General features: G+C 38.5%; 4 protein-coding genes across 4 annotated transcripts; 3 read left to right on the top strand and 1 right to left on the bottom strand.

Moving 5' to 3' along the window:
- Window positions 1-76,769: 76,769 nt before the first annotated feature.
- On the top strand, window positions 76,770-79,802 carry TSPYL1 (TSPY like 1). Its single transcript, XM_055134852.1, has one exon. The coding sequence runs from the start codon at window positions 76,871-76,873 to the stop codon at window positions 78,101-78,103; it is 1,233 nt and encodes a 410-aa protein (XP_054990827.1). The 5' UTR covers window positions 76,770-76,870; the 3' UTR covers window positions 78,104-79,802.
- Window positions 79,803-91,410: 11,608 nt separating this feature from the next.
- On the top strand, window positions 91,411-95,475 carry TSPYL4 (TSPY like 4). The gene has a single exon (XM_055135551.1). The coding sequence runs from the start codon at window positions 91,510-91,512 to the stop codon at window positions 92,770-92,772; it is 1,263 nt and encodes a 420-aa protein (XP_054991526.1). The 5' UTR covers window positions 91,411-91,509; the 3' UTR covers window positions 92,773-95,475.
- A 2,744-nt stretch (window positions 95,476-98,219) lies between these two features.
- On the bottom strand, window positions 98,220-239,386 carry NT5DC1 (5'-nucleotidase domain containing 1). The gene is made up of 12 exons (XM_055137055.1): window positions 239,228-239,386; window positions 234,235-234,326; window positions 232,492-232,563; window positions 230,163-230,269; window positions 220,738-220,817; window positions 217,703-217,787; window positions 126,918-127,092; window positions 123,367-123,464; window positions 111,272-111,390; window positions 109,294-109,446; window positions 103,106-103,274; window positions 98,220-102,062 (listed from the first exon to the last, which is right to left on the bottom strand). The coding sequence occupies exons 1-12, from the start codon at window positions 239,318-239,320 to the stop codon at window positions 101,947-101,949; spliced, it is 1,359 nt and encodes a 452-aa protein (XP_054993030.1). The 5' UTR covers window positions 239,321-239,386; the 3' UTR covers window positions 98,220-101,946.
- Window positions 208,247-215,029, top strand: COL10A1 (collagen type X alpha 1 chain). The gene is made up of 2 exons (XM_012935754.2): window positions 208,247-208,412; window positions 213,111-215,029. The coding sequence occupies exons 1-2, from the start codon at window positions 208,259-208,261 to the stop codon at window positions 215,027-215,029; spliced, it is 2,073 nt and encodes a 690-aa protein (XP_012791208.2). The 5' UTR covers window positions 208,247-208,258.
- Window positions 239,387-252,956: the final 13,570 nt, after the last annotated feature.

Below are 252,956 nucleotides of genomic sequence, written 5' to 3'. Positions count from 1 at the left end.
CTTTTGAAAATTTTGAATTCCATTTGCTTTGTTCCAGTACTTTTATTTTCGACATTTTCTGTGGTGATTAGAATTGAAAATTCTAATTTGTGGACATTTTGTGGAACTGTGCTCACACACACACACACACACACACACGCAAAACACACACACGTATATCAGGCAAGAGAAGCCAAGCTTTAGAGAGCTTAACTTTCTCACTTTCTAACAAGTTCTTCACCTACCTCAGTTTTCAATTTATACTTGGAAAGTTCATTAAGTCTTTCAGTTTATTTATTAGTTCTTTATGATAGTACAGGAGGTAGGGCACTTTCCTTGCATGTGGCTGACCCAGGTTCGATCCTGATACACGCACCACTTAAATACCACCAGGAGTGATCCCTCAGTGCAGAGCAAGGAGTAAACCCTGATCACTGCAGGTGTGATCCAAAACACCTCTTTTAAAAAATTTTCATGATAGAGAAGGCAAGAAAATGAGGGGCTCAAACCTATCTTTCATCTATTTACCTCAAGCAGGGGCATACTATCTATGTTCTTCTCTCAACAACAACAAAACTCTGTATTTTTGTAGGCTGTTTATTCTTGGCTCTAGCCCTAGAAGACCCCAATCTTGCAGAACTGTTACATGGTTTTAGTTCTCTTCTTTGACTTATTAAATTAAACTCAAATTTGCTATTCATGTTTTTACTAACCAGAAAACAAGTCCAAGACTGTATAACTGCTTTAATCCTTGAAATGCTTTTTCTTTTTCTCCCCCGGGGCCAAAGTTCTTAGGTGTTGGGCAAGGAGATTTGTAAAAGGCTAAGATTCAACAGGTGAGTCACTGAAGAGGTATGATCACTTGGGTTTGCACAAGCCTTCATTCCCTGTACTTTTACTTTCTCCATGATAATTTCCTTTAGGTCCACTCCCCTATCTGAGCAGTCAGCTCTCATCAAAACATCCACCAAAGGCTTCTGCAAACTTCTTAGAGCTCCATGACTTTTCCACTGTTGGGGGCAAGATAGGGAGATAAAGAAGGACGGGAATAGTAGCTTACAGGACCTTTCAACAAGAATACTGGCGCCTGAGGCAGAATGCTGCCTGGCAGGGGTTCTGTCACTGCTCAGTCTCTGCTTTGTCTCCTGTAAGAAACTCCCCCAGAGAAAGGCCATTGCAAAGAGGATTGTTCCCAATAAACTAAGGCCCTCGAATGAATATGTAAAAGTCTCATCTGGATAAATTAAGATAGTTAGGCATCTGACCAAAAAATTATTCTCCTGATTATTACTGGTTCTAAGCAATAAATGTTGTACATGGAGGACAATCAAGGCTCTCAGTCTATGAGGCTGTTAAACGCTCTCTAACCACATGCTTTTCCTCTTCCTGTCTCTCTGTGTCTGTCTCCCTCTGTCTGTCTCTCTCTGTGTCTGTGTCTGTGTCTGTTTGTCTGTTTGTCTATTTGATTGTCTCTGTCTCTACCTCTACCTTTTGTTTTGGGGCTACACCAAATGATGCTCAGGAATTAGTTCTGGCTTATGCACTTAGGAATTACTGCTCAGGAGTATTATATTATGCTGGGAATCAAACCTGGGTCGGCCACCGACAAGGCAAACTGTACTGTCACTCCAGGTGCCTTATTTCTGTCTCTTTTCTGAATTCTTGCTTCAAGCCTGTTAACCAGAGGCCAGTCCCTGGCATTCCACTATTAATTTTCTTTAGCTAGACTGTTTTGCTGCTGATAATTCAACTCGAAATGATTCAAACTTCCTAAATTTAGTTTCGTGATTAAAATAGAGATGTTGACCTACAGTGTTAACAATAATTGAGTTATGCCCCCTATCGCTCCAGTCCATTATATTGTCATAGGCCCTTATATTAGCATTGCTGAGTTCATTTAACTCATGAGGAAACAGAAAGTTAAAGTAAATTTCCCATGATGTAAATAGTTCAGTTCCCATATAATTAAGTCTACTAATAGCAAATCCAGGTTTTTTCCCATAAAACCACTCAGTCCATCCTAACTTTTCATATGTAAATTCTGCCTCCAGTGAATGTTATTCTCCATTTATTCTCTATTGACTATACAATAATTTCTACATCACCTCCTACTTTATTTTAAACTACCTAAAATTTGTAATTTATATTTCTCATCAACAAAATTAGAACCTTGCTCTTTTGTTACAGAATGATTCAAAATAAGTTTGAGCATTTAATTTCTCAAACTGGGATCTGAGAACTGTAAATAATTCTTTTCAGAAAAGAAATATTTATTGAAGGTTGATTTAATTTGGGAATTCCTTACCATAGAGGCTTGGATAGTACTTAATCCTTCTCTTTTAAACACACTCAAACTTCATCCTAAAAAGTGCAGTTAAAGAATTATGTTAGGGGGCTGACGTGATAGTACAGCAGGTAGTGCATTGCCTGGTACATAGCTGACCAGGGTTTAATTCCTAGCACCACATATGGCCTCCCACACCCTTCCAGGAGTGATCCCTGAACATAGAGCCAGGAGTAGTCCTTGAGCATTGCTGAGTGTTGTTTCCCAACCCCACAACCCTCCCCCAAAGAACTGTGCCCAGAAATTGCTGAAAAGAGAATCATGGCCCAGGAATCTAATGTAGGTTGGTTTCACTTATGCAGACAAAGTTAGAACCACTGATCATTAATGGTAATTCCAAAGTTTTATTACACATTATCACAGTCTAAGGAAATTTTAGAACCTCTGATACCCAGGTTGTAATATGTACCAATCAAAATAATCAAAATACATAATGACCGATATATATAAAGTCCCATGGTTCCAAAGTATGAGACTATCTTTTTTTTTGGGGGGGGTCACATGTGACAATGCACAGGGGTTACTCCTGGCTCATACACTCAGGAATTACTCCTGGTGGTGCTCAGGGGACCATATGGTATGCTGGAAATCAAACACAGGTTGGCCGCGTGCAAGGCAAACTCCCTAGCCCCTGTGCTATCGTGCCAGCCCCTGGGTATCACTATCTTACCAATGTTTTACTTCACACTTCTTTTTCTTTCACCAATGAGATTGTCTTTGTCAAGCAAAGGGAATCTTGACTGTTTTCTATTTATGGTGTTATTCATTTATTTTAAGGTAGACAACATTTGAACTGAATATTACTTTGTTAAAAAAATAAAACAACCCCCTTTTATTTGCTTTCCCATTTCCTTCCTCTTGTTGTCATTACTGTGACCAGGGATCACATATATTTAGTTTTGGAGCTCACACTTTTTTTGGCGCCAGGAACTACAAACAGCAGTGCATTTGGCATGTGGGGTAAATCTAAGCACCAAATTAGCAGCCTCGTGCCTGCAAAGGCCAGCTCTCTACCACTGAGTCACATCCTAATGTCCCTGTGTATCCTATACATCAGAAATTATTAACATAACTCTGAACCCGGCTCTGAGCCCCGCCCCCGGTCCTGAGCCCCACCCCAGCTTCAAGTCACGCCCCCAGCTTCAAGCCGCGCCCCAGGCTCAGAGCCAAGATCCCAGCTCTGAGCCCCGCCCCAGCTCTAAACCCTGCCCCCAGTCCAAGCCCACCCAGCTTCAAGTCCCGCCCCCAGCTTCAAGCCCCACCCCCAGCTCTGAGGCACGCTCCTGCCCTGCTGGGGTCGGGGCTCCCTGGGAAGGCTCTTTCTGTGCATCGCCAGCCTGGAAAGGTTGAGCGCAGGTGCTCGTTTGCCAGAGTGACCGCTGCTTCCCGAGCCCTCTGTCATCCCATAGAGTGTCCCTTCAGAGTAGCCACCCCGCCTGGCTCTGCTGCTCTGTCAGATGGAGTTTGGGTTTAATGTGGGCCATTAAAGGGGCGTGTGATAGCAAAACCAGGCTCCAGGAAGAGTTGTCCGCTGGACCACCTCTTTGGCCCCAAACCCTTTATTATCCTTAACTTTTGGTAACTTTTGGTGTGACTACCCCAGTGGTGCTGTGGACGGAGCTCGGCCTCCTGAATGCAGAACCCGCACTGGGATGCTTTTATTCATGTGTGTGGTGCTGGGCTGGACTGGAGCAATAGAACATGCCCTAAGGCGTTTGCCTTGCACGCCGCCAACCCAGTTCAATTCCTCCATCACTCTCAGTCAGCTCCTGAAAGGTACTGAGAGTATCCCGCCCACACAGCAAAGCCTGGCAAACTCCCCATGGGGTATTCAATATGCCAAAAACAGTAACAAGTCTCACAGTGGGGACGTTACTGGTGCCCACTCGAACAAATGGATGAACAACAGGAAGACAGTGCTACAATGCAAATTATTGATGTTAATTCCAAGTATATAATTTAATGACAAAATTTCCTACATATTTTTTCTATCATAATAAAAAGAATACAAACTATTTCTTCTGTTTTAATTTTTATGAGGTTTTAAAATGCAGCATTTGGGAATGACCATTTTATACTTCAGGATCAAATGGGAAACACTGACATTTTTGTTTAATGCTAAAATAACAAAATTTAAAGCCTCAACTACAGACAGACAGCAATCCTTTGAAGCAATTATCTATGCCAGAAAAGAAGAACACTTGCAATAACTAAATGCCAATCCTTACATTTTTACAAAGAAGTAAAGATTATTATGCATGGTGATTGTTACCAGATCCTGCTTTAATTACTTCTAGAAGAGGGAAAAGAAATCTAAGTCCTCTTAGTTCTGAGTCAAATTTTCTTTTCTCTAGGCAGAACCGTAGGCCATGTATTACAAAACTCAATTACCAAGCAGTGGGGGTTGGGCAGAGGGGGTGCAGTGATAGACTGAGGGTGACACAGGACAAGAGTGGCAAGTCTTGTACATTTTGGTGGTTGGACATTTGATGGGGCGCAGTAAATTTGTACATTGTACCATAAAGTTTGACACTATTGTAATCATGTTACCTAAACTATAATTTAAATTTTTGAAGCTCCCCCAATTTTCACACTGCAAAGGAAGTGCAGCTAACTTCCCCTTTTGTGGTTTTCATGCTTCACATCTCATATTTTCTATTTACTTTGGCAAGATTTTTTATTAATGTTAAGATGCAGCCTTCCCATTCTTTATATTAACAGTGTCAATATAAGTAGAAAAATAAGCTTGATTTTTTAAAAAAAATCATATGCCTTCTCAAAATGTATATGGAATGGTGCCTTACATTTGATGTCATAAGACTGACATAATGTATGCCACTTATGGTATAGGTTTCCACTGATATTTAGTCAGAATAAGATCATCAATGCATAATTGCCATGATGCCTTACTTGCTTCAGCCTTTGTGAAGCTGAATGAGATTATTAATAAAATTTCATCTACCTTAAGTTGAGTTCTCTCCTTGCTCATCCTTCTTAATGCTGCCATATTGGGGGCTTCTTTCAGTGTCAGTGGAATGAAGCCCATTGTTGTTACTGTTTTGGGCATATCGAATTCACCAAGGGTAGCTTGCCAGGCTCTGGCGTGCAGGTGAGATACTCTCGGTAGCTTGCCGGGCTCTCCGAGAATGATGGAGGCTTTCAGGACGGCCTCTAATCACCCTTTCAGGTGTTCCCATGGTTCGCATCATATTTGAACCCCATCAAATATGGTGCGGTAATTATGGAAAATGGGTATTAAGTGTCTTATGATGTGTCGCATGGCTGCAAAGTGGCCGCGTGGTCCGGAAAGCGGCCTGGAGTGTGGCCGTGGCAGGGTAGTGGAGATAGTAGAGATCAGCTGATGAGGTATTTATCTGGCGCTGGTAGGGAGGGTCGTCTGGGTGTTATCCCTGGGTTGCCAGAGATTGGGGGAAGCAGGCAGTGGATCTCTGATTCCAGGTCCCGTTGAGCCTGGAGTCCAAGGTCACAAAGTTCTGCTTTACCTGGTTCTGTGGGGCTTCACTCATGCATGAGGCTCAGCCCGAAAGCGGCCTGGAGCGTGGCAGTGACTGAGTAGTGGGAACGACTTGGTGCCAGAACTGCACAGGAGGAAGAGAGCAGCAAGGAACACCTTCGAGAGTGTTGAAGAAGCTGTTAAGAGGATGAAGAACCTCCAGCTCTGGGCACATCTTTTTGACTCCACCATTCTTCCTGCACTAACATACACCTCAGAGACCTGGGCCCTATGCAAACAGGATGAGAATGCTATTTGGGTATCCCAAAGAGGAATCGAAAGAGCTATGCTAGGATATTCACATCTACTCAAGTGAGAGACGGAATCTGGGGTTCCGACCTCCGTCAACGGTCAAGAATCAGGGACGCTGTCTCGTTTGCCAAGACATCAAAAATCAGATGGGACGGACATGTAATGCAACTCAGAGATGACCACTGGACTAAAGCTATTTTCGACTGGATTCCACGGGACGTCAAAAGACAGCATGACCACCCACCTACTAGATGGTCAGACTTCTTCGTCAAAACCCTGAACGAACGGTTTGAGCAGATACCATTGGGCTACATTAGCACGTGACAGGGATGAATGGAGACGTTACTGGCGCCCGCTTAAGCCAATCAAGATCAACGGGATGACAAGGGATACAAGTGATAAGTTATTTATCTTTATTATACTTTAAGTATAATAGATATTTAAGGCATTTAAACATTTTTAATTTTATCTTTTTATTTGTTTATTTTTGCTTTTTGGCTCACACCTGTCAATGCTTAGGGATTACTACTGGCTCTCACTCAGTAATTACTCCTGGCGGTGCTTAGGGCACCATATGGGATTCTGGGAATCGAATCTGGGTTGGCTGCATGCAAAGCAAACTCCCTTCCCGCTATGTTATCCCTCCAGCCTTCATCTTTTTATTAACTAAATCAATTTTCTCAATTTCCTGCTATTGAACCAAATACTATGTTTGCAATGTATAGTATAATATAAAGGCATATAAAATTTATGAGTTTCTTTTTACAGAATGGTGAAATGAATATTACAATCTGAAAAGCAAGCACATATATATGAATATATAGCTACATACATATATGTGGGCTGGGACGATAGCACAGTGAGTAGGGCATTTGCCTTGCACGCAGCCAGCCCTGGTTCAATTCCTCCACCCGTCTCAGAGAGTCTGGCAAGCTACCAAGAGTATCTCATTCCCATGGCAGAGCCTGACAAGCTACCCGTGGCGTATCCAATATGCCAAAAACAGTAACAACTCTCACAATGGAGACATTACTGGTGCCCACTTGAGCAAATCGATGAACAACTGGACGATAGTGCTACATACATATATGTAGATATGTATGACCAGTCATCAAATATGTTACAACAAATAACACTGATATAAAGTAGACATAAAAATAAAATATAGCATCCTTAGGATGAAGAAGGATGAATACTGGAGAAGTCATTTATACTGGATCCACAGGATGTAAACACCGACAATATAACCTCAGAATGTACTATTTCTTTTTTACCCTATAAATTTAGATAATTTAGCAATAGCATACACAATACCTCAGGCAAATCAATGTCTGGATCTCAATGTCCTTAGCTATAAACTAAAGAAATTGACCTACATCAGTGTTTCTTAATTCTGATTGCACATTAGACACACTCAGAAAATGTTGAAATAATGATAGTCAATGCTACCCTTAGATAAATTTAGAATTTCTGGGAGACATGTGGTATTCAAATTTAGAATTTCTGACTGGTGGTAATCAAAACAGTCCATAGACCACCCCTGTCAGCATTTTTTGGTATTTCTCAATTCAACTTACTATAACAAAACACTGGGGGTACTTAACATAAAATTATTTACTTGGAATTATAAAGGGATTAAGTCCCAGATCTAGATTTCTTGTGAAAAGCCTCTTCCTGTCATCTTTCTGTGTCTTCGCTTCTTTTTATATAGCTACTAGCCCTATCAGTTTGTGGCCCTGCCCTTAAAACCTCATGAAACATTAACTCCTACAAATTTGATCTTCAAATAATAGACACATTGGGGGTTTAGGGATTAAACATGAAGAACGGTTACATAATATAAGCTGTAACTCTTGGGATCTTGATATATTTCAAATACACAGAGTTATAGTAAGTCAATAGGAATCAGAGATTATAATTAAACAAACTCTATGGGTGATTCTATGCACAGTCAAGTTTGGAGATCACTTGTTTAGGCTAAGTGATCTAAATGATCACTGGTCTAGACTAAGATTAGATTAGTTAATTTGGATACTAGATTGCACATTTGACTCAGAAGCCTTAGGGCCAAATGACAAAATTTTCAACTTAACTGTTGCAGGTTTCTAACTACAGTTTTAAATGTTTTCCATTCATCAAACCAGCGAACCACAGTAGAAGGTCTCCAAGGATTTTTCAGTCCTAAATAGTATTATTTTAATATAATGATATATTCAATAGATGTGATCAAGATACAGTTCTTTCTATTTAGTAGATTTAGATATAATGTTAATTTATTACTCTTCTTATTACTACATAGGCTATGTTACACTGGATTTTATTTGGGGGAAATTACTGGTAAGTATGATATAAATATATATGTATGTTTTTTTATTATTTATTAAACTAAATAACCCATTTGGTTAATCAATGTCTTTTCACTGTATAACATTAAGCAAGGACTTGAATAGTAGCCATATGCTTATAAAGTAATTTATAATAACCTTATCATTTAGAGCCTAATTTTTTTAATTCTAAAAATCAAATATTCAGCCTAATAGAGAAACTATGAATATTTCTTAGTATTTTTTTTTCTGGGTTGTCTGGTCACCCCTGGCAGTAATCAGGACACCATTCCTGGCTCTGTGCTCAGGATTTACTTCTGGTGTTGCATAGTGAACCTATCGTATGTGATGCATGGGATTTGAACCTTGGGCCAGTAGGATGTAAGGCAAGCATCATAACCCCTGTACTATATCTCTCTGCTCCAATATTAAGACTTTTATTTTTCACTATGACTTTAAATTATCTTTTTATACCATTGCATAAATGATCCTAGGGTAAAATCTGTAAATGCTGTATCTCTCAAGGTTTACAGACATAGTTTCAGAAAAATTACATTTATAGTATTTCAGGTGGGATAGTACAGGGATTTCGTGCTCGTCTTGCATGCAGCCTACCCTGACTAAAATCATAGCACCACCAACATTTCCAGGAGTCACATCTAAACGTAAAGCCAGGAAGAGCTATATAAATTTTAGAAGCTGGAGGTGTGAATCACGACAGAATAGATGCTTAGCATATACAAGGCCCTGAGTTTGATCTGTAGCACCACATGGTTTCTGGAACAGTGGTGTTGCTTCCAAACACTCAATATCCAACCAAACACCATGAAACTGGTTGAGCTATGATCACCTGCCAGGAGTGATTCTTAAGTGCAGAACCAGGAACAACCCCTGAGAGGTGGGTCCAAAACACTCCATCTTCCCCCAAAAAATTGCTGTATCTGTGAGGAAACTTCTGTACATTCATTGGCCTTGGGAAAGGAACTCAGAGTGAATCCATTCAGAAAATAAGTTTTGTTGGCACAAAATACTTCAAGCTGATATTTTTAACTTTGAAACAAAGATCCAACATATTACATGAATTTATGATTTATTAGGAATACTATCCCTTTGTGTGTTTCCAGAAACTACCATTAAAATTTTCACAAACTGAAGGGCTGGAGCAATAGCACAGTGGATATGGGATTTGCCTTGCATGTGGTCAACCCACATTCGATTCCCAGCATCCCATATGGTCCCCTGAGCACCACCAGGGGTGATTCCTGAGTGCATGAGCCAGGAGTGAGCCCTGTGCATCGGCAGGTGTGACCCAAAAAAAAGAAAAAAAAAGAATATGTAGCCTAGAAATATAACTTAAAAGATTCATTATCAAAATGAAGTCATGAAATTCGCTTATAAACGGGTAAACATTGAGAGTATCATGCTGAGTGAAATGAGTCATAAGGAGTGGGAAAGATGAAATGATTGCTCTTATTTGTGGGATATATAAAACATATTATGGGGCCAGAGTGACAGTACAATGGGTAGGGTGCTTGCTTTGCATGTGGCCGGCCAGGGTTCAATCCCAGGCATTCCTTTTGTCCCCCGACACTGCCAGGAGTGATTCCTGACACTGTGTCAGGAGTGCAGAGCCAGGAATAACCCCTGAGCAAAGCCAGGAGTGACCCAAAAAAGAAAAAAAATCATAGTTAGGACAGAGAAGAAACCACTATCACAATGATACTTGGAATGATTATTCTGGACACTTTGGACAAGAATTGAGCACTGGAAATCAGTAAAGAGACACATATGATAACCTTTCAGCACTTTTGTTGCAAACCGTAATTCCCAAAATGAGAGAGAGAGAGAGACAGAGAGAGAGAGAGAGAGAGAGAGAGAGAGGAGAAGTTCCTGTTGTAGAGGCAGACTAGGGGGGATGGAATGGAAAAAAGAAAACTGGGAACATTGGTGGTAGGAAGTGTACAATGGTGAGGGAACAGGTGTTGGTACAATGCATGACTGAAACCCAATCACGAACAACTTTGTAACTATGTATCTCATGATGATTTGATTTTTAAAATTAGAATAAATTTTTAAAAGATCTAAAAAAAATTTTTAAATTTAAGATTCATAGTCAATAGATATTACTTTGTGAAAAGAAGTACTATAATAACCACAGAAAAACTGAGATTAACAAATGCTGAATGTGGAGAGGAAGTATTATAGAATTAGCACTTGCAATAATATTGCAAAATTTCCTAACTGTTTCTACTTAATCACCTGCCATATATATATATATATATATATATATATATATATATATATTCTGTTGCTATGCAATTTCTTTTTTTTTGCTTTTTGGGTCACACCTGGCGATGCACAGGGGTTACTCCTGGCTCTGCACTCAGGAATTACCCCTGGCGGTGCTCAGGGGACCATATGGGATGCTGGGATTTGAACCCGGGTCGGCCGCGTGCAAGGCAAACGCCCTACCCGCTGTGCTATCTCTCCAGCCCCTGCTATGCAATTTCTATGCAGAGAAACTTTTACAATTTCTATACAGAGTATGAAATAACAGCACAATTTTTTTTAAATTTATTTATTTTTTAATTAGTGAATCACCATGAGGGAACAGTTACAGATTTATACATTTTTGTGCTCATGTTTCCCTCGTACAAAGTTTGAGAACCCATCCCTTCACCAGTGCCCATTCTCCAACACAAATAAACCCAGCATCCCTCCCACCCCCCTAGTCCCATCTCCCCCGACCCCACCCTGTCACTGTGGCAAGGTATTCCCTTTTGTTCTCTCTCTCTAATTAGGTATTGTGGTTTGCAATAAAGGTGTTGAGTGGCCATTGTGTTCAGTCTCTAGTCTACATTCAGCATATGTCACCCTTCCCGTGCGTGGCCTCCAACCACATTTTACTTGGTGTTCCTTTCTCTATCTGAGCTGCCCTCTCCCCAGAATGTGAGGCCAGCTCCAAGCCATGGAGTCAACCTCCTGGTACTTATTTCTACTATTCTTGGGTGTTAGTCTCCTACTCTGTTATTCTATATTCCACAGATGAAAACAGCACAAATTTTTGTATATCTCTTATTTGCCAGATATCATTCTCTGAGATTTAAACATAGCCAATAAGCTCCTGAATTTCATAATTAAAAAACCTGTTTTTTCTGTGTATAAGAAAAAATATAAGAAACAAAAATATACTTCTGTGTATAGAAAATAAATACAGCTAAGACAAAACTGTAAGTAGGAAGAAAGATACATTCAATGACTTGGAACTACTAAAATGTAAAATAATTTTGATAATAATAATTATTGCTAATTTGCTTTCATTTCTAAGAAGTGGGTAAACTTTTAGTGTAGAAGTTACTAAAATTCTCATTAACCATGACCTAAAGACTCATAAATAAGTATCAAAATAGAGCAATAAGCTACAGAGATCCTTCCAGACCCAAGCCAGGCTGAGTCTCATCTGGATCAGCTTAGATCAGGGCATGTGAACCCACAACCCACACAAACAAAGCTCCAGCAGCCAAAAATCTCCATCGCCCAATCACTGCCATGCTCTCGGCCAGACTCCACAGGTTCCGGACAAGCCTTATCCAGAAATGAATTTGTTGAAAAACTCAGGTATATGGGTTATTGTGACTGAAATCTCCAGGCTCTCATGGAGTAGGGGTTGAGCTACCTCCCCCCATCTCCCTGTTCTTCTGGGAGCCTGGCAGTTATGCCTATAAACTGCTTCTGGCATCATCTAAGCTCATTAACCAGCCATAATCTAGAGACTCATTAATAAATCTCAAAAGAGAGCAACAAACTGAAGAGATGCTTCTGGAACCATCCAGTTAAAAATTTAACTGCAGCTGTATCACCCCATTCAAAATTTTAGAATTTCTGGAGAGCATGGCTGCAAATCTCAAACTCTATACCAATGATTTACTGAAAGTAGCACACCACATTGGATGTGATATAAAGTTAGAAGGCAACCAATCTCAATCAAGAAAACATTAACACATAAGTGTTAACCTGTAAAAACATGTTAGTAACCTCTTATGCAAGGGATTAATAGCTCCACAGTGAGATACAACAATCTTTACACACTTTCTTCTTAGGAAATCTTTTTGATAATTTTTAGCAAATGATTCATAACAAACAATACAAAATAAATTATTTAGGGCCTGCTATTGAGGCAGACTGGGTGGTAATTAGGAAAATTGGAAACAATGGTGGTGGGAAAGTGTAATTGTGGTAAGATTGGTATTGAAATATTGAATGCAATAAATTATTGTGAACAATTTTATAAAAATAAAATAAAAATTTATGTAATTTAAATAAAATAAAATAATTTATTAAATTAAAAGCTAAAATACCATGTTATACTTTTTAATTGTTGTTGTGCGCCATTACCCTGCAAAATTTGGTAATCCAGATTACTCTTTGATCTGTGTCAGGGATCACTTCTGGTGGTGCTACGGGGACCATGTAGGGTGCTAGGGATTAAACTTTGGTCAGTCAGAGGTAAAACAAGTGTCCCTCCCACCATATTAGCTGCACAAGTACCTCACCCAACATATTATCTTCAGTTTCCACATTTTTATTTATATATTTATTATTTGCAAGCAATGTTACCAAAAATATATGTGTTTTTAGTTCTTATTTGAGGCTAAGAAGATGGCTCAACTGGCTGGGGCACACACTTTGCATAAGGGAAACTCAAGTTCAGTCTGGACACCACATCGTTCCCAACATCACTGGGAGTTATTCTTGAACAGTGAGCTTGGGGTTCTCCCCAAAAACTCTGAATTTGACTTCAAAACCAGCAATAATAAAGTCTTATTCACCAGCCTTACTGGGAACTGACTGCAGGGTATGTCCATGTCTTCTTATTCCTGATGGGTAGAATTCCAGTGAAGGATGAATCATAAAACTATATCACTGTATCGCTGTTATCCCATTGCTCATCGATTTGCTCGAGCAGGCACCACTAACATCTCCATGTGAGACTCATTACTGTTTTTTGGCATATTGGATATGCCACAGGTAGCTTGTCAGGCTCTGCTGTGTGGGCGAGATACTCTTGATAGCTGGCCAGCCTCTCCGAGAGAGGCCGAGGAATCGAATCCATGTTGGCCGCATGCAAGGTGAAAGCCCTACCCCCTGTGCTAACAGAAATTATTTTTGACTTGTATTTTTGTAGGTAATTTTTATTGCTTAGACATTAAGCTCACAAATGACTGCTTAATTATTCTGTAACCAACACTTATTAAAGTAGCAGGTCTTAGGTTTTTGCCAGATCTTACACTTTAGTCAACTTGAGTGGGTGACTAAAGTGTCAGAATTGTATACAGAAACAATGTTCCTTATATTCCACAAATTCTTTTAGAAATTGTGTTGTTAAATATGTATGATTATAAGGGTTTGGGGTTAAACTTTTCATTACCAGTTTGGTATTCCTGCAGCTTATAGAAATATAGACAAGTTGCACTTGTTACTGACCTCCAAATATGTTTGAGGTATGGTACTTAACAGACAGGTACCCAAATTCTGTGAGCAGTTCCATTTTTTAATACCACTAAAATCCAGTGTCCACCCAAGGTGAAACCTTTGAGGGCTTGACATACTACCTCCTTCTTGTCTTGAATAGTCTCACTGAGGTTGAACATGAGCCATGTCCAACCCATCTATATACTGTCCTTTAATAGATTATCTAGATATCTTGAAGACTTAGTGTTACCACATACATATACACACCAAAAACAGGAGGCGAAAGTTGTATGAGGAAGTTGTGAAAGAAGAATATTGTATGCAAACGTAGAGATCATTCTTTGGTCTACCAAGAAATCTTAAGAATGGTTATTTCGATAATTCTTTAGTTCTTTTTTGTTGGGGGGAGGGGGTTGGGACCCATCCAGCAGTGCTCAGGACTTACTTCTGCCTCTGTACTCAGGAATCTTTCCTGGCAGGCTCATAGGACCATATGGGGTGCTGGGAATCAAGCACAAGTCAGTTACATGCAAGGCAAGTGCTTATCCTCTATACCTTTTCTCCAGCCCCTATGACAGTTCTCTTGATGTCTATTTTCTTCAAATATTTCTTTTTATTTTTCTTTTTTAGATGGGGGGGATACACTGGGTAGTGCTTATCCTTGACTCTGCACTCCTGGCAGGGTCTGGGGACCATATGGAATGCCAGGGTGGGCCATTTGCAAGGCAAACACCCTACCCATTGTACTATTGCTATAATCCCTCAAACGTTTTTTTTTTTTGCAATGCAAGTATGCTCTTTAATGGTATCATAATAAAAGATAAAATCATCTAAAAGAGCAAATAGAATTATTTCTTTTTTATTTAAATTTATTTATTTTTAATTAGTGAGTCACAGTGAGGGTACAGTTACAGATTCACATATTTTCGTGCTTGTTTTTCCCTCATGCAATGTTTGAGAGCCCATCCCTCCACCAGTGTCCATTCTCCACCACCAATGAACCCAGTATCCCTCCCACCCCCCAATCCCATCCCCCTACCCACCTTCTGTGGTGGGGCATTCCAATTTGATATCTCTCTTTCCTTTCCCTCAAATGTGTTTTAAACTAAATAATATTATGGATAATGTGTGAATCCATATAATGCTTTGGGCAAGATTGTCATTTTGACAGTGTGTGATCACATGAATGGGAGATTTGTTTTCATTTTCTTGTGTCCTCTTTTACACAATATTAAAGGGATATATTTAATAAAGTGATCAAACAATCACAAATATATGTGTCCAATGTCAGAGCATCTAAATACATTAAGCCAAATACTAAAAGATCTGAAGGGAAAAATAGCAAAATAATAGAAGAGTACTTTATTATCCCACTTTTGATAATGCATAGATCACCCAGATAAAATAAGTAAGAAATGTTGGACTTGAACCATATATTAGACGAAATGTACCTAGATTGAGCTGTCTAATTGCATCAGAATACATAATCTTCTCAGGTGCAAATAATATTCTTCAGGGGTCAGAAAGATAGTATAGAGGGTGGGATGCTTGCTTGCATGTAGCTGACATGGGTTTGACTCCCCAGAACCATATATGGTCCTCAGAGTGCACTACCAGACACAATCTTTCTGACTGCAGACACAATCTCTCTGAATTCAGAGTCAGGAGTACATCCTGAGCACAATCAGATCTACCCCCTACCACTACACACACAGACACACACAGACACACATACACACAAACCAAAATTATATTCTTTTGGAGATCATGTTACAGAGCTTTAAACAAGTCTTAGAAAAGTTAAGATTGTTATCTCAACATGTGATTTGACTAAACATCTTGGAACAACAACAACAATGAAAACACAGCATAACAAACTTGCTGGATTCTGTAAAAACATGGAACCATCTGCCAGTTGGCTATAGTATGAAGCTAGAAATCAATGACAGAAGTGAAACAGGAGAATTCACAAATATGTAGAAATTAAACAACTCTAGGGAAACTAAAGGGTAAAGAAGAAATCTGAAAGAAAAATTTTAAACATCTTGGAACAACAATGAAAACATAGCATAACAAACTTGTTGAATTCCATAAAAACAGTACTAATATAGATTAAGAATAAATATTTACCCAAGGGACCCAGCCCCCGTGACCAAAAACCTCCAGAACTCAACTACCACCATGCTCACAGCCGCTCTCCACATGCTTGGGCCAGGCCTCACCTTGGAATACCCAGATATGCAGGACTTTGTGACTGAGTTCTGGGTTCAACAGGACCAGGAAGGAGATACTCTGCCTGTATCCCCCTGTCTCTAGTGACCCAGCAGCCACGCCCATAAGCCACCCCTGGTTGGCGCCAGGTAATCTTGTCATTGGTCACCATCCATATAGCGTGTCCTTCTCTCCTGGAAGAGAGCATAACATGACGCTTGCCATAACCATGCCACCAGATCCTCCCCGCCCCAAGGGACCCAGCCCCAGAGGCCAAAAACCTCCAGAACTCAACTACCGCCATGCTCACGGCTGCTCTAAACATGCTTACCCATGAGTGAACCTCCTCCTGGATGGCTTGGCCGAGAACACTTCATAGGACACACCCTACCCATATTCCAAGAGTACCCCACCACATTTGATGGGATTCAAAGTAGGAGGCAAACAACCTTAGAGGGAAATATTATAATATTATATTATTTCATTTCTGCTTTGGAGCAGGAATTGGAGTACAGGATAGAAACACCCAAAATATGGTGGTGGGAAGGTGTAATGGTAGTGGGATGGGATTGGTGTTTGAATATTAAATGTAATCAAATATTGTAAACTACCTTATAAAATAAAAAAAATTAAAAGAAAAAAGAATAAATATTTAAATAAGCACGCTAACATTTAGCTTAAAGTAACTGTCACTGTCAATGTCATTCCGTTGCTCATCGATTTGCTCAAGCAGGCACGAGTAACGTCTCCATTTTGAGACTTGTTGTTACTGTTTTTGACATATCGAATATGCCATGGGGAGCTTGCCAGGCTCTGCTGTGCAGGCAAGATAGTCTTGGTAGCTTGTCAGGCTCTCTGAGAGGAGCAGAGGAATCAAACCCAGGTCTAGGGTCAGCAGCATGCAAGGCAAACATATGCAAAGCGGCATGCATACCACTTTGCTATCACTCCAGCCCTTAAAGTAATTAGAATAAAAATAACAAATCATACTCAAAGTTAGTAGAAGAAAGGCAATAAAGAACGGGGAGGAAATAAATAAAAGTGATCATAAAATAATAGAAAATATCAATAAAATAATGAATTTAAAGATGAAATTGAACAAGTGAACTAAATAATAATTGGATGAAGAAACTGATCAAAGAATCTAGATTTAAAAAGAAAGAGGGAAGTCTCAAAGGAGTAAAATCAGAAATGAAACAGGACATGTTAAAACTGATTCCACAGAAATACAAAGTATCTTGAGAGACTACCATAAATAATCATATACCAACAAATTGAATTAGTCTAGAATCAATAAATATCTAGAAATATAACTTATCCAAATGGAAATCATGAAGAAATAGAAAACAGGGATAGGCAAATAATAATTAGTAATATGTTTAACTAAAAAACCAAAACTGTCCCAGTAGAAAAAATTTCAAATCAGAGAGCTTTATTGGCAAATGTTACCAACATTTATTCTTTATTTATTATTTATTGGGGAGGCATGCCTGGCAGTGCTCAAAGCTAGCATATGGGATACTGGGGATTGAACCTAGGTTGTCTGTGTGCAAGGGAAGTTTCCCACCCGCTGTACTATCTCTTCAGCCCCACAATTTTTAAAGAAATGACATCAGAAAATATATCATTCTTCCTTGATTTGGAAACAAAATAATATCTTGAGCTTCCTGACATCCTGACAGAATTCTAACTAAAGGTTTTATTGGATTGCATTATATTTAAATTTCATAAACTTCTTAGTTCTCTAAAATCTGTACCCTGGGGCTGGAATGATAGCAAAGCAGGTTGGGCGTTTGCCTTGCACAAGGCTGACCCAGGTTCAATTTCCAGCATCCCATATGGTCCCCTGAGCACTGCCACGAGTTAATTCCTGAGTGCATGAGCCAGGAGTAAACCCTGTGCATCGCCTGGTGTGACCCCTCTCCAAACAAAAAAAAATCTCTATTCACTGGACCTTACAATAATTCATCTCTTGGCCTAGAGCTAGTATAGGCACTGATCTGCAACTCAGTCCCTATTATTAAATCAACTGAGCATCAGCAGATATGACCCTGGGAGGCGGGAACGAGGTGGTATAAATATCATCAAGGTGGCTCTGGTACTTCCTAGTACTGCAAGGTCTAATAAGCACCATATTAGCATTGAACCATATGCCCAGTTGGAAAAGAATTCCTCAGGATGACCCCTAGCCCAATGAGCATCACTTTGGAGGTCCTTCATCAAAAATAAAATAAAGAAATATAAAATAAAAATATAAAATTATATAAGTTTATATAAATATATTACATGTAAATAGATAATATATAAATAATATAATATAAATAAAATAATTAACAACATTTGCAATAATAAAAGGGAACAACTTCATTTCATATAATGAAAAGAACTTGACTTGTAATCATTTTTTAAAATATTTTTATGGAGACACTGATTAACAAAGTCACTCAGAACTATATTTGAGATTATGAGGATAAAACATAAAATATATAGTATTAGATGCAATGCCAGTCACACCAAACACTCAAAGAAAACATTATTATTGAAGCAAAATCTATCTGAAGATCTCACTGATGAATAGTTATAAGATTTTCTGGAACTTGAGAAGTTCCCTCTTAAATAACTTGTTTATTCCTAGTAACTATGCATGACATAGTAGCTTTATTTGGAATACTACAAAGGAAAATATCCCTAAAATTTCCACCCAATATTACCTAACACACACACACACACACACACACACACACACACACACACACACGCAAGATTCTACCCCACCACCACTCTTAATAGTCTTTTTATTTCTCCAGGGAAAAAATATTAGAACATAAAGTTCTATTTTCTAACCACAGAGGTCATCATCAGTTCATCTGGAAAATATCCATCAGTGTTTATACACACAGACCCAGACGCATATACACTTCATGTGCACACATATATAAAGGTATTTTCTCACAAGCATATTTGAACTATAAGTTAGTAAAGTTCTCACTTTTAGTGCTTTGCTAACATAAGTGAATGTCCTAGTGGATAAGCATAAGCACTTAGGATGACCACAAGACTCATGACTTTGTCCTATTCTTAACCATCCCTGATGGATATGTCTGGCAAAAACATTCCATATTCCCATAAACCGTTCTGGAAAAAAAAGAAAAAGGCAAAGACGGTGGGGGTGTTGGAGGGATGCGGGGAGGGAAAGGAAATAAAAATGGGATAATGGAGGAGGAAAAAAAGAAAGGTTCTCCAGTGGCACTTAGGTGTACATCAGGTTGATGAACCTGTCCAATTTGGGGGAGTCAAGTTTTTGCCCACCCAAGGCTTGCCTAGACTTGCCTTAAGGCTCATGTTGCAAAATAAGTAGTAATTTATCTGCCAGGCTTATTATTGGAATGAGTGGCGTCCCAGACCTGACTAATGTTTTCTGCTTGGCCTTCCTACTTCTTTAGCACAAACATCTGAGGCTGTGGTGGTTTTAAGTGTGTTTCTCATAGCATCCCAAAGTTTCTGCTTTTTATTTCTCACTTCCCTGTTTTTTACCCAGCTTAAAAGTTACTAACTTTTACCCCACCCAGCATTAACTCTGTGGGATTTAAGTTTTTTGGTCATTCAGGACTACTATTCCAAGTACAGTTGCTTTTATACAGAGACTGAAAATTGGGATCAATGACCAAAGACATTTTGACTCCATACTGAAAGATTTTTCTAGTGATGCTAAGTAGAAGGAAACTCTTTGTTTGGAGGACCCCTGTGATCAAGGGAAGGAATTATTCTGATTAACCAGCTTAGTTTCCTAATTCTTAAACATAGTCATAGAATAAGTCAACATCTGAAAGGTTAGGTTATGCCAAGGAAATGAGTTGATAACAGATGGTTCACTAAAACTTACACATTTAATAAGGCACAACTGTGAACAGATTCTAAGAATGTATAATACTTAAAATCATAAAAATGTCATAACTAGGTATCTAGTTTTATCTTTCCACTTTGTACATTTAGGACAGAATTGAGGTTTGAATATTTTAATTAACTTTCCCAGATTATGGGCAGAGGCTGATCTAGGTAGAGTCCAGTGAAAATTAAGTTAGACATAATTAGTAAAAGTTTAATGATGAAACTTGAATTTCTTAAAAACTTAAAAGTTGTACTGTTGACAGGAGCACTGCAGTCACTATGAAAGTGTACCATAAAGTGTGAGTGACAACTTTCCAAGTTCTTACCAGAGTTGGGGTGAATATTATCAAGACCTTAATTGACCAAAAAGAGTGATCAAGAGTGATCAATGGAGCACAGGCTTTGCATAAATGATCCATAAAACAGCAACAACAACAAAAAAAACCAAAACAAAAAGACCTCTATTTGACCTTATTTTCATTCATAGTTAGCCAGTATGCTTTCTGATTCAAATTTCTAAATGCTCTAAGAATAAAACTATAAATCGTTGGAAAATAGACAAGACTATTTTAATCAGCAAAGACAATTCATTTGAATTAAATTGATAAAGAAGTTTCTAAAAGTATATGCCTAAGTATTCTGGATTTATGAAAAGTAATTGAAGATGTTGATAGCCCTTATTTTTTCTCTCTGTGGAACATTAAAGCCTCAGCATATATGTAGTTATTTTTATAATTAGGCAAAATGATGACTTATTAATAAATAACAAATTCCACTAAAATATTATGTAATAGAACATAGTTGTAAGGCCTGGAGTAAAAACACAGTGGCTTAGCATGCCTGCCTTGAAAGGAGATGGTTACTACTTCAGATGCCCAGGGTTCCACACGTACCTAGAGACTCCGAAAGCTCTGCTGTCTGCAGTATCTGGCACCACAAGAAATGCCCAACTGCATAACACTTAGATATGTGTGAGCATAGCAAAAAGGAGACTAGCCCCCAGGAAGCACAACAACAACAACAACAACAACAAAAAGATGTGTGAGCTCCAAGATTAGGAAATGTGACCCAAAGAGTGAGCACCATAAATCTAACTTGTGTGCCTCAATTACGAGTTCGACTCTAGGCAAGCGTGTGTGCAAGTGTCTCAGCTAAAAGACTGTAAACCTTGGGAGAACTGCAGCGGAGTGTGTGAGTACTCAATCTGATACAAACCTGAAGAGCACCACAGTTAAAAATGTGCAAGCACCACAGCCAGAAGTATGTGAAAAAACTGGTCATTGCAACAATAACAACTAAATGAAGGGAGACAGGAGAGGGAGAAAAATTCAAATAAATAGCTAGTGAAGGGACAGGACAATGAAACAATATTAGCATTTGTTGAAAAGTGCATCCATGTGCACATGTATGTGTATATACATATGCATACTTTAAAACATAGTTGTGACATTTTTGTCACTAATAGTACAATTAGTTGTGAAAATGATTCCTAGGAATTCAAATGTTAATAAGGTGACCAATTTATTAACATGTTTCTTAAATTAAAAATAATGCTTTAAAGTACGCAGATAAAGTCTCAGATTTTTTATTTTCTATTTTATCACCCTAAAAATACAAACCTTTGTTCCCTCTTATAAATACCAGCAAAGGTTACTCTGTTCTTGCCAAAGATCTAGGTATAGGATAGCCAAACTGATATCAGATGACTGAGTACTCTATTAAAATAAAGGTTCTGAAAACTCAGATTCATAAGACTGAGGGTTCTATAGTAGGAAAACTTTCGCATCTTTGTTATATGAAAGTTATTAATGGTGTTGATCGTTTGGAAGAAAAGAGGAAGGTAGACAAGGAACCGAATTCGTAACGACAACAAATGCATATTATACAATACAGACAAGCTTGAGTAACAGTAATATTATATAATTTGAGTAGCTTTTAACAACAGAGGAAACATTATTTTCTAAGATTGCAAGTGCTGTGTAAAATAATACAATGCAGAACAGAGTGGAATGTTTTATGAAACAGAAGGATTTTAAAGACATTTTTCCCCTAGAGGAAAATAGCCAGGAAAATCTTTACACAATGAAATAGTCTATCTTCATCATGTCTAAATCATGGAAAACATCCAAATACTGCTCTAGATTTTTTCCTATTTGGAGGCAGATAATATCTTACAGTACATGTGCAAAATGAGCTTCTTTGAGAATACCATAATAATAATGAGGACTTGCCTGATTTTAGAGATCCATTTTAGCTGTTTAAGGAACCCTCTTAAAAATGACCACAAATTGAGTATAAAACAACACTCAGCTGGGATCCTTGCATCCTCCAAGAATAAGTAATTAAGGGGCTTGAGAGATAGTCGAAAGGGTAGGGTGTTTGCTTTGCACATGGCCAACCTGAGTTTGATTTTAAGCATCCCATACAGTTCCTGTGCACCTCCAAGAGTGATTCCTGAGTGCAGAGCTTGGAGGAACCCTTGAGCATTTCTGGGTGTGGCCCAAAAACTTTAAAAATGAAAAGATAATTGTATTGGAGGGTTTTTATATGATTACTTTATTAAGTGTGATGCTTAATGATTTTCCTTGAGAAAAAATATGATAGAAGTACAAGACTGCATGATCTAAATATGATTTTCATGTTGGTTTATTAAGAATTCTATGAAGTAGCACTGTAGCACTGTCATCCCATTGTTCATTGATTTGCTCAAGCGGGCACCAGTAACGTCTCCATTTTGAGACTTGTTGTTACTGTTTTTGGCATATCGAATACACCACGGATAGCTTGCCAGGCTCTGCCATGCGGGCAGGATACTTTTGGTAGTTTGCCGGATTCCCCAAGTCTCTATGAAATAAACTTTTAAAATATAAAAAAGGAGAGACTTAAGTTCTTTACTCCAAAAAATAAAATCTGATGTAATAACTCTTCTTTTTAAAAAGTTTTATTGCCACAGAAATTAAAGTAGAAGGTTTCCACTCTGTGGAGCAGTAAATAGATCCTGGAATAATGTAGATGAATACCACATTCACTTTTTATTTCACATTCACTTTTATACTATTCTTTAACACATCCTCTAGGCAGATTTTATCAAAGAATATTAAATGGCATAATTACTCAATCTTCTTATTAGTATATTCTCTTATAAAACACGAATCACTTAGAAATGGAAAAATGTACAAAATTTGCAAAGAAAACAGCTAATGGAAACTTTAAGGTGCTATTTTGTTTCTTAAAGTTTACAAGATCATATTCATAAATCATTTAAAAAGGAAAATACATTAGATAACCCTTGGGGAGGGGGAGGGGGAAGTGTTATAGGAGGTTATAGAGATAGTACAGAGCAAGATGCTTGTCTTGCATGTGACTGACCCAGGTTTAACCCCAGCACTCTCTAAGGTCTCCTGAGTAAAAGTGGGAATGATTCCTGAGCACAGAGTCAGGAGTAAGCCCTGAGCACCACCAGGTCTGGCTCTAAATCCCAATGAATCAATAAACTAAATATCATATGTTTTTTAAAAACAGAATTAATATTTAGGCCATGCTTCTAAGATGACAAATATGTGTGGAATTTCTGGCTATGCCTGACAAATTCTTTATCACAAAATGCTGGATAAAACTGACAAAAACAAATAATTTCATCACTGGATATCAACAAAGGCACATAATAATTTGATAAGCTTGAATAAATTGCTAGGCACTAAATAAAAATGAGCCTCAATAACATTCTGACCTGAGGGAAATCCATTCCCTCATCAGTAATGACAGAATTGGGTAAAATCATACCAAGAGAAGCGACTTCATTGCCATAGCCAATAAGCACATATTTGATTGTAGAAGTAAAAGATACCATTTCAAGCACTAATTCTGAAGGATATCATGCCTTTTGTAAATGAGCAATGTCAGATAACAGTTCTACTAGTCTGAGATTGTTCTCATGATTGAGACATATTACTAACCAACTGTGTGGATATGAAGACTAGTGACAGCCAAAGTTAGTCATATATCTGCACCTATATGTTCATTGCAGCACTGTTTACAATGGCCAGAACCTGGAAAAAACCCGAGTGCCCGAGAACAGATGACTGGTTAAAGAAACTTTGATACATCTACACAATGGAATACTATGCAGCTGTTAGAAAAGATGAAGTCATGAACTTTGAATATAGGTGGATCAACATGGAAAGTATCATTTTAAGTGATATGAGTCAGAAAGAGAGAGACAGACATAGAAAGATTGCACTCATTTTTGGAATATAAAGCAAAAGAATGGGAGACAAACACCAAAGAATAGTAGAGATAAGTACCAGGAGGATTAGCTCACAGCTTGGAAGCCGGCCTCACATGCTGGGGGAAAAGGCAGCTCAGATGGAGAAGAGACCACCAAGCAAATGGTGCTAGGAGGGCCTGCTTAGGATGGGAGATGAGGGCTGAAAATAGACTATAGACTGAACATTATGGCCACTTAATACCTCTATAGCTAACTACAACACCCAAAAGGAGAAAGAGAGCAAAAGGGAATGACCTGCCACCGAGGCGGGGTGGGGTGGAGGGGATGAGGTGGGGGTGGTGGGAGGAATGCTGGGACCATTGGTGGTGGAAAATGGGCACACGATGTTGGGGTGATGGGTACTCGATCATTGTATGACTGAAACGCAAGCATGAAAGTTTGTAAGTCTGTAACTGTATCTCACAGTGATTCACTAATAAATTTTTTTTTAAAAAGAATCAAATCACACACAAAAAAGAAGAGCTTCTTTAAAGTACTAAGGATCTGACCTTTGCTTATAAAATAGAATTTTTTTCAGTTTCATCTCAAGGTCTCCATAGCATGACAGAAATGTTCTTTTCCTGTCATTGATCTCTTCCTCTCTCTCTTAAATAAATTAAGTTATTGATACAAAAAAAAAACCAACAACAATAAAACAAAGTTAGTCATCATTGTTTGTCAAACTGGAGATCAGAGATGTGTGTATGCAGAGAGGAGTTTCTTTTAAAAAAACACACAAATGCTTATCTTATTTTGAAAATTTATTTTTTGTTACATTTATTGTATTACTATTACAATAATACAATAGTAGTATTGTAAAACAAATAAATTGTAAAACAAAAAACCAATTTATTTGTTTTACAATACTACTAATGGTGGCTTCTCGTTGCTAGTATATCCATCTCTCTCCCACAAAGACCGCAATACCCCACTAGATGTGATGTCCACAATAGAACCCAAGTCTACTACATGCAAAGCAAGTGCCTTAGACTCTACTATCTTCCTGGCCTCAACATATTTTATTTGTGAGGGGGCATACACATTGGTACTCAGGGACTTCTCCAAGCTTGGTGCTCAGCAGTTGTTCCCAATGGTGCTTGGGGAGCAAGATGTGGGACATCTGTGGGACATCAAGAGGATGAAGACATAAGGAATAAGAGGTCCACAGGAGAGAACAGGAATGAGCAGAAAGAATATTTGAAAAAGTAATGACTCGGGGCCGGAGCAATAGCACAGCAGGTAGGGCGTTTGCCTTGCACGCGGCCGACCCGGGTTCAATCCCTGGCATCCCATATGGTTCCCCAAGGACCACCAGGAGTAATTCCTGAGTGCAAAGCCAGGAGTAACCCCTGAGCATCGCTGGGTGTGACCCAAAAAGCAAGTCTTGATATTAATAAAAAAATAATATGGGTCATCCCATAATATCAAGACTAATCTTATACTTTTTTCTCAAGTATTCTTCTTCAAGTATATTTTAAAATCCTGTGTAACTCTTACTATACTACATTCTCACATAGAAATTTCTTCCATTGTTGTAGACTTAGAATAAAAAATTTTAAAATCTTATAATACAGTTTATAGTTTCACTGCATGGTTAAATACCTCTTTTTAGCCATCTTCTAGTCTTCTAACTGCAGAATAGGGATTCTAACTCTGTTGTCTGCTTCTAGAATAGATGTAGGACTGAGTAGGAAATATCAACCTTAAGATCTCGGTTAGCTGTATTATTTCCTTCTCCTTTACCCTATCTCTAATTTCTTCCAGTTCTTTTGACAATATCCTTTGTATTCATTTCCAGTACTACTGCTTATTTCATGATTTCATAACTTTCTCACCTAAACTGATCCAACAGAAATAAATGCCTTTTATAATAATGTTTTTTTTGTATCCATCCAAAATGTATTAGTCAGGTTAGTGCTTCTAAAGATAGCTTTGATCAGTTTTACTCATTGTTGAAATAACAAAAATTAAAATGTTAACTTCCCTTGGCTCAAGAAAGTAAAACGTAAGTTGATTATCAGAACACTCCTCCCTAAACTGTGTTTACAATTTCCCTTTGTCAATCCCAAATTCTAGCTGTGAAAATTTTTTAAAGATGTTTCTTAAAATGAAAATAAGCCACGTGGTTTAAAAAGAAGAAAGTAGGGAAAAATATTATTACTTGTGGGTGGGTACATGTTCCCTGACAACTTGTAAATGTTCTAAGATTTTAGCATTATGTAAGTTTTTGGAAGGATAAAGCAGCCACATCAGCTAAAGGAGATGAAAAGTTCAGGACACATGGTCATGGAATATGGAAAGCAGATGGACAGGGTAAGGGTGGATAGACCATCCCAAACATTTTCTGCCAGCTACAGACAAGAAGACAAACTAATTTATCTCCCAAACAGGAGCACATTACTTACTAGTAAATGGATACAGATGAACATAGCTCCTAGAAAAGAGTGCATGAAACAAATAGAGTAAAAATTAGGACAAAATTTTCTAAATATTCAGTTTTATACTTTGGAACTATAGAGAAACTTGTAGTGTCAGGTGGACCTGGATGAGGATGTCTGTTCTTAGTGGTTCTCAGAGGTCCAGAGACCATTGACTATAGGAAGCTGGAAAAAAAATCTATTGACATAAAACTGCTTTGTTTTTGTATAAACATGTTACTACCTGTAGGGTGCTCTGTAGGAAAGTGGAAGAAGCTTCTATCACTCTACAGCTTTGTGAATATAATAAGAAACATAGATTTATCAAATTAGGTAACAAAAACTCTGCAGATGCTCATAGGGTGTGGATCAAATTGTTCAGCTAAGTCTTCCAGGCTCTCTGAACTAATGCCAAGAGTAATCATTGGTTCAGTCTTCAAAATACAATGAGTTCTAAAATCATAGGCTCCAAATTTTCAACGTTTTTCTATAAAAGGATGCATATTAACTAAAGATTATAAAGCCCAAAAAGGAAGGTAAATCAGGACACCAGAGAGGTGGAGAACAAAATTCTTGTTCCAGGAAAGAACTGATGAAGTGTTTCTCTGAGGTTATTGTCATTTCTCTTATTTGAAAGAATGAAGTTAATTGCAAATTTTCCACTGCAGTTGCTGAAGGTATAATCTTCATAGTTACACAAACTTTCATAACATCCTCCCAAACTGCCAAGGGGTAATTGAATGCAGGAGTTAAAATTTTTATTAAATCACAGCAGACTTAACTGTCAATGTCCTCAGGGCCATTCCAAAAATAAACTATACCACACAGGACACTTTCACTCAATATTAGTCCTTTAAAAGTATGTAAAATTATTTCATTATCATAGATCTGAAGTATCAGACTTCATAAAATATAATGTCTCTAAATATTCAAACCTTTTTTGACATCAAGACTTAATCATCAGTAATAATGCTTTTCAAATTATCCAGGTTAATTTTGCCATTAGAGCACTTATAACGTTTTTAAGAAAGACTAAGTGATGCTATTATCAAAATTATCCAAAGTAAATTCTGCACAAAGAAACTTTTGCTTCTTTATTAGTGAAGTAAAATTGTTTTATTGAGGGAAGATACCGGAGATAAGAAGAAGAAAAAGAGAGAAAAGAAAAAGAGATAAAAAGAAAAAGAAATTTGTGGCCTAAAGAATGACACACATAACTCCAGAATGGAGCTTTCTTTTATTTTTTTAAACTTTCTTTTATAAAAATATATTTTTATTAAAAGTATAAAATTATTTTCTTTTATAAAAAGTATATTTTATAGAAAGTAAAGCAACTTTCTTTCCTTTTTATACTTTTCCTCTACTTTGGTTTGGGGGCCACACTTGGCAGTCTTCAGCAATAACTGTTATTCCTCCGCTCAGGGATCTCTTCTTGCAGTCTTAGGGATTTGGAGTGCCAGGGATTGAATCCAGGTCAAACGTGTGCAATACAAGTGCTCTACCTGCTATACTATTTTTTGGGGGTCCAAATCAACTTAATTCTGTATGTTTTCCTCATGGCTCTGAGGTACTGTAGTTATGATGGTGATAAACAAAACTTCTGCTGTTAGATTATTTAGCTTTTATGTGCCATCTCTACCACTTCTCAGCTGTATAATGTTGAGTACATATTTATTGTTATGCCTCAGTTTCCTTATCTGTAAAATAAAGGTTATTATAGGGCTTACAATTTATAGGGTCATTGGGTAAAACATTAAAAATGACAATGTGAGTAATATCAGTAAATCATTAACATTTTCATTGTAGTACAAATATTAACATACAGTCTTACAACACATATAAGGCACTCACTGCATATAAGTTGATTGTCCCACATAACTAGGAATATAGTAGGTTACACCTCTGGAATCGCATAATTATGACACACACTTATTCTCTATAACACTCACACAACAGCATTTTTCAGAAAGCATTCCCTTCATTAAGAAACATGTGACTAAATATGTATGATATAGGTATTATTTTATTCTTTGGTTGTGGGTGATACACCCAGTGGCACTTAGAGATTACTCCTGGCTCTGGGCTCAGTGATCATTCTTGACAGTTGTTCAAAAGACTGAACCCAGTTTTGTTGCTTGCAAGGTAAAAGTGCCCTACCTTCTGTGTGTCTCTATGGCCCTATACATTAATATTTTTTTGGAAAAGACTAGAGATGTAGTGTCAGAGAGACAAATATCCTCATGGGCAAATGAATCCCATTTTAGGTTGATGCCTACTACTTAAATGTATGATTTAGTGTAACTACATTACTTTCATTCTCTTAGATAATTTACTACTTTACTTTCTATCCATGGGCTGGAGCGATAGCACAGCAGTAGAGCGTTTGCCTTACACGCGGCTGACCCAGGTTTGATTCCTCCGCCCCTCTCGGAGAGCCTGGCAAGCTACTACCGAAAGTATCTTGCCCGCACAGCAGAGCCTGGCAAGCTACTCATGGCGTATTCAATGTGCCAAAAATGGTAACAAGTCTCACAATGGAGACATTACTGGTGCCCGTTCAAGCAAATTGATGAGCAATGGATGGCAGTGACAGTGACTTCCTATCCATAAAAGAAAAGTGCTGTTGTTCACATCCTCACCCATATTTTTTTAAAATTATTTATTTTTAATTAGTGAATCAACGTGAGGGTACAGTTACAGTTTTATACATTTTTGTGCTCGTGTTTTCCCCATACAAAGTTCAAGAACCCATCCCTTCACCAGTGCCCATTCCCTACCACCAGTAAACCCAGCATCTCTCCCGCCCTCCCCAGTCCCGTCTCCCCCCACCCCACACTGCCACTATGGCAGGGTATTCCCTTTTGATCTCTCTGATTAGGTGTTGTGGTTTGCAATAAAGGTGTTCAGTGGCCATTGTGTTCAGTCTCTAGTCTATATTCGGCACGCATCACCCTTCCCCCGCATGACCTCCGACCACATTTTACTTGGTGTTCCCTTCTCTGAGTTGCCCAGAATGAGAGACCAGCCTCCAAGCCATGGGGACAACTCCTGGTACTTATTTCTACTAATCTTGCTCACCCATATTTTGAATTGCCAGTACTTTTCACTTTAGCTAAAAGAAATACAGTGTTATCTAATTTATGCATCCTTGGGTCTAAAAAAAATTGCTGAAGAAAAACCTGTTCTTATATTTGTTGGCCATCAATATATTTACTAACTTAAATCTTGTATTTGTTGGCAATCAATTTAGCTTTCTATTGGCAATAATGGAAGCAAGTGTATATTTAGTCTTATTCATTTTTCATTGGGTTATTTTATTTATTTATTTAGGTGTTATTTCTATACTATGAACAAATTGTAAACACATAAGTATTAATAGGTATTATGTCATAAACACATTAGTATTATATGCGAGAGAGAAGATATATATTCTTTCTATTAAATAGTATCTTGTCTATATGAGACCTGAAAATTTTCAAATTTATTTAAAAAAAAATTTAAGTTCCTCTTTAATAGATTATGGACTGGAGCGATAGCACAGTGGGTTTGGTGTTTGCCTTGCACTCAGCCAAGTTTTGATTCCTCTGTCCCTCTCAGAGAGCCCAGCAAGCTACCAAGAATATCCCGCCCGCACGGCAGAGCCTGGCAAGCTACCTGTGGCATATTCAATATGCCAAAAACAAGAACAAGTCTCACAACGGAGACATTACTGATGCCCACTTGAGCAAATCGATGAACAAGGGGATGACAGTGCAACAGTGCTACTTTCATAGATATGTGCACAATACACACATTTAAGTGTACATATTCATTTGTTAAAATTTTGATTGAAATTTCATTGAATTTAATACATACTTACCTTTAGTGAATTCTACAAACATATTTCATTAAGTTTCACATACACAAACACATGCACTATGAACATATACACATATGTACATATTTATATAAATTCCATATACTAGAATTCTAATTGCCATTTTATTGAATCTAACACTCAGTTTCAAGAAAATTTGAGTAATCTGGCTAAAAAGATAACTCAATGGGTTGAGTTCATGCTTTACAAGTGGGAAGCCTAGATCTGCTCCCCAACACTGCATGACCCTCAAGCACATGGCTATCAGCCCCGGAGTACATTTTAAATTGAGATTCTATGGTTTACAACACTATTAACAATTTTTTCTCATTAACACAATTTCAACACCATACCATCACCAAAGTACCCCTTCCCTATCCCAACACCCCACCCTCTCAAACCCCCAAACTCAATTGGATCAGTTCTCCCATTATACTGCCTTTGGACCTTTGTTGCTACCTTTTTGTGTAAGATCCCACTTATGAAACAGTTTTTTTCCCTATCCCTCACCTTCTAACTTCACTCAGCATGACATAGTCAAGTTTCTGTAGATTGCATGTTTTTGTTCTTTTCTACAGCTGCATACTATTCCAGTGTGTATATCATAACTTCTTTTTTTGCTTTATTTTTTTGGTTTTTTTTTGTGTGTGTGTATGTCATACCTGGCTATGCATAGGGGTTACTCCTGGCTTTGCACTCTGGGAATTATTGCTGCTGGTGCTCAGGGAACCATATAGGATGCTGGGAATAGAACCCGGGTCGGCAGGGTGTAAGGCAAACACCCTACCCGCTTCACTCCAGCCCTATCATAACTTCTTGATCCATTCTTCTGTAACTGGACATTTGGGGTCGTTTCCATATCTTGGTTATTTTATGTACTAAATGTGGCAATGAATATAGATGTGCATATATCTTCTCAAAAAACGTTTTTGTGTTTTGAAGATAAATACCAAAAAATGCTATCACTAGATCATATGGTAATTATATCCCTAATTTTTTGAAAGATCTCTATATATTTTTCCGTAAGGGTTGAGCCAGACAGCATTCTCACCAACTGTGAATGAGGATGTTCTTTCTCATCACACCCCCACCAACGCTGGCTGTTTCCAGACTTTTAAATATCTGCCATTTGCACAGATGTGAGATGACATCTCTTTGTTGTCCTGATAGATTTAAAGGTAATTCTATCTGGTTATTAGGAGAGCTTTTCTTACTAAAATAAACTGTTGAGGCTATAAATTTTAAAAAGTCATTCTACTGAAAAGATTAAAAACATTTTACTTGTTTTAAATTAAAATAAAGAAAAATTCTCCCCTCCTGAAAATATACCTCAAGGACCACAAAGCATAATATAGAAGATACACATGCACTCCTATGTTCATTGCAGCACTATTCACAATCGCCACAACCTGGAAACAAACCAAATGTACAAGAACAGAAAAGTGGGTAAAGAATGCATTATAAAGTACCAGAAAGTTTGCACCATGGCTTGGAAACCGGCCTCACATACTGGGGGAAAAGACAAAAGACAGCTCAGAAAGAAAAAGAACCACCAAGTAAAGGGTGTTTAGAGGGCCCTTATGGGAGGGGAGATGTGTGCCAAAAGTAGACTATAGACAAAACATGATGGCCATTCAATACTTGCATTGTAGACCACAACAACCCTAAAGGAGAGAGAGAGTAAAAGGGAATGCGCCTGCCACAGAGTGGGGTTGGGGGAGCATAGTGGGGGGTGATTGTGGAAGGGATACATTGGTAGTGGAGAAATGGCACTGGTGAAGTGATGGGTACTTGATCATTGTATGACTGGAACGCAAGCACAAAAGTTTGTACCTCACAGTGATTCATTAAAAAATAAAAAAATTAACAACAACAACAAAAATAATACGGTACACCTACAAATGAAATACTATTGCAGGCATTAGAAAAAAATGAAGTGTTGAAATTTGCTCATATATGGATGGACACAAAAGTATCATACTGAGTTAATAGGTCAGAGGGAGAGGGACAAACATAGAATGATTGCACTCATTTACAGGATAAAAAAAAAACACATTGTATGAGAATAATACCCCAAAACAAAAGAAATAGGGCCAAGAGGACGGGCCCATGTAGGAAGCTTCCATAAGGACTGGGTCAGGAAGTGTAGTCAGGACAGAGAAGGGACAACTATGACAATGATAGTAAGAGATAGTCACTCTGGACAAGAAAGGGGTGCTGAAAGGAGGTAAAGTGATATGCATAATATCCTGTCAGCAACTGTATTGCAAACCACAGTGTTTAAAAGGAAAATAGAAAAGAAGAAAAGTGTCTGATATAGTGGCTGACTAGGAGGTTGGTGGTTGGGAGGATACTGGAGACACAAGTGGCAGGAATGTACTCTGATGAAGGGATGGGTGAACAGCTTTGTAACTGTGTATCTCACGGTAATTCAACTAAATTTTTAAGTAGTGAGTGGTTGCAAGGTCAACCTAAAGTCAACATGCAGCAAATTATCACTGTCACTGTTACTGTCATCCCATCGTTCGTCGATTTACTCAAGCGGGCCCCAGTAACATCTGTATTACACTCAGCCCTGAGATTTTAGCAGCCTCTACTACTCGTCTTTCCCAACGATTGGAGGCTCTTTCAAGGTCAGGAGAATGAGACCTATTGTTACTGTTTTTGGTATATCGAATATGCCACAGGTAGCTTTGCAGGCTCTGCTGTGCGGTAGCTTGCTGGGCTCTCCGAGAGGTATGTATATATCTATTACTGTATTTGGGATATGAATATGCTATGGGGAGCTTGCCAAACTCTCTCCCAAGTGGGCAATAGACTCTTGGTAGCTAGTCAGGTTCTTCCAGAGGGAGAACTAGGATATTAGATGTCTTCCGGGAGCTTAGTTTTATAGTCTCTGGATGTTGGCCATTGATGGGATTACGCTGGGGGCAGTATCTGGGTGTGACTACCTAGCTACTGGAAAATGGGGGATCTGGGTAGAAGAGGCCCAGTCCTGATTCGAGCACCCTTGGAGATCTTGGTCCCGGGTCCCACACACCTGGGTTCCTCTGCAAGCTCCCCTATGCATGAGGCTCGTCTGTATGTGTGGAGAGTGGCCTGAGCATGGCCGTGGCTGGGTTCTGGAGGACCTCAACAGTCGAGGCTCTGCTGGGGGGGGAGGGAAACACAACCAAACTATAAAGTATTTAAAATACATTTAAAAGATAAAATAAAGAGAAATGCTTATTGTATTTGATATCTGACAGGGATTGATTTTAATACATCTTTATATCATAAAAGTATTTTCAGTAATAATTATTTAATAAAATAATAATTAAGTTTAATAAAGGCATGCATTTTTATTTATTAGTTTTTGTGTATATAATAATGCTAGTAAGAAACAAAGAAAAATAATGTATAGTTTTACAATGTTAAAATTCATTAATGTGGTATTTTTAAAAGGAGAAATATACCAATACTTGCATATTGGTCTTCCCTGACCATTCTGCTTTCTGCTTTGAGGTTTCTAATGCAGATTTTGCAGTGGCTTTGTCAAATTAACCTTCACATATCTACAAGCAAAACAAGCAGTACAGTTAGATTTGTCTATCTATCATCACTTATTTTTTATTGAAAGGCACTCCATTTATTTAAATTTTGAGTGCCTCTGTCACATGAGAAATATATACACAAGTAGTTTGAAAAGCCTTAAGATAGGATATGCTTATCACTTTCATAAAAGTCCCATTTTATAATAAACTCTAGAAATTACAAAAATGTTCATCTGTTTGCTCTATAGACAAATCTAACGGTTTTGTTTTTGTTTTTGTTTTGCTTTGTGGGTCATACCTGGTAATGCACAGGGGCTACTCCTGGCTTTGCACCCAGGAATCACTCCTGGAAGTGCTCAAGAGACCATATGGGAGGCTGGGAATCAAACTCGGGTCGGCCATGTGCAAGGCAAACACCCTACCCACTGTGCTCCAGCCCCAAATCTAACAGTTTTAAAACATTCTACAGATGAAAATATTTCACTATAAATCTATCACCAGAAAATTCACTATAAATTCCTATTATACTTGCTAAGTTGCCTGGAGCTATAGCGCAGCAGTTATGGCGTTCACTTTGCACGTGGCCGACCCAGATTCGATTCCTCCACCCTTCTCAGAGAGCCTGGCAATCTACCCAGAGTATCTCGACCTCATGACAGAGCCTGGCAAGCTACCCGTGTCATATTCGATATGCCAAAAACAATAACAATAAGTCTCACAATGGGGATGTTACTGGTGCCCGCTCGAGCAAATTGATGAGCAACAGGATGAAAGTGACAGTGACAGTGACTTGCTAAGTACCTCCAGAGCTTATAATTAATGTGAATTATTTGACCTTGTCTCAGGCTGGCTTCATATATCTAACCCCTGTTCACTATATAATTATGCATTCAAACACTGATTCAAAATAAACAGTTATAACTCAGTGATAATGAGAATGAAAAAACAGAACTTGTCTGCTTATTCTTGAAATAAACAAGTAAAACTGGATCTTTGTGCAATGAAGATAGAATAACTTCCAAGTAGATGATGGTATTGCCAAATAATACAAAATTTTTAAAAAGGTCTTTTTAAACCTACATCCTCATTACTAAATTTCAGTAAATACAGCAGCTATATGGAACTTACCCACACAGCAGAGCCTGGCAAGCTACCCATGGCATACTCAATATGCCAAAAACAGTAACCAAGACGGTTCTCATTCCCCTGATCCTGAAAGAGCCCCCAATACGCCAACAGGCTACATTAGCATGTGACAGGGATGAAGGGAGATGTTACTGGTGCCCGCTCCAGCAAATGATGAACAACTGGATGACAGTGATACAGTGATACGATGATATTGAACTTTTTTTGAAGAGACAGTAATACCATTGGCATTACTTAGTACTGTCAGTGCATAGGGATAATAAAAAGCAGAGCTATTATTTTATTCCTTTAACATTTTCTGCTCTCTTCTGGGAGCTTGGTGTTATAGTCTCTGGATGTTGTCTGTTAGTGGGATCACACTGTGCCGGGGGCAGTCCCTGGGTATGGCCACCTAGCTACTGGAAAATGGGGGATCTGGTGGGGAGAGGACCAGTCCCGATCTGATCAGGCTTGGAGATCTCAGCCCCGGAGGTCTTCGACTGCAGGGGCTCCGCTTGGGGCAGGAAGGGAAACTCATCTCACCCCTAGCAGCCGAAGACCTTCAGAGCCCAGCCATAGCCATGCTCAAGGCCCCTCTCCACATGTTCTGACGACCCTCCTGCCTAAAGAAACTGGCAGAGGAACCCAGGTGTGTGGGACCTGGGCTGAGATCTCTGAGGGTACTCAGCTCGGCACTGGGCCTTTTCCGCCCAAATCCCTGTTTTCCAGTAGCTAACACCCAGGGACTGGCCATGTAATCCCACCAATAGACAACATCCAGAAACTTAAAACCAAGCTCCTGACATCTGATAGCCTAGTTCTCCTTCTGGGAGAATCTGGCAAGCTACTGAGAGTTTCCTAACCACGTGGGAGAGCCTCGCAAACTTCCTGTGGCATATTCATATGCAAAAACCAGTAACAATAATGGGTCTCATTCCTCTGACCCTGAAAGAGCCTCCAATGTGGCACCATTGGAAAAGACAGGTAAAGAAAGTTTCCTAAAATCTCAGGGCTAGGACGAATGGAGACGTTACTGAGACCGCTTGAGAAATTTGACGATCAACGAATGGGATGATGATGATGATGAACATTTTCTGCATACAAAATTCTCCCTTATTGCCTATACAAGGGGTAGTCCACTCCCACCTCTCCCAGTATGTTATTGGCTGGGTAGAAGAATAATGAAGGAAGCTGGAAGGAGTATTAATTTTCCTTTTAACTGGAAGGTCAAATAATTTTCTGCAATTTAGAGATTCCAAGTAGCAGTAAGAATAATGAAATGGCTTATTGATCTATTTTTGGAATTATTCATTAAAAATAAAAACCACACTTCTTTTTACTTCATTACAAATTGGGCTGGAACGATAGCACCGCAGGTAGGGCGTTTGCCTTGCATGCTGCCAACCCGGGTTCGATTCCTCTGTCCCTCTTGGAGAGCCCAGCAAGCTACAGAGAGTATCTTGCCCTCATGGCAGAGCCTGGCAAGCTACCCATGGTGAATTTGATATTCCAAAAACAGTAACAACAAGTCTCACAGAGGAGACATTACTGGTGCTTGCTGGAGCAGTGAACAAATCATTGACTAACGGGATGACAGTGCAGTGCTACAGTGCTACAATTTGCCTCATTCTTACTTATCTGCCATTGCTGGCAGTAGAATAATAAAACTTCCTCTGATGTAATGCAGTGACTAATGAACTGATATACTATGTTTCAAATTTTTGTTAAAACAAAAAACTCTAACGTACCATTTGAGCTGTTTCCTGGCCTTATCAAACACTTCAGAACCTTATCACAACCTAAGGAAGATGAAATGAAAGTACTCTGCTCAATCTATGACATCCTCCTGAGTCTAGAAAGGACATATCTGAGAAATTTAATTAAGTCTAAGTGAACATAGTGTGCTTCTCAGTAGATTGCAGCAAATGTTAGGTTTCTGGTTCACAATTCAAAAAAAAAGGAGAGAGAAAAAAATCTTAAAATAGGGTAAAATTCCAACATCCTAAGAATGTAGTATTGCATAAATCATAATAAAATAACTGGAAAAACTGGTTTAAATTTTATTACAATCAGAGTTTTAACTTACCAGAATGACTGGGTTTCATAAGTTTTCTATCCTTCATTGGCAAATTTAATTGAAAGATCTAAACTGTGTCTCTCACAAAATAAATAGCAAAGTGTCCATTTGGTGTTTCCTGTTTGCTTTCGTTGATGAACTAATGTTCCCTCCTGCTGCAGCAATTGAGGATGTTTGTGTCCTTGACCTCTCCATGGGGAAGCAGGAAAGAATATGAGCTCTGATGACTTGTCAAATTTCTGGTTTTGATGTGTTGCTCCAGTAGCTGTGGTGGAAGGACCTTGTAGAGAGGAACAGACCTGAACTGGCCCCAACCAAAGAAGACGCCTATCGTGTGACATTTAACAGTTGAGTCTCAGAGTTTATTTGCTAAGAACATGATCTCTGAAAGAAACACACATAATGATTGTAACTGCTCTCACAATTTTGCAGATAAATATATTTAATATTTTTTAAAGTCAAATGGCAAGTGAAATAGAAAGCATACAACAATGGGCTTATCAGTAACAAGTTGAAATTTTAAATCAGTATTTAAAATCATTTATCATGAGTGGGGCTGGAGCAATAGCACAGAGGGTAGGGCGTTTGCCTTGCACGCGGCCGACCCGGGTTCGATTCCCAGCATCCCATATAGTCCCCTGAGCAGCGCCAGGGGTAATTCCTGAGTGCAGAGCCAGGAGTGACCCCTGTGCATCGCCGGGTGTGACCCAAAAAGAAAAAAAAAATCATTTATCATGAGAAGGCTGTTGAACTCCGCATAACCTGTTATTAAAATTATTTTTATTTCCTAAATATTAACTATGATTCCAGCAGATTATTTTTAGAGACTCTGGGCAAAAAATAACCCATCTATCCTCCTCCAATTTCACTTTTTCTGAAACCCCAACAACCTAAGGAACAGCTAGCGGTCTATTAAAATCTCTTCCACTCACTTTCGTGAGTTCAAAGATTATTTTAACCCTAACCTAACTTTCCTCTTTCTACTTATTTGCTTACCTTGTGAGGGAAGAGAGAGGGAATTCCATGAAGCATACAATTAATTTTTTTCTACTAGAAAATATTTTGCTCATCTCTTTATACACCTAAGGGTCAATAGCTTGCTTTTTGTGATATGTTATGTAACTAAGTAACTGAGTAAACAGGATCTGCTGAGGGAAAGGATAGAACAATGCCAGCAGGAGATACCTGCCCTGACCTCCCCGCCCCCCCTTTGTTTTCCTTGCTATCTTCACTATAAAAAAAAAAAAATCCCTTAGGGCTGCAGCAATAGCATAGCGGGTAGGGCATTTGCCTTGCACACAGCTGACCCGGGTTCGATTCCCAGCATCCCGTATGGTCCCCTGGGCACTGCCAGGGGTAATTCCTGAATGCAGAGCCAGGAACAACCCCTGTGCATCTCCAGGTGTGACCCAAAAAGAAAAAAAAAAAAGAAAAGAAAAATAAATCCCTTAAAATGCCCTTAGGTGAAATCCATTCATATACCCTGTAGGTTAAAGGACTATGTGGAAGTCTTGCATATTTGCAAATTTATACAAATGATGCCCCAACTTCCACCTTGTGGCTCAAAGTAAGTAAATGTGAAACATCATAAAATATCTAGCTGACAATCATTTTTCAAAGTCTCTTTGGGATTATATTTTAATTTGGATTTTTTTTCTTCCTTATAGACTCTGCTGTTAGAATGAATTTAGGAAATTCATTTTCTCACAATTAAAAAAATTAAATTTCATCTTATAATTTTATTTTTTGTTTTATTTAACCCTTATACATTATTTCCCCCAATTAGGGTTTATTAAGTTTTACTTTACATCCATTAAGTCTTCATTCTACTTTATGCTCTCCAATTAAGTAAGTTGTTCTAGAAATGTTCAACATCTTTACTGTTAACGGATGAAGAAAGAATCTAGATGTTTTCTTGACCAGGCAATGGAGAAACAGAATATACAACTGTAGTGAGAATTTGACAATAGCAACATCATTCAAAAGACACTCGTGTTGCCATCGCACTGGATGGCAACAAAGAGACAGGGCAATAAAGAGACAGATGAAGAAAGAGTATAATATTGGCGTCATTTAAATATTATCAAGCGAGATTTAAAAAGCTGAACTAAGATGAAGATTGTAGGAACTGCCAAAAGATTTCATTAGTCTTGGCACAGGAAGCCTCTAAGATTTTTTAATCATAAAGGGTTTGCTTTCAAAGAAGGAGCTGAAAGGAACCCTAAATTTCCTTTCTTCTCTATAGTACTGAGGTACTGAAGTACTGAGGGGTACCTCAGGTTTCTGATCTTTCTCTCCTTTAAGCAACTCCTGGGTGAGCCTGTCTCGAGAAAATATCTGCATGTGCATGTATGCTGTTAGACCACAAACATTAAATGTGTTGTGTATTTGAGAAGGCAGAATTATAAAACATAGAGTAGTAGTGCTTATGTAGAAGGCAAACAAAATTATGCAGTTTAATTAACCAAAGTTCTTAATAAACATTGCAACTTTATAGGGAGTTATCTACTTGTACCCCGGTGGCAACACTAGTCATTATGTATTATGAAAAATAATGACAGGTACAAGTAACTTATGGATCAGGGCAAGATAAAATACAAATTATTTTATACTATTTCACTAATAAATCACGTTGAAAAAAATTTTTTTTCTTTTTGGGTCACACCCGGTGATGCACAGGGGTTACTTCTGGTTCTTCACTCAGGAATTACCCCTGGCGGTGCTCAGGGGACCATATGGGATGCTGGGATTAGAACCCGGGTCGGCCGCGTGCAAGGCAAACACCCTACCCACTGTGTGCCCACTGTGCTATCACTCCAGCCCCACAAGTTAAAAAATTCTTGTATTAAAATCTACAACTAAGTCTGCCTTTTCAACTGAAAAGCTGATGGGAATTTGGAGATAATCTATCATAATAATTTTTATATCACTATTACTATCACTGTCATCCTGTTGTTCATTGATTTGCTCGAGCGGGCACCAGTAACGCCTCCATTCATCCCAGCTCCTGAAATTTGTAGCAGACTCTCCTTACTAGGCCTTCCAACGGTGCCATATTGGAGGCTCTTTCAGGGTCAGGGGACTGAGACCCGTTATTCTTACTGTATTTGGCATATCGAATACTCAGGGGAGCTTGCTAGGCTCTACCGTGCGGGTGGGATACTCTCGGTAGTTTGCCGGGCTCTCTGAGAGGGACGGAGAATGTATATAAGAGAATACAAGCAAGTGTGTTAAAACCAAACACATGTATGCTGCTTTAGGTATATCAGTGGGCTAAACTATAAGAGGTCTCATGGTTGTGAATTTTTATATAGGAATATTTATTACCGCTGATAGTGGACATTATCATTATATTATTATCATTATAGTGGATAGAGTCTCTTGCCCGCACGCCTGGCTGTCTTCCCCGGGGTCCCTCGGAGCAGATGGGCTCCAGCTTCCCTCTCCACCCTGAGCAGAGCTCCCAGCGGCCGAAGACCACCAGAACCTAGCTACAGCCATGCTCGAAGCCCCTCTGCACATGGTCGGACAGGCCTAACGCATGAAGGTACCGGCAGAGGAACCTAGGTGTGTATATCCCATCAATGGCCAATATCCAGAGAGACTTAAAAGCTTGTAGCCTACTTCTCCCTCTGGGAGAAACTGGCAAGCTTCTGAGTTTCCTGCCCACAGGGGACAGCCTTGCAAGCTTCCCATGGTGTATTCATATGCTAAATCCAGTGACAAGCTGGATCTCATTCCCCTGACCCTGAAAGAGCCTCCAGTGTCACATCTTTGAGAGGGCCGAGTGGAGAGAGACTTCTAAGATCTCAGGGAAAGGATGAATGGAGAGGTTACTGAGCCCACTCAAGAAATCGACGATTAACGGGATTTCGTGATTGTGTGATTCGTCATAGTGGACATTTTAAAAATAAGCCTGAATTTACTTTTGTCCTGACAAAATATCTGTATGAGGCATTAATTAGGTTTTGAAAACTTCTGGCAACTAGGAATTTCCGTTCTTTGGGGCTTCAGGATTTGTAGAACATCTCACCTTTTTTTGTTTTTGTTTTGGGGCACATCAGTTGATGCTCAGGGGTACTCCTACTTTGCACTCAATAATTATTCCGGGTGGTGTGTGTGGGAGGGGTATGGCACATGAGATGCTGGTGTAGAACCTGCATCAGCCACATGCAAGGCAAACTCCCAGCCCTACTTTTCATAGATTCTAGAAAATCTACCTCTTTCCAGTGATATATGGGCCTGGAGATTTAATGTCTGAAGGACACTTCGTTAACACTGAATTTGGTTTTAGGGAGGCAAACTGCTGGAGGCAAACTGAGGCAAGCTTGACACATAGGCCATATGAGGGTTGTTTGCTACTCTATGTAAACCAGTTAACCAGTTAACCTGTGAAGGAGTGCTGCATTTGCCTATTTTATCTCCAACTGTCATGCAAAGTAGTCACAGTTTTTAGTAGTATATCACTGCAAATATTTAACAGGACAGATAACTTAAAAACAGACAGGAGTGCACACCCAAATGCTTCAGCCTTGATTGTAACATTTCAGACCAGGCAGGTAAACATGAACTGTGCATTCTCAGAAAAACAGAGTCAATCCCTTTAATATTTCACCTACTGATAATTATGTGATAGGAGAAGATTGTAAGTATCTATGCAAGTGAAAATGTAGTCAAATTATCGACCTGCTCTTTCCTTGAACTAACTCAGGATAATTGAACTATGAAAGAATGTGTGGGGGGGGGTGGGAGAGGGGGATAAGAGCACAGAGAAGAATGATTGAGAATAACATTTCTCCAGGGTCACCTGGATTTGTCTACTTTTGAAGCCCAAAGCAGGTACCTTGTGCTCAATCTTGTCTGTGTGTGTGTGTGCGCGCATCACTGTAACATTTTATGATTCTCGGAAAAATCTTATGGAGATTCCAGAGCTACATAATCCAAATCAAACATGATTTTCCTGCCCTTTAAACTGATGGACTCATGAGACTCATAGCCAATTCAAACAACTATCAGAGCTACAATTTCATATTTTGCTAACATACAATTAAATTCTTTAGATAAGATATAGTATGTATGCTCACTATATGTGTATGCTGTCACTAAACAGAGAACATTTAGGCAGATGGTTAAATCACTAAATGGCTAAACTTTGCCATTTAAATCACACAATTTAAATCACACAAATACTATTTCGTTGTCAGCCTGTAGCAATAGCTTTAATTATGAGTCACAGCCTAATTTTACTTAACTATTTAGGACTTCTTCATCGAGACTCTGCACAAGTGGTTTGATGCTCTTCGTGTTCCTGGAATGAGCAGACACCATTGGGCTACACTAGCACATGACAGGAACAAATGAGGATGTTACTGGTGCCCACTGGAGCAAATTGATGAGCAACGGAACGACAAGTGATACAAGTGATTTACGACTAGTTAGAAAAGCTACACAGAAAAATAAAGACTAGTGAACTTAAACATGTACCCAACCATCAGCTAGATCATAGATCTATCTCAGAAGCAATCCTTGTTCTTGAGGTCTTTTATTTGCCTGTTCTATTTTCAACCTGAGTAAACACCTTTTGGTATAAATTTCAAAGATTATAGAATAAAGAGATTTATTGAGATAAATGTTAAGCTTTGCTTCTCTAATTTAGAGGCAAATTAAGTTCCCTTGGGAGTTATAGGGCAGAATGCAATGATTCCATTACATCAGCATCTGGAGACTAGGGGAAAACAAAAGGCATAGGTTTTGTTTTGTTTTTTTAAAAAAAGCACTAGATATTATGCCAATGTAAAACCAGAATTACAATCCAAGGTTTTGGAAACTATCAATGACCTAATTTTACATAGTACTGCAGAGAGTTTTTGAATACAGATTCTGAAGATAAATAGTCTGGGATCAAGTTCTAACACTGACCCTTTACTTGCTTAATGAATACTAGTAAATTAGCTAATCTCTTTGAACCACATTAGTCAACATCCAATAAAATTGTGTTGAGTGCCAGGCTATTGAGGCATATTTCTGAACAAAATAAATGGAAATACCTCCTATATTTTAGAACAAGACCAACTGATAAAATGGCATTTTTTTAGTGGTAAGCCAACAGAGGAGGAGATCTCGGTAGAGAGACTGAGAAACTATTTTTGGGTTTTTCTTTTCTTTCTTTTCTTTTTTTTTTTTGTTTTTGTTTTGGGCTTTTGGGGTCACACCCAATGATGGTCAGGGGTTACTTCCAGTTCTACACCCAGTAATTACTTCGAGTGGTGCTTGGGAGACCATATGGGATGCTGGGGATCGAACCTGGATCAGTGCATGCAAGACAATGCCCTACCCACTACTATGGCTCCAGCCTCCGGCCCGAGAAACTATTTGTGTGGTGAAATTTTATGAAGTCTTCTAACTTCATAGAGTTGTTGTAGTGAGCAAATATATTTTATATGGAAGAAGCATGGAACAGAGATTGGCCCAATGTAATGACCTCATTTTACCGAAGAAGAAGCATCCTCTGGTATCAAGAGAGGTGGAAGATTGAGTCTTGGCAATTCTAAGAACAAAGGTGAATCAGGTGTGGGATCTGCCCACCTTACCTCTCAATACACTCTTAGAAGAATTATGGTCTGGGGCTGGATAAACAGATATTAAAACAACAGGGAATGAAGGGTTTAACTCAACAACACAGCACATGCCTCAAGTGTATAAGGTCCTATGTTCCATTCATGGCTCGGCAAAAAATAAAATAGATTAAAACAAAATAATAGGGACAGACGGTGCCTCTGGAGACAACATTCCTTTACTGAACTTTAGCTCTTGCTGGTGACATACACCAAACACAAATGTTGCTAAATGCAATTTTATTTGGAATTCTAGAGGACATGGATAAGATAAAGGGTTCACCTTATCAGTAGCTCTGGTTAATTCTTTATATAATATATGTAAAATCTGTACAATAATCATGTGAGTGCCAGGTCTCAATTTATTATATAAGTAACACTGTCTTGTTATAAAAAGAACATAAAAATAAACAAAACAAGTATGAAATAAAACTACAAAGTGCATTTTGGTATAATATAATTTATCATTAATAAGAATTTCTCATTAGGCCCCTCTCCACAGGTCCGGACAGGCCTCACGCGTGAAGGTACCGGCAGAGGAACCCAGGTGTGTGCAATCCCATCAACGGCCAACATCCAGAGACTTAAAAGCAAGCTCCCAGAAGCGCGAGGCCACTTTGCCGCCACGCAATATCTTGTAGCCTACTTCTCCCTCTGGGAGAAACTAGCCAGCTTCTGAGAGTTTCCTGCCCACTGGGGACAGCCTTGCAAGCTTCCCATGGTGTATTCATATGTTAAATTCAGTAACAAGCTGGATCTTATTCCCCTGACCCTGAAGAGCCTCCAGTGTCACATCTTTGGGAGGGCCAAGTCAAGAGAGACTTCTAAGATCTCAGGGAAAGGATGAATGGAGAGGTTACTGAGCCCGCTCGAGAAACCGAGGATTAATGGGATTTTGTGATCGTGATCGTGAAGAATTTCTCAAATAAAATAGCACAATCTGTGAATAAAGCAAATTTGATAATTTCCTGCAAGTATTTTTTAGCATCAAAGCATTTTCTAAGCCAGATGGAACTTAACTTACAGCAGAAAGTAGTATTTCTCGAGAAAATGCATAACTTGAATAATTTATCTGAAACAGAGGTCTATGAGCAATCCAAACAAATTTTCTAACCCTTTATTATAATTAATTTTAAATTACAAATTAACTATTCAAGTTAGAACCTATATAATGAGACCATAAAAGGGATGTGTTCAGAAACTTCAAGGCTAAAAACAACAAAAACAAGACACTAAATTTAAGTTGTGTGAAGGAAAAAGAAACAATGTTAAACAGGTTACAAATCATTGGAGAACCTATATTAAACATATAATTTACTCTGAAAAGTTCAATCTTATCACAAAAGACAAATTTTTCTTTTTTATCCCAATAGTTAAAGCAGACCAGAAGAGGAAAAGACAGGATATATTTGTTTAATGCCTAAGATCAAACTCACAGTCGAAAATGAAAAACCGGGAAAAGAAAATTTTCAAAGCAGTGGCCTAGTCTTGAAAAAACAGGTAAATAGTGTGAAACAATATAAACAGCAAGAGAATTGCTCTGTGCCTAGGAGGGTTTAAGTTTATAAATAATTCATTTCTCTATGAGTTTTATCTCATTCATGATATGAATTTGTAAGATTGTTTGGATATTGAGTCTCTTAAATCTCTTACTACAGTTAAAATAGGAGCCATAACAAATGACTACATGACAGACATATTCATGAGCTTAAAAGTCAAAAGGCTAGAAATTTGTACTTAATAAGAAATCAATAACTAAATCACTTAAGTACATGCAGGCATTAGTCCTTCAAGAGTAAAGGAAAAGAAAGTAAAGTGAAGTTTGGGCTTGTAGAATGGAAAAGTAAAACAAAGGGTCTGTGTCTGATTCTAGTGGTGATTCACTAGATTTGTGGCTTGAATTACTTCAATTCTGTTTGTAATTAATGTATAAAGGAGTTGTGTGCAAATTACTTAAAGATGATCACATTTATATGTGTTATGAAACCAATAATTATTAAAGAACAAAAAAACACAAATGGAGAGTTTTAATCACATTAAACAAGTGCCCCATTAACCCATTTACAAAGCAAAGAGATGGTTTACTTCTATTTGGCTCTATTTCAAAATTGGGTCATAAGAGTATAATCTGCATAAGTTTCTATGGCATATAAAGTGCCATATTAAGGAAATAAAAACACTAGAAATGTATTGTTTTATAATTCTGGAGGCTAGGTGTCCCAAATTGTCACAAGTTGGTGTGGCCATACTTCCTCCCAAACCTCGAAGGATGATCACCTTTTCTCTTCCAGTATGCAGTAGACACAGAATTCTTTGGAAACCTGACTCCGATTTCTGTCTCTGTCTTTATGTGGATATCTTTTTTTAATCTTTCGGTAGAGGTGGGAATGGTTGGATTGGATTAAACCTAGCAGTGCTCAGGGGCTGCTCCTCATTCAATACTCAGCAATAATCCTTAGTGGTCCTTGGGGGACCATATGCAGTGAATACTGGTGATTGGAGTGTGGTCAGGTACATGAAAGGCAAGTACCTGTACTATACAGTTCTGTTGTCTATTTTTTAAGGACATGAGTTGCATGGGGCTGGAGCGATAGCACAGTGGTTGGGTGTTCACCTTTCACTTGGCCAACCCGTGTTCGATTCCTCCATCCCTCTCAGAGTCCAGCAAGCTACTGAGAATATGGAGCCCGCACAGCAGAGCCTGGCAAGCTACCCGTGCGTATTGGATATGCCTAAAACAGTAACAATAAGTCTCTCAATGACAGACGGTACTGGTGCCCACTCGAACAAATCGATGAGCAACGGGATGACAGTGACAGTGAGTTGCATGAGGCTGGAACAATAGCACAGCGGGTAGGGCATTTGCCTTACATGCAGCCGACCCGGGCTCAATTCCTCTGCCCCCTTGGACAGCCCAGTAAGCTACCGAGAGTATCTTGCCCACACAGTAGAACCTGGCAATCTACCCATGGAGTATTTGATATGCCAAAAACAGTAACAGCAAGTCTCACAATGGAGATATTACTGGTGCCCGCTCAAGCAAATCAATGAACAACGGGATGACAGTGATACAGTGATGAGTTGCATGAGTTTAGGGATCTACTTTATTCCAATGACATTGGTTAACTTCATTACATCTGCAATGATCTCACCTCCAAATAAGGTTATATTCAAAGGGATCAAAGACTAAAATGTCAACCTTTTTGTATGTTTTTTTACACAATTTGATCTATAATAAATTGTAACTGCTATATGGTTCATATTATCAGTCTACATAAAAAGATTAATATACTTATCTCCCCCAAAATTAAGACACCAAGTTTCTTCGTTATGGTTTCCATGGATTGATAGATTGATGACCCATTTCCTACATCAAAAGTGAACCATACTATAGTGAACAATTGGTCTTGCTAAAACCTACTCAAGGTCTGCTTCCTATTCTTTGATTCCTCTCACACCCGAATCATTCCTGTTATGCTTTCTCAAAACACTCCTTGCCACTTGTCTCCATCAACTCCTTCTATCCATTCTGATCCTGTGTTAGTCCTTCAGAAAACACCCCTGACCAGCCACTGTGCCCACTGGGACTTACTTACCTTATTCCAACCCCCTGAAGTCCTTGTGCCTCAATTATTTAACTAGCTATCATAATTTTTGTATTTTTAGAATTAAAAAATGTTTTTATAAAAACAAATGGCAAATTACTTACTTTAGAAAGAAATTTTTAAAATGTCATATTTACATGCCTGATTCCCATATGCCCTGGATTTCTACAACTTAACCCTCAGTTCAGTCATCTTTTCTGCCAAAGCTAGGATTGGACTAGGATACCTTTAAGATTCCTTTTAATTTGAAAATATCATGATCCTAACCCAGAATATTTTTAAGAATTAATGATATATAGTATATTTTTGTTGTTGTTATACACTGGAAACCAACAGTACCTAACTCGGAAACTCAATTATGTATTTTTCTAGCATTTCTTATTTCTACATTAATTTGGTCACATTAGGACCTGGAATTCAGGAGCAAATAGGCATGTCAGAGCCCCTGCCCGCATAATGTTTACATTTTCGCAGATGAGATAAATAATTAAGAAATATATAAATATATGAATGTCACTTTTGCTATTTACCATGCAGAATAAAGGAAAGCAACAGATTACTGAGTGAAGAAGATATAGAGGTATTTTAGCATGTCAGAAAATACCCCTAGAAGGTGCTATTTTATTTTATTTTATTTTATTTATTTCACAGTACCAGATTGGAAGGTGCTATTTCAGAGAGAACCAGACAGGCCTGAACACGAGCATTCCAGGTAAGACCAGTAAGTGTAAAGGGCCAGGGACAAAAAGGTAGATGGCTAGAGAACATATTCTGCAATTTGCTTTTTTTACTTTATTTTAGAGACAGCACACTGTGGTCTTAATTCTTCTATATAGGTGCATTGTATTCTATTATATGCATTTTCCATGATGCATTACTAATCCTTAACAGACAATCTTTTTTATTGTAGGTAAGAATATTACAATCATGAAAATATCAAAACAGTCCACAGAGCTGAACAAAACCCAACTTAGAAACTTTCTTCTCAGATTCTGCAGTTTATTTCTACTGTGTTTCACAGGCTGTTTTAGGCACTAAGGATACAGCAGGAAACTAGAGTCCTAGGTCCCTGCCCTAAGGATGCTTATACTATTGAGACAGAGAGAGACAATTTTAAAATGTGTGCACTAAAAAAATGACGCATTTTAGAGCCATGACAAATATTGTAAAAGCTGAAAAAGAAAACAGAGGGCTGGTGACGTTCTGTAGTAGAGCACACCCTTTATGTGTGAGTATCTGGGTTGGATTCCTAGCACTGGGCGGGAGGTGGGGGACGGTGGGAGGAAGTAGGATAAGGAAATGCTGGCAAGGCTATGGGTATTCCTTTTGACATTTTTATTTGTACATTCATTGAAGTAGCATCTGGGTGCAATGTAAATGATATGAAAGGTTGACATCTAAGTTCAGAAAGAACATTCTAGACAGAGAAATCACCTCAGAAAGACCCAAGGCAGGAGCAAGAGTGGGATATTGGATGAATACCAAGAAGGCAGAATGGCTGAGGCACAGCCAGTCAGCTAGAAGGAAACTGAAGCTGGAGCTGGAAGCACAGGCAGGGTGGACAGAGAGGCCCAGGACCATGGAGAACATTTGGCTTTACTCTAAGTATAACAGAAAGTCACGGGAGGGCCTTTGAAAAGAATTACAAATTTTGTTTCATGCTTTAGAAAGCTCACTCTGGGTATGCAGAGACAATGTGATTAGAAGAAGTGATTAGAAAGAAGTGATTAGAACCAGGGATATTAGTCTCTTATAATGCAGGCAAGAGCTGGTGGTGACATAAGTATGTCTATATCTATATTTACCTATATCATTGATATATATATATATACATATATATATAAATTATATATAGCACTGCACAGTAGCACTGTCGTCCTATTGTTCATTGATTTGCCTGAGCGGGTACCAGTAATGTCTCCATTGTGAGACTTGTTGTTACTGTTTTTGGCATATCGAACACACCACGGGGAGCTTGCCAGGCTCTGCTGTGCAGGCGGGAGACTCTCAGTAGCTTTCCAGGCTCTCCGAGAGGGACGGAGAAATTGAACCTGGGTCAGCCGCATGCAAGGCAAATGCCCTACCCGCTGTGCTATCACTTCAGTCCAAAAATTACATATATATACATATATGACATATATACATATACATATATATCCATATGTAGCAGATTTGGGATGATTTTAAAGGCAACACCAAAGCAATTTTTGGTGTGCTAAGTACCTTTAACAAAAAAGGAAAAAGAAAGAGGGAAATTAAGGATGACCCCTAGCTTTTTGTCATGAAAAAATGGGCAAACAGTGAAGTTAAAGACTAAGATGAGGAAAACTGGAGCAGTTACACTATCATAGGTATAGGAGCAAATACCAAGAAGGATATAGTTAAGAGTTAGAAACCTATAAGGCTACTCAGATCAATATTTTCAGGAATGGCTGAATAAGAGGAGAACCTCACCAGTGATGGCGCGGAGTGGGGTGGAGTGGGGAAGATGTCCACTCGGCAGATGATCATCTGTGCATTTAAAGTTATTTGAATAGATAAAACAGCCAAAGGAGGGAGCATATGTAAAGTAGGAAAGTAAGCAGACTAAGTCTAGAATCCTTTTTAGATACTGGGAATTTTAGCACTGTAGCACTGTCATCCCATTGTTCATCGATTTGCTCGAGTGGGCACCAGTAACATCTCCATTGTGAGACTTGTTTCTGTTTTTAGCATATCAAATACATCACGGGGAGCTTGCCAGCCTCTGCCATGCAGGCAGGACACTCTTGGTAACTGGCCGGGCTCTCCGAGAGGGATGAAGGAACTGAACCCAGGTCAGTGGAGTGCAAGGTGAATGCCCTACCAGCTGCGCTATCGCTCCAGCCCATCATCTTTACAATTGCCGTAAATGGTCCAAATAGGGATGCAGAGTGCATTACGAATATTATAGGAAGAGGAGAATGGGGTCTAACTTTGTATAGAGGCTCAAGAGTCCTAACTTGGTGTAGAGAATTAAGGAAATACCACTTGCTGGAGAAAGTGGTACTTAAACTAAAGGAAGAAGAAGAGTGGAATAAATCCAGGGTTAAAAAAAAGACAAGGGCAAGGCAGGGAAGGTGGAGGTGGTGAGAATACTGGACAAAAAAAATTGCATGAAAAGGAGCTTATAAAAGTGAAAGTAGGGCAGGAAAGATACTACAGTCGGTAAGGGACTTGCCTTGCACACAGCTGATATGGTTTCTAAACCTGGCATCCCATGTGGTCCCTTGAGCCCACTAGGAGTTTACCTGAGTGCAGAACCAGGAGTTATCTCTGACCACCACTGGGTGTTTCCTCCCCGCCCCCACCATCCTCCAAAGTATAAGTATTCAAGGCAGCAGGAGAGGAGAAAGAGAAAACTTGGAATGAAAGTGTTTTGATTTCTTTTTTCCTTTCCTTCTAAAAGCAATAATTTTTCAGTGAGGGTTTTTTTTTGTAAGGATATGTGAGTAAATCAAATATTTCTTTTCAGATCATTTTGGTAGGGTGTGAAGGAATTCATTAGAAAACTTAATGCATGTTAAATTTAACAGTGAGGTTGGCTGAGAATTCCCTAACATCCCTGGCACATAGCAGACGTTGCCTAGTTAGACATGGTGGCTTGAAGACAGTGCATGTCCTGGTAATACAGGGTATCCTTGTCAGCTATTCTTGCAGTGTTAAAATAAAATTAAAATTTTCGAATGCCTTCAAAAAAAAGAAAACTTAATGCATGAAAAACTGAAGAAAATACTTCTGTTATTATCCATAGACATCTACTAGAAAAGGTAATACAGAAACACGTGGAGTAGGCAAGATCCAGAACAGAACGGGACTGGGTCTTCCTATTCCTGTTTTACAGAGTCTTGCTCTGCATGAGCAAAACTGATGTAAGCAGGTAGATTAGGGAAGGCCCGCAACCCCCACCCCCAATCATGGCGATGAAATTGCTGGGAAATAATAAAGCCACTAATCCTAAGGCTGACCCACCTTGTGGGTACAGAAAGCAAGACCTGATAAAACCATCTCCAGCAGCAGACCCTGAGGAAATTGGACCCTTACCTAGAGAAAGGGTCTGAAGGAAAATCCTCAAGAACCCTCAATTCCTTCCTTTAATCTAATTAACCATGAGCTAGTCCAGATCAGAGAAGGCTGGACCCACCCTCTGAGAGAAGAGTCAAAGAAGACTACTCCCAACTCTACCCCTTTGACAACAACCCTAGCAACTGACTCTTATCTAGCTAGAAAGCCCCATGAGAGACAGATTGGAGAAATCCTATAACACCCACCCTTAACTAAGCAATGGCATGCATAGACTGCCCAAGCCATGCACTACTTGTGCCCATATGGCCGAGCACATGTGTTGCCTGAGCACATGTGTCACTCACATCTCCCCTCTTGACATGTGTACTTTCATGCTTTCATATCTAATGCTGGGAAGTGTGTAGGAGCTCTCTCCATCTTTGGAGAAACCTGTGTTGTCTCTCTCTCTCTCTCTCTCTCTCTCTCTCTCTCTCTCTCATTTTCTCTCCCTCCTTTCCTTTCCTAAAAGCCTCCAAATAAAATCTGTTTTAATTCAGTGCTTGACTCCTCCTGACATTCTTTTCTGTGAGATAGGACTAGAAACCCTGGGTAAGGCCTAAGACTAATTTTTCTTTCCTGCAAAGAGCAATTCCAAATTCCCGCCGGAGTCCACAGCACCCTGAGAAATCGGGTGGCGGGGATTTGCTCTCATGCAAAGAAGGCCAGGCGGATGTCAGGTGTGGCTTGATGGCCACCTCATGGGGCTGGTGGGACTCAAGGTCAGTGCTGTGCAGGGGCTCATTGCAGACTTTATCAGTTCTAGTCTTCCCACTTGTCCTGGAGTGGCAGAGGTAGATCAGGAGAAGACTGTCTCTCTCCTTTCTGCCTCCATAAGCCACCCGTGAGGGCCACCTATTTCATAGTCATGGCTGCCAGGAAGTTCTGGCTTTCTTCAGGAAGAAAAACGCTCTCCAGACTGTACAGGTGAGTCCTCGCCTGCCTTTCACTTTAAGGGAGAATCTCAGCCTGAAAAATGTTTCTGTTTTCTTTTTCTTTTCTCCTGTTCTCCATTTGTTCTCGCACTCCTTTCTCTTTCCTTTCTCTCCCTCCCCCAATTCTCTCTCTGTACACAAAAACTCACCCAAAAATCTCTAGGCCCTGCTACTTCAGTAGACTTGCCACTTTCTAAAGCCAAACGAATGCTTTATCTCTTGGGACCTTCTTCCATATTTTGTATTTGCATAGCATCTGTATAAATATTACAATGTCTTTATTTTACCATTGTTTTTTTGTCCATAAATGCTCATCATGTAAACTCTTAAGAAAATATGACCATGAAGTATGCATTAAGTTTTGTTATCATATATAAATGACTCCACTCAAGTAGGGCAGAATTTGCTCTGGCTTACTTCCATATACCAAAACTTTTATGCTGCCTCTTGGCATTAGGAACACTGCTGGAATTCATTCTTGAGCAGAACTTTTCCTGAACTGAAACTCTATACTAAAAACAGTGAAGAAAACTTGTTACCATTCATTTATTTTGGACTTAGATTCAAAGGGTAGGAGAAATGAGAAAAGGACAATGGCTCTTTGACACTAGTCTCAGAAAGTTATTTCAAGGCCAAATATGCCTTCATTAGATTTGATAGGCAGAGGCAATGTAGTCAGGAAAATAATTATGCAAAGTAGAAATTTATCTGAAGGGGAGAGACAAGATAAATACATATTTTAAAAACACTGTCAAATATTATAAACCATCCTTCTAATTTCTAAAATTTCCTGTTTCTTTAGTACGGTGAAATTGTGTCAATAAGAGTTCAAATTACATCATCAGAAACTAAAGGAACTTGTTCATTTTAAATATGAATTCTTTTCTTTCATTTTTGCATTGGTAAGAAGTTTGATTTTCTGAGAAAATGGGTACTGTCTGGGGGTTGGGGATATGGTCCAGTAGTAGAGTTCATGCGAACATCTGTGATATCTTCAGTTCAATTTTAAGGGCCACAGAAAAACAAACAAACAAACAAAAATTTTCAGTACTCCAAAAGGATTTTAACAGTACACTAAAATGTAGGATTTGAAACTTAGTTTTCAAACATGACTCTATTCTTTCTCTATTTGTGATTTTTAACTATAGCAGCCTCTGAATACATACATTTAGTAATTCGGCACAGATCAAGTCTCTTCCCAGTTGGTGTGAAAATTTGTTTTCTCTTTCTTAACTCTTTACTATGGCATACATCTTCCCAGGAACAATTTACTCTTTGTCCTGAACTAAGATTTGTGAATAACTGCCAAATGAAAGAAAGGTTTAAACAAATGTAAGTTATTAGCAGACTAACAATCTGTTAAATTCCACAGTTATATTTCCACAGTCAACTATCACCAAAATATAATTTCAGAAAACAGCGAAATGTGCTGACTAAATTTCTTTTAAACCATATTAATTTTATTTTCTCAACTTCAGTTCACAATATAGTATATTCTTTTCAACTTTAATAACTATTAAAAATATTCAATGGGGTTATCTTGGACTTCTTAGATGAAAAGAACAAAAAGTTGGAAAGGGTTTTCTTCAAGTGTGGAGGACTTTTTGGACCCAATTTACTGAGGGGAACCCCTCACATTTCCATGTCAAATCAGTTTCCATAAGTACAGGCAAACTTACACCTGTAGCTATACCATACCTAGAAGGATACCTTTACCTATACTTGTACCTATACCTAGATTGATTCCTAGTTCTTGATAAATTGATGTGTCAAGTTGTGTGTGTATATATAGATACAGAGATAGAGGGAGAGAGACAGAGCAAGAGAGAGACAGAGAGAGAGAGATTCTCTTTGCATCATATGGGAATAAACCAGCAACTCACATCCTAAGTAACTTAAACATATGTTGCTATGGCTGTTGCGTTAGCTAAAATTTTTAATAACCCTAAGACAAGGCCCTAGGTAAAATTTTATCATCCCTTACATATTAAATCAGCTAAGAATTTGATTTGTTTCTTTTTAAATTGTTGCTAGTCTAACCAATTACATGTCAAAAATCTATTCAGGATCTAGGACTCAGAGTAGAGTACTTGTCTAACAGTTCTGGAGCCCTGGTTTGAATTCTAGTACTAAACTTCCCCATCCCCACCAAAAAAGAAAAAGACAAAAAGAAAAATCTATGCAGAATGTGAGTAAATACACGTTTGTAACTACACACAGAACTTTATGTTTTGCCTTTCTGTCAATCTCTTTCCCATAGAGACAGAACACACTTCTTTTTCTTTATTTTTTTCCTTATTGTTTGCCATTACATTTAAGGATTCATAAAGAATACAGTTCTAGGGCAGACTTTAATCTGTAACTCTGACCTAACTTGGCTTATACTTTTTAAATTTTTAACAAGGAAAGTCAAATATATTCTAGTCACAGTACTTGTAAGATTTACAAACTTCAATTCCACTAAAACAAAAAATCAAAGAATAATGTATTTAATTCAAGTAGCCTTTCAGAGCAAATTAGTTTACCTACCTCTCCAGCTATCAAGCCTTTGAGATAGTTTGTTCCCTAAGTGTGCTCTAAACCCATAATTATAGAAATTCTTTAATTGGTTCACATTATTTTTTAAAACTTATGGAGGTAGATATGTCTAACTGGTTAATGTTCAGTCATTTTTTTCTTCCCTTAGAATTTTAGGTGGGCATAAAACTACATTAGCGCAAAGCTAATTTATTTTTTTTCTTCTTATTTTATTGCATCACCATGTGGAAAGTTACAAAGTTCTCAGGCTTATGTCTCAGTTATACAATGCTCAAACACCCATCCCTTCACCAGTGCCCATATTCCACCACCAAAAACCCCAGTATACCTTCCACCCCCACCCCTCCACCCCGCCTTCGCTACTGATAAATTTCACTTCATTTTCTCTTTACCTTGATTACATTCCATATTTCTTTTTTTTAATTATTTTATTGAATCACCGTGACATTGGTTACAAAGCTTTCAGGTTTAAGTCTCAGTCATATAATGATCCCCATCATTATATGGGGATCCCTTCACCCATCCCTTCACCAGTGCACCTGTTCCCCCACCAAGAACCCCAATATGCCCCCCTCCTAACCCCCGCCCCCACGCACCTGAGTGGCCAATGATCTTCACTTTATTCTCTCTATACTTTGGATACAGTCAATATTTCAACAGAGAACTGATTATTATTATTTGGAATTTCTCCCCAACAATCAAACCTGCTGAAAAGGTTTCATTTTTGTTTTCCATTTTGTTTTCATAGTTTGTTTTCCATTGCTGAGAATGAAGATTATAGGAGCAACAGCGGCTGCACGGTTTTGGATTTCTGTTGTTTTATCTCAGCTCACAGTCTAGATGCATTTCTATAAGTCTCTGGGTGCCAAAATGGGTTAGCAGACCTCCTGGATCATAGTCTTTAAGGAGCAGAGGAGTAGTCGTGCGCGGCTGCTCCGGATCTCATCTGGGCCGAGGGCGTGCCGGTAACACCCCCATCCCATGATCTCTTGAGCGACACATCATGATAAGCAAGTGCCTCTGGGTTGTGAGTTTTAGAAGACGGAGGACACCACGTGGGTGCTGCTGCTCCAGTCGCTACTATTATCCCTGCAGAAAGAAAGCATTGGGAGAGAGAATCCTTCTCTCTCCCCAGGCGGCTTGTGGTTGTAGCTCAGCTCACAATCTAGATGCATTTCTCTGGGTGCCAAAATGGGTTAGTAGACCTCCTGGATCATAGTCTTTTAGGAGCAGAGGGGCCGGCCATGTCATGCGCGGCTGCTCCGAATCTCATCTGGGCTGAGGGCATGTACATTCCATATTTCAACACAAAACTCACTATTGTTGTTGGTGGTTCCCCCCCAAAAAAAAACAGCCCTACTGAAAAGGAAGCATTTGATAATTAGTTTTCCATTGCTGAGAATGAAGAAAAGATATGCAGTCACATATACCGCGGCCGTGTGGTTTAGGATTTCTGTCTTTTAGTATTTTAGTAATTAAATCCAGGGAGATTTATGTTAGAAATTGCATCATTTCCCTTCCTGGGGCAGCATGGAGCAATGGCTTAGTTCACAGTCTAGAGACATGGCTGCAAGCCCTTGCTGGGACCAAAAGTAGTCTAGCTGGCCTCCGGATCTTGGTCGATCAGCAGCAAAACAGCCGCACAAAACCGTGGCCACCCGGGTCGAATCTTGGCAGAGCACCTCGAAGCTAATTTCTAACTCCCCTTGCAAAACAAATTTTGTCATTGGCATACAAGTGGACTACACTGTAGCACTGTCACTGTTATCCCGTTGTTCATCAATTTGCTCAAGCAGGCACCAGTAATGTCTCCATTGTGAGACTTGTTACTGTTTTTGGCATATTGAATATGGTAGCTTGCCAGGCTCTGCTGTGCAGGTGGGATACTCTCGGTAGCTTGCCAGGCTCTCCAAGAGGGACGGAGGAATCGAACCCGGGTAGGCCGCATGCAAGGCAAACGCCCTACCCGCTGTGCTATCGCTCCAGTCCATACAAATGGGACATAACTAGAATTTTAGTTAACATTATAATAACTGTTTTCCTTTTCCTCCTTTTTCTCCAAATAAAAAATTTAATATTATCACTATTATATCCTAATAATAGAAAAGCTATCTATATCCTAATAATAGAAAAGCTAATAAAAGTTTTCATGCACAACTTGCTCTCAAGCTAAGAGGAATATGCAAAATGAATTTATAAATGATTCAAAGATAAAAATAGGCAAATAATCATAATAGGTAACATTTTCTGTGAGTTTCAACACTGGAAGCAGAGTTAGCTAACAGTATTGTATGGTGTTCTATGTGAGGAAACGGTGTTACTTGTATAATATTTTTGGGGATGGTGCTGATTTATTTTTTGTTCTGTTTTTGGTTTGGGAGCCACCCATGACTATGTTCAGGGATTACTCCTGACTTTTCTCTCAGGGGTCCCTCATAGTAGGAATTGGGAGACCATATGTGGTGCCAGGGATCAAACCTGGGTCCACTGGGTGAAAGACAAGCACCATATCCACTGTATTATCAGTAGGGCCTCCTGCTTATTTTCCTTTTAAAAAAAATTCAAAAAAATTCAGATTACTTTATCTTTTAATGGATTCTTTTCACAATTTATTTTTTTATTTTATTTACTTATTTTAAAATTGTTCATGATTATTTGTTACAGGTATAAAATATTCCAACACCAATCCCACCACCACTGCACCTTCTCACCACCATTATTTCCAATTTTCCCAACCACCCTTTAAGCCTGCACCTATAGCAGGCCCTCAATAATATATCTTTATATTGCTTGTTACAAATAATTTGCTAAAAGAATGATCAAAAGTTTCCTTAGAAGAAAGTTAGTGAAGATTGTTGTATCTCACCATGGAGCCATTAAACCCCTGTGTAAGATATTGCTAAAATGTTGTTACATTACTTCTGGCTTTTCTCTCAGGGTCACTCATAGTAGGAGTTGGGAAACCATATGGGGTGCCAGGGATCAAACCTGGGTTCACTGTGTGAAAGACAAGCACACAGTGTTTTTGTGTGTTTAATATAAATATAAATCTTCTGTGTTTATATTTTGTTAATCGAGATTCGTTGCCTTTTGCATTACATTTCACCTAATTTGGTGTGCTATTCCTGGTCTATCAGCATTGTATAGTTTGAGATGTTGCTCCAGGGTGTCCAAATTTTTTAACTGGATGATATAGCTGAAGTTAAATTTTTAACTGGGTGGTGGATTTAGGGCATGTTTGTACTTTCCAGGGCCTCCAGAAGCACAGGGAGTTGGATGGAGGTATCCCATACCAGACTCCATGAAAGCCTAGATGTTTCAGTCATAAAAATAGCATATTTGAATTTTTCAACAGATTAATTTCCGGTTGAGACTCATCTCAAGAAGTAGAGTCCGGCCAGGAACATGGTAGTGATTGTAGAGTGTAGTTTTTGGCTGCTGGGGTTCTGTTTGGGCAGCTGCTGGGCCCACCCGACCCCCTACAGGCTGCCCTTGATGACTCAGTCTTGCGCAGGGTCCAGAAGAATCTCTGCAACTTTTTGATCTCTTTTGAGATTTATTTATAAGTCTCTGGATTATGTCCGGTGAATGAGCTTACTTGGTGCTGGAGGTGGTTCACGGGCGTTGACTCACTTTCTAAGGCTGCTGTAACAAATAAAAACAAATTTAGTATTGTAAAATAATTAAAAAAAGGGAAAAAAATTATTTTTGCAGGGTACTGGGGGTGCAGTTGGTTTTTTGTTTCTTTTGGGCTAAGCAGGCAGTGCTCAAGGCTTACACCTGGCTCTGTGTTCAGAGATAACTCTTGGGGTTGGCCTTGCACAAAGCAAACATTTGATGTACTGTCTTTCCAGTCCCTAAAGTAATGAAAATTTATTCTTACACTTCTAGAGATCTGAAATACAGAAGGGGCTTCACTGGGTTAAACTTAAAGTATTGGCAAGACTGCATTCATTTCTGAATACTTGAGGGGAAACTTAACACTTTGCAAATTCCAGAGGTTGCCCACGTTCCCTGGCTAGTTCCCCCATTTTCCATATACAATAATGCAAGTTTTCACCTTGAGCTAATATTATGGCCACCTCTCTTTGCTTTCCCCTTTAGAGACTCATTGTGGTCACACTGAACCCACCCAGATAATTCAAGAAAATCATGAGGTCAGTTGGTTGGCAACCTTAATTCTATTTTTAATCTTACTTCTTTCTTGACATTCTACATAATATATTCACAGATAATGAGAATTGTCAGGTGGAGATATTTTGGGACTGCTATTCTTCTACAACATACACAAAACCCCATTCAATCTTCATAAATGGTTTATGAATTTGATATTAGATATTTGAAGCTTGCCTGAGACTTTCTGGTTTTAACACTGAATTTCCCAGGCCAAGAAAACCCATCCGTTGCAGAAAAACTAGATGGCCTGTCACCATATCTGAAGCCTTAACCCTTTACAATAGTTTGGTAAGAACTTATTAAGGGCCTGGTCATAACTAAATTCAATAGAGGTCAGTTGTAATGTTAAATGGTGGCTTGTGTGACAAAAAGAGATGCCAGAGAAAACCCATCTCATTCTCTAGGTTACTCTATCCCTGGTTTGAGATAAACTGAATATTCTGTAAATAATCCAGATACTTTAAGAATATTTATTAATAGAACTTTGAAATGTTTTTGAAAAAATGTAGAGATGATCAATTGAGTTATAATTGTAGGTCTATTTTTGTTTGTTTGGCTGTCTTGCTTGCTTTGGGGGTCATACCTAGTGGTGTTCAAGGCTTATACCTGGCTATGCACTGAGGTTCACTCCTGGTGGGGATCAGGGAATCATATAGGGTGCTCAGAACTGAACCCTGGGATTAAAGCCAGGTCACAGGTGTGTGAGGCAAGCATTCTACCCACAGTACTCTCTCTGACTTCTACAAATGCAGTTTAGTCATCAAATGCAGCTTTGTATATGGAATACACCAAATAATCCTAAAAATATGTTAAAGGCCTTCACTGTCGTATCCATTAATTATTTACAATTTGCTAAATTAGTGCATTAAATTCCCCAAGAAGCTAGCTCTGGGTCAGAAATTTGAGTACAAGTAGTTGATTTAAGAGGTTATTCCGGGGCCGGAGCAATAGCACAGTGGGTAGGGCATTTGCCTTGCACACGGCTGACCCGGGTTTGATCCCCGGCATCCCATATGGTCCCCCAAGCACTGCCAGGAGTAATTCCTGAGTGCAAAGCCAGGAGTAACCCCTGAGCATCGCTGGGTGTTACCCAAAAAAGCAAAAAAAAAAAAAAGAGGTTATTCCTTGTGGAGCTGGAGCAATAGCACAGCGGGTAGGGCATTTGCCTTGCACGTGGCTGACCTGGGTTCGATTCCCAGCATCCCATATGGTTCCCCCAAGCACCACCAGGAGTAATTCCTGAGTGCATGAGCCAGGATTGCCAGGTGTGACCCCCAAAAAAAAGCAAAAAAAAAAGAGGTTATTCCTTGAGATATTGGTGGCATGTTGAGAAAAGAGAAGCAAAGAAGAAATCCAGCCAGTACTTGGGAGGATGATAAACAAGTAACTGAGAGCATCTGGGAGTGGATTTCATAAACATTGAGGAAAAATGTAGAACATATGTTAGAGTTGTTCTTCAGAGAAGGACATAGAAACTGGGATATTATTTCTCCAATTCCCTGCCATTTGGGCCTAGCAATAGAAGGTCTTCAGCATGTTTTAAAACAGTGACTGCCAAAGGAGTGTGGACAGAACACCAATTGCTCTGTTATAATTTGCCTTCCTAATGTTATTATGAGTCTTATGATTTCTCATAACTTCTATGATGACAACCCTAGTCTAAGTCAATGCTGATTTTCCCCTTGACCACTAAAACAGTTTCCTCATTGACTTCCTTGCCTCCATTCTCCCTCCCCACCAAATCTCTACAAGAGTTCAGATATATTTTCCAAAACATGCACCTGCTCCCTCCATCCTACCAAACACTCATTTCTCATTTATGAGAATGCAATACAGTCTTCTTATAGTCTTCAAATTTTCACATTGTCTCTCTCATATCTCTGACCTTATCTCCTAAAAACTCCTCATTTATTAAGTACCTACTATTCTTTTCTATTGTATCTATCTTAAAATCTGTTCATATGTAGTATAGAAGTACAAAAAAGTAGCTGGTGAAAACTCTTTCCATTTCAACATACCTCAGGATTCTGAGAAGATATGTTTTACATATATTATTCTGTCCTGCATTGCTAACTGGTAATAAATATATGATATGAGGAAGTTGAGGGGTTTATTATGCTCAGGTATCTTTTCACTTCTTATAACTCTGGTCTCAAGATAGTGTCAAAGACTAGATAAAGATTCTGGGCTAAAGTTCTAACTTGCTTGACTATCTCTGATACAATGACTGAGATAACAGCTTACAGAGCTTTTCTGACATTTCCTGCCTCTTTAAAATATTCTTGTCATCTATGGCATGCCAGGAAACCTCATATCCTCAGTACTTTCAAGTCCCCTGTTTAGGGTTTTTACATTTTCTTGGACATGTATATCAATGTATTCAGACTTGAACACTTAATTCAAGAAGGTTGACTTATAGAACATTGAAGTTTAATGCTTTAAGTTAAAGCATGTAAATGAAGTTAAATGAAATTAATAAACTTGAAGTTAGCTTGAACTTGTTCAATGAATTTGAAGTTAATGAACTTGAAGTTAAATGAACTTAAATGCTAACGTCGAATCATTTCTATTTTATTTCATTTTGGGTTTGGGGCCACATTTTGAGGGGCTCAGGATTTACTCTGGATACCTGGCTCAGGGATCACTCCTGATGGTGCTCAAGGGTCGTCCAGGGGCACAGCGGCTATTCCCGGCTCTGTGCTCAAGAGTTAGCCCTGGCAATAGTCAGGGGTCTATGTGATACCAGGCATTTCTAAGCATGCTCCCTGGGATGCAAGACAGAAACTCAACCCCTCTACTATCCCTCTACTATTTCTTAAGATCCTATATAAACAATTTTTAATTTTATAGTTAGCTTTGATTTTTGCTAACTCAAGAACCCTACTTCTATGCCTTCTATAGAAAATATCTTTAAAAACTGACACTAATTCCTAGCCTGCATGTTGTGATGGTTAATTTATTGTCAGCTTGATTGTGGTATTCACATGAAATATTTTCAGGGCATCTGTGGAGGCATTTTCAGAGGAGATTAGCATTGAATTGATAGACCCAGTAAAGCAGGTGGTCTTCTCTCCCAGTGGGTGGGCATTAGCCAAATCCTAAAGAGCTAAATACAACAAAAGTCAGAAGAAGAAGGAAATCCAATCTTATTTCCCGTTTCTTGCCTTTTATCTTGAGTGTCCATTTCATCTTCTTTCCTTTAGAAATTTTTATCATTGGTTCCTGTAGTTTTCAGGCCTTTGAACTCAAGGATGACTTATATGGCAAGCTTTGGAGTTCTAGCTTGTGGGTGACAAATCATGAAAATTCTCAAGTCTCCATGATCATGAGTAAATTCCTCAAAAATAAATATCTATCTACCTCTATCTCCCAGGTATTTACTTTCTATTGGTTCTATTTCTCCAGAAAACACTAATACAAATATACATATATGTATATGTGTATATATCATGTAACTACACACACTATATACACACATATGCATATATATGTGTATATATATGTATATATCCCACTTTCCTTTGTTGTTTCCGTAGTTAAGATGCCTGGGGCTCATGCACTTGGTCTTGGTGTGCCAAGGGTCACACCAGCAGTGCTGGGAACACACTCAGTGGTAGAGCCATTTACTGAAACTGTGGCTTTATATACACAGTAGAAACTATGCAGCTGTAAGAAAAGATAAAATGTTATGGTTTGCCGCCACTTAAATGGAATTGGAGGGTATCATGTTAAGCAAAATAAATCAGAGGAAGTAAAAATATCAGATGATCTCACTCTTCTGTGGAAAATAAAGAAACAAAACAAGGGACTAGACAGTATCTAATGATGACAAACCCTTGGCCTCAGGTTACAAAACTGCAATTACCAAGTTCCAGGAAGGGAATGTAGAGTATGAATAAGCAGATTATAAACAAAAAAGGAAATTGGAGGGAGGGGGTTTACGTCTTGGGAAATTTGCTGGTGGTGGTGATAAGTGACATAGTTACAACAAAACCATAGATGTCAACATTGTTGTTACTGAAACTATAATGATGTTAATTTTTTTAAATCATAATTTTTCTACTGAGCCATATCTCAGGTTCAATACAGATATATATTTTACGTATACTGTTTAAGTAAAAGACATCTCAATAAAGGGCAGAGAGATATACAGCAGGTAAGGCATTTGCCTTGCATGTAGCTGACTCAGATTTGATCCCTATCACTACTTATGGTCCCTGAGCCCTGCTAAGAATAATCCCAGGAGTGAGCAGAAAGCTAGGAGTAAGTCCTGAACACTACTGGGTATAGCCTCCACACCATATATGTATACATATACATACATATATACATACTTACATAAATTCAATATCACATTTTGAGCCTCAAACTTTACAAATTAATTTTAAAAGTTGTGAAGCCAACTTGATTTCTACTTTATAATGAATACTAAACTCTACATTTGATTATTAAAATTATTTCATTATTGTATGAGAGAATTTTCTTTAATATTTGTTTGAATGGTAGTTTTAATGTGTGGAATCATTCTATGTCACTGCCTCTCTTTAAAATTATATAAAGCAAGAAGCTAAAGATTTTTTTCCTTTTCCTATTCCCTTTTGCCTGGAGACCATTACTGTTAGTAACTAGGGACATATACTTTCTGAAAAATTTTCCACACTACACAGATACAGCACTTTATATTAATTTGTTGAAATAAAAATAGGCTACAGCTATTGATCTTCAATGGTCTTTTCAGTCTTTAAAATTTAACATGTATACTTTTCCATATCACTACTTTGGTCCATTTTATTCTTTTTTAAAGGTCACGTAATTTTGAACTTATGGATAGTTTTCTCCAACCTTTCTGACATTTAGCTTGGTTTGTTGTTTGCTTTCTCAATGTTACCAATTAAATAATTGAGTCTGATTCTGTTCTGAATCTTGTGAGTCAACCAAAGCCATGATTCAACCTAAAGTTTGGTTTCTGAGAAATGTAGTGATCAGAAGTCTGTTGTAATGGATTGAATGTTTATATTCCACCAACATTCCTGATGAAATTAGGTGGCTGAGCTTTTGAAAATTAGTTAGGTCATGAGGATAAAGTACTCATGAACAGGGTAGTGCACTTATTTTAAAAAGAAACTATAAGAGCTTTCTCAGTCTTTTTCCATCATGTGAGGATACAGGAAGATGCTCACACACTGTGTGAAAATGGGGAAAAGACTTTCACCAAACTCAACTATACTATGCCCTCATCAAAGATTTCCAGGTTATGAAATTATGAAAAGTAATTTTCTGCTATTTATAAGCTAGTTATAGTATTTTGTTATAGTAGTCTCAACTGAAAGAGACATCCAATCCATCCTTACCTTGGCATATAGAAATCATTAGAACTTTCCTTAACAATACTTCTTACAAAACTTTTCTTCAACACATCTCTATAAATCTATTAATAATCTTTCTACTTTTCTGCATTACCAATTAAACTGAGAACTGGCCTCAAATACTGTTTACTGTTTTTATCTCTCATTCATTCCCCAACTAACACTTTTGTCCCCTCTACTCTTTACAAATTGCTCTCAATAAAGATATCAATACATACACAACTATGAATTGAGGAATGTTTCTTTATATTCCTAATTTCACAGGCATGACAATATCTCTTGAAGACCTAGATCCCCAAAGTCTATTTCCTTTTGAATTTTAGCACAAAACTCTCATTTTTATTTCTACAATTCTAGTGTGGCTATTTTTATTTCCTATGTGTCCTTCCTCACCTCTTTCATGTGGGTGTTTCATAGCTCTATTCTTGGCTTTCTATTTTGCTAATTATTTCTGATCTAATCTCATCTACTCTGATAGTTCCAACCATTACTTAAACAACAAGGACTTCCAAATCTAGTTGTAGACCTTACTGCTCTATTGGTCTCCTGACCTACAAATACCTGAATCTGTCACCCAGTATATTTATTGAAATGGGCTGCATGCAAAATAGCAATACAAAAGGCCCATGACAGGAGAAGGAGAGCTGAAAAGATAGTACAGTGGGTAGCGTACTTGCCTTGCATGAGGCAAGGTTTGCTTTCTGGCACCAGAAAGGTTTGCTTTCTGGCACCCGATATGGACTCCTGTTATACTCACCAGGAGTGATCAGAGTCAGAATCAGAAATGAGCCCTGAGTTCACCTAAATATGGCCCCAAAACTTAATTTTTAAAAAGGAAAGAATGCTTCTAGGCATCAGACTTCATTTTTACCTCATTTTATATGACTATTATTACTATTAATTGCTTCATCTTTCAGCCATTACTCAAGTTCTTTGAGTCATACTTGTACCTGGATCTATGCTCAGTGTTCATCAGCAATTACATTGTCCTGATATCTCTCTTTTTCTTCCTGTTATAATCCTATCTTTTAAGTTCTAGCTTAACCTTAAAATTTCTGTGAATTATTACTCAGATCTTCTGTCAATTATAATAATACAAGCTTCAGGTTCTATGCATCTACAGTCCTTTGCTCACATTTCTCTCATTGCATGTATGGACCTTCAGCATAATCTCATTGCATGCATTACTTCTCTATCTTCTCTATCTCATAAATCCCTTAGAAACAATGTACATCCTTCAGACCTCTTTTCATCTTTGTATCTTTAGTGTACTAAATCCCAACAAATATGTTTCAGTGGATAATTTGGAAAGAACAGAATAAGAAGTTCCTCCACTTGTGCTTCCACTTACAGATGACATCAAGAGAATAGTGGCTAGAAAATTAAGTAAATGTGTATAATTAACTATAATACAGTTATAGAATCAGTATTTATTCAGAAGCTTTGTTTTGGTTGAACTAGAAAATTTTTTTCTTGGATAAAAAGCAATTAAGATGATCCCTTTCAGTTTCTGTAATCAGGGAAATGTTTCCAATAATAAGAAGTTAGAAGTAGATATGCTTGGTGAAAGAATAAGGACTGGTTTCTTCAAGATGAGTTAGGGAGAATTATCTCCAAATTGGACTGCATGTATTTTTTAATGATAGTTCTTTATTTTCAAACCTTTTCCCTGAGCATAGTGAAAACAAATGAAATGTGTATTGGATAATACCCCTTTATTATTAACTTCATTCTCAGCAACTGGAATCTCTTAACTCCAAGTGTGAGCATCTGGAAATGCTGTTACATTAGAAATGTCAACAGTACCATGAGGTATTGTTTCTTAAATTTGTCTCATATTTAATAAGTGCTTCCACAGAAGGCACCTGTCTCTTGAAAGCCATGTGTTGCTTAGATTAATATACTAAGGTTCCTATGAATGTTAACTTTCAGCAAGGAATTATTCAATCAATGTAGTCATCTTTGAATAAGGATGCTGTGAGTGCTGTGCACTGAAGATACAAAATCTGGGGAGGGGGAAAGGGGAAGTTATCTCCGAGGAAAAAGAAAGCTATTCTAAAGTTTCTTGGGTACTACCAAGGATTTCAATACACCAGAAAAATAACATTTGTGTGCTCTCTGGCTCACTAAAGTCAGATGTGTGACAGCACTGCAAGATGTGTACGTTCTCTGTAAATAACTGAGACCCCTGACAAATATCAGAGTGAGTACCATAACCAAACATGTGTATCACCTCCCATCATAACAGCAGCTGTGAAAGAAAGAAAATGGGTAAAAATAGAGGAAGTGTTATGACTACCAAATTATCAAGTTACATATTATATTAACTTTCTAATTGAATTATTTTTTATGTGGAAAGTAGAAAATGACTATGATGCTTAGTAAATATCTTCATTGTACCAAACAAATCACTATAATTCATGGTGAGTTTTCAAAATTATGTAATTGTTTTGTTTTTTATATATATATATTTTCATTTTATTTCAGCTAGGAATTTGTTTCACAAAGCATACATTGATTCTTGAAATGACTAGAATAGACAATTTTTTTTCAAGTAACAGTTCCTGAATTTTATTCACTTGGTTTCATTTATTTCATCATGTTTTTCATTGAAAAATAATGGCGCACTTTGGCAAACTATTTAAGTCTAAGCTTTACAGTGGAAAAAAAAATTGTGTTATCTTTCCAGTAAATGTGAGTAAGTACATCTAGTGAGAATATTTACTCAATGTAAACATAATTTTGCTCTAAAAATGCTAGCTGGGACTCACAAAGAAATCTCGCAAGAGAGCCACAAGCTGCAGAGATGTCTCCAGGTGCCATACCAGACTGAGCTTCATCCTGTCTATGCCCACAAACCACTTCCGGCACCATATGAACTCATTCATGACCACAATCCAGAGACTGACAAATAAATCTCACAAGAGAGCCACAAGCTGCAGAGTTACTTCAAGACCCTAAAGTCATCTACAGTTGTATCACCCTATTTAAAATTTCATAATCCCTGGAGCAAGATCTTATACTCAGCTCCACAGATGTACCAAGAGTAGCACACCACATTTGATGGGGTTAAGGGAGAAGGCAATCAATCTCGATCCAAAAATAAATATTAGCACAGAAGGCTCAACATGTAACAACATGTTAGTAATCTCTTATACAAGGGCTTAATGGTACTATGGTGGAAGACAACAATCTTCAAACATTTTCACACATTTTCCTTTCACGTATTTACTTTGGATCATTTTTAATGCATCATTCATAACAAGCCATACAAAATAAATGTCTTGGGGCCTTCTTTTGTGACAGGCTTGGGTGGTGGTGGGGGTAATTCGAAATAATGGTGAGGGAAATGTGTTATGGTGGTGGGATTGGTGCTGGAATATTGAATGTAATAAATTTCTGTAAAAAAAAAATTCAGGCTGGAGCGATAGCACAGTGTGTAGGGCATTTACCTTGCACGCAGCCAACCCAGGTTCAATTCCCAGCATTCTATATGGTCCCCCGAGCATGCCAGGAGTAATTCCTAAGTGTATGAGCCAGGAGTAACCCCTATGCACCGCCAGGTGGGATCCAAAAAGAAAAAAATTAAAATTAAAAATTTCACTGTAGCACTGTCGTCCCATTGCTCATTGATTTGCTCGAGCGGGCACCAGTAACATCTTCATTGTGAGACTTGTTACTGCTTTTGGCGTATCGAATACACACCACAGGTAGTTTGCCAGGCTCTGCCATGTGGGCGGGATACTCTCTGTAGCTTGTGGGCTCTCCCAGAGGTTTGGAGGAATCAAACCCAGGTCGGCCACATGCAAGGCAAACGCCCTACCTACTGTGCTTACAATTAAAAAATAAAAATGCTAACTGATAGCATCAATATTAATAAATAATTTCCCCTCATTTAAAGCTACTGGCCTTATATCTTAGAAATATGGTATTTTAATTCTAAGAGTTCTCCTTTCTCCCACCATCTGAAAATACTATGTCCAATAGAACTTTCTGCCATGATGAAATGCTGCATACTTTTGATTATAGTTGAAACAAGTCACATGTTGCTACTGACAGATGTTGTTATTGACAGATGTTGCTACTGACAGATGAAACTAATTTCTTGGGATAGAAAAATAATATAAGGGTTAAGAGACTGCCTTATATGTGATTGACCTAGTTTGATAGCCCCCAATATGTGGTCATAAGAATTGCTAGGTATGCCCTCAATGCCTGCCATGAACTTTCATGTATGATCCTGACATCCCTTGAGTGCCACTGGGGTGGTCCTTGTACCTCCTCACATATTACCTCAGAAGCACCACATCCTTAGGTTCTCACATACACCTTTGAGGACCACTTGGGAGGTCCTTCCAGTGCAAAACAAAACAACCCCGCTCCCTTAAGGACCTGAAATGTGATTTGTGTAGATAAATTTAATCATCTGTGGACAGTGGTTATATTTTATGCATATGTATGTATAAGTGTATGAATATACAATGGTCACTATATTGGCCAGTGCATATATAGAATGCATTTTGAAACTGCTGGAACAGTGAACAAATAGATTACCATCTCATGCCGTACCTTTCCCAAGTTATTCAACTTTTACCCATATCAAGCTTTAACTCAACTCATTTCCTCCATGATGCCTTTACTGACCATTCATGGATATCTTTCTTCTCTGAATTCCTAAACAATTGCTTCTAATAAAGTGTTATCTGATTATATGTAGCAGTTTGACTAAATGTAAATTTCAGCAGAAAATAACAGAAAATAGTTGGAAACTTACAATGCTAAACATCTTACATAAGTCTTAGTATTATAAGTTCTAGAAAGTAAATGTTATAGTCTTTATTTTACCTATGAGGAAACTGTAGCTCAGGGAGATGTGACTGTTCTGTCCCCATAATTCGGAACAGTGTTGGAGAATTTGGGTTAATTTGGAACCCAAAATATTGGAAATCACTATTGGAAATCATTGTTACCAACCTAAGTTTATCTGAGAAAACTATTTGGTAACAAAGCTTAGTGGGAATAAAATATTATTACTCAAATTACAAGAAAATTTCATTTATAGTAAGAAACCATTCTCAAATTCTCCCTTCATACACAAGGCATTTCACTTTCTTAAAGGTCAATTGCTCCCTCTAGTGAAAACAAACAGTAATACCATTTCCACCAAGAATTTAAAAAAGCACACTCAGTGGGAGCCTTACAGAAAATTGTAGAGAGAGTTTTGAATGTTATAAAGAAGAGGGACTTGTTATTGGGTTTCATCAGATGGGTAAAATAATGCTAGATAGTCATTCTGGGAGTCTTCTCCCACCGAGACGGGAGATAGTTCAAGGTGCTGGAGAGCATGCTTTGCATGCAGGAGGCCCAGCTCCAATTTCTGGCCCACATGTCCTCCAAGCATTGCTAGGACAACTCTCAAGCATCATAGGGTATGGCCCCAAACTTTACAATTGTCCTACTAACATATATTTGGAATTTAACATTTCACATATAAAGCAAGTGTTTGCACTGTTTCATATTTATGCAATGAAATATTTAGGAAGGAATCTATATTTCAGCGATAATAATATTGTAATCATTTTGAGCTGCAAAATAGTATACATATAAATAAGAAAAAATTAAAACCATTGCCAATTAAGTCATGAAACAATGCAGTTTCATTTTGTTTGTGTATATATATACATATATTCCATAGCAAATAACATCAGCAAGGAAAAATGTAGGGAAAATTTTGACAATAAAAATCAGAAATAAGAGGTTAATACCTGATGCTTGGAAAGGTTAAGAAGGGAAAATACTTAAATATTTTTATCATATTGTGAAAACTGATGGTACAGAGAATTTGAAAATCTGGGTGATCAAGCACAGTAGAAACAAGGGCAAGGAGGATTAGTCCACGGTTGGAAACTACCTCAAAGGCTGGGGAGAAGGCAATTGGGGTAGGGACCATTATGACAAAGATAATTGGAAATCATCATTCTGTGTAAGAACTGCGTGCTGACTAAAAGCAGGTAAAGGAATAAATATGATAACCTCTCAGTATCTGTGTTGCAAACCATGATGCCCAAAGGGTGTGTGTGTGTGTGTGTGTGTGTGTGTGTGTGTGTGTGTGTGTATGTGAGAGAGAGAGACAGAGACAGAGACAGAGAGACAGAGAGAGAGAAGGGAGGGAGAGGCTGCTAGAAGCAGACTGGAACACGGAGGTAACGGGAGATCGGAGTCATTGGTAGTGGGAAATGGACACTGGTGGAGGGATGGGTGTTGGAACACAAACACTATATGACTAAAACCAGATCATGAACATCTTTGTAATTGTGTATCTCAATAAAAACAATCTAAGTGATAAAAATTTGTCATATTTCTGAATGACAATTCAGAATAACTAATAGAAATTTTGTCATAGTAATTGATAGAGCATTCTTATGTATAAGTCAAATTTTATTCATGTTCAAAGATCCCACTTAGACTAAATTTAAAATAAATCATATTAATGGGGGAAACAAAAGCAAAATAAAATTTTTATGAAATTTCATACTCAGAGTTTCCTGAAACAGGGCAATAGAGATGGTACAGGAGTTAAGGCACTTTCTTTTCATGCAGCCCACCCTGACTTGATCCCTAGCACTCCATATGGTATCTGAGTCACACCTGCAGTGATCAGAGGCAGGAGTAAATCCTGAATATTGCCAGCTGTGGCCCCAAACCAAAATAAATGTATTTTAAAAATGCAAAAATTTAAAAGGGGTGCTTTCTTGAAACAGATTTCTATTCTGTCAATATCCATGTATTTTCAAACAATATCATCCTCTCTGCTAACTAGCATATTGATGACACTGTATTTCTGTAAATAGTGCTGAACTCATCCATCTAATTTTTTTAAAAAGTCACTATCAATTACATAAATTTTATCTTGACCTTTTTTAGCTTTTAAAGGTTTCAATATATCTTCAGACACAAATCAGTTGTTTTATTTCTTCTTCAGATGATCATTAGCTTTTCTGGGAAAATGGAAAGTAATAATAATCACCACACATTCATAGGTGATGAAAATATGACACGCCATGACTGACACATAGTCTCTGAAGATATATCCTGACATATTTCTTATAAAATATATTTATTTCAAAGGAAGAAATGTTGAGCCATTGGAAGAGTATATATAAGAGCCAATTGATAAAAGAAAAATTGCCTTTTTCTTTTTGCCAGAACTTAATCAAAATTTGATCATCATTTCACAAATTCATCACCAAGAGTAACACTGCTCATGGTATCTGAACCACAGGTAAAAACCCTGTGGTTTTTCATCAGTGTCCACCCATATCGTGTCAACAGGTGCAACACCATAATTTCTAATTACTTTGTCCATGTTTATAGTGCAGACATATTAAGGTCTCTGTTATATTATAAATTATTTCTATTTTATAACAATTAAGTTACAATATTGACATCTAAAAATTATAAGTTTCATTTAAAAATGTGGAAACTTAAAAAAAATGTGGAAACTTTCATAAAATATTATTTAATAGGTGACATTGGGTTTATGTAGGTTTAGAAAATATTGAATTTAGGAATGATGAATTTTCTCTAAATAGCAAACAAATTCTCTAACACTTTCCTAACAAATAATAATATGATGGTGGAATATGAAATAAGAGGCAAAAAACTATGTTAACTTCAAATGAGGATAACTTTATGCTTCTATCAGTGACTTAACACAGAACATAAACTCTAGCCAAAACACCTGGATTTGTCTCATAGGTCCTTTACTTTTGTATAAGTTACTCTTTTCTCTTTATCTCTGTTCCCTCATTAAAAAAATTAAGTTTATATTAGCATTACTTCATGGGTTTCTTATGAAAAGTAAATGTTATGTGGGAAAGTGTTTCACAATAGTATTGGCACATCAGAAACAGTAAATGTGAAAGCTATTTATCATAAATTAAAAATATTTTATAGACATATCTTAATTTGTGGGAATATTTATTCATAGAACAATTTCTTACTACTTGAGAAATAATAACAAAGATCCTCAGTATAACAGAGAACAACTTGATGATTATTGTGAATGTTTTCCACAAAACTATCTTAGAGTATTTTCCATAGGACTATCTTAGGAAAAAAAAGATATTTGGGGAGAGTAGGTATACAGTAAGTTACCATATATATGCTCTGTGATGTACAAATGTGCATCTTAAATACCAAACTACCAAAAAGCAATATTATAGCCAAAACATATTCCTATTAAATGTAATTCTAGCATAAGATTTTCATTTTTATATTACTAAATATTTTATTCAAGTCAATATATACTATAAAGTATCAAACAAAATCACAGTCTCATGCTAAGTTGAGTAACACAAAAGAAGAAAACCAAGCTTCTATCCATGGGTAGATATCAGAACACTATGATGAGAGACTCTCACATAGAAGTTCACCAGCTATAAAAGAAAGTATATAACTCAGTGCTAAATTGCTTGGCATAGCTCATAACAATAGTTGTAAGAATTCTGAAGAAGATAAGCTCTACAGCTTACCTACGTAGTAATGAAAATCTAGAAGAAGTGGGTGAGGGGAAACGTTTTATGAATGACTATGATTAAGTTAGTTAACATGTGAGTATTAATGTTTCCTCTTTTATGAAATTTGCTAATTTAATGCTTGTAAAATTCCTAGAATTCTAAAATAAGAAAAAATTGTGGTGGGAACAGGATAAAACTAGGTTTCAGAAAGTAGAATACTCTGTCTCAAGTAAAAAAACACATAACTCCTTTTCAGAATCTTAGATTCTAAAGATAATGTGGAAACGTCAACAAGTAATATACCAACTATGATATGTACAATTTTCTGTGGCAAGTAGCAATGTCTTTTCCACCCCCTCACCCCCATAAGCAACTCTGTGAACTCACAGAATTTGATACATGTTGAGATACTAGATGCTTTCCTCCAAGCAAAGTATCTTTCTATAGAAAAAGAAATGACATAGAAGGCATGTATCTTCTTTTTTCTCCAAATACTTGCTTTAGTTGGCCCTTCCCTTATTCAAGTGATGGCAATCAGAGTCTTCTATCATGAAATGTTATAATTATAATTTAGTCCTCTACTATCATTTTTTTGGACTGGAACAATAGCACAGTGGTAGGGCATTTGCCTCGCACGTGGCAAAACCGCACAGTTTTTGCCTTGCACGCGGCAAAACCCAGGTGGGTTTGATTCCTCCGTCCCTCTCAGAGAGCCCAACAAGCTACCAAGAGTATCCTGCCCACACAGCAGAGCCTGGCAAGCTACCCGTTGTGTATTCAATATGCCCAGAACAGTAACAACAAGTCTCACAATGGAGATGTTACTGGTGCCCGCTAGAGCAAATCGATAAACGGGAAGACAGTGCTATGATAGTGCTAGAGTAACAGTGCTACGACAGTGCTAGAGTGACAGTGCTACGACAGTGCTAGAGTGACAGTGCTACTATCATATTTACATAACTCAAATTAGATTTTTTTTTCATTTTCTGTATATAAATAATCAAACGTTCTATACCACAGCCTCTTCAAATACAGTGGCAATAAGATAAAAAAAGAGTGACCTCAGAGTGTGTCAACAAAATTTTGGGAAACCGAATTTAGCAAGAGCTACATGCACCATCTATCACCGAAATCTTTCTTAACATAACCAGTAAGAGCACTGATGAGTTACTATTTGAAATATCTTTGCACTGGTATTTCATTGAAGCTCTGCATCTATCAATGTAAGTAAGTCTCCCTCACAAGTCAATAAAGAAAAATAACTAGGCCAGTCATCAGTCATTGCTTTGACAAATAAAGCCACGGCTTCTATGAGAGGCTAAAGACTGGCACTGCCTTCTGGATAAAAAAATAGAAGGTACGGGTCTGGAGTAATAGCACAGTGGGTAGGGCATTTGCCTTGCATGTGGCTGACCCGGGTTCAATTCCCAGCATTCTATATGGTCCCCTGAGCACCGCCAGGAGTAATTCCTGTGCATCTCCAGGTGTGACCCAAAAAGCAAACAATAAATTAATTAATTTTAAAAATAGAAGGTACATTAGAGTACATTACTTCCTTTAGGGTAAATTATTTAAGTTTCAAATAATTTCAGGTTCTAAGTTTCTTACAGAGAAAAATTAAGAAACATGCCCAAAGAAGAAGTGAACATTCAATGTATACTATGAAGTATATTACCAAAGTTTTGGTTATTGAACGTTTTGCTATGTAAACTCACCTCAGTATGTTAGGCTTTCAGAGTTTCTATGTTAATACAGTGTGACCACACAAACATAAATTATTTGTAATTGTTTGCAAAACAAAACTGCTTTTTCTGTTGATCTATGCTTTTATAGACCATGCCTGTAGAACTTCATTTTGATTAGGATTTCATTTCGGCAGGCTCTGGTTTGCTGGTGGTGACAGATTAGCAGGAGAGTAAGAGTGACAACTACACAGTTCTCACCAAGTTGTCAGTGTCACTGTCATTCCGTTGCTCATCGATTTGTCCCAGCCGGCACCAGTAACGTCCCTCATTGTGAAACTTATTGTTACTGTTTCTGGCATATCCAATATGCCACGGGTAGCTTGCCAGGCTCTGTCGTGGGGGCGTGATAGTCTCGGTAGCCTGCCAGACTCTCAGAGAGGGGCGGAGGAATCGAACATCGGTCCGGGTGTGAAAGGCGAACGCCCTACTGCTTTGCTATCGCTCCAGCCCTAAATTGCACGGAGGAAAATCTGCATTGTTTATTATCCCTTTATTATAAACAGGATGTTGTTTATAATATTCTAACAGCAATACTGTCCAAGGCACAGTATGCTAGCCACTATGTAAACATGATTAAAAATGCATGATTCTCTTCTCATGCATTTTATTCTTCTCAAATATCTTATGGTTTAGGTTTACTCTATTTCTGTATGTGGATCAAGTGTATTTCTGGTCTTGATAATCAAAAAGAGATTCAAGATGCGATAAATCGTAAAATCTGGGCAAGACCTCAGATGAAGCAATGGGAAAGAATTAAAGGGACTACTGGTGGTAAAAACTTGAGGCACATATACACATAATCATGTCTTCAATTCAAGGGGTATGTGGTTTATAATGTTTCTGTTGCAAAGTACCATAAAATTAAAAGTTTAGAATCACACAAAGTGATTATCCTACTGTTCTAGAATTTAGAAATAATAAAATTGAGTGTTGGCTGAGTATATCCCTTTGGAGGCTCTAGGAAGAATACATTGCTTACCTTTCCAGTTTCTTGAGGCTGCCTTCTTCATTCCTGCAGCTTCAAACTAATGCCACAGGGGCCATAAAACGGGAAGTAAGGCATTTGTCTTGGATGTGGCTGACCCTGGTTCAAATCTCCAGCACCACATATGGTCCCCTAAGCACCGGTGAAGGTGAATGGCCCCATATTGGTACTTTTGTGAGGCCTTGTAACCAAATCATACTTATTTTTTTTTCTATAAGTCAACAACTGAAACTGGTCACACTGATAGCCCTCTAAATAAACTTAAATGTGCTGATTGCCAAGAAGATACTTCAATAGCTTTCCCAACCTTCTTGCAGAAATTAACTCTGCACACTCAAGACTAATGTTTGGGGCTGGAAATCACCCTCTCGTCTCCATGGTGGAAGACTGATCCTAACTTAATCCTTGTCATCTTCATGTAGCAGTTCTTGGGTGCAGATTATAAATGTAGGGCTTTGTTCAGAATTCTATGCCTTCCTTTAGGGCTAAAACGCCTGGTAATGGTAGACACTATAATTGGTTATCACCTGCTCACATCTACTTGATAGGGGAAATCAATTTGCTATACATCTTAGTTGAAAAGCATTTTGCTCCAGAAAATTATGGGGTAACCAGTTTACTTTTCTGCTTACGAAAATGTTTGGAACCAGAGAACAAGTTTATTTCGGACGGGATAGCAGGCAATGCAGGACCTGGTCCTTACAACTGCCCCAGTCTAGAGGCTGAAGCCAGTTCGCACCGCAGGAGGGTCGCGGCTGCCTTCAGTCTCTGATGCCCATCAACACTTAATTACGTATCAAATTACGGTCCCAGCGGATTAACCCCGTACAGCTACGACAACACAAAATTCTGCCGCTGGCAACAGCGGAACCAATCACAGGCATAGACGAGTTCTCGCGTGAGTGCCCGCCCCCCCTTGACGTCATCCTCACGGATGTGATCGCGGGACTACAGAGGGAGGCGGGCACCAACAGCTGCTGCTCCGGGAGTGCTGGACCTCGGAGAAGGAGAGTCGTTTTCCTAACCGTTGCTTCTAACGGCCCTCAACATGAGCGACAAGGATGGGGAGGAGAAGACCCCTCTCCCCCCAGCCCCCAGCCCTCCCGTTCCCGACCCTGCCGCGGTCGACGCGCATCCCCACCAGAGCCCGAGGCTCCGCGAGGAACCTGAGGCGTCCCAGGTGATGGCGACGACCGGTGAGGAAAGCTCGGAGGTCTCCGCGCTGCCACAGCCCCAGCGTTCCGAGGAGGGGGGAGCACGCCGGGAGCCCGGGGCCTGGGGCCTGACCCCTCAGGCCCTGGTCGCCGGGGATCACTGTTACGTAGCCTCCAATGTGGAGCCGCTCCCCGACTGCCCCGAAGCCGTGTCGGCGGCCGTGGCAGCTTACTGCCGCCTGAGGAGAGTCGGGCAGCGCGGCTTCGGCGGAGACTGGGCCCGAGGAGGCCGTGGCGCCGAGAGGTCGGGCTTCGGGGCGGCGAGCTCGGCCGTGGAGGAGGAGGGCGAGGAGGGGGCCCAGGGAGGCGTGAAGGAGGAGGTGGAGGGAGAGGAGATGGAGGTCGGGGAGAACCCCGCGGGGGCTGCGGGAGACGTGGCGGGGATTAACGGACCCGCGCCGGTCCTCCGCTTCCGACCGCTGCCGATGGAGCGGCGGATGAACCCCCTGGAGGCCATCCAGTTGGAACTGGACACGGTCAACGCCCAGGCCGACAGGGCCTTCCAGCATCTCGAGCAGAAGTTCGGGAGGATGCGTCGCCACTACCTGGAACGGAGGAACTACATCATTCAGAACATCCCGGGCTTCTGGATGACGGCCTTCCGCAACCACCCGCAGCTGGCCCCCGTCATTAGGGGCCAGGATGCGGACATGCTAAGGTACGTCACCAACCTGGAGGTGAAGGAACTCAGACACCCGAGAACGGGCTGCAAGTTCAAGTTCTTCTTCCGACGCAACCCCTACTTCCGAAACAAGCTGATTGTGAAGGAGTATGAGGTCCGGAACTCTGGCCGGGTGGTCTCTCTCGCCACGCCCATCGTCTGGCGCCGGGGCCACGAGCCCCAGTCCTTCATTCGCAGAAACCAAGGCATGGTCTGCAGTTTCTTCACTTGGTTTTCCGACCACAGCCTTCCCGAGTCTGACAAGATCGCCGAGATCATCAAGGAGGATCTGTGGCCAAATCCACTGCAATACTACCTGTCTCGTGACGGAATCCGCAGGCCCAGACGTCGCCCCATCCGGGAGCCAGTGGAGATCCCGAGGCCCTTTGGGTTCCAGTCTGGTTAAACGTCCACCCTGGAAATGCTGTACGAAATCCCCGACCACCTCGTGCTGGACCTGTGCTTACATCAGAAATGGGTATGACTCCCCCCTCTCCACACTCCATCCTTCTCTGATATATCTGTGACCATTTCTCTCAACTTCCGAATTGAGACCTTCCATGGAGACGATTTTCCTCTTCCTCATAGCCTTCGTATTATTCTGCTTTGCTATCCCATGCTGCATTATCATCGCCGAGCAAATGATACTGTATATTGCACTGCTTTTATCTGCTCTGTTTGGACCGTTTCCAGGACTTTCTGCCTCTTGCTTACAACTTGCAACCTGAAACTCTGACTTTTTCTAGGAGCTTCTGTACACATTTTGCCATGCAGATATATAGCCCGTGGACAGTTGGTGGGCGTTAATGGTATGGAGGGAGAGCATCACTGTACCCTTTGGTTTATATGAATCTATTGTTCCTTTTTTGTACCTCTGGTCACCTATTGCTTCCTGTTACTGTTATCTTTCAAACTGTTGTCAGCCCCATTGTTTGGTTTCTGGTAAACAATCTCAAAAACTGGTCTGTGGTGGACACAGGTTTTCTCTCAGCTCACCAAAAAAAAAAAAAAAAACCAAAAAACCAAACCCAAAACCATACCTCTACCCCCTCATTTCTTCCCGTCTTTCTCCATCTTCTAGGAATTTTGTTAGGAAAGTAATTGAAGTGATATGGTGAACTCAGCCCTCAAGGCAAAGTTAGGATGGTGGCTGTTCTAAATCCAGGTACCTTTATGTACCTCCTCTCTTTCTGAACAAAGTTAAGTACCAAACGGGCAATTCCAGTTCTCAAAAACAAACAAAAAACCACAACTTTTCATTTTTTCCTGGCGATAGGTTGTACTGTAAAATAGGTTGCTATAACACTTAAATCTGCCTTTTATCTCTGCCCTTCACCTTCTTTCAAAACACCGTGGGGGTTTAAAAGAAGATCTAGATGTAATGAAAAGTGATAGTTTGAAACAGGTAGGCTAACTAAAGAGAATGTGGTGGTTTCTTCAAACAGGAGAAACAATAAAAGGATAAAGGTAAAAATTAGTTCTAAAATGAGACTTCATGGAAGACATTCTTTGTCAGTGGTGATGGGAGGAGAAATACTTCCCAGTATTTCCATGGGACCATTGAAGGGAGTTTCAAGGGAATTGCCTAGAGAAGAGTTTATTTAAAGAAGTGGCACACAACTTTGGGTGCTTTTGTATTTATATTTGACTTAGTTTGTACAGTAAGTAAATGAAGACTAACTTTTATTTCTTTAGCATTTAGTAAAATCCTTGACTTTGTATTTGCTTAGAGGCAAAGGAGCTCTACAGGCTATATTGTGCTTTCAGTTGGAAGCATTTAAAACTTTATTTTCTTTTGTGATAGAGACAGATATTCATGACAGCTCTTAATTTGCTTTTGTTTTTGTTAAAACTATTATATAATTTGAATGACTTGTTCTTGACAGATTCTGAAGACTTTGAAACTTGTCCTTTGGAAAAGTAATACAGAAAAGGTGTGGCTTAGTTTTTGACTTGATAATTTGCTTTTGTAACAATTCCATAATTGACATCTCTTTTCCTATACCATAAATGCTTGTGGAATTGCTGTCAAATTTGAAAATGTACCATTGGCATAGTTGTTTTCCTTATGTGCATGATGGTAAAATAAAAGCATGTTAATCTTCTCAATGTCTTTATTTTTTGTATTTTGAGTTACACCTAGTGACGCTCTGGGAACTATGCAGTGTTGAGTTTGGAGCGTACGTCTCCTGAACGCAAAGCAAGAGCTCCAGCTGTTAAGCTTTCTCCACAGGCCTAGATTTTTTTTTATTAGATAACATTATATAGTTGAGGGCTTAAATGGATATAACAAGCTTTTTTCCAAAGACAAGAAAATAAGGCACACTACTGGACCATCCAAGGTAGAAATGGTTATATAAGAAATGTCTTGCTTTAAAATGCTAATAATTATAGCAGTCATTTTTTTTTTTGCCTCATACAACTTGTGCAGAACTACCACCTCTTCCATTCCTCAAATATACCCATTTGACTTCATTTTATTATTGAGCAATTGAGACTTTATTATTCACATTTAATAACCAAATGTTCAGAGTTCCTATCTCTCTATACCTGTACTTTTTCTCTGCTGTAAAAACTTTTGTTCCTTCAGATGTTTCATTTTCATTTTTTTTTTTTTTGCTTTTTTGGGTCATACCCAGCGATGCACAGGGGTCACTCCTGGCTCTGCATTCAGGAATTACCTCTGGTGGTGCTCAGGGGACCATACGGGATGCTGGGAATTGAACTTGGGTCAACCATATTCAAGGCAAACGCTCTACCTGCTGTACTATCCCTCTACCCCCAGATGTTTCATTTTCTATGTCAAAATATTCAAAGCCTTTTACAACATTTTTGTCTTACGGCCTTTCTATTCTGACTGGGATTGTAAAATAAGATTTGGAGTAGAATATAACACACAACTCAACAGTGCATTACACAAACATTAGGTATTTTACCAGACTGAGAAGGAGAAAAAAAATAAAGTTTATTTCTTTTATTGTTAAATAGTTGGGAAAAGACTAATAGGTAAAGAAATATTTGACACAAAGTGATAAAGCTTTGTGTGAAATACATAGAAAATACAAGTGTATTTTTACATTTTCCTCTCTCAGTTTGGAAGCTTTGTAAAAGCAGAGGTGGGAAGAAAGAATCTATTACATTTCTGTTTCTAGTTTAAGTTTTGTCACCAGATACTGAATGACACAATGAGCATCTCTACTGGAGAATTAGAACAAAATAGACTAGTGTCCAGACTTGATGAGGGAAAGAAAATGTGATTTTTTTTTTCCTTGGTTTGGTTTAGTTTGGGGTCCATACCCAGTTGTGCTCAGGGAGTACTTCTGGCTTGCACTTGGGGATCACTCATGGCAGGCTTTGGGGACCATATGGAATGCTAGTGATTGAACTTATGTCAGCCGTGTGCAAGGCAAGTGCCCAATCTGCTGTAGTATTTCTTTTCAGCTCCCAGAAAACAGTTTATAAGGTATTGCAAATTAATTCTTTTTTTTTTTCCTGGTGAGGGTGCACACCATCCTCACTCCTGGAGGGCTTGGGGGTTGGGTGCTGGGGAATCCAACCAGGGTCGGCTGTGTGCAAAGCAAGTACCTTTACTATATCTCTCTCTGGCCCTCAGAACTACAAAATTTTTACCAGAAACATTCTCAAGTCATTAGAAAAGATCAAAACACAATAACTTTATTTGTCTTCTTGAAAATGCATTAATTTTGGGTCAATTTTTATGTGCTTTTGTCCTGTACATTTCAAAGTCAACTATTAGGCTGGAAATAGGTGAAGATAGACTCCTGACATGCACTGGCCAATATGGTAGTCTCTAGCTGGCTTTGGCTATTTAGCACATTAAATGAGGCTAGTTCAAATTGAGTCTGCAAGTAAAACTTATGCTTTGGATTTCAGAGACAAGAAAATGTACAGCATCTCAGTTATTCAGTGGTAGTGAATATTGAAATAATACTTTGATTAACTAAATATCACTCCAGCGATATATATTTATATTTAGAACTAAATATATTAGCATCTCCCCCTATTTGTCCTTTTCATTTTGTAAAATTTGGCTTCTCGTAAATTTTAAGTTCTATAGAATCACCTGACTTTTGACCTAGTGGAAAACAGTAAAGCAGATAAAACATCTGAAAATTAAAATGTTTTCCCATGAAATTTTTTGAGACGTTTTAAGGGTTATCAAATATTCAGGATGAAGAAGTTGTATGCAGAGGTCAATTTTCGAAATGTACTATGCATATTATTGATACAAATAGAGAAGCTGTAGGTGCTAAGTAGATTACTGATCATTATATTGTTTGTTTAGCCGCTAAAAACATTTAGGTCAGTCATATAATGTTCAAGTACCCATCCTTCCACCAGTGCCCATTCTCCACCCCCAGTGTTGCCAGAATCCCTCCTGCCACGGCCACTCCTTCCCTCCACCCCCCTTCCCTGCCTCTGTGGCAGGCACATTCTCTTTTACTCCCTCTCTCCTTTTGGGTGTTAGTTTTTAATGCAGGTATTAAGTGGCCATCGTGTTTGATCTATTATATAACAAATGAATATTTCTTTAATTTTGATGTAAATTATATATTTTTATTAACTTTTATTTTCTTGTCCTGAATTTGCATTTTTCTGAGAGTGTATGGGCTAATTCCACATTCTGATTATTGTTCGTTTGCTTATTTCTGGGATAACTTTTCTCCTGTCTTACCTTTGACTTCTCTGGGTAAGTTTTTAACAAATACATAATATTTTAGACAAAAACATTTGGGTCCTATAGCTTGGTGTTTTTCTAGAAGACAACATTCTGGGTAATTTTTGTTCATTTGTTTTAATTTACCAGTGTACATGCAATTCAGAAAATATTAAGTAGCATTTTGTGTTTATTACATAGGCCAGCAACATTCTAAATTAATGTGGCATTACATTAGATCAATACAATTTAATGAAGCTTACTTCACTCTAGTTTTTGTTCATAGACCGTACCCAGTGGGGCTTAGGACTTACTTCTGGCTCTATGCTTTGGGGATCATATGTGGTCTTGGATATTGAACCCAGGTGAGCTGCATGCCAGGCAAATAACTTATTTCCTTTACTATATATCTTCAGTGCCAAGAAGCTTATTTTTAATTTTTTTAATTTTAGTTTTTTATTTTTTATTGTGCTTTTTTTGGGGGGGGGGTCACACCCGGTGATGCACAGGGATTACTCCTGGCTTTGCACTCAGAAATTACTCCTGGCAGTGCTCAGGGGACCGTATGGGATAATGGGAATCGAACCCAGGTCAGCCGCATGCAAGGCAAATGCCCTACCCGCTGTGCTATCACTCCAGCATAGCACAGTGAGTAGAGTGTTCGCCTTTTGTGTGGCCGACCCGGGTTTGATTACTCTGCCCCTCTCAGCCTGGCAAGCTACCCGTGGTGTATTGGATAAGCCAAACACAGTAACAATAAGTCTCACAATGAGAGAGTTACTGGTGCCAGCTCGAACAAATTGATGAGCAACAGGATGACAGTGACAGTGACAGTAATTTTTTATTAATTTTTGCTTTTTGGGTCACACTCGGCGATGCACAGGGGTTACTCCTAGCTCTGTACTCAGGAATTACTCCTGGCGGTGCTCAGGGGACCATATGGGATGCTGGGAATAGAACCCGGGTCAGCCATGTGCAAGGCAAACGCCCTACCCATTGTGCTATCGCTCCAGCCCCATAAGTTAATATTCTTGATGATTGGAAAATGCATTATAAACCTGATAACAGCTATAGCAAACATTTGGAAATGTATATGCTATGCACTGTGTTAAAAAATGAAAGCACATTTTAGGACAAAGTAATCAGTTTTAATTTCCACTTCGAATTTTTCATTATTCATCCAGATAAATTGTCAGTCTAGCCTAATAATTCTCAGACCTGTGTAGGGTTGATTGATGGTAGGCATGTACCCTCACCACTATCTTATCTCCTGATTTCTCCTGTTCTCAAAGTTGCTGACTACTTGCAAGACATTTTAAGTTTTTATTAACTCTATAATTTAATTTATAATTTAAAATTTGGAATTGCCTCTTTTTCTTTTTTATGTCTCAATTCCAGGCATAATTTTAACTCTCTAGACTTTTTTTTTCTTTTTGGTCACACCTGACGATGCACAGGGGTTACTCCTGGCTCTGCACTCAGGAATTACTCCTAGCGTTGCTCAGGGGACCATATGGGATGCTGGGAATTGAACCTGGGTCGGCTGTGTGCAAGGCAAATGCCCTACTCACTGTGCTATCGATTCTGCCCCTCTCTAGACTTTTTTTGGGGTGAGGAGTGCTTAGGGGCCCAGGTCCGTTCCCAGTGGTACAACAGCATCAGCACTGATGTAGTGCTGCTCACGCCAGCAGTGTTGGGGTCCATCAGGGCTATCCCCAGTGCAGTTTGAGGGGGACCATGTGGTGCAGGGGATTGAACTCCAGGCCTACCTCATGCACTTCAGTCCTCTGGATTCTGCCCAAATAGAGATTTTAACTTGCAAATCAATTGGTACTGACATTCTCTATTTACTGAAGAATGTGTATTCAGGACTATCATCCTGTATATAGTATTGGTGACATACTCTATAGTAGTCTCCTAGAGCACTTTCAAGAATCTTTTAGGCCAGCTGTGCCTTGATCCTTCTTCAGTTTCTGTCCATTCCTCTCTTATAAGTAGATCAGAAAAGGTGGTTCCTGTAACAACAGAGTCAGCATCACTGGAGTATTAGAAATGTAAATTCTAAAACTCCACTTTTGATTTACCTACAAAATGAGAAATTCAAGAGGTCGAACTTTGCAACTATAGTTCAGTCAGTTCTCTAGTTGATTCTGAGACATGTTAATATTGAGGAACCACTGCCCTAATCGAAATCCTGGTTTTTTTTCCCCTTCATCTCTTGTTGAGTCTCCTGAAACTGATTATAAAACAAAACAAGACTCTTAGTGTGTGATATGTATGTGATATGTTTAGGCCATGTCCATTAGTTCTTAGAACTTATTCCTGGCTCTGTACTTAGGAGTCACTCCTGGCAGTGCTTGGGGTGTGGGTGTGACAGAAGCAGTGCTGGGGATCGAACCCAAATTGACTGCAAGTCACTCCTGGCAGTGCTCTGTGTATATGTGTGTATATAATATGCAGTGTTTGGGATTGATTAAACTCAAACTGGCTATGTGCAAGACAAGCATCCTAAACCCTGTTTAGATAGTCAATTCTGCTGCAGGTACATATCTCCTCACCATCTACGTGCTGACGTAGAAAGATGAGACAAACTCATGTATGGTTTCACTTTGTAATCCTACAGTTTCAGTATCACTTTCCAGTCAGTAGGGAAATAGATGATCAGCAAATTGATACATATTCAAGTAGATGTCTCACTTAGGGCTTTATATTTCAAATTAAGACACCTATCATATTGCAGCAGCCCATAATTCATAAATATATATCTACTTACCTTTATGATAAACTATAAAGATTTTCCCAAACTATATTAGATTACAACTATTTCCTGTCTTTAAAAATGTTTTATATATTTACACTTTGAACTTGTTCTTCTGATGCACAGAACGGGCCAGAATAATTTAAATGTTTAATATCCTTCTGGAATTTGGATGCTGAGATATAAAGAATAGTTGATATCATCAGCAAATATAAATAACATTTTTAACATATATTTGAAGTTTGAGTCAATCTATGAGACATTTAGCTTTTAACCTCTTCACCAGGTTTTGACTTCTACCACTATACAGTTGAAAGCTGTACTGATATGGGTCTAAGAATTACTAGTACCATGTAGAAACTTGGTAGTGTAGATGGTGCTTTCAACTATTTAATGTAGAGATCAAACTTCTGAATTTACTCTCAGGCCAGTTTTGATACTCAATTAAAATGCTAAGTTTTATATAAACTGATTTCTTAAGGTATTAGATTAAGGTTTGAAATCATGAAATAGTAGTAAACCCATTTTATTTTAGTTCCATTCAACAGGACTGGAAATATATATCTACAATCATTTAGAAAAGCAAAGTGATTGGGGCTGGAGTGATAGCACAGTGGGTAGGGTGTTTGCCTTGCACATGGCAGACCCAAGTTCGATTCCCAGCATCCCATATGATCCCCTGAGTACCGCCAGGGGTAATTCCTGAGTGTGGAGCCAGGAGTAACCCCTGTGCATCGCCAGGTGTGACTCAAAAAAGCCAAAAAAAAAGCAAAGTGATCAATTATTATCAGTATTATGATATTTCATGTCTTTGTCGGATTATTCATATACCAAGTTCAACTTGATTCTCCACTTATTCATATTTTATGGTTTTCTTTTATTTTTGAACTTTAGTATACTTTATAGCTTCATAAGAGTTTGATTTGCTTTTATACTACCTGCACCAAAATCTACTTAATACAGCTAAATCTTATGAAATTAATCCAGTACTATCTCTGACCATATATTTAAAATTTTTCTTACTCAAATTATGTCTTGAAGAATAGAATAGTTAATTAGGTAAAGTAACAAAAGGAAGAGAAAACACTGGGTTAAGTAAACAATAAGGAAAATATGCACAGCTATGAAGCTGCATGCAAAGAAAGTCATAAATTTTAATTAAAAATGTTTTTTAATTACAGTGAGATACACAGTTGCAAAGTTGTTCATGATTGGGTTTCAGTCATATAATGTTCCAACACCCATCCCTTTACTAGTGTACATTTCTTACCACTAAAGTTCCCAGTTTCCTCCCAACCTACCTTTCTGTCCCACCATGCATGACTCTTTTTTTTTTTTTGGCTTTTTTTGGGTCACACCTGGCGATGCACAGGGGTTACTCCTGGCTCTGCACTCAAGAATCACTCCTGGCGGTACTCAGGGGACCATATGGGATGCTGGGAATCGAACCTGGGTTGGCCGAGTGCAAGGCAAACGCCCTATCTGCTGTGCTATTGCTCCAGCCCCAACCATGCATGACTCTTGAGGCAGGCACTTTTCTACTTTTCTGTCTGTCTGTCTTTCCTTTTGGGCATTATGGTTTGAATAAAAGATATTGAAAGTTATCTGACCACATTTTTAAAAAAGCTAGCATTGATTTTTTAGCTAAACCAAATTAAACACTTAACTATGAAAAAAAGAGAACTCAAATGATCAGAAGTAAAAAAAAAAAGCACACATAATTACAACTGATGGCATAGAAATAAAATGATTAGGCTGGAGATATAGTTCAGTGGCAAAGTACATACTTCACATGCAATGCATCCCTGGTACCATAAAACAGAAACCAAAGCATCATAAAATAGTACCATGGGAAGAAAGACAAATTGGATAATGTAGGAGGAGTAAAGTTCCTTGAAACATGTAAGTTACATGTTCAACCAAAATATAAACAGACCAATAACAAAATGATCAAATTGGGGAGCCAGAGTGATAGCACAGTGAGTGGGTACACAGCTAGCCCGGGTTCAATCCTGGGCATCCCATTTGGTTCATCTGTGCACTGCCAGGAGAAATTCCTGAGTGCAGAGTCAGGAGTAACCCCTGAGTGTCGCTGGGTGTGATCCCCTCCCCTCCAAAAAAAGAAAAAAAGACCAAATTGGTTAATCAAAAATCTCCATAAAAGGAAAATCAGGACCAGAGGATTTTCTGGTGAAATCTACCAAAGAAAAATTAATGCCAGTACTTCTCAAGCTCTTCCAAAATATAAGGAGTAAACACAAATTTATTTTATGATGTTAGCATTACTCAGGTACCAAAGACAAAGGCACATGAAAATAAAACTATAGATCAAAATCCTAATGAATATATATGCAAAAATTCCTCCAAATAACATTATATGACTGAAACCCAATCTGAACAACTTTGTAACTATCTTGTGATTCAATTAAAACAAACAAAAAAATCCCCTCCCCCAAAATAGAAAAACAATTCTAAAATTTCAGGATACCATGCCACATACATAGGACAGATAAAGAGTACAGTGGGCTGGTGCTTTTGCTTTGTATATCTGATTTTGATTCCTGACCACATGGTCCTCAGTACCACCAGGAGTGAGACCTGAGCACCAAGCTTAGGGTAGCTCCAGAACACCAATGCATGTGGCTTAAAAACCAATAAAATAACAAAGGTGGAGGAACTGTGTTTTTGACTTTAAAATAAATTTCAAAGCAACAATGACCAAAATATGTTGCTGGCATAAAGATAGGCTTATAAGTCAATACAGAAGAGGGCCTAGAAATAAATTCACACATGTAAGCTGACCTTTCATAGGGTACCAAGAATATTCACGAGGAAAAAATACTCTCTAACATAGTATTGGGGAAACTGGATATCTTGATGCAAAAGGATGAAATTAACCCTGTTTTTACACAATAAACTTATAACTCAAAATTATTCAAAGATTTAAAAGACCCAATAATACTATGTAACTCCTAGAACGTGGGGGGAGAAGTGTCATGACATCAGCCTTGGCAATTATTTCCTAGGTGGGACAAAACACAACCAAATCCTAAACCATACCAAATACAGTCAAATGAAACTATTTGCATGGCAAAGGAAACAACCAGCAATGTGAAAAGGAAACCTATGAAATGGCTTGTGTTTTGGGTTGCAAAGTAATATAATGAATAAATACATAGGTGTCTAAGTCATTATTTGAGTCCAGATTGTGGTTCTACCACTGCTGGTTAACCTTGGATAAGGAACTCGATTTAACTATTTCAATTATTTTTGAGATAAAGTAAAATGGACCTAATGTTGCTATTTCAGGATGGTTATGAGGATTAGTAAGATACATATTTGAATGTATATGTATCATATCAAAGACACTAAACATTTTTTTTCTCTGAAAAATAAAATACTTGTAGCTCAAAAGGGTAACAATAGTGATAAATTCAATAAATTTTCCAGTATTTACATCTTAGTCATTCCTATTTGATTACATTAATTTATATTTGACTGGTTAAACTTCTTGTCCTATAAGAAGTGAAAATTAATGCCTAGATTTTTTTCTGTATAGAAATTGATGTATCTTTTTCTGTGCAAATACATCATTAACTCTTTATGGAGAGGTTTACTGTCTATTGTTAACAAAACAGGCTCTGTTTTATTACTTTTGTATATAAAAAAGTAACCTATGTTCCAATATGTAAAGATATAAAATGATTAATAGCTACAGTATACATCTATTCATACAACATGAAAAACCAGCATTGCTATTCATTTTAATAAAACTTAAAACTTTTTCACTTAAATTAATTGTGATCAAAATTTTTTATAACATAGTAATTGGGGTATGGTCGGGGCCAAGAAGAAGTTGCTATACAATGATACTTGTCTAGAATGAAATTCACCTGCATAAAAATAAATCAAGTGTTATGGAGGATAAATATGACAGCATATTGGATGGCAAAATTTGGAAGCACTGTAGAAATGCAGATGAGTTTCAAAACAACAACACTGAGACCTTGGTAAAGGAGATGGAAGGACCAAATTGGTAATTAATACATGTCTGACCATGGGTAGGTAATTTACCTGTACTTCTTGAGTCCCTGTTTATAAAATTTAATGCATTTCAAAAATCTAGTGTGTCTGGGTTATAATTCAGTTGAAGGCCACATGCTTTGAATGTATGAAGCCTTGGGATCTTCTCCCTTTCTCTTCCCCAAATGCCTAGTGCAACCTGTGTTAGGAAGGCTTGGAGTTTTAGAGAATGACCAAGTTTTTATTTATGTAAAATCTCTGCTAGTAGAAATAATCAAAGATTGACCACGGGCTTCAAATATTTCTATTCTCATTTCCTCTTGTATTTTATTGGCTGTATGTTCCACTGTTTCTTTCATATCCTCCTGTATTTTATTAGATGTCTGTTATACTGTTTCTTTGAGCTCATTAAATATCCTCCTCATTTTGACTCTGAAAGATTATCTGTGTTGGTATTCCTTGATGTAATTTATAGAGCTATAAATCTGCAAAAAAATTTATCTATACCACAAGAAAAGTTGATTAGTATAGTAGTGGTCTTATATATCTTCAATTATTCTTTTGCATATAGCAGTACCAAAGTTTATTTTGTTCTGCATAATAAGGTAACCTTCATTTACCATTTGCTGCTTCTCTGCATGTGGCTCAGGAAAATTTAATTTAATGCTAGAGAATTAAATCTTTCAATCATGTAAAGATTCTTGTGTGTGGGGGCAGGGCAGGGTTGAGGAACAGTAGCGTCAAAGAGTAACTCAGTCACAAAATTATAGCACATTGTTACAAGGGAAATAAAGCACTATGATTGGCTCCCTATGAAGGAGAGGGGAAGACTTATTAAAAGAAAGGAAAGGGAGAACAAGTAATTGTTAGTTCAGAATAAGTGAATTGTTTGCATATTCTTTTGTTAGTTGGCAGCAGCCAGTCAGAACAGTCTGTCCTTTAATATAACAGGTAAGAAATTATCAGAAGAAATCTGTGTGAGCTCAGCAATGAAGTTATATGACATGCTGTTCCTCTGTAATGTCAGTCACTGTACTAGCTCACTAGACAACTTATTATATCGGCTGCATTTTCTAAATCCCTTTTCTCTAAAATTCTCATTGGTTCCTCTCCTGAGTTCTTAAAAGATCATAATCTGAGATGCTCTTTAGTAGTATTTATAAAAATTGCAATTAGAATCATTTTTAGTATGAATTTGAGTTAAATATAAGTATACAAATTTTAAGTTCCTCATTCTTGATTTTTCTGAAGATTAGTATCAGTATAATTACAATCCAATAAAATAGCAAATAGTAATGACAGTACTGTCAAATGAATATGAGCTAACAGAATTGAGTAGGTAATAGCTAAAAGTGCTTTTAAGTATTTTAACACTAACACCTTAAATAGTGATCACAAAATATTTTAATTAAAATAATCACTTTGGTGCCAGCAGTTAATTGCTTCTGCTCTGCAGTAAATTATTAAATGAGCAAAATTTGGCAAATATTTGCTGACCACATGTTCACAGGCATTGTGAAGCGAGTTTTAGATTAATATCAAACCCGGGAATATGTATTTATTATGCATAATTTTATAATTAAAATCTGAGATTGTATTTCTTCCAGAAAAGTCAATGCTACATTTGCAGGCGCATGCGCTGGTGCGTGTGCGTGCGTGAGTGTGCGCGTGTGTGTGCACGTCTAAGCAGAGAAAACACATTTTATATTAAAAGCAAAAAAAAAAATCGCCCAGTTTCTTGTTTACTTTTCTCCAAATATGTAAATTTTAAAATGTACCAGGCATATTGAAATAATTCATTATATCGTGTTAGGATGAGATGATTTTTCTTTCCTGCCCTTGCTATGTAATATCGCGACGTGGCTTTTCTTACAAAGCTCCACTCATCTTAAATTGTTAAGAATTTATATATGAAGGCCTGTAGTTTCTTATCCGCATTACTACGCTTAAGCCCTATGATCTACCAGATACAAATACATAATATTTTAAGTGAACATTTGAGAATATCTTGCGTTTTAGAAATTCGTTAAGCGCCTTAGAACATCAACATGTTTAACAGTTCTTACACATCTGATTGAGATCTGCACCAATTTATACGTACGCCCAAACTTCCAAGTTGCAACATCTAACCGCTAGGTAACAAGAAAGAAGACAAAAGAATCTTCTTGACTGACTGGCGTAATCACAAAGCTTACAGAATTCTCGCGCGAGGTTACTAGGCGCTGGGATGACGTCACGGTTGCCATGGTAGCATCCTCTCCCGAGAGAAATAGCGGAGTGGCCAGAGGGGTGGAGCACAGTTCCTGCAGAGGACCAGAGACGCGCTCCTCCTGCAGGTCTGACTTCTGCCAAAATGAGCGGCCTGGAAGAGAGCAAAGACCTCCCTGTCGCCGAAACCCCCGGCCTCGCTCCTCCCGAAGACGCCTCGGCCCCTCCAGACGCGAGCCCGTGCCAGGGGACGGAGACCGCGGCGAAGCAAGTGATGGCGGACACAGGTGAGAGCAGCTTGGGGACCGCCGCAGAGGGAGGCGCAGCCCGGGAACCCGTAGACTGTGGCTTCGCGCTCCGCATCCGAGTTGCGGGGAGTCGCGTCGGTGCAGCCACCAAAGTAGCGCAGGAAGAGGCCCCGCCTCCCACCCCGGGCCGGGAAGCGGCCCCTGCCGCCGCCGCCGCCGCCGCCGCCGCCGCCGCCGCCGCGGCGGCGTCTGACAATAGCCAGGAAAAAGGCCGTCCGCGTAGAGAGGCCCGCGGCCTTGTCGGGGAGAAAGCACTAGAAGCTTGTGGCGCAGTGGGGTTGGGGTCTCTGCTCCTGGCTGGGGTGAAGGCCAAGGAAATGATGAAGAGGTGCGGCGTTCTCGTGGCAGCGGAGAAGGAGGGAGGAGCAGCGGAGGTGGCGGGAGAAAAGGGGATGCCGAAGGAAAATAAGGCAGTAGGAGGAAAAGAGGAGGGGAAGCCCAAGGCCCCGAAGATCAATAACTGCATGGACTCTCTTGAGGCCATCGATCTGGAGCTGTCGCAAGTGAATGCCCAGGCTGACAGGGCCTTTCTTCAGCTGGAGCGCAAATTCGGCCGTATGCGAAGGCTCCACATGCAGCGCAGAAGCTTCATTATCCAGAATATCCCAGGTTTCTGGGTCACTGCCTTTCGAAACCACCCCCAGCTGTCCCCGATGATCAGTGGCCAAGATGAAGATATAATGAGGTACATGATCAATTTGGAGGTGGAAGAGCTCAAGCACCCGAGATCAGGCTGCAAATTCAAGTTCATCTTTCAGAACAACCCCTACTTCCGAAATGAGGGGATTGTCAAGGAATATGAGCGCAGGGCGTCAGGCCGAGTGGTGTCTCTTTCCACTCCAATCCGCTGGCACCGGGGCCAAGACCCCCAGGCTCACGTCCATCGGAACCGGGAAGGAAACACAATTCCCAGTTTCTTCAACTGGTTTTCAGACAACAGCCTTCTTGAATTCGACGCGATTGCTGACATTATCAGAGGAGAACTCTGGTCCAACCCCCTGCAGTACTACCTGATGGGTGATGGGCTCCGCAGAGGAATGCGAGATGCTGTACGACCTCCAGTGGAGAGTCCCAGGTCTTTCAGGTTCCAGTCTGGCTAAATCCTGCTCCTGCCGAAGCTTCCTGCTCAAGTTACCATACCATCTCCTCTTGGACCCATGCTTGGCCATCAGCATGCAGCTTTTCCATCTGCTAGCTCTTCATACTGAGTTTTGTCCTTTGATTCTTCAACAGTCTTCTAAGTCTTCAGCAGTCAGTTGCAGCATTGCAACTTACACGCCAGTGCTCTTTTTTTTTTCCTTCAGGGCCTTCATACTGTTTTACATCCAATTACATGTTCCAGGTGCATGCCCCTTCCACTGCTTCTGTGCCAACACATGATGCTGTAGATAAACACCATCTTCCTTTGCGTGCATGACTTGGGATCCTTTCTGTGACTGAGCCTATCAGTTTTTTCAGTGGTTATCTACCACAGCATCTTTGATAGCTTGATACATCTTTGCAAATAACTCACTGGGCTTCACACTTTATGCTGGTCTTTGAGGTGCACCTGTGCAAGATGAAGCTGCTATAGATGATGCCAGCCATCAACCCAGACTGGACATTTCAGGCTACCATTAACAGGATTCCAGCTGCCTTCCTGCAACCATGCCATGCATCCGTTTTTTTTGGCAGTATCAGGTGGCTGGTAGGTGGCTACTAGGCATGGACGAGGTAACAGATGAGAGGTGTCTGTTATGCCTTTGGTCACTGTGCGTCATGACCAGATGCTGGTGAGTATCAAGACCTGTTAGGCTCCACCCATACTTATTTCAGCCTCTGATGAGCTTTGCACAGGAATCATTGTCTGCCTTTCCAGAATCATCTGTGGTCTAAAGCTCTCAAAGGCCCATGGGTCACACATAAACCCAATCAGGCAAAATGATTGGGCAGTCCTATGAGACAGTGACCAAAACAAGGCTGGAATGGGGTTTCCTTCCAGCAGTTAACTTTTCTGAATCCTAGCCAAGAAATCATTCTTAGGCTAGGTATTTCCTGCCTAACACCTTTACCTAGTTAGTATAAATAGACCAAGCTCCCAAGATGGCACTGAGAAAGAAGTATTTCTGGTCTGTGGGACCTGTTAAATATATCTGATTGTCTCTTTCTTTCCATCTCTCCCTTTCTCCACCTCTTCCTTTCCTTTCCCTCGTGTCTCCTTTTCCTTTCCTTCCTCCAAAAGTACTCCCATCTCTCTTCCCATCTCTGAAGCAGTTACTCTTCACAAATAGAAAACAAAACTGGCAAAGCAGGCTTTTAAATTTAATTTGCTTTGTTCTTATGTTCAGAGGGAGAAAGTTCTAAACCCTTTGAAAGGAGACCTCTATGGCTTATTCTTGCTTAATTATAGGCTATAATTAATCTTCCTTTAGGCCATTTTGACAACACCCTTTACCCTGTCCCATTTTCCAAAACTTGTGTTTTGAGCTTTATTTTGAGAAACTGGGAGGAGAATCTGAAGACCTCACATTGTGGAGGATCAAGACAGACCAGAGAAAATTGTGAACTAAAGCAACAAAATGTAATTTAAATCTATGTCTGTAAAGGTGAATTTCTTTCTTTTTTTTTTTTTTTTTTGTAATGGTGGACCACTAAGAAATTGACTCCATGGCAGCATTTTGTGGACAATCCTGTCATCTTTTAAAAATTTTATTACTACCTTGATACCCCAGGGGAGTCCATTCTGCTGCTAGGCCTTCTGGTTCTCAGCTTCTTAATTTCCTTCTCTGCTTCAGTGCTAGCCAATGAGAAAGCAGACTGCTGTCTGCATTGCGGAGAAGCTAAGCCTCCCCACCTCTCTAGTGGGGATGTGTAGGAGGGTGTGTTCCAATAGGTGAAACAGCTATGCTGCCAGGGCTGGCTTAGTTTTTGAGTTGTGTGGTGGGGATAAAGAATATCTCCCTTTCTTTTTCTGAAGGTGTTGCCCTAAGCATCCTCTGGGGTTAGGGAGGAAGGAGCAGCAAAAGGTGTTCAATGCTGGGGAAACAAATCCTTGAAATGTGCTCTGGTGACCCAGGCTGGGAAAGCAGATAGGGAAGACTAATATAGCAGGGTCTGAGTTGTGAGGGGTCATCGCTGAGGCTTTCCCCAGAGATACAGTGGTTGACATTTAAAGGTGATTCTTGGAGCAGTGTTTTCTTCCAGTTTTTCTCAACTCCTAGAATTCAGTTTTTTTTTTTTTTTTGTACATAGAAATGCAAGTCAGGATGTTTTCTCTATTATTCTAGGAATAATCTTTTATGTATAGAAGATGAATGGTATATGCTCACTTCACTGTGTTTGAGTAAAATCCTTTTTCCAGTTTTGCTTGCTAGCAAAATTGACTTTGACAAATCCTCTCTTTGCCTGTAATTGAGAATGTGTGCAAAATATCAAACTTGTGTCCTTGTAATATGAAGCCTTCTGTGATTATTAATATATCAGCTTGTTCTGGTCTCTCTTCATGTATAACTCAATTACAGTTCTAATTTGAACAGTCTGATCTTTGAAGAGTCTGGAATTTTGCAAGTTGTCACTGTGTCTTGTGAAAGTAATCTCAAAAAGAACGTGACTGTTGTCTTGATATTTCTTGACCTAGTAGTCATGTACTTGATATATTGTCATATACTTGATATATTATGTTCTTAACCAGTGTAAGTACCTGTAGAATTGCTGTCAAACTAAATAAGGATTGTTAGTACTTTTGTCTTTTATGTGCTTGAAGGAAAAATTAAATTTGTCACTGCTGTATTTGTTTTACCAAGAAATAAAAATAAATAAAGTTTTGTCTGTGGTGTCTAGGCCTTTCCCCCCAAAAAAGAAAAAAAGGTTGGGAGTAACTAAAAGCTGCCATATGATTATGGTCATAGCAAGCATAGTCCTGAAAGATTAAAGAAAAAAGAAAAGAAGAAAAGAGCAGGGGTGTTGGGGGGTGGGCAGAGCAATAGTACAAAGGGTAGTGTGTTTGCCTTGTATACAGCCAATCTGGATTGAATCCCTGGCACCCATATGGTCCCTTAGCCCACTTAAAATGATCCCTGACCTCAGAACCAGAAGTGAACTCTGAGCCCTGATAGATGTACCCTCCTGCCCTTGTCCCAAAGGGGGGCCTGGAAGATGACTCAAATGAGCAAGTACCACTTCCTTTCTTCCCACATTCCCATCTGGGTGGCCTTCCAAAACAAGGGACAGTAACTAGCCCTTCAAACTTTTGCTTAACAAATGATAAGTTTCATTAACATAATTTTCCCTTATGCAATGATTAGGGGTTAAATTTCTTTTTTTTTTTCTTTTTGGGTCACACCCAGCAATGCACAGGGGTTACTCCTGGCTCTGCACTCAGGAATTACTCCTGTTGGTGCTCAGGTGACCATATGGGATGCTGGGAATCGAACCTGGGTTGGCCACGTGCAGGGCAAACGTCCTACCCACTGTGTTATAGCTCTAGCCCCTACATTTCTTTTTTTATGGCAAAAATACACATAAAAAGAACCATTTAGGGCCAGAATGTAGTGGGTAAGGCACTTGCATGCATGCATGCATACATGCATGCATGCAACCAAAGTGGGTTTGATCACTGGCTCTGCCTATGGTCCAGAGACATAAAACAGTACCAGGAGTTATCCCTGAGCACAGAATTAGAAAAAAGCCCTGAGCACAGCCAGATATAGCCCATATTCCCCCCCCCAATCATTTATTAATATGTGCATTCACATTTTTGCACAATTATAAGGACTATCCATTTCCAGGGTGTTTTTCATACCATACTGAAAATTACCTACCCATTAGGTGATAAATCTAGTTATCCCTCTTCCCAGTCCCTAGTAACTATTGTTTGACTTTCCTGAATTTGGCTGCTCCAGATAGCTGAGTTAAGTTGAATAACACTATTTGATCTTTGTGTCAGTCTATTTCAGCATAATAGCTTCAAGTTTCATTCAAGTAAGCTGTTGCAAGTTTCAGAATTTCATTGTTTTATTTAAGTTTTAGGCACGGTGATTTATAATATAGTTAATGACAGGGCTTCATGCATGCAATGTTCCATGACCAGACCCTCTAGCAGAGTGTCCCACCCTCACCCTAGCCTGCCCCTAGTTCCCCTACAGTATTACCATTACAATTTTTGGTGATAATTTAAGCGGTAATCAAACCATCTTTTGCACCACAATGCTTTCATGAAAAAATGTCTACATGTAACATCTTTTAGGCTAACCATATCCTTCTTTAGTGTCTTTTCTTAATGAGCGTTAGATAAACTTTTGGAGGAATTACTGTGTACTGGTAAGTGCTAAATTCCTGTCCTATAACAGTGTGAGTGTGGTGCTTTAAAAAACAAAGACAAACCATATGGGCCCCCAGCCCCACCAGGAGTGATCCCTGAGCACAGTATATGCTCAGAATTTACTCCTGGCTTAATCCTGTATGACCCCAAACCAAACTAAACCAAATCAACAAAAAACAAAACCAAGGACTAGGACCAGAGATTTGGTACAGTTAGCTATTGAGCTTTCCTTGCATAGAGCAGACCCTGGTTCAGTTTCTGGCAATGCATATTATCCTTCCAAGCACCACCAGGAGTGTCCCCTAAACATAGCCATGAGTAAGTCCTGACATTGCTGGGTGTGTTCTCCCACCCTTCCCTCTCACCCCTCCAAAACAAACAAAAAAATGAGAAGCTGCAAAGCTAATAATGCCATTTTTGTTTTTCAGCAACTTTTACATGAAGGGTTAGAAGGTTGGGATACAGTATGCCAACTGATTGTGTGTGTGTGTGTGTGTGTGTGTGTGTGTGTGTGAGAGAGAGAGAGAGAGAGAGAGAGAGAGAGAGAGAGAGAGAGAGAGAGAGAGAGGAGAGAGAGAGAGAGACTGTTCTTTAATAATAGCACAACTAAGTAGGCAGGTGTATTAAAGTGAACTTTATTTTTCTCATTTGTAAATTGTTTGGGACTCTCAAGCAATGCTCATCTCTATCCTGGCAGAGCTGGGGGTCTACAGGATCACACTTGGTGGCATATGATTGAACTAAGGATTACAAGAAACATGCCATAGCCCTTCGAGCTCCCCCTCCTATAAAACCTTTAAGAACTACACACTTCTTATAGTTGCCATAGGGTGGAAATAAGTAGGGCACATGAAATGACTTGGTGAGGATGATAGGGTACATTCCTTTGCTATTTCTTAAAACCATTCTTTCTGCAGAGGATTTAAACACCAACCAACAGAAGACACTTTTCTTTTGGTCCTTCCCTGCAGTGTTCTGGGGCCACACTTGGCAGTGATTAAACTTCTGACCCTAAGCCATCTCCCCAAAGCTATTTCTTTCAGGTAATCCCATGATTGTGCCCAAGGATTTCTAGGGGCAGCAAAAGGACCAGTCTGGCTTATACAATCTCAGATATATCCCAGTTACACTAATCTGGAACTTAACTTTTTTGGAGTGCTTAAGAATCTCAGAAGAGGAAAGCGACAGTTACTGCAATATCACTTTTTTTGGGGGTGGGTGGGTGGGTCAAGCCTGGTGGTGCTGAGTTCTCCTGGTGGTGCTCAGAGTACCACATATTGCTGGGGATCAAACCAGGGACTTCTGCATTCCAAGCATGTGCTTCAGAACACCATCTTCCGGGCCAACATCAATTTAAAAATAAATTATTCATAGGTCAGGGCTGTAATTCAGTGGCAGAACACTTGCTTTACTTGGGTGAGGCCCTGGATTCAATTCCTCGTATCACAATGGAAAAAAAAAAAGGAAATATTTGTATGATTCCAATAGTGAGGGTTACTATATCAAAAGAGGTAGTTTGACTTGACATTACTTTTTTGGTGTTTATTATATTTGAATATGAATATGAACTATAGAATGTGGATGTTAGGGAAATAATCACTGTATCACTGTCATCCCGTTTTTCATCGAGTTACTTCAGTGAGCGCCAGTAATGTCTCCATTTGTCCCAGCCCTGAGATTTTAGCAGCCTTTCCTTACTCATCTTTCCCAATGATTGGAGGTTCTTTCAGTGTTAGGGGAATGAGACCTGTTATTGTTACTGTATTTGGCATATCAAATATGCCACGGGGAGCTTGCCAGATTCTTCTGTGAGGGAAATAATATGATTTCAATTTAGAGTTTAACAAACAGTAGATTTTATTTATATATATATATGCATGTATTTTATATTTTTTGATGGTAATTCATGGAGCAACTGAAGTTTGTGTTTACTCAATCTTCAAAATGCTAATTCCGACAAATCCATTTGACCAATATGTAATTCATATTTTTCTTCTGATGAGAGAACAGGGCCTGTAAACAAAACCTCAGGTCCCTAGCATTTAGTTTTAGGTGTCTTATGTTTGGATACAAGCTAATATTAAACTTTCCTGACATTTAAACAATTTTCCTGCTTTCTTCATGACTTAATATAGTTTATCTTCTCTGATGTCTTTTTTTGGGCTGGAGCGATAGCACAGTGGGTAGGGCATTTGCCTTGCATTTGCCGACCTGGGTTCGATTCCTCCATCCCTCTTGGAGAGCCCGGCAAGCTACCAAGAGTATCCCGCCCGCAGGGCAGAGCCTGGCAAGCTACTTGTGGCGCATTCGATATGCCAAAAACAGTAACAAAAGTCTCACAATGGTGTTACTAAAACAGTAACAAAAGTCTCACAATGGTGTTACTAGTGCCCGCTTGAGCAAATCAATGAATGGGATGACAGTGCTACAGATGTCTTTATTTTGCTGGTGTTCAGTGGACCCTAGGGCCGGTCTTGAAGTACCTCAGTGCAGCTGTGAGGGCCTATCAGTCCAGTGTTCAAACTGATGATGTCATGTTACTTGGGCCCAGGGTATCAGAGATCAAACTTGGGATCTCCACAAGATATTGCTTTGAGCTATCTTCCCAAGTCCTCTTTTTAATTTCTATAGTGCTGTTTTTAGGATTATTATTTTTTTAACTACTGGCTTCCCATATAAACACTAGGATTTGTATTTACAATGCTCTGGGAATTCCTGGTGGTACTGGGAGTGGTAGGGATTGAAACTGGGGTGCATGAAAACTTACACCCCACCTATTTGAGCCATTTCTAGCCCATGACTGAGGCACCTTTTAGAAAGTTTTAAACGTCTACCATTTTTTTTCTAATAAATAGAAAACATTTACCAGAAGCACTGACTTTGCTAGACGGTAGAAGCAAACTTTTAAATGAATTTCAGTTCATTTTCTCTATTGACAAGATGAAAGTAATTGTTAAAATTCAATGGTAACCTGCTCAGTGTAGGTACTGGCAAAAGGAGGGCTTGGAACTTTGGAACTCAGTGACTTTTTCACTTTTTAGTGGCTAAAAGAGCTAACATTTCTTACTGATTTTGTTTTTAAGCTTTTATATTAACAACAGCAGTCCATAAGCTAGCATTTAAGATGAACTTTTTTACCATTATACAAATAAACACATAGATTTTTTTTTAAAGGAACATAGCTTTATTTAAAAAAAAATTGTGTCTTCAAAAGTATACATGAGATAGCATCTTCCTAAGCTTGACTTTTGTATCTGTTATCAAATATATTTCAATATTTCAGAAATCAATTTTTTTTAAAAATGTCTTTTTTAAACCTAGTAGAAGATATCAAAGATACTGACTTAGAGGAAAAAAAACTTCAGTAACTGTTCACCTACCATGATAAGTAAACTCAATATATTTAGAATTATTTGAGCATTTGAAAATATTCACAAAATATTTTTACCTTTCATTTCATATATCAATGTTAACTACTCTTCTATACTCCAAGAAAAATAGTGATAACGAAAATAATGAACTAATGAACAATGGTTTTTCTTTTCTAATGCTATTTATGACATATATATTGAAATTACAGTGTAAATTACAGTAAACATCACCTCGCTTCAAACATCTTGCAGCTAATAGCTATTAATATGGCTTCATATAGCAGAAAACAGTAACAGCCCTGGATTACTGAATACAAATAAAATGTCTCAAAGCAGTTTTACCTGACATAGTTCTGGGGAGGGGTTACTCACTCTCCCTACTCCCCATGAGAAACCAAATTTAAATTGATTAATTCATTTAAAATAAATCTCTCCTTACAGAAATTAGTACTAAGTGATAAGATTTTATCTAGTTGGTTTGAGCTTTGGTGGGTGAAAAATCTATTATTTGAGGTATTTCTTACTCCATAACCAATTTTTATCTCACTGAGAATATTTGCCTTAAAGTATATGAATATGAATTAAAGAGCCTTTAATGTTCTGAGGGAAGAAGATTCTAACAGGTAACACAGGAGGGTGAAATACTTTGCTTCCAGTATCATCTGTCTATATTGGCCACATGGCCCCCCAAACTAATGTCTATTTGCTTGTTTTGAAAAAACACAATAACATGAAACCTGATAGCTTAGAAAAATCATTTCATTTTACTAGACTCTGTATCTGTCTTTTAATCATATGCACTGGTGTATATCAGTTGTTTTCAAAGTTGGCTCCTCAAGTATGTAAAGATATACTACACATCTGTATCTCTAGATCACTTAAACCAATCTCTGGAAGACATGGTCCAGTAAGTGGTTCTTAAACTTTAATATGTATCACAGTTATCGTTAGGCAGACTGCTGGCCCTCACAGGATTTCTCAACTTTGAAGTTGGGTGAAGTCATATTCTACGAAGTTTTCAGTTGATGCTATGTGATTTGGTACCATATTTTGGTCTAGCGCCCCAAAATTCCTGATTTATTTGGCCTAGCACCTCCTTTACAGAAAAAAAAGAAAAAGAAAAAATTAAACCAACATTATTTAGTGCTCTAGAAATCTACTTTCTGTAAAGTCAACAAACAGAAGACATTCTCCAAATTGTATCATGAGGCTTCTACTTCCTCTCTAGAACATTCCAGTACCCCATGAAGGAACTATCATCAACTTTGGGAAAGACTTGCTTATGCATATTTGAGAATGTAAGCAGATGATGGATATCAATATATGGGTATCAATTCCCAGGTAAATTCTGATCTTAGAATTGTTGGTATAGAAAATGCTAACACAAGTTCTTTACAGTTATATGGTATGAAGGTAACAATATAATGAAAGTTGCTGGCATCAAGATGATCAATATAGAAAGAAAAGTTATAGAAAAGCATATAAATTTTTTGGTCAATTTTCATTAAGAGTCTGTTCCTATAAAGCATAGTAATTTTTGAAAATTTGCATTTTTATGGTTCATTTGCTAAATATAATTCTTTACATAATTTTTAAAAGATAATTTATTTTGTTTTTAATGTCCCATCATTTGATAAGACTAATGGAGGATTTGGATAGTAGCCGGCCGTTTTTGAACTGTTTGAAGAGAACCTTGTGAATTTGTAGTCCAGTGGTAATTCTAGGAAAAAAAAAAAAAGATTATTCTATAGATTGCAAAGACTTTGTAAAAGCAAACAAAAAAACCCTAACCCCAAACTGATAATCATTGATAATAAAACTTATTGAGAGTTTAGTATTAAAATTTTCTAAGGCTGCATTTACAATAAAAATAAAAGATGGATTTTCACTGTAATTGGTGAGTGAGAACTAAATCTTTTTGTTTGTCTCTGGGTCACACCCTTCACTTCCCCAGCTAACTTGTATTTGAACTATTCATTAAAAGGACATTCTGAAATGAATCGCAAAAACTGAATTTCAAAAACAATACACCTACGGTCCTAGATTTCTAATCACTGTATCACTATATCACTGTCTTCCTGTTGTTCATCGCTTTGCTCGAGCAGGCACCAGTAACGTCTCCATTCCTCCCTGTGTATAGCACTAGATTTCTAATATGCCACCAAAATGATACAGGCTAAAAATGAAACAGTCGTTCCTTTCTGTCTTTCCTATTCATTTCCTAAAGAAAATGTTTAGGTCTCTGAAGTTCTTTGTAAAGTTCAAAAGTATTATATTTAATATTATATTATAAAAATGCATACAATCGAACCACCACTGTAAAGTATATTGTTAGTATGTGCAAATGTTTACAACATCTATAAACATAGCCACTCGGGCATCTCAATGCCAGAGAGAACCAAGTCTAACAAGGCACCCATGGATAAATGTTAAATGTTAAATGAATATAAAGATGTTTATGAGGCAAAGGGGAGTGTCGGTTTTCATTTAAAACTAAAATTTTATTTTCTCCTAGACAGCAGCAATGATCTGTTTACAAATCTGGATGTGAATAACTGAGATTAGAAATGTGTGTTCTGTTCAAACAAGGGTATCTCAGGATGGAACTTCTGAGACTGAGGATTCAACAAGAGGGAAACAGATGTTTCCCAAGAAAAATATATGTTAGAGAAAGATTTGCTTCTCATAAAGGCAAGAATTCTAATTTTTAAGGAAATACCAATTCAGCAAAATGTAAAGCTCTCTGAATATTTACTCCCTTACCTGCTATTGCTTCAATACTTGGAATTGCAATTGTGCTATAAGTACTGATTCTCTTACATGACCAGGTATAAACCAAGGAATCTTCTTTATTTCTCAGTCCCGAAAGAGAGTCAATGAAAAAAGAGCCCCATTTTTTAGATAAGGCATTTAGAGATTTTGTCTTCAGTTCCTGAAATAAAAGCAGAATATGTGAAAGCTGTGATTAATCTTTTTCTAAGCGTCTAATCTCATTATGTAAATTTTCCCTTACTACTTAAAAAAAAAGTTATTTTGTTAACCTAAAACAAAACCACATCCTATATAGTCACTGTCACTGTCATCTCATTGCTCATCGATTTGCTCGAGCGGGCACCAGTAATGTCTCCATTTTGAGACTTGCTGCTACTGTTTTTGGCATACAGAATATGCCATGGGTAGCTTGCCAGGCTCTATCATGCGGGTGAGATACCCTCGGTAGCTTGCCGGGCTCTCCGAGAGGGGCCGAAGAATCGAACCTGGGTCGTCCACGTGCAAGGCAAAAGCCCTATTGCTGTGCTATCGCTCCAGCCCACATCCTATATACAAAAGTATAAGCATCTAAGCATCTAAGTCTTTGATAATATCCTCCCTAAATTGGCTGGGGAGCACCTTCCCCTCCTTTGGGATCTGGATTGAATGTCAATAGCAGTTTTCTTGACTCCCCATACTCAGGCTGCCTTTGGTCTCCTTACCTTTGCCTACCCTGAGTTCAGCCCTAATATACTAGCTCTCATGCTATCTTGCAGTTGTCACACTCTTTGCTTTTGAAAAGTTAGACTGAGCCAGAGAGAGATATTGGACAGTGGGTCGGGTGCTTGCTTTCCATGCCAACCTGGGTTTGATCACTGGCACACCATATAGTCCCCCTAAGCATGTCAGGAGTGAGCCTTGAGCACTGTCGAGTCTGATCCCCAAACCAAGAATAAATAAATGAATACAATAAAACAAAACCCCACAATGACAGATCATGTACTATTTAAGGTTAGGAACTGTCTTATATATTAACGTATGCTGCAGGCATTATGCTTAGGCAGAACAGGCACATCAAACTATGGACTAAAGAGTCATTAAAAACACCAACATGTTTTATGGAGACAGGATTGAACTGAGAATTTAAAAATAAAATCTCACCTTTTTCTGATATTTTATTTTATTTTATTTTATTATTATTTTTTTTTTGCTTTTTTGGGTCACACCCAGCGATGCACAGGGGTCACTCCTGGCTCATGCACTCAGGAATTACTCCTGGCGGTGCTCGGGGGACCATATGGGATGCTGGGATTCGAACCCGGGTTGGCCGCGTGCAAGGCAAACGCCCTACCTGCTGTGCTATCACTCCAGCCCCCCTGATATTTTATTTTAGAACAACACTGAATCCCATGAATATTTCTATTCATGGCTTTGTGTGTGTGTGTTAGAACTTATTTTGTGAAGCAAAATGAGAACAATTCTTTTCAGATGATAGAGTTTAGAAATCACTCAGCAAGTACAGATTTGGGTTTTACCAAAGATATTTAAGAGTACTGAATTATACAAATATTCATGCTTTAATGTGTACACTTAATGCATATTTAAATTTCTCAAGAACAACTAAAAGGCAACTTTAGTATCTTCTAATTTCTAATATAAGGGATGAGAAACTACATTATACATAATTATGTAGATAATGATCCTGTACTGATAGAGCCTAAAAGTGTTTGCCCCTCCCAGTTCCCAGATTTATATGTCAAAATCCCAGTCCCCAAGGTGATATTAGATGCAGGCCCTCCGCCCATGCTGAGATCCCGAGTGGCACCTTCATGACGAGATCAGTGCCCTTATAAAGAGGCTCAAGACTGTCGGCTTTCCCTCTTGAGGGGCTTACACAGAAGTGGGTCCTCACCAGATACCTATTGTATTTCACTGTAATAGCCTGCACAGGGCACGATGGATACCATTCTAATACTGAGTTTTTTATCACTCAATTTCTCAAGTCTAGAGAAAAGTTACATATGTAAAACACACGCATAAAATCCTGATTTTCTTGAAACAAGAAGTACTAAAAAAAAAGGAATTTTGAATCATTCACAAGGAAAACATTTTTAGTGTTTCCAGATCCCCAAAATAACCTCCCAAATCACACCACATAATATAAAAACCTGAAAACAGCACTATGCTATAGTAGCAGGAAGGATGACAGGAACATGTATAGTCACTCCTCGCAGGAGCGTGGCAGTGGCATGTGAGATGCTACTCAGCCGTGAGATGCTTCTACACGGCTGCTCTAAGACCGGTGCTGAAGATGACTCTTTTCGCTTTCATTCTACAAGTGCAAATCCTCCACAGGTATCTCTTGCTTAGCAACAGGTATAAAACAGGTCTTCTATAAAAGAGAAGTGGTGAGACACCAACTTTCAAACTGGGGGATACCAGTATCATTTTGGTCACCTACTGGCTTTACTTATTTAAGAACTTTGGACAGCAGTAATTTCTCCATCAAGATTGATAACTCTATAAAATTTCTAGAAAGTGACTCAGTTCCCATGCTTTTGTAAATGACTTAGTTTTCAATACAAACTGTATGTACGTGGTTACTACTGGCAGAGAGGAAAAAAAAGATTTTTAAATGCTGACTTGGGATGACGGCTTTCTGACCACTTTGGTGATTCCCATGATGATCTTACTAATGATCATGTAACTGAATAATGAAAGGTTGGTATCATCTCTTTAAATCCCTATTCTATATTTGTATTTATTTTCTTACAGTGTTGGACAGTTATTAAATAATAAGAGACATTCTTAAACTTAATTTTTTGGGTAATTTCTTTTGGGGGGTGTTGTTTGGGGATCCACCCTGGTGTGGTGCTCAGGGCTTACTCCTGTTGGTACACGGGGCACACTCAGACTAGAAGGCTCGCCTTTGGGATGGCTATTTTTATTTATTTTATTAAAAATTGTTTTATTAAGCCACTGTGAATTACAAAGTTACTCATGATTGGGTTTCAGAAATACAATGTTTCAACACCAATCCCTTTACCAAGTTCCACCTTCTCTCACCAATGGCAGCCACTCCGTATCCCTCCTCACCCCCCAATCCCCAACATACCCCATTTCCCTTTATCTACCTGCCTGCTTCAATGCCAGGCATATATATTTTTTTAATTAAAAAAATTGTTTTTTGCTTTTTGGGTCACACCTGGTGATGCTCAGGGGTCTCTCCTGGCTCTGTACTCAGGAATGAATTCTGGCGGTGCGTGGGAGATCATATGGAATGCTGGGAATCGAACCTGGGTCCGTTGCATGCAAGGCAACCGCCCTACTATCGCTCCAGCTCCGACACATTTTTTATAATTTTTGATTTTTGGCTGACACCCGAGTTTACTCCTGGCTATGTGCTCAGGGATCACTCCTGGCAGCACTTGGAGGGCCATTTGGGATGCCAAGATTGAATCCAGCTTGAGCCCATGCAAAGCAAGCGCCACTGTACTTTCACTTCCCTCCCACCTCTGCTTTTTAAAATAACTTGGCACTGTGGCTTACAGTACTGCTGCAATGTGGTCTCATTCACAATATTTTGCTACCTTTTAAAACCTAACAAATATTATTAAAGAGCTTCCAAATATCATGATAAAGACAAACTGTTAATGAGCACCTAATAGAGACCTGACTTGTTTATCCTAACATTTTGTTGGGTCTGACAACAGCTACTATTTTTTAAATAAAAATATTCTGTGCATGGCTCTTCTTAGTGTATGTGTGTGGGTGCTCCCAAGCAATGCTCACGTTCTGAGGCCACTCTCCCAGAGACCTGTCTGTACAGGCCTAGTGGTTCAAGGCTTAGTCCAGAGACACAGTGCTATTCAGGCTGGTAGTTCTGGGGGTACCAGGTCTGTACCAGGTCCTGGGATTGTGGGTTAAAGTGCTGGGGATCCAGTGTAGGGTCTATAACTTGCAGGCAGGTGCTCCAACCCTTTAGCTATCCCATTAGCTCAAAATTTTTATTAGTATCTGAGGTTACATCAACTGATATTCAGGCTTACTCCTAGCTCTGTGCCCAGGGATCACTCCAAATGCTGGGAATCAACTGGAGTTTGTGTGCGCAAGGCAAGCACTTTATTTTTTGTACTATCCTTCCGGGCTTTCAAGGTTTTATTTTCAGAACAGTTTTAGGTTTACAAATACATACAGCAAATAGTACATATTTCCATCTTCTTTCCATTGACTTCCCCTTTAATATCTTGCATTAAGTACTGTAGTATACTTGTTAAAACTAAGTTTCCTAAGTAGACAAAGGGCCAGGAATATTGCCCCATAGTTGGAAGCCTGCCTCATGAGCTGGGGGAGAAGGCAGCTGGAATAGAGAAGGGATCACTAAAACAATGATGATTGGAGTAATTGTTCGGGATGGGAGATGCGTGCTGAAAGATAAAGGACCAAACGTGATAACCTCTCAGAACCTGTATTGTAAACCATAATGCCCACAAGTAGAGCAAGAGTATGGGGGAAATTGCCATGGAGACGGGGAGGTTGTAAAGGTGAGGTCTACTGGGGACAATGGTGGTGGAGAATGTGCATTGGTGGAGGGATGAGTGTTTGATCATTGACTGAAACTCAAACATGAAAGCTTTGCAACGGTATCTCAGGGTGATTCAATAAAACAAAAACCAAAAAACAAAAACCCTAAGTGTCCTAGAAATCCAGAGCTTATGTCCAAGCTTATTATTTTGGAGGAGAGGGTGTGCTGGGGATCGAAGCAAGGGTCCTTAGAATGAGTAAGACAAGAGCTCTACTGCTGAGCTGGGTGTGCTGGGTTCACTGTTTATGATGCACAGTTGAATGGGTTTTAAGAAACGCATAATGTTATGTATCCACAATTATATGGCCATACAGAAGAGTTCTACCATAACAGACATCTGTGCTCCATTTATCCATCCCTTACATGCCTGGAACACTGATACCTACTGGTCTTTCTGATAATAGTTTGAACTTCTGCAGAAAAAAAACATTATCGTTGGAATTATATAGCATTCCATTTCCTCTGACTCCTTTCATTGACTAACAGGAATTTAAGGTTCCTCTGTCTATGGGACTCATAACTCTTTCTGTTTTAAATTCTTTTTTAATTTGACATTTACTTTTTGACATAGGATAAAAGACATTTCCATACAATGCTGAAGCCATTGAAATGGACTTAGAAAAATGCCTCTTATTTTAAAATCTTTTTCCTTTCCTGATGCTTTTTATTTTTCCCTTATTTTCTTTTTCTGCTGTTTACATAATTTTCCCTTTCTAAATCTATATTTTCCTTTTCTTCAAGTCTCTACCTGGGGGAGGAGCATACTGGGTGTACAGGTGCTACCCATTAAATTTGGAAAGAGCACAGCGCTAACATGCTTAAGCAAGGCAGACACACATAAATGGCTGTAGTAACACTGGATCTGGTTATCTCAGTATCAGTCAAAACACATTATGGTGCCACAGCATTCGATGAATATAACAGATGTACAGTGGTGCTACCTGACATCACTTAAAAATTATGAAAGAACAGAGTAGGAGACTAACACCCAAGAATAGTAGAAATAAGTACCAGGAGGTTGGCTCCATGGCTTGGAAGCTGGCCTCACATGCTGGGGGAAAAGGCAGCTCAGATAGAGAAGGGAACATAAAGTAAAATGTGGTTGGAAATCACGTGCGGGAAGGGAGATGCGTGCTGAAAGTAGATTAGAGACTGAACACGATTGCCACTCAATACCCCTATTGCAAACCACAACACCCAATTGGAGAGAGAACAAGAGGGAATACCCTGCCACAGAGGCAGGGTGGGGTGGGGGGAGATGGAATTAGTGGGTGGGAGGGATACTGGGTTTATTGGTGGTGGAGAATGGGCACTGGTGGAGGGATGGGTTCTTGAATATTGTATGAAGGAAACACAAGCACAAAAATGTGTAAATCTGTGTAAATGTGTACAAAAAACGGTACCCTCATGGTGATTCACTAATTAAAAAATAAATTAAAAAAATTTAAAAATTAAAAAGAATTATCAACAAGATATGCAACAATGGCAACGATGAGGACATGAACTTGACCATCACAGGAAGCAGCAACAGATTTTACCATTCTTTGTATAAATAAGCACTTTCCAAGACATGTCAAACAGGTTTTGCTTTCAAGGAGTTGAAAGGAATCCTTACCTCATATTTTCCTTTTTTCTCTAAAGGCTCGGATTCCTCAGGCTTCCTGTCTATGTCCCCGTTGAGCTCTTCAAGGATAAGGACTGTCTCCCAGTTACTATAATGATGGGCAGGAAAAATATCTGAATGCATGCTGTCACCAAAGTACACAACCTGTAAGACAGCACACTATGTTGAAACCTTGAGAACTGTGAAAGAGAATGGTACACATTTCATGGAAGGCAAAGGATTCCTTGATAGATATCGGATAGACAAAAACTGCATAAACGTGTATTTTTTTTGACGGATCCAATCTAGGGCCTCATTATATGTGTAAAACTGGTGCCATCTCTCCCACTGAACTTTACCCCTACATCTTACATCAATATCTGAAACATCCCTGAAATCACTTTACAGGTGATCGAGGATCTGTCCCATTTTGATTTGCAGGTTGTCAAGTTACAAACTAGTTACACAGGTACTCAGAAAAAAGACAAGTGCTTTAATTTAGTTTCTTGCAGGGGTGTGTGTGTGGAGTGGAAGTGCATCTGTCTAAGAGTTAAATCTGTCCCTCAAATTGAAATCTAGACTATACTTGTCAATCTACAGATGAGGAAAAAAATGAGGTTAAGGGCATCTGAACTAGGATCAGGAGGCCCTAGTGGTCTGTGGTGAGGTGGGAGCCAATGAAGTATGCTGTTACCACTACCCTTCCTGCTAACTGGGCTCCTAGTAAATGATTTTGTAGACAGAAGAGTTAGAAATGCACCAATATCAACATTGATAATGTGGTCAGGATGTCCAAAGCAAGCCAGTTTGTTCTACACAAAAACATTTTTAAGATGGACTATCATTCATGATAACCTTTAAGTTATTATAATACAGAAAGAGAGAGAGAGAGAGAGAGAGAGAGAGAGAGAGAGAGAGAATCTATTGTAGAGGCAGACTTGGTGGGAGGGGTGGCATGAGGGACTGGGGACACTGGTGGTGGGAAATGTATACTGATGAAGAGATGGGTATTGGAACATTGTGTGACTGAAACCTGATCAGGAACAACTTTGTAATTGGGTATCTCATGGTGATTCGATAAAAAAATTGTTGGGGATGGGCCTGGACACCCTCCTCTGTCCCTGTAAACAGGGACTGGGTGAGGAGGGGGCCTAGGCAGCCCCTACCTTAGTTCCTGTAAACGGGAATGGGTATGGAGAAACGTGGCATGAGGGCGAGTTATCCCCTGACAGCCAACCTTGATAGGCGGCCGAAGGGCCACCATGCTCTGGCGGCCAGCCTGGAAAGGGGGTTGAAGGGCCACCATGCTCTGCAACCTGCCTCATGAGAAAAGCTGAAGGGCCACCATGCTCTGGCAGCTGGACTCGAGAGGAGGCTGAAGGGAGGATTGGCTCGCGTCTGCCATGGCCATGCTCAAGGCCACATCTGCTTTCCCATGTTTCTCAAGGCTGAGAGAAGGAACCAAAAAACAAGTAAGATTGGCAAAAATAAAGTTGCTTGCACCACTTGATTAATAATGTTTATGCCACTTATGTAACCTGCTGATCATTGCTAAACTAAGACTATATAAACCTGCTTGGATTTCAATAAACTTGCTGTATTCCATATATTGCATGCAGTCCTCCCTAGCCCACTCAACTCTCATTCCCTCTCTCCGGCCAAGGTTCAAGTTGGCCGCGCGGGCCAAGGCAAAAAATAATAAAAAAGATGGACTATTATCAGAGCATTGCCCCTCAGGCATCCCACACTAATCTAGTGTATTCCCTGGATCTGGGGTTACCTCTTTGCTCTTGTCACAGACTAAGACCCAGTTTCTCTCTACATAGGATAGGCTTTTTGAATCAGAAGAGAGGAGAGGCTGGTAGATCTAGGAGAGGCAGATGATTTCCAGTATATAAAAAAGTCGAACACACTCTAAATGGTAGTTTTAGTTTACAACAGTTTATACATGCAAGTGGGTATCAAGGACTCTGCATCAGCCAGAAAGTACCTTGGGTTCAGGTTTGCCAGTCATTTTCTTCAGAAGTTCGTAGAGATGTACAGCATTCCCTTGGGAGTACCAGCCAGGTTTATCCAGAGATGGGAGTGCCTCCTGCTCTTCGTCATTCACTGCAAATACAGTTTCACAATCATATACTTTTTAATTAAATGTGAGCACTCGACTGGGCCGATGTCATTCATGTATGTCTGTGGGACATGTCCAAGAAGGAACTATGTGGTGACATTCAGAGAGCACCTGCAATTTATAAGAAGTTCATGAATCTGGGGCTGGACGATAGTATAGCAGGCTGGGTGCTGCATTGCACAGGGTCAATCCAGGTTTAATTCCTGACACCATATATAGTCCCGAGAGTCCTGCCAGGAGTGATCTTTAAGAACACACAGGACTAAGTCCTAAGCACTGCCAGGTGTGACCCGAAGATAAAATCAAATGAACAGAAAATTAATTCTATGGATTTAAAATACAAATATATGAAATATAACTGAAAATTAATTTGGGGGCCACATGTGCTGGTACCGGAAGAATCATGTAGAGACAGGGATCAAACCCAGGGTCTAGCATGCAAGGCACATGCTCTACTACTTGGGCCACATAATTAGCCCTAAATAATTTTTAAAAGTGGTTTTAGTTACAGAAAAACAGACTTTTATGGAGACCTCCCATTCACCCCTACACCCATAAAGGTGTAGTCTCCCGTACTTAGTTGATTGTGACACGCAGGTTCTTAAATTACAACACATTTATTACTCTGGTGGCTGATACCAACACACTGACTCCTTGAGGTAACAGGAAGGCAATTTTTTAAACATTAACTTGACAGTAAGGTTCAGGAAATCTTCAAAGCTGGTAAGGGATTTATTAAATGATTAGAGATGTTTGCTTGATATTATGTCTTTACAAAGCTGATCAACAAACAATGTAACAGAAGCTATTAGGTCCTATCATTATATATATGTTATAATGATATATATATATATTGATATAAAAATATATATATATTTGCTTTTTGGGTCGCACCCAGCGATGCACAGGGGTTACTCCTGGTTCTGCACTCAGGAATTACTCCTAGCGGTGTACAGGGGACCATATGGGATACTGAGAATCAAACCCAGATCAGCCACGTGCAAGGCAAACGCCCTACCCACTGTGCTATCATTCCAGCCCCTAGGTCCTATCATTTCTGGGGTGAGGATAGATTTTTAAGAAAGAATCAATAATCTATTAAATTCACGCTCTTTGTGTAAGTTTAATATATTCTAAAAAAATACTCATTCTACTATGGTATCAGCTACTTTTGTTATTTTAATTTCACTATAAAACACGGCTCGTTTCCTAACTAATGAGGAAACAAGCTTAGTAGTGTTCGCTTAAATTCTCTGACTGTTAAGGGGCATCTGCAGGACCTAAGAGAGTGTACCCGCCATCATTTTTGCTCCCATAATAGCTCTTCTCTACTCCCATAATAGCTCTACCTGCCCTCGGATGGAGAGAGGGTGGATAGTAGAGGAGTGTCTATGTCCAATTTAGAAGTAGACTGTTCCAAGCTACAATCCTACTAAACTCTCTTAAAGAAACTATATGTAAATGTTTGATACGTACTGTGAGTATCTGAGTAATCTATAATATAAACACCTCCTACATGGCAACGGAGAATGTAAAATTTACCAACAAAATGTCTTTTTTTGAGAGCACCGTTTTTAACTTTATAAAATATGCTTCTGGATGTAGCTGTTTAACAGTTATTAGTACATAATTTTCTAATTTTAAGAGTATTCGGACATGAAAAATAAATAAACCAATAAAATGTTAGTACTGGAGTTAAAAATTTGAAATCAGGAATGACAGTCAAGGTTATGGCTGACAGCCTTGAACATAGTTCTGCAACTTTGATCTTGCCATAGAGAAGAGAAAGGTTTTGTGAGGAGAGTTTTGAGTGTGCCTAATTATTTGATCTCACCCCACAGCTATAGCTCCAAAACCAAAGTGCATGACTACCTTATCAGTGTTTTAATGTGTATTTGTTTTCCTGAATTGGTAATAAATTTACATTTTTAAAAACTCATTTTTGAAATCTATCTGCTATGTGTTCATCACTTCTGCAAAAGGTAACCAGTCTTTTATGTACATAAAAGCAAATAAAGAATATATTTTCCTTGCATGTGAAAGATAAACACATATTGAGGTATAATTGGTATACAATAAGCTGCATATATTTACAGCATACAATTTAGTCATTTTTGACACATGAATATACCTTGTACAGCATCAAAAGAATTTCTCTCAATTTCTTATAGTGACACCTTAGCATGTACTTCATAATGTGGTAAATAGGTGGTTAAGGTAATTTGAACCTAGGAATGTAGGCCTCAAAGCAATATAACTGGCGTCCATAGAAGACCATAAGACACAAAATTAGGAGACTGGGACACAGAAGAAAGATCATGTAAAGGTATAATAGGCTGCAATCAGCCAAGGATTTTTGGAAAAAAAAAAAATTTCCACTGACATACTGATCTTGGGCTACTAACCTATGAAAGAAATTAATTCCTGGTGTCTTATATCCTACGACTGTAGGTCACAGTCCCATAAGGGATAAATAACTGAATGTGGAGGCCATAAAAATTTTGTTTTAAAATAACTGATTATTTATAATCAATAAATGTGATTAATATCCAATTTTATATGCCAATGGTTATATAAAAATTCCTCAAGTGAAAAAGAGATCGAGTGGAAAATTTTAAGCCCAAATTTAACCAATCTGTGGTATTTTGTTACATCAACCCTAGCAAACTAACATGCATGGTTCAATCCCTTAGGTAAATATTAGCATATTCTGCAGTTTCACAATTTGCATTGTGTGTGTGTGTGTGTGTGTGTGTGTGTGTGTGTGGTTTTGGGGCTACATCTGTTTGTGCTCTCGGCTTACTCCTGGTTCTGAGTCAAGCAAGGAGTACGCCCGCAGTGCCTGGGGGACCTGTGGATCAAACCTGGATTGGTGTGTGCAAAGCAAGTGCCCTACCTGCTGTACTCTCTCCCCAGCACCAAACAACAACCTGCATTTCAAAAATTTAATTTTTTAAATAACAACAAAACAGTTGTGCTTGGCCTCATTCTAAATACGTGGCTATTACACGATTTAACAGTTTTCTACTGAAAAATGTGAGCAGTTGCCAATATGTTGTTATAAGTTACTAACATGAGAAAATCCACACAATATAGTGGAATCAAACAATATGAGCTGGATTTTACTATTTCTATTCCACAGACATTCTAGGTATGTCTTAAACTCCTGCCATGGCCTAAACTCCTCTCCTCTAGAAACCTACATTCTAATAGCAATTTGATTTGTTAAAGATCCACTGAACAACTATTTCCAGTTTTATATTTACAATTCTTTTGAATTTTAAGACTCCTATTATATAAACTTGACCGAAAAGTTCAAATTTTCATGCACCTTTCAATTTGAGTTCTAAATACCCCCCAACCCCATTTTGCTGTTTCATATATGCTTTCTCCATTTTTAAAAAAAGCATGCTTAAGTAAAACATCTGCTACACTATTCCAGTATTGGAAGATATAAAAGGCAATTCCTCCCCCCATCCCCAGTTTTCCCTTCTGGCTTAAATATTATCAACTACCTCATTTCCACACCTAAATGATGAGAATGGAACAGTACTATATTCCAGAATTAACAACCTTTAATTAAATGCCCTACTAAAACACAGTAATAAGCACCAGGGAAAAAAATGAAAATAAGTGACATGTGACTGTGTGCCAAAGAAAGGGATTTGAGGGCTGTGGAAGAAAGATGGAGGGAGGGAGAGGTATAAAGTAAGGGCAGAGAGGAGTTACAAGTATTTTCAGAGAGTGCTGAAGGCTTAATGGAAGGGAGTGGACTGCAGAGATGAGATTTTTCCGAGGTAGGCTTACCAGGACTCCATACAGCGTTCTGGGCATAAAAAGGGAAAGGAAGATAACGTGTTTTGTTATTTAAAAAAAATTTTTTTATTTAACTGCGCAACTCGGTGCATGGTCAAGTAACCGAGGCAAGGACGGAATGAAAGGCAATGAAGTTTGGTCCTTTCCCTTTTTTCGGCTGAAGTGAGAATAACAAATCAAGATACCGAGTGGGGCTGGCTGCCTGGTATACAGAAGAAAATACAGAAAAAAAGGTTCTGAAAAAGAAATATCAGTTGATGAAGATACAGAGTGCTTGGTCCTGGCTGAGAGGTTGAGAACAAAGGCAGCCAGTTGAGTCACGACTGCCAAGTTGGGGGAGGGAGTGGGTGGATGGGCACACTGGGGACTGGGCAGTGATCGCGAGACCGGATCCCTCCCTACACTAATCACTGCTAGATACAGACAACCCTTCCCCCAATGCTTCTCCCTTCCCGGGGCCTCAGCTCTGGTGGGAGGCGGGCTGTGGAGGGCAAGGAACGAGGGGCGGCCAGACAACAGATTCTGCCCGCAAGTCCTTGAGCGTTGCTAGGGATCTGGCTGGCTCAAGCTGATCAGCCGCCCACGACCTCCCCAGGTTTTTCTTGTCTCCATGACAACGAGGAAGGGCCAAAGTCAGCCAGCGCTACAGCATGCAGCCACGGGCTCTGCTCCCCATCTCACAAAGCTGGGCCTTTATCTGACCTTAGACTTGAACCATTTGGGGCAGGGATGTGATTTCTGAGAAACGAGGCTGTACTGGCAGACGGTGCACAGTCATTAACTGACATGTAGATGGTATGTCTCATGTATGTCTCTTTACATTACTCATGTAAAGCAATCTTTACTGGGAGATCATGATTATGTAAAGCAATTACCCAGAAGCAATGCAATCTTGACACAAAGGATAATAACTCAGTTCAGGAATATGCTAGGCCACAAAACAGAAATGGCTGGAAAGCTGAGAACAAGACGAAGGGGATGCCCAATTTCCTTAGCTTTGGCAGATCCATGTTTGAATGCAACAGGGAAAGGTGAGGCAAACTAAGATGGGAATGCGAGCATTAAGGAGTTGTTAGCACTGTATCACTGTCACCCTGAAAGAACCCCCAATACGCCATCGGGCTACACTAAGGAGTTGTTATAGTCACCTCAAATTTCAAGAGGTTCTCAGAAGTTTTGAATCCAAAATAGGCCTTAGTCAATCATGGCAAATTAACTAAGATAGGATTGAAAGTCAATGGAGTGATAGTTAAAACCATCAGAGTGGACCGAATTGAATGGAAACAGCTGAAGAAAGGAAGTTCAAAATAGGATTAGAGAACATCAGCGTTTAAAGAGAAAGGTGCCAGGAAACTAGCAGTGGACAATGGAAGAGAGTAGGTGAGATATCAGAATCAGCAGCAAAATTAACAAGGTAACAGGTCATAATGAATTAGAGTTGCAGCTCACACAATTCATCCTCTTTATTAATAATTGTTCTGGCAATCTTTACACTTAAAATGGGCATAATCCATCTTCTGTTACCTTAAAACAAAAAGGGAAGAATTCACTATATCTTTTATTATATCGTTCACAAAAAATATTTTCAATCAAAGGCCCAGCAAATTAAAGATGGGAAAAATGTGGAGATGATTTAGTCCAATCTTCTGCATGTGAAAAGAAGAGGCAAATTTTTCTGTGTATTTATATGAGATGCATGCAATTCCATGCAGCCCCGAGCCATTAAATTCTAACCATTATAGACAAAGGTGGTAGACTGAGCTCCAATTTCATCAGCCAGAAATTGAGTTCCAATTTCATCTCAGAAACTACAAAAGGAAATGAAAGCAGTAAACTGCTTTTGAGAACTCCAATTTTGAATTCCAATTTTTTGGAACTCAATTTTTTGGAATTCAATTTTTGAGTTCTAGTTTTGAAAGTTCCAATTTCATCTCTGAAACAAAACGAAATGAAAGCAGTACTGCTTTTGAGAACTCAGTTTTCTGTAGAATACATTTTTTAAAAAAGAGTATTTAACACAAGCATCTTTTAAAGTTAAGATTTTTAATGTACTATAAATCTAATTAATACACCTTGTCAAAGTTTTAGGTGAATATATTTGAAAACCATTTTGATAACCATCTTTATGTCATGCCTCAAGTACAATCTGATACTACAAAGAAAATGCTGTGCAGAACTCATAGGATAAGTACTTCTTTCATTTGTTTTACGGGGGTACTATAATTGTGTCTTCCAACATACGTAATTCCAACATCAGTGTACCTGCCTTCCCTCCACAAGGATCCCAATGCTTCAGAGTATTTCCAAATGATTTTAATTTTTAAACAGTTCATGCTGTACCTCTGGATATTATTCTATTAAATAAACAAATCATCATCACCCCATTGATCTTCAATTTTCTCGAGTGGTCTCAGTAACGTCTCCATTCGTCCTAGCCCTGAGATTTTAGGAGCCTCTTTTTCCTCATTCTTCCCAACAGCTGCATTGGAGGCTCTTTCAGGGTCAGGGGAATGAGACCTATCATTATTACTGGTTTTGGCATATGAATACGCCACGGGAAACTTGCCAGGCTCTCCCATGCAGGACAGAAATGCTTGGTAGCTTGCCAGGTTCTCCGAGAGGGAGAAGTAGGCTGTAAAATGCTTCCGGGAGCTTGGTTTTATAGTCTCTGGATGTTGGCCGTTGATGGGATTACACGGCACTAGGGGCAGTTTCTGGCTATGACTGCCTTGCTACTGGAAAATGGGGGATGTGGTCAGAAGAGGTCCAGTCCGGATCCGAGCAGGCTTGGAGATCTCAGCCCCGGATCCCGCACACCTGGGTTCCTCTGCCAGTACCTTCACGCGTGAGGCTCTTCCGAACGTGAGGAGAGGGGCCTTGAGTATGGCTGTGGCTGGGTTCCGGAGGTCTTCAGCTTCTGGGGCTCTGCTCAGGATGGGGAGGGAAACTCAACCCACCCCCTCTGAGGGGCCCCAGTCAAGACAGCCAGGCCCGGGGGTAAATAGTGTATAAAATGTGGTAGCTGGTCATTATGACATAATGAATTTATGATTTCAAATATGTAACATGTTTGGTATATAGTTAGTGTGCTTTTGTTTTATATTACTAGTAAGTCTGTACTAAATTTCAATAAACATCTTTGTGAGGGAGGCTGGAGGGAAAGAAAAGGAGTTAAGATTTATGCCTTGTAGGCACTGGACCCTGGTTTGATCCTCGGCACCACATGGACCACCAAGCATCACTGTGTGAAACTGAGGCTCCCAAGCAATGCTGAGTGTGACCCTGGAGACCCCATAGCACTATCACAGTGGCCTGGGTGAGCCCCTGCACTGCAGGGTCGGAGCAGCCCAGCATCTCAAGCCCTAGACCGAGTCACGGCTAGGTTGGCTGAGAAGCACTGGCACTGGCCTCTAGCCCCTTGAGCGCCAACTGGAAACCAACCCAGCCCCTCTGTGAAAAATCTGAGAGAAGGTCTAAGTTAGATCAAGTATAAAGCAGGTATCATGGCATCATTATTAACCATATGGAATTAAAAAAATTAGAATAAAACCGGCAGTCAGAATCCTAAGATAATTCCTAATGACCTTCACCCTTACACAATCTTTTCCTCTTAGGATGTGTTTGAAACCCATGATTATGAGACATTATTCCCCAACTATGTTAAATATTTTTGGATGGCCCTGAACTAATCAGGTAAGCTCTTGGAGAGCTGACAGTTTTCTGAGATTGGTTGAAGTCAGAGTTTCAAAGCTGCAGTAACAGCTCCCAAAGTCTGAAAGAGGCAGCTGCTATGTGAAAGGTCACCTTGGCAGAACCGTGAAAGGACTCTAGGAGCTGAGCATGACCTTGTTTGTGGCCATCAAGAAAACAGGGACCCCAATTATGAACAACTTTGTAATGTTTATCTCACGGATACTGAACTAAAAAAAAAAAAGTAATGGGGAGTTCATGCCCAATTCAATCAGCTTAATCAATGGCTGAATAAATAGTAGTACTCCTACATTAAAATTCACTGTCACTGTCATCCCATTGCTCATAGATTTGCTTGAGTGGGCACTAGTAACGTCTCTATTGTGAGACTTGTTGTTACTGTTTTTGGCATATTGAATACACCACTGGTAGCTTGCCAGGCTCTGCCATGCAGGCGAGATACTCATGGTAGCACAGTAGCTTGCCGGGCTCTCCGAGAAGGACAGAGGAATGGAACCCAGGTCGGCTGCATGCAAGGCAAACGCCCTACCGCTGTGCTATCGCTCCAGCCCATCATAAAGGTATAAGAAATATAAAAATAACTAATACCCTAAAGTACACAAGGTAATCAGAAAAATAAGAACTCAAAAACTAGGATTAGGGGTTGGAGTAATAGACAGCGGGTAGGGCGTTTGCCTTGTACGTGGCCGACCCGGGTTCAAACACTGAAATTTAAAAAAAAAAAAAAAGAAACAGGTATCCCCCCCCTAAAAAAAAAAAAACCCTCCAGGAACAATTAGACTAAATCTGGAAGTGAATGTTTGTCAGGACTGTCTAAGAAAGCTCAACTCAACTGACATCTTCATTTCTGCCTTAAGATACCCCGAATAAAGGCCAGAAATCTGACCTATAGAACTATGAATAAATTGATGATATTTCAGTAATACTAAAAAAAAAGTATAAATTTTCTGGGCACAAAATATAAAAATTCTTCAGATAAAAATACAAACCAGGGGCTGGAGCAATAGCACAGCGGGTAGGGCGTTTGCCTTGCACGTGGCCAACCCAGGTTCGAATCCCAGCATCCCATACGGTCCCCTGAACACCGCGAGGGATAATTCCTGAGTGCAAACCCAGGAGTAACCCCTGTGCATCGCCAGGTGTCATTCAAAAAGCAAACAACAACAACAACAACAACAACAAAAAACAAACGTTTGTTGAGTACTTTGTTCAGTACTTAACTATAACTGTAAGGAGGGGAAACAAAGCAAGTTTTTGGTCCTAATTACAAAGAATTATTTAAATACCCGACAACACACTCTTCCTTAATGTCAATGATTCATATAGCATTAAACCACTGTAAAAATCACTGTCAAATTCTCCCATTCTGTCGGGCTGGGATTTCTCTGGGCACTACTGAGAATTGGGTATCAAATTAGTCTGTGTTGGTGGCTGTTGAAGTGCTGTCTGTGTTATAGGCTGTTCATGACATCCTTGACCTCCACTTCCTTGACAGAAAAACTTTAATAGGGAAAAATCATTGTTCTAGACTATTCTCATTTATGCAGTGAATTTTGAAGTCTTCAATATAAGTAGTATTAGGATGTGTGTGATTTACCTGAAGACTTACACTTTTTTATAATAAATATTTTTTTTTTATTTTTTTTGCTTTTTTGGGTCACACCTGGCGATGCACAGGGGTTACTCCTGGCTCTGCACTCAGGAATTACCCCTGGCTGTGCTCAGGGGACCATATGGGATGCTGGGAATCGAACCCGGGTCGGCCGCGTGCAAGGCAAACGCCCTACCCACTGTGCTATCTCTCCAGCCCCTATAATAAATATTTTTATAATTTATTTTTATTAATATAGTTTAGGTAACATAGTTACAATAGTATTAGCATCCATGGGATGGATGTAGAAAGTTACTGCACCTCACTGCCATCAAAGTGCCCATGACTCTCCACCTGTGTCCCTGTGCCACCTATAGCCCAACTCTTCATTCCCTGCCTCCCCCTTCTTCTCTCCCTACTGCTTTGTAATCTGAGCTTTTGTAATCCAAAATTAAGGTCTTGTCACCATTCAATAATGTCTATTCCCCCACCCCTTTTTCTGTTTCTCTATGAGCCACAGAACAGTGAGCTCACCAGAGATCTGTTGAACTCCCTCTGACTTAATTTCCCTTCACATGGTACTTTCCAGTTGTATCCATATTACAGCAAATGGAAAGATTTCATCATTTCTTATGGCTGCATAGAATTCCACTGTATATACGTAACTGTGGGCAGGAGCGGTAACACAGCGGGAAGGGCGTTTGCCCTGCTCAAGGCCGACCCTGGTTCGATTCCTCCACCCTCTAGGAGAGCCCGGCAAGCTACTGAGAGTATCCCACCCCCAGGGCTACCTGTGGCGTATTTGATATGCCAAAAACAGTAACAAGTCTCAGGATGAAGACATTACTGGTGCTCCCTCGAGCAAATCATGAGCAATGGGATGACAGTGATACAGTGATATATAACTGTATTCATTGTATATATACATTGTGATTACATTTATGTTATTGAACATTTGGGTTGTTTTCATACTTGTACTAACTGCTGCAACAAATGTGTTCGCCCAATTTTATTTTATTAAATTTTTAAAAATTGAATCACTGTGAGATAGACCCTTACGAAGTTATTCATGATTAGGTTTCAGTCATACAGTGTTCCAACACCCATCCTCCACCAGTGTATGTTTCCCAGCACCAGTGTCCCCAGTTTCCCTCCCATCACCCCCTCAATCTCCCTTCCTTCCACCCTCTCTCTCTCTTCCTCTCTCTCTTTCCCTCTCTCTCTCCTATCCTCTCCCTCTCCCTCCCTCCTTCTCTTTTACAAATGGGGTAGGGACTATGAGAAAGTGAGAAGACCCATATATATGTTAAATATCACGTCCATATTCACTGTCACTTTCACTGTCACTTTCATCCCGTTGTTCATCGATTTGTTCGAGCGGGCACCAGTAATGTCTCTCAATGTGAGACTTATTGTTACTGTTTTTGGCATATCCAATATGCCATGGGTAGCTTGCCAGGCTCTGCCGTGCGGGCGCGATACTCTCGGTAGCTTGCCGGGCTCTCCGAGAGGGTCAGAGGAATCAAACATGGGTCAGCTGCGTGAAAGGCGAACGCCCTACTGCTGTGCTATCGCTCCAGCCCATGTCCATATTGGTTCAGATTATTTATAAAAATTGTTCAGCACCTGAATCAAAGGTATATTACAAAGCATTTATAAGCATTTATTAGAGTGGATGCTTACATGTATTTTCTATGTAATCTATCTGCTCATTTTTCCTATCATTCTCTTGTTGGAGGCATTCCAAGCAGTATTTACAAGGGTCCTGGGACCACTCCAAGCAATGCTCAGCCTACTAGGCCAGAGACGGTTAGTGCTCAGGCCCAGAGGTGCCAGGAGCCACAAGGGCCACACCTGGCAGTTCTTGGGGCTAACCAGTGCCCAGAGATGATGAGGTGGTGGGCAGGGTGGAGTTGGAGTGGTTGCAAAGGGGTCATGCAATGTTGGGGATTGAACTCAGGTTCCCACACATGCACGATATGTACCCTTCAGTTCCAATATGTGGCTACTGTCACAACCTCATACTGTTTTCATTTTAACCCAGGGCTATAACTTTTAATTGTTAATGTCCTCATATACACATATATACATTTATAAGCATTCAGAGTGCTTCAACTTTCAGGCCTTCCTGTGCTCATTTTATATAATCATCTCAGCTAATTTCTAAATGACCGTTAAATGTCTGTCACTGAAGCTATTTGGTATCTCCTTTAGAAATAATATGAAACAGAAATCAACAGCTAAACACACTGCTTTCACTCCCAAATTTATTAACCCTTTTATGTCTGATCAGGCGCTGCTCTTATTAATTCAACAAACTTGAGCTGACTACTTATTATGAATGCTTCACTCTGCTATTCTCATTCTTCTTCATTTGAATAACTTATTCATTCTTTTCACCTTAGCATTAGCATGGGCAATCATTCTAATCACCTTTCTCAAAGGCTTTCCTATTCTGAGAGGACTGACTTAAAAAAAAAAAACCGCATATATTCTACAGGTACTTTTTTGGCTCTCCATAAAAATCCATCCTCAATACAATCATTTCATCCCTCAAATATTTACTGAGGCACTTATTTAGGCCCTCCCAAAATGAAAGTAAAGTCCACATCCTTTATTTTTAAAGTAAAGGAGAGACTGATATTGCAAACAAATAATTATAAAATGCAGCAAAGTAAAATTTAATAGAAATATAGGTAATCTTACTCCCCCATGAGGAAAAAGAAGATATTGCATCTAACATTGTACTTATTAGAACATGGTTGCCAGTCAATAGGTGTTTATTAAGCAATTAGGTGAACAAATCTTAAATGGGAGATAAAGAAAGCAAAATGTAGCTTACCAAGTGTCCTGAAAGGTCTCTGACTCGGTAAATGGGAGAAGAAACCAGGTTTCAGTGCATTTGTAATCACAACATCAAAGAGATCTGGAAAATCATTCCTATAGAGCAACAACATTTTTCAGAAATCCATATTAAGGCATTAAAACAGATCTGCACAAAATTTCACCTTCACTTGATTGACCCAGTATCATTTCTTATCTCGTAATTAACTTTTACGTGCTTTCTCTACATTTCAGCATGAGTCTTACGCTGGAAACACAAGGTGTCTGAGCAGCAGTCTTCCTGACAGTCCCTGAAGTATAAACCTAAGCAAAACCAGCACATTAACTCATACTGCAAAGCTGGTGTTCCCTTTTTGGTAACAGGTAAAGTCAGTGAATTTTCTTTTTTTTCCTTTTGGTTCATGGGCCATAGCTGGAGTGCTCAGGGCTTACTCCCAGCCTGGTGACAGGGATAAAATTCAGGTCTCCTGCATGCAAAACATGCACTCTGGATTCCATTGAGCTCAAAATCAATACTTTCTAACAATCAGAAATATTTATGAGCTCTTGCCTTCACATCTGTTTGGATATATGAGCTTGTACAGTATTAGTCATTTTGTATAGTATGTGTCTGACAGAAACCTATCATTATACCAAGTTCAGGTAATATCTTTCAAAGAGTGTTCAAATCAGGAAGAGGATAGTTTGTTTTAAAAATTGGTGTCGACATATAACTCGGTAATTTTTAGATAAAAATAATGGTTTTAAGTTAGGAAATTAAGGATTACTTAGGATGGCAAAGGAACACTTGTTATGGTTCTGGAAGCCAGAGAGATAGCATGGAGCCTGAGGTTCAGTCCCTGGCACTGATTATGGTCCCTTGGACACTTCCAGGAGAGAAGAGTTAGCCCACAACCAGGAACAGCCCCAGAAGACAACCAGATGTGGCCGAAAATCATCCACGCAGTTAAAAACAAACAACACAGTCACTGTTGTGGACTCATTAGTGTACTGTGGAAAGAGTATTTGCCCAGTATTATTTTTATACATCAGATTATCACAAATATTTTCATAAGTCGGGGCTGGAGCAGTAGCTCAGCGGGTAGGGCGTTTGCCTTGCACGAGTCCAACCTGGGTTCGATCCCCAGCATCCCATATGGTCCCCTGAGCACCGCCAGGGGTAATTCCTGAGTGCAGAGCCAGGAGTAACCCCTGTGCATCACTGGGTGTGACCCAAAAAGCAAAAAAAAAAAAAACCCAAAAAAACCCCAAAAAACAAACCAAAACATTTTCATAAGTCAAAACTACAGTAAGGAGAAAAGAGGAAGAAATGGTTGGTTATATATACTGAAGAAAAAGAAGATCCTGAATGTTTATTTTGAAGCAAGGTCACTGCGAGCAAGGCAAATGAGGTACCTTCTAAAGTCTTGAGAACTCAACCTTATTTTAAGAATCCCAAGTATACATAGTTCCAGAAAGCAGAAAAACTATGCACAGCCTTTAGGAATCCTAAAGAACAATCAAAACATAGACACCAGGAGGCTAAAATGCTAGCTAGAAGTCATTTATGAGGCTAAAACTTATTCCATGCAAGCTTAGTAGAAATATGAAGAAACTTTAACAGAGATCTAACAGCTCATTTAATTTAATTTATTAAAAAAAATTTTTATTTTAGAGAGGAATTTCGCGAGACATACTTGGTGTGCTTGGGGGAGAATCCCAGCAGTGCTTAAAGGACCCTGTGGTGCTATAAGGACTGAGTGAGGGCTGGCTACATGCAAAGCAAGTGCTGCATATCCAGCCGTAACAGTTCACTTTAGAGTTTACTCTGATGATGGTCTGTATTTTTTTTTTTTGAAGTAAACAGATTTTATTTAGGGGCTTTTGAGGATAGGAGGAAGGGATAAGAAAGAGAGAGAGAAGTAAGAGCAACACATTCAAGAGAGAACGCGGGCTTCTCCAGGGGTGGAGGAAGCCCCTATACATAACCGAGCTTTAGACATAAAAGTATGAAAGCATGAAAGTACACATCTCAAGAGGGGAGATGCGGGCAACACATGTGCTCGGGCACGTGGGCGCAAGCAGCACATGGGCTCAGGCAGCATATGTGCCTGATGGTCTGTATTTGAGGTATCACTGTCTCACCTTTTGTTTTGCTTTGCTTTTGGAACATGCCTGGTAAGGTGCTAAGGGACCGACTGTGTAGGGTCCCTCCCGACAGTGCTTGAAGGAAGATATGCGGTATCAGGGACTGAACCCAGGTTGGCTGTGCTTTAACCTCTGTACTATCTCTTGAGCATTATTACTGTTTCACTTCAAAAAATTATTTTATTTTAAGATGGTTACAATAATGTTAACTTTTATGCGATTGATGCTTATAGTTACTGCACGTTCACCACCACCAAAGTGTCCATTCACCCTATGTCACACCTCGTCCACTTCTTCCTTCCTTTTCCTCCATCCTACTCCACTTTACTCTTTCTAATGACCACAGAGTTTTCTAAAATAAAGACATATACAGGGCTACATAATATTGCATTACGTGTATGTACCACAACTCCTTTATTCACTTGTCATTCTTTGAATTCTTACCATATCTTAGCAACTGTATTAAGCACAACAATGAACAACACATAGGAGCATATATCATTTCAGATGAATGTCTTTTGTATTTGAAGGACAGATTTCAAGTCTTATGGAAACGTGATTCTTAGTTTTTTAGAGAAATCTCCATACCGTTTTCCACAGGGGTTAAATCAGACAACATTCCCACCACAGTGCATTAAAGTTCCTCTTTTACTGCATCCCTTCCAGCATTGGCTGTTACCTGTGTTTTTCTTTCTTTCTCCTTCTTTTTCTTTTAAATTGAATCACCATGAGATACAGTTACAAAGCTTTCATGGTTGGGTTTTGGATCCAACATCTTAAACTCAGGTGTGTGCACTGAGAAAGGCTCTTCATCCTCCTTTATCCTGAAGTCTGGTACCCACATAAAGGGAAGCCTGGCAGCTGGACTCTCAGTGTTTTGACCCTGGAGCCCATCAACCTAACATCATAAACTGTTTCACTTTTAAGATGGTAAAATTCAGGCTTAAAGCTTATATATAAATCTACCCAACAGGAAACTGCAGGGAGCTTGAACTTATATCCTTCTTAATTTGAAGTCAGTGTGTTTATACTATCTTGATTTTCAAGGATGTCCAGTCTCATCCCTATGCTAAATGGTGAAATACACTAAGATGGTCACTGACAGGTTGTACTCGGGATGTTAGGGAGCATAATCTATAGTTTGTGTTCCTCCGTAATCATCAAAGCTAAGAAACCAAATCCAAGGAAGATGCTTGAAGGACACATGATCCTCCACCTTTCTGAAAATCTGAAGTTCAGGGGGTCAGGATGCCCTGAGGATGCTCCAGGGATACCACTTCACTAAAATGCATGTGCAGGGGGATAGATGCTGCTATTATAAGACACAAGCATCTGTAACTCAGGTTGCTTAATGTAATGATTTGGCCATCACTTTGATCAGTATCTTAAAAGACTATGAAGAGGAAATGACAGGTCACATACCCAAGGATATATTCACAGAGAAGTTGACAGTAATCACTGTGAGAACTGGTGATCAGCAAGAGAACTTTCCCAGCGCTCTTTAGTTGTCGGAGCCACTTCTTTACAGATTCAGGACATCTGTGTATATACTTGCCTGGATCTCTTTTTATTTCTGGAAAATATATTCCAAAGTTCTCTGAAAAATAAAAATATGTAGAAATTTGTCTTTGCTTTTTTTTTGACTCAGTATGAACATAAATTAACATAAACATAGACAAACTCAAGTTACAGACATATTACTTGAATAATTTAGCAATAAGATCCATTACTACTTTTCGAGAATCCTTATACTTTAAAATGCGTAACTTAAAGTGTTAGTTATGAGTATCTATTAATATCAAAAACTCACAAGTGTTAAAATGAATAACATAATTAACATTAAATAACTGGCATTTTCAAACTGACTACACTTGCAATGTCAAGTGACTAATATTTGTTTTGTTTTGTTTTGTTTTATGCCCCACCTGGCTTTGCTCAGGGCTTATGCCTGATTATATTGACAGGGATCATTCCTGGCAAGCTTAGGATTGAACCTGGGCTGGTCATACGCTTCTCTCTCTCCAGTCTGAATTAATATTTTTAAAATCATTTAAGAAACATTTGTTGTACTAGAGAGGCATCTTAATAGTCTGAGCGCATGCTTCCATGCAGCAGGCCTGGGTCTGATCTCTGGAACCACTTGCTTCCCAAGCACAGACCCAGGAGTAGCTGCCCAGCCCCAATAGGTATGGGCTCAAGACTCAAAATACCATAAATACATAGTCTCAACGTTAAGGATATCTATTACTTGCAACTTAGACCACCTTTTCTCAGAAAAGAATACACTGTAAGAATCTACTATCACCAGATCTAAAATTAACAAAAGAAAATTTTACAATGTAAGAATACTAGACCATGAACAAAACCAAAACCTGTATTCTTTTATTTTGCCTAGCAGGGCATTTGTGTCTAAACATCTTGGATCTCTTAAAATCTTAAAATCTCCCTGACTATCTAATGACCCCTACATATACAGCCACGGCCTAGGGCATGGTTCAGCGGCTGGAAGCACCTGCCTTTAGATTCCAGGGCTGTCTGTGCGCTCCAGCATGGCTCTCTCTCACTGCACCATGGTGTGATCAGTGCACAGTCAGTGAGCACAATAAAAGTTGTGTGATCCCTGACAAGCACCACAAATAATGGTGTGAGCACTGTGATGTATGAGCACTGTGGCAGGAATGCAGCAACACTTCCCACCCACTCCTCTGTGGGCACATGTGCAAGCACTGTAAGTAAAGTGTGATCCCAGCCATCACAATAGCAGCACGGAAAGAGAAGGGAAAAGGGAAGTTAAAATGTTATTTTTTCTCCTTCAGAGAAGTTTCTCTCCACTAAGAGAAAATTAATAAAACTAAATAAATAAGCATAAAAATTTGATGTGTAGGTGACTATCAGGGTAATGCAAAAGTCACGTCTTTCAGAATTTATTACAGTCGTGAGTCAAAACATGAGATCATTTTACCTAGATACAGAAACAGCTTTTATAGCCATGGGAATTTTATGGTTGGATTACAAAGCTTTATTGTATGCAACGCCGAAAACATTTATATGGTTGAACTTCTCTAGTCTTAACATTTTTTTTAAAAAAGGTATTTTTTTTCTTAGCTATAGGTATTTGGTGCCATCTAGTGATCAAAATACAGATTACTACTAAAACTGCTGCTTCGTTTTGATTTTTTTTAAAAAGCACATACATTTAAAAACTACTTTACAGAATAATCTCTCTCTAGCAGATTACAGAAACATAGTAGGTTAATAACAAATAGCTAACGGCAAGGAGCTGTGAGTTGGCCTACAGAACTCAGATTACCAAGAAGCCTGCGGGGAGTGCCCGGGAGGGGACCTTGAGACGTTGGGGGAGGGACCCTGACCCTCTGCTGGTGGGTATGTCGATAGAATACAGTATACCTGCAGGTATGCCTGCAATTTTACTGTTAACAGAATCATAAATTATGGTGGTTAAGTAAAAATTTTGTTGTTTTTGTTTCCAGGTCACACTCAGGGTGCTCATAGTTTACTCACTCCTGGCTCTGCGCTCGGGGATCACACCTGGCGGGCTTGGGGGATCATGTGTGGTGCTGTGGACAGAACCCGGCCAGTTACAAACAGGCAAATGCCCTATCTATTGTACTCTTTCTCCCTAGCCTGAAAAACTTGAAAAAAAAAATTGAGTCTTATTTAATTTTATTAGTTCCTTAAAAAGTCTAATAGAAAAAAGTACAAATTTAGTTACCGAAAATTTCTTTGCTAAGATAATAATAAGGGTTGTGTTTTGCTCAAAAGTTAGACTGAAATTAACAAACTAGAAAGGGCAAGGCCCAGTATAAGTAAATGTCTAATCCAATGCTATTCATGGGATGCTCTTAGGTTAAAGGTCATTGGCTGCAGCTGGGAAAAGGACTTTTGTTCCCTAGTAACCTCCAATCACTAAAGGTTAGGAGACAGAATTACACACTCACCTTATTTACTAAAACAATCCAAGCTATTAAGAATTTGTGCAGTGTGGTAGCTGAACTTGCCTATTAAATGATCTCCCGCCACCCTACATTAAGTCTGAAGGCAGCAAGTTTTTCTTTCTGCTCGAAATGGTACGGTATTCCACAGATAAAGGAATTGGTGCAGGAGCAGACCAGGAATGTTTCTATTTATTTGTATTGTAAGTAATAACTGTCGTCTGTCTAATAACATAGTTTTAAAATATACAATCTAATAGCAGGTGGCAAAAACTGTTTTACTAATCCTACTAGTCATCGTATCTAAAGCATCCATTCATTTTTAAACTACTAAAAAACGTAATGTTTAATTATGCTTACTAATAATATTGATACATGGGGCAGGGAATTTAAAACAAATGAAAGATAAAACAGTCCTGTTTTTCCTAACCCGCAAAGTAGTCTGTGTTTTCACTTAACTTTTAAAGAAATTTGCCTTCACTACCACTTTAACACATTTTCCTGGCTTTCCCAGTTCATTTCCTTAGGTGCTGGTATTTTAGGGAATTAAAAATGAAGTACAGAAAAGCACGTTCTATAAAATAAAAGTTTAGCTTGCCTCAGTTAAAAGTTTGATTAACAATCATAGAAAAAATAGCAAAGTACAGCAGCAATCGAGTACAAAAATAATCAGCCTTATAGTCAAATAGCATTCAGGATTTAGGGACCTCTTGTGGTCAAACAAAGTAAGTACAGCTTGAATATCTTAAACCCTTTTTGTTTTTTCTTCAGAGATACTTGTGCCACATCATGGAATGAGCAAATGTTTTTTCCTGTTAACTCTATCACTATTATTTGCATGACTTGGGCCTAAAGCTTTCAAAGCTGCTGTTCGAGGGACCAGATGGGATGGAACAACTCTATCAGCCTCAAGGTTTGCTGTTTCCACTGCAAGATGTATTTTAGAAGAAATCAAAACTTTGTAAGATTTGGGGGGGGGGGGGGGGTGAACGACATTGAGTATCTTGAAATGTCCTTTGTTTTACTTATTTATAGATGGCAAAGAATAAAAACATTTGGTATCTTAACAGATTTCCTTTTTATTTGCTTTATTTGTACTCAAAGTATTTTTTTTTCTAAATTTTTGAAATTTATTAATCACACACAAATTATTCCTACCATTGTTTAACAAAAGAAGACAATGGGTAAAAGATCATTATTTGGAAATTAAAGGAATTCAGATTGTTTACCTATGAAATATTCAAAATTTAGAATATTTCAAAAGTACATACTTTTATTATCTTAGTTGTTCTCTAAATCAAAAGTTGTTCTGTTGTGGCTCTACATGTCTTTTTTTTTTTTAATTTATTTATTTTTAATTAGAGAATCACCGTGAGGGTACAGTTACAGATTTATACACTTTTGTGCTTATACTTCCCTCATACAAAGTTTGGGAACCCATCCCTTCACCAGTGCCCATTCTCCACCACCCGTAAACCCAGTGTCCCTCCCACCCTCCCCAATCCCATCTCCCCCCCACCCCACCCTGCCACTGTGGCAAGGCATTCCCTTCTGTTTTCTCTCTCTAATTAGCTGTTGTGGTTTGCAATAAAGGTGTTGAGTGGCCGCTGTGCTCAGTCTCTAGCCCTCATTCAGCCCGCAACTCCCTTCCCCCACATGGCCTTCGACTACAATGTAGTTGGTGATCGCTTCTCTGAGTTGACCTTTCCCCGGAACGTGAGGCCAGCCTCGAAGCCATGGAGTCAACCTCCTGGTACTTATTTCTACAGTTCTTGGGTGTTAGTCTCCCACTCTGTTATTCTATATACCATAGATGAGTGCAATCTTTCTATGTCTGTCTCTCTCTTTCTGACTCATTTCACTCAGCATGAAACTTTTCATGCCCATCCACTTAACTACAAAATTCTTGACCTCCTTTTTTCTAACAGCTGCATAGTATTCCATTGTATAGATGTACCAAAGTTTCCTCAACCAGTCATCCGTTCTGGGGCATTCGGGTTTTTTCCAGATTCTGGCTATTGTAAACAGTGCTGCGATGAACATTCATGTGCAGATGTTGTTTCGATTGTACTTTTTTGCCTATCTGGGATATATTCCCAGCAGTGGTATTGCTGGGTCAAATGGGAATTCAATATCTAATTTTTTGAGAGTCGTCCAAATTGTTTTCCAGAAGGGCTGAACCAGTCGGCATTCCCACCAGCAGTGAAGAAGGGTCCCTTTCTCCCCACATCCTCTCCAACAGCGGTTGCTTTTGTTCTTTTGGATGTGTGCTAGTCTCTGTGGTGTGAGGTGGTATCTCATGGTTGTTTTGATCTGCATCTCTCTGATGATTAGTGATGTAGAGCACTTTTTCATGTGCCTTTTGTACTCAAAGTATTTTTTAAAAAGAAACCCTGAATACCTAGAATGATGAAAGTGATTATACAGGCTAAATCCTATGTCTGGAGAAGGACAACAAAAGACTGAGAAACAAAGTACATATATATTTTAGAAATTATAATTTGGGACTGGAGAGATAGTGCAGCAGACAGGGTGTTTGTTTTGCACATGACACTACATATGGTCCCCTGAGCACTATCACGAGTGATCTCCATGCAGATAGTTATGGCCCAACCCTCCTTCCCCTCCATTTTTGATTTAATAATATCTGACTTCCATCTCTGTAATTTGAATCACATACCTTTCTCTACCTCAAAGATTTTTATCTAATTGATCTGCGCTGTGGCAGTAACATTTATTTTCAAAAACAAACCCAAGTAATTTTTAATGTATAGCTAGGATAAAGAATTACTTTTATTTATTCTTTTTGCTTTTTGGGTCACATCCGGCAATGCACAGGGATTACCCCCTGGCTTTGCACTCCTGGCAAATTAGTCCTGGCGGTGCTCAGAGGGCCATATGGGATGCTGGGAATCGAACCTGGGTCGGCCGCATGCAAGGCAAACTCCCTACCCGCTATACTATTTGTACTATTGCTCCAGCTCCTAAAGAATTATTTTTGTAAGATTAAAAAAGTGACAATATAGGACTGATGCTTTTATTTTCTGTATAACCTGCCTACTGTGCTACAGATAACAGGGAGTTCTAAGTTCAAAAATACCTTTATTTCATAACACATAGCCTTGCACATATGAACTGCTTCTGATTATCAATGTCAATATGATTGATGATCTTGAAAAAGTTTATTCTTTATACCTATTGTACATGGTATTCTAAACTTAGTTTTTTACATTTCACACCTATAACTGAGAATTCCTGGGAGAAGAAGGTTGACAGAATTCCCTTAGATGAAAATAAAACAGTTCATATAAGCACAGACAGGCCAAAGGGACTCCTCTCCTTCTCTCAAGTCATTAAACACGCCGATCTTGGACTGAATATGTTTTTTAAAGTTATTAAAGTTTCAGAATTCTTCCCTTTTATTTATTTTTGTTTTAGGGGGCCAGGCCCAACAATGGGGTAACTCTTGGCTCAGCACTCAGGAATTACTTCTGGTGGTGATCTGGGGGCCCTGTGTGATGCTGAGATTGAACTGGCTTGGCAACATGCAAGGCAAGTGCATGCAAAGCAAGGACCTGCTGTACTATCTCTCTGGCCCACAGAATTTTTCCATGTCACTGACTTCAAATAGTACTGTACTCCTAACCATCCCTACCCCAGTAGAATATTATAACTCTCCTGTTGACACTGAAGTTTACAAGTGGTTTCCCTCCCAGGATGCCAGAATGAGTCACGATAAAAGAATCTGGTTTTCTTTTTCTGACATTGTGACTGGACAGATACTCCATTTGTGTGTAATTATATGGGAGATTAAGTATACCACATTGTTTTTGTTCTTCTTTAACTTTTTTATTGAATCACTGTTGAGACAGAACCTTACAAAGCTGTTCATTATTAGATTTCAGTCATACAGTATTCCAACACTGATCCCTCCACTAGTGTACATTTTCCAGCACCAGTGTCCCCAGGTTCCCTCAACCCCCACCCCCTGCCTTCCTCTATGGCAGGCACTTCCATCCCTCCCTCCCTCCCTCCCTTCCTTCCTTCCTTCCTTCCTTCCTGGCACTGGCATACCACTAGTTTTTACGTATGGTTTTTGTTCAGCACCTTTGATCAATTCCCTAAGATATTAAGATCCATTTAAAAATATTTCAGTCATGTTCCCATAACTTTTATGAATGAATAACATAAAATTAAATTATTTTAAATTCATTTTACTTATAAGTAAAATTACTTATCGGTAAAAACTATTTTTTTAATTTTACATATAAGTAAAAGTATTACTTATAAAAACAACCAACATGCTTTCACAGCTTATTTTCACAAAACACTATTCTAAGACCTTGCTAACTATTAATTTGTTTAATTCTTTATAATAATCCTGTGAAAAAGGTCCTATATTATTCCCAGTTTGCAGTGGAGGAACCTGAAATAGGCTAAAGAACCTGCCAAAAGTCACTGTGCTGCACTGGGGGAGAAATAAGGCTTGAATGCACCAGTTTGCTTGCAGGGTATGGGGTTGTACAAGACTCTGCCTCTCCAGAGACAACAGAAATGATTCCATAAAAATCACCAAAAATGGTCATTCCATAAACATCATTCCACCTGCGCCAGTGCCTGTCGCCAGGCTGCACAGCCTGCGTGTGCAAGGCTCCAAGTTTGCACTCCACCAGCTCTTACCAGCCCCACCCTAGCCCTTCCAAGCATGGCTATTTTATTTAAAAAAGGAAGAAGGAAAGTTTGCTTATTGGGCTGATGATGTAACCCAAAGGCAGACCACTTGCTTTGCATGTCTGAGGCACTAGATACAATCTTGGCACTGCAAAATAAATAAAAGCTTGCTTATTCCTGAATAAATATAGTATTTCATAATTATAAGAGAGCCACAATACACAAGAGTTGCAACTCACTATTAGAAATGTCAACATGACTAATTAACAAAAACATTAGTTGGAAACTTTTAAAAGTACTTAGTTTCTTAGCAGAATGAGAAAATATTCGAGATTACAAAATCATGTGATAAAACTCTTATTTCTGAAGACAGTATTAATACCCTTATCTTTAGACCACAATAGATCACCATGCGTGATGTGCTTAACCCTCAGTGATTCTCTGGCCTTGGTTCTTTTACTGGGTCAGAAGAGGGGTCTCTTCATTGTCTTTTTTTTTTTTTTTGCTTTTTGGGTCACACCTGACGATGCACAGGTGTTACTCCTGGCTCTGCACTCAGGAATTTTTCCTGGTGGTGCTGGGGGACCATATGGGATGCTGGGGGTCGAACCCTGGTCTGTCGCATGCAAGGCAAACACCCTACCCACTGTGCTATTATTCTAGCCCCTCACTCTGTCATCTTGTTTAAGCAAATCAAAATCTACTTCTGCCATTGCCATAATTTTGATGTATTTTCTTTTCAGTTTCTAAGTAAAACGTTTTCAGCTTCATCTGTTGTACTTGCTAACAGAGCAACAGCAAGGATCACAGCAAAGTACAGTAAGTACAAGTCTAAAGGCCAATGGAGGGTACCACTTTCACTCATTATTGTCAGGGGAAATAAAAAAGTCCTAAAAAGGCACACATAATGACTTTATCAGAAGAAGCTAAAGGCCTTTTAGTTTAAGATGAGTAAAGGTCTTACTGCTTAAATACCATCTCAGAAAATTAGAGACACAGCTATGTAAAACCGAGACAAGATTTAGAGGTTCGTTTCAAAGAATGTTAAGTTTCAACTCAAATAGTTTTAAAATTTATTTGCCAGACAGAAAGTCACCTTGGAGGGTTGTTTCTGCCAAAGGAAGTCCCCATCCACTGATTATCCTGTCTTGAAATATCCCCCTCCTCCAGAAGCAGGGACAAGTTAGAATGTGGCTTGGAGCGAGGCAAGCTTAGGGTTGGGCCAATGCTTATGCCTCCAGAAAAAGTTAAGAATTGACTTGTCTGCTTTGAGGCACACAAAGATCAGGAACAACAGGCACCAGAGAGTCAGAACCTAGACATAGGTCTAAATTAAAAGGATAACTGCCTCCCACTGAGGCAGTAAGTGCTTATTTATTTAACCTGAAAGAGAATTCTCATTGTTTTTCCAAACCTCCTTTATGTCTGCTGAATATAGCCTAACTGAATGCCAAGAACGCATTTCATGTATATTACCCACACTGTACTACGTTCAGTTCCTACATGAATGTAAGTAACTAAAATCCATCTGTTTTGGCAAACTGGTCTTCATATGAGGGACAGAGATAGGAAAGCCAGAGACACAGGCTTAGTACCTAACACAGTCTGCAGCCTCTGCTGTAGGATCTCTGGTAGGAAACAGTGGTACCATGGACAAGAAGCATTTGAAGGCGAGGAATGCTGGGCCTGGCTGGCTTCCAGAGAATATTCCATCTTGGCAGAGCTTTTTAGCTTCTCAGTCCCTCATCCTCTGACTTAACTCTTTTCATCTCCCTCACTCCACCTGATTCCAGTGTAACTAGTACAAGTTTATATATTTTGGCTCCTGTTCTAAAATGATAAATCATATTAAGATAATCACATGTATTTTAACAATATGTAAATATGAAGGACTTTAAAAACAAATATTGAAAAAACTTGAGAAACATGAAACAATCTAAAAATAGGATTAAGAACTTTGTTATTAAAGGATTTGAGAGAAAGAATTTTCTATTTGTTTCTCTCGGGCACTTGGTTCAAAATTGCGAGAAGGCCTCAAATGAACAACTAAGAACAATGCAGCTGCTTTGGGGATGATTTCTTCCTCGCCAGGGCAGCAGGGAAGAAAGAGAAAACTTCTCAGTCTGGAAACGAGAGGAGATTCAGGAGAGGGTCAAGTTTGGACTGGGCCATGGCCAGTGAGACAGATTTCAGCAGGGTAAGAACAGTATTTGAACAGAAAGAACAGCAGAAGAAATGGTACAGCATGTGAACTTTTGAAGAAGATTGGGGCTGAGAGTAGGAGGGAAGTCTGACTACAAGTGAAAGTTGTTCTTCATGACTAGCCAGAGACCCATTTGTTCCTCCGACACTTCTGTCAAAATGTTCACTGTTCTTCAGCCTACCACTAGATGCTATTACCTCAAAGCTGATTTCTTCTCTGCTTTTCTAAATTCTGCTCTGCTTTTGGGGCTCAAATTAATTCCTGTTGATTTTTTTCCCCTGTTTCCTCTTCTCTCTGAATATACCAACTACTAAGTTCTTATATCCCAGCTCTTGTTTATTTTTTATTACATAATAGATTTTATCTTCCATTTAAATAATTTTCTTTTACTATTAGAACCATAAAAATAATCTTCTCCTCTTACCATAGTGATTAATACTAAGGTAACTAGGTTCTGGACACAAAGAATATATTTTACAAAGGTAGTTAACAAAAACTTTCTTCATGTTAAACATACATAACTTGACATTTTATAATGTTAACAGAGTATTATGTATTTTAATTAAATCCCCCCCCTTTTTTTTTTTGTAGCTAACAGTAAATTTCATTCCTGCTGAATCCAAAACTCAGGCTTGCTTATTTATTGTAAGTTTTAATTAACACTGACACAGGCACTGCAATTTGTGTTAATTAAACCACATTCAAGTGTTAACCACAAGTGGTACATGCCAGCATCCTAAAGCAATGCATTAGGGCTCTCAAAGCTAAAGATCTTAGGGGCAGTAGTGCAAATTTGAATACTGGTGTATGCTTAGTGCTCCTCTATAATTTTTTTCCAGAATAAGCATGATAAATCTGCTGTAAATAGAAAGCAGTTCTAGTTATTTAGGCAGAGACCCTATAGGTTCCTAGAGAAACCCAAATAGCCTGGTAATAGATATTTACTAGTAAAAAAAGTCTATTCTCTTTGTTTCGGGGTCACACCCAGCAGAGCTCAGTGATTACTCCTGGCAGCGCTCAGTGGGCCATCTGTTGTGCCAAAGATCCAACCCCGGTGGGCTGAATGCAAGGCAACTGCCTTACCCACCGTATTGTTTCTCTGACTCATTTTCAACTTCCTTTTGACCTAGGAAAAAAAAATTTTTAAGTGCATGTCACAAGAGTTCAAACTTTTTTTTTTCTTGAAAGGAGATGTCAGCATTTATCCAGAGAATCCGAAGGTCCTAAATTACTCAATAACCAATAAGAGCACACAAAAATTCAACTAAAGTGAGACAAATATATTTTGCTCAGAGCTTTGGCAAATGTAAGCAATGAACACTAAGTGAGCTATGTGTTCTCAATGAAAAAAAAATTGCAAATGGAAATAACTTCATAGATGACCACTGACAGGTCAATTTATCTGAAAACTATGACAAAGAAAATGGGGTTCCTTCCAGATAAGAACTCCATTTAAAACATTAAAAACAAAAACTTTAAATGTCTCATGCCAATAAATTAAGTCATTATAAAGCAGAGTAAGAGTAAACAGAGAAAGGAATCCCTGACTTGTAGGAGACTTCATTAAGTAATCTCTATTACTGCTGATGTAAGTAAGGAGAGTATCCATTTCATTCCTACAGAAAAATCTTCAAAGGACAAAGTGGTTTGGCACTGGGATAGTCACACATATGCAAACACACCAGAGGCTGTTCCCAGGAGACCCGGATCCATACCAGACAGTCCTAATTAAAACTGCAGTTGTACAAATTACTCCGGTAAGTGTCTTAGTCACTCAGTTTCCTGGCTCACCTGTGAAATAATGATAATGGAACCAAACCCTTATGGTTATTAAGTGGATGAAGCACATTAACATAAGGAAACACTCAGCACAGTACTTGGCACACAGTAAACCCTCTGTGTTAGCTATTGTGACTTAAGAATAGATATTAATCAGACTTGAAATACTGTGGGTCAAAGCCATTCATGGATTGACCTGCCTGTAAACTACGTCCAAAATGCAAGATTTTCTTTTTAAAACTGCACTTACTTTTGAAGCATATTAAAACAAAACCAAAAAACACTTTTTTTAAAATAAAAACCACTAAAAGTTCAACTGAGAAAGTGCTATAGGTTCCCTTGTCACTTCTCTGATAGAACACAGAGATGGATGGCCCACTGTTTCATTAAATTATTCTTCACACAGGTCTGAGAATAAAAAAATCCATCTGCTCAGTGTACAGATAGGAAAATTGGGCTAGAGAGGAAAAAAGCATGCTGGAAAAAAATGCTGGTTTTTCTGGAAATGCTGGAGAGAATAAGCCCTTTCATGATAGAGTCCTGTTTTTGCCAGGTTATATCCTTTATTAAGGTATTTTAAAGCCTTTTTTTGTGTGAATGTACTAGCAAACACAATGTTTTAATGTATGCTTTTTAACATAAAATTAGAACAAAGACAGAGACATATATAAGTAGCTGGTATATTTCAGTGAAACGTGGAATCTTTGGACAGCTCTTTTTAAAATCTATTCCACACATTTAAGGAATTCCCTTTGAGAAACAAACCCGGTGAGGCCAGGGGCTCTGTCTGGCTGTGTGTGGAGTGTGGGGCTCTAAGAGAAGGCCCTCCTCAGTGTTTCAATTTGAGAAAGAAAAATAATTTTTCCATAGTAAGATAGCACCTTGAATTTATCTCATAAGTACTAAAAACACACAAAATTTTACTTTTCTAAATATGAAACACTATAGAAAAGTTTGAGTGCTATTCCAAAATTTGGATCCTTTTCTGTTTTGTTTTTTATCCTGAAGGGGATCATTGCTGTTATCATTTCCAAATACTCCTAATGGACTTACACACATGTGCATATTGTAAGCCACGGTCTAGATTAGTATAAGCTATGCATATGCAATTCAAGCATTTCTTAACTCACCAAAAGACTTTAGGCTCATCTCTCTGTTACCCAACTGTTTTGATGCACGACCAGAGGCAACTGTTCTGAAGGTGTACTTTGTAAGCAGCGATGGGGTGGAGACATGTGAAGATCCCAGAGCGTGTGTGCAGAGATGTCTGTGTCAATCTAGCTATTCCCCACTGACTTCCTACAAATCTTACATTGAGATTATCAATATAGACAACAGCGAAAGTCAAGAATCCTGACACCAACTGTTGATGAGGATACTGAAAACAGAACATATCTGTTAAATAGTATGAGTACTCTGAAAAACTGGCAGTTTATCTACTAAACTGAAAACATACCATAGTGTAACATTCCATTCTAGGCTTAGAACTAAGAGGAAAATGCAAATATATGTATATAAACGTAGGCAAATAATATATAAAATATAGGCAAATTGTGCCTGTGAAGTATTACTAATAGCAGTCCCTGAATTAAATTACCTTAAATGTTTTCCAGCTATAGAATGGATAAACTATGGTATAGTAATAGAATGCTCACACCAGTGATACTCAGGGGTTACTCCTGGCTCCGCACTCAGGAATTACTCCTGGAAATGCTTGGGGGACCATATGGAATGCTGGAATCAAATTCAGGGTTGGCCGTGTGCAAGGCAAATGCCCTACTCCAGTTCTAGAATGTTATATTATAAAGTAATGAAAATCAATGCAACTGTTAAAATTGACAACAGGGATAAACTACAGAGCCAGTGGTGAGAAGAAGCCATACTAGAAACAGAGAAACTAGACAGAAAATACATACTACCTAATTCCACTTTTGTAATATGAAGAACCAACCAAAATCTATATATATATATGATAAAAGATGTACCTCCAGGGAAGGGATGTTAGTTGGAAGGATGCATGAAGAGGGATTCTGCAGGGGCTGGTAGTATTTTACGAGTGAAAATGTGGATTAAATGTGGATTTAACAACAATTATAGAGAACTTACATTTTCATCACCATAAAAAAAGTCCAAAAATAGAGTTGACAAGTGCTAAACCAAAATTGAAAGAGAACATTTAAGGAAAATCTAATGTAGTGCAATGGTGTAAGACTTCAGTAAAGAAGAACAAGAATTTGCAATTTAATTTGTTTCAATTTGCATTAAGAAACATTTTAAGTTAAATTCACTATTTCCTGTTTCCTAGCCTAAGTACTTTTATAATACAAGGACTGGTAGGATATAGTAGTCTCCTAAACTTAACTGAAAATTATTTGTATTTAGAGGTCAAAAGTCATAAAAAATTTTCTTATCAGGTATCATTCTCACATCTTTCTTTTGATATTTCCCTATTACTTCAGGTATTATTAGTATCTTTATTCCTTTTTTTTTTTTTTGCTTTTTGGGTCACACCCGGCAATGCACAGGGGTTACTCCTGGCTCTTTGCTCAGTAATTACTCCTGGCGGTGCTCAGGGGACCATATGGGATGCTGGGATTCGAATCTGGGTCAGCCGTGTGCACAGCAAACGCCCTACCCGCTGTGCTATCGCTCCAGCCCCAGTATCTTTATTCTTTCCTCACTCCTTAAAGGTTTCTGGTAAAGGAATTTTTAAGGTAATTAAGAACGATCACATTATCTGACAGCTGCTTAGAGCTTCTGGATTCAATAGCTCAGGTTAACAACAACAGAAACAAAAACAGTTGTCATTATTTTTAATGTTTACCTGCAACCCACAATGAATTTATAAACCACAGTTCTCCTTTCCCAGACTATAATTTCAGAACTTTGTTTTAAGTTTAATACAAACATCATGTGACCGAATTTTTGTCGAGTTCCGTAAATATCACTGGATCCTTATTTAGAGTGTAACTGAACTTTGCAGGCATCAAATAACAGATCTGTATCTGTAAAAGTAAATATTTCTTTGTTTTTGGAATTAAAAGAAATAAACCTTTTGCCAATAATAATTTTCTAAAGGCTCAAACCCTTAATGGTAGAATCAAGGACATATGGGCTCATTCTCTCCTTATTCCCTCCCCCCCCACCACCAAGAAAGAATAAGGGAGACTCAGTGAATTTTATTTTTTAGAGGCAATTTAAGATCTTAGTTTTAAACTTAAGTGGGTAAAAATTATATAAGAAATGCTGCCTATCAACATTTACATATTCCAAATATCCCAAACATAATTTAAAAAGATTCCTAAAACTCCCTTTTTTCTCTGTAAGAATGGTCAAATGTGTACAAACAATGCTTATGAAAGGAAACTGAATCACAACATAAGATTCTTATGTCATCTAGATCCGTACTGTCCAACATGGTGCCTATTAATCATATGTGGCTATTTAAAATGAGATTAAGAGTGGGCGGTGGATGCCCCTCCCTTTCGCCTAGGCTCTAGCATCTTCCAAGTCTGACCTCTGTCATTTCAATGAGTCCAGCTCCACATATCCTGATAGCGCCTCATCAAATTTCGCACTCTCACAGTTATACTTCCTATCATTGTGTGAAGATAGGCAGGGATGGAAAAGAACAATTCTCAGGTTACTTCCTCAGGGCATCCCAGAGGGGCTAACTACAAAGATCCACCCTTAACACAGCAGGAGCACAGCAAACCCAATGGGGAAGATCTAAAAAAGCTAAGTTCAATGAGTGAAAAAAACAAAACAGTAGGCTCAAACAGCACCAATAAGCTGAGAAGATTCTTAGAGAATGATTTTAGTGACAATTTTGTAAGGATGTTTAATGAGCTCAAAGTAACAATGGAACGAACAGGTAATCAGCAAAGAACAAGAAACTAGAAACAATGCAGAAATGAAGTGTATGGTAGGTGGTAGGGAAAAAAAAAAACTTAATAGAGGCTCTGGGCTGCAAAATAATAGCAGCTAGGAAGAGATGGAAGTACTCCAAGATAAGATGAAGAAAACCTCCAGAAAACAACAGAAGGTGGAAAAATGCCTGAAAAGAAGTAACTATGGGATAAGTTAAAGAGGAACTTGAACTTATCCTCTTGCTAACAATGGCTTTAACAATCATTGACCAATGATTCTTATATAGAACTGAAGAACATGGAAATGAATTTGATGAAGAACCAGTAATTAAAGGAATCATAGGGGCTGGAGCAATAGTACAGCGGGTGGGGTATTTGCTGCAAGCAGCCAACCCGGATTGGGTTCCCAGCATCCTATATGGTCCCCTGAGCACTGCCAGGAATAATTCTTGAGTGCAAAGACAGGAGTAACCATGGCTGGATGTGACCCAAAAAGAAAAAAAAAAGAAGAAGAAATCATAGATAAAAATTTCCCCGAGTTCAGGAATACAGACAACCAAATAGAAGATTCCCAAAGGGTCCCAGCTGAAATAAACCCAAATAGCAAAATTCTAAGACACACGGTACTCAAAATGACAAAATCCAAAGATAGAGAAAGAATACTGAACGCAGCAAGATCAAAAAGGAACTTACATACAAAGGAAAGTCTGTAAGAGTCACAGCAGACATATCAAATGAGATTCTGTGAACCACAAGGGAACTGAGGGATGTAGTACAAAAAACTCAATAAAATGAACCTCACCAAGAATACTCTAATCCAGCTAGGTTATCACTCAGATTTGAAGGAATGATACAGAGCTTCAAAGACAGGCAACGGCTTAGGGTATTCATAGACTTAAAACCAGTCTTGTAAAAAGTGTTCAAGAAACTAAAGGCAAGACAAACTTCTCAGAATTTAGCAGTGAATGGCATTCACTTACAGTGCTTATGGTTGCTCTACTAGGTTAAGAAAGGTTTGTTTACTCCTAGTTTTCGAAGGGATTTCACACATCTGCAATAATGAATTAATGTTTCAGTTATATAGAATGTTCTATATCTGACCAGGATTTTTCTTTCACATGATACAGATTTTTATTAAAATATTTTACTTAGTAATACTGACACTTAAATATGATTGGCAACAGGATTTATGACATCAACAAGGTGAAGTCCTATTTATTGGTACTCTTCATGCTCTTAAGTTGGAAACCTAAAACCAGCCCAAGGTGGCAGAGGGGATGAAGTAAAGTTGAAAATGTCATTAAATATTACTGAGCATGCAGGTGGGGACAGATTTCATGAAGAGACTTACAACTAAGCATATTAAATACTAACTAAAGTCTAATGACATCCTTTTAGATAAATATACTAATACAATAGTACGTTTACTTAGCTTTGTCTTAAAATGTATTTTTGATTTAAGAATAATTTTAGATTTGTAGAAAAATGTGAAAGATGAGAACAAGAACTTCTATATACTCGGTGTCCCCAATGCCTTACAAGGTTCTGAAACACTGTCACTATTAATTAGCAAAGCTACTAACTGCACACTATGCCTTGCTTACATTTTCTTAGTTTTTACCTAGCATCATTTTTTTTTTTTGTACTCCAGAATCCCACTGAGGATGCCAAATTCTATTTAGTGGTCCTGGCTTCTGGGGCTGTGACAGTTTCTCAGACTTTCCTTGTTTTTGATGATCTTGGCAGTTTCTCAGAGTATGGGTTAAGAATTTTGTAGAATGCCTTTCGCTGAGATTTGACTTTTTCTCCCCTTAAATGTGACTGGGTTATGGGTTTAGGGAGGAAGATCTTATACAGGTAAAATGCCATATTCACCTCTTCATATCAAAAGTTACATACTACCAGCATGATATATCATTTCTACTGTTGACTCATTATCTGGCTCAGACAAGTTTCTCTCTATAACATTACTTTCCCAAAACTTTCTATACTTTCTGGGAGGAAGTCACTATGTGCAGCAATAATGAGAGAGTGGGGAACTCATGCCCCCCCCCCAGAAAGCAAAATAAATTATCTGAAATTCTTCTGTGCAGTAAAAGTAGTCACTTCTGCCCATTTATTTGTTCAATCATTTATTTTTATCAGTATGACTCTGACATTTATTTTATTTTTTGGGTCTCTCTGTTATAATCTAATATACTCTACTTATTTTGTTTTCAAATTCTTTCAGTGCTGACCACTGGTAACTCTTATTATTTGATATTTTATTCCTACATCCCTTTGACATACCCCATTATTATGTTGTTTTTGCTTTGCTTTTTTTGGGAAACCACTTTTCTAGAAACTTTCTGATATTTCAGGGTACTCGAAGATCATCTTGTATACTGCCTGTTCCAGTCACAAAGGAAGATATTTTTCTAATGAGTTTGTTTCATGACTTTACTGGAGAATGATTTTAGAATCTAGTATCTGGATTATTTTTGTTTCCTCCTGCGCACACTCAAGCGTGGACACAAACACATAAACTCTCTTTTGTGTGTGTGTGTGTGTCTCTCTCTCTCTACACACACACACACACACACACACACACACACACACACACACACACACACACACCCTACCTTCTCATATCCACAACTTGTTTTGCAGAAGGTAGACTATGTTTCAGAAAATGTAGGAAACTCACTCAAGATCAAAGCTAATAACAGAAGTATTGGGATGAAATTCAGTGTTCCAATGGTGATTCTCTAATGCCTAATTTCTGGATGAAGACAGCATTAAAGATTGTAATCATAACAATGTGGAGAAAAAAGGAAAAAAGCATCAGGCATTTCCAGAAAACAATTTAACAGGAATATCTAACAGACCTTGCTATTTATCTTGAATGAATATGTGGACCTTTTGTCCTTTGTAAGATAAAAGACCTACATCAAAGCAATGATTCTCAACTAGAGGCAAGTTTTCATTATTTCTCTCTTATCACCCCAGACATTTCAGAATGTCTGAATACAACTTTGCTGGTGAGAGAGTATGCCGTATTAGCATCTGAATAGAGGCTAAGATTATTGAAAAAGCACAGCCCCCCTCCGAAAAAATAAAAGAATCATATAGTTTGAATGACCACCCTGTTATAGATGAGAGTCAAAGAAGTGACCAGTAAAAGAACTTTATTTAATCTTATACTATTTCTATTACTGTTAAATAATTTTTTCACTTGTTGGGTAAGAGAGATGAGCAATCTGGGAAGACTTTGATACTGTGACCTCATGAGTTGGCTGATTAGAGAAATTTCTGATTAAAGAAAATGACTTATAATCAGCAACTCCCCTGGTTCTTAATGGACTGGCCATGTAGAAACGTTTTCATAAAACTCATTTCTTTAAAATGAGTTGCCTGTGTCAAGCCAGGCACAACCAGAGCACAGACACTCGCACCCTGTCTCAAAAGGGAACACGTATCTCCATGAATGCCATCATTTGCTGGCCCCACTGTCTGCAGTCCTCGGGACTCGGGAACATGTTGTGCGGAACAGTAAGGTGCCTTGGGAAACTGACCAATGAATTGTGAACTGTACTAAGTAGATGGCTGTTACCCAGAAATGGCTATTCACTGCTCAGTGACCTCACTTTGGAGAGGAAGTGAGTGACTGATCCCTGTTTGTTGATGTAGTTACTGACCACCCAGCAGTTTGACAGAAGAATGGATCTTTTTGTTTACAGAATCTCTCCTGGAAGCTTTAGAAACAGCCTGCTCATTCTCAACAAGTCAATGAGGAACATTTCTGAAGAAAAGTGAGGTGTACATTGGGGCCACTGGCCTCTATGAGAAAGTACAGAGAACTGATGGGGCTGTGCCATTTGGGATGAGTCGATTTGCTGAACCCCTGATAACAGCAGTATGTGTTTGCCAAAGAACTCAATATACAATTGGGTCTGAAATATAGCAATTGCTTGTCAGTGGCAGCAACAATAAAGAACAAACATTTGCTTAGAATTCTGTCAGGCATGAGAAAGTAGTAGAGCTTGTATTGAATCTTTGAGTCAGGTGTCTTTATCGTTATAGTATATGAGTGTTTTAGTCACTGTTTATGATTTTTTCACGCTCCAACTAATTAAGTACACTCTAGGTGTCTGTAATTGAAACAAATAAAAGGGTAAAAATTGAGATAACTAAAAAAAACAAACTTGCAGGAAACAAAATTATGCTTCCATAACATTTTCAATGTTCATAATCGCTGATATTCTCTTCTGCATGATTTTGAGGGAAGAGTATTGGGCTTCACCTGGTGCCACAGATGCAATCGGGGTTTTCTGCATGCAAAGTAAGCAACCTAATTTCTATACTGTAGCTCCAGCTGCTTTCTCATGGTTTTTATATTGAAAGTTTGGTATAAAAAGTCTGGAATTGGGCTTATAGCAGGTAAGGTGTTTACCTTGCATGCAGCTGAGCTGGATTTGATCCCCAGGACTCCACATGAGTCTCCCTAGCCCTATTAGGAGTGATCCTTGAGCACAGAGCCAGGCATAAACCCTGAGCACTGGCAGAGTGGCCCAAAAACCAACTAACCAACTAACTAAACAAACAAAATCCTGGTATCCATTTTCTAAGCAATAGATAAACGGTTTTATTTAGTAACAGAATACTGGTATTACACACATAGTTGATATAAATTTATCATCAGCATTTCAATGAACAAGGAAACTAAGAATTTTCAATAATATAAATTTCCAGCCTAATTGACCTTTAGACTGGAAAACAAAAGCATTTCATTCTACCAGGTGGAAGAGGGGCGTCTTAAAGGGATACTAAGCTGGAATGACAGCGAAGTAGATGACTCCAGGCTTTAAGAATTACAGGATAGAGGTTGGAGAGATAGTACAGCTGCCAGGGTACTTGCCTTGAATGCAGACAACCTGGGTTTGATCCCTGGCATCCCATATGGTCCCCCAAACATTGTCAGGAGTGATTCATAAGTGCAGAGTAATATGTGCAACTCCTGAGCATTGCCAAGTATAGCCCAGAACTTACCATAAAGAAAGGGAATTAACAGTTTGTTTGGAGGACAGGAGTGACACACCAAAGTACCCATCAATGACTTTCTGCTATCAGTAATTGAAAAAATACTTGTATCAAATACATTATATATAGGAGATAAATTCTGGGTTTTGAGGAGTCTCCACACTGCTTTCCAAAAGGCTTGATCCACTTTATATTCCCACCAGCAGTGGATAAGGGTTCCTTTTCCCCCACATCTACACCAACATGGTTGCTTTATTTCTTTTTGATATGTGCCAGTCCTACTGGTATAAAGTATTATCTGTTTTAATTTGCATTTCCTGATGATCAACTATACAGAGCACTTCTCCCATATATACGGACTGGTATGATAGACAGCAGGTAGGGCGTTTGCCTTACACGCAACTGACCTGGGTTCAATTCCTTCGTTCCTCTAAGAGAGGTCGGCAAGCTACCGAAAGTACCCTGCCTGCATGGCAGAGCCTGGCAGGCTCCACGTGGTGTATTCAATATGCCAAAAACAGTAACAAGTCTCATGATGGAGACATTACTGGTGCCCGCTCGAGCAAATTGATGAACAATGGGACAACAGTGCTACATATATATATATCACATGCATATACACACATATATACACACATATACACACATGCATATACATATATACATATATGTATAATATACACATATATATGCATATATATATGCTATGTGTACGTCTTCTTTAAGGAAGATTCTGGGCATTTACGCCAAGGGCTCCAAAACTAGTCAGAAAATACAGTTGTGTTCCCATGTTCATTGCAGCATTATGGACACAGTTAAAATGGAAACAACCCAAGTGTCCAAGGACAGATGACTGGATAAAGAAACCATGGTGTATATCTACACAATAAATACTACTTGGCTATGAGTATAACAGAAATCATGCAATTTGCTGCTACATGGATGAGCTGGATGGAGTAAATCATGCTGAGCTAAATCAGCCAGAAGGAGGGAGAGAGACACAGAATGATCTATCTTTCTCATTTGTGGGCTTAAAGAAACATGGTAAAGTAATAACAAAGGGCCTAAAACAATAGAACCTGAGAACTGGTTTATAGAACTAAGCTTAAAATGGAGACAGTGGAGGGGTTGGTTTACAGGGCATGATAAGATAGCAGTGGAGGGAAAAAGACACTGGTAGAGGGTATGGCACTGGAACACTGCACGCATGAAACTCTACCATTAACAGTCTTGTAAACCATGGTGACCAAAAAAAAAAAATAATACATTATATATTTTAAATGCCATATATTTTGGTATAAAGTGGCTTTACAATGAAAAATGAGACTCTGGCTCCATACAGGTCCCCTTTTGGTACTGCTCTCAAAGGCCACAATTTTAAGACACTTGCTTTAAAGTCTTTTTATTTTATAGTTATATTTAGTCTTAGTTTTTTACTGATCACTTTAAACAATACATTTCAAGCGCTTACTTGTTTTTCTATCCATTTCAAACTCCTCACAACATAAAACAAGCTTAAGTTGATTCGTCTTTCCCACCAACTCTCCAGTTTCCTTTAATCTTCTAATTTCTGAGCACTATTGTACTTGCATGTCATTTATAAAAGTTAAAGGCAAATACTGTGTTCACTGTACTTTGATGTACACATACATAGTGTTTCTATCAAAAGTAATGTATTAGAATTATACTCCCCCTCTCTCTGTTCCTTTCTGTTTTGGGGTCACACTTAGTGGTGCTCAGGGATCACTCCTGGTGGGGCCTGGGGAACCAAACAGGGTTCCATGAATAAGTGCCCAACTGTAATTTATTTCCAGCAGTCTATTTTATGAATTTTTGAAGAGCGAGTTACTAGGATCAAGTCAAATGCTTCCCTTTTCTTAGTTTTCTGAACTGCACAAAATCAGATACATTTTGGTGCTTCGTGGTTGGACCAGGACATCACTGTACAACTATTTCTCTAAGTGTCTAAATGAGCTTAATTTTTAATTATTCACCAAATCCTCAATCTTTTATACCATAATTATATGTTTATGTCTAATACATAAGAATAGAAAACTCAAGATTTATTATAGCAGGTTGAGAAGGACAACCTTTTGTACTTCTTTTGAAAATTTTGAAAATTCTGTTTTATTTATAACTGCTTATACAAGAATAGCCATTTGCTTCTCTGACCTTTAGTAGTCCATGTACATGAATAAGTTACAAATATCTTATATTTTCATCTGAAAAAATTGTTTGCACATCCTGTTTCATGCACTCAAGAAGAAGGCAAATCTTCGTTTCACAAATACAGCAATTTTAAACTAGAGACTAATGATAGACAGTATATAAATTCCAAGTTCCAGGTCTGAACCCCAGTTTTTGTTTGTCAAGGGTCAGTGCTCTTTGCTCCTACAGCTGCCTACCACATGGTCTCCTTCTGCCTTTTGTTTAGAAGTCATTTTGATTTAGAGGCTTTGTTATAAATTTATAAATTACCGCACGCCAATGGAGAGCCACATACTATGTTCGCTCCTTATTTATTACCAGATGCTGTGGAGCAGATCTTCGTAAATAAACAATGGAAAAAGTGGAAGAACTAGGAGAAAAACACAAATAAACTCAAAGGCCATTACGTAAAGGGATACTAAAATAATGAATTCAACTTTTAAAAAAGGTCAAAGGCTTTTTTTTTTTCTCAAGTAATGCATTAGTGTGTTAGGGTCATTACATTCAGTTTCAAGAATGCAGCATTCTGATAGAAAGAGGGCAGCCCAGGCCAGAAAGGTAGTACAGTGGGTAAAACACTTGCCTTGCACGAGTCTGACTCTGATTCACTCCCAACCGCCCCAGTGGTACCTCAAATTTGTCAGAATAATCCCTGCATACAGAGTCAATAGTAAGCCTGAGCACCGCAAGGCGTGGCCTGAAAACCAATGGGGTGGGGAGGAGTAAGAAAGAGGCAGCTGTGCCAATCAGGCCCTGATTAAACCAGCTACACCTTACACATCAGCTACAGGCAATGATTCTGAAAGATCAGGGGCAACCAGTGATGGCTCAGAAGGATGAAGTCTGGAGAAGCTGCTGCATGAAACCAGAGGAAGCTGAACCTCCACAAGGGTTACTCCTTACAGTATGAATACAAAGAAGCTTAACACCACGAAGAGATTCTGGGACAGAGTCCTTGGGATTCTCCTTACTGGTGATTTTACACCCTACAGGAATAAAGCAAAACCTGAAAACTCAATTTAAAAAAATTATGCTTCACATTTACTTTTAAAATACAAAAAGATGTTCTTGGTTTAAGAATCTACTTGATTTCTGAGTGTGTATCAAAAGGAAATAGCGGGGGTGGGACTTAAAAATATAAGCTGTTTAGGAGCTGGCCAGAGTGATAGTACAGTGAGTAAGGTGCTTGTTTGGGACACAGCCAATCAAGGTTGGATCCCCAGCACCACATATGGTCCCCCGGCTCTGCCAGGAGTGATCTCTGAACACAGAGCTAGGAGTAAGCCCAGGAGATGCGGCCAAACACCAAACCCTAAACCTTCTTTACTCAACATGTTAAATAGTTCCACTTCATAGACTTTGCTCCTGTGTAGAAATTACCTTAGGGTCTGTCTCCGGGTTCTCAGTTTTATTCCAGTACCACATTATCTCAATTGCTATTGCTTTATAGCATAAAGTTGGGAAAAGAGAAGCATTTTATCCTTTTTTTCTCCTTGGACTGCTATTCTGAAGATTTTACTACTTCCTATAAATTTCAACAACACTTGGTTAACGTGTCTTTAAAAAAAAATGGGTATTTTCATAGGGGCTGTACTGAATCTGTATAATGCCTTGGTAGAACTGCTATCTTGACAATACTAATCCTCCCAATCCATGAACAGGGGATCTGCTCCCATTTCTTATATCTTTTTAAAAAGAATTCTGCTTAGTTGTGATTTATAGTTTTCATTGTGTAAGATCTTTGACCTGGTTTTATAAGTTTCATTATAAATCTTTTGTTGAGTCCAGGTACTTGAGCTTTTCAAAACCAAATACAATGAGCGCTCTCAGATGTGGAATGTAAAAAGAGATAGTAAGGGTATAACAAATCCTCAAGGCAACAGAACTGGAGAATCAATCAGTTTACTGAACTGAGCTTTCCAAGGTGGAGGCAGGAGTGGGGGAGGGCACGGGAACAAAGGAGGGGGAAATAGGACAACAGTGGTAGAGAAGAGTGGATGCAACAGAGGAGAATGTGGGGTTGGAACATATGCACTGACCCCCTATGACTAACAGCAGTGTAAATTCCAGTGCCTATTTTTTTTTTAAGAAACCTTTAAAAATTAACAGGGAAAAGAATCTGACTTGAACAAGAAGAAATACCTGTTTTAAGTTTTTATTTTTATTATACTTTTATTGTAGTGCCAGTTTTCTGTTTTTAAAAAAAGATGAGGGGAAAGCAGTGAAACTCTAAAGCAGAAATGCATCTCTAAAGAATGTGATTATGCATAAAAAGAGAATACTCTCTTTTAATCAGCAATGTTTGCTGATATTTATTGAGAACGCACTGCATGTTTAGATACATTAAGTGTACTATCTCACAACTATAAAATTTGTAATCATTTTAAATAATAGGGAATTCGAGTTTATAAGGGACAATTATTATGTACTTAAGTCCCAAATCATATCCATCTCTTAAATATTACACACAAATAACGAAGTCGACTGAAAGTCTACATGACAAATTCTTACTATAATATTGCACTGTAGCACTGTCGTCCCGTTGTTCTTCGATTTGCTTGAGCGGGCACCAGTAATGTCTCCATTGTGAGACTTGTTGCTACTCTTTTTGGCATACTGAATACGCCAGGGGTAGCTTGCCAGGCTCTGCTGTGCTGGCAGGATACTCTCGGTAGCTTGCTGGGCTCTCCGAGAGGGCGAGAGGGACAGAGAATCGAACCAGGTTGGCCGCATGCAAGGCAAATGCCCTACCTGCTGTGCTATCACTCCAGACTATAACATTAATGCTTATAAATTTTAATCTGAAGAGCAAAAGGAAGATTAAAATTTTTTCCTAAGTCCAAACCCTCATCTATCTTCTATCTATCTATCTATCTATCTATCTATCTATCTATCTATTTATCTTATATTAATGGGTCACACCCAGCAGTCCAGCAGTGCACAGCTGGTTCTGTGCCCAGGAACCTGGAAGTACTGGGGACCATATGCAGTGCCTGGGCTCAAACCCTTACCAGCTGTGTGCAAGGCAAGTGTCTTAGCCAAACTGTACTATCTCTCCAGACCATCCTTCATCTATTTTCAGTTCCATCTCATCTTTATATTTCCCACTTTCTTTGGTTTCCCTACACACACACACACACACACACACACACACACACACACACACACACACACACACCTGTTAACAGAGCAAAACTAATTTGAATTAATCTGTGATCATGTTTCTTGTTCCCTTGCTGCTGATAAGGGCATTATTAAACAAGAACTGACAGCCCAGCCAGTTCATGGAATAAAAATATATACAAAAACCACATATATCAATACACAGAATTTTAGTAGTTAGGTATCAAGGGAAGCATCTCAAATTTAGATACTGGTTCTAGAGTCTTAATAACCTACATTATCATACAAAAATTTTTAGAAAATTTTGTAGATTACTTTTACAGGAATATTTTCTTCTAAAAACTCCAATAGGAAATTTAGATGGACTATTTTCTACTGTACTAATTTCATATATTTGTTAGAATCATGCTCATTGAATAAAAAACATAGCTTTTAATGTATATTTAGTCAAACACACAAAATCTTTGAGTTGGTGACTGCTGAAGTCTATTTCATCTTATTAAGTCTATTTCATCAATTGTGCATCTACCATTGGTTCCACTTCCTGGCAGCTACCTCAAACACAAAAACACTAAAAGATACATGCACACCAATGTTTATTGCAGCACTTAATATGCTAGCCAGGACAGGGAAACAACCCTAATGTCCAATTACAGATGAATGGATCAAGCAGTTGTAATACAAATACACAACAGCATGCTATGAAGCTGTGAGAAAAGATGAAATGCTGTGTCCACTGCAAAAGAAAATGGAGGGTATTATGTTAAGTGAAAGGAAAGGAGAAGGACAAACTGCATGGTCTCAGTCATCGGTGCAATATAGAGACCAAAGGCAAAGGAATGGACTGTATTAAATGGTGGCAAATCTTTGGTTATGACTTACAGAACTGGGAGTACCAAGTAAGAGGGGAGAAGGATGAGGGAAATATGAAGTAGCCTGAAAGTCACAGGGCGACACTGGTATAGAGTCATGGGCAGTCTGATGGTGGGGTTAAGGTAGCTGGGGACATTAAAATCAGACATTAACAATACCGTAAACGTGATGTTAGACTATTAAAAAAAAAAACCCTCTAAGTCTATCAATAAATACTTAAGCATTTATTAGTCAGAAGGTACCTGCACTTGAAAACCTTATCCTTCATTCTTTTGAACCTCCTCTCACCTGTTTCTTCCCTAGAGAAGTCCGGCAGACTTTATGGCTTATTTATGTTTTAACAGTTTTATATATATATTGAAGGGGCTACACCTCTTGGTACTCAGGGTCACTTCTTTTCAGGGGTGACTTTTCGTGATGCTCCAGATGGGCCACATGGAAAGAACTGAACCGAACCAGGACTGAGGCTGTTGGAGGCACATGCAAGGCGGAGTCCTCTATCACTCCAGCCAGCTTAACATTTTTGGAAACCTTGAATAATAGTCCCGGTTTTGTTTCCGGAAGAAATTAATACAGAAGATTGTGTCAGAAATATAATATGAATTCTTGCTAAAACTATAGAAAGGTTAGCAGCTATTTATTTTCTTTTTAAATATTCTGATTTTTAGATATTAAATAAAGATAAATAAGTAGAAACACATGTTGCTTTTTTTTGGGGGGGAGGGTAGGGGCACACCCAGCAGTCTGTAGGGGACAATAAACGGTGTCAGGATCAAATCCAGGTCAGCCATGTGCAAAGCAGGAGCCTTATCTGCTGTATTAACTCTCTGGTCCCGCATTGCATTTTTCTTGTTTGCTTTTGTTTTTTTTTTTGGCAACACTCAGCAATATTCAGGGATTACTCCTGGCTCTGCACTCAGGAATTACTCCTAGCAGTACTCAGGGGTCCATATGGGATGCTGGGGATCAAACCTGGGTTGGCCACATGCAAAGCAAGTGTCCTACCTGCTGCACTATTTCTTCAGCCCCTGACACTGAATTTTAAATGATTTCTCTTATATTAATTTAAGTTGAGAGCTCATAGACTCAGATCGTGGCCTGAGTTCTAACATTAACTCATTGTGAAATTCTGGAAAGTCACTGAGCCTCAGTTTCTTTATAAATGGTAGTAAACACTAATAAGGAACATGTGGAAGCTCCACATACATGCTATCCAAATGAACCACTGAGAGTTTACAGTTGGTCTCTGACACCATTTTCAGATTACAGAAATCCATCAGACCCATCACTGGCCCCTCACCAGAAATATTTTTTGCAGGCGCTGTACATACCACATGATTCAGGCAGCTCAGCTGTCAAGAATCCAGAGGTCAATATATTTTTGGCAGTTTCACAATCTAAAGTCTTTGCTGTTTGATTTTATTCAAGACCCAGTATAGTAGAGTTGAAAAGAGTAGAGGTTTTCCTCAGTAGTTCTTTACATTTACCCCCTAAAACAAAACCACTGTCATTTTTATCTCTTGTGACATATTTAGAAATGCAATAAAACAATTCAGAATAGGAAGAAAAAGAAAGATAAAAAAGCAATTAATATGATGGAGGGTTTTCTTTGTTTTCTCAAGATACAATGTCACTATCTCCTTTATCCCACCTACTTTCTCCTTTACCTGTAATTTTTCATCCTAATAACTATCCATACTTTTCTTTATATCTACTGAGAAAACAATTTACCTTTTCTTTCAAAATTAGAGGCATAGAAATTATTCCCTTGTGTCATGCGCAAATAACTCATTTTTCAAGAATAACATCTATATTTCTCATAATCATAAAAGGATAAAAAAGGATGCAAAGAAACTTTGAGTTTCCTTTGCAGAAAAGGTGGTGATAGAAGAGAAGAAAATATACCACTATATACTGGGCACTTTATACCCTTCATCTCACTTAACATCCACTACTATTTTTGAGACATACTGCAATATCCATGGTAAGGCTGGAAAAAACAATCCCAAGATTGATTCAGAGATGAAATAATTTGTCCCTATTTACCTAAAACTATGCAATTTTCATTAAGTCATGTTTTGATAATACTTTGCTATTGTCTTAAAACTACTGAAACAATACACACTTCTTCCCTGAAATCAGTTTAAAAACCTTGTTTCAACTAGCCAGGACGCCTTAGCAATTTAATAGGGAAAAGAAAAAAATCTTGGAAGTTATCTGCATACATACAATGTAAGAACACACACATACAAAAAAATCTTTTTTTTTTCTCTAAGGGATAATATTCAGAACTTAGCATTTAACTAAGTAACTGCAGCCTGCCTGCTTCATTTGCCTTACCTTCTGTGAATGAATGGATTTTTGTACGTATCTTCAATTAAGACTACAGTTTTATTAAAATCATTTTCTTCAACCTCAGAACATTTTACCATAGCCACTATAAATATTTACTATCATATGACAACCAGGAGCCTTTTAAAAGTAGAGAAAAACAGTCTGAATGGCTAGTTTAAACTTCTGAACTTTATTTTATCCACAAGTACCAAAGAAAACCATTAATCTTCCTAAACCCACCTCAAGTCATCTAACATTCATTTGTTCATGTGCTCAGTTTTCTTTTCTTAATGGAGAAAGTATCTGAATTACTTGTATAGAACACACACAAATAAGATAGAGCTATATAGAGAATATTGGAAGAATATAGACGTCACAAACTGAACCTGAGTTTACTGGCACCCAGAGCAGGATATACATACATTTATATAGTCAATTACAGATCTGTTTTCTTTTGTGGTGCTGGAGATTGAACCCAGTGCTGCAAATTTGCTAGGCAAGCACTTAATGCTGAACCACATCCCTGACCAGCCAATTATACTATTTTGATGATTTGTGAGAGATTAAAGATCTAATTAATTGAGGTTAAGCTTTTACCATAATGTACACCTGAAAGAAAATTCTCAAGAGTGAAAAAAAACCCCAAAACTGAAACTAAAAAGGCAGCAAAATTCAAACAGAGAATATATTCCTAAATACACTACTTCAATCAGATTTATCTTTGGAAAGTAAATATTTATAAATCTTTGGAAAAATAATAATGGTGAGAGAAATGAAAGATAAGAACTTTGTTTTAAGTTGAGAATATTTAAAGGCACAACTTCCAGAATTTATAAGATCTTTTGAAACTAAAATTCTGACGTGTGAATGGTACGTTTTATCACTTATTTTAAAAGGATGGCGCTGCTCAGTTGGACTGACTTGTTGGTTCATTGGGCACCCCAAGTGGAACTCCAAGAGCCTGGGGCCACTTCTGGTGGTACTAGGCAACTGGTTCAATGATAGCACCCATGGGTGTGGTACTGCTCAGACTCCATGGTGCTGGGGACAGTGCCACCCTGGTGATTCTGAGTCTCCACACCACACCCACAATTGCTCAGGGACCTCCAGTGCTACACCTAGAGATACCAGGTATGCGGTATGTTATCAGGAATCAAACTGAGGTGAGTTACATACTAACTGTTATACTGTTATATCCTGGCCCCATCAAAATTTTAAACAAACAGAGAGTAGATCTTAAAAGTTATCATCATAAATTGTTTCTCCCCTACATACAGCGATTACTGTTAGTGCTTATTTAGCAATTTTGTCATATATACAAATATCAGATTATGCTGTATGCCTGAAATTATCATGTTATACAGTATATGTCAATTGCATCTTAATAAATAAGAAACAAGATGTCACTAGGAAATAGGTCTGACACCTTTCATCAGAAATGAGACGTGCTCCTTATAAAAATTATTTTAAGATTATATAAGAAAGCACAAAAACAATCCATTTATATTTTAGTGAAATATTTATTTTAAAGTAAACATCCATGTAATCACTGGCCAGATCAAGAAACAGAACTTTCCCAGAATCCTATAAGCCCACTGTGAACACTCTGAAAGTTAACTACTCTCAAGACATATATAGTATTAATAAATACAGAACACAGCACCAACTTCTTAATTTTGTGAAGGTTGAGAGAGATGATGAAACCATGAAGGTTGAAGCTAGGAGAGTTTAGAGATTGGTTTCTTAGAGAAAGAAGTCATATACATAGCATGAATATGCAAGGTGAAGTAGCCAGTGTAAATGTAAAGCGACAGTAAGTTATTCAGCAATATCTAGCTAAGAAACTAGATATAGGTGGCTATAGCACAAAACAGATAATCATTGCAGACAAAACAGCCACATAGTGGAGAAAACATGATTCATATCTTTCATTGCAATGGAGAAATCAATTATTGCTTCAAAGAACAAGCCAACTCTCTTGTTAAGGGCTAATGAAGCCAGTGACTTTAAACAGGTCAGTGTTTACTTGCCATCCTGAAAAACCTAGGGTCATTATAATAATTATGTTAAACCTACTCTACTTGCCCCTTATAAGTGAATAACAATAAGCACATCTGTTTATAATACAGTTTATTGAGCATTTGAAGTCTGCTACTGGGACCTACTGCCAAGAAAAAACTCCTTTTAAAACATTACTACTTGTTGATAATAAATCTGGTAAACCAAGAGCTCCGATGCAGATGATAAGGACATTAATTTTGTTCTCATACCTGCTAACATAACATTCAACCTTTGACCCATGTAATCAGTTTCACTTTGAAGTAATTTTATTTAAGAAATACATAGAGCAGAAGAAATATGATGCTATTACTTATTATTAGTGTTTTCAAAGATATCAAGGTAAGTAACAGATGAATGATCCAAAAAGCTTATATCTTATTTTCTTCTAGACAATGATTTCACTTTAATTTTACATTTCAATTTCTTTAAATTCCTCTTCCTAAAAATTTACAATGTTGAAGAGCTAATATGTATTTGGTACTACAACTCCCTTTAGTACTACCATTACCAACCTGAAGATTTTTCAGTGTCAGTGTTAATCCAAAACCACTCAAATGGTTTTCAGGTATCGAAAGAGTGCAAATTATATAATTGAAATCAAAGACAATTTTTCTTAATGTTCTGATTTAAAGTTCTAATAGCACAAAGGTATAACTGTTTTAAATAACTACTTTCAATACTTAACAATTTATTTCTGTGTAGATAACCTATTTATATAAAAAAATCAAATTTGGTGGCAAAATATCTAGCTTAGAATGTATTCCATCCAAAGCATATCAAAAGTCTTAACCTGGTCTGGATGAAGGACAGAGAATTCTGATCTGGCTAAAAGGACAACAAATCTCCAAGTAGACCATAACAACACACCTGCTTTTTTCAAAACAAGCAGAAGAGCTGTGGTCACAAAGGAATGAGAGAGCCCATATATTTGGAATTAGTTGTTCAGTTAGGAGAAGTCGCTGGAAAAGGACAGCTGGCTAGGTTAGAAATCCACTTTTTGGATTTAAATCAAAAAGAATCCTTTGGCAGGAGTGGTCGTACAGCAGGTAGGGCATTTGCCTTGCATGTGGCTGACCCGGGTTTGATCCTCTGCATCCCATATGGCCCCCCCCAAGCACTGCCAGGAGTAATTCCTGAGTGCAGAGCTAGAAGTAAGCCCTGAGCATCGCTGGGTGTGATCCAAAAAGTAAAAAAAAAAAAAAAGTAAATAAAATAAAAATGAATGAATCAAAGGGGATCCAAATGCAATGATAAGACTCCGTTAAATTACTGTCCTACCCAGGAATTTTAAAATTCAGAAGAGGTTGGGACTCTTTCATATATATGCAGGACATGTGAACTAGTTCACCTGTAGCAAAGCACTGGAAAAAAAAGGTTCAGTTATAGAAAAGTTGGTCAGAAGACTTTGGGATTAAATTGCAAATGAAATCTTGCCATCACTGGGGAGCAGGGATGAAGACATAGGAACCCCCCAACTTCCCTTGGTTGTGCAGGTATACAGGAGGTGATGGGGGATGAGATAGATGAGGCAAAAAGCCTAACTCCCTTGGACTTCTCTCTCAATGAAAGCCTTAAGCTTACTAGAAAACACATTTTCTTGCCACTGGAGCTAATCAGCAGTTGTGTGAAGGGGGTGGTGGAGGTAGCTGCAGGAGACGGGAAGCGTACCTCAGGTTTCTCAGACCCTTTAAACCAATGAAGCAAAAGACTGAAACGGCTAGAAGAAGGGCAGCAAGTATTCCAGGGAACAGGAGAGGGGAAATTGTAGTATGGGAAAACTCTATCTGGACCAAAAGGACACAGTCTTTTTGCTTTAGGTGATGCACCAATAGTAAGTGGAAGTCTACTTCTGGGCGAGGGCCAGGAAACTTTTGCCCAAAAGAACCTGCAAGAAAAAGAAAAGGCATTTGGCTACAAAAAGGGGGCAGAGGTAGGGAATCTGATAAATCCCTAGGATGAAGATCGCATGAACTCTCTCTCCAAGGATGATGCTGCGCCAGAACAGCTGAGAACTAGCCCTCTCCCACCTCCACAGCCAACATAAGCCTAGCTGGGCAATGCGATCATCTGCTAAGGGAAGAGCAAGAGTGTGAAGGTACAGCCTCTCTGGTGGTCCGCTGGGACAACTGAATGTTGATGGCAGAGCACAGCAGTGCTATGTACTCAGCACTGGTATCACAGTGACCAAGGAATGGGAGGCATGAGGTACACTAAAGATATCAAAATCCAAATCCAAGTAAGTTCCTGATTGGACCAGTTCAAACTAACATACTCATAACCCATTAGAAGAGGCCAGTTTGTTTTGAGGTGTAATGACTGTTTCCTTCCATCTAATAATGTTTACACATCTAGATTTTAATTTAAAAAAATTATGAACCTCATACAAGAAACAAACAAAAATGCTCCAAGTAGCGCATTGTTAAGCAACAACAACCAAAAGAAACAAATGCAGGGATGATCGAGATGTTGGAACTATCAGGTAGGTAGGGACTTAAAATATCAAGCGTATTGAAGTTTAAAAAGGGGTATCACAGAAACAAACAGATGGGAATTCTTCAGGAGAGAATCTTAGGCAAATACCAAAAGTTAAAAAGACTACTTCAGAGATAAAGAATCCTTTCAGGCGTTCCATCATTTTTGATGGAAGGAAGGAAGGAAGGGAGGGAGGGAGGGAGGGAGGAAGGAAGGAAGGAAGGAAGGAAGGAAGGAAGGAAGGAAGGAAGGAAGGAAGGAAGGAAGGAAGGAAGGAAGGAAGGAAGGAAGGAACTTAATCCCTGTATTATCTCTGCAACACCTCCAGATGTTTCTCCTGCCACATCTCTCCTTTTTTCTAGGATACCAGGTACATGAATTTTAGATCATTCAATAATTTCTTCAAGTTGATGAAGCTGTTTCTTCCTCTTCCCCCCTTTTCCCTTAGTACTTTGTGTTGTTGTTCTCTGTGATTTGGTTTGTTGTGTAAGTTCTTTTGACCTTTAAGTTCATTGATATTTCCTTTGGCCTCACTCAGATGGTGGGACGGTAGCGGCAAGGAAGGGTGACTCCAAAGGAAATGAATAAACTTTTGGGTAATATTTTACAGGCTATCTGAAGTACCAACTGTATGCATATATTAGAACCCATCAAACTGTACACACAAATATATGCACCTTACTTAACAAACCTAGTTAAATTTTTAGACAATAAATATCTCATGGAAATATTCTGACTTCCTTATGTTGTGGTGGATGACCATAGGAGAAGGAGAATAACTCATTTTATAAAGAGAACAAGGGGGTTCTTTTACCTTCATTTGGTTTTGAGGAGCACACGTGCCCTCGAACATCTCTTCTGTTCCAGCTGCTGGGACAGAACACATCATATGAATGAAGCTCACTGTTCTAAAGCAGATGCACAGACTATCTCTCCCTTCCATCATTGACTTTTTTCATGTTACTGAAAAATCACATACATCATCTTCCTTTTTGAAAATGATACTTTTACAAATTTCAGCTTACACCCTTTTAAAACCAAAATTTTGAGATCATTGAAATAGTGGTAATGTGCAGTTTTCAACATAGTTACATCATCTTTATCACTTATCTTTATCACAGACATTGTGATAGGCTGTGGTTTTGACACTTAGCACTTTTAGTTATTTCTCTTATTATGTTTAATTGATTCAAAATAACCACTCAAGAGGAAAAGGAATCATAGGGCTATGAATTTTGAACTTTTAACAAATTACTGAAGAACAAAACATGATTCTACAGCTTTCCTCTCAAATAATTATGTCAGTGTTTATGTAACAAATCAAGATATCTCTGGTATTTCTCAAAACAATGTTGAAAGGAATAACATAAAGATGATATTATCTTAACAGACTATCTACACGTGCATTGAAAAATTTCTGAAAAGAAAATTCTTGCAAATAAAATCCTGAAGCATTCTTTGTTATCTCATCATTTAAAAACCACACAGGAACAAAGAGAGATTTTCCTGAAGGTCAAAATTCAAGAATTTCAAATATCTAGACATGAAAAGTTTTTAGCATTTTGATTCATTAACACATAAAGAGATAAACACTTCAATTTATCAACAAATATTTTTCTGTTTTACAATAACAACAAGGTTCACAATGGAGACATTACTGGTGCCCGCTCAAGCAAATCGATGAACAATGGGACAACAGTGCTATAGTACAGTGCTACAGATAATATATTTTCTACTACACTAATATAAAACCATCTTTTTAACTTTAAAAATCACATTACATACCATGCAAAAATAACCAGAAGATCTGGAAAGAAGTTCTGTTTTTGTTTTTTTTTTTTTTTGCTTTTTGGGTCACACCCAACAGTGCACAGTGATTACTCCTGGCTCTGCACTCAGGAATTATTCCTGGCGGTGCTGGGGGACCATATGGGATGCTGGGAATCAAACCCTGGTCGGCCACGTGCAAGGCAAACGCCCTACCCGCTGTGCTATCGGTCCAGCCCCTGAAAAGAAGTTCTTTAAGGGTGCTAAAAATACTTCTTGGAAAGTGTTTACAAACTTACGAAAGGCTAGGAAATGCTCAGCTAGTTCAATCATCTTAAAGACGGAAAACATTTGAAGTTTAACATTTGTTTAAATTCATAGTTTGGATGACAGTGACAGTAGAAGGATAAGAACTGAGACCACTGTCTTCCTCACAATCTTTCCACGATAGTACTTCTATTATATATTCAATATTCATTTGGATGATTACCCATCCATAAAATCCCCACTACCGAGCAAGAACTCAGAAAACTCATCCTTGAGTATCATGCTCAATGAAAGGAGAAGGAAAGGGACAGATACAACATGACCTCTCTCACATGCGGGGTATAAAGACATAGAGTAAGAGAATAACATACGGCCAAATGGAACAGAGTCTGAGAACAAGTCTGCAGAACTGAGATTACTAGGTGGTTGGATGGTGGCACTAGGCTGGTGGGACACTCTGGTGGAGGGCATTGTTTAGTAACATTGTATGTATGAAACCCTATAATTAACAATATTATAATTCAAGGTGCCTAGCTGTTTTTTTTTTTAAGTTTAAGAAAGACAAATCTCATCCTTGGTCTTGAATTTCCTTGTATACTGACTGGAGCTAGACTTAAACATAACTCTCAAGGAACACTGTCAGCAATGAAACACAAGACTTAGAAACACAGGCAAAGTCACTGTACCCTGATTGGTCATACAATCCCACCTTTCTTACCACTTGACATAAGCAGAAAAACAATTCTGGACTGTCTTTAAACTCAAAATAGAATAAGCAGAAGATAAAAGCAGAGAAATACAGTAAATTATTGAGGGAAAATTATGCCAAATTAAATGTTGAGCAAGTTGTTTTTCTGTCTTCCTGAAGCATGTCATGGCCTTTTCCCAAATATCTCTTTCAAAATTTAGTTTTTGTTAGGACACTTTAAAAATTTTATTATTATTATTTTTTAATTGAATCACTGTGTATTATTATTTTTTAATTGAATCACTGTGAGATACAGTTACAAAACTTTCACAATAGGGTTTCAGTTATCCAATGTTCCAATACCCATCCCTCCACCACCACCAGTTATCCCACATATCCTTCCTGCAACACCCCCAACCCCCAGCCTGCCTCTATGGCAGACACTTTTCTTCTTTGTCATACATGACAATTTGATCTAACCAAGTTATCTTATAAGTACAGGTCTGAAATTATTTGTAATAATAATCATCAACACCAACACTTAACAGTATGGCTAGATTTAGAAGGCATATCACAAATTTCTAATAATGTGATTATAATTGGCCTTTGGGGCCACGTGTACTTATAATTGCTGGTCTAAAACCCTTCACGAAATAATGGTATGTGTGTGTGTTTTAAGTTAAGAATGTGATAACAAAATCAGTGATTAAAACACTAAAACATGCAAAATCTTAACAATTGCAACAACCATATTAACAGTTTACACATTAATTAACATGTTCAGTAATATGCTTATTGAACATACACTATCGGGTAAGTACTATAGTGGTGGCAAGTGTAAGTACTAAAGTTAAAATAAAGGTGTTCACTATCTTTATAAATATTATAGACTCTCTTACATCTAATTTACTATATATGTGTGTATATATTTTTTATATTATATATCAGAAAAATGTAAGCCCAGCAAATCCAGATAATACTTGACTGGGAGGGCAGTAATAGGGGCCACAGAGGAAAAGGGAAGGGAGCAACTATAGAATTATGTGGGTCAGGACAAAAGTCAGGAAATGACTCTAGTGTGGTGGTCCTTGAACTTGAAAGAGAAGTTGACTCTGGCCTATAATGAGGCTGGGATACATGGGGCTGTGAATGGGTGGCAAGTGTAAGACCTTCCAACTAAGCTGAGCAACTAAGGAACAATATACCAGACCTGCTTAAATGTTATCCCTCCCTCTGTCCCTCCCTCTCTCTTCTTTTTTTTTTGCTTTATGGGCCACACCTGGCAATGCACAGGGGTTACTCCTGGCTCTGCACTCAGGAATCACCCCTGGCGGTGCTCAGGGAACCATATGAGATACTGGGAATCGAACCCGGGTTAGCCCCGAGCAAGGCAAACGCCCTACCCGCTGTACTATTGCTCCAGCCCCAAATGTTATCCATTTCTAACTGCTTTTCACCTGAGGAAAAAAATTGGAGGGAGAGTAGGTCTCCTAAATGGTGATTGGAGGCCCAGAGGCTCCTTTTGGTTCTCAGCCAACATGTCTGGCAGTTCAATGCTTCGGTCTGAGAACATGGTGCTCCAGGGGCCTTCCAAGTGTCAGGTTATCCGGGGGCCACCCTAGTGGTGCTTGGAGTCCTGCAGAGCTGCACCTACCAATACTCAGAAGGGCAGCTGCATGCAAAGCATATGCTTTAATCCTTTAACTCTCTCTCCAGTCCTTTACCTGAAAATTTTTTATGAGACTCCAGATATACAGTCATATAAAATAAGTATACAAACATTTACTGAAAATGTTTGAACTAGATCCCACATTAAATAATGGAGAGAGCCTTTAATCTCCTTTAATTCCTTAATCTCCTTTAATTCCATATTCTCCTTAGGCTACCATTCCCTTTCTCTCTTCATTTTACAGAAATATCTATAAAAAGTTGTCTATTCTGATCATTTACTTCCTTACTTCCTATTTTCCTTTTAAATCAGTCTTCATCAGGAAGAAAAAAGGAATCTACTGTGGACTCCGTGCCATGATGTTTTCATTCGAGGTGCCCCAGAGAGGGCAGGTGAGAACCCTCCCCGCCCCAAGGGATCCAGCCCCGGCAGCTGGCCTCCACTACCAACCTACGCCATGCTCCAGGCCGCTATCCAGACACTCTGGCCACTTTGCAGCCGCGTGACACATTCTAAGACACTTCCTACCCATTTTCCGTATTTCCATAATTACCACACCATATCTGATGGAGTTCAGACAGCAGGAAACAAATTATATATATATATATACACACACACACACACACACACACACACACATACATACATATACCTCTTGGAGACCCTAGTAAGCTACTTAGAGTATCCTGCCCACACGGGCAGAGCCTGGCAAGCTATTCATGGCATATTCAATATGCCAAAAACAGTAACGATAGGTCTCATTCCCCTGACCCTGAAAGAGCCTCCAATCAAAGATGAGTAAGGAGAGGCTGCTAAAATCTCAGGGCTGGGAGAAATAGAGACGTTACTGGTGCCCGCCCGAGTAAATCTACGAACGATGGGATGACAGTGATACAGTGATACTGTGGACAGTCAACTATGTCCTCCCTGTAACTAATTTAAGGCCAATTAAGTCTCATCTTTCCTGAAAGCTCAACAGATAACCTACTTTTTTTTTTTTCACTTTGCTCCAGAACACTATTCTTGCCTATTTTGTTTTTCTTTTTTAACTTATTTGCCCTTCTCATGGGCTCATCATCTGCCTAAGGAATTGTAAAGTTGTACTATTTCTTCCTCATGCAGGATTTTCCTTCCCTACATGGAATTAATTACCTATGTGCTGACCAGAAACTCTAACAATTTTTTCACCTGTTTCTTCAAGAAAAGCAAATGGTATCTTACATTTAGCGAACTTATAAGAACTTTTTATTCCTCATGTTTTAATCCATAAGGAAAAATTTTTCCTAATGAAAATGAGCAAGCCAGCACCTAGAAAGTACAGTGAATTTCCCCACATCTAAAAAGTGCTGCAAATATTTGATCACTGCGAAATACGTACAGCTCACCACACACCCAAAGTCTTATTTATAGCACAGGTTTTCAACCTTTTTACATATCTGAAGATCAGTACCTGTCACTGCTCAGCAATGGAAAAGCAGTCAATAACTACCATGGCAGAGCGATGCTTTTCAGGAAACTTTTGATGCGAGTAGAAGAACAGTAGTTAAAAACCTCTACATTAGATGTAGATTGTTTTCCCTCTATCGGTCTTTTGTATAAAATTCTCAAATATTCACCATTATATTCTGGTTCATTGCTTTGTGCACTAGCCCTACACAACAGAAATTTAATAAGGAATAGCTGTAAATAAATAATTAAATTTTTTAAAAAATAGAAGCTGTAACATGATTTTTTTAAAAAATTATATTTTTATTTTATAAGTTTCAATGATCTCCTGCTCTTTATAGTGGAAGATTACATAATTTAAACCCAGAAAATAGTAAAAATTGAATAAAAGCTGTGAAAATATGTGCTTAAAGGCACTGATGGGTCAAAAAGTCAACGAACTCCACATCCTCATCTTGTCCTTTTAGTAAACCCTTTAGGCTCATATCCACCCTGTGTTCTTAACTCTAGTCACCGTAGTTTGTAGCATGAACCGACAGCTCTACTCATCAAACCTCACACTGCAAACACACTTACACATCCTGTCATTTCTGATTCCTAATCCCTCAGAGCTCCCAGTGGGGCAAGCACAAAGATTCACCCTCCAAAAGCAAATAAAACAGGTAAGCCCCGTGAAGAAGCCCACCAAACTTAATGACTGAAAATAACAGAGAAGTACTACCAATACCAACCAGCTCTGTAAGCTCTCTGATAATAATTTTAAGAACACTATGTGGAGAGTGATTAATGATCTCAAAGATACAGCAGTCTAGTCAGCACAGCATAGAAAGCATTAGAGTGGAAATGAGAAAACTGCAATCAAAAGTGACAGAAATGAAGAGTATGGTGGGTGAAGTTAACTTAATAGAAGATCTGAGCAGCAGAATGACAGCAGCTGAGGAAAAGATTGGTGAGTACCAAGATAAGATGGTGAAATCTCTAGGAAATAACAAATGATGGAAAAAAAAATCTGGAAAGAAATCAACAGTACAATAGATAACTATGGGATGAATTCAAGAGGAATAATCAAAGAATCACTGGAGTCCCTCAGATACAAAGGCAAATTTGGTGAACTACTAGTCAAAGAAACCATAGATTTCCAAGAGACTCAAAAATTCCCAGTAAAATAAAACCAAACAGAAATAGTCCAGGGCACAATATGGTCAGAATGACAAAATCCAAAGACAGAGACAGAATACTGAAAAGCAGCATGATCAAAGAAGGAACTTACATACAAAGGAAATCCCATAAAATTCACAGCAGATCTATCAGATGAGATTCTATGGGTCAAAAAAGAAAGGTACAATACTGTTATAAAGCTAAATGAAATGAACAATTCACCAAGAATATCCTTTACAGCTAGATTATCAAAGTTGAACAAATGATACAAATTTTTATGGATAAGCAAAAGCTTAAGAAATTCAAAACCTTGAAACCAGTTTTCCAAGAACCATTAAAGGAGCTTCTTTCAAAACAAACTTCTGTGGTGAGAGACAGTACGGTGGGTAAGGCGCTTGTCTTGCATACTGGCCACAGACTGGGCCAATCTGGGCTGTATCCCTGGCACCACTTATGGCCTCCCCAGTACTGCCAGGAGTGACCCTTGAGCAGAGCTGAGTATAACCCAAAAATAAAAAACAAACTTCTCAACACCTTGCCTTTGACCATGGCATTCATTCATGGTGAGGATGGTTTATTGTCCTCTGCTAGATTACGGTAGATTTATTCCTTAGTTAGCTAAGGGCTTTATACTTTCAAAATAATAAATTAACATTTCATTTATTTTGATTGTTCTTTCTATACCTACTCAAGTGATTTTTTTTTACATCTGTATAGATATTTTCTTTTACTTCTGAAAGCAGAAATATAAGCTTTATCCATATTTTCTAAAATAAAACCAATAATATCTCTGTAGGAAAAACACTTTTATATGTTCATAGATCTTTTCAGATTTTCGTTAAACTTTTAAAAATTCTCTCCCCACTCTTACTAAGTTGTACAGTTGTAAGATCTACTTAATGTAAATCTTAAATACTTTTTCACAGAATTACTCATAGGATAAAAAATTTATAACTATAAAAAGAAATCCTTGGGGCGAAGAAATGAACAGAAACTTTACCAAGGAAGAAATACGAATGGCCAAAAGGCACATGAAAAAGTGCTCTGCATCACTAATCATCAGAGAGATGCAGATCAAAACAACTTTGAGATACCACCTCACACCACAGAGACTAGCACACATCCAAAAGAACAAAAGCAACCGCTGTTGGAGAGGATGTGGGGAGAAAGGGACCCTTCTTCACTGCTGGTGGGAATGCCGACTGGTTCAGCCCTTCTGGAAAACAATTTGGACGACTCTCAAAAAATTAGATATTGAATTCCCATTTGACCCAGCAATACCACTGCTGGGAATATATCCCAGAGAGGCAAAAAAGTACAATCGAAACAACATCTGCACATGTATGTTCATCGCAGCACTGTTTACAATAGCCAGAATCTGGAAAAAACCCGAATGCCCCAGAACGGATGACTGGTTGAGGAAACTTTGGTACATCTATACAATGGAATACTATGCAGCTGTTAGAAAAAAGGAGGTCAAGAATTTTGTAGTCAAGTGGATGGGCATGAAAAGTTTCATGCTGAGTGAAATGAGTCAGAAAGAGAGAGACAGACATAGAAAGATTGCACTCATCTATGGTATATAGAATAACAGAGTGGGAGACTAACACCCAAGAACTGTAGAAATAAGTACCAGGAGGTTGACTCCATGGCTTCGAGGCTGGCCTCACGTTCCGGGGAAAGGTCAACTCAGAGAAGCGATCACCAACTACATTGTAGTCGAAGGCCATGTGGGGGAAGGGAGTTGCGGGCTGAATGAGGGCTAGAGACTGAGCACAGCGGCCACTCAACACCTTTATTGCAAACCACAACAGCTAATTAGAGAGAGAAAACAGAAGGGAATGCCTTGCCACAGTGGCAGGGTGGGGTGGGGGGGAGATGGGATTGGGGAGGGTGGGAGGGACACTGGGTTTACGGGTGGTGGAGAATGGGCACTGGTGAAGGGATGGGTTCCCAAACTTTGTATGAGGGAAAGTGTATAAATCTGTAACTGTACCCTCACGGTGATTCTCTAATTAAAAATAAATAAATTTAAAAAAAAAAAGAGGAAAAAAAAAAAAGAAATCCTTTTGAAAAAAATTATCAACTTAATGACTTACAATTTTGTGAAATTTCAGGAATTTAGCTTTATTTATCTCTCTCTGTATGTACATATATACACACACATATATACACATATATGCCATTACATTCACAATCAAAACAAATGGCCAACGGCATCAAGACTGGAGATTCTGTCAACAGACTGAGTTCACCTAGAATGTGGGGATGGGTGGAAGGGGTCCTTGTGACATTGGTGAAGGGAAGTGGGCACTTGGGTAGTGGGGTACTGGAACAACACATGCACAAAAAATATTATTAACAGAATTGCAGATTACGGCATCTCAATAAAAATGGTAAAGAAAAAAAAGAGTCAATGAAGATTTAAAGGGTCAAAGATGAAGAAGACAGAAACCTGAAGAGATGATCCTGAAGTTTCAGGAATTTGAAATGAAATTCGGCTTCCTGAAGTGAGTGGTAATGCCAGTTCCAAGAGCTGTTAAGGAAAATACATCAGAATTGTGGGGAACAAAAATAGAGTCCTGTGCCTGCTAAGGTAAAGTGGAGGCTAATAAACTTTCCACATTCACGTGATGACTCAAAGGGCTACACTACAGACATAAGAGAGGGTGAACCAGAACTTACTACAGTCTGCAGTGGCATGGAACACAATTTCAAATCGCCCCAATCTTAAAACAAGGAATTAAAGGTGAATCAATATTGCCAGCACTCTGGATGCTTGTCAGAAGTCAAGGTAAGTTCTCTGTGTAGAAAGTTAGTCTCCCCCTCAATGGTTTCTACAACTACTGAAAAATACAATAGCGGATATACACAAAAAGAGTTCAGATACACAGAGAGACAGGACAACATGAAAACAAGCAACAATTTAAAAAATAACAAGAAGGAAAAAGATGACGGAATCAGATCCACAGGGGATACTATGGCATGATAAAATGGACTAACTTTTAGAAAAACAACTACCAAACCACTGATAGTGAATGAAGGGGCTGCCTAATAAAAATCAAGACTTTGCTAGGAAACTGGAAAATACAAAAGGAAATAAATGAAATTCCCGGTCTGAAAAATACAGTAACAAAATTTAAGAGCTTGGATTAGGGGCTGGAGAGATCATGCAGTGGGGTAAGTTGTTAGCACTGTACAAAGACAACAGGACTCAATCCGCACCACCCAGTATGTTTCCCTGAGCCTCACCAGGAGTGATCCCTGAGTGCAGAGATGGGAGTAATCCCTGAGCATCACAGGGGGAGACTCCAAAATCAAACCAAACAAAGACAAGATTTTGGTGTAAAAGCAAATTAGAAGAGAAAAATGAGGTTAATTATATCAAAAGAAAACTGAGGGAGAACAGAAAGTACATTATAATGAAAGGCTAAAAAGCAAAACAAGAATTTTGTTTTTAGAGTATTCAGATCAAAACTTACCTCTTAAAGAACAACTGGTTACTCATTATGAAACAAAACAAACTAAATGTTACTGTAGAAAATAAATACTAACCTAACTTTTAACTCTAGAGAAAATATCCTTTAGGAATAAAGTTGAAATAAAAACATTTTCAGAAATTCCAAAAAACAGAAATAATTTTATACTTTATTTGAACCAAAAGAAAACCATGACTATTTCTTGCTACTTGGGGCTATGCCAGATAACTGCACTGTAATGTACAAGTATTGTCATTTTAAGAAGGCTCTTCTTTCCTAGTCACGGGGCAAATAACATTTATAAAAATAATTACAAATGTATAGAAGGTATATAAGGGCTAAGGAAAATAACAAAAAACACTTATTAACTTATAAAGGCTTGAATTTCATCAAACAAATTCAGTAAAATTCATGTCCAAATTTTACTGTCCTTGAAAATGTTTCATTTTTTATTGCTCTTGACTGTTCCTCTATTTAAAGTACAAAGCATATCTCTTTTGTATTTGACGTATTTTGTTTCCCATAGCAAATCATGGGTGACAAAAGTGCGTAACAGATGATCTAAAGCAGTTTGAATATTCTATAGTATGGAGAGGGAGTTAATTTTCCTGAGGAAAATAAATAATTCTGTACCAGCTCTATAATGCTCTCACAAGTCAAGCATACATACACTTTAAATATAGTAGGCTTCCCAAAATAACTGAGTTGCAAACAAGATTCACAAAGACAGGAAAAGACTATTTTTGCATCACAAATGAGATCATTTCAAGATTAGAAGTGGCATACTTAGGAATTTCAAGTTTTTCCACCTTTATATAGAAATGAACCACTGCAGGGAATCATTTCACCTTTAATGTATATTTAAAATTAAACAATCAGATACAAAACAAAAAGCATGAAACACAAACGTTCCCATGGATTAGATAACTGAACTATTTTTCTAACACACTATGGACTGGGTTTTAAAGATTTTTTCCATTTATCACCCTCACATTGTTGTGTTTTCCATGCTCCAGACATAGAAGGAAAACACAGTAACACAGGTTAGCCAGAGCTGTGTCTCAGTGCAAATGCACACACTTGTGTTTGTGAAATCCTGGGTTTGACTCCTAGCACAGCAAAAAGGAAAAGAAAAAAGGCAAGGGGTGGGGTGGGGGGAGAAAACAGGTTGCAGCTACAGAACACAGATAAAAAGGTTTAGAAAACTATGGTTCATATATGTAAAGAAAACCATTAGTGATCACGACAATCGTGATAGTGGAAAAGAGTCTTAGGACTGTGTAATTAATTGACAGCGTATTTTGACTTGAAAAAATAAAGAACAAAAGAATAGGCATTAAAAACATGAATAATATGTGCAAATTGTAAATCTAAATTAGGGGGAATTACTTAGGAGGAATGAGTAAAGAGGAGAGGTCAAATGAATTGCTAAGAAATCTCTATTTTCTTTGTAAAGATAAAAAGTCATGCTTCCCTGACTTTTGAGAAGACTAAATAGCTGAGTTAATTTTTTTAAAAAGGATCAAGATAATAAAAATCAATTCACTACAAAAAGTGATATATTTTAAATTTTATGGTAAAAAAAATCAATGAATCCAAAAAGAATGATAAAAGCCAGTCTTACTATTACTCTCTAACACTGTTGGTTTTTAACAAATACAAACTAATCGTCCTCATAAAATGCATATATCTTTAACAATTAACATTACTGAAGATTTGTTTTTTGACATATTCTAATACAATATATGTGCTTGCCAAGGTGCCATTGCATTCTTGCATAAATACACGGATCCAAAGATAAAATCCCCCAGTCCCTATCCACATCTCAGAAAGCCACTGAATGCTGGAAAACAACAGAAATTTATTCTCTTCTGGAAATGAACCAGAAGGCAGACTATCATCATTGGTAGCCAGAATATGATTCAGCAGAGCTTTGTGTAAAAAGTTCAAAACGACCCCAAAAGGCCTCTGGAAGTAGTGAACTGCTTTTATCCTTTTGGAATCACTACCGACTGCATCTATGAACTTCTGTTTACAACTGAAGAACACACAAGGATGACAAAGTGATGACTTTAAAAGAACAGGCAGCAACAAGCACTTAGGGAACCTTCAGCAAATACCAGGTAGGAGAAACGCAAATGTCTGATAATAAATAGCTTTATATGACCAGTAATTTGATAAAATAAAAAATAGGGCATGAAAACTAAAAACATTTTTTAAAGTTTTAGCATTTAAATGAATTTTTAGAAGAAATAAGATGTATTAATAGAATATACAATTTTTCTGTCTCCTATGACTGCTATAGTTATAACTTTTTGTCTTTGCTAAGCAAGAGTAAACAAAAACCCAAATTATTTAAAAATTCAATATTACTTTGATATATCTGAAGAGAGTTAAAAGTGGACAATGCAGAAGAAAGAATCCTTGAAGATGCACAGAACTAACAGGAAAGCTGGGTATTAAATTTCATGTAGCTTCACATAAGGAATCTTCTTTCAAGTAGTCTGAGATCTGCACTTGCTCTTGTAATATTAAGCATCACCTAACAATTAACAATCAGTATTGTTAGTTAATATATAAAAAGGTACAGCAGAGCAATGGTAATCATTGCTATTGAAATGAGAAAGTTGTATTAGAAAGTTGTACTCTAGATGACTACTACGAAGTTGTCAAAAGAACTATCTTGTGAACTCAAGTCGACAATCTGTGATGTCTTTTCTGTTTAAAACATGAGTGTCAAATAGATGGGAAGAAAAGATAGGAAATTACAAACAGACTGGACTGAAATACATGTTTTCTATTAATTTTCCCTAAACATTCATGTAAAACTTGTAAAGTGTTTTTGTTTTTGTATAATGCTGCTAGCGGTTAAGAAGACTTACAAATTAAGGAACTCCGGGGTTTCAGGAGCAGGCTCATGATGAGTCTGATCAGTTGCCTGACTTTATTATCAGTATGATTTTTCTCTAAGGTGTCTGAACATGTATTTCAGTAATCCACCCATTTTTACTATTTCCACATTGTAATTCAGCTCACCCATGTATTGTTTTGTTTAAAAGTTGAGCCCAAATGTAAGACTGGGTGAAATCATCTCTTGTGGTTTCATATGCTTTTTTAGTTCTGCTCTATTGAAAAAAAGTACCTTTGAAAAATGGGACTTCATAAAATCTTGGTTTCTCTTCAGACTCAAATCTCTTCAATAATTTGTGCTAATATTTTTTAATTTAAAAATCTCCATAGTTTTCAGATTTCAGTAATGCTTTTGGCAGAACGTTTTTTGAACAGTTTCAACTTTCTGAATCTGTTCTTATAGTTCATTTCCCACTATCCAAGCTCCCAAGAATGCAATGGTCAGAAGACTGAATGAGTGTGGAAGCCCCTAAGCTTTCGTGAATGCAATATTCAGAGGACCGAATGCGTGTGGAAGCCTCTAAGTTACTGTGTTTGATTGTGTTCCCTTAAAAAAGATTCACTAGCCATTAGTCTGGTCTCACAGAGTTGAACATTTTTCAGAGTCATAAAGTACTCAAACAAATTCAAGAGATGGGGATGGAGAAGATCCTCATTTTTTTTTTTTAAATTCTGTACATGTTTATTAACGGTAATCATTATACCCCTAGCTGCATATAATAAGAATTTCTAAGAATTCAAGGTTGGTTAAATTTTCAGATCTAGAAACCTAGGGTATGTGGGGTTGAAGGTAAATGTATAAAAAAGCTTCTCAGATGAAAAAAATTGGGGTGCAAACTTAGCATCTCACATATTACTTTGCATTTTCTTGGGGTGGGTAGGTGCCTTTGAAAGCAGAGCTCAGTAGGTCACAGCCCCACCTCTTCCCTGGCCAGAAATTCAACACAAGGACTAGAAGATATGGTGCTGCCCTGGTTCTTTACTGTCAAGGCTTACCTGGGGCCACCGTGGTGGTGTTGGGGCCTCCAGAATATACTTAGCAATGTTCTTAGCACCATGTGAGGAAGATCCTCATTCTTGAACCAAATTTTCTCTCTCTCTCATGAAAGGAAAATGGCAAATGCTATGTATAAGGAAAAGTTCACTTCATTTTGCTCTCCCTACTCCCCCTCCAAATAATAAATTTCATGAAGTCCAAGATTTATTTCCTCCCTCTCCCGTCTTAATTGGTAGAATGAGAAATACACAAAGAAAGAAAAAAGATCAAAACAAAACAGAAATGAACAAGCTGTAATGAAGAAAGATGGGCTCCTTCTTGGACCATGGCTAAAAGCTGCAAAACCTGGAACCCCAGGAGAAAGGCACCAGGACAAGAGTTGTGTGGTGAGGGCTGGGTGGGGTGAGTTGGCTCAAGGACATGAAGCTCAGTTATTCTAATCTGATCTACAGGCGTCTTTTATGTGATTCTCAAATGCCAATTTTAATTCGAGATACACTGAATTTTAAGGGCAGAGACTGTGAAAGTGTGCTAGGAATTTTTCGGAGTCATTTCTCCTGACTTCTTTTACTACTTGATAGTCTTTCAACACAAATTTAGATTACCACTGCCAACAGAAACCCTTGACTCTCCTCCACCTTTCTGTAGCCTCGTGGTTCCTTTATGACCCATTCTTTTTCCTCTATAAACACAGTGTGGTAATCCTTAAAACATACGATTGAGAAGCAGAGACCATATAATACAATTTTGATTCCAAATCATATATACATTATCAAAATAATAAATTTCAACTCCAAAGTATTAAAAAAATACAAAAAACCTAGTTAAATGAGTTCTACAACCTAACAAGAGCAGCCAAAAAAAAAAAAAGAGTAAAATCAGAGTCATTCATTTTGTCAGACAATGCAAGGAACTAGAAAAGTGGGAAAACACTACAGAAAGTGAAGGTGCAGAACAGGAAGAGACCATGGGTAATGCTAATCTTTGCTTCTGTCTCTCAACTCAAGGTGATGAAGAAAGACTTTTTCATAGTGAACAGGCATTGTTGGATTAACATAATCACAAACCAAACATAACCACAAAATTTTTATGTGAAAATTGTATTATTATCATGATATTTTATCACAGGAAGTAAAAGGTATGAATGAAACTGGCCCAAGTCACTGTACCATTTCTTCTTTTTTTATTAATGAATCACCATGAGCGTATAGTTACAGATTTACATATTTTCGTGCTTGTTTCAGTCATACAATGCTTGAGTACCCACCCCTCCACCAGTGCCCATTCTCCCCCAACGATGACCCCGGAATCCCTCCCACCCCCCATCCCCCACCCCCTTTGCCCCCTCCACCCCACCCCGTCTCTGTGGCAGGGCATTCCCTTTTGTACTCTCTCACCTTTTGGGTGTTGTGGTTTGCAATAAAGGTATCGGGTGGCCATCATGTTCAATCTATAGTCTACTTTCAGCACACCTCTCCCATCCCGAGTGGGTCCTCCAACCATACTTTAGTTGGTGTTCCCTTCTTTATCTGAGCTGCCTTTCCCCCCAGTATGTGAGGTTGGCTTCCAAATCATGGAGCAAACCTCCTGTACCATTTCTTCTATGAAACACATACTATGTATCTCACTTGGAGAAAAAAGTACTAGGAACCACTATAGTTTCCTTATTTCAGCTCTTCCTGTGTATATACTGTAATTTGTTCTTTTAAAAATAGATACTTGTCTCCTTAAAATTTTTTCTTTTGTAAACAATGTTTTAGTAGAAGTAACATTTCTATGTTCTTTTATTAATGTGGAGAATACTGACAGGTAAACAGATTTATAATTTTGACCAAAAGTCATTAAAATTTTCACTTTAGCCTTACATTAAAAGGAAATTGTTCTAACTTATTAAATTGGATTTTAGTATTTTATTATTTAATCTCAAGATAAGGTCTTGTGTAAATGTTGACTTATAATGACCTTTTAGTTATACTACAGAGAAAGTTGTTACTATTTTCATATGAGGTATTTCTGCTAAGTGGCAAGAATTATGAAATAAAAATTACTACTATAGAGTGTTAAATGAACTTATAATAATTAAAAAGATTTATCTTTCTCAGATTATCCTAGATTCCTGGACTATTTGGAGAAGCTTGGAAACTGTATAATGTATACCCACAAACACTCATGTTTTCATACAAATAGTCATATTGGCATGTCAATGTCTATAAGTACTATTTGCAAACTTAACTAATTCAAATGGAGAAATATTTTAATGCCATACAGCACTCAATTGGTCACATAAAAAGTCTATATCATACTTCTTGTCAAAACCAAGTTCTATTCTAACAGTAACATTTCAAATCTCCACAGGAATATACAGATGAAAAAACAAACATGTAAAGTAGTAAAATAGATAAAAAAAACAAAAGTATGGATTTAAGAAAAAAGTTCTGAACAATGGTTTCATTTTTAGCTCATAAAGGATAGCATGCTTTATTGAAAAAGATATTTCATTATTTTCTCTTATACATTATATTTCCCTTAGACAATACAACAAAATTAAGAAACATTTTAAGATGTCTCTGCTAAGAGGGAGTTCCTAATTATTCATCCTGGGGCATATCTAATAAAATATTGCTTTGTTTCTGATTTGGTAAATGAAATAAAAGAGAACAAATTAGGAATTATTCAATTCCAACATCAAATACACACAATATTTCTCAGGAAGGACCTCTCCCTTTTATAATTAAGTTAATTGGTAAGCTTACACAAGAAGCTCCGTGAACAGTGAGTGTACTTTCAAACTGCTATAACACTAACTCACTGTTTTAGCATTTTTTTTAAAGCAAATACAAAGTTTTGTGTTTTTTTTTTTTTTCAGTCAACCTTTTACTGGAAGACTTAAAATAAAGCTGACATACAAATTCCAAAACAGCAGCATGCTCACCTGTAGCAAGAAGTACAACTTGTTTGGGTGAAATTGTGTAAATTCAGAAAAGAAAAAAAGCCCTAATCATGCTTTCTCTCAGGACATTGTTGGTATGAGGATACAGGAAAAGAGATCAGGTCCTCAGAAGCAGCATGTCTTCAATTAGTCAAGACATCACTGCAGATAACTTGCTCTTTCATTCAAATGTTAAATGAAATGCATTATTAAATATTAAATGCATTTCCCAACATTTTATTTTATTATTATTTCCCAACTATTTTAAGACTTTGCAAAGTGTGAAACTACCACTAAGTAAGCGCAACTAAAATCAGCAGACTGTAATATCAAGACTATTTCAAAGGCAAAGATTACATACAAATTAATGTTCACTTGAGCTCCAAATTTTAACATCTTTTTGGTGAATCAATTCAGCTAGCACATAAACAAAACAAGCTCAGAAATAGTCCCTTTAGACTAACGTACACATCCTGTTTTAAAAGATACACCCTGTATTTCCTAAGCACAATAGATGTAACTTTTACTATAATTATACTTAAAAAATTTTCTGGCATGTAATAAAACCATTGTTCCCCTGAGAGTCATGTTGCCACACTGCATTTCTACGCACTTATCTTCCACAAATCTCACAGGGAAGGTAAAGAGACATTCTTTCAAGGTCAGCTGTTTAGCTTACCATGGCTTAAAGGAACCCAAAAGACAGGAATTATTCAGGTCATTTGTATAAGATGCATTAATAAAAATTACTAAAACAAGAAAGTTATTAGATAAAACAACATGAATTTGCTGATACTTGCTTTTTTAAAAATAGGAGTTTTTCTTATGGTGCCTATGGATCAAAGTTAAGGGGTTTCACATGCTAGGCATGAGCCTGGGCAGCCTGTCTCAAAGCCCTCTCACCAACCCAATATTATTTTTTCTGAGACACAAAAATGACCATTTCACCTAGTTCAATTTAATATAGTTATTAAATCCTACCAATCACAGAACCACAGTAGTACTTACTACCAAACTTGATTTAAGGTAGTACTGAATTGGAAAACTGATGCTTTACAATTTAATATTTCAATGAAAAAAACAGGATATTGTCTTTTTATTCATTCTGAAACCTGATTGAACAGATATTACAGAATATTGTGTTTAAAGAATAGTAAATACTACTTATCATGAAAAGCTTTAATCCTAAAAACAGCTACAGTCACCCTACGGGGTTCATAAAACAAATACAATCAACGTTTGTGGATAACACATATAACAATATAATGTTAAAAATATACTGGACTTTTTTTGGACATGAATTACCAAAATGTAATCTAACTTTAAGTGAAAATCAAATTATTAAAGAAATCTAAAATTATTATACTCATCACTGTCACTGTCATCCCGTTGCTCATCAATTTGTTTGAGCGGGCACCAGTAACATCTCTCATTGAGAGACTTACTGTTACTGTTTATGGCATATCCAATACGCACGGGTAGCTTGCCAGGCTCTGCCGTGCTGGCTCCATACTCTCGGTAGCTTGCCAGGCTCTCCGAGAGGGGCGGAGGAATCGAACTCAGGTCAGCCGCGTGAAAGGCGGACGCCCAACCGCTGTGCTATCGCCCCAGCCCTATTATACTCATACAAGTAATTTTTGTACATTATTTTGTTTGATTTGGGGCCACATTCAGCGACGCTCAGGGTTTACTCCTGGCTCTGTACTCAGAGATCAGTCCTGGTGAGGGTGAGGGGACCAGATGCTGTGTTGTTATGTCATGTACAAGGCAAGTGCCTACCCGCTGTACTCTTTCTGGTCCTATAGTTTTTACACATTTTTCAAAAAGCAACTTACCTTTTTTTGGGGAGGGTGTCCCAGTGGTGTCAGCAAGGTCTCTAGGGCTGCACCTGACAAGGGTTGAGGGACCAGGTGCTGAGGGATGGAACTGGGGTCAGTACAGGTAAGGTAAGCTCCTTAATCCTTGTACCATATATCAGGCACCTCAAAAAGTGACTTAATTCTGACTGATGGAACTATATACCTTGATTCCTCAAAGATTAAATCATGTATGCATAACTACATATGTAAATTTCTATTTATTTAGGATTGTATCACTGTCATCCCATTATTCATGGATTTACTCGAGCGGGTGCCAGTAATGTCTCCATTTGTCCTAGCCCTGAGATTTTAGCAGCCTCTCCTTACTCATCTTTCCCAATGATGCCGTATTGGAGGCTCTTTCAGGGTCAGGGGAATGAGACCTGTTATTGTTACTGTTTTTGGCACATTGAATATGCCATGGGGAGCTTGCCAGGCTCTGCTGTGCAGGCAGGATACTCTTGGTAGCTTGCCAGGCTCTCTGGGAGGCATATATATTTATTTCCCTCCATGATGATGTATCCAGAAAAATGTTCACTCATGTGTGAGGCCTCGGCCCGAGCGTATGGAAAGCGGCCTGGAGCGTGGCGGCGGCTGAGTAGTGGAGGTCAGTGGAGGTTGGCTTTGGAGCCTGGGTCCCTTGGGATGGGGAAGGCTTTGGTAAGATAAGTTATTTTAACAATATTGATTCTTTCAATATGAAGCATGGAATATCTTACCATTTTCTATATCTCGAGTTACTTAAAATTACCATAGTATAATCTTCTGCATCTTTTGCTAAGCTGATTCCTAGATACTTGATGTTTTGGGATACTGCATTAAATGAGATAGATTCCTTGATTGCTTTCTCCTCTTATTCATTTGTTGTATATAAGAATGCGACCAGTTTTTGTATATTCACTTTGTAGTCATGACTCTGCTGCACTGGTTTATTGTTTCTAGGAGCTTTTTAATGGATTCTTTAAGGTCTTCTAGATATATTATTATGTCATCTGCAAATAGTGATAATTTGTCTTCTTTTACAATTTAGATCCCTCTGATTTTTCTTGCCTGACTAATTGCACTATAGCCAGGACAACTAATACTACATTGAATCAAGTGGAGACAGTGGTTATCCTTACTGTATACTTGATCACAGTGTGAATGCATTCAGTTTTCCACCATTCAGAATGATACTGACATTGGGCTTGTTATAGATGACCATTACTATCTTAAGGATGGTTTCTTCCATCCCTATTTTATTGAGGACGTTCTATGTCAACTATATGTGATGGAGCAGAAATACTCTTATAAGCACCTTATAGGGAACCTTATGTTAAATGTTGTATACTAGGCTACTCAAGTGATTAGGATTTTAGTTTTTTTCCGGATGCAATGCAGTTCAGCTATCTAATGGGAAAGTATATAGCAATCACTTTTCCATATTTTATGCTACAGAAATAAGATTAGTACTATGACAGGAGATTATTTCTTGTTTAACTTTACTGTTTCCATCCTCTGGTGAATCCAAACAGTTTGGTCAATAACTCAGAACCATTTTCTTTGCTCACTGACCTTTAAAAAGTCATGTTTAAATATTAACGAGGCCAAACATTAATTTTTAAGCTACTTTTATTGTTCTTTAATGATTCTTCTAATTACAAAACTCTACCAAAATCCTATTTTCTTGACAAATAAGTAGATCTGGCTCTGAACTTGCCAACATAAATCTTATGACTGTAAGAGTAACAGATTAGTGGGAATGGGCTATACATGTAAGTCAAAAATAAATCGTTAAGTATTAAGTTCACTATGGGAGCAGACAGAGAAATGTCAAACCTGCCAATGGTTTCTTGGAGATGCTATTTGAGATAAAATTAGAGGATAAAAAAGGAAATTCAGCAGATGAGAAATGAGGATTCAGACTGATCAGTATGAATCAAGACAAAAGAGAATTGAAGTGATGTGCCACCATTAAAACCATACTTATGTTTGAATATGTAGAGAAACAGCTGGACAAAAGGGTGAGGAACGTGGAACAATGTTCAGGAAATCTATGACATTCCTCTTCTTTTGGAGATGTAGATAAATAGCCAGAGAAAGGGTGGGAAATGTGAATACAATGTTCAGGACAAGCTATGACACTGCTCTTTCTCTTTCCTTTCTGTGGTTCTTAATGATTGTGTCTTTTCCTCCAAGAAGAGTTCCTACTAAGTTTATACCAAACTTCTCTCTGGAATACCACAATCACACAGAAAAACTGCAAAGACTCTTGCAGTTCTATATGCAAAAAGATACAATCATCATTTTTTAAAGTTCTGCTCATTTCTTATACCCCACATCTTCATTAATGGACCCATAAACTTTCAAGTTACCAATTCTAAAATCTTAAGTCATTTTTCATTCCTACTCACCCAATCAAATGGAATATACGTTGTTACTGATTATATTTGTAAATCTATAATTTCTGTACTCCCTTTGAGACTTTTGAGTTTAGTTTAGCCATATCAACCTTACTCAAAGAAACAATAAAGGCGTCCTGATTCCTAACTCCCTAAAATTGGCAATAGTTATTGGAAATAAGGATCTGAGTGAGAAGAGACATGAGATCTTAGGTAGACCAAATAAATGAGGAAGACGTAAGAGTGTAAATCAACAGTGAAATGATAACAGTGAGTCTGACCATGCAGATAGTCAGCAGTACCAAGAGGATGAACATGATAGAGTAAGAATCACAGTATTAGGACTGGAGAGATACTATATGGTGATTTAGGCATTTGCCTTACACAGAACTGACCTGAGTTAAATTCCCAGCACTGCATATGTTTCCCTGAGCACTCTCAGGAGTGACCCCGTAGCACAGAACTAGGAAGAGTCCTGTGTATTACTGGGTGTGACCTCAAAACAAACAAACAATAAACAAACAAAAAGAATGGCAGAATAAGCAAAGTAGAGGAAAAGGTAAAGGGATAAGACAAAGAAATTCAAGTGCTGATAGAGAAAAATCACAAAACAGTGAGAAAGTTAATGAGAGGTTCCCCTACTCCTGGTCCCCCTAAACACACACAGACACACAGACACAGACACAGACACACACACAGACACAGACACACACACACACACACACACACACACACACACAAACAGCAATGCTCGGGCTTACTCCTGGCTTTGTGCTCAGTAATTCCTCCTGATGATGCTTGGTGGATCATGGGATGCTGGGATCGAATCAGGGTTGGCTGTGTGTAAGGCAAACACCCCTCCCACTGTACTATCAACTCCAGCCCCAGGAGAGGTTTTTGAGAAAGAATGATCTATACAGTTCTATTTAGAATAGTATGTGAGTCTAGAAATAGACCACAGAACTTTTATCAAGTAAGAGCTTCCAGCTAAACTCTTCAAAAACAACAGGATAGTGTCAATTGTATTAGGGATGTTTTAGGGATAAAAGCATAGACCAGTCAGTTATTTAATAAGTATGGCTCCTCTATTTTAAACAAAAAAAAATCTTAAATAGTATAACAGAAATGGGCTTCCCTAAGTAAGTATATGGTGAAAATAGAACAGAAAATAAATGATGGAATGAAAGATCCCTGTTGGTGGCAGGGAGGAGCCCAGTGCACAGGAGCTGGACTGCCCTGGAGAGCAAGCACTTGATTCTCTAACACAGTGAGAGGTGGGTCAACACCACAGTGCATGAAATTAAATTAAGAAGAGCTGCTGGAAAAGTTGTCATCTAATATTTTCTCTAGTATTTCTGAAATAAGTAAAGGGATCTATGTCACTGGTGAAGAATAAGGGGCCTAAGATAAAAGTTAAGTATTAAAGCAAGTTAACTAGTCAATTGCTGTGTAACCTGAAAGTGTATTTTCCAACCATACATTCACATTTCAAATCCTAACCCTTAAAAGCTAATTTACCCTATATATTTCAGAAGTAAACTGTAGAGAAGGTATAATAAAAATAAAGACAAAGCTTTCTTTTATAGTGGACTATGAAATAAGGACCTTACAGACTCCATCTCTTCCAAAATTTCCATTTCTGCTTCTAAAGGGATAAGGAATAGTGTACAAAATCAACGAGGTCACTGTAATCCTGTATATTTCAAAGAAGTAGCTTAGTAAAATAAACTGACATTTTCAGCAAATTACACCCCAAATAACATGTCCTTACAAAGTTTTAGAAGCCAAAATAAATGTTTCAGTACATTAGAAACAAAAGAATACTTGAAGGGCCAAAATTATCAGTTTATGAATGTCTCAATAATCAAGAAAGCTGTTATTATTCATAGGCTATTGCAAATTATTTTGTTGTGACTGTTCTTTTCTTCACCTCTAAAATGAAGTTTTATTTGTTGTATTTGTCTATGCTGTTATTTATTTATTTTTAAAATTTTTTATTAGTGAATCATCATGAGGTACAGTTACAGACTTACACACTTTCGTGCTAGTGTTTCAGTCATACAATGTATACTGTTATTTATTATAGAAAATCTAAGACAGGCTTTATTCCCAATATAAATGAAAAAATACAAATAAAAAAGAATGTTAACATACTATCTTTATACCTGATCCCAAATTTTTCAATACTCACATTTAGTTTTCTTTATAGAAGTAAATCTTAAGAGCATATCAAGAGACCAAGTATAAATTATTAAAGTTTAATAAATCAACAATCAACGTAAATATGGAACATTATGTATATACTCAGCATATTTCAAGTGAATTACTCAAGTAAATGGAACAAAATGTTAATCTACAGGTACTTTTCACTTGTTTAATAATTTGGAAGGCCTATATCAAAAACAATTTAAGTTGAAGACATTTTGGACTTTTTTTCCTATGAATTGTTTCCTAAAGAAAAATTAGCCCAGAAAGTATATATAATGAAAAATGTTTTTTAAATATTTGAATAGGATTAAATATTATATGGCATATATAGCTGATATTAAATATTATATGGCTGGTATAAGATTAAATATTATACGGCTGATATGTTACACTGGCAGACGTATAAACTCTAATGAAAGTTCTGAACAATGTAGCTCCTGACTTCTTTAACTTTGGGTCGTGACCCCATATTGGATTCTGTAATTCAATGTGAGGGTTGTGAAAAAATTGGCAACAGTAAAAGGAGTATGAATTGGCAACAACCAGACATTAATTCAAAGTTAACCATGTAATGAATTTAAGGTATCCTGGCAGTGCTTGCCAATGTATTTCTTGGGTGAAAGGGGTGGCCAGAGATGAAAAGTTTGAGAAGTTTTGATGTAGGTTAGTGGGGAGAGAGAGTGATTAACACAGATAATGTAAGTCAGTAGTCTAGGAGGTGAAAGCACCATACAATAGCACAAAGGACGTGAAAAGATAAAACAAAGGGTTGCAATTACCAGAAGCCAATTCTAATCACTGAATAAATTTATGAACAAAACAGAAATGTTAAGACGTGTTTTTCAACTCATTTATCAAAATATCACATAAGATCTTAAGTTGTCTCTACTCAAGAAACTTACAATCTATTGCTTCTAACTCAACTTATGCAATGATGAAATGAACTGTTACACTTAATATTAAATGATATCCTCAAAGTCACACTTGATATTTATTATAGGTATTTCAATACTCAAACTTCCCAATATTTACTTTATTAACTGACAAGAATATATGACAGTAACAATGGCAATCAACATAAGATATAAATAAACTTAACAAACATTACAGATTAATGCCCTTATTTCTAAAAATTAAGCATTTAAAAAATAATTGTCATCTTTTTAAATAAGAGTCATACCATCTAAGATTGCATACAATCTTAACTCTCACTGGGCATGGACTCCCAAGGTCCTGTGTACAACAACCAGAATAATCTTCTAAAAATAAATATCCAATTACTTTACTCTTAAGAAAATATTCCTTTTAACCCTTGCAAGTCTCTTATTGCTCTTATCAAAGACCAAACTAGTAAGGCCTAAGAAAAACTTTTCTTCGCTCCTACGCTGTTTCATTCTGTAACCCATACACTTTGTTTTAGCTTTCAACAATAGTTTGGGAGCGATTCTCAAACAAGGCTGCCCCCAAAAATTCAACTGCACCTAACCATGAGAGAGGATACTGGACTCTGTAAAAATCAAATTCCTTTTCAACTTCCTCACCTCTCAAGAAGAGATGGTCAAAAAGATTTCCATGAATCTTTAAGTCCTCCATTCCAAGAATTTTTTCACCATGTACTTGACACAGAAATTCCATACTCAAAGCTTTCCCCCCAATTTTTAAAAAGAATGGTATACCAACATTAAGTTCAACGCTCTCCTTTTTAATTCAATGCCTGTACTTGGCATTGAAACTATTTTGGAAAACAACTATTGCTCTAATTGCAAGTCTAGATACCCCTTTTGACAGTTATCTTTTGGCTTATCTTTGCTAAAAGCAACCACACTATAGACTTCACTATTAAAATAATCACTCCAGAAAGCTCCATCTCAGATTCAATTTATTAATCCTACAACTCGTTGAATAAGTCAGTGTTCTGTTACTACTGGCAAGAAAATAATTTAGAGAACTATAATCCTAAAATTGCAGTGAGTCTAGTAAAGAAAGACACTAGTTGATAGTCTTTCATTCATCGTGGGAAGAAATATATAGACACATCTTTACTACTCCTTAAATTTTGCAGTGATGGAAACAGCTAACCAAGTTATCAACTACAAAAAAATTCTCAATTTAACATTTTAGAAGTCACTGAGTAATTTAAATTGTGTTCAATCTGCTAATAATATCATCTACACCTCAAATTATTCACCTACTGAGTAATTACCCCCAAATGTCCTGCCAGGGAAAATATATTTTGAGAACTTGGTTGGTTTACTCTCCACTTGTGTTTACCCATGGGTTATGTACTTGTTTTACATAGCAAGAGAAAAATTTACAAAACATGTGAAATAGGCTGATAATGTAAATGTTTAGGAAGGTTTAAGAAGTATGGTTGAAAACTATCACTTACATATATAGAATACTTCAGTGATTAAAAACACATGATGGGGCCAGAAGAGAGTATAATGGTTAGAAGGGAAGCCTAGCATGCCTCAGACCTGGGACTGATCCTTGGCACCTTGAAGTCCAGGAGCATCACAGCATGAGGTCTTAGAGGCCTCCATGCCTGCACCATTGGGGTGGTTTGGGGAAATCCAGGGGCACAGCAGGCTCCAGGTAGCACCAGATCAGTCCCTAGCACCAATCTGCCTGCTGGTCCAAGCCCAGGAACACCACTGGGAACTCCCCCCAGTCCTCTCCCCTGGCCCTCTGCAGTTCAAGACAAAACAAATAAAAATAAGTCACAGGCTTCTTAGAGAAAGTTGTAATTTACAAGTCAGTTCCTGTAATGTATATTTGTTGAAAATATTTCCTTTCCTTGTTATGCTTTCATTTTGATTAACTTACAGAAATGCCCACCTGTGACTTAATCAATCAAAGTATGAGCTTTCCAAAGTCACACTTAAAACACAGAATACTTGAAAAGTTTGGTTCATCAGCTTTATTTTCACAGAGAAAAGCAAAGATTTCTCAAATTTCAGATGTTTATTTTCTTTCAAGAACCCTCTGACTTTTGCTCATTCCTTGCAAAATAAATAAATAAATAAAGGTGTGCTGAGGGCTGAAGTGACTGTGAGTGGGTATGGCACTTGTGGTGTATGTGGCCAGCCCAGGTTTCATCCTTGGCACCACATATGCATTCCTAAGTTCTACCAGGAGCAATACCTGAGCCCTGAGCACTGAGCAGGAGCAAGTCCTGAGCAGTGCTGGGTGTGGCCAAAAAAATGTGCTGAAAAGATTATCACATAAATTTTGTTCACATCAATGCCAATAATTAACATGTTCATATTTAGAGAGCAATGAAAACTGATATTCATAATTGTGGTAAGATTCAGCCTATTAGCAAATAATATATTAGCTAAACTTTAGGATTACAGTTTTCTAACACTATTCAAATGCTATTCAAAGAACAGTATTCAAATGTTCAAAGGAGGAAAGTTTTAGATGGCATAGATAGTAAATTGCAATGAAAACAAATGCTACATTCTTTTCTCGTTTTCCTCTTTTGCTATGGGTTTTCTAAAAGATATGAAGTATTTTGGAGTAGGTTACTTATACAAGTTGCACTATTCAAAAAGGAAAACCAGCATAAAATGCATAGTCTCCCTCTTCCTTAAATCACTTGATTTCCTGATCAAAAATCAACCATCTTTAGTAGTTCCTTGTCTATCTTACAAAGAGTAAGAGATCTTGCATGATATATTCTGTTTACACCACTGTATATTTTATGTAATTATTATACACCACTGTATATTTTATGTAATTATTCACTGCCACATATTCTCATATATATTTTTCTATTAAATATATTCTGAAGGTCCTTATGTCAGTCTCTAACAAGGTGCTCTCATCTTTTCATGACAACTTAATATTTCATAACTATAAGAAAATGTAGCTAGTAGTTATTAATGAATATCTGAGCAGTTTTAGTATTATCACAAACTATAGTGGAAAGAGCAACTAACGCTATATAAATACTTCACATGTGCACAGCCAATTATGCATTTATGCTTACTGACACATATTTGTTATTGTCTTATTATAAATGAGATCATCTTTACATAAATTTAAAGCTATTTATTTATATTTCCTTTCTGTGAACAATTTATATCGTTGCTCATTAAATTGGGCTTAAAAAAATATATGTGGTGGGGCTGGAGTGATAGCACAGCGGGTAGGGCGTTTGCCTTGCACGCGGCCGACCCGGGTTTGAATCCCAGCATCCCATATGGTCCCCTGAGCACCGCCAGGAGTAATTCCTGAGTGCATGAGCCAGGAATAACCCCTGTGCATTGCCGGGTGTGACCCAAAAAGCAAAAAAAAAATATATATATATATATATATATATGTGGTTTTAAAGAAACACGTGTATACATTAAAACCAGTATACCTTGCTCATCACATGAGTTGAAAAGTTTTCTCCTGGTTTGCCACTGGACTTTAGTTTCACTTATATTTTTCTTTCTATATAGATTTTTAAAATATAAGATTCATATATCTTCTCTTGTATGGTCTGGGTTTGGGGAAATCATACCTAGAAACGCTCTCTTACCTGGATTAAAAATAGGTACATTTTTCTCAATTTTTAAAATGACAATTAAGTTTTTTAATTACTTTTTGGGTGTCTCAAACAGTGGCCTGGAGTCGCTCTCAGTGATCTGTGAGGGCCCGAGGATGTGGTCCTGCTCAGTCTCTGTGGTACAGCCTCATAAGCTACAACCAGAGGTATTTGGGGCCTCCAGGGTTGCACCAGTGATGTTCAGGGGATCACGTGGCAGCGTGGACCAAATAAGGATCAGCAGTATGCAAGGCATGTGCCTTAATCCCTGTAGTGTCTCTCTGGTCTTGTTTATTTTTTGATGGTCAGATCTTAATCTCTGTAGTATTTATTTTGGTTTATGGTATAAGATAAAGCAAAACTTTTTTTCCCCAAATGACTAACCAGGAGTCAAGTACCATATAAGTAACCAATCATCCACTGATTTTGAAATATATACTAAACTTCCTGGTGCATCTAAGCTTACTGATTATCTAATTAGTTTTAATGATAATATTCTTTAGTAAAAAATTTATAGTACATTAAATCTAATGAAATATGTTACCTGTGCCAACCTGATTTGAAAATCAAACCTATGATTGACTAGTTTATTCACTCGGAGACCATTTCAACATCAAATCTAGCTGAATCCTTTTCCTTCATCCTACTGCTGGCAATTGGCACAGTCTGAAATAAGTCCAGTAATTTTCAACAAAATTGTGCAGAGAACAGTCAGTGCTGTCAGTCTAATGCCTTATTAAAAATAAAGAGTAACCTTTTAAAGTACATTCCAAACAGAGATCTCATTCTCCTGTCATGCATATTTGTGTCTCAGAGATAATTTAGCTAAAAGTCATCAGGGACAAACGGCACTGTGGCCTCAGTCCTAGTTATTTCCTGCCTTTACACTCGGTTCTCTTAAAGATTTGTATTACAGTATAAAATATAGCCGCCCCAAAGTATACACTCTATACTCACAAACATACCAAATAATTAGCTTATCAGAACCCAAGATTAATTTAAATATGCCTTAAAGTCTGAGTTCTAAATTGAAAACTTAAAACAATATAGAAAACTATAAAAAAACAAGTTGAATAATAAATTTATTAGTTGTGAATGGGGGTGTACTTTCAACTGACATTTTATATTATGACAAAAATGTTTCCATATTTGTTATGAAAAGAATTGCAATTATTAAAAAAAACCCTCAAAATCTAAGTATATGAATGTGGAATAGCCAGTAATAGTGATATATGCATTATGAGTTCTAGATATCTTCAATATAAAATACAGTGACCATATTTATTTGGCAATGAATATAAGAAATAATAATGAGCCAGCTCCTAATCTTTTTCCTCAAAGCTGTAAAATACCAATCCTTTTTATTTTTTTTTAGGATTATTTTTTATTTTTATTTTTTTTAACATAAACAATACCATTAAGACATTGTCTCAAATTAATAGACACATGGCTGGATATAAAAATTTCATTTTTGGAAGAAACCTATTCAGGACACTTGCCTAATCATGACATCTCCAGGGTCTTATCAGGAGGGATACTTCTGTTTCATTAACCTTCACGAATCTCTTTATTTTTTTTTTAATTCTTTTATTAATTCACCATGTGGAAAGTTACAAAGCGTTCAGGTTAAAGTCTCAGTTATACAATGCTCAAACACCCATCCCTTCACCAGTGCACATATTCCACCACCAAGAATCACGATATACCTCCCCCTTCCCCCACCTCCCCAGCCCCCCACCCCGCATGTGTAACTAGTAAATTTCACTTTACTTTCACTTGCTGGACAGCAGATACATACATATTCGCTGATAATATTTTTTCTTTTCATGCAGAACAATAAAACATGTGCTACAAGGCTGGAGTGATAGTATAGCGGGTAGGGAGTTTGCCTTGCACGTGACTGACCCGGGTTCAATTCCCAGCATCCCATATGGTCCCCTGAACACTGACAGGGGTAATTCCTGAGTACAGAGCCAGGAGTGACCTCTGTGCATCACTGGTGTGACCCAAAAAGGGGAAAAAAAAAACCCAAAAAATGCTACTGTGGTACATATGTATGTATGTATCAAAGTTTTTCCAATGCTAAGTATTTAAACCTGTGGAAAGCAAAGCTGTTTGTCAGAAAAGGGCTATCAGCACGATGTAGTCAGAAGTACAAGAAGCAGAGTTTCTACCTGAGAAAGTACATCAGCCAAATAATGTGGACTCGCTTCATTTGCAATTCAGCCAAATTTTTAAGGGATGTTATCTTGAGTATAAGTTGAGTGATTTAATGATAATCATGGGAAATGATGTAAAAAAGGGTATTTAAAGATACCTAATTGCATGCCTTTGTGGAGAAAGCCAATGCAGCATTTGTGGTTTTTAAATTTTATTTTAGTCACCATGATTTACACTACTGTCAATGATAAGTGTTTTATGAATACAATGTTCCAACACCACACCCCTCAACAAAGTGCCTGTTTTCCTCCACTACACTCTCACAATACCCCATAGCCTTTACCCCACTCTCCTCCATGGTAACCTCAGTTCTGAGACCACTTCACAGATTCTGTTGCTATCAGCCATCTGATTCTTTTACTATGCTTCTTTATATCCTGCACAAGGGATATGATTCTGTATCTGTCCTCTGGCTGGCCAATAACCTTTAGTTCCATCCACAGAGTGCAAGGTTGTATGATTCTGTCTTTTCTTATAACTGAGCAATTTTTCATTGAGCATATATACCATAGTTCCTTTATCCATTGATCTGTTCTTTAATACTTGGGTTGTTCCCAGATTTTGGCTAGTATGAATTAGTGCTGCAATGAATATAGGAGCACAATGTCTTTTCTAAATAGTTACTGGGCCCTTGGGGTAGATGCCAAGGAGTGGAATTGATTTGCCATATGGAATCTCAATTCTCAGTTTTATCAGAAATGTCAGAAATGTCCATATTATTTTCCAAGAGGTGGAAGCCAGTTAACATTTGCCAGTTAACCAGGATAAGGTTTCTTTTCCCACATTCCCACTAAACACTGGCTGTTTTTGTTCTTTTTGATGTCAGTGTGCCAATCTCACTGGTATGAAGTGATATCTCATTGTTGCTTTGATTTTCATTTCCCTAATGGTAGTAACGCAGAACACTGAATTGGTGTTCAAACTTTCCACTCGACCACCTACTGATTTATTAAGCCCATGTAATTTCTTAAAGCCCTTATGTCTTTTTAAAACACAGTGATATTATCTATTGTTAAAATCTATTGAAGGTTTGATGGGTCAAATGATCAAAGTACCAAATATATAGAAATTGCTCAATAAATCCAAGTTTGGTCTGAAAACAAAATTGATTCAGAGCTAAGAAAATATTAACAGACTGTTACTAAAAAGTGATTTAACAGCTAGGAAGATACTATAAGAGACCCCAGCTCAATGCTGATCCCATATGGCCAGCTGAGCATCTCTGAGTATAGCCCTGAATATATCCAATAATTACTAGGGTGGTCCTTGTGGTACCCACTACTGTGGGGTCAAAACAGTACCACACGCTCAAGCCCTACCACTGAAGTGCCAGTCAACCTTGATGGGACTCTGGGAGTGGTCAGTGGGTATTCTGAATACCACGTGGGAGGTTCCCAAAGACAGCTTTTATACAAACACCTCTTGATAAGGAAGAAATTATATTTATAATGTGTCTTAAAGAAAATAAAGTTTCTTTTCCCTGCTTTCCCTGCATGGAAGAACTATCTTACAAACCAAAGTTTGTAAACACAGCTTATATATGTACTTTTAAACTGAAAAATCAGACCTGAAAATGATACAAATCTTAAATTTAGTTTTTTCAGTTTTTGTTTTTTTCAATAATGTGACCAATGAGTCAATGAGTTATACTATATGTGTAAGATTAAAATGCATAGGAATTTACTGTATCATTATTAAGGGTGAAAAAAAAGTCCAAGTATAGATGGTTTCATGGTTTCAAATACAATTATTTCTTAGTATTACTGAATCAGATTTTAAACAGTATTTTTTTTTTAAATTTATTTATTTTTAATTAGAGAATCACCGTGAGGGTACAGTTACAGATTTATACACTTTTGTGCTTATACTTCCCTCATACAAAGTTTGGGAACCCATCCCTTCACCAGTGCCCATTCTCCACCACCCGTAAACCCAGTGTCCCTCCCACCCTCCCGGATCCCATCTCCCCCCCCCCCCACCCTGCCACTGTGGCAAGGCATTCCCTTCTGTTCTCTCTCTCTAATTAGCTGTTGTGGTTTGCAATAAAGGTGTTGAGTGGCCGCTGTGCTCAGTCTCTAGCCCTCATTCAGCCCGCAACTCCCTTCCCCCACATGGCCTTCGACTACAATGTAGTTGGTGATCCCTTCTCTGAGTTGACCTTTCCCCGGAACGTGAGGCCAGCCTCGAAGCCATGGAGTCAACCTCCTGGTACTTATTTCTACAGTTCTTGGGTGTTAGTCTCCCACTCTGTTATTCTATATACCATAGATGAGTGCAATCTTTCTATGTCTAAACAGTATTTTTTAAAACACATAATTTTATCATCCAAAAGCTACATGACTTTAACATTTGAAACAAATAATATTAAACTTTGATTCTTTAATCAGCCTTTAATTGTTTCTAGTAGACCTAAAGTTTTGTATCTAAAAACAATTTTGTCACTTACACATGCTTGTAGCAAAAACCTAATGTTTTGACCCTCAATTTTTTTTTTTTTAGTTTTTTGAATCACACCCGGTGATGCACAGGGGTTACTCCTGGCTCTTCACTCAGGAATTACCCCTGGCGGTGCTCAGGGGACCATATGGGATGCTGGGATTAGAACCCGGGTCGGCCACTTGCAAGGCAAATGCCCTACCCGCTGTGCTATCACTCCAGCCCCTCGACCCTCAATTTTTATATTTAAACTTGCCAAACAATTATTTTTTATATTTTTAACAATGGTACTATACCTCATAAACATATTTCTATTTTTTTCCTTTGTAAATGTACTATTATTAGTTGCATATTTTCTTTATTTTTTAAAATTTTTTAAATTTTTTAATGAATCACCGTAATGTGATTAATGACTTTAATGACTTTGTGCCAGGCTGTTTTCACTCAGGGGCTGCCCCAGAGGGGGGCAGGTGAGAACCCTCCCTGCCCCAAGGGACCCAGCCCCAGCAGCCGACCTCCACTACCCAACCACTGCCATGCTCCAGGGTGCTTTCCAGATGCTCCAGCCGCTTTGTGGCCGCACAACACATTATAAGACACTTCCTACCCATCTTCCATAATTACCACACCATATTTGATGGAGTTCAGACAGTAGGCAACAAATCATAGAGTAATATATATATATGTATATGTATATATATATATATATATATATATATATATACATATATGAATGATACTCTCGGAGAGCCCAGCCGCACAGGCAGAGGCCTGGCAAGCTACCTGTGGCGTATTCAGTATGCCAAAAACAGTTAACAATAAGTCTCATTCCCCTGACCCTGAAAGAGCCTCCAATCGTTTGGAAAAACGAGTAAGGACAGGCTGCTAAAATCTCAGGTCTGGGAGGTACAGAGACATTACTGGTGCCCGCTGGAGTAAGTTGATGAAACAGGATGACAGTGATACAGTGAATGAATCACTGTGAGATACAGTTACAGACTTACAAACTTTCCTGCTTATGTTTCAGTCATACAATGATCTAGTACCCATCCCTCTACCAGTGCCCATTCTCCACCACCAATATTCCCAATAGCCCTCTCACCACCACCCCCAACTCCCCACCCCTGCCTCCATGGCTGGCGGATTCCCTTTTACTTTCTCCCTCCTTTAGAGTGTTGTGGTCTGTAATGCAACCAGTTGCATACAATCTAAGCACTTTACTCTATAAATCCTACTGGTTGCAAAATTAAATACCAATTAGAAACAAGCATACAGCAATCCAAAGAATCAAGCTGTACAAGGAAATCAAACCAAAAACAGTACTGGAAGCAATAAGGAAAATATCCAAATTTAGTCTAAGTACACAGTTGTAATAAAAGACAACATGCGAGTAATTTAAAATTGTGTAAGTACAAAATTCCATACATATAAGACAGTTCTTATAAACTTCCTTATGAAAATGAAATTTGAAACAAGGCCAACTGGTATATGAAAATGAATATTCTTTGCAAAACCAAGCACAGATTCTACTGCCACTCCATCAGCACTACTCAGAAATTACAATGGAATATGAAAAATAGGCAATAAAATTCTGAGCCCAAGATTTAAGTCAAAATTATGTTGGAATACATAGTTTTTCATACACATGTATTTCTACATGTACAATATTGAACTTATCTACATTTAGAGGCAAAATATTGCTTTAAAAGACATGCTAATCATAGTTTAAAGTAGTGTAACACTAAAATGTATTATAAAATTTCTAGCACCAAGATTTAGTAATGTTTGGATTCTTTGTGATTTTTTTTTGAAATTTACATTCAAAATTTACCCTTATATATTAAGTATTACACTAACAATTAAAAGATAAGCAACAGTTGTCAGGGAATTTGAGAGGAAATTCCACAGGGCTTTAATTTGCAAATGCTGGAATGAAGACCACCTGTGTTTATGTTACACCTGGCAACTTAAAAATAATTTTCCTGTGACTGGAGATATAATTCAAAGAGGTGGAGCACATGCCTTGAATAGGTAAGGCCCAAAGTTTAATTCTACCTCCTAAACTGAGTCCCAGATTCAGTGAAAATATAACAGTTACAGAAGCAGGGCAAGGGAGGAATGAGTAGAAGGGTCTGTGATGGGATGGCGCAGAACTTTGTTAGTGGGTACGGGAAATCTTATCACATATGCAAGTGGTAAGCCAGAGTCCTGAAATTCTACCATTAATATGGTAGAATATACCAAAATAAAAAGGGGTTGAAAACATCAAACTCTACATTTAGGAATTTAACAGTTGGAATTCTAAAGTGGGCTGTCTTTCTATCATAACCAACAGCTGACTTGTATTACGATTAATCCATTGCTATCACTGAAATATCAGTAAAATTGTGCTAGATAAATTAGTAATAAATTAGGTAAGTTAAGAGTATAATAAGTTAAATAGAAAACAATAATAATTCGAAATTTTCAGTACATTGAGAATGGCTCCCTAATTTTTAACCATGATATAAGATCACAATATGCTATTAGATACTTCTTTGGTATAAAAACAACTAATAACATTAGCAATAGTTGCTTTTAATTAACGTCTTTAAGTAGCAAATTCCAAATTTACCCATCTTAGAATTAGATTAACATGGCTCTTTCAAAAGTAAACAATGAAAACCGCTTCCTTTGACGAAGTAATTTGGAAACTAAATGTACTGGGATCAAATTTTTACCAAACTTGGCAAGTAACAGCAAACAGAGTTATTCCAAATTAAAATAGTGCTATACTCAGAATTACACCAGGTCCTGCATAAACCTTCAGGAAATATTTGCACACTGTTAGGATGTTTAACCTCTTTGTAGCTCAATTCTTTGTGTCTAAATGGAGCTAACAACAGTCCTTAATTCATGAGGCTAGAACAAAAAATGAAAATAATAAGACCTTAAAATATTTTAGTAGTTCAGTTGGACATTTTCTAATAGGTTTCCCAACTCTGAATGACACTGATTCTCCATACAAACTCATGTGCACTGTACATGAAACTTTTTATAAATGATACTTGGCTTAGTAAATAAAAAGTACTTATTGGGTTGGGGAGATATCTCATAAGATATCTTTGTGCTTTGCCCTACTTTTGATCCCTGGCATGCATGGTCCCACAGCACTACTAAAAATTTGCTAGATCATGCCCGGGGATGGTCCTATTGATGTTTGATATACACGCTAGTATCAATTTGAAGATAGGTTTTTTAAAAAAAAAGTATTTTCAGGGCACCAAAGGAAGGGCGCAGTGACAGAAAATGTCTGCCATGCAAGTGTAAGGTTATGAGTTTGATCCACACTGCCACCACATGCACACAGAAAGACTGAGATAGTTCTGTTGGGTTTCTGATTAGCTCTGTAGCTGGTAATCCCTAGTGCTACAAGTAATTTCCAGCTACATCACAGCCAGGACTATGTAAGCACCACAATGTAGTGATGCAATCCCCAGCAATCACCATAAATACAAGATGTCAAGATGTTTCAGGACTCGGTCAGGAAGCGCAGCCCTGGCAAGCACATGTGAGAAGTGCAGAGACACTGGCCCCTGCCTGCTCCCTACCTCCACCCCTGCAGCACTATAGCCAAAAAGTACCAGATCAGGACACTAATGAATGCCAGTCTTGGTGAGTAAGTGTGAATGCACAATGAAAGGCACACAATCCCTCTCAGTGAGCACTGGAACCAAGCATGCAAGCATGCAAGCACTACCAGCTGGATACACATACCCCTCAGAGCAAGTACAACTAAATGTGCAAGTACCACAGCCAAGGGTATGAGTGTATGTGTGTGTGATCCTCAATCACTTCAATAACATTCACAACAACAAAATAAGGAAGAGGGAGGAATTTTTTCCCCCAGTAGAATGATAAGGAAGTCAGAGTAAATATTCAGTAAAACCTGTGCAAAAACACTTCTAGTATATAGAATCACTCTTGAAGTAATAGAATGACATATTAGTAGAGACTTAAATAGGGAAAAAGGTAATTCTGCCAAAACAACTTTGGTAAGTAACAGCCACAACCAAAGATCTAATTATTATCTAGAGTACACATATAGAAATGTAAACAACGAATTTTCATCTTCGAAATGTAAAAGGCAGTTGTTATATCACTGTCACTATCACTGTCATCCTGTTGCTCATTGAATTGCTCGAGTGGGCACCAGTAACATCTCCATGTGAGACTTGTTACTGTTTTTGGCATATCAAATACGCCACAGGGAAACTTGCCAGGCTCTGCCATGGAGGTGGGATACTTTCGGTAGCTGGCCGAGTTCTCCTAAAGGGAAGGAGGAATCGAACCCAGGTCAGCCGCGTGCAAGGCAAATGCCCTACCTGCTGTGCTATACAAAATTAAAATATCAGTTTCTTGTTCTTGCATGATTAGTATCTATGTCAGCGCTAACATTAATTTTTTTTAGTAAAGCTGAAGATGATATTCTAATTTCTCACTTTAAAAACTCTAATGTTCTAAACTATTCTTTTTCCAAATAACAACATTTTCTCTCTTTCCATGGAAAAAGTCCCATTAAGGAGAGATGTCAACAGATAGTTTGAAGAGAAAAAAAATTCAATAAATGCCATCGATGGTCTATTTTGGGCATATGTGTTTTCTATAATTGAGAAGCTAAATGAATCAATATGTTAACAAGCAAATGAGATATTGGTGGGTAAGGGAATTCAGAAAGTGAAACACAGAAATGTTTGTTTAGAAAGTTATTCACTGTTCTAAAACTGCACAGCTCAGGTTTCCAATATATTATCAACTCCCAAGAGCCCAGCGCCTCTTCGTTTTTTTCTCTCTCCTCACCTCCTATTTTCTCTCTTCCCTTAACTAGAAGTCAAGACCATGACCACTTTGAGAAATACCATTTTTTAAAGTCAAAAACCCTCTGAAATTCTATCTTATTAGCCAGTAGAAAAACTTAGGGAACACAGTCACTAAACTTGATAGTCACAGTTATTCTCATTGGTGAAAACTTTATTGGGAAGATGTTGGTGATAGTGAGATCTCTGCAAGAATTAAACTATTTCAGGCAAATCACACAGATCCAAACCAGCTCTGTGTAAAAAAGGTCCTGTTCCTGGGTGCCCAAAGCTGTAAGTAAAATGCCCACACTTTATGCCCACACTTTAAATACTGAAGTCTGATCTGCAACAGCTCTTAACTACTTCACTTATCAACTACTTAAGAGGTTCTGCTTGCTACCAGGTAGAGTAGAAGTTTAATGAAAAACAACCAAGAGTTCTTGAGTTACATTTAGGAACAAATATAAAGTGTGTTGAGAGAACATGTCAGTTCATGATCTGGAAGACAGATTTCATATCATAACCTAAAAATTTGGGTTCTAAAGAAATCTAAGCAAAAGCTGTGAAGTGCTTATGTTTGGCATATCATCACTTACAGGGCTAAGACCATGAGTAGCTGGGAAGCAGCTTCTTCTAGTAACTAGAAAACAATAGAAACTAAAAAGAAGTTTAGCAAAATTTTAAAACTGATGCTTAGGATGATCTGTTATTTCTTTGAATTCAGCATGGTCTTCACCATCATGTGTATTTACTGAGCATTCCATGCCATTGTTCTAATACTTTACAGAGCCCTTACTTCAACTTTCAAATAAAAAAAAAAACCTGGACAGGGATATTGCATGTCTACTGATATCAGAAGTGGCAAGCTACTTGACTCATAAGTGTCTAAAAGGTCAATAGAAGAAAAGCAATCATTGAAATAGCATATGTATAGAGAGAGAAAGAGAGAGAGGAGAGAGACAGAGAGAGATAGAGAGATAGATAGAGAGAGAGAGAGAAAGAGAGAGAGAGAAGCAAGTCATCAATCTTCGAAGGAAACCAGGGTATAAGAAAGACAGGTGGGCAAGAAGGAATCAGACATGGCATTTTGCTTCCGGGTCAACTTGCTTCAACATACAGTAAGGGGTAGAGGTTTGCTGGTCAAGCAACAGTAGCTAGGTCTGACAGAAGGCTAAGTAGACTAAAGCCCAGAGTACTTAAAATGGAAATTTTGGGATTGATTTTTAACTGTTAATATGAATAAATTAAACAGTTGCATGACCATCAGTCTTGAAGGTAAATTTCCCATTGACCTGTGTTCCTACCTGCAAATATTCTGTACCCCAAGGGTGTCAGATATGCTTTTAGGTAGATCTACTATACAAGTAGATGGTGATTACAGGGATGTTCTAACCATGATGATAAGAAGAGCCGAGACATTCAAATAAAAGTGTCACCTCGTGACTGCGACCCCCCACCCCCAGCTAACATTCCATCTCATGTCTCCAACTTCTATTAGCTGTCCATCTAATTTCTACAATTTCACATGTGAAAATTAATTTGTAAACAAAGTAGGAAGATGTCTGAGTGGCCAAGAATCTGCTAGATGTCCAGGATCCTTAAAACTCTCAGGTCAAGGGTTCAAGAAGCACTATATTTTTAACTTAGCCGACTAATATGGAAAGAGGATGATGTCAATAGGGTTCGGGCCACAAAACTGAGAGTTCTTTAAGTAATGTAGCAGTTTATGTGTAACAGAAGATGGAATATAAAGCCTTCCTTCAGACTTTATTAAATGACTCTCAGTTTTTCTTGATTTGGCCTCAAGTTTCAGGGGTTTTCATAAACACCTGTTTTTATGCATGAATTTCTCCTTTCAAGCCCTCAGCAGGTATCTAACCACGAAACCACATAGACTATTTGCACAAACAGATCATTTTTAGCTTCTGAACTCTATAACTGCCCCACGAATGTTCCTCTAAAACCCTTTCAGGAGAACAAGTCGAAAGCTACAGTTAGGTGAAGGTGGGTCCCCAAGTGCCCGAACAAGACTTCTGGGCGGTTTCCCATTTCCACTGCTAAAAGAATGAAGGATTAGAGGAACAGGAAAATCAGTATCCTATTTGGGTAAGGAGACTAACACATTAGCTTAGTTGTTGGCGATTTCCTTCAATGGGCCCTCTCACTTAACAGTTCTTCACTTCAGAAATTTAACTCAATTAAACACTAGGGAATGAGGCATTCAGAACAGAGAAACTAGTTTCCTCACATAAAGAACAAAATGACTGATCTAAATGACCTTAATGCCCCTTACAGCTCTAAGTCTATAAATGAATGACATTTTGAACCCAAATTTAAATATCTGAGAAAAAAGTTTTACATGTAAAAAAAAAAAAACCCTGCAAATGAAAAAGACTAATGACAAACTGGTAAAGATTACAAATTGTATATTTTAAGAGGTTTATATTTCCAGAAATAGGGAACACATTACTGCAAAAATAGCCAAGACATATGGGGTAAAAACACTTGAAAAGATACTCACCCAATTGTTTAGTAACAGTGAGTTGAAATTACCTATAGACCTATAGACCAAATTCTTTTACCTTTAAAAATGAGCAAAGCCTAAAAGTTCAACAAAAGCTAAAACATAAATCCTACTGAGGAGACTAGGCAAACAACACCGTAATTTGCTAATGGCAATGCAAAACGATACATTTCAGAAGTGGAATGTAATGGTTTGTAAAAAAACTATGCATGCATTTACCAATTGGCCTATAAATTTCATTTATAAGAATCTCTCATAGATATTCAGGTAAAATAGATATACACACATAGCTGTCAACTACAGATGTATTTGTATTATCAAAAGAGGAATATAGAAGTCAGTGAATAGAGGTTAAAAAACTATAGTATAGGCATAATAGAGTACTATGCAGCTATAAAAAGGGACGTGGACCATCTTTAGATAGTACAATGTAATCTCCAAGATTAACTATTACATAAAAGAAAGAACAATAAAGTATAAACATTATGATGTTATTTATCTAGAAATTTGAAGATGATAATAAACATGTTTACAACTCACTATGGGAATAGGTCAATAACAGAAGCCAGACTTCGCTAAATATTCCCTGCTTATAGATTTAACTTAGGAAATTTGCATCAAGTATTACAACTGATGTATGCTGGCTCTTGGTAAATGTTCAGATGTATTACACAGTGGGAGCATTTATATCCTAGATACCAACAAACATACCCTCCACATAACTTATCAGTACACCACAGGAAGCAAATGTTTTGATAATTTTTAAAAGTACTCTTAAAATTAAAAAATTAAAAAATGAATCTAAGTGAACTATTTTCACAAAATAAAATTTTACCTATTCACATGAGTGAAGTGAGATATTTCAAGTGACTTAAAGTACAAGACTATATATCAGTACTGGATATGCAAACAAAACTTTTCACTATGGCAGTGTGAATGTTGGTAATTATAATTTTTGAAAAGTGTGGGTGTTGTGAAACAAAGTAAGTGCATTACTGTCATGAAACTGGAAAGTTTCAGTATTGGACTAAAGAGCTATAGGTAAAACTAGGAGGCCATTAAGTAAATGCTATTTCGTCCTCAATGTAACTGGATGTATCACAAAAACTTATGTCTTCTCTATTAACATTATAAGGAAAAAAATTCTTGGATATGTTCTTTCAAAAAATACAAACAACAACCAAACCAGAAGCAATGTAGACACCAAGAATGCAAACCCTAAACTGGTCTCTCTCCTGGACTTCCCACAAGAGGAACCATGGCTATCTGAAAACAGTACGGGGAAAATACAAAAAAGTTTTCAAAATAAGTCATCAAAACTACTGTGATTATATCAGATGTCTTTGCTATCATATCACTGTTTTTGCTCCTGTAGCAAAAGTCTGATTAATAGTAACTACTGTCAATCATATAAAACATTCAAATCATGAATTTATAACAATATTTAAACACCCACTGGGCTGGACTAGCTTTAGAAGATGCTAGGAAATAAGCTTATTATGTTAAGTACTGGTAAAGGCTAAGATTCTGCTTTTTCTAAACATAATTATACTTTGAGGTAACCTAACAGTGGATAGGCTTTTCCTATAGCCTAACTGGTAAACAAAGTATACCTGTTTATCTAGGTAATGATCAATACTTAGTAACATTACAAAAAGAGACAATTAGAAGTGAAAGGCATCCTGACTGAACCTACCAACATTATAAGGGAACAATTCCTGACTACATTCTCTCAAAAAACTTAAAAATGGTTCATAGTGTTCTTGCCTAGGAAAATTTGTGCGTGTATGATGGATCTCAAAGTGAATCAGATCAAGCCACTAGATTTAACAATCAATTTAAAAGAAATTTAGATAACAGGAAAGCATTTTCAATAACAACAAAATATAAAGTAAACTCTATGGGCAACTACCTTTTATTTTAAAATAAATAAACTGCAAAAGGAAAATAAAAGGTAAGTATCAGAGATTTAACAAAAACGAACATTTCTATTTGGAAAAAGTCCTGAATTCAATTTGAACAAATCAATCAATAAAAATAGAATATTTGTGTGTATATATATATGTATATATATATCACTTGTATCATTTGTCATCCCATTGTTTGTCAATTTGTTCGAGTGGGTGCCAGTAACGTCTCCATTCATCCCTGTCACGTGCTAGTGTAGCCCAATGGTGTGTGCTCGCTCCAGGAACACGAATATATATATAAACTATACATATCCATATTTTATGTATATTTACACACAAATATATATGTATGTAGACAAGATAGTAAAAAATTTTGAACATGAAGAAATTTATATTTAATAAGGTTAATTAGAAATAATAAATATAATATACTTAAGTATTCATAAAATTTTATTCATAAAATAATAAATATAATATACTTAAGTACTCATGCAATGAATTTGTATGAATATATATAGATATTTGTATATCTATATAGACAAGATAGTTAGGCGTTCACCTTTCATGCGGCCGACCCGAGTTCGATTCCTCCACCCCTCTCAGAGAACCCAGCAAGCTACCGAGAGTATTGAGCCCGTGAGGCAGAGCCTGGCATGCTACCCGTGCGTATTGGATATGCCAAAAACAGTAACAATAAGTCTCTCAATGAGAGACATCACTGGTGCCCGCTCAAACAAATCAATGAGCAACGGGATGACAGTGACAGTGATTCATAAAATTAACATATATTAAATTGGTCTAAAATATTGGTAATGATTGGTAAAGCAATTAGCAGTGAATAAGGTTAGTTGGATCTAGATAATAATTACAGAGGAATTCATTATAACTTCTCTATTTCTGTGTCACTAAACTTTTCTACAGTAAAGTTAAAAACTAAAAAAATTATATAGCTAATATTAACAATTTAGTAATGAAACATTGAAGCAAGACATTTTTTTAGTGACAAGATTATTTCTATTGAACAAAATTTAATTAGAAAGGTGTGAGGGGAGAAAACTTGAGGAAATATGTGTTTAGGAGAGAGAATAATGGGCTTGAAAGAGCAAGCCAGCCAGCCAGCAAGCAAAATGACATAGAAATATACATATTTGAAGGAGAACACTGACCTGAAGAACAAGCCTATGCAGATAAAAGACATAGAGGCAAGCAAGCAAGATATGCGTTCAAGAGAGAACATAGGTCTGAGAGAGCAAGTCCAGGCTAAGACATTTCACTTAGGAGTTCACATGATCACTTAATGAGCTTTCAAAATAGTTTCTGAACTATAACTGTCTTAAAGAAGAATGACAAGATGAATAAACTGTGCCACATTCCTTAGTACTGTGGAAAAAGTAGAGGGAAAAGGTTGATAATGACTGCTTAAACACTTTGAAAGGAGGGTGTTATGTTCTTATGTCTGTGCCTGGTGAATATTTGTAAATTAATAAATGGTAAAAATGAACAGGCTAAGCCTAAACAGCTGCTAAACATTGGCTACACAAAACCCATCATACCTGTTTGATATTAAAATATCATTTAAGTTACTTAAGTTTAAGGAGCAAGGTTTTTCTGTTTTAGGTGAAATAGGTTTTGATCATAAAACCACAAACAGACTAGTCTCTTTTAAAGACTTACAAATGAACTTAGAATAAAAATAGTTTTAAATACACAATTGGGTGGGTGTGGCTAGCAAATATTCTTATTCTACAATCTGTTTTGGAGAAGACAGTGCTTCTTGTGTGACTAACAAAGCAAACAGTAGTCAGATTCCCTGTGCTGAAATAGATACAGTATTTGCAAAATGGGCTGGACGTCCAAGACTTATTCAGTAGGGGACACTACCAAGTTTTCAAAGTTATTAGGGAAAAGCAAAATGACTAATACCCACATATTTTATTTACAACCATCTGGTATGGATTTTTGTCTTTAGAAAGCACAAGAGGAGCCAAGCTCACTGCCTAACCAAGAAGTATAGGATACCTTAGACACAAGAATAATTTTAAAGCTAGGAGCTTTAAGACGTAGTCAAAACTTTTCACTGTATGGATGATAAAACAGACTCCTAGATTATGGTGGAAAGTTCTGAAAACAGATGGAATAGCCACAGATGAACAAATGGCTTACGTAGGAGCACAAAAGGAAAAGCTGAGGAATTAATCTTCTAACATTCACATTAGTGAGATTTAGCAAATATAAACAAACATATAGGTATGTGCAGTGTGGAACTATCTATGCACAGAAAATACTGGAATATATTTTTATTTGTAATAAATAATATTTCTAATTACTCCTTTCAAAACAACACCTATAGTCCAGATTCAAGAGCATCCATTTTGCTTTACCTACTTTTTCAAAACCTTGTCCAAATGAACCATAAGATGAAAGCCAGGCATTTCTTAGTGATCTTTCGTAGTGTTACAAATGTATCAGATTCCATACTATAATTGTTATTTCATAATTTCTAAATAACAAAATGATAACATTCATACCGACTGTTAATATAAACAGATATAAAACCACACTTCATGTGTTTGAGTACTACAGATATGTGATGACGTCAATTTTAAAATATAACAACCAACAAAGATCTGAAAATGAGAGTTAAGAGAAAGAGAGGCAGTGAAATGAATTGAACAATTATATTTGTACAGACTGTTGTGTAAGACTTTAAAATACATACATAAAATTATGTGTGGGTGTGAGAAGGAAAAAGAAAAAGAATAGACCCTTATTTCATCCACTGGTTAAACATGAAATTGTTTCAATTATTGCTCGATTATGAATTCCTATTACTTTTATTTCACAGATATTAGAAAAAGATGTATCTATGTCTATTTGTGTAATTTACTACATTATTCATATATATAACTTTCATTTAGATCAAAGTGGTGAAATACGTGGCCTCTCTAATTCCTGCCTTTTGGGTCCTAAAAACTGGGTATGTGTGTGCGCACGCATGTGTGTGAAGCAAAACAGATTTTATGAAGAAAAATTACTTAGAAAGATGTGAGTGAGGGAGAAGGAAAGAAATATATGATTAAAAGAGAACACAGACTTGAAAGAACAAGCAGAGACATAGGAAGAAATATTCAAGGAGAGCACAAGATTGAAGGAGCAAGACCACATAGATAAGAGATAAGCAAATAAGCAAGATATGTGTTCAAGAGAGAACAGGGGCCAGAGAAAGCAAGCCAAGAGACAGAGAGACAAGCAAGTGAGATGTGTTTTCAAGGGAAAACCTGGGCTTGAAGAATAAGTCTATAAGGTGATTCTGAGAGTCTCCTAGTAGCATTTAAAAAAAAAAATCAACCGCCGAAAATGACAATGATAATGCTTATTATAATCTCTGGAAAAAAGTGTTCATAACTGGATTGATTCGAGATTCCTGAAGGAAATTCCAAGGTAAGTCAATATTTATAAAAAGGGGAAATCAAATTAGATTTTTTTCTTCTGAAATAAATATCACAACCTTATTTAAGTATATATATATACACATACACACATATAAACTTAATGTGTATAAATATATATAAATATATAATATCAAGATAAAGACTTTTGCAATCTTTTGCAATTTTAAAGTAAAAAAGATTAAGCAATGAAAATGAAAGCTATTTATTGAACACAGTATATAGTACTAAAAAGAACCTACATCCTTCAAGATAACTTGTATTGCTAATCCTACTAACAGATCTACAGATGACTTGCCTGTGTGAAAAATTTAAGCCATTTGATATGTAAAAATTAAATAAAATGATCATATACTACAATATTTTAAATTTATTAACTAAAGACTAACATTAAAATCCTCAAATACAAAGCAGCATGCCATATTTTTCACATTTTTCATCATTTTCTCAGGCCTAAATATAAGGAAGGTTATTATAAAAATTTATGAACATTTGTGGTTACAGTGATGGCTGTATGTGGGAATAAGAATTCAGATGACAGTTTAAATCTATATCCCTTCCAAAAGATTTCTTCCCCTTTTTTATATACTACCAAATACTTTAAACAAAAATCACATAATCCCCCATCATGTACAAATATAAATATTTGTATAATAATTTCTAAAATAAAATCACAAAAATGCTACATATTAAAGTTATTAATATATTTTAAAGCAAATAGTTAAATTTTTAATTAAAAAAAAAAAGGAAAATGAGAACCCAACCTGATTTTGCCTGTCCAATAGAACTTTTCATCATAATTAGTGTTTTCCACCTCTGAGGGGTGGAGCTTAACTCAGAATAACCTCCTGTACCAAGGACAAACAGTATAAATATTTCAGGACAAGTTTGGACAGGGCACCTTCTGCATCATTCACCTGGGCAAAGGAAGGCTCAGAAAGCTGCCAAGAAGGCACCACCAAGAACTCCCAGGCTAGAGGTAAGACTATGATTGGCAGATTGCCATGTTAACTTATTAGGAAACAAGCTTCAATAAATTGTGTCTTTTTATGATTAAAATTAGCTTAGTTGTATCTGATTTAAGGAGCAAGAATGCTTCCATTTCTTTCAAGCAGTTTTAACAAGTTAGCTATGAAATAACTGCTCAATGATTATTCAATGAATAATCCCCATAATTTATAATACTGTGTCATTCAGAAGCATAAATTTGTTTAATTTGCGAAAAGGTGCATCACAATGGTCGCCCAGCCATTACTTTAGATATATGGCAGCTGTTAATATAACAAATGTTAATATAAAAAGAAGGGCTTTTCACTAAAATGCACCAAAAAATTTAAGACTACATGAAAGATGACTAATAAAATCATGTTTTTAAAAACATGTTCTAAACTTAATGCTGCATATTCTGAAACAATGTATACTGTCAAATATTTCCCATTATTTAATATGCACATCAAAGGCATCCATCATACTTTTGTTTCATTTGTCTGTTTGGGGGCTGGAGCGATAGCACAGCGGTAGGGCATTCGCCTTTCATGCAGCTGACCCGTGTTTGATTCCTCCGCCCCTCTCCGAGCGCCCAGCAAGCTACTGAGAGTATCGCGCCCTCACGGCAGAGCCTGGCAAGCTACCCGTGGCGTATTGGATATGCCAAAAACAGTAATAAATAAGTCTCACAATGAGAGACCTGACTGGTGCCCGCTCGAACAAATCGATGAGCAACGGGATGACAGTGACAGTGACAGTGTTTATTTGGGGACTATGCCCAGCAGTACTCAGGGTTTACTGTTAGCTCTGCACTCAGGAAACACTCCTGGTGGTGCTCAGGGAACAGTATGGGATTCCAGGGAACAAAGCTGGTTTGGCCACAAACAAGGCAAGCACAAGCACCCTAGCTGCTGTAGTATATCTCTCCAGCCCAACACTTAAAAAAAAAAAATCACTTCATAAATATTTGATATTTAATGTGATTTCCTTTTTTTTTTTGCTTTTTGGGTCACACCCAGCGATGCTCAGGGGTTACTCCTGGCTCTGCACTCAGGAATTACTCCTGGCAGTGCTTGGGGGACCATATGGGATGCCGGGGATCGAACCCGGGTCGGCCGCGTGCAAGGCAGACGCCCTACCCACTGTGCTATCGCTCCGGCCCCTGATTTCCTTTTTTAAAAAAAATTTTTATTAGAGAATCACTGTGATGTACAGTTACAAACTTGTGAACTTTCGTGTTTGCATTTCACTCATACAGTGATTGTTTACCCATCCCTCCACCAGTGTCCATTCACCTCCACCAATGATCCCAGTATCCCTCTCACCACCCCCAGCCCATCCCCCACCCTGCCTCTGTAGCAGGGCATTCCCTTTTGTTCTCTCTCCTTTTGGGTGTTGTAGTTTGCCAAAACAAGACATTCATTAACTTAAAAAAATGACATTGATTTGTGAAATGCATCAAAATGTATAGAGTAAGATTTTAAAAGGCAAGTAACTATGAAATGATTCTTTTCTGTTTTTCAGAATCCAACTGAGAACATGTTGCCACATACAGCCCTTCTGCTGCTAATGTACCTGAACTTGGTATATGGAAGGTTTCATGGACAGCAATACCAAACACCTACAGGCATAAAAGGCCCACTGCCCAACACCGGAACACAGTTCTTCATTCCCTATGCCATAAAGAGCAAAGGTAAACAATTGCATATTTTTGTCTATTAATTACTTGATAAAATCTCAATCTCTTTTAACAAAATGTTTTTAACACTGATGTTGGATTGTTTTCAAACTCCTATATTATTCCAATTTTTTACAACAAAATAACTAATCAAAAGATTTAATGAAGAATATTAATGTTAATGTTCTCTAAACCATCAGCATAAGAGAAGGTACCCGGAAGAGTATTAAGAACTTTAACATAGAATTTTTCCCCTCAAGTTATGTTTGCATATAAATAACCTCCATAATCTAAACATATTAATTCAATCAAATGCATCAAATTTTTAACTAAAAACAACTGCAAATGGTACCATAGCAGGTTTATGTATCTAAAATGTAAAAATATTTTTATAAACTATTCAGCTACCCTACAAATACATATAAAATTGAGCCTTACTTATAAAATAAAATCAAATGATCTACAAATAAACTTAAGAGGCAAATGAAATAGAATCTCTTACTTTATTAGTTGGTCTTGTTTAGTTGCTAAATTCAGACTTAACTACCAGTTTAGCTACAATCACCTGTACACAGTTATAACCTTTCTTCTTTTGTAAAATAAGGAGCAGTTATCTTTGTAGCAGTTAACTGCCACAAAACTTTAACAAATTGGTATATGTAAAGCGCTTGAGGACTAGTGATTTACTCTGTTACCATCACTGTTACTTCTATCACACTTCCTCATACTCCTAGTGTAGAACTATTAGTGCAGCTTTATGTAAGTTTAACTTCCTACTGCATAGATTAGTGAGACAACAAGTAATAGCACTAACAACCTACAAAAAGGGCAACTATTCAGGTTCAAATTCACAAATTCCATTCAATAATATTTGGTGCAAAATGAATAAACTGCACTGACTATAAGATTCAACTTTCCTTTCCAAAATTTTTTTCATTAGAGTTATATATTATTATCCTATAAATAAAGTGAAGGATATTTCTGTACGCTATAAAAACTATGCTTTTGGAGACAACCATTTTGAGAAAAATCCTTTAAAAATATTTAATAAGAGGTGGCTATATGTTAAAAAATAAATGCACAGGTACACAGTGGTTACTCTTGAATGTCTCAAATACAAGTGAATTATAAAAATGAGAAAAGCTGCAAAAGAAAGAATATAAGTTAAATAAACCTGCTATTTACTTCAAACTACAAATATAAATTAAAATGCCATGAAAAAGTAGCACTAGGTTATACTCTGTGATCACAAGTTCAAATTATCTTAGTTTATACAAGAGCATAAGGAAACTGTGAATGCATTGCTTTTACAAGATTAAGAATATTTTGTCTGTCTTGATGCCGGGAAGACAGTATAGCAAACAGGAGGATACTTGCTTTGCATATAGTCTATCCAGGTTGGATCCCCTGCATCACATATGGTGCCCTGGGCACCAACAGGAGTGATCTCTGAGCACAAAGCCAGGAGTAAGACCTAAGCATCGCTGGGTGTGGCCCTCCACTCCTCCCACCCCCCCGAAAAAAAGTGCTGTATCATCTTTAGTATTTTGCAGAATGAACATATCTTGATGACAAATCTTAAGGGCTATATTTTACTACTAAATTCACCTTAGCTTATACTTCCGGAAGAGGAAAATAAATACAGTAGTATCCACCACTGGCACGTAAATATAAACCCATAATTTATATAAGTAAAACTGAGTTGGTAACAAATACAAAGAGCTCCTAAATATCAGTAAAACACAGCCTACAAGAGTGGTTGGCCCAAATATACTAAATTATGATGTAAAAGATTCCATAGATGATGGGCTTGTAATTGGAAAACACATGCTGACAAGCAACCACTACTTCAGTTTGTGGGCATTTAGGGTAACTTCTACACTGGGTAAGCCTTTTACCCTGAGGATGGAGCCACTCTATCAAGATACAGAGACAGTCACTCAAGGTTACAAACACAAGTCACATTTCTGTCACACACTTTCTTGTAGTGAGAGGTTATCCATTAGGATAATACTGTAAGTAAGAGACAGCTGTCACTGGAATTCCACATTCAAATAGGACTCACAGTCCTTTCAAATTAAGGACATAGTCATTTCAAATTTAGAATTTAATTAAGACTGTTTTCTTTTCTATGTTAATAGCTTTGCAATCAGACCAAGACAATGTTTTTTAATATGGACATGATATTTTTTATTAAATTTTAAAGCAAATTCCATCTTACACAGTATGTTTTTATAAAGAAAGTTATTTTCAAATTATTAAGAAGCCTTTTATTCATCCACTGTAATATATCAATCCACTTGTATATGTGATACATGCAGCTGTATCACATTTGTACTAATACTAAAGTCAACCAAGAAGATATATTTACCATGAAAATATTTCATAAACTGATGCTTTGTAGGTTTTTTCCCCGATATTTTCTAAAATCTATGGGAAAATAAACTCCATTAAAAGATGATAAAATAAAATATTACTGTTAAAAATACAAAAATAATCAGATCTGAAATAATTTTCCTATCTCAGCTTATTTAAGCTACATATTCTATTCTGTATTTATAATTTGTATTTGTCCCAAATGTTTCCCAAATATCAGAACCAGTACTACCCCCCAAAATAATATTAGCAATCATTTTTGGATAATTATTATGAGTTATTTAATATAAATTTTTATTTTGTTTTGTTTGGGGACTACATTCGGTGGTGCTCAGGGGTTACTCCTGGCTCTGCACTCAGGAATCATTCCTGGCTGTGCACAGGCGACCATATGGGATGCCAGGGATTGAACCTGGGTCAGCTACATACAAGGCAAGCACCTTACCCACTGTACCATCTCTTCATCTAAAAATATCTAAAATATCTAAAAATATCTCTTGAAAGATATTTTTAATACAACAATGTACCAAAAACTAACTGGCAGCAGGCATTCAATCCATAAAAATGTTTTCAAATGCCTTTAAGTAATTTCATATTAATTTAAATTTAATCTTTATTTATATTTTAAGTCATCAAAGATTTAGTGCAAACAAATTAATAATTTTTGTGTTAAAAACTGTGACTTATGAGCCATAAGTCATTTCCATGGTTTTGACTATTCAACAACTGTGACATCTATTAAATCTATCATTACTCTCAACCACCTTCTGACTTAATAATCTAACTTCTATATACAAGCATTGTTTCTGAAATTTTATTAAGCAAAAATAATTTTAATATAAATTCTTCAAGTAAGGAAAATCAATACAGTATATGCTACCAATTAAAATTTTGATAGGGGGACTGGAGTGTTCGTACAACAGGTACGCCATCTCTCTGCCTTGTACACAACCAACCCAGGTTCAAGTCCTGAGTGCAGAGCCGAAAGTAACCCTTGAGCATCACCAGGTGTGACCCCAAATGCCAAATAAACAAACAACTGTTTTGATAGGGTCAAGGAGATAGTACACAGATTATGTAATTTGCCTTGCATGCAGCTGACCCACAGGTCAATAATTGATACTGCATAAGGTCCTCAGACCAGGGGGCATGATGGACAACAGAACTCAGAGTAGTTTTTGAATATCACTGGGTGTGATTCCACCCCTCCCCCCAAAGAAAAAAATTCTCTGAGACTGAATATTTTACTTGGACACTTATGATTCTTTTAATATGTCAATATTTCCCTAATGGAAGAGTCTACTGATGGCAAGACTGTTAAATTTCATTTCTGAAAGATTAAAATCGTTCTTCCACATCTCTTATTTAAAGTACTTATCGAAAGTATGTTTGTTTTATTCCTGCTGTGACTGAACCTCTTAAAGGTTCAGTCCCTGTACTTTCCCGACACTTGTGGTCCAATTGCCTATTTCATACTACACACAGTGAGTAGAAATTGCTTGAAAGTCTCAGAGTCATGTGAAGTCAACAATATTCACTGGCATTAAGCAAATGAAACTTCAGACAAACACGTCAAACATTTTATGTAACTTGCACACTAGGTCTAATTCTCGAATTCTTTATTGCAATTTTAAATCAATAGCGGGAATTTAGGAGCTAATTGTGTGCTCTGAGATTAAAAAAATATATATCTAAACTGTGTTCAACAGGGTCATGACAGATGCAAATTAGAATCAACTGAACTCTTGTTATATCACTTCAGCTTTTGTGAAGCAAAACTGTTGCAGTTCTTAAAACTTTTCCCCACTTATCTTGCCTTTGTCTTATTTTTCCTTTTCTATAAAACATCACCCCTGTCCTTTCTAGATAGATGACTTGACCAAAAAAAATGTGCTTTCACCTCCATTACTCTCATTCTAGATCAGTGTTTCCCAGGAGGAAATACCACTCCCGCAGAGGATATTAGGTGGGAAGGTATAGTTTGCAGGTGTGGTTTCAGGGTAGGAGAGTCATTTTCTGTTTGTTCATTTGAAGAAGGTAGATTTCCAGGGAGGGTGGTAAGTATTTTTTTTTTTTTAAGAAGCAGTAAAACAAATAAATTGGGAAGCTTTGTACGAATTCTTCCAACTCCGCCCTCCCCCCCCCAAGGATTAGATATAGTGGAAATATTATCACCATACGCCTGGTGGTTTTTAGAACAATATAGAAGATAGTCTATCATTGATGGCCAGCCTGCCGATAAGAACTAATTGATATAGCACTGAACTGAACAGGGAGGAGCAACCATTATCCTTAATGTTACTAAACTCTTCTCTGTGTATTGGTCGTGTCTTTTAGGCGTGTCAGGAAGAAGAGAGCCAGGTGTTCCTGGCCCGCCAGGCCCCCCTGGACCTCGAGGGTACCAAGGTCCAACCGGACCACCAGGAAAACCAGGTTATGGAAGTCCTGGACCCCAAGGAGAACCAGGAATGCCGGGACCGCCAGGACAGTCGGCGACGGGGAAGCCAGGTTCACCAGGCCTCCCTGGGAAGCCAGGGGACAGAGGGCTAAACGGGGCAAAAGGAGACACTGGCCCGGCCGGCTTACCAGGCCCGCGGGGGCCACCAGGCCCACCAGGACTCCCTGGTCCCGCTGGAATCTCCACTCCAGGGAAACCTGGACAACAGGGCCCAACGGGAGCCCCTGGCCCTCGGGGATTTCCGGGAGAAACTGGCGTGCCGGGAACCCCCGGTACGAACGGCAGGAAAGGCGACAGGGGTTACGGAGTTCCTGGACGCCCGGGGGAGAGGGGCCTTCCGGGCCCTCAGGGTCCCGTGGGGCCACCCGGCCCTCCGGGAGTGGGGAAAAGAGGGGAAAACGGGTTCCCCGGGCAGCCAGGCATCAAAGGTAGTCCAGGCTCTCCCGGAGAGAAGGGGCCGGCTGGCCCGCCAGGCCCGCCAGGCCCTCCTGGGAGTCGGGGACCAGAAGGCGCGGGAAAGCCAGGGGCCACTGGGGCCCCGGGCCGGCCTGGGATTCCAGGAATGAAGGGTCTCCCAGGGGCTCCAGGCATGGTCGGCCCCCCGGGGCCTCCGGGCTTTGGGAAACCGGGCTTGCCAGGCCTGAAAGGGCAAAGAGGACCCGCTGGCCTGCCAGGAGAGCCTGGTACCAGAGGCGAACAGGGTTCAGCAGGACGTCCTGGAGACCCGGGTCCACCCGGAAGCTCTGGGAATATGGGTCCCCCGGGACCAAAAGGCAGCCCAGGGCAGCCCGGGATGCCAGGCCCGAAAGGAGAGCCAGGGCCTGTCGGGCCTGCAGGACCCCCTGGGGCCAGGGGAGAAAAGGGGTCCCCGGGGCTACAAGGAAAACCAGGGCCACCAGGAGAACGCGGCTTCAGTGGCTCTAAGGGTAACCCAGGGTTACCAGGCCCCAAAGGTGAACCTGGAGTTAGGGGACCTCCTGGTATGCCCGGCCCTGCGGGTCCAGCCGGAGCTAAGGGAGTGCCTGGATATAAAGGTGAGGCTGGTCCAAGAGGTGCCATTGGGGCACCTGGCATCACTGGCCCCATTGGGCCGCCAGGGATCCCAGGGGTTCCTGGAACTAAAGGGGACAGAGGAGCTCCAGGCCCTCCTGGCCCAGCTGGCTTAACAACTAAGGGCCTCAAAGGACCCACTGGACCCCCGGGGCCTCAAGGCCCCCGAGGTTATACGGGACAGCGAGGACCCCCAGGGCCACCGGGGCCCCCGGGGCCCCCAGGTCCTGCAGGTCAGGCGGGCGTGTACAGTATTACAGGGACAGACCAGTCTGGCGGTACAAAGACGAGGGAAGAGCCTCATTATTCTGGGATGTCTTTTGGCAGCACCAACCAGGGCGTAACTGGCATGCCCGTGTCAGCTTTCGCTGCCATTCTCGCCGAAACTTACCCACTAAGAGGTACGCCCATTGCATTCGATAAAATTATGTATAACAAGCAGCAGCATTATGACCCAAGAACCGGGATTTTCACCTGCAAGATCCCAGGTATATACTATTTCTCCTACCACATGCACGTGAAAGGGATCCAAGTTTGGGTGGCTCTCTATAAGAACACCCTGCCAGTAATGTACTCCTACGTGGAGTCCACCAAAGGCTATATGGATCAGTCTTCGGGGAGCACCATCCTGGAGCTCAAGGAGAAGGACCAGGTGTGGGTCCAGATGCCTCACATTGCCCCCAACAGCCTGCACTCCTCCAAGTACGCAGACTCCACTTTCTTAGGATTCCTGGTGGCGCCACTGTGAGTGTGTTCTCAATGCGCTCATAGGAATCTGCTTGGAAAGGCTTCCCCCCAACTCCATCACCCCATAAAACGAATACGGACGTAGGCGGAAGAAAATGTTTCAATACTGAATTTTTTTCAAAATAGAGGCTTAAGCTTTTAGACCGACAAATCTCCTGCTCCGCCCTGCCCCTCAAAAAAAAAAAAAAGTGGGCATCAGTGATAAATACATGAAGTCCCTCTCAAATTTCCCTAAAGTAATCCAAAGACTCTTTAAATTTTTCTGTGAATTCCTTCAGTCTTTACGGGTTTCACCAGGAGGGGCACAACAGGCTGAGAGCAGACTCCGCATGAGGGAAGCCCGAGTTCGAAACCGGCCACCGAAGCGGCCCCCAGCACTGCCAGGAGTAGTTCAAAAGGCAAACGTAAATAAGTAAATAAATACATGCGAGCTTCACCACGAAAGTCCAGCTAATAAATAAAAATAAGTAAGAAGTAAATAAATAAAATAATATTTAAAAGCACTGAAATGTGATGCTTTAAATTGCTACATTTGCTATCAGAAACTTGGCATTATCCATTTAAAATAAGCCTGATTCTAACAACTGAGGAAAGATTCTAGGAAATGTTGAGGAGGCATCATAAATCATGAAAGAACTTAAGTATCTGAACATTCGAATTTAAAAGACACTGAAGACCCAAAGATATTTCTGATACTGTAATAACCATAAGGCCTATATGGTTCTGACGTTTCATTAAGGTCTGCCCAAAAATAAGGTGTCTATCAGCTTTTTACAGCTTTCACAAGAATCAAAATGATACATTAAAATGTATTTGTTAAATTAATATTAATCTAAATAAGGTGCTTTAGTCATGAATCTTTTCACAAGTTCCTGTGACTACAGTTTAGCTTTCTAAATACCCTTTACAATTCGGAACTAGATGCCTGCCTTTCATTCAATACAAAAGTGACCGGGTTTTCCCTAATTCCTTACTAACTTAAGTAATATGATTTTGTGGGTTAATAATACAGTGGGATATTGTGCCATCTATTCCAGTGAAATTAAAACTAACGCCAATGTTTTTAATATCTGACTAGAAAGGAAAGGACATTATTTATTTATGCTCTGTACTGTATTTTTTATATTACTGTTTAAAACTTTTAAGCAGTGCCTCACTTATTAAAGCATGAAATGTTTTATCTACTTATTTACAGTGTAATAACATCAATAAACAGACTTTTATGCTAAATTTATTCAACAGCAGCTACTTGTTGTACTCAATTATTCTTCTAGAGATTTTCATTTAAAAGGTAAATAAAGGGGCTGGAGAGATAGCACAGTGGGTAGGGCGTTTGCCTTGCACGCGGCCGACCCGGGTTCAAATCCCAGCATCCCATATGGTCCCCTGGGCACCGCCAGGGGTAATTCCTGAGTGCAGAGCCAGGAGTAACCCCTGTGCATCGCCCGGTGTGACCCAAAAAGCCAAAAAAAAAAACAACACAATAAAAGGTAAATAAAAAGTAAAGCAATTAATGCAGTGGTAGATTTTACAGTTATCAAGGATGCTCCCTCAGAGAGGAATTTTCACACACCGAGGACTTAGTGTAGACTATGCAAAGACACTCCCCCCACCCCCCGCCATAAGTATATGGGACCCTGAGCCAGATCTGGGGATTGGGCACAGAAGAGGGAGACAGTCACCAGGAAACAATGATTCTCTTCAACAAAAGCAGGTGGCAGAGAAACATGAAGTTTGAGCAAATATTACAGTAACTGTGTACTGCTCTGACATGCTTTTCAAATCATAAATTATTTTTATGATTTAGAATTATTTTTATGACTTAAATTACACTAAAAGGCAAGTTTTTTTTAAATGTCAATCAAATGGCAGTATTTTTCTAAAAGGAAAAACACTGCTCTTGAGCATCTAACAATCAGAATAATCTGGTTCAAGTCCCTAGGGCTTAGAAATAATTTGTGCTTCATTGTATTTAGCACAGCGGGTAGGGAGTTTGCCTTGTATGCGGCCAACTTGGGTTCAATTCTTCCATCCCTCTCGGAGAGCTCGGCAAGCTACCTAAAGTATCCTGCCCGCAATGCAGAGCCTGGCAAGCTACCCGTGGCGTATTCGATATGCCAAAAACAGTAACAAGTCTCACAATGGAGATGTTACTGGTGCCCAGACGAGCAAATCGATGAGCAACAGGATGACAGTGACAGTGACAGTATTTGTGCTTAACCCAAGCAAATCTACGGGCAGAATTGTCAGATCCTAGCCTGGAGCTAAGGTTATATCTCCATCCTGGATCAGTCAGTCCTCTTATTTAAACCCCAAGAATGGAATTTTCACTTCTCCTACCTGCCTGTAACTACTATACTAGTGATTACAGATGACACCAAGTCTAATTCCTAAGACAGGAAATGGCAAAGTGGAAATTTCTGGAAAACACAACGAACAATCTAATTGGCAGGCATGTAGAAGATAACCCTGTTTGGAACATTGGTCATTAGAGTAATGGAAAGTCAAGAATAAAAGAACCTTTCAAATTTAAGCTCTTTATACTTTACAGCAAAATTTACAATCAGATTAAATCCTCATTAAGAAAAAGTAAAACAGATACTCTCTAAGTAATTTATTAAATACAAAGCATTTAATAAACATTTCCTAAAAAATCTGTTTTCATATTACTCACCCTTAAAAGCTGACATTTTATAATTGTGTTGTATAGCAGCAACTATGTCCTTCCAAAAGTCAAATGTTTTTTGGCCATTGTTGTGCTAAAAGAAAAATTTCAAATATAACAAATGCACTAATTTTCTTTTTAAGCAAAATAGAAAATAGCTGAGAAACAGCTATATATCAGTGTATATAAATATATAAAATATACAAAATACATAATATATAAAAGAATGACTTGTAATTTAGAAACCTAAAACTAATAAACTTTCTGAGGCCGGAGCGATAGCACAGCGGGTAGGGTGTTTGCCTTGCACGCGGCTGACCCAATTTCGATCCTCGGCATCCCATATGGTCCCCCTAGCACCGCCAGGAGTAATTCCTGAGTGCAAAGTCAGGAGTAACCCCTGAGCATCGCTGGGTGTGACCCAAAAAGCAAAAAAAATAAATAAATAAAAATAAAACTAAAACTAATAAACTTTCATTCTTTGAACTATGATTCTAGAAAATCTTCTGTGACGATAACTATTACAAAGATACACATGACTAAATATAATGTAGTTCATATACCACAAAAGAAAGTAAAATTCTCCTAATGTCTAAAAATAACAGACTATTTTAAACACATGAGTAAATTTACAAGGCTGTAGCTCCCAAGATAATAGAATATGTCACATAATGTACTAGAGCATCAACACTGCTAAAAGAATGAAAAAAAAATTTAGGTTAAAATCTATAATTTGCCTTTATTATTTTTTAAATTTTATTGAATTACCATGAGATAGTTACAAGCTTTCATGTTTGTGTTACAATCACACAATGATCACACACCCATCCCTCCACCAGTGCACATTCCCCACCACCAATATCCCCAGTATACCCCCCTTTCCCACCCTCCCCCTGCCTCCATGGCAGACAATATTCCCCCCACTCTCTCTCTCTCTCTACTTTGGGGCATTGTGGTTTGCAGCACGAACACTGAGAGGTCATCATGTTTGGTCCATTATCTAATTTTGGCACACATCTCCCATCCCGACGGATTACTCCAGCCATCATTTTCTTAGTGATCCCTTCTCTATCCCATCTGCCTTCTCTCCTCCGCTCATGAAGCAGGCTTCCAGCTGTCCTCCTGGCCCTTGTATCTACTGTCCTTGGATGTCACCCTCATGTGATGTTATTCTATACTCCACAAATGAGTGCAGTCTTTCTATCTGTCCCTCTCTTTCTGACTCATTTCACTTAGCATGATATTCTCCATGTCTATCCATTTATAAGCAAATTTTATGACCTCATCTCTCTTGACAGCTGCATAGTATTCCATTGTGTAGATGTACCAAACTTTCTTTAACCAGTCATCTGTTTTAGGGCACTCGGCTTGTTTCCAGATTTTGGCTACTGTGAACAGTGCTGCAATAAATATATAGGTACAGATGTCATTTCTACTGTGCTTTTTTGCATCCTCAGGATATATTCCCAGAAGTGGTATTGCGGGGTTATATGGAAAGGACTGTCCATATTGTTTTCCAGAAAGGCTGGACCAGTCGGCATTCCCACCAACAGTGAAAGAGCAACCCTTTTAAAAATGAAGGTTTTTTTTTTTTTTTTTTTTTTGGTTTTTGGGTCACACCTGGCGATGCACGGGGGTTACTCCTGGCTCTGCACTCAGGAATCACCCCTGGCGGTGCTCAGGGGACCATATGGGATACTGGGATTTGAACCAGGGTCAGCCGCGTGCAAGGCAAACGCCCTACCCGCTATGCTATCACTCCAGCCCCTAAAAATGAAGTTTTTTAAGGGTTTCAAAAGTCTCCAAAGCTGACTACTTAAAATTCAGGGCACCTTCACCTATATTTCCATTATGAAACAGCAGCAAATCTCTACAGGAAAGATTTTAAAAATTCCAAATTTTCAAATTGTTAACAACCCAACAGAAAGAGCTCAATGCAATTGTACCTCAGAAACATTTAAAGATGGACACATCTGTCTGAATATTATTAGTAAGAAAATGATTCTAATGTTAATAAAAACTGACAAAAAAAAATCAGTATTGCTCAATTCTTTTTCACACCATTGTAGTTCTGATTAAAAATAAACCATAACCTATGTTACTCATTAACATAATCATCATGATTTAAAAAGACAACAGGGGCTGGAGCAATAGCACAGCAGGTAGGGCGGTTGCCTTGCATGCGGCCCGAACCGGGTTCGATTACCAGCATCCCATATGGTCCCCTGAGCACCGCCAGGGGTAATTCCTGAGTGCAGAGCCAGGAGTGACCCCTGTGCATCGCCAGGTGTGACCCAAATAGCAATAAATAAATAAATAAATAAATAAATAAATAAATAAATAAATAAATAAAATAAAAAGACAACAAATACAAAAGTGATGCTAACATAGAACTGGTTTTTATGATGCTAAAATAGAACATAGTTTTTATAGGTCTAAGTATAAACTGTTGATCAGAAATCAATCTCAACTGATAATCAATCTCAATCGTATACAAAGGTACATATGCATTAAATTTAATCACAAAATGATGAACTTAAAATAGCCATCTCATTCTAAGTATATATAGAACTACTTTAATCATCTTTACTTTTAATTTTATTCTCCTAATGAAACCATGAATCTAATTTTTTCCAAATCTAAATTATGCATCTTCTTCTATGCTTCTGCACCCCCTACTGGATAGTAGGTTTATTGCCCTGCATAAAATGGCCTATGACCATTGATTTTCCAAAAATATTTTACCAAATTCCAATTTTCTTCTTTAGTAAAAATATTTTATCAAATCTAAACTTTCTTTCTCTGGAATTATGAAGAGAAAACTGACAGAGAGCACCGTGGGTAAGGCCGTTGCTTTGCATGTGGTAGACCCAGGTTTGCTGCCCCACACCCCACATGGTTCCCCTGAGCACCAATACGAGCTATCCTTGCGCTAGGAGTAAGCGCCATATAAAAATCAACATACAACTAAAATTAATTCATCAAGCCCTCTGATTTATGACTAAATACATATCACAATTTCTAAAAGACATACCCTCACTCACCTTTGTTAAAGTGTCCACAACTCTGGCACATAGAAGTGCTCCTGGTAGATCAAAGTAGTTATCATAAAAATAGTATTTTCCTAAAAAAAAAAAAAAAAAAAAAATAAAGTAAGGTAAGTTAACATTTTGTTTATATGAAATACACAGAAACCTGGCTGAAGCAGCATCATCTTTTAAAGATTTAAGCTATAAGGCCATTATTAAAAAGTTAAAACATGATATTCTCATTTTTTAAGAACATTAAATTACTTGAAAAATGTAAAAAGATTATGATTCAAATATAAAATGGATTATGAAAACGCCACAATTTATGGTAACAATGTCCCTGAATTTTGAAACAACCCAAAAGAAAAAGTTCAGTGCAATTGTGCCTTTCTCTTTCTGTGATGGTTTTCCACCCACAGAACCACAATACAAAAAATTGTTTTTTTTTTCAATTTTATAAACTGTCACAAATTTCAGTTCAATATGACAACCTTAGTGATAACAATAATTTTTTAAAAATCACAAGATATAAGGTCATAGTGTATATGTATATATATACTTTGATATATATATATATACACTTTCATATATATCTTTGAAAGGCTCAGGAATATAGGACAGGCACACTTTGGGATCTCAGAGAGATGAGGGTCTTGATTTCTCTAACTGGCCTTAGGGAAGAATTAAACTTGGGCATTGCCTTGGTATAAGTTATGCCTTGGTCATAAGTTATCTGCTGTCCCTGGGCAGATACTTTTGACAATGTCACACCCTTTTGGACCTTGTTTGACTCATCTCAGCTGTACAAGTACCATCAACCTACCTCAAGCACAAAAAATGGCCCAACTTGCTATAACCTGAATTAGTTAACTCTGAAGTATTTCCCTCAAAAATCCCAGTAGAATGCAGTCCCTTTATTCCCCTTGCCTTCTCTTCCCCTCTCCAGTATTCTTCTTCCTATCAGATCAGGAGTACCCATTTTGCTTTAGGGAACCTATCAGATCAGGAGTACCCATTTTGCTTTAGGGAAACCCTTTCTAGAGAACTCAATACAAAGAGGAAGCAAACAAAATCAGTAAGTGGAGTCTATTTATAGGTGTAATTCAGTTCAGGAGTTCAAATACTGATCATTATAGTCTTGGTTGGATTCAAATCAAATAAACAACAGAGGGTTCTAAGTAGAAAGGCTCAGAGACCACCCACCCATAATGTAAGAGGCTGACAGTCACCAAATGTACATTGTGTCAAAACAAGACTTTTTCAGCTTGACTTGACTGGATCAATCCATTTGCCAAGACCAAAATTCCAGGAATGTAAACTCGGACCCTCCATCTTCTAAGAGTACAAATAGCTCACTGTGAATGGAGTGACTTCAGTTCTACAGAACAAACCTCTGAATCAAGACCAAGTGTTTTTTATGATTATAGAGTTTGGCATACAACAAAACTGTTCTCCAACAACTGGCTACCAACAGTACTTACCATACTCAGAGACAACATAACAAAGACATACGAATGAAGGAGAAAAAGAGAATAATTAACGTTAACATAAGTTAATGTGATGTTAACTAAGTTCTCACTCTCTTTTCCATATCCAAGTATTATACACTGGCATTATCAAGTAATTAATATCAAGTAAACCCAAGTACAATTATCTTCATTTAAAAAGGAGAAAGTTGGGGCCAGAGCGATAGCACAGCGGGTAGGGCGTTTGCCTTGCATGCGGCCGACCCGGGTTCGATCCCCGGCATCCCATATGGTCCCCCAAGCACCGCCAGGAGTAATTCCTGAGTGCAGAGCCAGGAGTAACCCCTGAGCATCGCTGGGTGTGACCCAAAAAAAAAAGCAAAAAAATAAAAAAATAAAAAGGAGAAAGTCGACAGATGTGCAGCTTGAAAATTTTTATTTTCAAAATAAAAATTTTGAAAAAAAAGGATTACTTTATCCTGCCAGTAGCAGACTCAATATGACCCAATGCTAGGGGGCTGGAGCAATAGCACAGCAGGTAGGGCATCTGCCTTGCACGCATCCAAGTTGGGTTTGAATCCCAGCATCCCATATGATCGCCTGAGCACCGCCAGGAGTAACTCCTGTGCATGGCCAGGTGTGACAAAAAAAAAAAAGATCCAATGCTATCTGGCTTCAAACCCCTTGTGATCTATAATATACCAAAATCGCTTTTGCATAATTTATCAAAGGGGGCCAGGGGATAACAAAAGGACTTGCTCTCTGGAAATCAACTGGTAAGAAATACCATACTGATGTGAGACCAATCCCTTGGAAAGGATTTAAATCAATTGTTCTTAAAAGTTTACCTTCATCATTTCAATTTTCCTTTAAATATACTGGGAGGGAATGCACCTTACAACTCATTTAAAGCTAAGGATGAAAACATATAATATAGGAGGAAACTTCACTTAAAAAATCAACTGGAGTTCCTGAAAACAAAGGTCGTGTCAGTATTTATTAAAATTTTAAACCTGCATATTCTTTGAGCAATTTATTGTACTTGTAGTAATTGATAGTGCATATGTTTACAAAGATGAAAAAAAAAAACCTCTAAAAAAATGTCACTGCAGACTTGTATAAAATGTTCAAAATTCACACACCAGACATAACAAAACTCTCTGCCACAAGGGAACTTATTTTGTCAAAGCACACAGTGTTTCTCAATTGCTGGTCCGTGAACCCAGCAGGTACCTATCTGCATGTGTGAAAATGTTGAAGCCCACATAAAATCATAATTGCAGGCACTTAAAAGCCAGCATTTTAAAAAGGATAAGATACATCTATGTGACAGTGGAAGAAAATCTGAAATCTGAATTAAAACAGAGTAGGCACAGAAAACACAGGCTTCATTTTATTATACTTAAAAATAAGCCTAGGCAGGGTCAAGAGGTCTTTTAACAGTTAACATTAGGGCATTGGTGGAGGGTCCTGGGAATTTTGGTGATAGGAAGGGGTGGTAACTGTATATAAAGTCCATGGTTGTTAACATGATTGTAAATATGTTGTGTTAACTACAACAATAAGATATGAATAAAAAGCAAGGGTAAAGGAAATTCTTCAAGATAGGGATTGGAGATCATAACTTTAATTTTATGTCCTTTTATATTCATTTTAACTTTTCTAACCCTATTTTCACATTATTTTTTCAAGTACCTGGGTTGTGGAATCACAGGCGACTCATATCTCTTCGATATTTCTCTACATTAATAAAACATTTTAAAAAGGCATTAGCTCTCATTTATTATTTTGCAGAAACAAACCTCTCTGATGTGCCATCTATATGGTCAAAGTACAGAAATAATGCACACGTTTCCATAACCAATGCAACTAAGAGTAGATAACTCCAAGATCATCCTCAGAACCTTTTTCTTCTCAGTTTTTGTTTTGTTTTGGGATGATACCTGGCAATGTGCAGGGCTTACTTTTGGCTCTGCACTCAGGGATCAAGTCTGGCAGGGGTTAAGGAACTAGAAGGGGTGCCAGGGATTGAATCATAGCCTGCTGCTATATTATCTATCCAGTCCCCATCTCCAAACTTTTGTTTTGTTCATTTTATTTTTGGGCCATACATATCTATACCTGGTAGTGCTCAGGTTATTCCTGGTTCTGCGCTCAGGGATCACTCCTGAGGTACTCGGGGGGGACAGTATGGAATACCTGGGACCAAGCCCAAGTTAAATAAATGCCCTACCCACTGTATTCCAGCCCCCCCAAACCTCAACTTTGTTTTTCTTTTTTTCCTTATTTTCCCCTTACATATTACATGAACACTGTGGTTTACATGATGATGTTACAGGCATTTAATATTCCAACACCAATCACACCACCACTGTCACTTTCCCTCCACCATCGTCTCTAATTTTCTCAATCACCCCTTAAGTCTGTCCCCATAGTAGGCCCTCAATAATTTATTTTATATTGTTTTTAATCAATAATCTGCTAATAGAATGATAGAAGAAAGTCAGTGAAGACGGTTATGTCTCATGGAGCCTTTAAGTCTTTTATAAGAAATTACTAAGATGCTGATACAGGTTTAGCCTTCTGTGTTTCTATGTTGTTAACTGAGATAGGCTGCCTATTACTAATTTCCCACCCAACCTGGGACTACGCTACTCCTGGTTTATCAGTTTGTCATGTTTGAGTATTGCTCCAGGAAGTCCAAAATGATTAATGAGGTGATATAGCTGGAGTTAAGTATTAACTGGGTGCCAGCTTTGGGGTGTGTGCCTGACTGCTGGGTTCTGGAAATATAAGGAAATGGGGGGAGGTCACGAAACCTGCATACCTGAATTTTTCAGCAGATTCGTTTCTGAGGGAGGCTCATCCCGAGCAGCGAAGTCTGGCCGGGAGTATGGAGTGTGGAGTTTTTGGCTGCCGGGGCTATGTTTGGGTGGGCACCGGGGTCACCGACACCCTCTGAGGTGCCCTGGATTACCCAACCTTACACGGGGTCCCAGAGAATCTCTGCCAGGTCTTGGATTCTTGATAGTCCTTAGGGGATTTTGTTTGTTTGGGGCCATACCCAGGTGTACTCTGTGCTTACTCCAGGCTCTGCACTCGGGAATCACTCCTGGCAAGGCTTGTGGGGCCATATGGGGGCCAGGGATCAAACTCCAGTCAGCTGCACTCAAGGCAAATGCCCTACTCGCTGTACAAGCTGTACTGTTTGCCCCGGCATATTCTGTTTTGGGGTCACAACAGACAGTAATAGGAGCTTACTCCTCAGAAATTTTAAGAGCACATTAAGCACAGAGGGGAAGCTGTGGATTCCAGGAGACAGTGCCTGCCCCCTAGTGGGCAGGGATGTGAGTACACAATTGAGTGAATTCTCTTTTCCCAGTTTGGAAATAGTTCACCTTAAATCACTGGAGACTTTAGGGACATAAGAGTGAGACATTGAACTATGCCAAGCTTTTCTAGGGGAGGAAAAGAATTGACTTAAAATTGCCTAGAGAGGCAACAGTAGTTCTCTATGTCAGCTGTATAAGATTATTTTCCCATTTCACTTGCACTATTTAGACTTGAAAAGTCTGAAAACATTCTTTATCTACCCTCAATAGAATCTGCTTTTCCTGTTAACTTATTTTACCAAGAGCATTTTCTTCCTGACATTTTCATCTATTAGAAAAAAGGGGGGGAGAGAAACACCCTCCAATGACAGCAAACTTAACAACAAACTATTATTGTTAGCAACAAACACAATAGTAACAAGAAATAAGGTGAAGTACTTTCAGATTATATTTTCTAACGTCAAGGAGATGTACTGCAAAACTATAGTAATGGAGGGGGGAATGTAGATATAAAACTAATCACTATGATTGAAATTTTTTTTAAATTTTATCTTAGGCACTATGATTTAGAATACTGTTAATGACAGGGTTTCATTCATAAAACATTCCAGCATCAACCTCCATCCTAGTGTTTGCTTCTCTCTACCACCATCCCAGTGTCCCTCTCTTCCATTTTCCTATTCCCCGTCAGCCTCTCTGCAGTGATATGCTTCCTTCTAAAGTCCAGTTCTCAGTTTGTTAACTTTAGGTATTCATTATTTCTATGTTTCTTTATATCCCATGCTAGAATGAGGTAATTATCTCTAGTCCTCTCCTAACTTCACTCAACATGACACTCTCTAAATCATCCATGCAGCAGCAAATTGCATATCAGCTTTTACTATAGCTGACTAGTCTCCACTATGTATATGTACCAAAATTTCCTTATCCACTCATCTGTTCTGAAACACTTGGTTATTTCCATATTCTGGCTATTGTGAGCAATGCTGCAATGAACACAGGAATGCAGGTGTCTTTTCTGAGTATAGTTTTTGATCCTTGGGGTTGATGCAATAATGGAATGGCTGGATCATATGGAAGCTCAATTCTTAGTTTTTTGAAAAGTGTTTATTTTCCAAAAAGGATGGACTAGTCGACACTCCCCCCAGCAGTGAAAGAGGACTTCTTTCCCCCCACATCCATGGAAAAACTGGTTGTTTTGCTGCTGTGGTATGTGCCAGTCTCGCTAGTGTGAGATGGTATCTCATTGTTTCGATTTGCATTTTCCTGATGATGAATAATGCAGAGCATCCGTTGAAGAGGCCTTTCTTGCTCCGACTGGACTTTCTGCTCCATTGTCAAAGATTAACTGTCCATAAACATGAGGATCTGTCTCTGAACATTCAATTCTATTCCATTGGCCTGAGAGTCTGTTTTTACTCCAGTAACACATTTTTCATTACTCTTAAAGTATAATTAAAAATTGGGGTAAGGAGAATTTTTCATCTTCTTTTGCCCTAGGATTGCTTTGGATATTCAGTATTTGCATGGCGGGGAGTGAGGAGAGGGTTTACTACTCCATGTAAATTTCAACAACGTTTAAGTCTTTAAAAACTGCAACAGGCGTTTTTATAGGGATTGGACTGAATCTGTATAGGACTTTGGTCAACACCTTCATTTTGACAATATTGATCCTTTCAACCCATGAACACAGTACATGTTTCTATGTCTTTGTATCCTTTTGTTTCTTTTAGTAGTGATTTATTTTTTTACAAGCACTTCCCCTCTTTAGTTAAGCTGACTCCTAGGATCTGATTTTCTAAGTTTTAACTAAGAATGGGATTTTTTTTTAAAAATCTCTTATTTATTTGTATATGAGAAAGCCATGGATTTCTGCATATTAATTTTGTAGTTGGCCACTTTACTGTTCAAATCTATTGTTTCAAAAAGCTTTTTGTAATTTTTTTTGTTTTGTTTTGTTTTTTTTATCACATCCAGCAATGCTCAAGGATTACTCCTCGCAGTGCTTGGGGGACCATTTGGGATGCCAGGGATTGAACCCGAGTTGACCGAGTGCAAGGCAAATGCCCTACCTGATGTACTATCATTCCAGCCCCGAGTTTTGTAGTGTTAAGAGATTTCCACATATAGTATCATGTCATCTGCAAGAAGTGAGTCTGACTTCTTTTCCAATATCATGATGTCTTTAATATCTCTTTGTCTAAGTGCTGTGGCAAAGACTAAAACTATATAGAAGAGTAGTGGCAAGAGTCTACTGATATGATCATATGATTTTTATTTTTCCTTGTGTTGATATTATATTGTTTGGCTTGCATATATTAAACCATCTTTGCACCCCTGGGATGGATCCTACTTGGTCATGGTGTATGATCTTTTTAATGTTTAGTTGGATTTGATTTGCTAATATTTTGCTGAGGATCTCTTGAAAGTAACTGTTTCAGGTGGTCTGTTTCATTTGATTCAACCTTCAGAGGCTACAGAAGTCCAGAAAATTATCCTTTTTTTCTAGGTTCTCCAGTCCCATTGCATAAAGATTTTCAAAGTAATCTCTGATAATTCTTTGAATTTCTCTGGTATCATCTATTGTGAGAGCTCCCCTTTCATTTCTAATTTAGTTTACCTGAGTTTTCTCTCCTTGTGAGCATTGCTAATAGTCTATCAATTTTGCTTATTCTTTCCAAGAATCAGCTCTTTGTTTTGTTGACCTTTTGAATTTTTTTTAGCTTCCATTTTATTAATTTCTGTTTTAAGTTTTATTATTTCCTTCTTCTTGCTTTGGGTTCCTTTTGTTAGTCTTTTTTTAGCTGCTTAAACTGCTGTTTTTATTTATGTGGGTCTTTTCTTGCTTCCTAATGACTGCATTGCTATCAACTTTCCTCTCAAACTGCTTTTTTTTTTTTTTGCTTTTTGGTTCACATACAGCAATGCTCAAGCGGTGCTTGGAGACCATATGGGATGTCGGAATCGAACTCAGGTTGGCAAGGTAAACACCTTACCACTCCAGCCCCTTCAAACTGCTTTTGCCAAATCTTATATGCTCTAGTAATTCATGTTTCTTCACTCTCACTTGTTTTTAGGAATCTTTTGATTTCCTCTCAAACTTCTTCTTTGACCCACTAGTTGTTCAGTATTAAGCTGTGTAATATCCAAGTGTTTTGAGTTTTTACCACATTTCTGCTTCTGATTAATTTTCATTTTCAAAGTCTTAGTCAACTAGGACAGCGGTTCAGTGCAAAGGCTTGAGGATGCTGCTCTGACCTTGCAGTGTCAGGGAGACCTAAGCTAGTGTCCAGCAGTGCTGAGGGGGGCTCCAGGGCTGCACTCAGTGATGCTCCAGGGACTGTGTGGTCCCTGGAGTTGAACCCAGATCAGGTATGTGCTAAGCATGTGCCCTAACTGCTGTACTGTTTTGGTCCCCGAAGTCCTATTGATTTTGAGCGTAAATCAAAGATACTTGTGGTCTTAAAAATGGGAACCCCGAAATGCAAAAATTCTGTGGTTCAGCAGTGTTATGTGGAAATGACCAAAGGATTTTTCACATTGATATATTGTGATAACTGTGGTCAAATTTATAACCATTATTTTTAAGGACACACCCAGCAGTGTGTTCAGGGGTTATTCCTGGCTCAGAAATTTTTACTCCTGGGTGTTCAGAGATCATATGAGATTCTAAGGATTGAATCAGTGTCAGTTGCATGCAAGACAAGCACCTTACCTTCTGTACTAGCTCTTCAGCCCCAATATAACTGTTTTTAATAAGTGAAAATAACAGTTACTAGCATCATCATCATTTAGGCACCATACAAATATCTTCTTGTTATGGGTAGATTATGGTTTGATAACTATGATTAAAACAGAAGAAGAAGAAAAAGAAGAAAGGAGTGTCCAAGTCTCCTACTATCTGTACACAATTTGTCTTGTTTCATCTTTGGTACCAGGGACTAAACCAAAGGTCTCACACATACAAGGCAAGTGTTCTACCATTCAGCTGCAGCTCTACCTCCTAATATCTACTAAGTAATTTTTGAAAAATATCTTTTCATATTAGATAGTGCAAAAATGTGTATGAGCATTTAAAGAGACAAAACAAAAGATTCTAGAAATGGCATAAAGCAAGACATTTCTGGGTCAGAGAGAGAGTACAGCAGGTAAGGCATTTGCCTTGCAAACAGCCAATCTGGGTTCAACACCCGACATTCTACATGGTCCCCCGAACACTGCCAGGAGTAATTTCTGAGTGCAGAACCAGGAGTAAGCCCTGATCTCTACTTGATGTGGCCCAAAACCCAAAACATGAAAAGAAAGACAGATAATTCTGAAAAACAGAAGAGGACAGTGACATGAAGACTGCGAGAAAAAAGGAATAGAGAAATAAAATTAAAGAATGAGCACATACATCCACAAAGGATATGGAGAAGTAAGAAATGTTTTACCCCTAAGTTCTAATATTCTTTACTCAAGAGAAAATACATGTTAAAAAGTCAATTAATAAAACAATCAACAGAACAGAGCAAAGTGCCAGGAGAAATCAGACAGGAAGGGAAAACAGCATCCTGCCCAGTAGGAGAAAAAGAATCTTCCTTAGGCTACAGGTTAAGGGACCAAAACCAAGGAAGTCACTGTTGCCCTGAGTGAGACTTACCTGAGCGGCATGCCATCTCTGTGTCTGACATGAAGTGTTTCCACTCCTTCTTGCCATATTCTTCTGCCAGGGACTCTGCAGTCATCATTTTTGTGCCATTGCTTGCCCTGTTTGAAGAGAAGGGGCATTCAGTCATCAATGGCTCCTCTGAATGTCTCTTCCTCTGGCACTGCTACTGGTGGCCCTGCTATACCTAACCAAGTTTTATGTTCTGTATTTTCTTTGTTTTCAATGGGGTGACCTCCTTAATTAGAATGTGATGAGATGCTCCTCAGGTGGCTCTAGCTCTGCCTCCAGCTCACTGACTATGAACAAGTGATCAAGAGCAGGTCACACTAAGGTCTACATTGTGGTATCTGCTTTGGACCTATGACATATAAACATTTTTGGGAAGAAATATGACATGCAAACCTTTTCTAAGAAATCGTTATAACTATGGAGATAAAATAACTGCAATCCTTAAGGGTCCAGAACGATGGCTCAAAGGCTAAAGGCACTTTCCTGATAAGCACAAGGTGATGAGTACAAATCCAGTGCTGCCAGCATGCACTGAGGCAATCCTACTCATCCTAATGGCACAGCTAGTCTTCTGGCGAGAAACGGAAGATGTCTCAATGGAAGCAAGACATGCCAAAATGACTGCCCTATGGTCTGGGGTCTCTGGAAAACTGGAATAAAAAAATGTAGACTGGGTGGAAAAGTAATCTGGTCAGTAGCAAAGAAAGAGGAGGAATAAAAAAGGGCAGCAGAGTTAAAAAGAGAGTTGTTCCTGGCCCACAGCAGGGGTGAATTCCTGTGGGTAGAGGGGATATGCAGAAGCCAGGAAACAGGAGAGTAAGAGCGATAAGAAAGGGAAGCAATGTACCCACCTAAGGACAACCTAGCTAAATACACAATGAGTAACAGCAAGACAAAGGTTGCAAAACATAGAACAGCAATACAAGAAAGTAGCTATTTTCTGGGCTTAAAAGGCCGCTATTACCCCAAACCATAAAATATACAGAAGAAAACACAGGCATAAGTATTAGAGATATGGTCAGAGTCACTCCTATGGTAAGTGAAACAAAAGCAAAAAGCAAAACACAGGGCTGCATCAATTCAAAGACCCCGCCGAGTGAAAGAAATTATCAGTAAAACGAAACTATTGGGGGGGGGGGAATCTTACTCACAAGAGAAAATTCGTAAGTATCATCTGACCGACAAGGGGTTAATATCAAAAACATATGGAGAAGTCACAAAATTCAACAATAAAGAAAAATTTCAAAAATAGGCAGAAGAAATTGATGGCTCTCCAAATAAGGCACATATATGGCCAAGAAGCACATGAAAACATGCTCAGCATCACTTATTACCAGGGAAATGCAAATTCAAACAATAGCATCACCTCATATCTATGAGAAAGGCTGTTATCTAAAAGATAAAAACAACAAATGTTGGAAAGGCTGTAGAAAGAAAGGAACCCTGTGTGGGAATGCCAACCAATGAAGTCATTAGGGAAAGTAAGGAGATTGCTCAAAAATTTTAAATTAGAAATTCCAAGGGACTGGAGCAATTGCACAGTGGGTAAGGTGTTTGCCTTGCATACAGCCAACCATCTCTGGCACTCTATACAGTCACCGAGCCCATCAAGAGTGATCCCTGGGGAGCTGGAGCGACAGCACAACAGGTAGGGTGTTTGCCTTGCACCAAACATACAAATGAATAATTGTCAGTATGAGGGTCAATCCTGTTCTAGTTGGCGGCACCTTAAGAGAAGATCTGGAGAGTGAGTTTGTCCTATGCAAAAGGAGAATAATTATCAAACGAGAGAATGTATGTAAGGGATAATTTTGGAAGAAAAAGAAAAATATCTTTGGTAGATAACAGACAGACTCTAATCCACCCAAACAATAGAATGTTATTCAGTGGAGGGGACATGGGAAGAATGAAGTAACTAGTCCTAAAAAGACATGGAAGAGTATTAAATCCATAATAAACACAGTCGATCTGAAGTAACTGTTTGCTGTATGATTTCAACTATGACATTTTGGCAAGAAACTAGAGAGACAGGCAAGAGATCAGTTATTGTCAGTGACATAGGGAGAGAGGTAAATGAGAAGTACAAAGAAAATATTTCAGGACACTGGAAGTACACTACTAATAGTGAATACTACAATAAGCAAATTTTAAAAACGTGACTATGAGGGTGGCAGGCTTGCAAGGGAGATGGCGCTAGAACATTATATGTCTAAAACTCAACCATGAATAACACTGTAAGTGCGTTTCTCTAAAAAACATTTTTTAAAAAAATATAAGCCCAAGTTTTAACTTTATGTCCAAGTGTTATTACCTGAGCACGGTACCATTTTCTGCAAGTTTAATGAAGCTCCCATCTTCCAGATCCAAAGCCAAGCCCTTGCAACTGGAAATGAAGTTTGTATACCAATCAGTTCACATAGGCAGCTAAGCAACAGAAAGTAATCTGTATTTTGAAAAAGTCACAACGCTAACAATAGATCCTCCCATTCACATGCTGATCAAATGAATAAGAATATCTAGGAATTCTAAAATTAAATATTCACAGAGCAAGAATATTAGGAAAACTGTTATGTGGGCAAATGAACAGCCTGTTAGGTTTGTAAAATCCTCCAGCGCTTAAAAGAAGAAATTTCAAACTCACAGAGAAAAAGAAAATGAACATCACTACAAGTCTCTGTTAAATAAGCAAATGTTTGCCATCAAATAAAACACACACACACACACACACACACACACACACACACATTTATATTCTACAAGCTAAGCTCTTAACGATTGTTTCTCCTATACTCTTTAGATTTTGTCTTGATTTTGATCAGAGAACAAGAAATTGCCTTGTGGGAAAGGTTCTTCGTAGTAAGAGTTGTGGGATTTGGGGAGAAAGGTGAGTATAGATTCAATATCATGAATAAAAAAGCAAGGAGATGTAACAGCCACCAAACACCAAAAAAATTAAGCAAAAAACAGGAGGGCACTTTAGAAGCATTAGAATGTTTGGTCCACAGTAAAAATTCCAGTCAGAGATTTCACAGCTTAAATGTTTCAGCTCCTTTTTATAAAATGACTAGGGCAAAAAGGATGAACCAGGGGCTAGAGCAATAGCACATCGGGTAGGGTGTTTGCCTTGCATGTGGCCGACCCAGGTTTGATTCCCAGCATCCCATATGGTACCCTGAGCACTGCCAGGAGTAATTCCTGAGTGCAGAGTCAGGAATGACCCCTGTGCATCGCCAGGTGTAACCCAAAAACCAAAAAAAAAAAAAAAAAAAAAAGGATGAACCAAAAGGAGAAATCTATGAGAGAAAATCACTGCTATAGTTTTTCATACATACTTTTCACATGTTTCAGGATCAATATTGTCAACTGAACACTTTCAAATGGCTCACTGAGGAAGGAACCAGAGCAACAGTATAGCGGGTAGAATACTTGCCTTACATGCAGTAGACCCAGGTTCGATTCCTGGCATCCTATTTGGTGCCCTGAACACTATCAGGAGTCAGGTGAGCCTCCCAAAACCCCAGAAAAGTGACTAAAATGAATTTTAACTTGTCTTTGGTGTTTATGAGGAAAAAGAGAAAGGCAGCCTTTGGCACTTGAGAATCTTAACTCAGGAGGAGGAGCGCTAAGAAGCTTAGCTGGAGAACGGCCTACCCAAATTAAGGAAACCAACAGTTCATCTTAATCTAAGCACAGCCCCCCTCTTCTCCTCCAGCTCTTTGTTTAAAAGGCAACAAAGCAAACGTAAAAAAACAAAAAAGATGTAAATGTTAGAAATAGTTCTTAGTGACCTTTGCAACTCTTAATAAGCATAAATTTAAACCACACCAAAAATACTCAAATTGGTTACAAATGTCTTCAATTTATTTTAGGATTTAATCAAGCAAGTCAGAGCTTAAACCATACAGAACTTTAATTCATTTTGTTTTTTAAAAAAAGCTTTAGTACAGAGGTACTTTGTCCTTTCATTCAACTTCACATTTCTGTGCTGCCTCCATAGAAGAGGAGGTATTAATACATTATCAACAATTAAGAATCAGAAAGATGTTAAACTTACCAGAAATCCCAATCCTCTGGAGTGACAGTGAGCAGTTCCTTGTCATACCCTTTCTCTTTGACTAAGAACTGAGCAAAGCTATTATAAATGAGCTGCAAATAAAGGGAAGAAGAAAAAATGTTAAAGAAATATAAAAATTCAGGGGCTGGAAGCTAGTACAGTGGTTAGGATCCCATGGGTCAAACCCAGTTGGATTCTCATTACCATACAGTGCATAGAGCACAGTGGGGGTGGCTAGAGTGGCCCCAGCGTGGGCATCATCACAGGGTCCACACAGCATTGAACTGCTGGCCCAATTAGAGGAGAATCAGTGGTGGGACCCTCTGGCCTCCTGAGCAACATGTGGGAGGCTCCGTCGCTCAATCAATCAACAAATACATAATGAACTATTTTACTTCACAGACTTGAATACCTGATAGACTTGCTCAGGGCAGGACAACACACACACACACACACACACACACACACACACACACACACACACACGACTGCAAGCAGCAAAGAACTTCTCTCGACGGCAGGGTCAGAGAGCAGGATGATCAAAGTACAAGCGGGGCTGCTGCATCCCTCCTGGTGCAGCGGATGGCACCAGGGACTGAAGCTGTGGCCCAAAGCTTGCCTGGTAGGACTTCTAAGTCATTGAGCTACTCCTTCGGGCCCTGTAGTCCAGTTCTGAAAGAATGCTACATACTAAACATGCAGTTAACCAAAGGATGATGGTCATTATTGCTTCTCCCATTCTTCTGCAGGGGAGTGTTGTGAGGCTCGCCTCAGTCGCACTTAACCTTGAAGCAGAACAACGGTTTGAGTCATATCTAAGAAAATTCAATGCACCACCAAAACCTCTACAGATGATAACAGATACCTGTCTATGTCATGACAGGCAGAGACATAGGAAATGCACGGGAAGAGATCCCCTGAGGTTTACATGGAAACTGCAAGATGTAGCAGTGAAGTGGGTGAAGAGAGGGGAGAGGCAACCTAGATCTAAAAACCCAGAGGCCTGCACAAGGTTGCCATTGTGGGTTTGGGTGTGAGTGTCTGAGGGTGAGTGTGCAAGAAAGCAAAGTGGCCTTGTCACCCAGTGATGCTCCTGGTCATAAAGCTAAATAAAATCATTACCCACATACTTTCCTGCAATGCGATGTGATGTCATTAATTATGAACATACAGTACATCAACACTGTATATTTATCAAGTTTTCAAACTTGGTGGTACTTCAGAACCATCTGAAAATTTCAAGCCTAAAGGAGAGGATGGGGTTTAGATTGGGCATCTACAAAGCACAGCAATGACTGAAAACCACTGACCTACATTTCATCATAAAGAAAGAAAACAAAATTGAATTAAAAATGTATGAAGTCATTCAGATAGCAGGAACTATGCACAACAAAAAATACACAACATCGTCTTGCCTCAAAGGAACCAAGAAACTGGGAAAAACAGATATAAACAATTTAGAAAAAAAGAAAAAAAAGAATTTAGAGTCGAGCCTGGCATAGAAGTAAACTCAATTTAAGCACTACCTGTTATCATTATCAATCGTGTGACTTTAAAAAAAAAAAAAGAGCATTTCCCATATTTGTGGCATAAAGAAAACCAGGATAATGAATTTCAAACATTAATGGTTATTACCTCCCATGAAACTACCTCTGGTCCAGGCAGGGTTCACACGACCCAGGACAGTGAGGATCACGCCCCACTTGGCAATGCGATTTCATTGAGGTAATTTCTCTTCCAGAAAAGAAGGGAGCCTGCCAAGAGAGATAGCCAGCACTGCAGTGTTCCTTACCTGCAGGAGAAGTTTCTGTAATAGGAGAGGACGGGGTCAATGAGCAAACAGCAAAGATAACAGGGCACCGAGACCAAGCAGGGAAGCCAACGCTTCTGAAACTCCTGCGCCAGGCCTAAGGCCTCAGTTCTTGGAGCGTTTCCTGAGATCATGGTGAATCACCTTAGAAGCTGTCTCAGTACAGGGCCTCGTGGCCAGCCTCCTTCCTCTCCCAGCCTTGCTACCAGAGACTCCCTCAGTCTTACACAGCTGATTAAAATGCACCCCAAAGTGTTTGCAAATAAGTGCTCCGTAGTCCACAGGGAAAGCAGAAATTATGTTTACTTCCCACTTCAGATAAAATATGAAATAATAGCTAGCTAAACTCTATTTCCAGATAAAGAACCAGCCTTTTGGGTGTAAGCAAATCCCAAGCCCTGTTTGGGACATAATGCCTCAAAACCGTTTTTGTTATTTGGAGTTTAAATTTAACTGGGTGCTCTGTAGTTTTCCTTGCTGAAACTGGGCAACCCTACAATCCTTTTGTGTTGGGAAATGAACAAACTTTTGAAAACTGAGAGACTTGTCCCACAGGCTTCTCTTCCCAGTGTCCATCCAGCAAGACTGAGCCCCAGCCTCCATCGGACAAGCTCTGGTGGGACCTGTGCGTGCCAGCAGCTTTAGAAGAGAATCACATTCTCCCCACAGCCAAGGCGCCACAGCCCACTCGCAATGGGAAGTGAACTGCCTGGCATTTCTGAATATGCAACCCCAGTTTTGAGTCTGCAGCCCCAGAAGAGGGCCGTGGTCATTGCTTGGAAGATGCCCTTCCTGAACCTGCAGAAGCGGAGAACTCTTTTCCACGTGTGCCCCAAACTGAAGATACCTATTAAGTATACTCAGGTATACTCCGTTCTGTGCACTAGTATAGGAAACACGCTCGGAGTCACTGTGCAGCCACCAGTGCTTCTCCTGCAGCTGTACACCTGCTGGACACCCTGCAGTGCCCCGTGCTGTAGCTTCTCTCAAGGTCCCAGCCTCGGCTACAGTTCTTCTACCTCCAAGAGGCCTCTTGGTCTCCTCAGCTGCCAGATGTACTTCCTACACTGGAACTTAGCTCAAGTATCCTGTACTCTGGGCCTCTCCCTGGGCAAGAGCATGGTAGAGGGGTGTGTGTGTGTGTGTGTGTGTGTGTGTGTGTGTGTGTGTGTGTGTGTGTGTGTGTGAGAGAGAGAGAGAGAGAGAGAGAGAGAGAGAGAGAGAGAAACCCATCTACATAGCACTATAGCACTGTGTACAGTGACCCTGCGCAATCATTTTTGTACCTCAGTGTCAATATTGCCGCACTGCAATTTTGAGAAGAGAATAGCACACACCTCCTAAGGTTGCTGGATCGATCAAAGCAGTTTATACAAGAAAATGCTTATTAGAACGGCAGCCCTGAGTGCAGCATTTAGTTATCAAAACACCTATTATTGATGTAGGCACACCACAATTATTTACCGAACCCGGCACATACTGAGGATTCAGCTCAGCACACAGATCAAGCGCTGGAGATAAGATGCTAAGGAATCATAGCTTTTGGCCGAAGGAAGTTCTCCAACAAAAAGAAAATTCTAATACCATTCTAATACTATGTGTAAGTTTTATAAATAAAAAAAAAATTAAGGGTTTTAAGGCACACTGGAAGTGGGCAGAGAGCAGAAACAAAAACTTCAGGGCCCTGGGAACAGCTTTCCAAGGGAATGCTGGGGAAGATGAGAGCTGAAAGATGAGGCGTTACTGTGACAAAGAATAGCCAGGCACCTGCACTCTCCTCAGGGCATTAACTTTTCAGCACCTTGGGCCATGCATTACAAGGTCACTGGAAGATCTGAGTATTATTTCAGTATCCACAACGCTATTAGGGGCTCAGCACACTTGTGGTGCTTGGGAAAAGATTTCTGAACCAAAGAGGATCCAAAACGCACTTGCTTACTGTTTTCAAACTCTAAAGCATCACATATATTTGAGGTTGAAGTAAAGAATCCTGGTCATTTGGATACTCATGCTCTGAACTTAGGCACACACAGGCACAAAACTAGCTTTGAGGACCAGGATGTAACTGGGCAGTAGAGCACTTGCCTTGTGGTGTGTGGCCCTGGTGACCAAAGTATTAAGAAGAAAAGTCTCCTGAACTCTGAATGACCAAGGAAGCAAGTACACAGTATGACAGCAAAAGATTAAATAGCATACGGGAATAGTACCGCCTCCCCTTCCCCTGCACACACTCTTCACTTTCATGCATAGAAAATCCAGGGTCTGTTCTGAGACTAGGCACAGGCTAGACATGTGTCCAAAGCCACAGAGATGGACAGCGAAGCAGGGACATTGAGAGTTTGGCTGTGGACCCTCGCTTTGGCCCCTGTTCCCAAGGCAGCTTTTTCTGCTTATAGTTCTTTGACTAAATGACTAAAATTACTATGGCTGGCTGTGAAAACAAGGGCACGGGAGAGAAAAATACAATTGACTTCCTGAGGGGTTGGGGGGGGCAGGTGTGTGCCCCCCCACTCTTCATAGTGGAGCGGCAAGGACACAAACTTCCTGAACCGCGGCTTTCGGTTCAGAACCGATTCGAGGTGCAATCGGGCACCGGAGTAGGTGCGCAGCAAACACTCCCTCCACTTACCAAAAGGCTAACTGGGTCCTAACGGTTTCGGCCCCTTCCCAAACACCACACACTCTCTCCCCGGGACCGCATTGTTAAGGAGCCTACGGGTGTTCGCACGCACGCGCTAAAGGAAAAACGCAGCCGAGGAAACCGCAAACCCCTCAGCCCGGCAGAGAGGGCCGGAAGGCGCGCGGCTGGGGTATTCGGAACCACTTCCAGTGAAGTTCCAAGGCCGCGATCTGCAAAAGGACACGGTCCCCGGCCCCCACCCCGGTCCCGCCTCTGCCCTAGATCCTGTGCTGCCCCACCTCGATCTTGCACGGTTCATCCCTCCTTCGCCCCCGCTTTGCTTTTTTTTTTTTTTGTTAATTTTTTTGATTTATTTTTTTCCGACTCCATCTCTCAAACTTGTCTGGACTCCGGGGGGGACCGGTGGCCGGGGCCCGGGTGGGAGCGCGGTGGGGGTGGGGGGCTGCACACTTCCGCGAGCCGCGCGCGCAGGCGGGGCGGCCGCAGGAAGCGGAGGGAGCCCCGCCGCCATGGGCCGAGGCGGCACGCCGCGCGCCACTCACCGGGGCGCTCTCGGGCAGGTTGTAGCGACACAGTGTGTGGTCCAGGTCGAAGCCCACCACGTCGCAGGCGGCCAGGGAGAAGGGCTGAGCCATGGCTGCAGCGGCGCCGGAGGGTGCGGGGAGCGCGGCCGGGACGCGGCGGGAGGGAACGGACGGGACCAGACGGGCGGGACGGGGCGGGGCGGGGCGGGGCTGCAGCCGCCCCCGAGGCCCCCCGCGCCCGCGAGCGCCGCCCCCTGGCCGCGCCGCCCGCCGCCGGGCTCCGGCTCCCGGCAACTGCCGCGGAGCCTCTGGGATGCGGCCCCTCGCGTTGCCCCTTCTGCGAAACCTGCCGGGCAACCCCTTCGTTCTCAAGGGGCCACCAAAAAACCCAGATTTTCTAACGGGTCACTACTCTTTCTTACTCTTGCGTGAGAAATTTTGTAAGATCTAGGGGGATTTTAGCCAGGAAGATCCCTCCCTCAGGTCTAGTTTGATCTATATTTGCCCACGTGGTCTCTAACCATCGTTTGGATCAAAATTGTTTGATTTTTTGGTTTTTGGTCCTTAAGTGGTAAATTTAGAGACTCGCCACACTTTCATCCCCCTCCGAAGTGTGTTAAAATGAAACACATTTTCTAGCCATAATGCCGAGCCGTAGGTAGGGCTAAATGACATTAAGTAATATTAAATATTTTGTTACTTTTATTTTTGTTTTTTTTAGATTTATTTATTTTTTAATTAGTGAGTCACCGTGAGGGTACAGTTACAGATTTATTTTCTTTTGTTTTTGTATTGTAAGCATCTTTATTACAAATAAGGCAGGAGGAACTTCATACGATAGTAGAAAGAACTTACGGAATTAGAAGTTTTTAAGGTCTATAGAGGAAGAAAATGGCTTGCGTTTTCTCAACTCTCAAGTGCTGATATAAGTAATATGATTTTAGATGTACATGAGAAATGTGAATTCATTATACATAATTCATGCTGGGAATATTTAGTTCTCTGAGGCCATTTGTATATGAGTCAATAGGACTTTGAGATCTTTAACATTATATAAGAGAAATACAAATCTCACTGAAAAGAGAGTATTTGTATGCATATATCCATTATCCTTTTTATTTTTTTTTTCTTTTTGGGTCACACCCAGTGATGCTCAGGGGTTACTCCTGGCTTTGCACTCAGGAATTATTCCTGGCGGTGCTTGGGGGACCATATGGGATGCCGGGGATCGAACCCGGGTCGGCCGTGTGCAAGGCAAACGCCCTACCCGCTGTGCTATCGCTCCGGCCCCCATTATCCTTTTTAATTGCTTCTTTTCTAAGTTTAAAGGAACACTTTTTCAGTAGGAAAAAATCAATAGTGGCATAATGAAAATATAATTAATTGAGAATTACACTAAACTCTTAGAAAAATAACACACTAACCCTTAGGAGGCTAATATACCAATCAGGGGAATAATTTAGTCCATAAATACCTCAATTTGGCTGGACACTTGTTGTACCTATTGGATTTATTTGAATAAATCACTTTTTCCATAATTCCAAAAGGCCCCCCAAAACCTGTGCATACTAAGAACAGGAAGAATTCTCAAGAAGACTAAGCATTCATTGATAAGAAAGAGGCCAAGACTATATACTATGCATACATATGCTTATATAGTTGTATGTATGTATATACATTGTATGAATATATAAAAAAATAAATAAAAATTATATATGTGTGTATGTGTGTGTGTGTGGTTTGGGGACCGTGACTGGCAATTCTCAGAGTTCACTCCTGGCTCTGTACTCAGGAATCACTCCTGGAGGGCTCAGAAGATTACATGGGGTGCCTGGGATCAAAACTGGGTAGGCCTAATGAAAGGCAAATGCCCTGCCCACTGTACTACCTCTCTGGTCCCTGGAACCTTGTATTTAATGTTCATGAACCAAGAAAATAGGACAAATTTGTATAGCTTGTACCTGCTTTCTTTCATGAATTACCAGCAGAGCATGGCATTGAATGAGCATTCTTCTTTGCCCCCTGTGTAGAATGCCTGCCAGGTCAAACTTCCAGATAGACTGTACATTGAAAGCCATCAGTCTTCATAAAGGAAATTTTGTTTCATTTTGAGGCTATGCACTTTAGGGATTTCCAAGTAATGTAAAAGAAAGAACAAACCCATTCCTTGCTCCAGGGAGTAGTATAAAAGAATTCTTTTAAATTTTATTTATTTAATTTCTGGTAAGCTTTCCCTTCTAAGATATTTTGAATGCTGCTGAACTGTGGACAGGGCCTTGGTGGTTGTGATTATGGGTACCTGGGGCATTTCTTAAAGAGAAAAACAAAACCTTAATCTATAACTGGTCCTGAAAACTAGGAGTGGAGTTGGAATGATTAGGAAGCCTAGTCATTTCTCCTGGTACACACTCAACAACAGTCACATCTATTGTTAAATAGCATCTATTTCTTTTAGTCTTCCTGTCCACTCAAAGTGACCCTTTTCTAGAAAGCCTACAACAATTACACTTCAAGGGAGAATTTAGAAATCATCCAATTTCATTATCTTGGAAGATCATACTTCTTTCCTAACTGCTTACTGTTCTAGGACATAGCCTCAAGCCCTCACTTTAGCTCTTCTAAGAAACTTGGGATGGTTCCTACTCTTCCTCCATTCCCTATTGTGCTCTTGAGCTTAAACACATTCACTTTGTTTGCTCAAGTTTATTTTAAAATAAAAATGCTTATTCCCTGCCATAATTTTTTGTTTGTTTTGTTATTTTTTACCCATATATACTGATAAAAATGCCATTGTTTTTCTAGCATCAGCTAGAAGTTTAATGTAATACTCAGGTACCATCTGATTTCTACTTCTTTGGACAATACATTAAACATGTCAGGGCTCTGTACTGAATTATTTCCCTCTCCAATTTATTTGTTGAACCTCCAAGTGCCCTATGCGACTTTATTTGGAGATAAGGCATTTCAGGAAGGAAATATGGTTAAATGAGGTTACAAGAGTGGGATCCTTAATCCTTATGACGGTTGTCATTCAGACGATCTTACAGATGGTTGTGCATAGAGGAAAGGCTATGTGAGGACATTGGGAGAACATGCCATCTGCAAGCAGAGAAGAGAAGCTTCACAGAAATCAAATTCACTGTCACCTTGTACTTGGACTCCCACTCTACAGAAGTGTCAGAAAATAAATTTCTGTTGTACGAACCTTCAGTCTGTGGTACTCTGCTAAGGAATTATAAGCAAACTAACATAGTCATGAAGGAAATTTAACTCTAACCAATGTAGTGTCAGACATAATATTTATCATCATTAGATCCCAAAGTGACATGAAATTTGGCTCATTTTTAAATTCCAGTACTTTTATATACTTATGCCTGAGATTAATACCAAGCTGTTAAGTTTATGATTATTTTGAGTTTTCCTATGTATTGATGCTTTTTTTCTTCTTTTTTCTTTTTTGTTTGTTTGTTTGTTTGTTGTGGGTTCACACTCAGTGGTATTCACTCTTTGAGCACATTCATTGAGATCGCTCATTGCTTACTCCTGGCTCTGTGCTCAGGGATCACTCCTGGTGGACTCATGGACCATGTGGGGTACCAGGAATCAAATCCAAGCTGGCTGAGTGCAATGCAAATGCCCAACCAGCTGTACTATTGTTCTGGCTCTGATTTTTTTCTTGTAACTCGAATTATAAAATAATTTAGAAATTCTCTAAAATAAAACTTATGATATTTAGTATTAACTTTCTAGAATTAAATTTCATCATTAAAACTAATCTCTATATTTTCTAAAGATAATATTATCCTTTGGAAATATTAACAAGACATGACTTTCACTTGAATTTTTATTTGTGTGAAATAATGATTGTGGTAAGAAGAACTCATGAATGCCAGAGGCCCAGGTTCAGTGCCGATCACTGCATGGTCCCCCAAATACCCTGGAAATTAATCCCTCAGAATCGGGAGTAGCCCCTGAGCACAAAAAAAAAAACAAACAAACAATGATTTATCAAACTCTTGTTTGTGGGAGGAAGGGAAATTGTCTTTTTCTTTTTTTTACCAGTATAAAATGCAGTTTACTAAATATTGAAAGGTAAACAACAGAATGCTCAACTCTTTTCTAAGATAATCTCCATGACTTCTCTGGCTCTGGCAATGTACTTAATTGTAAATCATAAGGATTATTTAGCAATTTTAAAAACTGTGAAATCAGCAATATAAGCTGCCCAAAATTTCATCTACATAGCACCTTAATATTGGCCATTTAGCTGAATAAAACCCAAAACTGATTTGTAATACTGGGCAGTGGCCCAAAGATGGCAGTAGTTCTGCATTAGGGCTTTTTCCCCATTTAGCTTCCCTTCTTATCTTAAAATCTTTGTTTCTTTTAAAAAAAGTACTACATCATTATTAATTCTCTGTTTCTGTTCTTGTAGCAAAAAGAAAAGCCTGTTAGAAATTTTGCTGTTTTATTTTTGTGTATGTATTTATTTTGATGGTAGGAAGTAGGATGTAATGGTCAGTGGGAATTTATTACAATATGTCTGAAGGAAGAATAAACTTTAAATTTTAAATTATTTCATCTTTGAGAAAGAGAAAAATAAGCAAATTGTATAATTGCTATTAAAATATCTCAAATATTATAGCAGTGGATTGAAATTTAATTAGGATAAATGTTAAATTTTACTTGCAGCTGCTAATAATCAGCTTTAACAGTTTAGCAGGTTCTTGGGTAATATTTCATTCAAGACTGCTTCATTATAATTTTGATGAGGGAATGAATTCTGATCAAATGCACATTTGAGGAGATGGTTCCACCATATGTCCTTTCATTTAAAGTCATAGTTTCCCAGAACCCACTGGTGACTTTGTGAAGACTTACTGTAGAATACAGGGAGTGTTAGACCTGTTGTTAAATTAGAAATAGAATGTGAATAAATACAAAGTAAACTCTGCTTGTTACAAGTTTTTCTTGATTAAGAGGCACTTCATTATACTTCCCTTTGCCTTGACTATCTTCTGTGTGTATGGGTGTTCTAAATTAGCCCTGGAAGAAGGGCACATGTGTCAGCAGGTCGTGGTAGAAACTTCCAATCCTTGTTTAATGGCGTCTATAAAAGTGCTTTTCTCAGATAGGCCATCTTTATTGTCTAGTCACACAGGTCACACTGTCAGCAAAAACCTTTGCTCCATAAGCTCTGAAACCACTATAAAGTATCATCATAAAAAATACTGAGATTTTAGGGCATATTTTAATATGCCAAAAACGGTCACAACAAGTCTCAAAATGGAGACGTTACTGGTGCCCTCTCAAGCAAATCGACGAGCAACAGGATGACAGTGACAGTGACTGTTTTGAGCTGTGCTACTATATGCCAGTGGCCCATGAAGGTTTAGTTGCAGAAGAATACAGGGCTGGAGCAATAGCACAGTGGGTCGGACCTTGCACGCAGCTGACCTGGGTTCGATTCCCAGCATCCCATATTGACTGCTAGGAGGGGTGACCCAAAAGGGATTTGGGGCTGGAGAGACAGTCCAGTAGGTAGGAGGTTTGCCTAGTCTACCCAGGTTTGGTCCTGGTAGTGCATATGGTTTCCCATGCACGTCAGGAGTGATTCCTGAGTGCAGAGCCAGAAGCAACCCCTGAGCTGATATCGCTGTGTGTGGCCCTCAAACAACAACATCAACAAAAATGCTTAGATTGGGGCCTGGAAAGATAGTACAGTAGGTGGGCACTTGCCTTGCATGATCCCAAACAAGCAAGCAAGCAAGCAAGCAAGCAAGCAAACAAAAGACTCAGTTTTGACCCCAAACACTCAACCAAAGTGTGCGCTTTCCTTGAGGCTAACAAGGAAAACTTCATTGGAAAACTTTGGCTTTAAAATCACCCAAAAGGATTTTACATGTTAAGGTGAGGAAAGTTCAGGTGTTTCAGACCCCCAATCTAGATGTGAGCCACTATTCCTGTTTTATTGGTGGCCCCATACTGTTACAAGACTCTGAAAATCTGCCATCTCTTAGAATTCAAAGTGGAAACTAAGACCCTATTTATCTACTTTGGGTTCCTGAGATTACATGAAGGCTTCTGTTGTTTCCCACATGGGAGAGTTAACCTTAAAGTGTAACAGAGTATTGACCTTTCTCTAAGACCCACTAACTGGGTGCCATTCATTTTATGTCTTACTTTCTTGGAGACTATCATTAAATAAAATAAACAATGCCAGATGAATTTTAATATATTAAATTGTTTACAAATTTTACTGATACTAAAAAGTATTCTTTGGTTTTTTTCACAAACTCAAAGTTTAATTTATGTGTTATATTTTAATTGCTAAGTGTAGAAATTCTATCAAAAATATACTTTCCATTTACTTTGAGCAGACTGTTCTGAAAAACTTTTTTTTTTTTTTTTTTGCTTTTTGGGTCACACACGGCAATGAACAGGGGTTAACTCTTGGCTCTGCACTCAGGAAAAACTCGTGGTGGTGCTCAGGGGACCATGTGGAATGCTGGGAATCAAACCTTGGTCGGCCGCATGCAAGGCAAACACCCTATCCACTATGCTATCGCTCTAGCCCCTGAAAAACTTTGTAATCAACGTTTTTCTTTCTCGAAGCCTAAAATTTGAAAATTAAATTTGATTTGGCGTTTATAATGGACTGGGTTATATCGCCACAACATGCATATTTTGATGAAGCACCCTAGAATATAACTTTATTTAGAAATAGGGCCTTTAGAGATATTATTAAAATAACTATGTCTCCAGATTTAAAAGAAGATTACTGTGTTGTGGTTTTTTAAAATTTATTTTATTGAATCACCATGAGAGAGTTACAAGCTTTCATGTTTGGGTTACAATCACACAATGATCAAACACCCATCCCTCCACAAGTACACATTCCTCACCACTGATATCCCCGGTATATCCCCCCTTCCCCACCCTTCCCCTGCCATTTTCTTAGTGATCCCTTCTCTATTTGAGCTTCCATCTCCTCTTCACTCACAATACAGGCTTCCAGCTGTGGAGCAGTCTTTCTGGCCCTTGTATCTACTATCCTTGGGTGTCAGCCTCATGTTATGTTATTTTATATTCCATAAATGAGTGCAGTCCTTCCTATGTCTGTCCCTCTCTTTCTGACTCATTTGGAAGAAGATGTCTGTTTTACATACTCAGTGTGTGGTATTTTTTTAATGAAGTCTGGCAAATAACTACAAACTATATTTAAAGCTAAAAAAGCATGATATTGGCACAAAGTTGGGTACAAACATTAATAGAACAGAATTGAGAAGCCAGAAATAAAATGACACATAAATGAACAATGAACATAAGAAAAAGAACCAGGAATCTACAGCGACACAAGAAAAGTCTCTTCAATGTTGGTTGCTGGGAAAACAGAATATTCATATGCAAAAGTATAAACTAAATCACTACTTACTCCAATGATTAAAGGTTTGAATGTGAAAGTTAAAAACTATAAAAATACATAGACTTAGGAGACTTAACTTCTGGTGCTGGAGGGATAATGCAGTTAGTAGGGCATTTATCTTACCCAGGTTTTGTCCCAGCACCACTTATGGTCCCCCAAGCCCTCCAGAAGTGACCCCAGAGCATAGTTGCATACCACTGAAAGAGAAAGAGAGACAGACAGGCAATGACAGAGACAGGGACAGCGACAAAGACACAGAAACAAAGAGACACGGAGACAGACAGAGACAGAGATATTTAACTCCAACGATAAGAAAAATAAAAGTAAGAACAAATGATACATCAACAGTGTCTGTACAGTCAAAGAGATCAAAACCAAAAGAGCAATGGGAGAATTTATAGGCCCATCGTACATCTAACAAGGGATTATTATCCAGAATATTCCAAGGTTCATAAAACTTCACAATTATAGTAAGAAAATTCAAATAACTGGACATATTTTAAATGGCTAGAATAGTCTGGAGAGATAACTCAGTAGGCCGGAGGAAATGTTCTGCACGAAGGAGGCTCAGATTCGACCTCCTTCCCATCCTCTCTCCCTGTGTCAACAGCACCAGGAACAAACCCTGAGCATCTCACTAGGAATAGCCCTGAGTATGGTCAGTTGAGGCCCCAAACTCCAACATACAAATAAATTAACAAAAAAGTTATTACTAGAAGATCTTAATAGATACTTCAGTAAAGAAGGCACAGAGATGGCTAGTAAGCACATGATAAGATGATAGATTCTCATCATAACTGATTATCAGGAAAATATAAATCAAAACAACAGTCAGCATGATTTCACACCTATAAAATTGGTTAGTATCCCAAAGACAAGATACAAGTGTTTCAGAGGATGTGGAAAGGAGGGAAAACACCAGAGGTGGGAATGTTAATTGGTGCAGTCATTGTGAAAGCAGTAGGTCGAATCCTCAAAAAGGTTAAAAACTCCCTAAAACATTAATCTCATTTCTGGTACTTACCCAGAAAGTACAAAACCATTCATCTGAAAATATATATGCACTTTTTTTGTTTATTGTAGCAGTATTTACAAAAGCCAAGAACTGGAAACAACCTCTCACTTATATCACTTGTATCATTTGTTATTCCGTGTATCACTTGTTATTCTGTTGCTCATCGATTTGCTTGAATGGGCACCAGGAATGTCTCCATTAGTCCCTGTCGCGTGCTAGTGTAGCCCAATGGCATCTGCTCGATCCAGGAACACAAAGAGCCTTAAACCATTCCTTCAGGGTCCTGACAAATAAGTCTGACCATCTCATAGGTGGACGGCCAGGTATTCTTTTGATGTCCCATGGAATCCAGTCAGTAACGGCTCTAGTCCAGTGGTTGTCTCTAAATCACATTACATGTCCAGCCCATCTGATTTTCAATGCCTTGGCAAATGAGACAGCATCCCTGATTCTTAATTGTTGACAGAGGTTGGAACTCTGGATTTTTTCTCACTTGAGTGAAACATGATATTCCAAGCATAGCTCTTTCGATTCCTCCTTGGGAGATCCAAAGAGTGTTCTTATCCTATTTTCATAGGGCACAGGTCTCTGAGGCATATGTTAGTGCAGAAAGAACAGGGGAGTCAAAAAGATGTGCCCAGAGCCAGAGGTTCTTTGTTCTCTTAACTTCTTCAACACTCTTGAAGGTGTTCCACACTGCTCTCTTCCTCCTGGGCAGCTCAGGTGACAGATAAGGTGCCAAGTCTTTCGTCATGTTGAGTTCTCGACAGGTACACATAACTGCTGCATTTGGAGATTTTCGTTCCTTTGAGAGCAAATGCCATGTCAGGAGCTAGTCTGTTTCTCATAAATATTGTCTTCGTGAGATTCAGCTGCAGTCCGACCTTTCCACACTCAACGGTCGAAGTCAGCCATCATTCGTGCTACTTGGCTAATGTTTGGTGTTATGAGAACGATGACATCAGTAAAGCAGAAGTGGTTTAGTTGCCAACCATCTATCTTCACTCCTATTCCTTCCCATTCCAGTCATTGCATGATGTTCTTGATGTGGCACTGAAGAATTTTGGTGAAATGGTATCACCCTGCCAAACCCCTCTCTAATTTATGTCAATGATCATGATCACTTCCTTGTAGAATGGTGAGATCCTGGTGGTGAATCCATAATACAGCTAGCGGAGGATCTTGATGTACTGAGTTTGAATACCTGTTTGGCTAGGACTTCGATACCACTTCAGTCTCAACAGAATCAAAGCCTTCTTTAAGTTGATGAACGTTAGACAGAGCGGCATCTTGAACTCTCGTGAAACTTCAATGAGCTTGGTCACTGTGTGGATATGGTTGGTTGTGTTGAATCCTTTTTAGAACCCGGCTTGCTCACATGGTTGTCCTTCATCTAGTGTTCTGCCTATCCTATTCAGGATGATTCGAGAGAATAACTTGTAGACTACGGACAACAGGCAGATTGGGTGATAATTGCCGATGTTGTGGATGTCTCCCTTCTTGTACAACAGAACAGTCCTGCTGGTTTTCCACTGGGATGGAACCTTGCATTCAGACAGGTAGCATGTGAAGGGCTGAACCAGTGTATTGACAAGTATTAGCAGCAGATTCTTCAGGTGTTCGGGTCTGACCTTGTCTAGACTGAGTGCTGTACTCCTCTTTACTGATGAAATGGCATGTCAGATTTTGGAAGGGAGAATGCTGGGAATAACATATCCACTCTGAGGAATTTGGTATGTGGGCAGGTGGACATAGATATCAGAGATCCGAGGAGTGTTGGATAAACTTTTCCATTGCCCTTCTGGAAGATGTGATAGATCCATAAGATGTCGGAGGATAGTCATCTTGGTCTTATAGGTCGAGAAGGACAGGTGGGCATTTCGAATAGTTTCCCTTGCTTTTGCGCATCAGCCAACACTGCTGCTCTTCTTTCTTTGAGGTCTTCCTTTATCACTTCTTTGCACAGCTTTGCAAGCTCAGATATTAGCTTGTTATTGCCTGAGGCTCGCACCAAACCACATTGGAGAATGAGCTCGAGAGCTTCTGAAGACAGACGTCTTTTTGTGACTTTCTTTTTCTCTGCGTTCCTCACACAATCAGGAAACAACCTAAGTGCCCATCAACTAATGAATAGAGAAAGAAAATCTCTCTCTCTCTCTCTCTCTCTCTCTCTCTCTCTCTCTCTCACACACACACACACACACACACACCATTTACATGAGACATGTCAGTAAGTAAATAAACAGCAAACATCATTCAGTTTCTTTTATATATTAGGTATTGTATTAAGAATATTAGTACTCTCAATTTTCTCAACATAAAGGTAGATAAAAGAATACTCTTTGGGAGCTAGAGAGATAATATAGATAGGGGTTAGGTGATTGACTTGCATGCCGTGAACAATAGTTGGATCCTCAGTTGGTTCTGTGAGCACAGGAGTGAGTCAAGAGCAAAGAGCCAGTAATAAGCTCTGAGCACCACCACTTGTAGCCCAAATTCCCCACTTCTTAAAGAATACTCTTTTACATTTAAAATTCAAATTGAGATCTATGTGATGAGAAGCCAATAATTTCTGCTTCTTAATTGCTCTATTTCATGTTTCTATTTGAACTTTTTTAGTCTAAGTAAATTGTGCATGATACATGTGTGTTGTGAAATAGTAGAAAGAGTAAACGGAGTGAAGATTCTTTCTCACTATAACTTATTACTCTTATTTCTCTCACCATAAGTAACCTCTAAAGAATATGGTAAGTTTTAAAGCTATTATATATATATATGTATTCCAACATGTATATGAAAATAAGAATAGAGGTCATACTTTCACACAAAGGGTATATAAGATAATGGGAAGTCATACTAGGACCAGATATTAGGGAGCTATTGTCCAATATTGTTTAAAATAATTAAATATTACATCAGCTGTCAATAAACAATTTACACAATTAATTATTGATAATCATGCATAATTAAGTGAGTTACTAATTTTTTTATAAAAGTAATTCTGCCAACTAATTATTTACATTTATTCATAAAATTAGGGCTGGATCGATAGCACAGCGGTAGGGCGTCGGCCTTTCATGCAGCCGACCCATGTTCGATTCCTCTGCCCCTCTCGGAGAGCCGTGCTAGCTACCGGGAGTATCTCGCCCGCATGGCAGAGCCTGGCAAGCTACTCGTGGCGTATTGGATATGCCAAAAACAGTAACAATAAGTTTCACATTGAGAGACGTTACTGGTGCCCGCTCGAACAAATTGATGAACAACGGGATGACAGTGACAGTGATTCATAGGATTATATTTTAATATATTCAATTTATTATTGTATTAGAATAGAATGATTACATTTAATATTAGTGCAATTATCTCTAATTAATTAATAGTGAAATAATGAACACAGGGTATCCAGAAGACAGGGACACCTGACTATGGAACATAGGATAGGCTTGGGTGCCAGGTTCTACAACAAGAGGTGTGTGAGATATAGAAACGTAAGATTATCAAACATAAGTTATAAACTATTTAAAAAATATGCCCAGAAAAAGGAAATACTTTAACATATTCTGTAAAATTTTAAGATGCAAATTATTTTACATAAATAACTTTACATATTAAATACATTAACATATTCTATGTTGGTTTTATATTCAGATCTTTGAGAGATAGAGAAGCAAAGGCAGAGCCATGACAGCCTCATAAAGAAGCCAAAGAAGCTAGACCTAGGTTTTCGTTCCAGAATTCCTGGAATTGAGCACAGATACCTGGAATTGAGTCATAATTTTTCTCAAGTGAGATAGCCATGGTGAGGTCAACTAAGGGATGCAGGAAGGGAAGCCCCCACTATATAACCCTTTTGTAACTCTTATGCAACCTTTATGTAAATACAATTTATTACCAAACAGCTAATTACAAGTAATGGAAAGTCCCTCAGACTGGGGCCAAAAGAGTGGTCCTTGGAAAGTCCCTGTTATATAATGCTGTTATAAAAGCTCCTCACTTTTAGACTTGGGTCCAATTGTTCCAAGAAGACTGCCACTGTGTTGGTGAGTCATAGGAGGGCCCTAGCTCCAGCTAGCCAAGCTAGCCAATAAAGACTGTTTGCTTATTGCATTGCAACTTGTCTTCGTGTGATTTCTCTAGGGAGATACTGGGCTCAGTTTAACATTTTTAAGTAATTCTAGGTCTTGATTTTTAAAATACTGCAAGCAAGTAAGTTTTAAATTAGTTTTAATATCTTTGTTTATCACTGTTATCACTGTAATCCCATTGCTCATTGATTTGCTTGAGTGGGTGCCAGTAATGTCTCCAATTAGTCCCTGCCTCATTCAGTGTCAGGGGAATGAGGTCCATTATTGTTACTATTTTTGGCATTACAAATACACCACGGACAGCTTGCCAGGCTCTGCTGTTTGAGATTCTGTATCGCTCTCTTCCAGGAGCTTTGTTTTATAGTCTCTGGATCTTGGCCGTTGATGAGATTACATGGGGGATGGGGGGGGGGAAGTTTGTGGGTGTGACTGACAAGCTACTGGGGATCTGGGTAGAGGAAGCCCAGTCCTGATCTGAGCAGGCTTGGAGATCTCAGCCACAGGTTCCCGCAGACCTGGGTTCCTCTATTGGCTCCCTCATGAATGAGGCTTGTCTGAGCACGTGGAGAGTGGCCTTGAGCATGGCTGTGGCTGGGTTCTGGAGGTTTTCAGCCTCGGGGGCTCTGCTTGGGGCGGGGAGGGAAATTCAACCGGCTCCCCTCCAAGGGGCCCCAATTAAGACAGCCTGGCACAAGGGCAGGAGATTCTGTAACAATATCTTTGTTACTTTGTTTCAAAGGGCAATTCAATATTATTTCAAAGTAATTGTGTTTTTAAACTTGTTATTTTGAAGAAAATTAGAAATCACAAGTAAAAGAAGGTGACAAACTATTAACTGGTTAAAATAAAAATAGTATCTGTGAAGTCTTAGAAGAACTTGTAAGGCATACCCTAATAATTTTTCATACCTTTGTAGAAAAAATGTATATGATTAGGTCCAACAGTAATGAAGTTTCACGGAGCTTTTGCCTCATATGGAGACATATGACCTTCTTAATATAAGTGCAGACTTTCTGGGGTTAAGAATGTGAAAAAGGAATGACTCAAAATCCATATCTGGAGTGTGTGACACACTCTTCCTAGGAAAAACTACTTTGTTCTAGTAAGTTAATTAATTCTTACTATACTGTTAAGGTCTCCTAGCATCTACCCACATTACAGGTTAAGGACTATATACTGAAGAGGACCTTATGCCTGCCTGGACAACACTAATTAAATGGA

This window comes from Sorex araneus, chromosome 4 (genome assembly GCF_027595985.1).
Source record: "Sorex araneus isolate mSorAra2 chromosome 4, mSorAra2.pri, whole genome shotgun sequence".
NCBI lineage: Eukaryota > Metazoa > Chordata > Mammalia > Eulipotyphla > Soricidae > Sorex > Sorex araneus.
This window is presented reverse-complemented; position numbering and strand designations above follow the sequence as displayed.

Bases quoted from the DNA above. Each gene is read 5' to 3' on its own strand.
- NT5DC1 (XM_055137055.1), bottom strand. From the start codon at position 239,320: ATGGCTCAGCCCTTCTCCCTGGCCGCCTGCGACGTGGTGGGCTTCGAC. The intron at 220,818-230,162 runs GTAAGTCTCACT...TTTTTTTTTTAG, and splicing joins AGAGATGGCATGCCGCTCAG to GAAAATACTATTTTTATGAT. The intron at 127,093-217,702 runs GTGAGTAATATG...TTTATTTTTCAG, and splicing joins TAAAATGTCAGCTTTTAAGG to AGAACTTTGGAATATATTTT.
- COL10A1 (XM_012935754.2), top strand. From the start codon at position 208,259: ATGTTGCCACATACAGCCCTTCTGCTGCTAATGTACCTGAACTTGGTA. The intron at 208,413-213,110 runs GTAAACAATTGC...CGTGTCTTTTAG, and splicing joins CTATGCCATAAAGAGCAAAG to GCGTGTCAGGAAGAAGAGAG.
- TSPYL4 (XM_055135551.1), top strand. From the start codon at position 91,510: ATGAGCGGCCTGGAAGAGAGCAAAGACCTCCCTGTCGCCGAAACCCCC.
- TSPYL1 (XM_055134852.1), top strand. From the start codon at position 76,871: ATGAGCGACAAGGATGGGGAGGAGAAGACCCCTCTCCCCCCAGCCCCC.